The following is a 265425-nucleotide window of genomic DNA, read 5'->3' as shown; positions in this document are numbered from 1 at the left end:
TCTCTCTCTCTCTCTCTCTCTCTCTCTCTCTCTCTCTCTCTCTCTCAGACACACACACACACACACATTTTCTCTCTCTCTCTCTCTCTCTCTCTCTCTCTCTCTCTCTCTCTCTCTCTCTCTCTCTCTCTCTCTCACACACACACACACACACACACACACACACACACACACACACACACACACACACACACACACAAACATTTTCTCTCTCTCTCTCTCTCTGAAGGTGGTGTGAACATTGTAATATGTACATAATGTTCTTTTGTCAATTGAAGAATTTTTCCACGTTTTTAAAGAGTGTAAATTTGCTGATATTTTCTATTTTGTTAAGGTCAGTGTCATTGTGAACCCCAGGATGTGTTTGTCTGAAGATAATGGCAGTGCAGTACAGTTTGGTGTACTATGTGTGTAATTGGTGTCAAATGGTGAAATGTTCTTTGCTCAAGAACTTGAGTGTTGTATTGTTTTTATACTGTTCCTTTCCAAAGTAGAAATGAGGTCTAATATAGTTGTAAATGGTTAACTTTATCTGTAAAACTGCTGATTTTGAGAAGGACATGAAATGATTATTGTGGAATTGTAGTAATTTTCCGACTGTTCACTTGAATGCCTGTACTGGACAAGGCAAGGGAATCTATTGGCACAGCAGCCCCACCAAGACTGTTTTTCACCAGCCGCCACTGCCTGCACCAGATATTAAATAATGTCCAATCAGTTGTGCACTTTACATATATTCTGCACATCACATATGTAGTGTGCACTCAGTAGTACCTGGTGCATACTACATATTTGCAGTACATAGTATCTGTTGTGCAGCAGATAATAAACAGTGGAAACTATTTAATATCTGGTTTGCAAAGTATAGTATGTGGTGAGCTCAGCTACTAAAGAATGTATTGATATTTCATGTGCTGCAGACATTAATTAGTGTGTCCAATGTAGTATTTTTTGCACATCAGTATATTAAATAGTGAACACTGATATCTGCCGTGCACCGGACATTAAATCATGTGCACAATGTAGTATATTTTACACATCAGAGATTACATACTGTGTGCACTATAGAGTACCTGTTGTGCAGTAGATATTAAATACTGTGCAAAATGCAGTATTTTCTGTATGCCAGACATTAAATAGTACATCTAATGCAGTATATGTTGCACATGAATATATTAAATAGTGCATAAGTAACATCTGGTGTGCACCCGCTGTTAAATAATGATAGTAATACAGCCAATATGTAGTGCCTATGAAAAGGAAAATGTTAAATAGTTTTAACACGTCGAGAAAATCCAGCGAAAGACCATAATGATTATAAATCCAAAGCAGCTACCCACAATGTAACCTAAAAGTAACGAACCAACATCACAGTCAAATAAAGGAAACAGCTTTCCTATCAGGGTTTTTTTTTAACATGTCACAGTATTCTTTGTACAGTAAAAAATAATATTTCTGCTAATAGTACAAATGCTTGGCTACAGTGTGTAAAAGGCAGCACAAATCAATGCTTCACTCACGTTTTACTACTTGTTGCGTTTGACGGCAGTGTGGATTGCAGCTCTTCTTTCCAGACGTTCTGAATCTTTCATTTCGTTGACTTGATCAGCACCTATGTGGTTTCGAGTAGGGATGGGAGGACTAGTCGTAATACTAGACCATGACTAGTCGACTACGACTAGTCGACTACGACTGGCTAACGTCCGACATGTCGATTAGTCGACGACGACTAGCTAACGTCCAACTAGTCGTAATAGTCGACTATGACTGGCTAACGTCCGACAACTCAATTAGTCAACTACGACTAGCTAATGTCCGACTAGTCGTAATAGTTGACTACAACTGGCTAACGTCCGACAAGTCGATTAGTCGACTATGATTAGCTAATGTCCAACTAGTCGTAATAGTCGACTACGACTGGCTAATGTCCGATAAGTCGATTAGTCAACTACGACTAGCTAATGTCCGACTAGTCGTAATAGTCTACTACATCTGGCTAATATCCGACAAGTCGATTAGTCGACTATGACTAGCTAACGTCCGACAAGTCGATTAGTCAACTACGACTAGCTAATGTCCGACTAGTCATAATAGTCTACTACATCTGGCTAATATCCGACAAGTCGATTAGTCGACTATGACTGGCTAACGTCCGACAAGTCGATTAGTCAACTACGACTAGCTAATGTCCGACTAGTCGTAATAGTCTACTACATCTGGCTTATATCCGATAAGTTGATTAGTCGACTATGACTAGCTAACGTCCAACTAGTCGTAATAGTCGACTATGACTGACTAATGTCCAACAAGTCGATTAGTCAATTACGACTAGCTAACGTCCGACAAGTCAATTAGTCAACTACGACTAGCTAATGTCCAACTAGTCATAATAGTCGACTACATCTGGCTAACATCTGACAAGTCGATTAGTCAACTACGGCTAGCTAATGTCCAACTAGTCATAATAGTCGACTACGACTAGCTGATGTCCGACTAGTCGATTAGTTGACTACGACTAGCTAACATCCGACTAGTCAATTAGTCGACTACGACTAGCTAATGTCCGGCAAGTCAATTAGTCGACTACGACTAGCTAACGTCTGACTAGTCGATTAGTCGACTACAACTAGCTAACATCCAACTAGTCAATTAGTTGAAAACGACTAGCTAACGTCCGACTAGTCAATTAGTCGACTATGACTATCTAATATCCGACTAGTCGATTTGTCGACTATGACTAGCTAACGTCCGACTAATCAAAAGCCATTTATTAAGTTGATTTAACTCTTAAAAGAGTAGACCTGCTGGAGCTGCCACCACTCCTTTCACTCAGTGAAGAAAGTGTGTGAACCTCGGTGGGTTAATTAGTCAGCTCAAGCACGTCGTCTATGCCTAGTAAATGAATGCAGGTATTGTCTTCATGCTAATGCAGTTTTTTGTATTTGTGATTTTGTGCTTATATTTGTTAAAATAAACGTCACATTCGAGTTTCACTGTGAAGATTTGAAATTGAGTTACTTCATTCCATGTCAAATTTAGTCATTGACATCGACAGCTAATGGTACCCGACAAATCAACTAATAGCGTCAACTAGTCAATGACTAATGATACCCAACTAGTCGACTAGTGATTTTCATTAGTCGTCCCAACCCTCGTTTCGAGACCGTTTGTTCCAGTGTCTCTTGGAAGTCTTCTTTTCCTGGCTGGCTGACTGGCTGACTCGCTGACGTGTGGACTTAATGAGGATTCCTAACAGCTGACTTCGTACACGCCCGTCTCTTGTTTGTTGTTGATCTCTGGACAGGAGTGGCACGCAGGACACGTGCTCAACTCTGGACTGCAAGATGGACAGGTTGGACATCTTGGACATTTGAAGCTGAGCATCAGAGCTCCGCCTCCCAGCACCTGCAGACACGATCCCAGCCACCCGAAGTAGAGCGAGCCAGCTGGATGCAGGTTCAGGTGGGGGAAGCGCTGATTGCTGATGGTTTTCTTGGAATCCTCCATCCCTAGTCTTGTGAGGTTGTGGGTATACACCCCCAGGGCAGTGAGGCTCAGCACGCCGGCCAGCACCACCAGGATGCCTCCTGTGGCGGCCACGCCTCTCAGAGGCAGGTCTGTCCAACAGCGGACGCCGATGCACGCCAGAACAATGCCAGTGCCGCACAGGAACAAGGAGCTGAGCACCAAGCCCTGTGCTAGGCGGACACGCGGGTCTCTCTGGTACTGACCCAACACCGGCCAGCACTGCTTCAGCTCAGAGTGCGCCACCTGCATGCAGCTCTCCCACAGTCCATCAGAGCGCAATAAAAGTAGCGTGTCGGCTGACTTGATCCCCGTCCCTTGACCTTTTGGGCCTGAGCGAAGTACAGCACCTGGACCTGCCACACCTAGTTGTGTCTGCCCCTCTCGCCACTGAGGCGTGATGGCAGCAGTGAAGACAAGAACCAGCCCCAAAGGGGAGAAGACGATCCCCATCACCATGGAGGCCGGAGTGTGCATGACGTCTGCACTTTTAATCGTCACAACATGAAACGTTTTTTCCAAACAGGAGTATTTGTGAAGTATTTAGCGCCCCGGTGCCCAGCAGGTTTGTCATTTCTCAGTGACGGCATCGAAGAAACAGCTGCAGTTCACCAATGTCTCCGCAGAAACGACACTGCAGATCTGAAAGAAAGAGAAGACACAGGAAGAGGAAATGTGAGCTGATGAGTGAAAGTAACAACAGGATCGAAGCAGGCGGGCACTCAGCAGAGCACACGCACCTCTGTCATGGTGCAACAAACCCTTCAACCATATGAACCCCAAAACATGTTCCAAGGCTTCAATGTTTGAACCTGCACTATAAACTACACACAGGCACCTAACCTTTTAATTCAAGGGTGGATCCAAATATTTTACTGTGACAAATGGGGGGTGATTTGACCATTTCTTATGAAATAATCTTTAATAAACAGGAGGCAGCTGACAGGTACAGAGGCAAAAACTCGGGTCTGGGAGGAGTTCGTGGAGGCCATGGAAGAGGACTATCGGTCGGCCTCAAAGAAATTCTGGCAAACCGTCCGAGGCCTCAGGAGGCGGAAGCAGCTCTCCACCGACACAGTCTACGGTGCAGGTGGGGAGTTGTTGACCCTGACTGGGGATGTTGTCGGGCGGTGGAAGGAATCCTTCAAGGATTTCCTCAATCCCATTGTCAAGTCTTCCGAACAGGAAGCAGACCGGGGACTCAGAGGCAGACTCATCCATCACGCTGGCCGAAGTCACCGAGGTGGTCAGAAAGCCATACCCATATATGCAATTTATTCTTGCAAGACAGAAGATATGTAGTGCGTGAGTGAATGTGGTGTGTGTGTGACCCCCATCCGCCTTTCCCGGTCAGCCTACAACATCCTACTCAAAGCCAACCGACAACTTCTATCAGGAAGGGCCGACCACCAAAACAACACAAAGACACGAACGAGAGACGAGTGGTGAAGACAATAACTGTGACGTGAGACACCAAGGAGACGGGGCCCCAACCATACAACATACCATGACTAACAACCACACATGAACAAACAGTGACAGCAACAGTCTGTTGTCTAATTAGTGAGCACCCATACCCTAATCTAGGACACCGTAGTGTTAATCCCCTTAAGAGCAACCAACAACTGAATTGTGGTGACGGCCACAAACACACAACCATCCTCACACAGAGACCCAGATCACAGCTAAATATCCGATCACTACTGTGGCTGGTGTGTTGGGCCAAGACAAGAGTACAGAGTCTTACCATAAGACATGGACCACTCCTGCACATCAGAAGCCATGCAGCCGCAGCGAGCACCGACGGAGCACCGGGGTCCTTTGCTAAGGGTTATCCGATCCCTGTACGACCGCAGCAAGAGCTTGGTTCGCATTGCCGGTAGTAAGTCAAACCTGTTTCAGTGCACGTTGGTGTCCACCAGGGCTGCCCTTTGTCACCGGTTCTGTTCATATCCTTTATGGACAGAATTTCTAGGCACAGCCAGGGTGTAGAGGGGGTCTGGTTTGGGAACCACAGGATCTCATCTCTGCTGTTTGCGGACGATGTGGTTCTGTTGGCTTCGTCAATTCAGGACCTTCAGCGTGCACTGGGGTGGTTTGCAGCTGAGTGTGAAGCGTCCGGGATGAAAATCAGCACCTCCAAATCCGAGGCCATGGTTCTCGACCAGAAAAAGGTGCCTTGCCTTCTTCAGGTCGGTGGAGTGTCTTTGCCTCAAGTGGAGGAGTTTAAGTATCTCTTGTTCACGAGCGAGGGACAGATGGAGCGTGAGATTGACAGATGGATCGGTGCAGCATCTGCAGTGATGCGGTCGCTGTATCGGACCGTCGTGGTGAAGAGAGAGCTGAGCAAGGGGGCAAAGTTCTCAATTTACCGATCGATCTACATTCCGACCCTCACCTATGGTCATGAGATTTGGCTCATGACCGAAAGAACGAGATCACGAGTACAAGCGGCCGAGATGAGTTTCCTCCGCAGGGTGGCTGGGCACTCCCTTAGAGATAGGGTGAGGAGCTCGGTCACTCGGGAGGAGCTCAGAGTTGAGCCGCTGCTCCTCCACATCGAAAGGAGCCAACTGAGGTGGCTCGGGCATCTTTTCTGGATGCCCCCTGGACGCCTTGCTGGAGAGGTGTTCCGGGCACGTCCCGTGGGGAGGAGGCCCCGGGGGGAGGAGGCCCCGGGGGAAGACCAGGACAAGCTGGAGGGACTACGTCTCTCGGCTGGCTTGGGAACGCCTCGGGGTTCCCCCAGAGGAGCTGGGGGAGATGTGTGTGGATCGGGAGGTCTGGGTAGCTTTGCTTGAGCTGTTGCCCCCGTGACCCGACTCTGGATAAAGCGGAAGAAAATGGATGGATGGATGAATGCAGCAATGTACAGAGACATCCTGGATGAAAACCTGCTCCAGAGCACTCTTGACCTCAGACTGGCGCGGCAGTTCATCTTTGAGTAGGACAATGACCCTAAGCACACAGCCAAGATATCAAAGGAGTGACTTCAGGACAACTTTGGGAATGTCCTTGAGTGGCCCAGCCAGAGCCCAGACTTGAATCCGATTGAACAGCTCTGGAGAGATCTGAAAATGGCTGTGCACCGACGCTCCCCATCCAACCTGATGGAGCTTGAGAGGTGCTGCAAAGAGGAATGGGAAAAACTGCCCAAAGATAGGCGCACCAAGTATGTGGCATCATATTCAAGAAGATTTGAGGCTGTAACTGCCTCCAAATGTGCATCAACAAAGGGTGTGAATACTTATGTACATGTGATTTCTTAGTTTTGTTTTTTAAATCTATATATGTTTAAAAAAAACTTTTTCATGTTGTCATTATGGGGTGTTGTGAGTAGAATTTTGAGGGGAAAAATTAATTTACTGTATTTTGGAATAAGGCTGTAACATAACAAAATGTGGAAAAAGTGAAGTGCTGTGAATACACCGTAACCAACAGAGAAAGAGATATTCTGGAAAGATTATTGCTCCCTTCAGAACCCTCAGAAGTTTGGAGATTCCTACTTGTAGTTCTGGGAAAAATGCCACGAACACTACATTGGCCGGGAATTGTGGCTCAGAAACTCATGAGGAAACTGAGCATCTCTGAGTCAACTTCACACCCATTGCAGCCCCTTTTGCAAATATTGAGACAACGATATTACTAAAGTTGAAAATGATAGCCTTCAGTCCACACATCAGCAAAAACACCTGACAAGTTCATTTGACCTAAAAGATAGTGTTAGCCTAGCTCTACTGCAGTATAGTCGTTCATGACTCGAATTATCGAGGAAATCTCATGAATGCATTTTGTCCAGAAGTGGGAATTTCCTTATTTTGGGTCTTTCTGAACACCTGAGGGATCGGCATATATCACAAGTGTAATCAGCTTTATGACATCATAAGGAAGTAATGATGTTTTTTTTCTGTGATGCCATCAGGAAGGAAGATTCAGTTTTTATTTGTAATGTTATAAAACAAGAATGGTACATGTATTTTATTGACATCACGTGACACAAATGTTTGATGTTTCTTTTAAGATGTCATAAAGGAAGATGATTATGACTTGACAAACCTGATCTGGCCCTAAATTGAATGAGATCTTTTGTGATCCATACCCCGCTCCGCTTCCATTTTTCATGAGGTCTATAATACAGCTTTTTGAAGTATCTTTCAAAAAGCAAACACAAATAAAACACCAATAAAATCAACATCTTCCATTACCTGCTCACTGTGACTCTTCTCTCTTTTCTGTGTGAGTGAAAGGGAGGCGTGCACGACACAGCGCACGTCAGGCTGAAGTGATGGAGAAGGAAAGCTGATGGAGAAGTGATGGGGAGGAGAAGCAGAGAGGAACAGGAGAATGCAGGTTTGGCTTCGCTGCTTCTCTGGAAACGACAGTCGATGCCTGTCCCTGTTGCTAGGATACAGTAACCTGGTCAGACTCAACCTGACAGTGCATTTGTGCTTTTATTTGTCGTACGACCTACATCGACTCCTCTCAGTGCAAGATCTAACTGCCGTGTCTTTGCATATGTGAACATTCTTAAACTCAGTGGTGTGTGTGTGTGTGTGTTTTATGAAACCAGCCATGACCTTCACAGAATTGTGTTTTGGCTCCTAATTAGGTCCGAACCGTGTCTGAATGCAGAACATCTCCCTGCACGGAGGAGGAACATGTTCCTTCAGGGACGAGGACAACTTGTGACTCATGCAGACAAACAACCACACACAGACCCGTTATTTCCCACCAGGAACCACACACAGCAATGATAATATGTTGATTTCTACATCAGTGTCATCACAATAACTGAGCACCAAACAAACTAACAACATCACAGGTACCAATAGAAAAACAAAGCAAAACTGCTTTTCTGTTTTCCAGTCACCTTTGGCTTTTAGGGAAATGTAAATTTTTGGAATTTTGTTTTTTAAACTGTGGTCTGTGGATTGTTATGAATCTGAGAGGAGGGGGTGTGGCATGGGACCATTAAAGAACATGTAAAATTTAATGTTTTGCTGTGAATCCAGCACCCTCCCTCCCCCTGTCACCCACCACCAACAATTTTTAGCAAGATCCAAAATGATATTCGTTACATGTTTGCTTCACTTTCTTCCTTTGTGTTATCATAATGACAAAAAAACAAAAAACAAAACAACTTTGTAAAGAATAATCTAACCTTCCTCCATTGTGATGTTTTAGAGCAGATAGCTGAGCGGATAATTAGCTGGCCTGCCAATATGTAGACCTGGGTTCGAATCCCCACTCATGCTACCAAGATATCAAAGGAGTGACTTCGGGAGGACCCAGCCAGAGTCCTCTCCTGTACAGGACAAAGAAATTCAGTGTCTCTTGCGTGATCATTTCTCTGTGTGTAAACTGAGTAGTTGTTCTTTTCAGGTCCAACTCTGAGCAACTCTGACACTCCCCATCCAAAGGAAAGAGGAATGGGGAAAAACTGCCCAAAGATAGGTGCACCAAGAATGTGGCATCATATTCAAGAAGTCTTTAGGATGCAATTGCTACCAAAGGTGCATCAAGTATTGAGCAAAGGGTGTGAATACTTACATACATGTGATTTTTTTAGTTTTTTAATAAATTTGTGAAAATTTCAAAACTACTTTTTTCATGTTGTCATTATGGGGTGTTGTGAGTATAATTTTGAGTGAAATCCATTGCGAAATAAGGCTGTAATGTAACAAAATGTGTAAAAAGTGAAGCGTTGTGAATACTTTCTGGATGCACCGTATAACTAGCTAAATAATACAAAGATGAATACAAACATTGCACATAAAAGCATACAGTCTATATTTTGACTGTGTCAGGATCGAGGCTGCTCTCTTTGAGGTGGGACTATTAATCACTTTCTGAATGCTGGACTGTCGCTCACATACTTCTCAAGTTCATCAGGTTCTAGTTCCTGGGTGGACTTGTTTGACAAGTCAGGTATCTATTTTTAATCATACAAACATGCCAAAGCAAACAGAATACGTAAAGCAATATACATTTTGTGTCATGTGTGTGGTGTGACCCGGTGTGCAGTCGTACATGGACAATATCTCCTGGTTGCTACAGTTTTATCAAAACCCACCCATGCCCCGCCTATGTATGAAACATTTACCAATAATATAACAGATAAATATCAAAGGAAGACACATCACAAAAAATATGATAAATATAATTAATAAAGGACAAAAGGACCTCTCACGCCGCTCCTTCAACCGACTGACATTGAGATCTTTTCAATATGATGCACATCAAAGAAGCTGCTTCATTCGACTGCATCTGCAGCATCTGCATGCATTCTGATTTTGAGCTCAAATCCACAGATGTGATTTGCACATCTGCAAACACACATGCATGCACACTTACTTACCACTCAGGAGGGATTCTAGCTTCCTGCTGACTGCCGTCTGCCCCTCCGCTCATGTTGTCCACATTTGGCTGCAGAAAGCGTGAGCGCCGCTTCATTATTCTCTCTCCTCTTTTTGTCCTTGATTCATGAATCTCCTCGCCGCTGTCTGCTCTCCATCCCGGTGTCTGCCTCTGTCTCCGTCCTTGTGTCTGTCCCTCCTCGCCTCCCCTCCTCTGTGGGCTCCTCTGCCTCCTCTTGTTGCCTTCCAGTAGACTGGTTGTTTATATTGGAGTGTCTCAGCACCAAAATAGGGCAAAAGCAATGAGCTCCTTGTGTAGACATAAAGCTGCTCAAATAAGAAGGCAAATGTAATTTGTTTGGTTGTTTTTTTGACCCCCCAACCCACAACTTTGTGAGGTCATCATCACCATGGGGTCACTTCATAAATGTGTATGATGTAATCAGGTTCAAAATGGTCTGCAGCAGCTTTTCAGACTCACATTTTCTTTACTGCAACACTTGCATACGTGAACATCAGGAAGAAACTGGCCTTAAAGGTATTTCAGCGTAAAAGCACTAATACAAGACCAATCGGAGATTTCTGATGCCCACCAAGGGTTGACGAGGGCTCATAATAACAGATATGTGATTCACATCGGGACCTGGACTTGACCTGCACCCAGATTCCGCAGAATAATGCAATATTTGCAAACTGATCAGAATTTATTCCGACTGATCAATATGTTGCAATCTGATATTTAATTCACAAGCTGAAACAAAATAGTATCTTCCTGATCTTAGTTTTACATCATGATGTCGTATCCATGAAGTAGTTTTGACCTAATCCTTCAAAGTCTACAAAGTGAAATCTTGATCCAGAATCTGGATCCAGATCACCTCCAAAATTAACTGGACTCTTCCATGCCCAAATATAATAATAATTATAATAATAATAATAAATTTTATTTATATTGTGCTTTACAGTCGATCATCTCAAAGTGCTACAGGTTAAAAACAATTAAAACATTAAATGCTAGAATTAAAACCATAAAATAACAACCACACGAAACATGACAAAACGTTGAGGTAAAAATAAAACAATTATTCGAGGTAGAAATGATAGGATCAATTATAAAAGGTCTAAGGGAAAGCTCTAATAAATAAATGGGTTTTCAGTCCTTGTTTAAAGGAATGTTCAGACTGTAGCATTCTCAGATGCTCAGGGAGAGCATTCCACAGCCTGGGAGCAGCCAAGCAGAAAGCCTGGTCTCCTATGGTCCGAAGCTTGATCCTGGGGCATTTTAGGAAGTTAGCATTTCCAGAGCGAAGGTTTCATGCAGAAGTTTGGGGGTTAAAGAGCTCCTTGAGGTAAGGGTGAGCATTACCATGGATGCAGTGATAAGTGAGGATGGAAACCTTGTACTCAATCCTGAATGTAACAGGACGGCAGTGGAGTGACTTAAGGATGGGGGTGATGGGATCATATTTACGCACCCTCATCAGGATCCTAGCGGCACTATTTTGGATGTACTGGAGCTTCTGCATGCTCTTGCTAGGGATCCCAGTGAGGAGTGCATTGCAGTAGTCCAGCCTTGAGGAGACAAAGGCATGGACGAGCCTTTCCACATCTGCCAGAGTACATATGGGTTGGAGTTTAATCTATCTGTGGTGCAAATTTGGTGAGAATCTGTGAAGTGGTTTTGACGTAATCTTTCAACATCTATATAAAGTGAAATGTTGATGCAGAATCTAGATTTTGATTTTGGAGGTGATCTGGATCACCTCCAAAATCAAAATGTAATGGAGTCTTCCAGGCCCTAATATCTATCTGTGGTGCAAATTTGGTGAGAATTCATGAAGTAGTTTATTTATTTTTAACGTAATCCTTAAAAGCCTTGATCCAGAAACCACATCTGGATCACCTCTAAAATTTAATAGTCTTCCATGCCCTAATATCTATCTTTGATGAAAATTTGGTGAAAATCCGTTAAGTAGTTTTGATATAATCCTGCTAACAAACAGACAAATAAATAAATGCCGATGATTTTGTTACGTCCTTGGTAGATGTAATAAAGTTGTGATGTCAGAAGGGTTTAACGTTATCAAGATGTTTCAGCCTTAAAGCTGCAGTGTGTAGGATTTAGTGATATCTACTGGTGAAGTTGCATATTGAATTATGCCATTGCCTGCCACAAAATTGTTTGGACCTCCACATCCAGCATGTTCATGATTCATCTCCAAGATCGTCTGAGACCAGCCACCCAGAAAGCTGCTGCAATAATCGGTTTGCAGAACCAAAGAATTTCTGCACAGACTGTCACAAACTGACTTGGACAACTGAATGGACAAATGCTCACATTCGATGGTGTTTGTCACGTTGGAGAGGTGTTCTCTTCACGGAATCCTGGTTTTCACTGTTCAGGACAGATGGCAGACAGCGTGTGTGGGTGAACGCTTTGCTGAATGTCAATGTTGTGGATCAAGTGGCGCATGGTGGCGCTGGGGCAGGCGTCTGTTATGGCCAATGAACACAGGTGCATTTTAATGATGGCATTTTGAATGCACAGAGATAACATGACAAGATCCTGAGGCCCATTGTTGTGCCATTCATCCACAACCATCACCTCATGTTACAGCATGATGATGCATGTCCCCATGTTGCAAGGATCTGTACACAATTCCTGGAAGCTGAAATCAACCCAGTTCTTGCATGGCCAGCATACTCACCAGACATGTCACCCATTGAGCATGTTTGAGATGTTCTGGATCGGAGTATACAACAACGTGTTTTTTGTGAGATGCGCTCAGTACATGAAGTAGAGGCAGATACCCCATCTGGCGTTCAAGAGATGAAACATCAGTCAAGAGGTTAGTGTGCTCCATTTCGTAACGTTTTACCCTCATTTTGTTATTATCAGTCCCCATTTCGTTAAAACAGAATAAAATAAAAGTGCTTAATTGAATCATATTTGGAGTCACTCTGCTCCATTTCGCTATGTTTTACCCTCGTTTTGTTATTACCATTACCCATTTCGCTCCATTTTGCTTAAAAATAATTAAATAAAAGTACTTAATTGAATCATATTTAATCATATTTGGAGTCACTGTGGGTCAGTCTGCTCTATTTTGTTACATTTTGCCCCATTTTGTGATTATCAGGCTCCATTTCACCCCATTTTGTCCATTTTATATTTTAGTATAGCCGATTTCAGAGTGGCCTTTTATTGTGGCCAGCCTAAGGCACACCTGTGCAATAATCATGCTGTCTAATCAGCACCTTGATATGCCACACCTGTCAGGTGGGATGAATTATCTTGGCAAAGGAGAAGTGCTCAGTAACCCAGATTTAGATTTGTGAACAATATTTGAGAGAAATAGGTCTTTTGTGTGTATAGAAAATGTTTTAAATCTTTGAGTCCAGCTCATGAAAAATGGGAGCAAAAACAAAAGTGTTGTGTTTATATTTTTGTTTGGGGTAGCTGTATTTTGTCTATGTAATATTACGTACCCTGCGACAGACTGGTGTCCTGTCCTGGGTGAACCCCGCCTCACGCTCTATGACTGCTGGGACCCTTAATTGGACTAAGTGGTTGAAGGTTGTGTGTGTGTGTGTGTGTGTATGTAATATCACATAGATGTGTCTGCCATCTGCTGGATGAATTACAGAAAATTAGGAACAGTGTTGTTGATCTTACATGTGGTCTGTCTGCCACCTAATGAACATGATTTTAATAAACCAGCAAACCCACATGAGCGTAAGTAGACTGGCACTGGGTGTGAAAAGGTAGTGCACTACCTAGCTAGGACACTAGCACTGTGCCGGGTGGAACACACTGCCCTTTATGTTCAAATGCATGTGTCCACACACTGACTGACACAATAATGCCTTCGCAACACCCTGCGTAGTGTGTACATAAACAACAAAACAAGAGCGGCGTGCTCTCATGCAGATCGATTCCACACTTTTAGCTGATCTCTCGACAGATCTGACAGCAATCATCTCTTTTCATCTCCTTGCGTCTTTATCTTTTGTTTGTCCCGCTGACGATTGGAAAGCGCCTGACCGTTGCTTAATCAGATCTGCATATTTTAACCTCACAGACAGACGCACGCACAAAACATGACATGAATTTTCTTTATTTTTGTACAAAAGGAGCAAGACATCTAACAACCAGAAGTGTCGTGGCACAACAATGAAATATTTAAGTGATAAATGTTTGCTTTGAAATGATGCGTAACATACAAAGACATATCCATCATCCGCTTGTACACAAACACGCACACACATACAATGAAAATTTAGTGAAAAGCTTCAGGGTTTGGGGGAGGAGGGGGTGTTTCTTGGTGGTTCGAACACGATGGGAAAACACTGTGGTTTCACCACGCAATCAGGAAATGTCCACAGTTTTTGGGCTAAGTGACGGCCAATACTAAGTCTGTGTGATATTATGGAGGGAAATGTGCGACTTTGGGATCTGAACGTAACCCGCTGTTGGGTCATTTTAGATGTGAAAGTAACAGGAACCAGCAGGAGCATGCGTTTGTCGTATCAAATAGTAGAAAACCCGTGTCTGAGAAAAGGCCCCATTGGCTCTCACTCATAAAAAAAAATAATAATTGAAATACATAATGTATGGAAAACTGAATTCTGAAAGCACTCTGTTAGTTCATAAAAACAATCATATTAAAAGCTATTTACATTATATACAAACACTTCATAATTGCTTTCATGTAGCCAATCTGAAAAAAAGCAATAAAATGGAGCAAGTGATATTTACAAAAGTGGATTCTTGTAAAAACGGTTTGAAATTTTTTGCTGAAACTGGAGAAAAAACCCAGAAAGGTCATTTCAGTCCATTTCTTGTAGTTTTCCACTTTTATCTGGTCTTAAATTGTCTTTGATTTGGCAGTGCTTTTGATTTACAATGGCAGCTGTGATATGTTTCATCCTTCAGTGGAGTAGGCTTCTGTTGTGATGCTTCTTCTCATAGCTCAACAAGAGTGACTTGGAACTGACCAGCAACCACCTCTGACATCTCAATGAGGAAGGCCAACTGGTTACTGTAGTGTTCTATAATGTTGTCATCCATGTTGACAAAAATCCTGAAGGAAGCACAAGCAAACGTACGGTTCATTCATGGTAATTCAAGGTGTAACATGTAGACAAATCTACATTTGATCATAAGATGCATCATGTTATTATAGCAGCTGTCAAATAAGTAGAACAACACTCAAGAGGAGCAGGTAGTTCGAACAATATGCAGACGTGAGTTTGATGACGCTTCATTTGTATTGTCCCAGTCCACCCAGCTGTAATTGGCTACTGGCCTTGGCAGGGGAAGTAACATGATGGACTGGCGCCCTCTCCAGGCGGAGTTATAGGCTGTCATTCTCTTTACACTAGGGAATCCAGGGGTAAGCACCAGCACCAGTGGTATAGGACTGTTTGTTGGTGTGAGAGGGATCAAGATGGGGGGGACTAGATTAACTGCAGCTACATGTCCATAACCAGGTATTTGGATGGCCCCAGGGACTGATCATGAGTCTTTGGGCTTACATCTGGTGATCTCACCCTTGGGTGCCTCCTGGTACTCCTGTATAGTGGCTCTGAGTGGGCGTGGATTCTTCATGGGGTGTTCCTCTGCTATTGCCCAGTTAGGGAAGGGGGTATTGACTTGGATTTTGGTGGGGAATTGGGAAGAGGGTGGCCTTTCCTCATGATCGGACTTGCCCCCTGGATAGCTGGTGGACATGATGGCATGGTTATGAACCTGGCACTGGCAGCTGAGGAATGATTAGTCATCCCTTGATCAGGATCAAATGAATTGTGGTAAAAGCTCAAAGATGAAAGCTAAGACCTGCCCTTTAATCCAAATCCACAACCAAACTTAATCAGTTCTTTCTTGACCCAAGGTCTAACTCTCCAACAAATGTCCCTGAAATTCACTCAGGCATCCTGACTGAAAAACTATAAGAAGTGTAGCCCTTTATAGGCCCCGAGGCCCATTGGTGGTGGTGTTTATCTGGACAGGATGCTGTTCAGGTTACTTCTCCAGCTGAAGGACTGGGACAGCTGGACGCACTGGGACAATGCAGATGAAGTGTCTTCTCCAAGATGACCATTAGGAAGCTTGAGCAGGAATTGAACCCTGGTCTTGTGGGTGCCAAACCAAATCTTTACCTGGTCTCAGTGACAGACCAATAACAAACAGATTACATACACAAACAAAGGTTGGTAGATCAAATCCTATGTACTGTTCCGTAAAAACGTCCTTGAAACCAAATGAATTTTACTGGTGAGTGGAGTATTCTTGAATAAATGTGTAAAAAGACATTCATCTTCAAAGGCACGTAACATTTCTCTGTAAATATGAACTCTACATTCCATTTTGACATACACTAAAGATCATCAGGTTTCTTGTTTTGGTTACACACGATATGTCATTAACTTTGACAGCAACTTCTATTAAAAAAAAAAAAAAAAAACTCAATCAGTGATATGCCTTGTGCTTCAGTCAGGGTAATGAATCAAGTCACATTCGCACGCCCTCTGCGCAGGGCAAACCTTAAAGACTTCAAGGTTTGAAAGACTAAAGCAACCACCAGCTTATGCTTTCTGCCTGCAGGAACAGGACTGATTGAAGAACAGGGAGGGAACTGCGGCGAGAATGTAACCCAACCTGTTAGCTTAGCTGCTTGCCTACAGCGATGGCCGCCAGCAAGAAGACAGTCACCCAAAAGGTGCTTCAGCCTCAATCAACAAGTCTTACTCACAGCTCCAGTGACACTACACAGTGAGACTGAACTTCGCCAAGAAACATGAATGTCTGTTCATTAAAATATCACTTTTTGACCTTTCAGGAAAGATTTTTTTATTCTTATTAAATGTCATATTCATATCACTACCATAACACATTAATACATTGATCCCAATGAAAGTACCTTATGATTTATTTATTTTTTACATGGGTTACTGTAGGATAAGCTATAAGTAATAACCACAAACACAAGTACAATGTCAGGCATAGTACTTGGTGTCTTTCTGTACTTTTGCCAACATACCTACGTAAGTAATTAATTTTCATCAGACATGATGAGAAAGTTCCACTGACAACACAAACTTTCAATCATCTTTTTCTTTTGCTAGATTTGTTTTGGCACATTTATTAGAGCTTAATGTGATTCAAAGTTGAACAGTTTGGGGATTCTATGTTTTAGACGTGAACATAGATAGATTTAACTTATCATAGTGTTAAATCAGCTGGAGTGTGAAATCAAGTTGTTCAACATGAATAGAGTTAATTTACTCTACAAAAAAAAGTAAATCTAAAAAAGGTTTTGAATGGGACCATTTTTATGAAAAGACTGAAAGTACAATTTGACAGTTTTACAACACAGTGTTGCATCAATTTTTGGGGAAAATTCCAAACTGTCAGTAATGACGGAACCAGATTTCAGTACCTGAACACATCCTCATGTTCTGATAAGATGAAGTTATGAAAACATAAAAAAGTACAACAATTGATGTGACTCATCTGCAGGACATTTGAAATCTTTTCATCCTCCCTGTGTCACTTGTCTTTCTTTTGGAGGAGCCATAATTAACACATTCCAGTAGGCAAAGCCAGCTAACTTACCAACCCGGTCTGTCCACATTAACTCCCTTACAGGATATAAAATGAGTACAGCTTGGATTTATTCACATTTAGTAAATCCCATCTGTTCTGGAAATTCTGACATATAATACTAATAATTAGAAAAAAAAAAAACACAATATGATACTTACCCTCTCTTGCATTTTTTGTAGATTTTCCCAATGGTGTCTTTTTGCACACCATACTTTTCTGAAATCTGAAGAAGGAAATGACTGTGAGATGACACTGTGCATGATCTGCTGAAGGAGAGATTATATACTTGAGAGATAACGTTGATGTATGCATTTGCTGAGAGCGAGGAGTGTTGTATGTATCCCACATCACCGCATGTGGTGAAACAGGTCATGTCACTGAGGTGAGCGTGCGGTCGGTACTCACAGCTTCTCGTAAGCCCATCAGCGTTGGCGTGTTGAGCATGAGTGCATCAAAGACTTCTTGGGCACCTGACCGCACGTACAGCAGCACTGTAGGAATGAGACAAAAAACCCAAAACATTCCTGTTAAATGTTCCATGTTAGCATCATTAATAGGAGAATCCTTGTTTTTGTGTTTAAGAATAAGAATTATTTTGCCAGAGTACCAAAAACAGTGACCAATGTTTTTTTTAAAGGTATTTGCACAAGATGTTCAACAATATTGCCCATAACTTTGAGTAACTGAATAACTCTATGCATTATGTATTCATCCTGCAGAGGGGGAGGAAACAGTCTGATTGCCACAGGTAGGAAAGACCTCCTGTGGCGTTCTGTGGTGCACCTCGGTGGTCTCAAGCTACAACTGAAGGTGCTCTGACATGACATCAGTGTGGCATGCAGGGGATGGGAGGTACTGTCCCGGATGTTGAGCAGTTTCCTCAACATCCTCCTCTCTGAAAGATTGTAGCTCAACCCCCAGGGCAGAGCCAGCTCTCCTGATGAGCATGTTGGGTCTGTTCATTTACCTCTCTGTGAGTCCTCCCTGCGGGCCTGCTTGCTGGATGGAGAGCCGCTTTGTTCTGCACTTTCTGAATATAACCTCTTCATTGAGCTCCTGGAAACAGAACAGATTTCTTGCATCAAACTAAAACAGAGACAACGTTTTACTTGTTTTTAATTTACGATTATCATTTTGTTTTTATAATGGGGAAAAGTTTGTGTTGTGTTTTCGAGAAACTCACCTGTCGATCCCATCCAATGTACTGGCCTACGGAAAGAGAGCGAGAGAGATCAAACATGTGATTAGGCACAGCTCAACTGATAAACGCATTGCTTAATATCCGTCTTCCCATCACTCCCTTTGTGAAATACTTTTTCAAAAAAAAGTATGTTATCATTATGTTGAGAATGCATTTCCCGTGACCTCTCCCAGAGACACGTCTGGGTGGAAAGTTTTAGGCGGCTGAGCCATTTCACAATCTTAGTTTTTCAGGGGTCAATAGAAAATTTAATCTGAACGTCCAAAATGTTATATTTTATTATTCCAGACTCAAATGGCACTTTATGTTTACAGTGGAAATTAGATGTTTTCTACCTTCAAGCTGGGGTCATTTATATCCTCAGACAAATATTTAAATGTGCCGTTCTGATATTTTAAATCAGAAAAATATGGACTACCGTGAATTTGTCAATCTACTTCTCTGACAGCTTTTTTTTTTTGTGGACAGGATTTGTCCCATTGCTGCAGTAAGGATAAAGGAAAGTTATGTGGGGTCATTTATGACCTCACAAAGATATGGTTTTTATTTTTATTTTTTAACATTACAGGCTTCGATTTCTATCATATAAAAGCAATAATTAGTTATATATTTCAGTGTATCTGTTATAGCTAAAGGAAGCAGTATAGGTATGATAAACACAAATAGAGTCATTAAAAAGTATAAAATATAATATGGTCATAAATGACCAAACTCAGTTATTTTAGTTGCTATAAAAGTGTGGCTGCTTGCACATTTCACTTATTTATTTTACAATTAACATTACATTAGTTACATCACACTGTTACATCAAACTTGTCATTGTAAAAGGTTTATTTCAATATATGATTTTTTTTAAATAAAGTGTTCCAATGAATATTGTTGTTTTTTAAGTAGCATATTAAATAAAGGAACAGATTTTTTCAGATTAATGAAAACGTGAATATTTTGTAGTTTTCCTGCTCAGTGTATGATTCCACAAAGATACCAAATGAAAGCTGAAAATACCACAACTACTACTACTACTAATAAATATATACATTAAAAAAAATAACTCAACATGATGTTCCTGTTTAAAAAACAAAATAACTTTTAATATGTCAAGACAGAAATCTGGTGTTTGCTTGCTGACGAATGACGATTGCTTTGCACATCTGAGGGTTAAATGCGTGAGATAGAAGGAAAATGATCAGAGACGGAGTACTGAATGATGTTTGGCTCCTGGGCTGGTAGTCTGTGTCCCCCAATTCAGTGTCTTTTTGCCAAGTTGACTCCACAGTGTGGGAAAACTGGCCTGTCTGAACAGCGCCCTCACCTCACTGTGTGTGAAAGTGAGAGAGAAAGCGCGTGTATGAGGGTGGTGCATGTGTCAGGTGTCCACTGTGTGTTTGAGTGCTGATGCTCCAGGTGTGTTTGTCTAAGCCCCCATAGCTTAAGATCAGTGGGAGTAGTTGCTACGGCTTGTCGTCCTGCCGGGTTTCGCCTCCCATTAGCTCATCTGATCTGGAATCAGTCATCCACCACACTTTCACTGACACCATCCCCTCCCTTTTCCAAGCCTTTTTTCCCACCACATAGTTTCCCACAGTGTTTTCCTGCCCGTCCCGTAGCCCGTGGGGATACATTGGTCAGGAACATGATTTACTCAAGGCAATGCTTATGCAAATCCTCAGAGGCTTAAGTAGGGGCTTGAAGGAGCAAAAGGAGTAGAGTAAGGAGGTGTGTGTGTGTGTGTAAAGATGGGTGTCAGGACCTACCAGGCCACAGCGCTGCAAGCTGGAGAGATGTGTCTCAGGAATGAACAGAACCGGCTGGGTGATGTGGTCATCCAGGGTCTGAAAGAAAGTGCAGTCGCTGCCCATGGAGCTACTCACCAAAGATTTGTTGGCTGTAACAAAAGCATGAAGGTACAATGTGTTAGAATGGAGTGCCAAAACCTTGTGGTTGTCTCGCAGACATGCATGTGCAGCACTTACTGTTAACATCACTAGTGCTCTTTCCCCTCCTTTTGGTCCTCTTCCTCTCCTCATCTCGCATCTTCCTCTCTGCACCCTGCACACAGCCAACACACATATTAGTTGAATTTGGCTTATATATGTGTGTAAAAGGTGAAAGGAGTTCAACGGCGGGTGATGATTTACCTTATCGCAGAAAATCTTGATCTGGCAGGCGGCTCTATGGATGAGCTGGTTGGTTCCCGAGCTGAAATCATACGTATCGATCTGCAGATTCAGAGGCAGACCCTTCACTCCCTTCTGAGCGGAGAAGTCGGTGCTTAGGGAGTTGATGCCGATGTAAACCTGTGGAGATAAAGAAGAATGTATAGGCATTGCATACTTTAACATCCACAGGTTGAAGGACATACAGGGACATAAGGCATGGCAATAAAAACGTTTCTATTATGATTGGTGACCTCTCCTCACCAGTTGCTATTCTTTGTTGTGGAGTGCCACAGGGTTCTATTCTTGGCCCTCTTCTATTTTCATTGTACGTGTTGCCATTGGGGTCAGTTGTAGCCGAATACAACCTGTGCTTTCATTGTTATGCAGATAATCTACAAATCTATCTGCCTATGAGGACAGCTGGTTTGGGAGTGATATTTGACAGCTGTTTGAAGCTCAATCAACAGATAAACTCTGCTGTCAAAGTTTTTTCGAGCTACATGTTCTGGCTAAAAGTAAAGCCCTTTCTCAGTAGACATATTGTGATCTTTGATTTTACTGTAGAGCCCTTTGGACACTGTCTGGCTGCTGTAAAGGGCTATAGAAACAAATGTTGATTGATTAACTGACATTGTTACAGGCACAATACAATGACATGTTTTTGACTGAGTCTCAGTATGATGCAAAATACAGGTAAAGACTGAATGTCAGTTACATTTTCCACACCTCCAGATGTGACGACAAGGTCTTCATCATGTCATCAGCTCCATGTAGCTTGGAATTTTTAGATGTGGCTTGGTCTTCCTCCAAGATCAGTTTGCTGTCAGCTTTGATTCTACTTTATTAAGTAGAACTAGCAGTTAGGGCGATTTTTGAAATTTTGACCTTTATCTAGCCAGTGAGCTCTGGTTCAAAGTATCAAATATGCTGAAAGATTCAATGGTCAATACCTTTGCAGCAGAACAAAGGTCTAAGTCGGGTCCTGGTGCTTTGTGTCTCCCTGTGTGGTTGTGAGATCTGGAGGCTAACCAGTGATCTGAAGCAATGCCTGAATGCCTTTGGTCCTACATTTCTTTGGAGAATCTTTGGATACTATTGGAATGGCTTTGGATCAATGAAGGTCCAAGTCTTTTGGATTCTGGTTCTTCCTGTATGGTTGTGAGACTTGGACATTAAACAGTGACTGAAGGTAAGAGTGGATGTCTCTTTGGAGAATCTTTGGACACCACTGAAATGACTGTGTATCCAGTGAAGGTCCATGTCTGTCGGATCCTCGTTCTTCCCATATGAGTGTGAGAATTGTATGCTAACCAGTGCCCCAAGTTGAAGACCGGAGGTCTTTGGTACTGAGTCTGTTTGAAGATTCCTTGTGTGCCACTGGAACCACTCTGACCAACAGTTACTTAAGGAGACTTAGATGATCCACATCACTGGTGTAGTAAGGGAATGTGAGCTATGATATTTTGGATATGTGGCCAGTTTCTCTGGGCATGAACCAGCAAGTGTTGGAGTCCAGTTCTGGTAAAGGCCAAGGGGATGTCCAAGTCTCATCTGGCTAGAGAAGATAGATGGCTACTTTAGAGAATTCTGGATGGACCAATTGGTTGCCCGGTTAGTTGCTACTCAGGACCAGAGGAGGTTTCGTGATGTGGTGTATGTGGCGACATGTGACATTACTGCATGCTCCTCGACCTGGACCTGATCTCTGGTGATACAGGATGCCTAATCTTGTTTGGTTTGTTTGCTTCAAATAGAGGCCACTTCCTCTTCATAATGCCCAACTTTGGCATGAAAAAAAATTTTAAGTTGTTGTTCTGCTGGATAGAATTACATTTCTACAATTTCTATAGATGTCACACATCTCAAACTAGTGTAACTGCTCATTTTTGCAAAGAAAACACCTGTCTTTCCTCTCTTTTTCCTTGTAGCTATTCCCCGGAACACCTCGGGGCCCCACCCCATACATGGACAAGTAAAGCTGTAGAGAGGCTGTCACCTGTTGCGGTGACAGCAGCCTCAGGGACAAACACATATCTGGGATTCCTCTCCTCCCTCATGAGCCACTCCTTCTTCACCACCCTTTTCTCTCTTTTCTCCTAAGTGTGCCACCCATTCAGTTCTTTGCCTTAAGGAAATGGGGCTGTGTTTTATAAGAACATATCTGATGGTTACACATGTCCACAGTTCCTGTATGTGTGCGCACAAGGGAGAAAATGGATTTACCTTGGCCTCTTCATTGGGGTTCCAAACAAAAGAGAAGGCATTGAACGCCACCTCCTCGATGTTGTTAATGCCACTGAATACTTCCTTGTAGTCTGCTGTCAAAGAAAGAAATAGACTTGAAATTTACTTCAGTAAGTGACAAGTCTTTTATGATTTTGCCTTTAGGGTTCCGAGTTCAGGTGTACTGCAGAGGCGGAGAACCTACCGATGTCAATGACCCTCTGTTTGACGGTGGGCTGGCGAGCGTGCCAGTGATTCCAAAAGCGCAGCTGCATTTCTGGAGTCTTGTCATTTTCAAACACAGCCATGATGACGGTCTGAGGTGGAGAAAGTGAGGAAAGACGGTGTGGTCAGCGCAGTGGTCTAAGCGAATAAACATTTTTTGCACCTATGTTCAATCATGTCGCGTTCATCACGCCAAAGCCTCCTTTTCACAAAGCCATCAGTTATTTTTAATGAATGGGCGTGTGTGTATATTATTCTCCTGTGATTTGCAATACAAGCAAAAGGGTTGTCACCAGTGTCTTTAACCTCACTACACCTCAGTCTTTCTACGTCCACTCCTTTTTCAGCTTTCCCTTTACAAACTGAACTGGACATGATTGTGTCACTACAATGTAGTAATCATTCTTTTTTTTTCTGTCAGTCCAGTGTGACAAGGTGTGAGGAGGGAATTAGTCACTGAGGAGCTGACTGCAAAGGAGGGACAAAGATTTTGGGAAGGGTTCATGGCAAACAAAGATTTCATACATTCATGACCCAGTGAACAAAAAGCTCCAAGGGAACAAAAGTCAGCAGTTATTGTCCCAACCCATGACCTGGACACATGCAAAGAAGAACTGAAACAAAGACCGCAAGATTAGTGGTCAACACTCAAGTGGAAGTGAACCACAAAACTCCTAAAATACTGTATTTACCTTGACTTTGTTGGCAGTGACGCAGGCAGTGCTGTCTACTCCATGCAGGGTGATGGGGTAAAACTGCCCCTTGTTCAGGTAGACCATGGGCAGCTCACTGGACTTGTACGATGAAGCTGAAGGAGCGCCAAGAGAAAACTGGAAGTCACCCTTGTATCTTTCAGGTGGAGAACCACTGTAAGAGCCAGAATAGACAGGGCTGGACTGGTCCTCAAGGAAATGATCGCTGTATGGGAGAGTCTGACATCCAGACAAAACATATTGTTAATATGCAAATATAAGCCACAAACAACCCAAAAGTCCCATCAGCTCATCTACTGGTCGGGGAGATGGTGTCACACAATACATGTCTACTGTGTATTATTAATGGTCACAAGAAAAAAAAAAAAAAATCACTTCATCATCATTAATATGCACCAAACAATCCTAAACTGTATTCATCTTATACACTGGCCAGGAAGGTATCTATGATGTAAGTATTAAATGCCTGCTATATATTGGTTATAAGTTGTAGTCTTCACAATATATGAGGTCTGTTAGAAAAGTATCGGACCTTTTTATTTTTTTTTTAAACCTGATGGATTTGAATCACGTGTGCTTGAATGAGCCAACCTTGAACCTTCGTGCGCAAGCGTGAATTTTTTCACGCCTGTCGATTGTGTCATTTGCTTGTAAGCAGCCTTTGTGTGAGTATGGGTGTAGTCTCTCGTCGTTTTTTTCTTTGCAAGGAAAATGGCGGAACGACTGGAGCAGCGCAACTGCATCAAATTTTGCCAGAAACTGGGCGACAGCCAGGTGGAAACCATTTGGATTATTCAGACGGCTTTTGGTGGTGATGCTATGGGCATCACACAGATTAAGGAGCAGTACAACTGGTTTAAAGACGTCCGCACAATGGAGGAGAGCGCGCCGCGCTCCGGGCGGCCATTGACACGCTGAAATGACCAGATCATTTCCAAAGTGAACGCTGTGGTGATGTGGGACCGTCGTGTGACTATCTGAGAAATTGCGGAAGAGGTGGACATCAGCACTTTTTTGGCACTTTCCACTGTGACAGAAGATTTTGCCATGAAAAGAGTTGCAGCGAAATTCATTGGCACAAAGCTGATGGCGCAGCAAAAGCGCCTTCGTGTTGAAGTCTCACAGGACATGTTGTGACATGCCCAGCTCGTCCACAATTTCTCGGATAGTCACATGACTGAAAAGCCACCGAAAGCCGTCTGAATCTTCCAAATGGTGGAAGAGGTGGGCATGTCACAACATGTCCTGTGAGGCTTCAACACGAAGGCGCTTTTGCTCCGCCATCAGCTTCGTGCCAAAGCCATCGGCATGAATTTCGCTGCAACTCTTAATGGCAAAATCTTCTGTTACAGTGGAATGTGCCACAAAAGTGCTGATGTCCACCTCTTCCGCAATTTTTCGGATAGTCACATGATGGTCCCACATCACCACAGCATTCACTTTGGAATGATCTCAGCATGTTGATGGCCGACCGGAGCGCGGCGCGGTCTCCTCCGTTGTGCAGACGTCTTTAAACCGGTTGTACCACTCCTTAATCTGTGTGATGCCCATAGCATTGTCATGCGCACGAAGGTTCAAAGTTGGCTCAAGCAAGCACACGTGATTCAAATCCAGCAGGTTTTTTGAAAAAAATAAAAAGGTCTGATACTTTTCTAACAGACCTCGTATATAAAATCACAGTATCACCATTAGTATGCAAACATTTGCAAAATAATTTAAAATTCTAATCAAGTCTAACTGACTATCTACAGTTTCAGTGTGAAGTGTCTACCATGTATTGTTAATGTTAAAAGAAAAATCTGTTCATCATCATTAATATGCAAATACAAAGACTAAACAACCACCAAAATTTAAATAGCTCATTGACTACACGAAGGGTACTTTTGATATGATAGTGAATGTTATCATGTTCAGTTAATAAATATACAAACAAACAAAAACCTTAATTATGCATGCATTTTCAATACACGCGTAATCCAAGTTAGGGTCACGGGGGCTTGAACCTATGAGCCCTTACTCATTAATGTGCAAATTATAACCACAAAATTGTTAATGTGTTCACAAAAATGCCAATTCATTAAACAAATCTAAAATCCCATTAGTTTATATATTGCAAGGACAGTATCGATGGTGTAAGGGTCCACAAATAATTATCAACGAGTAATCACAATTTCAAAAAAATAATTTCATCAATATTATCTTATTTGCTATGCAAGGGGTACCAGTGATGTTAGTATCAGGCGTCTGCCATGCTTTGATAATGAATGATTGTGTTCAAAATAATGTGTCCACAAACACAGACAGACACATAACCAGATGGAACCATGACGAAGAGATGGAAATGATGCTTATTCTTAATTTACCTCAGTATTCGGGTCAGGGAACGTTTCTGTATCGGGCCACTTCTGCAGAAGTGTGTCAAAGATGTTATTAAGGTCCTGTTTGTCATAAGTGTCCGCCACAACGCTGGTCAGTGTGGTGTAGGTGTCTGACGTGGCGGCGACAGAAGCGGGCAGGGAGGTACTGTGTTTGTTCGTAGTGCAGACGGAGGTTCCCATAACATCCTGGGGATGGCTGGAGGGAATGCTGTCAGACAGAATCTTTATAACGTTAGCCGACGTGTCTAACGAAACAAGATTGTTGTTGGTTGGAGTCCTAGTAGGGAGGGGAGAAAGGAGAAAAAGAAAGAAGGACAAAACTGATGACATCACCTACATATATTTGCCAGCTCAGAATGACTCAGTGGTAAAACAGAGCGCGTACGTCTGAGATATCAATACAAGACCTGCACGAATAAAACAAATGCAGTACACTGGCCAAAGATTCTGACTATATCAGACATATTTATGGGTAGAAGGGGACAATGCCCCCAATGACAGCCATAAAACACCCAGCAAACAAGAAACAATAACAGCTGTGAGCACTGAAGGTGGATAACACCCCATAGACTATTAGTAAATTGTTGGAGATGATCAACTGAAAGAAGGAGGGTAGTTTGGGAGGATCGGAGAGCCGGACAACTATCCCCCTGTCCCTGTTTGACTTGAGGATTACCCTGTCAGCTCTTCTGACCACCCAAATCCTGACTTTTCTCTTTCCTCTACAGGTAAATACTGATTGAATGATTGAGGAATGTGCACTTGTGGATCGTACTGATGTGGTCCTAGTTAACGCCGCACCAGCCTCCACCATCATGTGGTTTTGAACTAGGTGAATGCCTTTACAGTGTGTGTAATGTGTGTTTTGATAGCAGAAAGATATCAGAATGCCTGAAGGAAACCCCTCCAGACACACACAGAAAGTCCACATGAACATCCACAGAGAATAACTGGAGTTTTTACTAAAATCTATGAGCTTTTTGAAAGGAAACATTAAGCTAACTGAAAAATAAACCGAATGCAAAGCAAGCTAAACATAAAAGTAAGAGTAAAAAAGCAAGCTAACAGTTCATAATAAAACTGAGAGAAAACAAAGATAATTGCAAAGTAAACCATACCTAAAACCAACTGAAAATAACATTAGCTAAATCTAAAGCACAATGAATACAAGGCTAAATGAATATAAAACTGTACAGAAAACTGAATGTAATGCTAACAGATTATGAAGCTAATTGTAGAGCTAATAAAGCCATCTGAATAAACAAATTGTACATATAAAATCATTACAAATAGTGATTTTATTTGTACAATGTAAATTTCATTTGTAAATGAATCTAAAACTAAAAGTAAAGTAAAAGTAAGTCCCTTCGGCTGCTCCCTTGTTTTGCACTCGGGGTCGCCACAGCAAATCCAAGGTGGATCTGCATGTTGATTTGGCACAGGTTTTACACCGGATGCCCTTCCTGACGCAACTCCACATTACATGGAGAAATGTGGCAGGGGTGGGATTTGAACCCAGAACCTTCCGAACTGAAACCAAGCGCATTAACCACTTGGCCACCACCCCTGCTCATAAAAATAGCTGCAAAGCTATCTAAAAATCAACTTAAGTCTTCTTTCAGCTATTCCTATATGTTTGAAGTCACTAGAACAGAATATTTGTCTTTTGGAACATTGACTTTTATGACCCTAAAATGAACATAAAATAAAACATACTACATTTAAAAGTAATTGAATATAATAACACCAACAACTGTATAGTAAATAGACTGTGTAAAAAAAAAAAAAAAATCACTAAGTGAATAAATAAACCATGAGGAAATAAAGATAACAGGAAAGCCAAATGAAACCACAACTAACTATAATTTAAAAATAACTATATATATAAAGATAACTAACTACAATACCACAAAATTAATTGAATATGAAGCTAAGAGACCATAAAGATAATGAATCAAAAAGTTAACTGATTCTAAAACCGATAATAATGACTGGATGATTTTAAAGAGAATCCACAAATGGATTTTATGGCAGATTAAGCCAGCTAACCTCTCTATTGCTTTGCAGATGCCGCTGGCACGGTTGATTGGAGTCTTCAGCTCTTTCTGGGTCTAGCAGAAAAAAGAAAAAAAATTACTTTTTAAGTTTGTTTTATTTCAGCTTGGATTCTCATTGGAACTTATTATCTACCTTGCAGTGTTCATAAAGCATAGTGATGGCTGTCAGGTTGTCTTCTGGGACCAGTAGACTTTTGGATTGGTTGGGCTCGGGGACGGCGCCCTCCAGATATGACCACGAGGAATCCATGATGTAGTTATTGTAACGGTTATAGTTGAAGTTCTCGCTCTGAAAGACCAGTCCGAGAGTCCTGCAGTGACAAACGAGGAAACCGTTTAGGGCCAATTTGACTTGACAAGACAATTGATGGTTATTTCAAATATGTATGTAAACGGCGGTGTTCCAAAGAAGCACCTGAGCCTCGGAGCACTGCACATACTTGCCCCCGAGCATGAAGGGTTTTGATAACAAACCACAAAGTTGAGTCAAAACCCCTCCAGATTCATTTGTGTCAAAAGGTTTAACCCCCCCCCCCCCCCCCCAGACACACACACACAAACACACGCAAAAATTAAACCAGCTACATTCTCAAATCCTGCATCTTATTTGCATAGCATTTTCTTACTCAATCAATAGAAACACAACCGTAGTTCCACACATCACTTAAGTGCCGTTGACTAAAAAGCCATTAAGCCTGGGATTGTGAGGACTGGATTTGTTTGTGAGGCATTGCAGCAACACTGGATTGCTAAAAATCCTGCCTTTAAGCCACTTGGAGTTTGTCTGAAGTTGCTAACGAACAAATAGATCAAGTCTACTTTGGCTCAGGAGCTCATCAAATGTGCTGACAGGAGAGGACAAGCACAACATTAAAAAAAAAAAACAAAAAAAAAACAGCAACCACAATAAAATATTTCTGCAGATTTAAAGCTGAATTCATCTTAATATTCATACAAAAATTAAAAATATCTATACCCCAGCTCTAAGGTGTGCACTGCTGTTGATACTGCACAATGCAATATTATCTGCATTTTACTCCAAAACCAGGTGTTTTTTGTTTTTCCCCTGCAGATTTGTACGGGGGAACATGTGTAGGTTTTACCCGGTTGCGTAATTTAATGCATCACATGCTGTCAAAGCCCTGAGTCGAGAGGAGATTCTTATTTCCCGGTCTGCTTTTGTTCTGACGGGCCCTTAGGATTTTGACAGCATGAGCCGATACAGCTACCTCAGTCTCAATCTGAGTACAGTTTCTGTGTGTACATTTGAAACTCTTCATATCAATTTCCCTGCAAAGGATGTTTCACATGGAGGGTCTCGCTGCCACAGGAGATCAGTCTGACATGATTCATAGCCAAAGTTGAAACCGGTACACTTTTGTGGACAAATGGTGCATCAGAAAGCATAAAATGTAATGATAAGATGAAGTATTTTTGTTTAAAAAAAAGGAGAATATCTTCCCATAACTTACTCAGTCTCCTTGGTCATGTCTCCAGTTCAGCCGGAATAGGTTCCTTTATGATCAGATTGCCCGCGTCTGCATGTGATTCTTGTCGTCGTAGGAGACTAGAGCAGTGACACACAGATGAGTCAAGTGTTGTGATTCCTTGTCATCCGGGCCCACATTTATTTCATGTCAGTGAGTTTCCCTCGCTCGTCTGATTGGCTGAGAGCTCTGAAACAGGTGTCTCATAAGACAGGTGTGGGAGAGTTAACTCTTCCAAGGCTAAAGAGAAACCAGTGTGTGCATGTATATGCATGTGCAGCCGGGAGCCCACTTTGCAAGACAATCCAAGGCAGGAGACAGTGAAAATCATTACGGTACTGCATAAAAGAGTGAGATTTGGGATCTCAAAGGTGTGAACGGTTTGGGAAAGGACAAGAGCGAGCCGGAACTGTGTGTTTTTATATGTTTATCGGTAACATTTTCTGCTTTAACTCTGAGGAATCTCTGCAAAAACTTACCACCTAAACAAATTTGTGAACATTTGGTGATATTTGAATTTTAGAATTTGTATTAATTTTATTCATATATAGTGTAAAGAATTCCTCTAAGAAACACATTTTATATATTTATATGATGATAGCAAAAGCTGTTGCACATCAATTTTTCCCCCATATGTAAGGGAGTATTAGAGTTATTATGGGAAAAAACATTTAAGATTATGATTTTATTTTTTTTTTAATATTCCAAGTTTATATTTTTTATAGTATTATTTTTACACTTATTCTTGATTTTTTTTAATTGCTTAAAAACCTTTAGTTTTTATTTTCCAAACAATGACATAAATATTCAAACATTACAAATATAATTTATAGTATGAATTAATAACAACAACAACAATAATTATTACTGAAGAAAACATTCCTAAATAAAGAATAAAACAACAGTAAAAAGCAAAGGAAAAAAGTCTTTGTTTTGGTTGATAAATGAACAAATAATGAATGAATAAATAAATGGGACTGTGCAAAGGTTGTAGGCCATCCAAATTTTGATTAAAAAAAATGGTGGGGCACAGAAAATCTTATCAAAAACTCTGGTTTGAAATTCAGTTTTTTTTTAATTTTGTTCATACAGTTAATTAATTAATAATACTGTATTTATTAATATATGATAAATAATTATTAAGTTACAAACCTAGGTAGAAAAAAAACAACACATAGAAAACTGCCTTGTGCAAAACTACACAAAAACAGTTGTTGAAAATACTTCAAGAATTAAAATGACTGTGATATCCTGATTCACTGCAACCGGATTTTCTTATCAACTGCAGGCCACCGAAAAGAAACACTGCATTTTTATAGAATAAATGTGCACACAGACTTTACTTTTGTTTTTTAAGTACATATTTTGTAGCTTTTTAGTATTTTAACAATGTGCTAAAATATCTGCACAACACTGCACATCATATGTAATTTGTATAGATTTACAGATTTATTTGCATGTGAAAGTGGGCTTTGACTCAGAATTTATTGAAGATTATGGATTTGTCCAAACTGACTACAAATGCTGCAGATCACGTCTGTACGATGAAGTAAAAGCGCGCATCTCGTGCTACCAAGAATCAAAGAGGGATTGTGTCAGTCAGTGAAATTATCATCCACCCACACAGTGCCACACAAATTAAATCTGCCTATGTTGTATAGAGCTGTTTATTGTCTGTGAGCAAATCTCAGGTTTACACCTGAGGGAATCTGGCATGGTATAACACAAGGGTGCATGCTGTACAACATGCCCACATACAACCCCTGGCAAAAATTATGGAATCACCGGCCTCGGAGGATGTTCATTCAGTTGTTTAATTTTGTAGAAAAAAAGCAGATCACAGACATGACACAAAACTAAAGTCATTTCAAATGGCAACTTTCTGGCTTTAAGAAACACTATAAGAAATCAAGAAAAAAAGATTGTGGCAGTCAGTAACGGTTACTTTTTTAGACCAAGCAGAGGAAAAAAATATGGAATCACTCAATTCTGAGGAAAAAATTATGGAATCACCCTGTAAATTTTCATCCCCAAAACTAACACCTGATGTGTATGTAATTGGACAGGGAGACAGTTTTCAATTTCAGTTTCAATTTTTTATTTATTTTCCTTTATATAGCGCCAAATCACAACAGAGTTGCCTCAAGGCGCTTCACACAGCTAAGGTCTAACCTTACCAACCCCCAGAGCAACAGTGGTAAGGAAAAACTCCCTCTGAGGAAGAAACCTCAAGCAGACCAGACTCAAAGGGGTGACCCTCTGCTTGGGCCACACTGGAAAAAAATGCTACTTTGGATCAACTTTAAAAAATTGATGTAATTTGTTACAGCTAATGTTTTTAGTTCCTACAATGTATATTTATCATTTTGTAAAGTGATTCCAGCAGATTTAAACTGGAAACCACAATTTTCCATTAGACCAATGTAAATAAGTACTTTGAATGAAGTGCACTGTTTCACTTTTTTCAGTGCATGCTACAAACATAAATTACAGAAACAATTCACAGAACAATTCACGGACGAATATACAAGAATTGCTGTTGGTGCACAGGACAGGAGGGTCACCAACACAAACAATTTTTGTGATTTTGCTTCATGCACCACTGCAATGGAAGTGAAAGCAAACACAGCATGCTTGTAATCCAGCCATTCAGCTTGACCCTGCAAATGGTTTAACTAAAATATTGCATTAACCATTAAGGAATCACAGCCATTTTTATACACAGTGCCTCCATTTTCAGAGGTCATAAGTATTTGTACAAACTAACAATCTAATTATAAGGATTAAATCAGCATTTTTACAGAGAGAGAGTTTTCTTTAGAAATGTCATGTGATGGATACATGTACGTACATTTGCAAGTCACTGAGTATGTATGTCTTATACTTAGTTAGGCCAGTCACTATAAAATACAAACGGTATGGTATTGTGTAATAATTTGTCTGGAGTGGATTTTCTTAAAAACTAAATGACCATTCAAGTAGGAAGCATGTGAGAGAAGCCACCAATTCACCCATGACAACATATATGTTTCTGTGGGTGTGATTGAAGAAACTGTTGTAAGTGCACCATGTATCTGTTGCATCTCCAGTTGTAAAACTTCACAGTGGAGTGGAACGGGGAAGGATTTTCTAAATAGAATGTGAAATTTCAGTTGTTTGCCAGAAGGCACATGACAGTCTTCAGCCTAAACATTTGTTTTCTTGATCTTTTTGTCTGAAGAATAGTGGCTGTAAAAGTGATGATTTGCCTGAAACCCAGTCCTTATACTGTAGTTTGTTTTCCCAATTAGGGCCTCTGAAAATGACTGTGTATAAAACTGCATTAATTGCTTCATCGTTAACGTAATATTTTCGATAAATGCCTTGAAAAAAATCTGCTCTTAAACCCCAGTGGTCAATGAGATTAGAATAGCGAGTGAATTTTGTTGGTTTTAGCCATTATCTTCTATCAGAGACTGTTGTGCAGATACAATACAATGTCTACTGAAGCACACATAAATGCACTGATAGGCAAATAATGCCTGTATTGCATATCTATAGATTTTTTTTTAACTTGTCCTTTTAAATTTTTTTCCCTTCTATTTGCTTGGGTGTGATTTAGTTGGGTTTGTACTAACTAGGCCATGGTTATACAACAGCAAAGGCATAAGAGGGAGTTTGTTCAATTTTAAACACTCATATTAAAATTTCATAATTTGTTTTTTTTTAAGATCATATATAATCAGGTAAAATCTAAAACCTTTATGTTTTACTAATCCCAGCTCTAACATGTTATCTCTGCAGGTCCACAAAAAAGCTACACTGCAAATCTAGCCAAATTGTCTTGTATTACGCAAAAAAAATCTGCCAATGGGGTAAGAAAAATGTACTTGGTTAGAATTCTCCAAACTAGCAAAATGTGTAGGTACTGAATAATCAAAATGTGCCATAAAACTAGACAGAATTCTTATTTTAAGATTAGCCTCTGTCTTAAAATAAGGAATCTTGTTTCTTTGCTTGGATTATTTGAAATCAATTGTCTTTCCTTGTTTCTGGTTAAATACAGCTTGATATTATTCGGAAAAACTTATTAAGAAAAAGCAAGATACATTTTCCCAAAATAAGACATTTTTTCTTATGTAAAAAATGCTTGACAAGATTAATTTTTGTCTAAATGGAAAAATAAGTCAAATTTTCTTTAAACAAGTCATTTTTTTAACTTCCTTAGATATCAGTTTTTGCAGTGTATTACAGATAGCATGAGCTTCCAGGAGGGGAACTTTTAATAGTTGTTGTGAAACCTTAATTCGTTTAAAGGAAACAAACTCACCAAAAAAAGCTTACATAAGAGTAGCCTTGTCGTTCTCTGCTATGCTCTATCAAACATGCACGGGTGTGAACGGCCCCGCAGAGACCTCTGGCCCTAACTGACACGACGGAAAAGATGGGAAAAAGGAAGGAAGATCGATCTCACAAGATGTTCAAACGACTGCCTTTTCATGCCTTGAAACTCAACAGTGGAAGAAGAAACCAAACCGAAAATGTCCCGAGTGTTTGTGTGGATGTGTGTGTATGCGCATGCAGCCATGCATGGTAGCATCTAAACAGACGTCAGCGCCGGCTCTATGCTAGACTGCCGCTGTGAAGGTTCTCTCTCAACACCTCCCACTATACCGTTCTTTCTCTTATTCCCTGTCTTACTCTTCCTTTCACCTCCTTTTCCCACTCCCCCTTTCCCTCGTAAGTGTTTGGCCACTCAGTGTTGATCGTGTGCACTTTATGGGGGCGCCACTGCTTGGAAACACCAAGTTGTACAAAATGCTAATTCCCAAAAAATGAAGTCACGGCAGGTGACGAAAATAATGAAATTTCCTGTTTCTGCTGCTGATCCTTCTCAACAACTCCCACACAGCAAACATATCGTTCCATCGCTCTCTCTCCTTTTATCTCTAAATCTACTCACCTGGCTGTTTGTCATGGAGGAATGTGTGCTGAGGGTTGACAGATATAAGGAGCCTGGGGCGTGTTACTCTCCGTCTCCTCTTCATACTGGCAGCACGTATGTGCACCTGTTACTGTCATGACCTGATTTCTTCACCTGTCCTCCTTTCTGTCTTTTTAAAAATGACTTTAATTTGCAGCTAACGCCACCAGTGCTGCAATAAAACTTTCTTTTAAACTGTAACAGGGTATTTATTAGAGAGCATACCTCCAGCCTGACCTCAAACGCTCCATCTTGTTATGGTGCTTTCACACATGTAGTCGGAGGATGTCGCAACAGGGTAGTAGGCAAACGAAGCAACTGCCTAGGGCTCTGGAAGCCCACCCCCATCCCAAGAACAGATAATTACATTAGATATCCACGACAACAACAATTTCATGCAAATTCCCTAAAAACCATTGTGCTTGTCCTGTGATTATGTAATGTTGGGGGTATATAGGGCTATCTAGGCCCTCTTTCCGTGGGGCTTCCAGAGTTTGATATTGAAGAAGAAGGCATGTTATCACAACTCTCAACACAAAGGGCAAAACAATGGCAATTTTACACTGGATTGTACCAGCACAACTCGATTCAACTTCCTTTTGGAACCAGGTGCTTCCTTTGCCACTGCTGATTCCAGTACCCCTAACTCATCATAGTATTACCGCATAAAATGTCAATGACAACGCCTTCAACGCACACTAATCAGTGAGTAGTTATCTTTCTCTAGTACAGTACAGACCGTGCTACTTCCATTCACCCATTTACTAAATTAGATTATTGTAGTTAAGGATCACTGGGTAGCTGGAGTCTATCCCAACGGTCATTTGGCCAGAGGCGGGGTACACCCTGAACAGTCTACCAGTATATCACAGGGTCAATACATAACCCACACAAATGAGAGAACATGCAAACTCCATACAGAAAGGAACAGATCGGAAGTGATCCCAGGACCTTCTTGCTGTGAACCCACAATGCTAACCAGGAAGCTACCATGCTGCCTACAGTGTTACTTGCCTCACGATATTTTAAAAATGGCGGGTTTGTTAAGGATGTTTTTTGTCTCTCACAACGATGATGTGGTAATAGTGACAATTGTTTGTGACCAATCAGTACTCTGCAGTGTTTTTGTCACTTTTGGTATCACTTCAGTTCACTTGGAACCACCAAAGAAGTGACACCAAAAACTTTGCTTACAAATTGTGTTACGGCATGTCGTTACAGTTTGGCGATTTGCTTAGCAACCAAACATCATCATCTTTACAACAGATAGATTCTTTGTGTTGCAGTATGGTAGCAAATCTACCTGTTGCTACTGTGGCCGACACATTACATGTGAATATGAAAGCCAATATAATAAAACACACATCATAGAACCTAATCGTATAAAACTATATTCTTTAAAGATGGGATCCACATGAATGAAAAATCTTGCTCGCTGCAATATTTTCACAAGTAGTATCAAGCACAGTCTTGTTGATAATGTTGAAATATCTTTTTAATTCAAATAAATTAGTCAAAATATTGATTAGTGTTGCACTAGCCATAGGTAGAATATCAATCAATAACATACCCTTTATGAAATATAAGGAGCAAATGTAATGGCAATCCAATTTGTGCTGCCAAAACTTTGTGCACGCAGAAGGAGCACCTCTTCTGCCTGAAGCCATTCTGTCTTCTTTCTGTCTCAATTACCTCATTCAAGATCAAATGAGAGCTGTTCAGTTTAACCACGATTGTTGGTGCAATGAAGTATGAAACATGATTAAACTACAAAAATGCCATCAATCTACCTTCAAAGATGGACTGCATAATGCTTTGTTTTACCCTTCATGCTGGTTGCTAGGGTCAGCAGTGCGTTGTAGGAGGCAAGACCGACTTCTTCAACCGGACCAAGGACCAAGTTGTGTACTAAGTTGTGTACATTCTTTGAACTTGGATTAGACAAACAAGTTGACCTTTTTACAGGCAGTCAATATGGGTAGAGGTGCACGATGACTGTAATCACAAAGCAGGAAAGGTTAACGCTGAAAACATAGCGGCCGGAATTTCCAGAACTGTTCAACAACACATTACTCAGATTAGTGACAAAAACACCAGCCCGCACGAAGAAAGGCCAGTTTATAAATACAACTGCCTTGCTATAAAAATAGGGTGTAGTTGGAAATAAGTGCAGCTAATGTATTCCAGCTAAGAACATGACGAGTATTGCTAGCAACGCATTAAAACATAGCACCATTGATAGTTTTGGGCTTATGTTAATGCAGCGCATAGAGCACAAAAGTGCAATATTGTGAATTTGGGAACCTAATAAAATTATGCGTTCGACAATTTTTTGTCATTCATTTATTGATTTAATTTGTTTTGATTTGACACTACCCTACATCGAAAATCCCCTACAAAGAGCGATAAAGGCAAAAAAACAAAAAATCATGGTACTACTTTGAACACTGGCATTGTTCTCCGATGTTTGGATGAAACTATAGTTTATAACTGTGCATGTTTGAGTGTTTCTTTGCTCTTTGCCAGGTGCCGTGACCTCCTGAAACGTGCAGTCATCGGTTGAATAGGGGGACTCCTCTTTACCAGAATCCTGCTGTCATTTTGTTTGGCTTGGACGAGAGAGGCTCCAAGAGTCTGAAGACTTTCTAGCCCCCACCTTTCTGGTCCCAGTTCTTTTAAAAACGCCTTCTGCCATCCTCAACACCTCTTAAATCAGTAGCAGCCACTCCCAGAAACTCCACATTGCCCCAAGAGAGGGATCAGGGATTGGGGGAGGGGAGCGCTCAGGGTTCGGGTGCATTAAAAGGGATGAGGAGGGAAGAGAAATATGGAGAATTAATGGTAAAGCATTGGAGGATGTCATATGGAGGTGACAGGAAGAATGACAAAGCTTTTGAATAAAAAAAAAAAAAAAAAACCTTCAAAGTTTCAGTGTTTTGACATTCGCCTATTGGAGATCAGGACACTCGATGCCTGAGGCATGGAGACGCTACAGAGGTGCACAGGGTGGTTGCATTACTCAATACAAATCTAGATGGGGATTTTACAGTTTAAAACAAAAGGACAAATGTTTTTTGCTTTTTAAAAAATGACAAATGTTGCAAAAATTAAAGAGGAAGTAAAAACACGGTTTCCCAAGGTATACTATTCCCGAATATTATCTCCCAGCTACTATAATTTCTAACTAGAATTTCGCATGTAAGGTACATACCTAAATGTGCTACCAACCTCCACAATCATCAACCTGTTACAAGAAAGATACCTCTTTCAAGCAAGATGTCGAATTCATAGCAAAAATATATATTTTTTGTATTGTATATATACCACAACAGCAGATAAAGGGGATTTAAAAAAAAATACATATATTCTAAAAAGTTGTTTTTAATAATTATTTGACATATTTGTGGAAAATGTCAGCCCAATTTAAGCTTAAACAAAATAAAAGAAGTTGAAAACTGCCTTTGAAGACTTTTTTTTTCATTTTGTGTGACTTTTTGAGACTTTGCACATAAGCTAACAAAAATGCTAACTGTGTAGCACAAGACACACAAGGTGAAGCTGAGGCAGAAAAGCACCCTGCTCAGAGTGCCGCTCTCACTGGACTGACATCTCTGTTATTTTGGAATTGTGGGATAGCTCGCGCCCACAGATTGAACTCGCCGGACTACTTTCGCCTTACTCTCAGGAGCACCACTAGCTTAGCTTATGGCAAGCTAAAAGAGGACGCTCTCGTTATCACCCTGCTCAGAGTGCCGCTCTTGCCATACGCTAAGCTAGTGGCGCTCGTGAAAGCGTGCTGTTCCGTATCAAACTCCATCGTATCAATGTTTACAATGTGCTTGAGCAATAACAGGTGAAGTTGCTCATAAACTCTTAAATATTTATTACGGCCCCTCTTAAAACTTCTGTTATCTTTATAATTGTATTACTGGTAAATTTTAGAATTAATTTAGATGAGATATACTCATTATCTCACAGGAATATATCACAACTATCTGGGTACTAATTTTACGCAGGAATTTAACAAACACGTCGGCCGCGGATGCGTACTAACACAGAATACCCAGAAACTGGACAGTTGTTCGGCCATAACAAGAGTGTCTACTTTTAGCTTGCCATAAGCTAAGCTAGTGGCGCTCGTGAGAGTGTGTCATAAAAGTAGCTAGCTAGCATACATTATTAAAGCTATTTGGGATGGCAGTTTACAATACAAGTATGAATACAGCTAATTTTTCAGGTAGCTTGACTTCAAATGTATGTTTGGCTTTTCCATACACCGAGGACACATAGGACACACAATGGTATTATGGATGCTCATTAAAACAAAGTTGTTTTTGCTGGGTTTATGATTTTAATTTTTTTTTAATTCACTAAACATAAAATCAAGACTGGAAACCTTTTCTATTATGCTCACCCTTCCAAAAAATTCTGGCAGTACGGCCGTTCCAAACATACCTAGGAGAACCGTTGCCTTAAATAGTAGAGAGAATTTGTTCGTATTTGCCGTCTGCTTTGTGTTTGTTTACAGTCATTCTTTCTTTTATTTTCTGTCTCAGGTGAGACTTTTGTTTGGACACTGGTATGAATACCAGTAAGATCAGAGCTACTGTGGAATGAGACATGTACACTTTAGGAATGCACACACAAACAGGTGCACTAATGCAAACCTACAGACTGTTTTTGTCTTTGATTTGCACAATAAAATACTCTCTCCTATGCACACACCCATGTATGCAGAATAGCTCCACACAATGTAGTACCTTGAGACAACTACATCTCTACATCATGTCCAAGTTCTCTGTTATTCTTCATCAAGTGTCAGACACATTTTTTGAAGTAACGCCAGCGAGAAACACCAGCCAAAAAAAATTGAGTGTAAAAATTTGATGAAATGTGACCTCTAATGTAATACTGATCCAATAACTGAAACTGGCACATCTTGTATTTGCATTTAGAGTCTTGGAGATGTGTGATTATATTATCACTAATACTGTATTTGAAAATGGGCATGTGGGATGCACCTCACTCCACTGTGATTGGTGTGAGGTGTGATGAGTAGACACATGGATACAAACAAGCATATTACACTTTATGTGCCACCACAAGGGCCAACTAGATTGGTTTAAACTGAATTCATTTGTGAATGACTTTACATTGCAATATTTAGAAGTCAGGTCAGGTGTGGGAGCATGTGCTGGTATAGTGCATCACGACATCCACAACACTACGGAACCACCTTGGGTCCTGAATAGTAAGTACCCAGGCAGACAACTGGACCATCTCCACCCCCTTGAAAGTAACCATCTATCTGCTTCAGCCAGATAAAATGTGTACATCCCATTGGCCATCTCTAGCCAGTGGGGCCCTCAACATTGAGGACTTTGCATGTTTGAGAAACGTGCCACTAGATTGTTCACAAGATAACAACAAAGTCTCATAATGGTACAGTAAGACAGGAAGTACCAGGAACCTAAAGACTAGACCTCCATTCTTCAAATGTACTGGCATCACCAAACATCTCTGTCAGACTACCTCACCACTCTACAAGCTCTTCTCAGATGTCTCTCAATCTCAATGGCCGAGGACCCAAAGACATGTCACTGCTGAGACAAGTGCATGTCTCTAAATGTTCAATACTCCTTCTCCACATACAGATACACTTGTAATGGCTGAGTCCAGGATGTAATTAAAAGTCTCGATTGGTCGAGATCCAAGACATTTGCAAACTCAGGCAATCAGATTCCTCACTCAGGGCCTCAACCATCTACCATCAGGGTATCCACTGATTCTGCAACAATCACATCATTGTCCATGACGTCATTTCGAGCTAACCGTTCCTTGTCAACAGAGGTCCACAAGCCACTGGTTTCCACAAACCTACCCAACACCCTATCCGTGTAAGCACTCTGACAAATACAGGTTTTCACTGGAAACAAATTCAGAGATTGTGTCCCCATTTCATACAGTACTCATATATATATATATATATATATATATATATATATATATATATATATATATACATATATTCAGAATCTTTCAGCTTCTTTTTTTGCCCAGGGCTGTAACAGCAGATTTGAATTGGATCTGCATGTTGATTTGGCACATTTTTCTACAGCTACCATTCTTGACACAACTCAGCATTACATGGAGAATAGGCTATGGGTGGGAGCTTTGAACTGGGATATATATATATATATATATGCTCACTAGCACATTGCCCTTGGGGATCCCCAGGCTCGAGATTGGGTAGTGTTTATCAAATTGGTCGGTGACATTTTTCAAGGGTGGTAATAAATTGTGCATACCAAACATACCAAACAGTAAATGTCAACTCTCCCCAGTTTGATCAAGTTGCACACATGCAGGCAGGCATGCAGAGCTTTTTGTCGTTTCTGCATTCTGCCGTAAGCAGGTGCGTTTAATTTGTCAAATAGAGACTGGCGGAAGACATTAAAAGCATTTCACTTTTCACTTATATTACCGGGAGCATGACACTTAAGTCACTCAGCTACAGATCACTTATCTAAACTGACTAAACCATTTGAACTACAAAAAACATCAATCAATAACATTAACATTAACAGCTCCATTAAACATGAACCACAGTAACATTTGAAACCCCCAAACCCAAAACTCCCATGGTGCATTGCATCACAATGTCCCTGGTGTACTAGTTAGCTAAAATTTTCTCAAAAATATTTGTCCTATCTACTTTCTGTTTTTGCAGCATTCATCCTTCACCCAAAATCCATAAGGATACCAAAGGGTAGATGTCAGCTCTCCCAGGTTTCACTGGGATCAAAGCCATACACTCGCACACAGAGGCCACTTGGCTATGATAAAATATATATAGACATTCACAAACTCCATAATATTTAAAAGGACATTTAACATTATTCCATTTGATACCTGATCAACATACAGGAACAAAAGTACATGAGGTGGCCTTTAGGGCATTTATTGTCAACCCAAACAAGCAGGTCTCGGGCTCATATCCATATCAGGTTTCGCCCTGGATCCCTGAGGCCAGGGGTAGCTACAACCTCACTCTAGTTTGCCCTTATCTGAAACAGGTAATGACAATGGAGAAATGTACATAACTGAAGGTTGACATGGGATTACGGATTCCAACTCATGCTTCCTGACCTGACCTTACTAGTCCAGGCTGTAGAGAGCTCCTGTGCCAAGTTGGAGACAGATCTGTGAAGAGATGCCCAAGATTTGCTCCATAAAGTCTAGTGTTACAAATATACAAAGAATTTTATTTTATTTTATTTTTTACCCCTGCACTATTGTAGACTCGGACATCAGACGTATGTGGTGAAAGTGTTGGACTTATAAAGACATTCACTTATAACGGTAGTGACATTCATGTCTCCTGGTCCTCAGCCTTTGAGGGTGAGAGATGTCTGGGAAGAGCTTATGGAGTGATGAGGTCTCTAGACAGAGGTGTTTGGTGATGTTGATATCTTTGTGGGCAAACCAAGGTCCAACTCCTTAGGGCATGTACATGTCTTACTGTATGGTTGTGAGACTTGGACGCTAACCAGTAACCTAAGGAAACAACTAGATGCCTTTGGTACTAGGTTGAAACATGCAGCTACTAAGACGAGATGTAGATCGCTTGCATTGTGAGGGTGCGTCAGCCTCAACATACTGGCCATGTGGCAAGATTCTGCATGGTCCAGCGCATAAGTGCTTGACTGCTGAGGACCCCAGTGGTTGGAGAAGGCCAAGTGGAAGCCCAAGCTTCCCTTGGTGCAGCAGATACTGGATATTTTATAAATGTGGGGTTGGATCAGTTGTCTACCTGGGTGTCTGCCATCCAAGCCCCATGACTTGGGAAGTAATGAAGTATAAATATGTAAACTCCCTTTTAGGTATTACCTGCCTATTGTACCCCAATCAGCTTCAACAAAATGATCTGCCATGTCCAAATAAATCCAGTCTGTTAGTCTGAGATACACTGTGATTGAGAGGAGAATTTTCCTGACCAGATTCCGTGAAGCACCATGGGATTGTTCATTTTAAAAACAAAAACATGTCTCCGTGGGATTGGGTCTTCAAAGCCCTGGGGAACAGCTGAGCCTTGAGATTTTGGTTAAACGTTCCTGCAGACAGTAATATGATACACAAGCAATGAGGGTTCACAGAGCATACAGTACTGCTCATGTTCTTCACAAGAAGATTAGATATCACGCTTGGATGTGGCGACAATCAACTTCTTGTCTTTGCTAGAATTGTATACTATGTCAATTAAAAGACAAAATGCTCCTTCTATCAGTCCATTACATGTCTGTGTGTTTTTACGCATGCACAACAGCTTAGCTTTTGTGTTTACAAGGGTGCAGGTCAGTGTCAAGTGGAAACTGAAGAAGATGAGGGCAGCGCTGCAGTGGTTAGAATATGTTTCGGTGTGTGCAGGTTCGATCAATTATCACTGCAGGAGCCGCTTTTCTAAAAAGAGGCTGCCTCTTCCACCCTCCCATTGCCCTTTACTTCTCTTCCTCCTTGGTATTTTCCTCATCTAGCCATCCTCCTCTGTCCTTCTTCCTCTATGGATGACTGGAGATTCTCCCGTGGGATACTGGAGGAGGAGAATATTTCAGTCTGTTGCTTCATTGTTCAACATAAAGCAGAGAACATGTTCAGACCACCTCATCCTGGGTTTGACAAACTCACACAGAACCCGTTTTTGGCTGGCAGACCTTCTTCTCACACACACACACATACACACACACATTTCCTATGTTATTAATGCTAAATCGAGTTCCCCCCTCCTCTTTGCACCATTTATTTATTTTATGTCATATCTTCATTTTCCTTTTGTGATCCTTCTACTTACTGTTCCCCACTTGCTGATAGAATCAGGCTTCATTCGTTAGTGTGTCATTTCATTTCAACAAATTTGGAACCATGTTTACATATGTAACTTTTGAACTGAATGCACCATTTTCAAAAATTGTGTACCGTTGTAGCTCATGGATCAAGTTGAGATAATATACACTGTGAGGTACACTTCTAGCAGATTGAAAAGCCTACAAACATTTTAAAAGACCACAGATTCTCTCAAATTTTTCTCCATAACTGGTACGGTTAACCTTCAGACAAAGCTTCACATTTCTACATACTACTGTAAGAGACAACTGTATGGGTGTGTATATGTCCCTCTCCTGTCCAAACAGAACCTTGGAAATGAGCCAAACATGGCACACATATGCTTTGACATACAAGGAGTAACATGGGCTATTGAGCACTTTAGTGGTAGTAGTAGTAGTAGCAGTAGTAGTTGTTAAGGGGAGAGACACTTTTGTGATGCATCATCATTGGCAAGTGTGCTGAAAGGTTGGTGGCATACTTTTCTATTCTCTTGTTTTTCCTTTGAAATTTTTACCTGTTCATTTTTGCAAGCAACAGTAGTAGTAGTAGTACAAGTAATAGCAGCTGTCTCTTCTTGAGTCAGTTTTGGTAGTGCTCTAACAGTTCTCTGGAATCCAGGATAGGTGGGAGGTGATAGCTTTGTTGGTAAAGATGAAGTTTTATTTCAGTCTCTGAATCAAACCCTCCCTGGGGAGGGGAACCAGCTAGTCTGTTTATGTGATAGCTCATCTGCCACAGCCAATTGAATTCATTAACAAACTTGGAGAGCTTGGAACCCCATTCTGAGGAAAAAAGATTAATCAATCAATCAATCAATTTTTATTTATATAGCGCCAAATCACAACAAACAGTTGCCCCAAGGCGCTTTATATTGTAAGGCAAGGCCATACAATAATTACGTAAAAACCCCAACGGTCAAAACGACCCCCTATGAGCAAGCACTTGGCCACAGTGGGAAGGAAAAACTCCCTTTTAACAGGAAGAAACCTCCAGCAGAACCAGGCTCAGGGAGGGGCAGTCTTCTGCTGAGACTGGTTGGGGCTGAGGGAAAAAACCAGGAAAAAGACATGCCGTGAAGGGGGGCAGAGATCGATCACTAATGATTAAATGCAGAGTGATGCATACGGAGCAAAAAGAGAAAGAAACAGTGCATCATGGGAACCCCCCCACAATCTACGTCTAAAGCAGCATAACCAAGGGATGGTCCAGGGTCACCCGATCCAGCCCTAACTATAAGCCTTAGCGAAAAGGAAAGTTTTAAGCCTAATCTTAAAAGTAGAGAGGGTATCTGTCTCCCTGATCTGAATTGGGAGCTGGTTCCACAGGAGAGGAGCCTGAAAGCTGAAGGCTCTGCCTCCCATTCTACTCTTACAAACCCTAGGAAATACAAGTAAGCCTGCAGTCTGAGAGCGAAGCGCTCTAATGGGGTAATATGGTACTACGAGGTCCCTAAGATAAGATGGGACCTGATTATTCAAAACCTTATAAGTAAGAAGAAGAATTTTAAATTCTATTCTAGAATTAACAGGAAGCCAATGAAGAGAGGCCAACACGGGTGAGATATGCTCTCTCCTGCTAGTCCCCGTCAGTACTCTAGCTGCAGCATTCTGAACCAACTGAAGGCTTTTTAGGGAACTTTTAGGACAACCTGATAATAATGAATTACAATAGTCCAGCCTAGAGGAAATAAATGCATGAATTAGTTTTTCAGCATCACTCTGAGACAAGACCTTTCTGATTTTAGAGATATTGTGTAAATGCAAAAAGGCAGTCCTACATATTTGTTTAATATGCGCTTTGAATGACATATCCTGATCAAAAATGACTCCAAGATTTCTCACAGTATTACTAGAGATCAGGGAAATGCCATCCAGAGTAACGATCTGGTTAGACACCATGCTTCTAAGATTTGTGGGGCCAAGTACAATAACTTCAGTTTTATCTGAGTTTAAAAGCAGGAAATTAGAGGTCATCCATGTCTTTATGTCTGTAAGACAATCCTGCAGTTTAGCTAATTGGTGTGTATCCTCTGGCTTCATGGATAGATAAAGCTGGGTATCATCTGCGTAACAATGAAAATTTAAGCAATACCGTCTAATAATACTGCCTAAGGGAAGCATGTATAAAGTGAATAAAATTGGTCCTAGCACAGAACCTTGTGGAACTCCATAATTATCTTTAGTCTGTGAAGAAGATTCCCCATTTACATGAACAAACTGTAATCTATTAGACAAATATGATTCAAACCACCGCAGCGCAGTGCCTTTAATACCTATGACATGCTCTAATCTCTGTAATAAAATTTTATGGTCAACAGTATCAAAAGCAGCACTGAGGTCCAACAGAACAAGCACAGAGATAAGTCCACTGTCCGAAGCCATAAGAAGATCATTTGTAACCTTCACTAATGCTGTTTCTGTACTATGATGAATTCTAAAACCTGACTGAAACTCTTCAAATAGACCATTCCTCTGCAGGTGATCAGTTAGCTGTTTTACAACTACCCTCTCAAGAATCTTTGAGAGAAAAGGAAGGTTGGAGATTGGCCTATAATTAGCTAAGATAGCTGGGTCAAGTGATGGCTTTTTAAGTAATGGTTTAATTACTGCCACCTTAAAGGCCTGTGGTACATAACCAACTAACAAAGATAGATTGATCATATTTAAGATTGAAGCATTAAATAATGGTAGGACTTCCTTGAGCAGCCTGGCAGGAATGGGGTCTAATAAACATGTTGATGGTTTGGATGAAGTAACTAATGAAAATAACTCAGACAGAACAATCGGAGAGAAAGAGTCTAACCAAATACCGGCATCACTGAAAGCAGCCAAAGATAACAATACATCTTTGGGGTGGCTATGAGTAATTTTTTCTCTAATAGTCAAAATTTTGTTAGCAAAGAAAGTCATGAAGTCATTACTAGTTAAAGTTAATGGAATACTCAGCTCAATAGAGCTCTGACTCTTTGTCAGCCTGGCTACAGTGCTGAAAAGAAACCTGAGGTTATTCTTATTTTCTTCAATTAGTGATGAGTAGAAAGATGTCCTAGCTTTACGGAGGGCTTTTTTATAGAGCAACAAACTCTTTTTCCAGGCTAAGTGAAGATCTTCTAAATTAGTGAGACGCCATTTCCTCTCCAACTTACGGGTTATCTGCTTTAAGCTACGAGTTTGTGAGTTATACCATGGAGTCAGACACTTCTGATTTAAAGCTCTCTTTTTCAGAGGAGCTACAGCATCCAAAGTTGTCTTCAAAGAGGATGTAAAACTATTGACGAGATACTCTAACTCCCTTACAGAGTTTAGGTAGCTACTCTGCTCTGTGTTGGTATATGGCATTAGAGAACATAAAGAAGGAATCATATCCTTAAACCTAGTTACAGCACTTTCTCCCTTACCAAAAAGTAGTATATGCAAGTATGTTTCAAGTATACTTCTAGTTTACTTTTTATATACTTATCAGTACTATTTTTTGGTAAGGGCTGAAAGACTTCTAGTGTAATGAAACTTATTCCCCACTGCTGGGTAGTCCATCAGAGTAAATGTAAATGTTATTAAGAAATGATCAGACAGAAGGGAGTTTTCAGGGAATACTGTTAAGTCTTCAATTTCCATACCAAAAGTCAGAACAAGATCTAAGATATGATTAAAGTGGTGGGTGGACTCATTTACATTTTGAGCAAAGCCAATTGAGTCTAATAATAGATTAAATACAGTGTTGAGGCTGTCATTCTCAGCATCTGTGTGGATGTTAAAATCGCCCACTATAATTATCTTATCTGAGCTAAGCACTAAGTCAGACAAAAGGTCTGAAAATTCACAGAGAAACTCACAGTAACGACCAGGAGGACGATAGATAACAACAAATAAAACTGTTTTTTGGGACTTCCAATTTGGATGGACAAGACTAAGAGTCAAGCTTTCAAATGAATTAAAGCTCTGTCTGGGTTTTTGATTAATTAATAAGCTGGAATGGAAGATTGCTGCTAATCCTCCGCCTCGGCCCGTGCTACGAGCGTTCTGGCAGTTAGTGTGACTCGGGGGTGTTGACTCATTTAAACTAACATATTCATCCTGCTGTAACCAGGTTTCTGTAAGGCAGAATAAATCAATATGTTGATCAATTATTATATCATTTACCAACAGGGACTTAGAAGAGAGAGACCTAATGTTTAATAGACCACATTTAACTGTTTTAGTCTGTGGTGCAGTTGAAGGTGCTATATTATTTTTTCTTTTTGAATTTTTATGCTTAAATAGATTTTTGCTGGTTATTGGTGGTCTGGGAGCAGGCACCGTCTCTACGGGGATGGGGTAATGAGGGGATGGCAGGGGGAGAGAAGCTGCAGAGATGTGTGTAAGACTACAACTCTGCTTCCTGGTCCCAACCCTGGATAGTCACGGTTTGGAGGATTTAAGAAAATTGGCCAGATTTCTAGAAATGAGAGCTGCTCCATCCAAAGTGGGATGGATGTCGTCTCTCCTAACAAGACCAGGTTTTCCCCAGAAGCTTTGCCAATTATCTATGAAGCCCACCTCATTTTTTGGACACCACTCAGACAGCCAGCAATTCAAGGAGAACATGCGGCTAAACATGTCACTCCTGGTCCGATTGGGGGGGGGCCCAGAGAAAACTACAGAGTCCGACACTGTTTTTGCAAAGTTACACACCGATTCAATGTTCATTTTAGTGACCTCCGATTGGCGTAACCTGGTGTCATTACTGCCGACGTGAATTACAATCTTACCAAATTTACGCTTAGCCTTAGCCAGCAGTTTCAAATTTCCTTCAATGTCGCCTGCTCTGGCCCCCGGAAGACAATTGACTATGGTTGCTGGTGTCGCTAACTTCACATTTCTCAAAACAGAGTCACCAATAACCAGAGTTTGATCCTCAGCGGGTGTCGTCGAGTGGGGAAAAACGGTTAGAAATGTGAACGGGTTGGCGGTGTACACGGGGCTTCTGTTTAGGGCTACACTTCCTCCTCACAGTCACCCAGTCGGCCTGCTTTCCCGGCTGCTCGGGATCTGCCAGAGGGAAACTAACGGCGGCTAAGCTACCTTGGTCCGCACCGACTACAGGGGCCTGGCTAGCTGTAGAATTTTCCACGGTGCGGAGCCGAGTCTCCAATTCGCCCAGCCTGGCCTCCAAAGCTACGAATAAGCTACACTTATTACAAGTACCATTACTGCTAAAGGAGGCCGAGGAATAACTAAACATTTCACACCCAGAGCAGAAAAGTGCAGGAGAGACAGGAGAAGCCGCCCTGCTAAACCGGCTAAGAGGTAGTAGCTGCTCTAAGCTAGCGGATTCCTAAAAACACACAAAGTGAATAATGTGTAAATAATTTAGAGGTGACTCAGCAGAGGGAGTGCTTTAGTTAAGGCACGTGAAGATTACACTGAAGCAAATCGTTATCTATGTAACTAGATCAATCTAACTGCGCAGATTAAACAGATACAGCAAAACACCGCTGTGCTCCGGAACAGGAAGTGATACAATACCGCAGTGAGAGCCAACCACCAGAGATCTCTATGAAATGCATCTTGGCCCCTCTCATTGCTGCTTGTCACTATATTCATATATTTTAATAGGATTAATAAAAGGAATAGTTTTGAATGTTTGGTCTCCAAAGTAAAGGTCAAACAATGTTGACGTCCTTTGGATTCTATGACATATGACACCATAACTTGATAACTAAGCATAAAACTATTCATTTTAGAACCCCATTAACTCAACCAATAATTTGCACCACTTTTTAAAATCAAAACTAGAGCAACTTCAACTTTTTAACCTTGTAGAAACTGAAATTGACCTTTGTCACCATCTTTGCTGGTTGTAGCCCATAACATTCAGTCATGGATAGTCCAAACTAAGTTTTTGGAATCTTTATGATCAGACACATAATGCGGCATCTCTCAATATCTTTGGAGCATTTTAAAATTTTGTAATTCTTCATTGACTCTACGTGGCTGCCGCTGCAACCCTGGGATGGCCACCAAACATTTTTTGTCAGCTGTAGTACACCGAAGCTGGATTCTAAAGTGTTGTTTTGCCGTCTTAAGCGGTACTGAAACTCTTCTTGGCCTGTGGACTAAAGCTTTAGTGCCAACCAGTCGTAGAAATCCTTGCAGGTGCCTCTTAAAGTCGGTATGGGATGCCCGGCCACAGGCTCCCTTGTCTGTTTAATTTTGCATTTTACAACCCCAAATATTTATCTATGTTGTTTCTTAACCTTTATTGTCTCATAAAGTCAGCAGAAACATAAGAGCAAAGCAAAATTTTCCATATTCACCTGTGATACTTCCTCAGTCTATTTCTTTCTCTCTCTCCCTCCCTTCCCCTTTCTTCGGCTCGCGCCCAGTTTCACTCTACATGTCTAGGCTCGTCAAAGAATTAGCGGAACGACACACTCCTTTTCTCCTCAATCCTTTGGAACAAGGACCACAGGAGGGTGCGTCCTTCCACAGACTGGAGGAACAAGTCGATTCCTGCACACCCTTGTGATTTCTATTACTTACTGTTGCTATGGCAATAAATTAACTAGGTGCACTGTATGCTTTTAATGAAAAGAAAGAAATGGATAAAAGTGTCTGCAACAACATTCATTGAGTACTTGGTCATATTAAGATTATTGTTGTTGTTTGTCTTTCAGATGGCCCCATTTGTTCAGGATTGCCACAAACACAGATCTGCATTGGGGTTTGGCACAAGTTTTACACCAGTTGCCATTTCTGATGCAACTCCAGTTCTGTGTGGAGACACACACACACACACACACACACACACACACACACACACACACACACACACACACACACACACACACTGGTCTCCTAAAGTGGTCTCCCAGCCAACTACTAATCAGAAGGTACTCTACTTCACTTCTGAGAGGTGACGGGATGAGGTTCACACAAATCAGATTGGCTGCTCATTACATTAACATCATTGCGTGGCCACAGAGTTATGAAATTGTAGAAAGACAAGTCAGGCCTGGTGCCTATTTAAGACAGGCGTTTTTTTTTTGTTTTGTTTTTTTTTCAAGAGGCAGGCTCCTATTCCAGGCCAGGCATTTAATCGAGGAAATACAGTAGTCTAGTGAGGAGCCCATAGCAGCTAGCTAACACCTCATTAATAACATGAATACAGAATATTTGTTCTCTTGTATTGCCAGGGAAATTATTATCACTAACCCATCAGCAACAGTCATATATCTCTATGTCTTTCACAAATCTGAATTATTTTTCTTTTATTTATTAAGTTTATAAGAAAAGCAAACTATTGGATATTTAAAGGTTAACAAATAATGTTAGCATCAGAGCGTGTGCGAGTTTTAGCTCAAGACTGAGTTATATTTCAGCCCAGTCTCACGCTTTTTACATCCACCAAGTGTTGTGTGGGCTGCTGAAGAGGAGGTACTGCTGGCCCACCACCACCAGATGGCGCCCTGCTTGGAGTGCGGGCTCCAAGCACGAGAGGGCGTCGGAGCCGCTGGAGGTGACAGCTGTCACCTATCAACACCAGCTGTCACCCATCACCACCACTACAAAGGCCGGACTGCAACTCCACCTCCTCACCGAGAAATCTTCTACCATACAGGTAATTAATTCTCTGCTGAACCCTAATTCGAGCATTAGTCTGATCTTTTTTTGCAGCCGTTTTCCTGGGACGGATACCCTGTCTGCTGAGTTGGCGTTTGGTGTGGACTGCGACGGCTTCACCTCCCACACCACCCAGATAAGTGGTTATCTCGGGAGCTGCACGAGTGTGTGATTCGGAGGTGGAGGTTCTCCCTCCTAACTGTATACAGACTGGGAGATTACTGAATGTGCGAACTCACACTCATCCAGAACTGTTTTTGTTTTCTGCCAGCAGTACTGGGTTTGACTGCTGAAGACAGTGGCCACCTGGGGCGCAGGGCTTGGCGGCTCCGGTGTGCTTCAGATCCGTTGGTGGTGGAAGCTGTGTGGGATCCGGCTCTTCTCGCATCAGACGTCTCCTACCTTCGAGCCTGCCACACGTCACCTTGTGTCAGATTGATATACCGCATATTTGTATTTGTCTGTACTACGTTGTGCACCTTCACAACATTAAATTGTTACCTTTTGGCTATTCCATTGTCCGTTCATTAACGCCCCCTGTTGTGGGTCCGTGTCACGACACTTCCCCAACACCAAGGACATAATAAAATCATCTGCGTTTATTTATTTGTCTGTCTGTCTGTTTACATCAAAACTACTTCACGGATTTTGACAAAATTTTCACCACAGATAGATATTAACCATTACATTTGGAGGTGATCAAGATCTGGATCCAGATTCTGGATCAACATTTCACTTTATATAGGCTTTCAAGGATTACGTAAAAAAAAAAAAAACTACTTCATGGATTCTCACCAAATTTGCACCACAGATAGATATTAGGACATGGAAGACTCCCCTGAATTTTGGAGGTGATCCAGATCCGGACTGGGGGACATCAGAAATCTCGGATTGCTCTTGTTTTTTATACAGTGAGGAAAATAAGTATTTGAACACCCTGTGATTTTGCAAGTTCTCCCACTTAGAAATCATGGAGGGGTCTGAAATTTTCATAATCAAAGAGACATAATACATAAAACATAAGAGAGACATTAAAAAAAAACCCGGAAATCACAATGTATGATTTTTTAATAATTTATTTGCATGTTACTGCTGCAAGTAAGTATTTGAACACCTGACAATCAACAGAAATTCTGGCCCTCAAAGACCTGTTTGTCCGCCTCTAAAAAGTCCACCTCCACTTCACTTATTATTCCAAATTAGTAGCACCTATTTGAGGTCGTTAGCTGCATAAAGAGACCTGTCCACCCCACACTATCAGTAAGACTCCAATTACTAATATGGTTAAGACCAAAGAACTGTCCAAAGACACCAGAGACAAAATTGTAGACCTCCACAAGGTTGGAAAGGGCTACGGGGCAATTGCCAAGCAGCTTGGTGAAAAAAGATCAACTGTTGGAGCAATTATTAGAAAATGGAAGAATCTAAACATGACTGCCAATCTCCCTCAGACTGGGGCTCCATGCAAGATCCCACCTCGTGGTGTATCAGTGATCCTAAGAAAGGTGAGGAATCAGCCCAGAACTGCACGGGAGGAGCTGGTCAATGACCTGAAGAGAGCTGGCACCACTGTTCCCAAGGTTACTGTGGGTAATACACTAAGACGTCATGGGTTAAAATCATGCATGGCACGGAAGGTTCCCCTGCTTAAATCAGCACACGTCCAGGCCCATCTTAAGTTTGCCCATGACCATTTGGATGATCCAGAGGAGTCATGGGAGAAAGTTATGTGGTCAGATGAGACCAAAATAGAACTTTTTGGTCTTAATTCCATTTGCCGTGTTTGGAGGAAGAAGAATGCTGAGTACCATCCCAAAAACACCGTCCCTAGTGTGAAGCATGGGGGTGGAAGCATCATGCTGTGGAGGTGTTTTTCTGCACATGGGACAGGACGACTGCACTGTATTAAGAAGAAGATGACCGGGGCCATGTATTGCGAGATTTTGGGGAACAACCTCCCTCCCTCAGTTAGAGCATTGAAGATGGGTCGTGGATGGGTCTTCCAACATGACAATGACCCAAAGCACACAGCCAGGATAACCAAGGAGTGGCTCCGTAAGAAGCATATCAAGGCCTAGCCAGTCTCCAGACCTAAACCCAATAGAAAATCTTTGGAGGGAGCTCAAACTCCGTGTTTCTCAGCAACAGCCCAGTAACCTGGCTGATCTAGCGAAGATCTGTGTGGAGGAATGGGCCAAAATCCCTGTTGCAGTGTGTGAAAACCTGGTGAAAAACTACAGGAAACGTTTGAACTCTGTAATTGCAAACAAAGGCTACTGTACCAAATATTGACATTGATTTTCACAGGTGTTGAAATACTTATTTGCAGCAGTAACATACAAATAAATTATTAAAAAATCATACACTGTGATTTCCGGATTATTATTATTATTTTTTTTTTTTTAGATTATATCTCTCACATAATTTCTAAGTGGGAGAACTTGCAAAATCGCAGGGTGTTCAAATACTTATTTTCCTCACTATACACACACACACACACACACATATATATATATATATATATAGTAGGGCACATTTCATGACCTTATCATCACAAAATGCGTCACATTTTTGTGATGCAGTGAAGTCTTAGTCACTATTTTTAGCCTTAATCCTAAACCCAAACATAACCTTAACCATAACCCCAAAGCCCCCCACCCCATGTCAAAAAATGTGTTACATTTTCCTGATGGTATCACAAACTAATAGATTAAATCACTTTCTTGATGCAATCACAAATTTGGTGTGAGTTTGGGTTGAAATATTTGTAGAAACTACATGTTGCACAAACAGAAAATAGTTCACCTGATTTCACCTTTGATGATTGAATACTTATGAAAATAAAGTACATGTTGAACAAACAGAAAATAGTTCACCTGATTTCACCTTTGATGATTGAATACTTATGAAAATAAAGTACATGTTGAACAAAACAGAAAATAGTTCACCTGATTTCACCTTTGATGATTGAATACTTATGAAAATAAAGGGCAGTGTATGTTATATCATGTGTGACTGGAACAATTGTGTGTATTTTTGCATTAAGCTACAACTACAGAAAAAAAGAGAAAAAAATAGGAAAATAAAACAAAATAAAAAAAGATTTCAAATCAATTTATCAAATGAGTTGAAGAGATTTTAGACACAATATGAATTAGCTGGTTTGTAGCAATGGCAGAACAGGCAGCATTTTCTATGTGCATATGGACTAAATGTCTGATATTAATTTTATTAAGCTGTGTGATGAGTAAATTGCAACAAAAGCACATAGTACCGCAACAAGGTACATACAAAAAATACATGCAAACAGCTAGTATTATTTTTTTAACTTGCTAGCAGATCTCTAGTTTAAACTAAAGTCAATAGCTGGATTAATCTTTGTGTCAGACAGTCAGATCTGGAAAACGTGCACCTGCTATTGTACAAGAACAAGATCTGAGCTGCCACTGAAAGGGAGGAAGGAAAGGAGGGAAGGATGGAATGAAAGACAGACACGTCTTGGCACCTGTTGCAGAGAAAACACAAGTCAGTGCCAAAGCATGAAGAGAAAAGCTGGAGGAGATCGAAGGGAATGACGAGGGCGTTGGAGACGGAAAGGGGGGCGGAAGGTGGCGAAGGAGGAGGTTATCGTCTCCCGCAACAAGTTTAACCTGAATCCAAAGCTAACAAGGTGCCGTGATTGCAGGGTGCTGAAAATATGGAGGAACAGCCAAAGACAACAGGAAAAAAGAAAATTAAACACGGCCTTTTGTTCCACTTGCTCTTCTGTCTCCTCAGGTTTCACACTGACAAGCTCCCATTTTGTGTGTGTGTGTGTGTGTGTGTGTGTGTGTGTGTGTGTGTGTGTGTGTGTGTGTGTGAGATAATGACACAAACACTTTTATTAATAAAAGATGTACAGTTGGGATAAAGTTGCCTGCAGTCGCCTGTGACTTGCGTCACGCCACACTGGCAGACAACAAGGACGCATGCAGGTCAGCATGCACAAAAACACTGCACACGGGTTATTGAGGGGAGATGTCGTCTATTCAGACACTCAATAAGCACATAACAGCCAGTCGGTGCAGGGCTGCAGTGGGACAAGAATTCCACGGGGAGGTGGGATTGTGACCGGAGTCAAACCGGAAAATCACCCGGGCCCTTTAACGTGAGCACATGACTGCACCCTGACATCTGTGTGTGTGTGTGTGTGTGTGTGCGTGCGTGCGCACAGTTGATTTTCTATTCCTTTTCTCTCTTTTTTGTGTCACAACTGACTTTGTTTTATATATGTACTAAAAACTCTGAAGAGCTTTTCCATTTTTTTATTGACTGTTGCACAAAACAGAGAACACCACAACAAAACAAATGGATATGCAGGAATTTGGTTTGTGAAACACACTAATTTTGTGAATCCAAATGGACACTTTTGGTTTAGCAGCTTCTAGCTTTGTTTCTGTACGCCATCACAGTGAGTAATGATTTGTAACCAAAATTATCCTTATTACCCGAGCGAATCAAATATGGCCATCAGGTAAAAAACAGTCACATTCTGTTCCTTTTATTTTTTTGGTGGGCAGTGGTGACAGCCAATCAGAGTAGCATGATATCTGTGGCTTGTCTAGCTAGCTGCAAACTCTGTTTAATCTGTGTGCAAATATAACCTGTCTTATATTATGTAACAGCTAGCGAGAAATAATCACTTCTAAAACTGAAAACACTGTTTTTGAACCAGATAATACCTCTGGAGTGATTTACAAGACATTTCACAGATATTAGCATGGTCTAGCTAGCTGCAAACTCTGTTTCATTTGTGTGCAAATATAACCTCTGTCATATATTATGTAAAAGCTAGCGAGAAATAATCACTTCTAAAACTGAAAACGCTGTTTTCATAACCAGATTTGACCATTGAAGTAATTTACAAGACATTTATATAACATCTCGGAGCAAATGTATGCCTTGCAAAGGAAGATGTCAGAGACCAGGGAATACTCATAAATTTGATTTGGTTGTTCATGAGAGCTGCAAATGTCTTTTCTCTGCTCAGCCTTAAACATGGCAGGTTTATCAGCCACTGAAGGTCAAAACGCCCCGTTGTTTTCCTCCAGAAGAATTTCTACAGCCTTGGTGAACCATTCGGCTGCCTTCTTATCTTTTGCCATCCCCGATAGTCTGCAACTCGAGACACTGACAGTAACTGCCACTCACACATGGACAGAGACTGACACGCATGTTCCCACCCCTCCTTTGTGTTCATATATATATATATATATATATATATATATATATATATATATATATATTGCACTGGGATACCAATTAAACAACTGTAAATTATAAAGAATACAGTGCGTTATATATTTTTTAGTTTAAAATCACATCTTGATGGGTTCCTTTCAACTCCACTGTTGTGTGCAGAAGTACAATTTTTAAACATGTCACTGTCCAAATACTTATGGGTCTGGCTGTATATATTTATGAAATAAATAACATTTCTTTAAAAAAAACATTACGACAGGTAATATAACAAGAGAAATTAAAATATGCAAGAATATCATCTTAAAGCTACAGTTTGTAGGATTTAGGGGCGTTAACTAGCAGAAATGTAATATAGCATTCATAACCATCTATTCATTAGTGTATAATACCTGCAACAACGAATTGAGCCCTTCATATCTACATGGGATCGAGGTCCCTCATGTTGATACATTAGCCTAAAGGGGGAATGCTTTGTCTTTTGCATTTTGCAGTGCAGTTGTAAGACTGAAGAAAAAAAAAAGAAATAGTGGATCATATTTGTTGCTTATAACAAAGAAGTTGTCAAAGAAGCAAAAACATGGAGGGAAACGAGATCATTACAGGTGGTGGCATAATGCAGTCTGCAACCTCACCAACAGATGGCACTAAATCCTTCACACTGTAGCTTTAACAAAGGCTACATTGGAGGGTTTTTCTTTCCAATGTATTGATGATAAAATGCCATAAAAATAATAATTGACAAAGCACATAATGACATACTTACACAGTTCAGTAAATTAGGTACACTGAGAGAGAAAATGCACAGTTTGAAACTGATTTTTTTTTTCAGTGTCTACCCAAAACACAAAGAAGCAAAGAAAGAAATGTCATCACTTCTCACAGAGCCAGTATTTCCTTCTAACACACTGTGTAACTTATATTGTACGTTTGGGTCAACGGGTTAGACAAAGTGTTATCTTACTCTTCTCAAAACTGCGGGTGAGAAAAGCAAACAGCTGCGATCTGTGTGTGGCGCGAAATGTGGATTTCCACAACATGGTCTTGTGACAAAGCTTTGTATGTAGTGTTTGTGTCAACATTTGCAAATTCACCCACTTCAGCTCAAGTTCTGAAAGAGGTGAAATCAAAGTCAGCGAAATGTGCATTTTTAAGTTTTACTGACTAATATTACAATACAACACTGAATGTAAAGAGAATACGTCTTATAAAAAGGTATTTTAAATGGCAGGAACACACAGCGCAACATATTTGTAGTTTCCAACACAAACACAAAATAGTTATGTTTTGAGTGTGTGTGTGTGTGTGTGTGTGTGGGGGGGGGGGTGTCACATATTAAATTTTGATTATTGCCTCCAACCCCAAACGTTTTCTCTTTGGTTTAGCTAGAAATACACAATGGGTTTTTAAAATAAATTTTACTGTCCAGTAAGTGACTTATTACGACTTTATGTAACACGTGCCCCCTTAAAGGGGCTCAGACCCCACGTTGAGAACCAGGGCTAAAGAGCAGCAACGTCCTGATGTAAAGTCCAGGGCATTGCATTTCTCTGAGACACTGTTAAAAAGAAAAAGACATCAGAGGTTCTGCAAACCCAGCACACTGACAGATAAGTTTCTATAATGAATTATGAGTGCTACTAGGCAAGGTTGGGTAGGATTACTTTGAAATGTAATCCGAAAGTAATCAGATTACAAGTAATCAAAATGTATGTACATACATACATGTAATCCACATGTATTCTTTCAAAGTAACCCTACCCAACCTTGGTGCTAGGCCGCACTTCACTTTCAAATATGAGTGTGATTGGGGCACGTTTGATTAAGATATAATGTAAAATATACATTAAATGGGGTTTTCAATGTTAAATTTAAATGGCCACAAAATCTGTAATCTGGATCCGATCTGGATCAAAGTTTGTCAGTCGATAAAGGATACGATGCTACATAACACTCTCAAATATGACAGAAATTTGATCTTTTCTGACAGAGTTATGAATTTTTGAAAATTATTTCGATGTTAAAGATAGGGATTTTTCTAATTTTCCAAGGTTTTTCCTGGCTTTGACCTTTGACCTATGACCTTGAAAACTGAATCAGGTCATGTCTATCACAATATGAATCTTCAGTAAAAATGTCATTACAATATATGAAAAATTGTGGGTTCTAGGCGGTTCACAAACAGAGAGACAAACAAACAGGGGTGAAAACATAACCTCCTCCAACTTTGCTGGCAGAGAGAATAAAATGTGCACCACAGCATGAAAATTATCCAGGTGATTTTGTGTCTTTATTTTGTGTCACCCTCACATTGTGTTTTTAATTGTAACTATGGCTTTGAACCGTGGACGTCCTTGTTCTGAATCACTGGTAGTGCACCGCTCCAGTGTTACTGATTGCAAAGACATGTTTGGAATTGCCATAAAAGCACGATGGCATGTTGGTCATTTTTTTGGCATTTTTTTTTTAAACTAGCACATAAAAGTTGCACAATCAATATAAACAAACATGTTACTAATGTAACATGTCACAGACCTTAATGTCCGCATTCATCTTTGCTGGTTTGCAAATATTCTTACATTCAGTTTAGTGATGTCTCCTTGAAGAAGTGAAGAAAATAAATTCTCATCCTTTGTGAAGTTTACATGAAATGTATTAACAACATCTCAAGGTTAGAGCACAACGAAAGTTCAAAATTTAGTCCAAAAAACATGCTGCAGCAGCATCCAGTCTTTGCAGCCAAAATGACTCTAAATAGGAGTTTGCTACAAATTTGTCATCATTTGGGCACGTGCACAAACATGGATGGAGACCCTGTGCACGTATACCTCACACAGCTCTCTCATCAGGTGCTGCTGTAGCTAGTTAGTTTGTTCAGGGTTACAAGAGAGGATTATTGGAACTTTACGGAAGGTTTTCTAGTTAAACGCACTCGCTGCCTTGTTTATGGAGTCATCAGCAACAACGATTGCAACCGCTTGTCTGTGTTTATGCAAAAATATGTCTTTAATTACAGAGAAAATGAAGCTGTAATTCTCTTCTGGCACATAATAAGCAGTTGTGAAGACACGGAGGTATGAAGACACAAACAACACAACAGTGAGCCACAGGTGCACAAGTAATGATAAAAGCTGGCCCATTTTATTGATTTGTGTGTCAATTAGCATACCTATTCTTTTTATGCGTGCATCCTTTAGAAATATGGAATGGGCCAGCACAAAACATTGTTCAATATGAATTTAACAAAGATACAAATGCATAATAACAACATAACAATAACTACAAACCTAATACACGTGGGTCATTAATCAAATTTTGATTACCATTAGTATTTTGGCTTCCAATCATTATAAAAATAATGTAACTGAGATAAAATTGTTTTGTCACATTCCGTTTTGCAGTTATTCTCTCCTTTTACCATGTGTGCAACTGCCAGTGTGTGCTAAATGTTAGCGGCAGATATGCTAGGTTAGCGGGTGATTGCTAGCTACTGTGCACCTGACCGTGTTTGTCCTTTCTTAGCATTTTATTAGAAATATCTGAGATAATATGGCTAACTGTGCAGTTAATTGTAGTAACAGACCATCTAAGAAGATGGTGCATCAGTATTTCTGTTCAGTGAAATTTTGTATATTTAATATGAAGCTAGCACTAATTAGCAGGTATTAATAGCTTGATGACGTTAGCTCCACTGATGCTGCCCTGATTACTGAGGCAATATGTGTTGTGAAAGTGTAGTGACACGGACCCACAACAGGGGGCGCAAATGAACAGTCAATAGATGAGCCAAAAAGTAACAATTTAATGTTGTGAAGGTGCACAACGAATATACAGACAATCTCAGAATCTGATAATAGTCAATCCACAAAGGTGACGTGTGGGCAGGCTCGAGGATAGAAGACGTCTGTCCTGAGAAGAGCCGGAACCACACGACTTCCGCCGCCACCAAACCTGGTGAATACTGGAGCCGCCAAGTCCCGAATTCCCAGGTGATCACCGTCCCCGACTGTCGGATCTGGTACTGCTGGCGAAGAGCAAAGACAGTCAAGTGTGGGTGTGTGTACACCCCGTAACAACAACGGTGGGAATGCCACCTCCACCTCTACCACACACTCGTGCAGCGTCTGTGTAACCACTTATCTGAATCTGCAGGCTGAGAAGATTACCTCCATAGAAGTACGATATCTCGGCGATGAGGTGGAGATGACGTCTGGGTTTTATGGAGTGAGATGATGAAGCATGAATGAGTGACAGCTGTCAGGAAATAATGAGTGACAGCTGTCACTCCCGGCTGTGTCCGTGGCGGCAGCGCCCTCTCGTGCCTGAAGCCCGCACTTCCTACGGCTTGTTGGTTGGGGCCAATCTCTCACCGCCACAACCTTGGCCGGATCAGGGGCGACGGAGTTAGAGGAGATGATAAACCCCAGGAAGGACAAAGACGTGCGGTGAAACTCGCACTTCTCGCCCTTCACAAACAGTCGGTTCTCTAACAACCGGTGCAGGACCTGACGTACATGCTGGACATGGGTCTCAGGATCCGGAGAAAAGATGAGAATATCGTCCAGATATACAAAGACGAATCGGTGCAGGAAGTCCCGCAAGACGTCGTTAACCAAGGCTTGGAACGTCGCGGGGGCGTTGGTGAGGCCGAACGGCATGACCAGGTACTCAAAGTGACCTAACGGGGTGTTAAATGCCGTCTTCCATTCGTCTCCCTTCCGGATCCGAACCAGGTGATACGCATTCCTAAGATCCAGCTTAGTAAAGATTTTGGCTCCATGCAGGGGGGTGAACACAGAATCTAACAACAGCAACGGGTATCGGTTGCGAACCGTAATCTCATTCAGCCCCCTGTAATCAATGCATGGACGGAGTCCGCCATCTTTCTTGCCCACAAAAAAGAAACCTGCACCCATCGGGGAGGTGGAGTTCCGGATCAGCCCGGCAGCTAATGAGTCCCGGATGTAGGTCTCCATTGATTCGCGCTCAGGTCATGAGAGGTTGTACAGCCTGCTGGACGGGAACTCAACGCCTGGAACCAAATCAATGGCACAATCGTACGGACGGTGCGGGGGAAGGGTGAGTGCCAGATCCTTGCTGAAGACGTCAGCAAGATCGTGGTACTCAAGCGGCACTGCCGTCAGATTGGGAGGGACTTTGACCTCCTCCTTAGCATGTAAACCGGGAGGAACCGAGGATCCTAAACACACCCGATGGCAGGTTTCGCTCCACTGAACCACTACCCCAGACGGCCAATCAATCCGGGGATTGTGTTTCAACATCCATGGGAAGCCCAAAATCACGCGGGAGGTAGAAGGAGTTACAAAAAACTCGATCTCCTCCCGATGGTTTCCAGACACCACCAGAGTTACTGGTTGTGTCTTGTGTGTGATTAAAGGGAGGAGGGTGCCATCTAGTGCCCGCACCTGCAATGGCGAAGGAAGCGCCACCAGAGGGAGCCCTACCTCCCTTGCCCATCTGCTGTCTAGCAGATTCCCTTCTGACCCCGTGTCCACCAGTGCTGGGGCTTGAAGGGTTAAATCCCCGCTCAGGATTGTAACTGGGAGTCGTGTGGCAATATGTGTGTGTCCCACGTGAATGTTATGACCCTCCCTTAGCCCAGTCTCTAAGGGCGGTTGTTGTCTTTGTGGCCGTTTGGGGCAGTTTTTCTGTATGTGCTCTTTTGAGCTGCAGAGAAAACACTCCCCGCGGACCAGCCTCCTCATTCTGTCATCTGTTCTCATTTTGGCCCTGTGCGTTTCCCTAGCAACGTCAGCAGGAGGAGCTGTTGCCCCACGGAGCGCTGCGGCTGTGGAGCGTGGGGAGGGCGGAACCTTTTCGAACCCGGAAGGGAGAGGGACGGCGCGTACCCGGCCACGTCCTTCGCCTCGCTCCCGACAGCGTTCCTCCAACCGATTGTCTAACCGTATAACGAGATCGATAAGCCCATCTAAATCCCGCGGTTCTTCCTTCGCTACCAGATGCTCCTTCAGGACCGATGACAGTCCGTTTATGAAGGCGGCGCGGAGCGCAACGTTATTCCAGCCGGACCTTGCAGCCGCGATGCGGAAGTCGACTGCATATTCGGCTGCGCACCGGCGCCCCTGTCGCATTGACAGCAGCACTGTTGAAGCGGTCTCTCCTCTGTTAGGGTGATCAAACACTGTTCTGAACTCCCTCACAAACCCAGTGTATGCTGATAACAACCGTGAGTTCTGTTCCCAGAGCGCCGTAGCCCAGGCGCGTGCCTTACCCCGAAGCAAGTTAATAACATAAGCCACCTTGCTGGCGTCAGACGCGTACATCACGGGTCGTTGTGCAAAGACGAGCGAACACTGCATCAGAAAGTCCGCGCACGTCTCCACACAACCCCCGTACGGCTCTGGGGGACTTATGTATGCTTCAGGGGATGGTGGGGGGGTTCGTTGAACCCCCCCACCATCAGACGTCTTCGAGGATAGAAGATGTCTGTCCTGAGAAGAGCCGGAACCACACGATTTCCGCCGCCACCAAACCTGGTGAATACTGGAGCCGCCAAGTCCCAAATTCCCAGGTGATCACCGTCCCCGACTGTCGGATCTGGTACTGCTGGCAAAGAGCAAAGACAGTCAAGTGTGGGTGTGTGTACACCCCGTAACAATAACGGTGGGAATGCCACCTCCACCTCTACCACACACTCGTGCAGCATCTGTGTAACCACTTATCTGAATCTGCAGGCTGAGAAGGTTACCTCCATAGAAGTACGATATCTCGGCGATGAGGTGGAGATGACGTCTGGGTTTTATGGAGTGAGATGATGAAGCATGAATGAGTGACAGCTGTCAGGAAATAATGAGTGACAGCTGTCACTCCCGGCTGTGTCCGTGGCGGCAGCGCCCTCTCGTGCCTGAAGCCCGCACTTCAGGCAGGGCGCCCTCTGGTGGTGGGCCAGCAGTACCTCCTCTTCTGGCGGCCCACACAACAATATGTGCTTTATTGCGGGCATATAGTAGTCAGAATAATAAGACTGGTTCTTTCTTCTTCTTCTTTCAGCTGTTCCCGTTAGGAGTCGATACAGCAGAACCGTTTTCATCTCACCCTGTCCTGTGTGTCTTCGTCTGTCACACCAACCACCTGCATGTCTTCCCTCACCACATCCATAATCCTCCTCTTTGGCCTCACTCTTCTCCTCCTGCCTGGTGGCTCCATCCTCAGCATCCTTCTCCCTATATATCCTGGGTCCCTCCTCTGCACATGTCCAAACCATCTCAATCTCTCCTCTCTGACTTTTCCTCCAAACTGTCCCACCTGAGCTGTCCCTCTGATATGTTCATTCCTAATCCTATCTATCCTCGTCACTCCCAAAGAGAATTGCTACATCTTCAGGTCTGCCCCCTGTCTTTTTGTTGGTGCCACCGTCTATAAGCTGTACAACATAGCTGGTCTCACTACTGTCTTGTAAACTTTCCCTTTCACTCTTGCCAATATTCTTCTGTCATAAATCACTCCTGCCACATTTCTTCACCCGCTCCTCCCTGCCTGTACTCTCTTCTTCACTTCTCTACCACACTTTCCTTAACTTTGGACAGTATTTAAAATGATCTACTTTCACCACCTCTACTCCTTGTAACCACGCTATTCCACTGGGCTCCGTCTCATTCACACACATGTACTCAGTCTTGCTCCTACTGACTTTCATTCCTCTTCTCTCCAGAGCACATCTCCACCCCTGTAGGCTAGACTCAACCTCCTCTTTACTCTCACTACAGATCATAATGTCATCTGCAAACATCATAGTTCACGGAGACTCCTGTCTGATCTCATCTGTCAACCTGTCCATCACCACTGTGAACAAGAAAGGACTCAGAACTGATCCTTGGTGTAATCCCACCTCCACCTTGAATGAGTCCACCATTCCTACTGCGCATCTCACTGCTGTCACACTATCCTTGTATATGTCTTGCACTACACTCACATACTTCTCTGTCACGCCAGACTTCCTCATACAATACCATAACTCTTCTCTTGGCACCTTGTTATAAGCTTTCTCTAAATCCACAAACACCAATGTAACTCCTTCTGGCCTTCTCTACTTCTCCATCAGTATTCTCAGAGCAAACATTGCATCTGTAGTGCTCTGTTGGCATGAAACCATATTGCTCCTCACTGGTCTTTGCCTGTTTTCAAAGCCTAGCTTTCAACTACTCTTTCCCATAACTTCAAGCTGATCATGTTTTTGCCTCTGTAGTTGCTGTTCATAAAAAGTGCAAATCTGCCATGAGAAAATCCATGATTGCAATAGATCATTTCAGTAATGGCTGCCAATCTAGTTTGTGCAATGCATGGTGGTTTAGCTTGTATTCAAACACACTTTCTGTGTAACAGGAGTTTTACAAGTTTTGCACAAAAATACTCGCACAGATGAAGTTATAGTAATTGTGCAGTTATAGTTGCAATATTTACACAGTAACAGGAAAAAAATCTTTAAAGCTGTAGAGCTTTTCAAATTCGCAAAACTGACAAAATTTAGTTTTTACTGAAATTCAAGCATAACTATGTAGGTTTATTTTTATAATGTGTTGCAAAATTACAGTTCACTTACATTTTAAATTACTGAAATTTACCTTTGACCTTGTGTGATGCACACACATGGGGCGTGGATGCGAACATTCGTAAACTGTCTTATAAATCACTTTACAGGTGTTACCTGGTTTCAAAAACGTTGTCAGATTTAGAAGTGTTTACTTCTCGCTAACGTTTACAACATGCATGAGAAACATATTACATTTATACAGAAATAAGCTGTTTTGGAACGTTTTCCACCTTCTTGTTTAATTCTGTTCAAATGAACAGTCAGCTGATGCCACCGTACCTTTCTTCACTCTGATTGGCTGTTGCCGTGCTTCCCAGCATCCCTCATGCAAGTCAGGGGAAGCCCCCATGTGATTTATGACGGTGCTCTGGTTCCTACCATTGATGTGTGGGTCGCTGCTGTAAGTAGTGCAAGGCTGTCTGTTCGTTTGATTTTTCCCTTCAGGGGAAATAATTATTAATGTTTTTCCAGACAGCACAAATTTTGATCATATTGACACTGTCATGTTATGAATCCTTTATTTAAAGGCTAATAAATAAAATGATAGTGACGCCAAAGAAAATGTTTTTTATAACTTAAATCTTAAAACGCTCAGCAGCGGTACACCTTTAAGAAAAAGACTGCAGTGTTTGAAAACATTTGTAGCCCTAATTCAATGCACGCCCATGTGTGACACTCAGAACCCAGCCTTTCTGAAATGGTTCCTTAATTCAATCCTGTTTTGATAAAACCATTTAATTTGCCATTCAACGCAAATGCCACAGACTAAAATCAATTAGTTCTTTACCTTTTGGCCTGAAATTTACTAGTGCATGATCTTGAAATTGAACTTAAATGAAACAAAATTTCTTGGGGATTTTATTGACAATAAATTAAGTTGGAAAACACATAAATTATGTTAAATCTAAAATGTCAAAAGCTATTGACATTTTGTATAAAGCACAACACTTCCTCTCCCATCACGCATTAGTTACCTTATATCATTCATTACTTATTCCATACATGACCTATTGTACTGACGTTTGGGGAACCACCTACAAAACTAATACAAATCCAATATTTTCACTACAAAAGAAAACTCTGAGAATTATTAGTAATAAACCACATCGTAAGCCAACAAATCCATTATTTTTCTGTTTACATATTTTACAATTTTGGGACTTGATTGATTATATCAAAATACAAATTATGTTTAATGTAAAAAATAAAATTTTACCACAACATGTCCAGGACCTGTTTAAAATGAGGGACTCCAGTTATAATTTGTGAGGAACATTATGTCAGAAATCAATGATTTGAACTACTGTAAAAAGTCATTGTGTGTTAAAAAGTGTTAATAATTGGAATAAATGAGCAGATAACATAAAATCTTTCAGTAACTTGGTTGGCTTTAAAAGGCTCTACGAAAATTATTTATTTACTTGTTATAGCATGATGAATTGGGTTTATTGATTTTGTTTTCTTTTTGGTGCACTTCTGTTTGGACGTTTGTGTTTTGTGTTGTTCAGTGATTAATTTCCATTTTGTATTTGTTATCATGGGTATATGTATATTTTTATATACACATACGTATACTCTTTTTTGTTGTTAAAGGGGTGGGCGTTTATAAGCTTTTGCTTCTGCTTATACTCTTTCGGACAAATTGGGTGCATTGTTAGATTATTTTCTTTATGAGTTTTCTTTGCTATTTTGGGTCTGTGTGTGTGTGTGTGTGTGTGTGTGTGTGTGTGTGTGTGTGTGTGTGTGTGTGTGTGTGTGTGTGTGTGTGTGTGTGTGTGTGTGTGTGTGTGTGTGTGTGTGTGTGTGGAATAAATTCATTAATTTATTAATTTGCTCACTCTGCTCCAGTTCATTGTCTCAACAGTGCCATTGGAGAAAATAAAATAAATTTAAAATAAATAAATACACAGTGTGCATTATTATTGTAACTACAGACCAAATCAGGATCTGGCCTCTTTTGTCTTTTATATCCTTTATCCCGTTTGGTTAATGTAGCAAATCGTACACAGTGTCACCGAAACCTGGAAAGACGCCCATAAGTCACAATAGTGAATTGATTTGTTGGTATAATCAGCATTACACCCATGTCAGTAGCATGCATAATAACACTGAAATATCAGTGCCAACATTCTTTATAATGCTGTCACCGCCACTTTTGACTCAGTGGCCCAAGTTCGTGTTCAAAACAAGCCTGAACATGCAAAAGATTTAGGAAAAGCCTGCTCTTCCACCGCTGCTTCTTAACGTGCGACATTCCTGTCCAACATGGAGTGTCACCCACTTCCTCCTCCGTGATGCCACATGAATGCATGTAAAGTCATTCCCTGTTCCTATCTAACGTACACACATTCCTCAGCCATGACCGGTGCACGCTTGTTGGTTGGGTTTTTAAAACAGGCCTGACAGTTATTAAATACACAGTGAAGTGTTTTTTGTCACCAACGTTCGTACATTCCTCTTCTAATGGTGGACAGCGCCCACGCACCGCAACCGACAACCACCGGAGGAACTGGCAGGGGTGTAAGAACACAATAGGAAAGGTATTAGGAAAGTGTTCAAGAACTTCTCTTTTGTGAGGTCACGACTCTTATTCCTGCTTTCGATCAACAGTTTCACCAGTAAGAATGAGTTTGTCTATCTCCGTGAATCCTGCCCGTTGCAAACGTGGCTGCACACAGTTGGAAAAGTTTCAACGCGCTAACGAGATGTCTGTGGAATATTTTGTGCAGCTCCCAAAATAAACCGCGCAATCAGATTATTTATGCCATGCCCGCTAATTATTTCATTTTACATTCAGTTGAATAATTTGAACTCCTGCTTTAACAGTCATATGTATATTATGATGAATGAAATAACATCTGCAATATCAAATCATGTGCAAACATTACGTCATGCTCAGTGTAAAACCTGCATCTTTGTGTGTTCATTCAGTCGTTCATTTTCTGTCACTCATCATGGTCTGAGCCGTGGTAGCAGCAGAAAGAGCAGCTCATTCCACACTTCCCTATTCCAAAGCCAAGCTAGTGGGAGATCTAATCCCTCAAGTGTCCTGGGTGTTCCAAGAGGGCTGCTCCCAGGAGGTCCGTGGACATTTCAAGGGTGTTCATAAGTACACGTGGTACCAGATCACCTTAGGTCAAAGGCTGATGATCGTTTTTGTAACCTCCAACTATGTATCTTGAATACTTGGGTGAAGAACTGTCAAATGATCACCATCTGGTCATGAGTACGATCAGACTGCACGGTAAGCTGCCGAGCCAACCTGGAAGACCTAAATGTGTTGTGAGGTTTTCTGGGAACATTTGGTGGAAGACCCTGTCCAGACAGCCTTCAACTTGCACCTCTGAAGAAACTTCTGGACCCCGAGGGAGGTCGGGGGACATGGAAACAGAGTAGTCCATGTTCAAGGTCTCCTCCATTGCTTAGGTGGTTGCTTTGAGCTGTGGTCAGAAGGTTGTTGGTGCTTGTTGTGGTGGCAACCCAAGAACCCACTGGTGGACTCCAGCAGTAAGGGAAGCCGTCAAGCTGAAGAAGGAGACCTTTCGTGTTTGGTTGGCACAGTAGTCTCCGGAATCAGTGGACGGGTATTGGCAGACTAGAAAGACTGCAGCCTCAGTGGTGGTGGTGGTGGCTGAGGCAAAAACTCGGGCATGGGAGGAGTTTGGAGAGAACAGAGAATGACTTTTGATGTCATTGAAGGCATCCAGCGTAAAACTTGTGCCAAATCAACATGCAGAGCCACCTTGGATCTGCTGTGGTGACCCTGAATGAAAACAAGGGAGCAGCCAAAGGGACTTATTATTGAATTACACCCCCCCCCCCCCCCCCCCCCCAGAAAAAAAAAATGCATAAGCATCACAAAACTCTTCTGGGCATTAAAATCTTCTTAAATTGTCGGCATACAGAGAAGAAGTCATATTACAGTAATTTACAGGTGTTAATCGTATACAGTCTATGGCAGGGGTAGGCAACCTGTTCCAGAAAGAGCCATGAGGGTGCAGGTTTTCTTTGCAGCCACTGACTCCAGCAGGTGATTTCACTGATTAACTGATTCCATCTGCTCAAAGTGATATTAATCAGTAAAATCACCTGGTGGAGTCAGTGGCTCCAAAGAAAACCTGCACCCTCATGGCTCTTTCTGGAACAGGTTGCCTACCCCTGGTCTATGGTATTAATGACATAACTAATTTATTTGCTATTCTTTAATCTCTGTTCATGTATCTGAATGGTAAAATCACATTATGCCTCACCTACATATTTTACCTTTGCGCACCTGTTATCACTGCCTGGAGGAAGCATCTGTTCTCCCTCTGCACCTGAAAACTGTGATTATTGAGGAAAGACTCACGTTAACAATTCTCCAAAGACAGACTGTAACACACAGACCTTCTGTGGATAATAAGGAGAGATTATCCACATGAGAGGTTTAGAAATCTGCAGAATCTCCCTGTGGTGCATTTATGAATTATGAATCTGCTCACCATATATTATAAATGTAAAAAATGCCTGCGAGCCACTTGGAGAGACACGGCCAAAATCTGCCAGATAGCATTTCTACAGAAAATGAGACAAAAAAAAAAAAATCAGTCACCTCCTGGACGCTACATAAGGACAAACATCTTTTCACAATCAAACCGTATTCAAATGCAGCTTTTTGAGCAAACCTATTCTTCCATAGCAACCTGCAGCTATCTCTGACTGATTGTACAGCCTAGAAAAGCTCTGACAACTGGAGAAGTGAGGGACAGTTCCGCAAGATTCAGCCTGACACACAGCAGGAAAAGAACAAAAAACAAACAAACAAACAAGCTTATATTATAGGTATAAGAAATGATGAATAATCAGAAGATGCCTATAATCTACATTATGGCTTGCAAATTATGCAGGTTTTCAGCAGTATCACCCAAAGACAGATAAAAAAAATAGTCCATAGATAAATGCTTTAAAAACGAGATCTTTATTAAAGATCCTCTTTCTCTGCCTGTTGCTTTAAATGGAAGGGAGCTGCTGCTTGCCACGCCCCCTTCCAAATTCAGCATCTTCTCAGCTTTCCTTTAGATTGTGTGAGGGTGTCAAACAGAGGTCAGACAGGTCTTGTGAGTGTGTATCATTGAGAAGGCAGGAGTCTAGATACGGATTACTGTTACATCATTGGGTCCATAGGTATTTGGACACTGACACAATTTTTGAAATTTTGCTTCTATGCATCACCACAATGGAGTTGAAATGAAACAATAGAGATGCACTTGAAATGTGGACTTTTAGCTTTAATTCAAGGGGTTTAATAAAAATATTGCATTTACCATTTTGGAATTAAAGCATTTTTTGTACATAGTCCATCCATTTTTGGAGATTGCTAGTAATTGTACAAACTAAATATATGGATTATTTTGAATACAAATCCTCACTTTTACAAGCAGTTTTCATGACAGAAGTCAGTTACTGAATATGTATGTAAGGAACACAAACAGTAGGGTCCCTTATGGTAAATCTGTATAGAGTAGGCAGTTCTTAAAAACAATGACCATGCAAGATGAGGATGAGTGACAACCATGACAAATCTCCTTACCTGTACATTCTTCCTAAGCTGCAAAAACTGTAAAGTTTTGGTACATTAAATGTTATTAAGGTCACTGAATGCATGTCACGCTGGTGTGACAGACGTGACTGAGCAGCAAGGCAGACAGGCATGTACAGACACCAAACATCAACCTTCTACTATTGGCTTCACCTTCAGGAAAAATAAAACGCGATGCTGAAATACCCTTGCCATATGAGCATTGTGCTCTTTATAATTTGCAGTTGTTTAATTAATTATTAAGATCCTATTGTCTTATGTACAATTTGTACATGTTCAATAAAGCTCCTCTACCAATCAATCAATCAAATCAGTCAATCAAAAAACAATATTTACATTTTAACGGCATCTGCAGGAGGCAGAATTTGAGCAAAACAAGGAATATTTGTAGATCACCCTCTGTTCATTTGCAGGTATTAATGAAACAAATTTAACTTCACAGGAAGTTAGCTTTGAGTTAGCGGACATTATCATCAAGCTAAAATAACAGCGTTTTCAGTTTTGAGCAAACCTTAGCTTTTACATAATATATGACAAAGAGGATATATTTACACACAAACAAAACAGAGTTTTGATGCTAGCTACAAGCCTGTGACATCACCATGCTAAAGTCCGCGAAATAATAAGTTTGGAGGTGTTATTAGGTTCTAAAAACAGCGTTTTCATTTTTAGAAGTGTTTATGTCACACTAGCTTTTGCATAATATATCAATCAATCAATTCAATCAATTTTTTTATATAGCGCCAAATCACAACAAACAGTTGCCCCAAGGCGCTTTATATTGTAAGGCAAGGCCATACAATAATTATGTAAAACCCCAACGGTCAAAACGACCCCCTGTGAGCAAGCACTTGGCTACAGTGGGAAGGAAAAACTCCCTTTTAACAGGAAGAAACCTCCAACAGAACCAGGCTCAGGGAGGGGCAGTCTTCTGCTGGGACTGGTTGGGGCTGAGGGAGAGAACCAGGAAAAAGACATGCTGTGGAGGGGAGCAGAGATCGATCACTAATGATTAAATGCAGAGTGGTGCATACAGAGCAAAAAGAGAAAGAAACAGTGCATCATGGGAACCCCCCAGCAGTCTACGTCTATAGCAGCATAACTAAGGGATGGTTCAGGGTCACCTGATCCAGCCCTAACTATAAGCTTTAGCAAAAAGGAAAGTTTTAAGCCTAATCTTAAAAGTAGAGAGGGTGTCTGTCTCCCTGATCTGAATTGGGAGCTGGTTCCACAGGAGAGGAGCCTGAAAGCTGAAGGCTCTGCCTCCCATTCTACTCTTACAAACCCTAGGAACTACAAGTAAGCCTGCAGTCTGAGAGCGAAGCGCTCTATTGGGGTGATATGGTACTACGAGGTCCCTAAGATAAGATGGGACCTGATTATTCAAAACCTTATAAGTAAGAAGAAGAATTTTAAATTCTATTCTAGAATTAACAGGAAGCCAATGAAGAGAGGCCAATATGGGTGAGATATGCTCTCTCCGTCTAGTCCCCGTCAGTACTCTAGCTGCAGCATTTTGAATTAACTGAAGGCTTTTTAGGGAACTTTTAGGACAACCTGATAATAATGAATTACAATAGTCCAGCCTAGAGGAAATAAATGCATGAATTAGTTTTTCAGCATCACTCTGAGACAAGACCTTTCTGATTTTAGAGATATTGCGTAAATGCAAAAAAGCAGTCCTACATATTTGTTTAATATGCGCTTTGAATGACATATCCTGATCAAAAATGACTCCAAGATTTCTCACAGTATTACTAGAGGTCAGGGTAATGCCATCCAGAGTAAGGATCTGGTTAGACACCATGTTTCTAAGATTTGTGGGGCCAAGTACAATAACTTCAGTTTTATCTGAGTTTAAAAGCAGGAAATTAGAGGTCATTCATGTCTTTATGTCTGTAAGACAATCCTGCAGTTTAGCTAATTGGTGTGTGTCCTCTGGCTTCATGGATAGATAAAGCTGGGTATCATCTGCGTAACAATGAAAATTTAAGCAATACCGTCTAATAATACTGCCTAACGGAAGCATGTATAAAGTGAATAAAATTGGTCTTAGCACAGAACCTTGTGGAACTCCATAATTAACTTTAGTCTGTGAAGAAGATTCCCCATTTACATGAACAAATTGTAATCTATTAGACAAATATGATTCAAACCACCGCAGCGCAGTGCCTTTAATACCTATGGCATGCTCTAATCTCTGTAATAAAATTTTATGGTCAACAGTATCAAAAGCAGCACTGAGGTCCAACAGAACAAGCACAGAGACGAGTCCACTGTCCGAGGCCATAAGAAGATCATTTGTAACCTTCACTAATGCTGTTTCTGTACTATGATGAATTCTAAAACCTGACTGAAACTCTTCAAATAGACCATTCCTCTGCAGATGATCAGTTAGCTGTTTTACAACTACCCTTTCAAGAATTTTTGAGAGAAAAGGAAGGTTGGAGATTGGCCTATAATTAGCTAAGATAGCTGGGTCAAGTGATGGCTTTTTAAGTAATGGTTTAATTACTGCCACCTTAAAAGCCTGTGGTACATAGCCAACTAACAAAGATAGATTGATCATATTTAAGATCGAAGCATTAAATAATGGTAGGGCTTCCTTGAGCAGCCTGGTAGGAATGGGGTCTAATAAACATGTTGATGGTTTGGATGAAGTAACTAATGAAAATAACTCAGACAGAACAATCGGAGAGAAAGAGTCTAACCAAATACCGGCATCACTGAAAGCAGCCAAAGATAACGATACGTCTTTGGGATGGTTATGAGTAATTTTTTCTCTAATAGTTAAAATTTTGTTAGCAAAGAAAGTCATGAAGTCATTACTAGTTAAAGTTAATGGAATACTCAGCTCAATAGAGCTCTGACTCTTTGTCAGCCTGGCTACAGTGCTGAAAAGAAACCTGGGGTTGTTCTTATTTTCTTCAATTAGTGATGAGTAGAAAGATGTCCTAGCTTTACGGAGGGCTTTTTTTATAGAGCAACAGACTCTTTTTCCAGGCTAAGTGAAGATCTTCTAAATTAGTGAGACGCCATTTCCTCTCCAACTTACGGGTTATCTGCTTTAAGCTGCGAGTTTGTGAGTTATACCACGGAGTCAGGCACTTCTGATTTAAAGCTCTCTTTTTCAGAGGAGCTACAGCATCCAAAGTTGTCTTCAATGAGGATGTAAAACTATTGACGAGATACTCTATCTCCCTTACAGAGTTTAGGTAGCTACTCTGCACTGTGTTGGTATATGGCATTAGAGAACATAAAGAAGGAATCATATCCTTAAACCTAGTTACAGCGCTTTCTGAAAGACTTCTAGTGTAATGAAACTTATTCCCCACTGCTGGGTAGTCCATCAGAGTAAATGTAAATGTTATTAAGAAATGATCAGACAGAAGGGAGTTTTCAGGGAATACTGTTAAGTCTTCTATTTCCATACCATAAGTCAGAACAAGATCTAAGATATGATTAAAGTGGTGGGTGGACTCATTTACTTTTTGAGCAAAGCCAATAGAGTCTAATAATAGATTAAATGCAGTGTTGAGGCTGTCATTCTCAGCATCTGTGTGGATGTTAAAATCGCCCACTATAATTATCTTATCTGAGCTAAGCACTAAGTCAGACAAAAGGTCTGAAAATTCACAGAGAAACTCACAGTAACGACCAGGTGGACGATAGATAATAACAAATAAAACTGGTTTTTGGGACTTCCAATTTGGATGGACAAGACTAAGAGACAAGCTTTCAAATGAATTAAAGCTCTGTCTGGGTTTTTGATTAATTAATAAGCTGGAATGGAAGATTGCTGCTAATCCTCCTCCTCGGCCCGTGCTACGAGCATTCTGACAGTTAGTGTGACTCGGGGGTGTTGACTCATTTAAACTAACATATTCATCCTGCTGTAACCAGGTTTCTGTTAGGCAGAATAAATCAATATGTTGATCAATTATTATATCATTTACCAACAGGGACTTAGAAGAGAGACCTAATGTTTAATAGACCACATTTAACTGTTTTAGTCTGTGGTGCAGTTGAAGGTGCTATATTATTTTTTCTTTTTGAATTTTTATGCTTAAATAGATTTTTGCTGGTTGTTGGTGGTCTGGGAGCAGGCACCGTCTCTACGGGGATGGGGTAATGAGGGGATGGCAGGGGGAGAGAAGCTGCAGAGAGGTGTGTAAGACTACAACTCTGCTTCCTGGTCCCAACCCTGGATAGTCACGGTTTGGAGGATTTAAGAAAATTGGCCAGATTTCTAGAAATGAGAGCTGCTCCATCCAAAGTGGGATGGATGCCGTCTCTCCTAACAAGACCAGGTTTTCCCCAGAAGCTTTGCCAATTATCTATGAAGCCCACCTCATTTTTTGGACACCACTCAGACAGCCAGCAATTCAAGGAGAACAGGCGGCTAAACATGTCACTCCCGGTCCGATTAGGGAGGGGCCCAGAGAAAAATACAGAGTCCGACATTGTTTTTGCAAAGTTACACACCGATTTAATGTTAATTTTAGTGACCTCCGATTGGCGTAACCGGGTGTCATTACTGCCGACGTGAATTACAATCTTACCAAATTTACGCTTAGCCTTAGCCAGCAGTTTCAAATTTCCTTCAATGTCGCCTGCTCTGGCCCCCGGAAGACAATTGACTATGGTTGCTGGTGTCGCTAACTTCACATTTCTCAAAATAGAGTCGCCAATAACCAGAGTTTGATCCTCGGCGGGTGTGTCGTCGAGTGGGGAAAAACGGTTAGAAATGTGAACGGGTTGGCGGTGTACACGGGGCTTCTGTTTAGAACTACGCTTCCTCCTCACAGTCACCCAGTCAGCCTGCTTGGGATCTGCCAGGGGGGAACTAACGGCGGCTAAGCTACCTTGGTCCGCACCGACTACAGGGGCCTGGCTAGCTGTAGAATTTTCCACGGTGCGGAGCCGAGTCTCCAATTCGCCCAGCCTGGCCTCCAAAGCTACGAATAAGCTACACTTATTACAAGTACCATTACTGCTAAAGGAGGCCGAGGAATAACTAAACATTTCACACCCAGAGCAGAAAAGTGTGGGAGAGACAGGAGAAGCCGCCATGCTAAATCGGCTAAGAGCTAGTAGCTACGCTAACCTAGCGGATTCCTAAAAACACGCAAAGTGAATAATTTAGAGGTGATTCAGCAGAAGGAGTGCTTTAGTTAAGGCACGTAAAGATTACACTGGGAAACAAATCGTAATCTAGATAACTAGATCAATCTAACTGCGCAGATTAAACAGCTAACAGATACAGAAAAACACTGCTGTGCTCCGGAACAGGAAGTGATACAATACCGCAGTGAGAGCCAACCACCAGTAGAGGCAAGCAAGCAAAGAGGATATATATGACAAAGAGGATATATTTACACAGAAACAAAACAAAGTTTTGATGCTAGCTACAAGCCTGTGACATCACCATGCTAAAGTCCGCAAAATAATAAGTTTGGAGGTGTTATTAGGTTCTAAAAACAGCGTTTTCAATTTTAGAAGTGTTTATGTCACGCTAGCTTTTGCATAATATATGAGAAACATGTACGAGGTCTATTAGAAAAGTATCCGACCTTATTATTTTTTTCAAAAACCATATGGATTTGAATCACGTGTGATTACATCAGACATGCTTGAACCCTCGTGGGCATGCGAGAGTTTTTTCACGCCTGTCGGTTACGTCATTCGCCTGTGGGCAGTCTTTGAGTGAGGAGTGGCCCACCCTCTCGTTGATTTTTTCATTGTTTAGGAATGGCTCAGAGACTGCTGCTTTGTTTGATCAAAATTTTTTCAAAACTGTAAGGCACAACTGAGTGGACACCATTCGATAAATTCAGCTGGTTTTCGGTAAAAATTTTAACGGCTGATGAGAGATTTTGGTCTGGTAGTGTCGCTGTAAGGACGGCCCACGGCGCCTGACGGCGATCTGCGCTTAGAGGCGGCAGCGTCTCGCCGTTTCAAGTTGAAAACTTCCACATTTCAGGCTCTGTTGACCCAGTAAGTCGTCAGAGAACAGAGAACTTTCAGAAGAAGTCGGCATGAGGAGTTTATTCGGACATTCCATTGTTAACGGACATTTTGTAATGAAAGAACGTGAGGGCAGAGTCGCATATCGGGCCGGACCCGACCGCGTGGGGTCGCGACAGGAAAAACACCTCCGTTGGAAACCTTAACGGGCAAGTTGGAACATCCCCAAGCTGTTAAACAATTTCTCAGTTACTCACTTGTTGAAAGCCATCAAAAGCCGCCTGAATTTTACAAATGGTTTTCAACACGGAGGTGTTTTTCCTGTCGCGGCGCACACAGATTTGCCGAGTCGTCACGGAAATGACTCGGTGAATTTGCGCGCATGTCTTTCATTAAAAAATGTCCTTAAACAGTGGAATGTCCGCATAAAGTCCTCATGCCGGCCTCTTCTGAATCTTCTCTGTTCTCTCACGACGTCCTGGGTGAATTAAGCCTTAAATTAGGATGTTTTCAGGTCGAAACAGGCCGACGACGGCGCCTGGAAGCGCTGCACGATGTCCCGCTCTGTGGGAAGTCCTTACAGCGACAGAAACACCCCATAATCTCTCATCAGCCGTTAAACGTTTCACCGAAAACCAGCTTAATTTCTCGAATAGTGTCCACTCGGATATTCCTCACAGGTCCAGAATGATGAGACCAAGAGGGATCCTTTTTTTCCAACCATAGAGACCACACTGTGACCAGCCTGCAACCCCGGTGGGAGTCTGTGAGAGTGGCTGCGAGCAGAGGCCATTTTTCCATCGCAACTTGGTCGTGAACTCTGTGTAAACGGGGTGTTACAGCAAACTTGAAAAACTATTTTGAAACACCTGTGCTTTGGAATGTCATTGTCCCCCCCAGAGTTTGTATGTAAAGGCAGATATCACATGCTGTGCTGCCATCTGCTGGACCTTTCATGAATACGCACCCATATTTTCCATCCTTTTTCTATACTCACTCAAATTAAGGGTCACGGGGCAAGGGAGGTTGCTGGAGCCTATCCCAGCACAAATTTCATATTTTGTGTGTGTGTGCGTGTGTGGAAAATATAAATGTAATCATACCTCCGTCATGTTAAGTGGATGCAATGACTCATCAGTTGCTCATCTGATTTCTTTCTTTTCACAAAGGGAAATTCTCATCTGTCTTTCCAAACAGTACTTCACACCCTCTTTTGTTTTTTCCACAGGTCCTGTCTCATTGACATGATCCCGCTTCACCACTGCAAGGACACAAAGACAAAATATACATGCCAATGGTGTTAGTCAAATTAAACCAACTCAATATAGGTCTCTCTGTGAACAAGGACGGGCTTCTGATGCGCAATTAAACATGTTTGTGTAATAAAACTGTGCAAACAGATGTTAATACCTTCTACCCAAACAAAGGAAAGTGGACAAGTACAGGCTTTTCCATGACCCCAGTAACCTTTAAAAAGGAACCACAGCCCAAGAAGTAAAAAAAAAAAAAAAAAAAAAAAAATCATTTTATTTTAACCAAGAACAACTGCAATAAAAATGCCGGAGGTCAGTGTGTACATTGAAAAATATATTCACAAATATTATAAATTAAAGAAAAAACTAATACACAGTGTTCAGCACCATACTGTTTTAAAATTAACTTTTATTTACAGATACGCAGCAGAGTTGAGTTGAGATATGTCGATTACTTCTGTTCTGATGTTGTGAGAGGAGGTTTATTTAGAACTCCTCAAAGTCTGCAGCCTTTTGTAACTGACTATTGTTTTATATTTTTTAAATATTATATACAAGGTATTGCATTTATGTTCTAAATGTACAACATCCATCCATCCATCCATCCATCTTCTACCGCTTAGTCCAATTAAGGGTCGCGGGGGGCTGGTGCCTATCCCAGCAGTCATAGGGCACGAGGCGGGGTACACCCAGGACAGGACGCCAGTCTGTCGCAGGGCCACAAATAGACAAACAAACACAGACACACCCACACAAACACCTACGGACAATTTTAAAGAATCCAATCCACCTAATCCGCATGTCTTTGGATGTGAGGAAACCGGAGCACCCGGAGGAAACCCACGCAAACACGGGGAGAACATGCAAACTCCACACAGAAAGGCCACGGGAATTGAACCCACAACCTTCTCGCTGTGAGGCAACAGTGCTAACCACCAAGCCGCCGTGCTGCCCAAATGTGCAACATATAACTGTAAAATGTACAACTGCACAATTCCTCACTCAGGGGGTGGAGGAGTAACAGGAAGACAGGGGACGGGAAGGAGAGGAACAGTAGTAGCGAGCAACATTTCTGGTATTTATATTTGTATTTACATTTTACAAATTGTTTTTTGCTTTCACTTTTGTAGCAAGGTGAAGCCCAGATTGAAAAGATGTTCCTGCTAGCTTAGCTAGTGGGGAATTCCCCTTTGGCTGACCTGGTAGACTTTTCATCTTCAGTTCGAGCAGTCCAGTGTTCGAATCCCACCACCATCCCGGCCACAAAAATAGGTCCTCCAGTCACAAACTGGCATTGTCGGCAGGATATGGCAGTTGACTGGGTAGTCACAGAACATGCTTAAATGCACCTGTGACTTCGGGACAAAGTCAAAAATGGTGGGGAAATATGTAGCAAGGTAAAGTCCGGATTGAAAAGATTTTCCTCCTATCTTGCCTAGCGGGGAATTCCCCTTTGGCTGATGTGGTAGAGTTTTCATCTTCAGTTCGAACAGTCCGGTGTTCGAATCCCACCGCTGTCCCGGCTACAAAGATAGGTCCTCGGGTCACACGTTTGATACTCTGTGTGCTTCTTACCCTGTGTGCTGCTATACAATGCTGCTGCAACCTCAATTTCCCCGAGGGAATCTTCCCAAGGGATTAATAAAATTCGATATAATCTAAATTATTTTAGCTCCCCCCTCCACTCGATGATGATGACAAAATACACATTATTATATTAGATTTCATTTGGCAATAAACATGTACATGTACATAAAATACATGAAACAACCATTGCCAGGGATAGCAAAGTTTACTAAAAGGACTAGATGTTACAATCCCATAATGTTTGCACCACTTTTCTGGAAGTGTTTGATGGATGGCTGCTATATTAGGCTTTACCAGTGGGACACATCGTCAGCTGTGTACATCAGCATCATGGGGTGTTTCGGCCTTTCAGCCAATTATCGCAATACACCCTCTGCTGAGGCAGGCGGCAGGCCCACCACAGGGTGATCAAGCCTGGGTGTGTGTCCTTCAGTTAGCTGTTCGCCTCAGGGAGGTGTTGGCCAACTCTTTCATGGCTTGTCTGTAGGCCTGTCCGCTGATTCCGATCTCCTTAAAAGGAACTTCACCATTGTACTAGCTACAAAGGCCCTACACTCCACCTCCAACGCATGCACTCTAAAATAAAGCATACCATTGTTATGCTCTGGATAAAAACAAACAAACAAACAAACAAACAAAAAACAAAACAAGTACAAAAAGAAACAAAACAAAATCAGGGTTAGCAGAATAAGTCTAAAATACTTTCCAGTCATTGACTGAAACTTCTGACATAAATAAATTCTTTAACAACTTTCTTAAAAGGGTCCTTAGTGTATAACATGGTAATAATAACAGATAATTGGTGTAATACTACATAAAATCATTCCAGTCATGACTAAAATTTGTGGCAAAAAAAAAAAAAAAAAAAAATCTTTAAAAACTTTCTTAAAAATGTCTTTAGTGTATAACATAGTTGTAAAAACAGGTAGAAATAGGTCAAATAATACATAAAATCATTCCATTTCTTGGCTAAAATGTGTGACATAAAAAATTCTTTAAAAACTTTCTTAGATGGGTCTGTAGTCTATAAAAATCTAGTACAAACAAGGAGAATATATTTTATGATTATAGGTCTAATAATACATAAAATCATTCCGGTCGTTGACTAAGAATTGTGTCATAAAACATTATTTAGCATCTTTCTTAAACAGGTCTTTAGTGTATAACATAGTAGTAAAACATGTAGAAATAGGTCTAATAATACATAAAATCATTCCAGTTGCTGAGTAAAATTTGTGACATAAAAATTCTTTAATAGCTTTCTTATAAGAAATTAAGAAGATGAAGATTATTATTATTATTATAACAATTTGTTCATGTATTTTTGTATTTGCACCAAAGACTGTAGACGTAAATTACAAAATAGTTTCGACAATAATATAAAACAAATAATTAATTGCTAAATAATTATAAAGCTTTATTTATTAATTATTCTTTTACCTTACAAAATAAAAGTCGCCGTTGCTGTTCTCGATCACGTGATTCACACGTATCTGTTGTGCGTCATGACGCCGCCTGAAACAGGTGGACTCGATCCGGAAGTGAGATGCACCTTCTAAAAATGGAGCGACGCAAAAGAAAAAAAGAGCTAAAGTAGTTTAATGTCCAAAGAAAAGTTAAAGAACCCATGAGATATTAGGTTTTTTTTTTATGTTTGGCAGCTAAAGACATTTGTTAAGTCGCGTGTGACGGCCAGCAGGATGGATTACAGTGGAAGCTCCTACATGGTGAGACGCACTCATACTCTTTATTTATAATACTTTTAAATGTCAAGTTTTTGTAACAAATCTTTAAATATTACATGAGACATGATATTGTATTGTTCCCTGTGGAACAGTATGTAATTTTACAGAACAGTGACTGATGATTTACAACATATGTTGTCAAATGCAGTGTTTGGAAACAAAAAGTCAAACGCTTCCCTTTATCATGACGTTCGAACGCAGATCGAACACTTTACTTAGGTTTTGTCTGTAACTCAACTCTCCCTGCCTTCTTTAGGAGAATCTAATTGGGAGTTTGCTTGCCATTTTTGGAAACGTGTTTGTCAGCATCTCCTTAAGTATTCAGGTACAAATTACACACACACACACACACACACATGTACACACACACACACACACATGTACACACAGTGCTGTGCCAATTAACATTGTATATTTGGTGAATCACTCAGTCTGTAAAATGTCACATAACCAGAGGTGTCATCTTTTCTTTCTTTTACTTTTTATTGTCCGATCAGCAGTCCAAACTGACCACTAACATAATCGCCAACTATTTTCCAAAATCGATTAACCATTTTTAGTCTTTTAAATGAATAATTCTTTGATATCAGGTTCTTAAATGTGAATGTTGTTTTGGTGGTCACATAAACCCTCCTTTGTTTCTGTCCTCCTTTGTGATGATAATTTGAATATCTTTGAAGACCTTTGAAGATGTTGTCTTGGAATTTTGGAAACACTGATTGATATTTTTCACCATTTTATGGACCAAATAACTAATCAGTCAGTCGAGAACACAATCACCAGATTAATCAAATATGACAATAACTGTTAGTTGCAGCCCTACTTTGTAGTGATGTCGTGTATTGACCCTTGTACACACAGTGACACACACACACACACACACACACACACTGATCCCAGGACTATGCACACTGTTCGCAGTTAGAGTTGAGTGTGTTGTTCAGCTGCAACCCACTTTCCACCAGAACCACAGCTGTCCAAGGAATGGAGTCCCGGACAAACCAAATCATAATGACCCAGCTGACCTTATGTCCACCAGCTTTACATTCTGTTTGTAAGAAAAACACATTGGGCCGGCTGGGAAAGTCCTTTATCAGCTTTCAGCAGAAGTCATTGTCACCTTATCAACGACATATGATTACTTTTGTCTTTTGTCCATCTCATATGCATTCCCCTTTGATAACATCACTACAGTGAAACCCTTTCATCTTGTTTCCTTGATTTGAGTCTTAATATGTTTGCTTTCTGTGTTTGTTGCCTTTTACTGCTATTATATTTTATATCGATACTTTTTCCTACAGAAATACAGCCATGTGAAACGAGGTGAAAGAAAGGACCCACGTGCCTTCTATCACTCTAAAACTTGGTGGTGTGGTTTTTTGCTGACCTTGCTGGGAGAGGCAGCAAACTTTGTCTCCTACGCCTTTGCTCCCCTCGTTATTGTAGCAGTTCTTAATGCCATATCTGTGCTGGGTGAGTACTTGTGACATATCCTAATATTGTATATTGTCCAATGTTTATCGTGATAAATAGTCATCCTTGTCTGTTACTTAATATTATTGTCTTATTTTCAGCAAGCTCAATTTTGGGTTTTATTTTCCTGTGTGAGAGATCTAATCCAAAGGAATTTGCAAGTAAGTTCAGCATATTATGTAGCGTCAATGACGTATACAGGAATGTGAAGAAGTGCGTTTAGATGCAAAGACTTACTCAGCCTGTCTGATTTTGGAATGCTACATGATGCCTCATCAGCTTCAATGATTAAAAATGTGTCTAATATTGCTAAATGCAGTACACATTTTTTGTAATGGAACTCTGGGCTCTTATAAGAACGGTTGTAAAGATTTTTGTGATTTTTTTTTTTTTATGATAAGAAAACTTCCTACTTGACATGTCAGCGGTTGTGTGCTGTGTGTTATTTCAGAGCGCTATGGGCTGTCCATCCTGGGCTGTTTACTGACTATAGGAGGAAGCTACCTGGTTATAACATTTGGACCAAACTCTCATGAAAGGCTCAGCGCAGACAACATTATCAAACACATCGTTGGATGGCCTGTTCTTTTGTATCTGGTAAAGTATTTAAATTGACTTAAAATAATGCCCTAGGCTCTGTGCGCATCAGTAGTTTTTTTTTTAATTCTTTGCATATTCAAATTTGCTCTGCTTTATTTCCACCCTGTGCTGAGAAAACACATACACAATGACAGCAGCACTCAAGTCAACTCAAACTTTATTTCGGAAGCACATTTAAAATGATGGCAGTCAACCAAAGTGCTGTACAATAAAAATGGGCCCTTAGTGATTTTCCAGTCAGGCTGGGATTTGAACGGAGGATCCTCTGGTCTGGAGCCCAACGCTTAACTACTAGACCATCACCTCTAGATTTACCTGCCTCTAAGGTCATTAGGTAATGACCCAGTGCAGCCATTATTGGATTGTTTGAGTGAGGTTAAATCATGGATGAGCACAAATCCAATTAATGCCTCTGTTCTGGCTTGACATCCTGTTGCCTTCGCGCAATATCAATTTTCACTTACTCAGTTAGCATACAAGCTCCAACAGGCGCATGCGTATGATTTTATTTTAGGGTTTACAAAAATTTTTGACTGTTAAACTTTCTTTTTTAAAAATTGTTAGAAAAAAAAGGTAGCTGAAAAGCCAGTCTGCAAATGAAAAAGTTAGCGTGGCTAATTAGCCGTTAGCCAAACTGTACCCACCACAACTTGTAGCTCGCACAGTAAGAAATGAGTGTTATGAACTGCAGCCAAAACTTGAGAAAAGAAGTGTAGTCAACAACACTGACAGTCTCAGTTAAAATAACATAGTATAGGTGAGCCCCGTTAACTTGCGCACGCATAAGTCATGATTTGGCTTTACTCGTGGTCAAGTGGGCGCCAAAAATTTAGACTATCCTTACTGCAGCTTCAGATTGGGCAGGAATTTATACACGCGTAAATTCCTGCCCAGCCTGAACCGGCAGTAAGGATCTAAAGAGTCACATCCAAAAACTTTGAATTGTCTAGAATCGTCCACACTGACAGTCCCGTCATTGCTGATGTGCAGCATCTAGAGGGAGGAAAAAACATTCTCAACCCACTTGAGATGAAGAAATCATCACCATCCAGGAAGGAATCATGCTTCAAATGGTCAAGACTATTATAATATGGCAAGGTACATCGCCAGTTCCAATAAAGTTGGGACATTGTGTAAAATGTAAATAAAAACAATACAATGATTTGCAAATCCTCTTCAACCTATATTCAATGGAATAGTCCACAGAGACAAGATAATTAATCTTCAAACTGATAGATTTTTTTTTTGTGTGTGTGTTTTTGTGCAAATATCTGCTCATTTTGAAATGGATGCCTGCAACACATTTCAAAAAAGCTGGGATAGTGGCAACAAATGACTGGTAAAATTGATGAATGCTCAAAGAACACATGTTTGTTTGGAACATTCCACAGGTGAACAGGTTAATTGGAAACAGGTAAGTGTTATGATTGGGTATAAAAGAAGCATCCCCAAAGGGCTCAGCCGTTCACAAGCAAAGATGATGCGAGGATCACCACTTTGTGAATAACTGCGTGAAAAGAATAGTCCAACACTTTAAGAACAATGGTTCCCAACATTCAATTGCAAGGAATTTAGGGATTCCATCATCTACAGTCCATAATATAATCAGAAGATTCAGAGAATCTGGAGAACTTTCTACACGTAAGCGGCAAAGCTAAAAACAAACATTGAATGCCCGTGACCTTCGATCCCTCAGGCGGCACTGCATTAAAAACCGACATTGTGTAAAGGATCTTACCGCGTGGGCTCAGGAACACTTCAGAAAACCATTGTTAGTTAACACAGTTCATCGCTACATCTACAAGTGTAAGTTAAAACTCTACCATGCAAAGCGAAAGCCATACATCAACAATATCCAGAAACACCGCCGCCTTCTCTGGGCCCGAGCTCATTTGAAATGGACAGATGCAAAGTGGGAAAAGTGTGCTGTGGTCTGATGAGTCCACATTTCAAATTGTTTTTGGAAATCATGGACGTCGTGTCCTCCGGACAAAAGAGGAAAAAGATCATCCAGATTGTTACCAGCGCAAAGTTCAAAAGCCAGCATCTGTGATGGTACGGGGGTGTGTTAGTGCCCATGGCATGGGCAACTTACACATCTGTGATGTCACCATCAATGCTGAAAGGTACATCCAGGTTTTGGAGCAACACATGCTGCCATCCAAGCAACGTCTTTTTCAGGGACGTCCCTGATTATTTCAGCAAGACAATGCCAAGCCACATTCTGCATGTGTTACAACAGCGTGGCTTCGTAGTAAAAGAGTGCGGGTACTAGACTGGCCTGCCTGCAGTCCAGACCTGTTGTCCATTGAAAATGTGTGGAGCATTATGAAGCACAAAATATGACAACAGAGACCCCGGACTGTTGAACAACTGAAGTTGTACATTAAGCAAAAATGGGAAAGAATTCTACCTACAAACTTCAACAATTAGTGTCCTCAGTTCCCAAACACTTATTGAGTGTTGTTAGAGGGAAAGGTGATGTAACACAGTGGTAAACATACCACTGTCCCAGCTTTTTTAGGTTGAAGAGGATTTGCAAATCATTGCTTTCTGTTTTTATTTACATTTTACACAACATCCCAACTTCATTGGAATTGGGGTTGTAAGATGATTTCAAGTTTTTTGTGGTCAACTTCCTTGACTCTGCTTTTGTGGACCCCAACTCGTGCATGTTAACTGGGCTCACCTGCTGTTATTTGATTTGTGGTCAGTTGTCTCACAAGCCTGCAATGAAGTAAACAGATTTTCCGGCCTTGTTGACGTGTATTATTCTGCACAAATCTTCCAGCACCAGCACAGTTTGTGCTGTGGTTCGATTTTCATATTAACAGAGTGTCCTTCTCGTCTTTATCGACAGTTCCTGGAGATTATCACGTTCTGCCTTCTCTTATACTTCTACAAACAGCACAGCGCTAGCTACCTCGTTATTATTCTGCTGCTGGTGGCTTTGCTGGGTGAGTGTGCAGCATTAAGCCAGTCAATTGAGCTGTTGTACTTCACGCCACAGATTGCATATGTGTTCAAAGGGAAAAAACAGCCGGCGCACTCGGCCTGTGCTGATTGTGCAATGGTTCATTACTGACTGCTTGCTTTGATTTGACACACAGGCTCTGTCACAGTGATCACAGTGAAGGCGGTGTCAGGAATGTTGGTTCTCACTGTCGAGGGCAGCATGCAGCTCAACTACCCCATCTTCAGTGTTTTCTTGGTATGCATGGTTGTGTCGGTGATCTTCCAAGCCAGGTGAGTGCAGAGGCATTTCATTAGAGCAGGGAGTGTGTGAAAGCTGTGACAAGACTGTTGTCTGTCAGTTAGTGAATACATTCCTAACTTGGATAGGGAGCCTGGATATGGCCAAAAAAAAAAATTAAAACAAAAACTGGAATGGCAAATGAAGAGCACATGGCTGTACCAACACTTTTTGTGCTCAAACAGTTACCCATTGTCTTGTGCTTTTTTTTTTTTTTTCTTTTTTTTTAAGTTGGAAAAAGTACTGGATCCACTTCACAATTCATCTTTATATTTCTCTGTAATAGTGCAGCAGATATGAATATTTACAGAGGAATCCTTCAAATGGTGATGCAAGCACCAAATTTGGCACAAATACACCTTAGACATTACTTTATTTTCTGGTTTACCGCAGTCCAGCATTAGGGGTCTCCAATTGGTTCAAAATGCTGCTGCCAGACTTTTGACACGAAGCACAAAGTTTGACCATATTACACCCATTTTGGCATCTCTTCACTGGCTTCCTGTCCCTGTGAGATCAGACTTTAAGGTTCTGCTACTAGCCCATAAAATTGTTCATAGACTGGCACCTTCTTACTTAGCTGACCTAATTAAACCTTACATACACCTACCGGCCCGGGCTCTGCGTTGTCAGGGTGCAGGACTACTTTGTGTCCCTAGGGTGAATAAAAAGTCTGCGGGTCACCGAGCTTTCTCTTATTGTGCCCCTGTTCCGTGGAATGATCTCCCTGCATCAATAAAACAGTCAGATTCTGTAGAGACTTTCAAGTCCAGACTTAAGATGCACTTACTTTCCCATTTGTATGGCTGGCATAGTATGTTACTATGCTTTTTACCCTTTTAAATTCATTCTATTAGTAAACAAAGTAGGCCACGGTCTCAACTTTATCTAAATTCTGGGTCTTTTAGTGAAGCTTAGGGCTAGTGGCGGGCGAACACCTTAGTATTTCTTCTGTTTTTCTTGTTGCTTAATGCTGACAAATTATACTGTAATTGTTGTCTTTCTGATGTCCAATTCTGTTTTATTTCCTCTTTGTTTGAGGTGCGGCTCCATCCAGAGATGGGTGCGTTGTCTGTTTCTGCAACCTTCCTGTCCTGTACACTGGCACAATTTCCTGTATATTCGTTTGCGAATTTTGTAAATTGTGTCAGTAGCATGGCCCAAGCAGCTTGCTGTGGGGGTCAGTAAGGTTAGACCTTAGTTGTGTGAAGCGCCTTGAGGCAACTTTGTTGTGATTTGGCGCTATATAAATGAATTAAAAGTTATTCAGTCTGAAATCTGTGCACAAATTCACAACTACAAGTTGTACTTGTCAAGAAAAATGGCTGTTTTTCTGTCCATCCATACAATAAAACCTTTTGCATCTTAAAACTCAAGAACTCTAAAACTTTTAAAATCTAAATTTTTATAGATTAATACTGAAAGGTCAATGAAAAAAAAATCATGCATTTCTGACAATTTTTATTTATTTATTTTTACTAAATTTTGCATTGAAATGTGCAGGAAATGTACAGAAGCCCTGTTAATATGTAGACCTGAGTGCACTTCCCGCTTATGCTACCTGTCTGTGGTCAAGACACTCCATCTACATTGTCTCAGTCCACCCAGCTGTAAATGGGTACCAGCCGGAGCCTATACCAGCAGTCATAGGGTGTGAGGCAGGGTTCACCCTGGACAGGACGCCAGTCTGTCACAGGGCCACATATAGACAGACAAACACATTCACACCTGCACACACACCTACAATTTAAAGTTTCCAATCCACCTAACCTGCGTATCTTTGGATGTGGGAGGAAGCCGGAGCACCCGGAGGAACCCACGCAAACACGGGGAGAACGCGCAAACTCCACACAGAAATGCCACAGGTGGAAATTGATTCCATGTTCTTCTTGCTGTGAGGCAACAGTGCTACCACGGCTACCACCGTGCTGCCTGTTACGGTATTCAGTTTTATATCAATTTCTTCTCAGATTTCTGTCCCAAGCGTGCAAGCTGCATGACACCTGTCAGATCGCCGGCGTCAACTACATCCTCTCTACCGCCTTTGCCATCACAGCTGGTGAGTTACAGTTTGAGCCTCGAGTCCCGCTGCATTTGTTAAATAGCAGCTTATTTTTCAATCAGATGTAGAGTGAGATAAATGTAGTTTGACTAGCGACCAGGACAGAGACGCCATGATGGAGCTCATGATGAGTACAGCTGTTTTTATTTTTCCTTACACATCTCTGTGTTGTTACATGAAAATCATCAGTTTTCTTTCTGTTTTTCTTTTAGGAGCTGTCTTTTACTTGGAGTTTAACCATGATGACATCCTTCACATCTCCATATTTTTACTGGGGTGAGTGTTTCTAATGATATTACCAAATGATAACACATATAATGTCTCAGTATGCAGGTGCGTGAATTTGAAATTCTGACTCAAAAGTGGTGAGTGATGTCTGTCCTGTGTTCAGAGCTGCAGTCTGCTTCCTCGGCGTCTTCCTTATTACCAAAAACAGGAAAAAGTGCAAGACTTTTGAACCATATGTGACCATGAATATGACTGATGGTGGGTATGAACTAATGCAGGATTGAAAACTGTTATACTGTATTTACTCTATTAAACACCCAAGGAGCTTGCAACTTTTGTGAAGGGGGGTGTTTATTGATGATTGTTTGCGTGCGTGTGCTTACATGCATGCTGTACACAGTACGGCCTTACGGTACATATGGACATGTGTGCTGCATGCAAGAGAAGCAGTGCAGACTCGAAATGAATTATTTTTCTGCATGCAGTAGCTGCTACACAATTATAAAAAATGGCTCTTCGCAAACATTGCTACGTGGCAGCATTCAAGCTAAAAGTCATGAAAGAAGTGGAAGAGAAGGGAAAGCACCATGCTGCTCGGATTTTCCTCATTGATAGGAAACACATCCGGGAGTGATGTAGGAACAAGGATAAGCTTCTGACCCCTTGGCAAAACAGTAAAACGGCTGCCTGGTAGGTGGAAGAAAATGCGTTATGAGGACATTGAAAAGGAGCTGATAAAATGGTTCCACGAAAGTAAAACTGCTGGCGTCCGTGTGACAGGGAAGACTGAAATACAAGGCACTGCAGCTGCATAAGCAACATGGAAACCAGAACTTAAGAGCCTCAATTGTCTGGTATTTGAAGTTTGAAGTCGGATGTGGAGGAAAGTGAAGATGAAGCCAAGACTTTGGCAGAGGAGGACTATAACAGTCCTGGACACTAGCCACAAATTGTGAACTTAATGGATCACTTGTGTTTTGTTGTGGCAGTGAGGTAGTACTATTTCATTTTACTCTGTTCTCTCAGGAATTCACAATTTCACTACGTGCAATTTGCCAACAAACGTCAGGGGTGGGCGTTAGTATGGTGGGGACCTTTAATAGAGTAAATACGATATATTTAAAGCTTCACCAGGAAACAGTTTCTGATCACTAAACCAGAAAATGGTAGCCTTAAGAATGCAGATTATTTGAAGTTGTTTTATCACAAGCAAACATTGTGTTCTCAGGTGTCCCGACTATTCATTGCAACGAGGTCACTCAGGTCGCTCATCCCAACAACAACGGTTGTTTCTCCTACGGTGCTCTGGTCAACAGTGATGGTGGAGCTCCCACGGTTCTACAAGTCCATCTGGATCAACTTTCATTGGGTTCCAGAGCCGATGTTGCCTCTTATGGGTCGCCTGATTTGAAGAAAGACTAGATCTGAGCAGATGTGGTTCTCCCCACCTTTCATTCACTTCCACTGTAAAGAACTTTAAAGGACCTGAGGAGCCAAAGGTAGACAGTTCTTGCACACAGCCTGCATGTCCTTGAACACCTCATATCCCAGTGTGCACTGGATGCCGAAGGTGCGATTCAGTCCTCTCCACACACTCCCTTTTAAAACAAACCTGACAACTGAAATGTGCCTTATTTCAGCTAATGGCACCACTATGAATCAGCAATGAACACAAGCAACACGAAGCTGCTGGATTTTTCTTTTTCACGAGGAACCTGGATTGGCACAGCTGCAATAACATGAAGCGTATTCAAGCTTCCTGTGATAATAGAAGTTAATAGAACGTTAGTTAACTTTTAAGTGGAATGAATGTGGTTAGAGTTAAATCAACTAAATGAGCATAGTGTAATCTAAAAAATAAATAAATGTTGTGAAAAACCAATTCAACCTTCTGCACCACAAGTACTGATGTAGCTCTGCTAGCATACCGTATAACTCGTAGCCTTTTTCTGGATTAGCTAATTAATTTGGTATTTTGGGGGCATTGTTATCATGTAATTCTTAGTATTGGCATGTATTCTTTTATTATTGGAGTTTATTTTGTTTAGTGTTTTCATCCCTGTGAAAGTAGTATAGAGGGTTTTCATGGGACGTATTTGTCACGTCATTTTATGTCCCGTGGCCATTCTGGATTACGACGCGGTGGCCACTGTGATTACACTTCGTGCATTTGGCCAACAATTGCAGAAGTTTCAACGTCGGTGTGAAGAAGCCTCACGGCACCGTGGCGCTGCCGCTAACAGAAATCCACTGCTCCCAGAATTTTATTTTATTCGGCAATAAAATTATATAACAATACATAAAAATACTGCAGAGGATAACACAAGAACGCTTCCAATACGGATGCTTATTTACATTGTGGTCCTCGAGCACTGAGCTGCTTATCCACAAGCTGCCCTTCCAGCGCCTGGTGAGAGAAATCGCTCAGGACTTCAAGACTGACCTCCGCTTTCAGAGCTCCGCTGTGATGATCTGCAGGAGGCCGGCGAGGCTGACCTGGTCGGTAGCTTCCTAGTTCACAATATCGCAGTGTGACACGGTCGGCCAGTTCGTTACATTAACACTAAACTCACTATCTGGTATAAGATACGGATCCACTGAACCAACTGCTACACATCTATCACGATAAATAGCTTTATCTCGAGGATTTAAAGCCTCGTAATAACCGTACATTCTCTTCATTTTTCTATCACGCGTCAGCCTCCTTGTAATCCAGAATGGCTACAGCACCTGTCCTGCAGCAAATCGGTCACATGATTGAAAACCCTCTATATACATAGTTTCTATAATTATTATGACTAACAAATGCATGTTTTTTTTTTTTTGTATATAAGTCACACCTAAATAGAAGTCACAGGGGTGGGTGTTTAATAGGGTGGAGGCCTACTGAAAACGCTGTTTTTGTAACCTGATAACACCTTTGGAGTAATTTACAAGACATCTTGTGGACATCAACGTGCATGCGCATCACACATGGTCTAAGGTAACTTCTGGTCTTTTCAAACTAGTAAAAAAAAAGGTGACATACTCCAGAAAATATGGGTAAGCATCAACTATCGTTTTCCCTTAAGGCCACGATGTCTGACAACAGAGTGACCCTTAATTGAGGAGGTCTCTGTTAGATGATGATCTTTATTTAGGCAGACAGGAAGATAGCATAGGTTAGACATATTTATACTTTTGGACAATGGTGCAGATTGTGCAGCATGTTATTTTGAAGCTAGAAGATTGGTGGATCAATTCCACAGTACTCCTGTGTGTCAAAGTGTCCTTGAAAAAGGCTTTTAACCCCCAATATGCTCAATTCCAACTCCATTAAGGAACAGTATACGCTGATAAATCTACAATTTCTCCTCGAGTGTTGTTTGAATAATTGTGTTGCACTTAACAGTATTAAGTTCTATTAATTTAAATACTGTAAGTTGAAACAACTGGAAATATAACAATTTAATCAGTATTTTTTATAACGTTCACAAAGAAAAATTGAGGACACACCATATGAAGATGTGTATGAAGGAAAAGAAGTCCAGTCCAATGTCTACCAGGGGAGAGCATTGTATTTTTTAATGTCTTTTTTTTTTCCATTCAAGTATTTAATCGCAAAAGATTTACAACCACTGAATGTATAATACATGTTTGGTAGAGCAGCAGGGGCTATAATTTTGTGAGCGCGATGACAAATTAGGTGGAATCAAAAGGTATATGTAGCACCAATTTCAAATATTTAAAATCTAATAAGTTATTTTTCAGTACATTACTTTGACTTCAGTTTTTACTCGAGGCCATCAAAATATGACCATCGGGTATTGTGAAGGCCTTCTTTCCTTCCTTTCTTCCTTCCTTCCAGACCTTGGACAAGGTCAAAGATGGCTAACCTTGACCTATTTTAAGAGGTCAAAATGTCACATTGTTTACTGTTTTCATGCTATGAATCATGCAAGTCTTTTTTGGGGGGGGAGCCAATCAGAGTAGAGAGGCAACGTGACGTCACTGGTTGGTCTCTCTCTGGCTGGTAATTCAACATCTCGGAATCCACTCCAAAACCACTGTGTTTCTGTGTAAATGTAATATGTTTCTCATATATTATGTCAAAGCTAGTGAGAAATAAACACTTCTAAAATTTAAAAAGCTGTTTTTGTAACCTAATAGCACCTCTGGAGTGATTTGCAAGACATCTTGTGGGTATCAGTGTGCATGCGCATCACATGTATGCGCACACACACGCCCTCCTGCAGATGCCGTATTTTAACATTGCGTTATATTTTAAAGTTCTTCCTAACTTATTGGGGTTTACAGTATTGTTTAAATGAATTGCTGGCCCCATTAAGCATAATTTTCATTCAGCGACATGTTCTTCCATTAATAATGAGGAGTAACTCGACACTCCTCGACCTCCAGGCTGAAACGTTCCAATGTAGCTGAGGCATGAAGACCGTTTCAGAAGATTTACCACTGGACACTTTGCTGTTTCACTGACACCAATAATGCTCTGATTCTTATTCATGGGACTGTATCACTGTTTTGTGACATGACCAAACAGAGTGCAGGTGTTCTAATTTATGGAAATGTATTTATTAATTTTCATGTTTTCTTTTGCTGTGTTTTGAACCGTAGCTTTACGCTGGATAAACCGTTTTAAAGCTGTTCATTAATAACAGCGATGCAGCATTTTAAGTGTTCTGTTAATCCTTTGGGGAAGTAATAATGTTTAATTATTTTAATGATAGCATTAAATTTTGAGCTTGTTTAGTCGTTTTGGAGCCCACTTGAGTAAACAGTTGATCATGAAACAGTAACTAACAATAGAATGCCCTGTTTGTTCTTTTACTCTTGTTTGCACCGTAAATCTGATAATTTGGTGTTTGTTTTGACAGGAAAAAAGCCAAAATTATGCAGTTAATGTTTGATAACTTATTGGGTTATTTTTGTTTGTTTGTTTGTGGCATAATGAATTTGGAGTGTAATCGTCCTCTGGTATTACACAAGCTGAACGATGCTCTAGAAAAAAATGAGACTTGCTTAATTCAATTGTCCATAATCAATAAATTGATACTGTTATTTTGGTTTTATTTCCTCTGGGTGTTGGTACACATTAGCAGAGCATATGGTAAATTGTATGGAACGTTATGCATGTTTGATACACAGAATGTAGCCTCATTTTCAATGCAATCTTTTGATGATTTTAGTGTGACAGCCATATTCCTGCTTATCTTTGTGTTACTGTAAATGAGCATATTTGTAACGTAAAATAAGGGCGATATTGAACAGCATGTGATTAATTATCGAAGCAGAAGGAAAACCTCCATGACTGATGTCAGCCGAAATCCACTTGAAAAATTATGTTTTATTGTTTGTTTTAGTTTATGTGTTTTTTAACCCACTTCTTTTTCAGGTGTCAGCCGCACGAGAAGATTTTCATATCTTGTTAAAATTATATCATGAATTTGTTTGCCCTAATGAAGTTGGGTGAAGGTTATGTTTTCACTCCTGTTTATTTGTTAACAGCCTGTAACCCAAAATTTTTTCATGTATCATTATTACATTTTTAGAGGATTGATATCCTGATAAGCAAGAACTGATTTGAACTTATGATGGTGGAGCTCCCACCAGCCATGTCATAACTGAGAGACCAGGTTGATTTAATTTTCGATGTAATAGGTCAAAGTCAGGAAAAATCTCTATCGTTTAACATTGAAAGAATTTGCTAAAATTCATAACTCTGTCAAAAAAGATTGGCTTTCTTTCATATTTGAGAGTGTTTTGTAGAATGGTATCCTTTATCAGCTGACAGTGTTTGATCTGGATCTGATCCAAAGTACAGATTTTGCAGCCATTCAAATTTAATGTTGAAAATTGCATTTAATGTATATTTTACATATCTTAATCAAACCTGCCCCAGTCACTTTCATATTTTAAAGCAAGGTGCTTTAAAGTTGGATCTGGATCTGATCCGGATTGTAGATTTTGTGGACATCTGAATTTAATATTGAAAAGTTCATTTGGTGTATATTTTGAATTATATGTGCCTTAACACTCATTTGTGACAATAAGGTGCAAACTGGCGCAAGGAATCTGCAAGTTGTACCCAACTATTATGGATTTTTTTTTGTTCTTTTTTTCAGCTCTTTTGACAACTGATGAATGTTTTTTTTTTTTTTTTTTTATGGACAAAGTCAATAAAAACTAACCCTCATGTTACTGTCAGTTTAATATGATGGGTGTCTAGAAATTCACTTAAAACAACAAATAATCACATTTCTAAACTTTTTTCTTTTTAAATCACAATGACAAATGTGCTCAGCAGATAGCATGATAATGTTTGCGGCAGGTCTACAACTAAAAGCACAGCTAGTCAACATTGATAAGGAGGACAGACAGTTTGCGATTAGTCCTGTGACTACTAGGACAGGCTACGCCCCCTGTGACCCTTCACTGGAGTAAGCAGGTATAGAAAATGATTACTTTCATATACACACACAGTTCTGTGTGAAAGTCTTAAACACGCTAGTGTTTCACTGTAAATGTGGCCTTAAATTTTGTAAGTGTAATAAAAACCCAAACTTAAAATTTCAAGTATTAAATTTCAGTAAATTTCAGGCTTTTTTGTTTGTTTCTTGTTTAAGGTTAATTTACTGGCTGCATGCCCGATGTCTAATTGAAAAGCAAAATTAATTCATCTTAACTGGTGCCATGCTTTTATGTGTACCATTAAATAGCCAAATGTTCCACAAAACAATAAACATGAATAATGAATTAATTAAAAATGTTTCTGTGAAACAGTAAAAGATATTAACACGACCATTTAGTTTAGTATATTTATTTATTTAGCATTTACTTTCTTGTTAGCTTAACAAAGGCAAAATGCTTTTTCGACTAATATAATGCATCAAAATTAGCCACCGTCTAATATTATTGTCATCTTTTAATTTGAACTGTTACAAGATTATAGCTTTTATTGTGTTTTTTAACTTAACTTTTACAATAAAGTTACCGTTTTTTGCTGAACCTGACCTTTCGCTGGGGTTAAAGGTGACTCGCCGCCTGAACCTTCCGTGCAACAAGTCGTCGGTTTCTCTCTGACTGGTTCTTCATTGAAACCACGATTTGGTCCCCACCAATCATGACGCATGGCCCCACCCCTCTGCCGGAATGTGATTGTCTGAGGTTCGCGTTCGCCCCTTTGTCATTGGTCTCACCTGCACTGTTTTTTTTTTGTTGTTTTTTTTGTGGTCCAGCATAATCCGGTAATAAACATCTTTCAAATCGCTCGCGTGAGGGTAAACAGCTGTGGATGGGAGGCTGTAGGTCGCGTGCGCTGACGCTGGTGAGTTCATAAAATACGCTTGTTAAAGTGCGTTGGTTTTGTGCCTGTGCGTGACCTTTGGTGTTAAATTCTCGGCTGCTGCTTTTAAACATGTTTCATCCTATTTTTGTTGCCGTTTTTTTTTTTTTTTTTTTTTTTTTTTTTTTTTTTATCTTTTACATAAGTTGTTGGTGTTTCCTCTGAGCACGCGCGATGAAAAAATTGATGCCACGGGCCTGATGGCGTCATCGCCTCCACCGGTTCCATTTAAACCTGACTATATAAAAAAAAATATATATATATATATATATATATATTGTTTTAAACACTGTTATTGTGACATGTAATCAATAGACTTTACATGATCACCGCTGATGTTTCAGAACAGACTTTATTTTTTAAAGAGCAGTCCGTCTAGTGTTGTTACGCTTGTTTGTTCAAATTACCGCTAGATGTCACTGTACGCCCACAATTAACACTCGCTCAGCACTGCATTATTTCCTTTTTATTTTGAAACTATGCTGTTAGATGGGCAGATCATACAAACTGAAACTTGACAATAATTGATACAATTTTAAGAAGTTTGTAGTGGTGTAATGGAGTTTGTTTATTAAATGAAAATTGTGGATTATTTGAATGCTGAGAATTGGGGATGAGGAAAAAATATAGATAGATATGATTAATATCAATGTATAGGTTGGATTTTTGAGTTTATAGAATGGAATTTAGCATTTTAAAATGTAATCTCAGGATTGGGATCATACATTTGTGATGATCTGATGTAATATGAGACTGGTGAATTAAACTACAAATTTTAAAATGGATTGTAAGAGCTGTTCTGTCTTTCAGCTGCACATTTCTTCAACATTTTACGGTCATGTCTGTAACTGTTTGAATATGGACACTGATCTAAATACAAGGATTATATCATCACATTTGCAGCCAGTTTTCGTTAGACACTTTGTGGTGGGTACGTGAGCATCTTCAAGTCAATGAACAGAGAAGGATTTTCTAAAATATGAGATCTTTCAGTTCCAGTTCAGCATGAAGCTGTATAACTGGTGATGCAATAGAAGAAGGTTGTACAATGATGCAAGTGAAGTCAAAGACATATTCGGTGACTTGAAATGGTCATCTATCCATTGTGTGGGTGTGTGTTTAATTTTTTTAAAACTGGCTGTAAAAGCGATGATTTAATCATATTTATATTATTTCATATATTTAGAATTATGTTAGCTTGTCATGTTATTTATTGTCTGAAAATTTAGAGACTATGAAAATGGCTGCAGTTCCTTAATGGTTAATGGGATTTTTATTATTATTCTTTAAACCCTTTAAATTAAAACTGAAAATCTACACTACGAAAGCAAAATTACACAAATTGTCACTGTCCAAATACTTATGGGCCTCACCATTTCCTGTTCTAAAAATTATATTTGGTTATGTCAAACTTTACTTTGTTTTCTAAGATGATTATTTCATTGATTCACCGTATTTCCTACCTCCAACATCAATCTGTTAACTTTTTGTTCTCCTCATTTGGAGCTTTTGGAGCCTCTGTGATCCCCACCAGTCCCCAAAAAGGCTTAAGATGCTTCGAGAGAGTTCCAAAGGGTGGAGCAATGGCTCAGAGGCCTACAGCAGTGATCCCGAGGAGGAAGAGGACATGGTATTTGGGGAGAATGACCAGGAAGTGCCAGCGGAGGAGATGATGGATCTGAGCGACCTGCCTACAGCGCTGTTCGCCTGCAGTGTTCATGAAGCTGTGTTTGAAGAGGACGTGCACAGGGTGAGATGGGGCGCACTCTCTTTCTGGGTCAGTTTTGGCTGCTTGTGTTTAGAAGGATGATTCAGTCTGCGTATGTGTGGGTCACTCTGCTGAAATGTGTCAGTGGATTTGAAGGCTCACCAACACGTGCATGATATCACCCTCAGCTCTACTGAGGTCTAGCGACTGCTGCTGTCGATGGTTCAACCGGACGTTTGCTTTTCTCTCTCTTTTATATCACGCAGGAATATTTGAGACATAAATCCTGGATACATGTGCCTCTACATGTCATTGAACCATCACTTTTACATTATTTATGCTTCGGAAGTGTAATTTAAAAACAAACGCACAGATGTAGTGTTGAGGCATTTCTGTGATGAGCTTTTCTGTCACTGCTTTCTCTGAATTCTCTGTGTAAGAATCTGTGGATTACTAGATCCTGCTTGCTTGAAGAGGTTTTTAAAAAAAACCTTTAATTTTCTTCACCTTTAATCATGCCGTGCTGCCAGCCCTTCATCCTTGCAGCTGGTGTGCTTCATGTCACACACTCTCCTGAATCTTGCAGTATTTTGCTGAAGTCTGTCTGGTTATATCAGCTGTTTTATCACAGTTGACTCTTCCTCAATTAACCTTATACTGTGAAGCCACAGCAGTCCAGCAATGTCCTGGAGCAGACAGCCTTTATAAATATTTTGACTTTTGGCCACACTGACAAACATTTGATTATTATGGGCCCTATCTTAAACCTGATGCAAAGGAAGGGACAGCTTACAGCGTAGCACAGCTGTCATTTTTATGCCTCGTACCAAACATACTTGAACTCATCTGTATTCTAGACTGTGTTGGATGTGAGCAAGGAAGATGGCACTTGTTTGACTTTCTGGGGAGGACATGGCTAATGAGGACAATCTGATTAGGTGCACATGGGTGGATTGGACCAAATCAGTAGCTGGCGGTACCGTAATGCCTTGGGTGCTCAGTGCCGTAAACACTCTTTCCAAAAGAGCAAATCCGACCTCAACCACTAGGGATGTGGTCTTCATCATCTAGCCACTCCCTTTCATATGAATGTTGGGAACAGATTGGGTCTGGTAGCATGTACTAGTGCTATGTATCGCCACAGTACGGAACCACCTTGGTTCCTGAATGGCAACCACCCAGGGAGACAGGTGCGCTATCCCCACATCTTGAAAGTCACCTTCTGTCTGCCACAGTAAGGTGAAACATTGGCAACCCCTTCTGGCTTTTCCAGCTGCTGGGGTCCGCAATATCCTGGATCATGCCCAGTGTGTCGTACCTGACATTCCCTTAAAATACAACTGATAGTCTTCATCTGGGTTTCCCCAAGTCACTATTTGTTTGAAATGGTCATTCCAGTGGTACCCAAGGATCCGTTAATGAGACCTGGCATCAAAGACGTCTAGTTGTCACTGATTAGTGTCAGTCTCACAGCTGATGTCACCAATCTTGATGGGTCATGGTGTGCGCTTGGCAAATTTGTCAACAGTCTGTGTCGAACAGCTGTGGTTGAAGAAGTTTCACAGACTGGGAGTACCGGTAAGTGTCTGGAAAATGGACACCTTGCTAGGAAGCAACATCTTTCTACAGAGTATTTGCTTGACCACCAAAGGTAGCTGGAGACATTGCACATCTGTTTGGTTCTGCTGGACTATGACTTGTGGGTTTGGTTCTTGATTAAATTTTAAACCTCTCTCTCTGTCTCTCTGGTGTGTTGCCGATTATGGATAGGCAACATGTTACACCCCATTATGTAACAACACCTCATTATGTAACAGGCTGACAAAATGTAATAAATTTTCACACCATTATGTAATAATTTATGCATTTTGTAACAATTGCTGCATTTTGTAATAAGCCGCTTGAACGCAATATGTAATATATTTCTCCACATTTTGTAATAAAATTATTACACATTGCGGAGGCTATTACAAAATGAGGTAGCTGATTTTTTTTTTTTTAGGGGTTTGCAAATGTAATAACATGGTGCATTATGTAATAACCAACAAAAATTGGTATCTTTTTCAACACTGTGATCTAGCACGCACATAAAGCATAACATATAGCACCAGTAATGACAACAGCATTGTATAGCCTCCATTAGTGCACATACAGGCCCAGGGCAGAGACGCTGAAAGTAAAACCTTAGTAAAGACTTAACTGGTTTGGATTCATGAGGACATCTAAGCCTCACTGATAAACCACAGCACACTGCCCCCCCAACATACACACACCACCACTGTTGTCAGTAGTATATCCACCCCTCACACAACACACTACCCCTTTTTTCACCATTCTCACTATTTTCCATTAGTAAATCATCCCATAGTCACAGTAGCCTACATTGCCCCCCCCATCATCATCTGTCATCAGTAGTATACACTCCTTTACTACACACTGTCCCATCTCCTCCACAAGCATACAGCACAATTCCGCCGCTTTGATAGCCTATCCTACATAAAAATATTATTAAAATAGAATTAATTATATTTATTATATATATATATATATATATATATATTATATTATATTCACTGGAATAATGATTTCTAAATTAAAATTTGGCAAAATCATAAAAACATTTATGCAGAATGTGTTAACTGCTGGGAGGTGCTTACTTTTATAAAACTAGAATATTCTAGAATATTTCTTCTCTACTAGTATAGGTTTATTTTGACAGTTGAGGTCATGACAAAGAGCTCTTTGGTCATGACATCACTGCACATATAGCCATCACAGCACCTGCACAAACAGGCAACATGTTGAAAGGTATGGAATTATATTTTAATTTAATATGTATTGTTTTTAAAGAAGAATTCAGATTTGTCCTATTTAGAGGTAATGAATATGAAAAGTAAAGCTAGGTTGCATGTTAACTTTGCAATGATAGCTGCAACCTTTATGCTGGTTAGGCTACAATGTGTTGGTTAGCTGACAGCAGCTAATCTAAAGCTTGGTGGACTTGAAAAAACTTTGACTGATAAATAGTGGATTTTTTTTCCAATTTTATTTCATTTTTCACACATGAATTTAGTCACAGTAATAATTAAAGATGTTTTATAGATTTCCATGTTCATTATGTATAAAATAATTAGCAGGTTTAAGCTACACATTTTAAAGCAGTAGGCTAGTTCTCAACCATTGCGGACCCTCTCTCGGGGGCGGCGCGAGTTGGCTCCAGGATGAGCGGAAAAAAATCAGAAAATAATTATAATAAAATTCCATGTCGAAAATGCAAGTGGTTGGACTACTGTAACGCAGTAACAAATGAACCACGCGTTCATTTTGCCAGGGGGTAGCATTTTGAGCTTGTGACAAGATGCCACATAACTGCTAGACTTGCCCAAGTCCTCTATATAGCACACGCGCGTAATTCACTCTAGTCTCTTGCCAAGTTCGCTTGTGTTTTCAGTATTACTATCATCAAACATCCCTAACACTACCTCAAATCTGACTTTACTCTGAATAAAAGAAAAACAAATGTAAAAGAAATAATAAATGAAAACATACATTGCCTTGTTAGAAATATCTAATAAATAGGTTACCATGTATGAACATAATAAAAAATGTAAGGTATTGTCTTGCAGCTAGCAGAATGGAATTAATCCTATCTATGACTACTTTTCCAACAGATCTGGTATTAGCCACTATTCTGACCTGTACCCTTTGGGTGTCATGCATGGGGTATGGACAACTGCAGTCAATGAGTGAAGATGTGTACAGCATTATAGTCAGCAAACTGAGAGGAGAGTTCAATGTCCCTGTTGCTGAACGGACAAGAATTCAACAAAATGCCTTAGTGAGGCTGTGGAGGAATAGAAATGTCTACTCTCTAAGTGAAGATGGACAAACCTTATTGTGTGCCGGGAAGCCAGTCATTTTAAAATCTGAAATTCAGGGAGTGGTTCGAAAATGTATGGATGACACCGGAGGATCTGGGGCAAAAAAAAAAAACTGAACAAACGACTGAATGAGCAATATTCTGGCATAAGTGTGAGGAAGGTTCAGAACACTTTGGATAGGTCTGAATGCTACCAAAACTAAACCAGGCTAGATTTGGAAACAAACCCATCCCAAGGCCGATAAGGACCAGAGAAGTACACCACTGACATCAGAATGACCTTCTTGATATGGAGAAATGGAAGATTATTCAAGGCCATTCTACCTATTGATACATACTTACTGTAGTCAATGTTTTCAGTCGATATATATGGCTGAGACCATTGAAGAGTAAAAGTAGTGTGGAAATTGCTAACCATCTGGAGGATATTTATTCTAAACATGGCCCCCCTACAGTTTTACAGCATGACAGAGGGACTGAATTTCAAGGAGCAGTGAAAAAACCGATGGAGTCCATGCAAGTCAGAATAATTCAGAGTTCACCATACCACCCAGAAAGTCAAGGAAAGGTAGAGAGGAGCCACAGCGTTATATGGAAAAAGATCTTGTATGACATGACAAGATTTCAGAGAAGAGGGGTTAATTGGGTAAAACATCTGCCTTCATATTCCAGAGTGCTAAATGAAGATCCCAAGGAAGTGTTAGGCTGGATGACTCCATTTGAAATTTATTATGGGAGAAAAAGCAATAGAATAATGCATCCCTTATCAGGGTCTCCCTCTTCTATCAGAAAGGAATATTTAAATAATCCACTCCCTGAACCCTCTCTAAAACAGCGCCATCAGTTTCGTTCTAAACAGAACAGATTGAGAAGACAGGCACAGAAGGCCAATGAGCACTGTAACAAGCGGATGATCAGTCTGAAATCAAAGCAAAACCCACCATCTGTTTATAATGTTAATGAAGCTGTTTTGGTCAGAGTGAAAGACAAAGGTTCAAGAAGGTATCGGGTCTTGACTGGTAGAATTGTGAAACGAAATGTAAAGCTTGCCAAATACAAAGTGGTGTTTCAGATTCTTGGAGATCCCAAAATGCAAGAAAAATGGTTCTTTGTATCAGATGTCACAAGTACAACACGCCTGCAAGAAAGATTCCGTTCCAAGTCTTTGAAGACTTCAAAAACTTTACATCCACTTTTGATAGAATACACACATAGAGACAGACTTGAGAATTTCATTTCTTTGCATCTGAATGTGCGATTTGACCCTGCACCAGATGGAAATTGCCATTTTTCCGCAATATCTGATCAGCTAGCCATGTACGGAATTTTCAGATCTCCCTGTCTCTCCATTTATTGAAAACATATTGGAAGCTGAGAGGGAAAGACTAATTCAAAGACATGAAAATGAATCTGACCATGAAGAGCTCACACCATTTGCTGATGGACAACAAGAGTATACCCAATCTGAATCTCAAGATGATGCCCTTGGTGGCTCCACACATGATGTTCAGTTACATGGACCTCTGGATGATAATGAGAGAGATAGAGAACCTGGCCTGCCCATTCTGCCGCCAGAATTGATTTCATTTATCATCAAGTTGACATTGGATATGGACATGTTAATGCTTGGCATATTCAATAGAGTTTCAAAGGTTTTTCAAAATCTTGCTGAAGCATTCCATCCCCAGATATACTTAAGAGAAGGTTTAATTAATTCTTTTGGTATTGATGTAAATAGTGACGTTGAAGTAAGCATGATGAGGCTTTATAAATACGCAGGGCAGAACAGCGGTCTGGCAATGTGACTTAAGGAGCTGTTCAGAAAAAATACCAGTTGGATGATGTCCTGGCTTCTGCTGAAATGTATTGGCTATGGTCAATTTAAAATCAGTGACATTTTTTGGAAAACATAGTGTAAAAATGAAAAAAAAAATGTGGTTCATATTGTGTGTGATTTTTTTTTTTTTTTTTTTTTACTGATGTTCGGTTGTAAAGGTTTGTTCATGGTTCTTGAGAAATAGTTTTATTTTTTGTTTGTGCCTTCATATTCATTATGGGAGTTGTAAGTAAGCTTGTGCCTTTTTCTTTTGTTTTTGTTCTATTGGAAAAACAGTAATTGGGATCTTAGTAAATTAAAAAAAGAGAAAAAATTGCTCTCCTTGTTTTTATGTTTATATATGTGTTCATGTGCCTATTTCAGTTAGGCTATTTTATATCTGTGTCAGAATAACACATCAAACTTGAGCACTTTAAACAGCCACCAAAATATTTTAAATCACAGCTTTCCACATGTTTCTAATGACCCTTACCTATGACTCCTCTCCCCATTACTTCTGATCAGTTCAATTTGTTTTATCCTTCTCTGTCTGTTTTGTTCCTGTAGATAAATCTCTCCGACATGTAGCTAAAGGACTACTAATGAAATAGTGCCAGTCTTGAGTCTGTGCTACACACTGCCCCCACATCATTTCTTTACTTCAAGCGGCTTATTACAAAATGCAGCAATTGTTACAAAATGCGTAAATTATTACATAATGGCGTGAAAATTTATTACATTTTGTCAGCCTGTTGCATAATGAGGTGTTGTTACATAATGGGGTGTAACACAACATGTTTGTAAATTTTCTGTTGTCATGTGACATTCTCTGTAAAGGATTTAACATTCTGGGGAAGTGTCTTTGTGAGACTACTCAACTCCTGCTTGATTACATCAACAAAACATTCAAAGTTATCAGCTTTAGATGCATTTCATATTTGTGTAATTACACATGGTTGTCGCTCCACGACCTCTACGCTCCGTGTGGTTACAGCTCCCCCTGCTGATGAAGCTATGGACACGAGCAGGGCCACATTTAGACCACCGGATAGACAGAGGAGGCTGGTCCGCGGAGCGTGCTTTGTTTGTGGCTCGATAGAGCATCAAGTGAGGGACTGCCCCGAGCGGCTAAACACCAACGCCCGCCCCTAGAAACTGGGCTAGGGGTGGGCCAAGACATTCACGTGGGACACACCCATATTGCCACACGACTCCCGGTTACAATCCTTTATGAGGATTTAACCCTTCAGGCCCCAGCACTGGTGGACACGGGCTCTGAAGGGAATTTGCTAGACAGCAAATGGGCCAGGGAGGCAGGGCTCCCTCTGGTGGCACTTACTTCACCTGTGCAAGTACGGGCACTAGATGGCTCCCTACTCCCTTTAATCACACATAAGACACCTCCAGTAACTCTGGTGGTGTCAGGGAACCACCGGGAGGAGATCGAGTTTTTTGTGACTCCTGCCACCTCCCGCGTGATTCTGGGGTTCCCCTGGATGTTAAAACACAATCCCCAGATCGATTGGCCGTCCGGGGTAGTGGTTCAGTGGAGCGAGACCTGCCATCGGATATGTTTAGGTTCCTCTGTTCCTCCCGGTTCCCAGGCTAAGGAGGAGGTCAGAGTCCCGCCCAATCTCGGGACAGTGCCGGTGGAGTACCACGACCTTGTGGACGTGTTCAGCAAGGATCTGGCGCTCACCCTTCTCCCGCACCGTGCGTACGATTGTGCCATTGATTTGGTTCCAGGCGTTGAGTTCCCGTCCAGCAGGCTGTACAACCTCTCACGACCTGAGCGCGAATCAATGGAGACCTACATCCGGGACTCTCTAGCTGCCGGGTTGATCCGGAATTCCACCTCCCCGATGGGTGCAGGTTTCTTTTTGTGGGGAAAAAGGATGGCAGACTACGTCCATGCATTGATTACAGGGGGCTGAACGAAATCACGGTTCGTAACCGATACCCATTGCCCTTGTTGGATTCAGTGTTCACGCCCCTGCATGGAGCCCAAATGTTCACTAAGCTGGATCTTAGAAATGCGTATCACCTGGTTCGGATCCGGAAGGGAGACGAGTGGAAGACGGCATTTAATACCCCCTTAGGTCATTTTGAGTACCTGGTCATGCCGTTCGGTCTTACAAACGCCCCCGCGACGTTCCAAGCATTGGTTAATGATGTCTTGCGGGATTTCCTGCACCGATTCGTCTTCGTATATCTGGACGATATACTCATCTTTTCTCCGGATCCTGAGACTCATGTCCGACATGTACGTCAGGTCCTGCAGCGGTTGTTGGAGAACCGGCTGTTTGTGAAGGGCGAGAAGTGCGAGTGCCACCGCACTTCTTTGTCCTTCCTGGGGTTTATCATCTCCCCTAACTCCGTCGCTCCTGATCCGGCCAAGGTCGCGGCGGTGAAAGACTGGCCCCAACCCACCAGCCGTAGGAAGCTGCAACAGTTCCTCGGCTTTGCTAATTTCTACAGGAGGTTCATTAAGGGCTACAGTCAGGTAGTTAGCCCCCTGACAGCCCTGACCTCACCAAAAGTCCCCTTCACCTGGTCGGATCGTTGCGATGCCGCGTTCAAGGAGTTGAAACAGCGCTTCTCGTCTGCACCCGTTCTGGTGCAGCCCGATCCTAGTCGCCAGTTAGTGGTTGAAGTGGACGCCTCGGACTCAGGGATAGGAGCCGTGCTTTCCCAGAGCGGGAAGACCGATAAGGTCCTTCACCTGTGTGCCTATTTTTCCCGCAGGTTGACCCCGGCCGAACGGAACTATGACGTCGGCAATCAAGAACTCCTTGCGGTGAAAGAGGCTCTTGAAGAGTGGAGACATCTGTTGGAGGGAACGTCCATGCCATTCACGGTTTTCACTGACCACCGGAACCTGGAGTATATCAGGACCGCCAAGCGGCTGAACCCCAGGCAAGCCCGCTGGTCACTGTTCTTCGGCCATTTTGACTTCCGGATCACCTACCGTCCCGGGACCAAAAACCAAAGATCGGATGCCTTGTTCCGGGTACATGAAGATGAAGTCAAAGCGGAGTTGTCGGATCCACCGGAACCCATCATCCCGGAGTCCACTATCGTGGCCACCCTCACCTGGGACGTAGAGAGAACCATCCGGGAGGCCCTGGCACGAAGCCCGGACCCCGGAACTGGGCCGAAGAACAGACTCTACGTCCCACCAGAGGCAAGGGCTGCAGTCCTGGACTTCTGTCACGGCTCCAAGCTCTCCTGTCATCCAGGGGTGCGAAGAACTGTGGCAGTTGTCCGGCAGCGCTTCTGGTGGGCGTCCCTAGAGGCCGACGTCCGGGATTATATCCAGGCCTGCACCACCTGCGCCAGGGGCAAGGCGGATCATCGCAGGGCTTCGGGATTGCTCCAGCCGCTACCCGTGCCTCATTGCCCCTGGTCCCACATCGGCCTGGATTTTGTCACGGGCCTCCCACCGTCCCAGGGCAACACCACCATCCTCACGATAGTGGACCGATTCTCCAAGGCGGCCCACTTCGTGGCCCTCCCGAAGCTCCCGACTGCCCAGGAGACAGCGGACCTCCTGGTCCACCACGTCGTCCGGCTGCATGGGATTCCAACAGACATCTCCGATCGCGGTCCCCAGTTCTCCTCGCAAGTCTGGAGGAGCTTCTGCCGGGAACTGGGGGCCACGGTGAGCCTCTCGTCCGGGTATCATCCTCAGACCAACGGGCAAGCAGAACGGGTAAATCAGGAGGTGGAACAGGCCTTGCGCTGCATGACGGCCGCGCACCCGGCGGCCTGGAGTACCCATTTGGCCTGGATCGAGTATGCCCATAACAGCCACCGGCCTCTCCCCTTTTGAGGTGTGTCTGGGGTATCAGCCCCCGTTGTTTCCGGTGGTTGAGGGAGAGGTCGGTGTGCCCTCGGTCCAGGCCCACCTGCGGAAGTGCCGTCGGGTGTGGCGCGCCGCCCGTTCTGCTTTGCTAAAGGCCCGGACGAGGGCAAAAGCCTATGCAGACCGTCGGCGGACCCCGGCCACTGCGTATCGGCCAGGGCAGGAGGTGTGGTTGTCCACAAAGGACATTCCCCTCAAAGTAGACTCCCCCAAACTACAGGACCGTTACATCGACCCCTTCAAAATCCTTAAGGTCATCAGTCCAGCCGCAGTGAGGCTTCACCTTCCGGCCTCACTGCGGATCCATCCTGTTTTCCACGTATCCCGGATAAAGCCGCATCACACCTCACCCCTCTGTGCTCCGGGTCCGGCACCGCCTCCTGCCCGGATCATCGATGGCGAGCTGGCTTGGACTGTGTGCCGGCTCTTGGATGTCCGTAGGATGGGCTGGGGCTTCCAGTATTTGGTGGACTGGGAGGGGTACAGACCCGAAGAACGCTCCTGGGTGAAGAGGAGCTTCATCCTGGACCCGGCCCTCCTGGCCGATTTCTACCGCCGCCACCCAGACAAGCCTGGTCGGGCGCCAGGAGGCGCCCGTTAAGGGGGGGGTCCTGTTGTGTGGGCCGCTGAAGAGGAGGCCCACCACCACCAGAGGGCGCCCTACCTGGAGTGCGGGCTCCAGGCACCAGAGGGCGCTGCCGCCTCACAGGAGCAGCCGGGGTGACAGCTGTCACTTATCACCTACGACAGCTGTCACCAATCATCTGATCTTCAGTGGTATATCAGCAAGACGACATCTCCACCTCTTTGCCGAGATATCGCTCTACCAAGGAGGTAATTTCTCAGCTGACTGTGTTTTGATAGGAATATCTGTTGCTTGTGTGAGTTGGACAGCATATATTCTGTTTCTTTTTCCGACGAGAGGTGGAGGTGGTTTTCCCACCATACGTGTCGCTGGGTGCACACGCACCCACATCTAACTGTTTTTGTTCCTCGCCAGCAGTACCAGATCCGACAAGCGGAGGCAGTGGCCACCTGGGTGTTCGGGACTTGGCGGCTCCAGTATTCCCGGGGTTCGGTGGCAGAGGAAATCGTGTGGTTCCGGTTCTGCTTTGGACGGACGTCTCTTATCTTCGAGCCTGCCCACGTGACACATTTTTTGTGAATTGACTACGTGTCTATAATTATAATTCGCCGTGTTGGTTGTGCTTATTCACAACAGTAAAGTGTTGTTATTTGACTTCCTCCATTGTCCGTTCATTTGCGCCCCTGTTGTGGGTCCGTGTTCCTACACTTTCACAACAGGTTGAAGATGGTCAGTTTTTGTGCAGTTGTGGGTTATGGAAATCATAATTTTAAAAAATCCTTCATTTGCCAAGAAGGAAATCAAATAAAATGCTGTCGGAGAGAGTTTTGCTTGGCTGGCATAACCAGGGCAGATGTTGAGATGAATTCTGATTACTTTATCAGGATTATCGTCTATTAGACTAGCCTCTCTCTGTCACTTTTCCACAGACAATGTGGGCATGTCACACAGAGTCCATGCTGGGTCAGTGGGCAGGTCTCACTGAGCAAGCAAAAATCCATATATGGACATATGTGACATATGTCACAGAAGTCTTATACGAGCTGTGTCAGCCTAAACTTGTTTATATCTGGAGTTTCTACTACGCAGATGCAGAATTGTGGTAGTTTTGTTTAACATGAAGCCTAAGCTATGCGTAGCTGTAAAAGGCTGACTAAAAATAATTTTACACACCTTTAAACGGGTTCCATTTGTTTCCTTTCTGCATTTATCTCTCTGCCACGCATTCTTTAACCCCTCTGTGCATAAAAATGCAAAGCAGGGTGCTAAATCAGGCATGCACAGAATATCCCTTTAAGTGAATCACTCCTCTTTGTGAATTTGTACACCCGTCGCTCCAAGCAGTGGTGTCAGCCTCCCGTCATTTTGCCTCCTCACTTCATTATAATTCACACTCTGGATTTTTAAGTGGGAGGCCGCCCACACAAACCCTTGAGTGGGAGCATGTAAATAGATTGTTCTCCATCTGCTTCCATTAAATGAGCAGTGCTAAAAATAGAAATTTTGACATTTATTTGAACTTTCTGAACAAGGACAGGAAAGGACGAGAGTCACAAGGCAATGCTTTGTTTTCAAAGTTCAAGCGGCGAAGTATGAGGTTGTTTTTGGATTGTAGTGCATGCATTTGATTCTGCACACAGTCTCAGTATTTAATATATTTTTTTAAAAAGCATCTCCTTTAAACTTGCTGTTCACTTCCTTATTGAAGAACAGGGACACTGCAACCTACATTTTTGAGTCTTTGGGCTCCTGGCTTTCTCCCAGCACTGCCATTACCTCATGTACTTGTTCTCAGAAGCCTGCGTGCATGAGGACGGACTGTTTTCAGTAATCACTCTGTGCTCTTTGAGACTGAGAGAAAATGTACCCTCATATCAAGCTCTTATCAGACTCTAAAAGCCTTTTGTCCCCCACTCTCTGCATTAGAGAAAAGCACAGTAAAACCTAGTGGCACAGTTTTTTTTGTTTTGTGTTTTGTTTTTTGCAGCAGTTTGTTCTCCTGACCAGCTTTTATGTAAAATGGAGAAGCCACTTTGAAAGTGTTCAGCTCAGCTTTGGTCGGCGTGACTCTTCGCTAAAATTATTTCAAGTTTGTTTTTGATGATGTTGTTAAAACAGGAAATGTATGTACTAGTGCACGTACAGAGCCTGTGCTGTCTGTAGGCTTTCAGTATGAAATTGACAATTTCATGTGGAGCCACATTCTGGAACTGCCCACCAGGTGGCAGCACAGCACATGATGTCTTAATTTTCATGACTCGAAGAAAGATTGAAAACATCTAACAGATGAACACGGGGTAGTGGTTAAGAAACCATAGCAGTGAAGAAAGGCTCAGTGGTTTCTTGCGTTTTATGACTTTTCATTTTAATCAGCTTATTTGGAACAAACACACTGCATTTCAAAGAAACAATTAACAGTTTTTTCCATGAGTTTGCGTAATCTTCAGACACTGTTGTCCACACCATGCGGCATGTTTTTGTATGTTTAAATGTTATTAGACATCATGAATATTCATCATCATCATGATTACCACTTGCCTATGTTATACTTTGCATTTGAATCATGTTTTGGAAGCTGCTGTTCTCAGAGACACCATCTAGGTGAAGACTCTGCAGATGAAAATGGCTGCAGATTTTGTGATTTTTGTCTCACAATGAAATAGATGCATTTTGCCTTGCAGCATGAAAGTTGTATTTGCTGCCACTGTAGCAACATCTCGTTAAAATCTTCAGTTGATCGTCACGTTAGCAGATATTTAATCCAGTGTTCCACCACCTCATGTTGTCTTGCTTTTATGCATTTCACCTTTTGCCTATTTGCTTATTGAACCCAAAGAGGTAACTGCTACTGGCTGTTTAGCGGGTTTTGCACATAGGTGGGCCATGGTTGCATGAGTGAGCCATCTGTAGGTCAGAAGAGTGCATTGCATCTTGAGATTTGCAAAGAAAAGGCACACATTAATCGGAAAATCACTATGTTGCCTTGAATGGTGCTGAAGAAATTTATGTTGCCTTAAATTTTTTGTTGGATCGAGTCCTTAGACACCTGAATTGTAGGTTGAAAGGGAAAACAAGCATCTTGTAAAGCAAGCCAAATAAAGAATACTTGACTCTGTCCAACCAAAACAACTCTATCCTTTGGGGGAAAAGTTCAACCCAGAATACATCCCTCATTCCCAAGTACTTCATGAAAGTCTCTGTTGATTTGTCCTGAATCTCTGAGTCCAGTGCAGCCCACATTAGGTATCTCCGATCCAGTAATATGGGGGCAACAGTGCTGCACAGAGAGAACACAGCTAGGAAAAACAAATGACTGTAATAAGGTGTAAGGGAATTGGAGACAGAATTATGCAAGAATAAATTAGCAAGGCAGAATGGTTTGTGGGCTGGTCAAGATAAAGGTCAGAGAAGCCATCGGTCATAGCACCCAATGTACATCAGGGTCTGGTTTCATAAAGCAATCTAATCTTTCAGTCTACTAAACTTACTTAGTCCACTACAGTTAGTCACCCAACATTATCCATCTAATCACTGTTACACATTGATGGCTAAACTTGTAGATTAGCCATCTTACCTTAGTCGGCGGTTCTCACAGGCATAACGGCGTCGCGCATGCCGTTGCCAAGACACAGCTCCAATGTGCGACAGTTTTGTGTACTTCCGGGCTGGTTGTTGTCATCATCAACTATCCAGCCTTTGTTTTGCTACCTGGCTTTATTAACATTTATGGACCCATACAAATTGCTGAGCACTTAGTCAAGCAGTTTCACTCTTCAGTTTCTTCTTCTACACTTCTGTCAAGCCTTTTTGTGCACACAATGCTGCTCTGCGTAACAGTGACACTCAGTGGCTAATGTGAGAACTGACACAGACGCATCATGACAGTTGTCGTCTGCTACACCCATGGCTAAAAGCGGAGTAAACTCTGTTTTTGAAGGAATACGAGCGACGTACAGGTGGTCTTGAGTGTTCCATCAAGTGTTGGTACCTAATAGCCGCCATTTTTTGAGGTAAGACACTGAAGTTTTGTCGACTAAAATAAGATTAGCCTCCACTGTACCAGGCTAACACGGGTAACACGAAATGTTAGCTGACTAAATGCTTTGTGCAGCGACTAACATCAAAAAGTTAGTCAACTAACTGAGCTTATTTGACTAAACCAGATTAGACTGCTTTATGAAACCAAGCACACCGGTTTCACACCGGGCCTGCTTCAAGTTGCATGTGCTGCGTATCTAACAATGTAGGGAGTGCTTGAGGAGGTGGGAGCGCAGAGGAGCTACAGTCAGACTGTACAATGACCAGGTGTGCGCTCTACTTCTCTTCTAGTTTATATTCCTTCCTGTGACCGCGGAGCTGCAGCCAGCGTTGGCGCTCATGTGCGCGAACCGTCCGTGAGTAGACGTGGAGATGTCCTCCGTGAGGAGTTATACTGGATGTGGACATGTCCTGGTGCTGGCAAGTTTGTGAGTAGGACTTAATGGACTTTATTTAACACAATAGTGAGAGAACTTGAGGAGGTGAGCGTGAGGAGCTGCAGCCAGGCTGCAATGAGAAATTTTTTTTTTTTCTTTTAATTGTTCACATGTGCTCTCTGAGCGGTATAGTTTTACTGCATTGTGTACACAGTATAAAAAGTTTGACAACAAGCCTGCATGATTTATAGCTCGGCAACAATGGAGCACAGCAGGAATCACAAATTGGCGTCGGGTAGCGTTATATTGTGTGGGTGTGGCATCCAGTCACGTTAAGTACCTTTACGCTTCCTCAACTTGCGAGAAAATGACTTCCTTTTTGCGTCTTGTGCTCGACACCGAAAAAATGAAACGTTTAATTTTTTGCATCCATTTCGCGTCACCCTTTGCGTCCCTCATTGTATTGTGAGGTTAGGCTGCATCAACTCAGCACTAGGTTGCATCAACTTGGCGTCATCATGACGCAACTCGAAGCAGCCCTGGTGTCATAGGGGCTTAAAGTTTGTACCGTTGCTCCTACTGCCTAGTCCACTGTTTCACATTCCATATCCAGTCCAGTCGGCATCAAGCAGTATGCATATTTAATTAGCCCTCATTCAGGCTGAGGAATGCTCTCTAAGTGCTGCTGTAGCTAATGAAGCCCTGAGAAGATGAGAGTTTTATTTTATTTTTAATGGTTTCTCTATGTGGTAGTACAACAGCAGAGGTGCAAGTGTGAGCATTGAAATCCTCTTTTGGACACATTTGTCCTCCTTCAGTCTAACGAGTTTGATGGTGTGACTCATTTATACAGGGCGATAAATAAAGACGCCCCCCCCCCCCAGAAGGGAGCAGTCAAGAACATCAGGCGCTAAATATAGTGTGACAGAGGATGCACAAAGTAAGTTGTGACACGAGTGCGTCCATTACTGCACAAATGATGCATGCATGTACAACATGCATACCGATATCTTCGCATGTGTCAGACTAGTCTATTTTGGGTGTCCATCCTCCTCCAGAGTGAGGATGAGGGAGTGGGTGCTTGACAGGCTGAAGGTCAAACGTGATTCAGTGCCGCCGGGCCCTGCTCCCACTGTGACCTCTGTATGATCCCGCTACACTGGCTGATGTTGTCTTGTTGGCCTTGTGTCTTTGATGCGTTATTTGTCAAACAGCAATTTATGACAAGTAGAAGACAACAACGGAAATCACCGATGGGGTAAATTGAGTCTTTTTGGCGGACAGTGCAGCAAAGTATTTCTCGCATGACAAAATGACAGTTTTGTTGTACAGGACAACTGTGTACATTCCACTGCCTGAATTTAGATGAGTACAAGGGTTTTCTGGGCTATCTGGTTATTTAGTAATACTACAAATATAACCAGACAGATTACTAATGTGCAAATAACAGTTTTTAATATGTGCTCACTATGTATATGATGAAACTGGGGGTGTGCATCACTCCCTAGTGCATCCAGAAAGTATTCACAGCACTTCACTTTTTCCACATTTTGTTATGTTACAGCCTTTGCTTGATACTTTTTTATGCACCTTTAGCAGCAATTACAGCCTCAAGTCTTCTTGAATATGATGGCACAAGCTTGGCGCACCTATCTTTGGGCAGTTTTGTCCATTCATGTTTGCAATATCTCTCAAGCACTATCAGGTTGGAGCCGTTTTCAGATCTCTCCAGAGATGTTCAATCAGATTCAGGTCAAATCCAAATCTGGTCCAAGTTTTTGATTTTTGGATGTGATGATGAGTTTCAAGCTGATGTTTGAAGACTGGAGTGGGTAACGACTTCACTTCACTGATTAGTACATTTAAATTGATCCAGGGGTCTGTGTATCGTTGTATCTGTGAGCTGTTAACACCACTAGTGAAGACATACACATGTTTTTTGTTGCTGATTATTTTGATAGCAAAAAAAACCCCCTCAGTCTTATTGATTTATAGCAAATGACACCCTTGGTCCAGGGGCATATCTAGAAGTTAAGAGACACAGAAAAGACTAAGAGAAATGACAAGATCCTGATGGCCTTTAAAAAAAAAAAGGAGAAACTCCTTTCAGGGAGAAAGTCACAATAACAGGAAATGTACAGCAACATGTCATGAGAAAATACCTACTTTAAATAATGTAGATCCTATAGAGAAACCTTAACCACAGTGGTGACAGATAGCTGCTGCAGCAGCAAGAGCGACCAACTCAACACAAATAATTCAAAGATGGTGAGAAAAGATTATTTTTCAGTTTGGATGTAGAGGGCTGAAAAGCTTTTGACTCCCTTTTGTCAGCAGGTAGATTATTCCAAAGATATGGGCTGCAATAAGAAAAGGCTATTCTGCTGATGTCTGATTGTTAGAGATGCAGACACCTCTATTGTGGAAACGGACTGCTCAAGATGGTATAAACGGTTGTACAAGTAATTTTATGGTGAGAATCTGTGTAGTATTGTTTTTTTTTTTTTTTATGTAAGTACTCTGTTCTGGATAAAATGAGGGCATTGCTTACCCTAACCTGCTTCACTGGGCCCAACATCGAGCTTGCCCAAGGTCTTAAGCCCCGGTCACACAGCACTAACAAAGGACACCAAAGCCAAAACGAAACAAGAAATCTGGGCTTACGTTGACTTTCGGAGACATCGTTTAACTGTCGTCCAGCTTTGTTTCTGTAGCTGGCGCTTTGTCAGAATTTTCAAACTGTTGAAAAATGTGAACAAATCTGGATGACAACCTCAATTTTTCCCTGTTCCATTTTGCTTTCTGTCTTGATGGTTCCTCATCATTTGCGTAGTTCCCGTACAGTCAGCATTCCGTTTGATTGTCGTTCCAAGTCGGACATCTTGCACGAACATTGACGATATCTGAACGGATCAATAACTAAAGGTCTGCTGAGCTGCACATGACTCATCCATGTATGGAACAAAAAGCATCGTTTTCATACAGAAACAGTAGCCCGACAGCTGGCCCTGAATTGGGCCAGATATCAAATCAATTTTATTTATATAGCGCCAAATCACAACAAACAGTTGCCCCAAGGCGCTCAGTTGGCGGCCGAGACGCTGACGTCAGCCTCACTTTGATGGGTGTGAGCGCTGCTCTTCTGTTGTTCGTTTAGGAGTGGGAAATCTCACTCCAACATGGAGGCCAGTATCTGGCCCAATTCATAGCTGGGCCGGTTGTCGGGCTAACAGAAACAATAGCGGCAAGACCGTGTGATCAACTACTTTGACTATTTACGCACGTTCGCATGCCGTCTCTGGCCCTAATGTGCATGTGCGCGCACATGTTCAAACCTGTTGTCAAGACAACGCAGCTGCAGGTGGCTGTGGACAGCACAGGCTCGCTGCAGAAATGAACACAGCATCACGGTCGCCATTCGCTTAGTTTGTCTTTTGTTAGTTTCGGTTTCATTTTGATCTTTTATGCACTCCGCACTCGCAGGCTTTTCGGTGATGGGAGATGTGCCGGCTCATTCGTCCAATTTTTCTCAACAATTTGTGGCTTTGTGACTTTTTTCCTTCGTTAAGCAATCGCCGTGTGACCTGGCCATTCGTGAGATGACCTTGTGTGAAAGTTTTAGTTTGATACACAAAGTCTTTGTCAAGATATCGGGCGCACATCAGCCACACTGATGCATGCACAGGGTGTAGAGCAATTTCTAGAGCTGCTTCAGCAATGCACATAGCAACCATGGAAAGGGAAGAGTTTTTTTTTTTGCAGATGGCAGAACAGGTCTAGGAACTGCTTGGCATCTTGTGCCTGTGTGGTCTATGTGTACGCGATCTCTTAAAGACTTGGTGTATCAAGGTGAAACTTACACAAGGTCATCTCACGCCGACAAAACTGTCGGACATTGTACACAATATGTGAAACTTGGTACACAAGGTCACCTCATTAATTTTTCAGACATTTTCAATATTGTACATATTTCACCCCTAATTTTGGCTACCATGGGGCAGATTCTTTGAAACTTTGTGTGTGTGTGTGTGTGTGTGTGTGTGTGTGTGTGTGTGTGTGTGTGTGTGTGTGTGTGTGTGTGTGTGTGTGTGTGTGTGTGTGTGTGTGTGTGTGTGTGTGTGTGTGTGTGTGTGTGTGTGTGTGTGAGAGAGAGAACTCTACCAGGTCTCCATAGGTTATGATAAACTTTGCTAATGTGTATTGTACTTTGCTAATAGCTTGCCGAAGTTCATGGCTGGCAGTGGCACCGGTTAGGTTCAATATTGCTCCAGCATTTGTGTGACTGTAATCCAATCTACAATGTAACCACTAGATGGCGATAAATCATCTACACAGTGTAGCTTTGAATGTGGAGGGTTTTTGTTTGATTCAGTCTGATGAAGAAGCTATCGCGTGTATTGTGATGGCTTCTTCTAAACATGCTGTTGGGGAAGTGTCGTGACACGGACCCACAACAGGGGGCATAAATGAACGGACAATGGAATAGCCAAAAGATAACAATTTAATGTTGTGAAGGTGCACAACGTAATACAGACAGATACAAATATGTGTTACATCAATCCGACAAAAGGTGACGTGTGGCAGGCTCGAAGATAGGAGACGTCCGGTGAGAGAAAAGCCGGAACCCACACAAGCCTCACCACCAACGGACCTGAAGAACACCGGAGCCGCCAAGCCCTGCGCCCCAGGTGGCCACTGTCTTCAGCAGTCAGACCCGGTACTGCTGGCAGAAAACAGAAACAGTTCTGGATGAGTGTGAGTCCGCACACTCAGTAATTCCACAGTCTGTGTTCAGTTAAGGAGGGAGAACCTCCACCTCCAATCACACACTCGTGCAGCTCCTGAGATCACCACTTATCTGGGTGGGGTGTGAGGCGAAGCCGTCGCAGTCCACACCAAACGCCAACTCCGCAGACAGGGTATCCGTCCCAGGAAAATGGCTGCAAAAAGAGATCAGACTAATACTCGAGTTTAAGTCAGCAGAGAAAATTACCTGTATGGTAGAAGATTTCTCGGCGAGGAGGTGGAGTTGCAGTCCGGTCTTTATAGTGGTGGTGATGGGTGACAGGTGGTGTTGATGGATGACAGCTGTCACCTCCAGCGGCTCCGACGCCCTCTCATGCTTGGAGCCCGCACTCCAAGCAGGGCGCCATCTGGTGGTGGTGGGCCTCTTCAGCGGCCCACACAACAGGACCCCCCCCCCCTCAACGGGCGCCAGGAGGCGCCCGACCAGGTTTATCCGGGTGCCGGGCATAGAAGTCGGCCAGGAGGGCCGGGTCCAGGATGAAGCTCCTTTTCACCCAGGAGTGTTCCTCGGGACCATACCCCTCCCAGTCCACCAGATACTGGAAGCCCCGACCCTTGCGACGGACATCCAGAAGCCGACGCACGGTCCACGCCGGCTCCCCGTCGATGATCCGGGCAAGAGGTGGTGCAGGTCCAGGGGTGCAGAGCGGTGAGGTGTGGTATGGTTTGATCCGGGACACGTGGAAGACGGGATGGATCCGCAGTGAAGCTGGCAGCCGTAGCTTCACTGCGGCCGGGCTGAGGACCATGGTGATGGGAAAGGGTCCGATATATCTGTCCTTCAGTTTTTGTGATTCCACTTGAAGGGGGATGTCCTTTGTCGATAACATACCTCCTGCCCAGGCTGGTATGCAGGGGCCGGGGAACGCCGGCGGTCTGCATGGGCCTTGGCCCTCGTCTGGGCCTTCAACAGGGCAGAATGGGCGGTCCGCCACACCCGGCGGCACCTCCTGAGGTGGGCCTGGACCGAGGGCACACCGACCTCACCCTCCACAAGCGGGAACAATGGGGGCTGGTACCCCAAACACACCTCGAACGGGGAGAGGCCGGTGGCAGATGACACTTGGCTGTTGTGGGCGTACTCGATCCAGGCCAGATGGGTGCTCCAGGCCATCGGGTGCGCGGAGGTAACGCAACGGAGGGCCTGCTCCAACTCCTGGTTGGCCCGCTCTGCCTGTCCGTTTGTCTGGGGGTGATACCCGGATGAGAGACTCACGGTGGCCCCAGTTCCTTGCAAAAACTCCTCCAGACCTGAGAGGGGAACTGAGGGCCACGGTCTGAGACGATGTCCGCTGGTATCCCATGCAGACGCACGACGTGGTGGACCAGGAGGCCTGCTGTCTCCTGGGCCGTAGGGAGCTTCGGGAGGGCCACGAAGTGGGCCACCTTGGAGAACCGGTCCACTATCGTCAAGATGGTGGTGTGGCCCTGGGACGGCGGGAGGCCCGTGACAAAGTCCAGGCCGATGTGGGACCAGGGGCGATGAGGCACCGGTAGGGGTCGGAGGAGTCCTGAGGTCCTCTTGTGGTCCGCCTTGCCCCTGGCGCAGGTGGTGCAGGCCTGGACGTAGTCCCGGACGTCGGCTTCCATAGACGCCCACCAGAAGCGCTGATGGACTACCGCCATGGTCCTGCGCACTCCAGGATGACAGGAGAGTTTGGACCCATGGCAGAAGTCCAAAACTGCAGCTCTGGCCTCTGGTGGGACGTACAGCTTGTTCTTCGGGCCGGTCCCCGGGTCCGGGTTCCGTGCCAGGGCCTCCCGGACGGTCTTCTCCACGTTCCAGGTGAGGGTGGCCACGACAGTGGACTCGGGGATGATGGTTTCTGGGGGGTCTGACAGCTCGGCCCTGGCTTCCTTTTCATGCACCCGGGACAGTGCATCCGACCGTTGGTTCTTGGTCCCGGGGCGGTACGTAATCTGGAAGTCAAAGCGCCCGAAGAACAGTGACCAGCGGGCTTGCCTGGGGTTCAACCGCTTGGCGGTCCAGATGTACTCCAGGTTCCGATGGTCCGTGAAAACCGTGAAGGGCACCGTCGCTCCCTCCAACAGGTGTCTCCACTCTTCAAGAGCCTCCTTCACCGCCAAGTGTTCCCGATTGCCGACGTCATAATTCCTCTCAGCCGGGGTCAACCTGCGGGAAAAATAGGCACAAGGGTGGAGGACCTTATCGGACTCCCCGCTCTGGGACAGCACGGCTCCTATCCCTGAGTCAGAGGCATCCACTTCCACTGTGAACTGGCGAGTAGGATTGGGCTGCACCAGAACTGGCGCAGTCGAGAACCGGCGTTTCAACTCCCTAAACGCGGCTTCACACCGATCCGACCAGGTGAAGGGGACTTTTGTGGAGGTCAGGGCTGTCAGGGGGCTAACTACCTGACTGTAGCCCTTGATGAACCTCCGGTAGAAATTTGCAAAACCGAGGAACTGTTGTAGTTTCCTACGGTTCGTTGGTTGGGGCCAATCTCTCACCGCCGCAACCTTGGCCGGATCAGGGGCGACGGAGTTGGAGGAGATTATGAACCCCAAGAAGGACAAGGAAGTGCAGTGGAACTCACACTTCTCGCCCTTCACAAACAGCCGGTTCTCCAACAACCGCTGTAGGACCTGACGTACATGCTTGACATGGGTCTCAGGATCCGGAGAAAAGATGAGTATATCGTCTAGATATACGAAGACAAACCGATGCAGGAAGTCCCGCAAGACGTCATTAACCAATGCTTGGAACGTCGCAGGCGCATTGGTGAGGCGGAACGGCATGACCAGGTACTCAAAGTGACCTAACGGGGTGTTAAATGCCGTCTTCCACTCGTCTCCCTCCCGGATCCGAACCAGGTGATAAGCATTTCTAAGATCCAATTTTGTGAAAATTTGGGCTCCATGCAGGGGCGTGAACACTGAATCCAACAGAGGTAATGGGTATCGGTTGCGAACCGTGATCTCGTTCAGCCCTCTGTAATCAATGCATGGACGGAGTCCGCCGTCCTTCTTGCCCACAAAAAAGAAACCAGCACCCATCGGGGAGGTGGAGTTCCGGATCAACCCGGCAGCTAATGAGTCCCGGATGTAGGTCTCCATTGATTCGCGTTCCGGACGTGAGAGGTTGTACAGCCTGCTGGACGGGTACTCAGCGCCCGGTATCAAATCAATGGCACAATCGTATGGACGGTGCGGGGGCAGCGTGAGTGCCAGATCTTTGCTGAAGACGTCAGCAAGGTCGTGGTACTTGGCCGGCACCGCCGCCAGATTGGGGGGGACTAAAACCTCCTCCTTAGCTGTCACACCGGGTGGAACCGAGGATCCTAAACACTCCCGGTGGCAGGTTTTGCTCCACTGAACCACAACCCCAGACGGCCAATCAATCCGGGGATTGTGTTTTAACACCCATGGAAAACCCAAAATCACTCGGGAGGTAGAAGGTGTTACATAAAACACAATCTCCTCCCTGTGATACCCAGACACTACCAACATCACTGGCTGTGTCTGGTGTGTGATTAGTGAAAGAAGGGTGCCATCTAGCACCCGCACCGACAATGGTGACGGTAAGGCCACTAGAGGGAGCCCAACCTCCTTTGCCCATCTATCTAGCAGATTCCCCTCCGACCCCGTGTCCACCAGTGCTGGGGCGTGAAGGGTTAATTCCCCACTCAGGATCGTGACTGGGTTTCGTGCAGATCGTCGGGGTTTCCCCACGTGGGTGTTGTGACCCACCCTTAGCCCAGTCTCTAAGGATGAGTGCTGCTGTTTTGACCGTTTGGGGCATTCTCTCTGTGTGTGCTCGGTAGAGCTGCAGAGAAAACACTCTCCACGGATCAGCCTCCTTTGTCTCTGATCTGATTGTTTTTTGGCCCTGCTCGTTTCCATAGCAACGTCAGCAGGGGGAGCTGTTGTCACGTGGAGAGCCCTGGCAGTGGAGCGTGGGGAAGTCGGCTTCCTTTCAGACCCGGGAGGAAGAGGGACGGCTTGTATCTGACCACGCCCCTCGTCTCGCTCCCGTCGGTGTTCCGTTAATCGGTTGTCTAACCGTATAACCAGGTCGATAAGCCCATCTAAATCCCGCGGCTCGTCCTTCGCCACCAGGTGCTCCTTAAGGACCAGAGACAGTCCGTTTATAATAGCGGCGCGGAGCGCAACAGCATTCCAGCCGGCTCACGCTGCCGCGATGCGGAAGTCGACTGCATACTTCGCTGCGCTCTGACGCCCCTGCCGTATCGACAGCAGCACACTTGAAGCGGTCTCGCCTCTATGAGGGTGGTCGAACACCTGTCGGAACTCCCTCACAAACTCAGTATAAACCGTTAGGAGCCGTGAATTCTGCTCCCAAAGCGCCGTAGCCCAGGCGCGTGCCTCTCCTCGAAGCAAATTGATCTCATAAACCACCCGGCTGGCGTCTGCTGCGTACATGACGGGACGCTGTGAAAAGACGAGCGAGCACTGCATCAAGAAGTCCGTGCACGTCTCCACACAGCCTCCGTATGGCTCCGGAGGGCTTATGTATGCTTCAGGGGAAGGTGGGGGGGTTCGTTGAACGACCAGCGTAATGTCTGTTTCTGGCACACGGTCAGCAGGAGGAGGTGCTGCAGCAGCGCCCTGAGTACGCGCTTCCACCTGGGCGGTGAGAGCCTCCATCCTGCGATTGAGAATACAGCTCTGCTCGGTAACTAAGTCCAACCGAGCGGTAAAGGCGGTTAAGATGTGCTGCAGCTCACCCAACACGCCTCCTGCTGGCGCCTGTGCACCTCGCTCTTCCATTGGCTGTTCAAGCGATGGTTGACGCCCCTCGGGATCCATGACGCTGGCCGAGAAATCCTGTTGGGGAAGTGTCGTGACACGGACCCACAACAGGGGGCGTAAATGAACGGACAATGGAATAGCCAAAAGATAACAATTTAATGTTGTGAAGGTGCACAACGTAATACAGACAGATACAAATATGTGTTACATCAATCCGACAAAAGGTGACGTGTGGCAGGCTCGAAGATAGGAGACGTCCGGTGAGAGAAAAGCCGGAACCCACACAAGCCTCACCACCAACGAACCTGAAGAACACCGGAGCCGCCAAGCCCTGTGCCCCAGGTGGCCACTGTCTTCAGCAGTCAGACCCGGTACTGCTGGCAGAAAACAGAAACAGTTTTGGATGAGTGTGAGTCCGCACACTCAGTAATCCCACAGTCTGTGTTCAGTTAAGGAGGGAGAACCTCCACCTCCAATCACACACTCGTGCAGCTCCTGAGATCACCACTTATCTGGGTGGGGTGTGAGGCGAAGCCGTCGCAGTCCACACCAAACGCCAACTCCGCAGACAGGGTATCCGTCCCAGGAAAATGGCTGCAAAAAGAGATCAGACTAATACTCGAGTTTAAGTCAGCAGAGAAAATTACCTGTATGGTAGAAGATTTCTCGGCGAGGAGGTGGAGTTGCAGTCCGGTCTTTATAGTGGTGATGATGGGTGACAGCTGGTGTTGATGGATGACAGCTGTCACCTCCAGCGGCTCCAATGCCCTCTCGTGCTTGGAGCCCGCACTCCAAGCAGGGCGCCATCTGGTGGTGGTGGGCCAGCAGTACCTCCTCTTCAGCGGCCCACACAACACATGCAGCCTAAACAAGGATAAATTAAGGCCTGTTGCCCATCAAATCCATGGAATGGAGATGAAAGCTTTTAACCTTAAGTGTTTAAAGTTAAGTAGCTGAAATAATGCTCAAGCCAACAGGAATTCATTCTTTTTGGAGCGTATACCCATCTTTGGTTTCTGCCCATAATTGCAAATCTGTATTCAAAAATGTTTTGTTTTCCACATTGGGTCCATTTTTCTGTGCTGAATATCTAAAACTATTTTTTTTGCTGCCAACAGTTAATTTTTAAAATTGTTTCCCTGCTAAAAAAAAGGAAAAACAATTCTCCAGGATCCAACTGGAGAATTTTCTTCCTTCCTTGCTGTATCCCAGTTTCTTTATATGTTGATGCCTGTCTGCCATAAATCTCAAAGCTTTAGCTCAACAGTGGTGTTGTCTTTTGTTTTAAAATACTTGTATTACTACTCCTACTTGTAGCCTTTAAAGGGATTGAGTAAAACCTTTCAGCAGTCTAACATGGGTCATTATGTATCATTAAAATCTGGTAATATTCTTATAATTGCTCACAGACATTTTAGATGATCCTCTATAGACCCATTCACATGTGCACTCATTGGAGTAACTGTTCCTGCGTGAGCTGCACAGTAGAATGAATGAAGGCCTGCAGTACACGACACGTTGAAGCGGTCACCAGCCTCTGAAGACTTGAGTCAATGCTGCACGTTCCTGTCATGGCTATGTTAGCTGTAATGTTCTTGTTGCTGCTAATGCTCTATGTTTTGTTTGCTGCAAGAGGGGGAAAAAGGTGTTGCAAATGGAGGCTTTAACAAGGGATATAAACAGAATTTACCTCTCTTAACTCTACTTATAATATGATCTGCAAACTTTTAAAAGGTTTTTCTTTGCAAAGCCAAAGAAGTTCTTGAGAAGAAAGAACTCCTGCAATGGCTTATTGATTAGCTCTCAGAAATGCAACAAAGAAAGAGAAAAAACCCTAAAAATCATGCAGTAGTTTTGAATTATTGTGTTTTGTTGTAATCACCCTGTTTCTTGCATAACAATATTAACTCCTGTGTCCAGAATGGGATCATCTCCAAAATGTAGTGTTTGTCTTCTTTTAACCGATATTTTCATCAGCGTTCAGAGAACTTCTTTAAATGGTTCTTGAAGTAAACCTGGCAAAACAAAGACATGAACAAACGTCTTTTGGCATAGACAGAATATACATTCATATATCTGTGAAGCAGAGGGTCGCCCCTTTGAGTCTGGTCTGCTTGAGGTTTCTTTCTCAAATCATCAGAGGGAGTTTTTCCTTATATCACTGTCACCTGTGTGCTTGCTCTAGGGGTTGGGTAGGTTAGACCTTACTTGTGTGACGCGCCTTGACGCAGCTTTGTTGTGATTTGGCACTGTATAAATGAAATAAATTGAAACTGAATTGGAAAAGTGGAAGAAAAAAAAACAAACAAACTGGACGCTACACATTGATGTGTAAAGTGCTTTGAGCATCTGATGCAGATGGAAAAGCGCTATATAAAATGCAATCCATTTACTATTTACACCATCGTCTTCCGCAGATGGACAGATGCCATGAGGGGGATCTGTGAATGCTGACTATGCTTTCTGTCCAAACGTTCTGATCAGGACAGGCTTATTATTGTAATTTAATAGATGAGCTTGTGTCCATCACCATTAATTTGTCCTTCGTTGTCTCTGTTCCATATAACTTGACGTCGTGTTGTTTCGCTCTCATTTCATCCCGTCGGCTCATCTGCACGCGCTCAATCACAAGATGAAAAGTGTTCTTGCTTTTTTGAAGGGTCTCTATAGCAGCTAGCTGTCATTTACAGTTGACAGTTCATGTTGGCTCAGTTGCAGATTTTCATGCTGTTTTATGCATCTGACAGCCCCCCGTCCTCCTTTTTTTCCCCCCTCTTTCTGTTTTCAGTCACTCCCACTCCTTTTCCTCCCTGCTTCCTCGTTCTTCCTCACCTACGCTCTGCAGGTCTCTCTGCCCTGTAGACACTCTTTTATTCTCTCATCCCTCTGTCTCCCCCTGGCTCTCTGTGCCTGCACTAGGCTGGCTGCTTTATAAATAGCTTGGCCTAGATTGCAGCAGCTGCATCAGTGGTGGCACCAGAGGTTGTTTTGCCAGGGCCAGCTGAGGTAGCCTGTTGTAATGAAGGGACAGAAGCATAGAAGATGATCTTTCTTTAGGATGGCGCAGTGGGAGCTGCAGCCACCTCCACAGCTTCCATTCATTCTCACACGCGGATATCTGCATGCAGCAGCCACTATCCCCATGTGTGCTTCAGTTTACATTTCTTTGTATCCAGCTTTCATATATCACCTGGTTATTTACTATGTTGTTTGTTTCTGTGAGCGCTAACATCATTGGCGTATGCACTTATTAGCCCACTGCGATGATCCACTGCCCTGATTTCCTCCTTGCTCTGCTGTAGAGCTCCACTTCAGAATACAAATGCCTCTCATCAGTGACTCTGAGACGCGGCATCTCAGCTTTTCAGCATCTCTGCTCCCGCTTTGCCAGCGCCTCCTCTTATCTGTTGTACAAAAACGCACATCATGCATGTTCAGAGTCTGCAATCACCAGATTTGTACCCTTTGATTAACTGTGTGTGCTTTATCAGTCCATACTGCATGCATGTCAGTTTATTTTTGCATGCAGAGATGGCTCTCTGTGGTGGGGGGATAAAAATTTCCTGAATTAATTTATTTTTTTAATTTAACTGGCAAAATTACTTCAGGCTGCAATGTAACATTTAAGTATGTCCACCTAGGTTTGAATCCCGCTCGTGCTACCTGTCTGTATGCTTGGACTCTTAACCACTTCACCCAAAAGGAGATTGAGCCCTGGCACCAACAGACCTTTGGACTTTTATAGGACTTACTACTTTGATGGTGTTATTAGTTAATGCTACATGAACTGCTTGTGTAGCACTTTATTTTAAAGTTAATACTTTTGTTCCAAGTATTGGGCATCCTTCTTGTCCAGTTCTCTTTTTTTTTCCTGGGGTATTCGGTGGCTGCTCTGACTAATCTTTGTGCACAGTCACTCTGTTTTTGAGAACAGCCTGCCCTGCACACAGATTTATCATACTGTGCCACACTTTTCAGATCTAATGTATGCGGTGGTGTCACGCATTGCTGCATCCGCCACCTCATAGAACTACCGTGGGTTCTTATTGATAACCACCCAGGCACACCACCAGTCCACCCCCACCTCCCGAAAGTAGTCATGTATCTGCCACAGCCAGATGACATGCAGCCTTGCTGGGCTTGTCATTGCTGACGCACCTTCATGGTGGATCATGTTGAGGAACACATGCCGCATGGCCATAATGTTGAAATGACTTTTCCTTATTATAGGAACATCTCATCTGGAGCTTTCTAAGTAAAAGCTCATTTGACGCAGTCATTCCAGTGGCACCTGTGGTTAGTGTTAGCAGGTGATGCTAAACCGCAGTCGAGCATGATCTCGTATACTAACTGTGGTTAGCTTTCATTTTTAATATACCCTTCACATCATGTTACTGTATAAATAAAGGTACTCTCCAAATGCAACAATTTCTGGGGATGTTCGGCCACTGTTGGAGTCAGTTGTATTCATTTAAGTCTTGGTATGCAAGCTGTGAGACACTGTGTACAAGACTTACAAAACTAACCCGCTCAAAACTTAAGAAAATAAAATGTACAATGTTTCTAATAAAGCCAGAGTGGATGGTTCTGTGGATTAGGAGCTAAACTACCAGTCCATGGACCAACATGTGATTCCAGGTGTGACCGACTGAACGGTCCCCCCTAAAAATTGCTCCGCGCTTCCTCCACTGCGCATGCGTCATTTGGGACTACAGCAGCACGTCTGAGACGGGCTCTCTACACCCAAAGGGAATAATGTGATTATTAACCATCAGATGCCAAAGCAAAACCTCTTAAATCATTCTAAAGTCAGTTTTAAGCAGAAACAAGGTGATAATCTGTGAGTCACTACAGACACTCTGAAATGACGTAGTGCAGCAGCACGTTGCAGTCAGCAGCACTGTTGTGGCGCTCTGATACGTCCCCCATCTTTTTTTATGAAATAATGCTGAATTTATGTGGAAATGATTGTTGTACAACAGCTTCAAATATCTGTCGCTGAGACAGATGATGACTGGAGTGAAGTTTTAAGCAGAAACGAGGTGATAATCAGTGAATCGCTGCTGGCGCTCAGAAATGACGCTGCTGAGCTCCGAAATGACACATGCGCACTGAAGACAGGATAGACCAATTTTTTTTTTAGTGGAGACCGTTCAGTCGGTGATACTGGGTGTGACCGCTTCAGGCTACCTGTGTTTTTGGAAGAGACTCATCTGCACTGTCCCAGTCCACCCAGCTGTAAATGGGTACAAGCCTTAACTGGAGCAGCAACCTATGAAGGATCAGCATTCCATCCAGGGGGAGTGAAGGATTCTGCTAATCTGCTTCACATTGCAGACTCCCAGGATTCAAACCAACCTAATGGTTCTCGCCACCTGTATAAAAGTCTGTCTTTAATGATGACTCTTTGATTTTTGTGGTCATCTTTGGCAAGTACAAAGCTTACATTGGATCAGCAGTGTCCTCCACTATGGTCGCAATACCTTCCAAAAAAATCTCAACACATCTTGCACAAAGGATGAGGCAGACGGTGTAGTGCCCTCACCAGTTTCAGATGCCCTGCTGTCGATTGGTCCTTTTATCTACTGTATTCTTGTGTAAGGCAAATGTGAGCTTTAGCTAGGTAATGTAATGAGTTTGTGTGGGTTTTTTGTTTGTTTGTTTGTTTTTAAATCAGTTGCTCATCATGAGTGACACCATCCCTGGTTCTCAAGACCAGGCACCTAAGTGGCTCTACTCTACTGTGTGTGTGTGTGTGTGTGTGTGTGTGTGTGTGTGTGTGTGTGTGTGTGTGTGTGTGTGTGTGTGTGTGTGTGTGTGTGTGTGTGTGTGTGTGTGTGTGTGTGTGTGTGGCTTGCCACGGTGGACCTAATAGATAGTCACATGTAGATTTGGCACAGGTGCCACGCTGGGTGCTCTTCCTGACGGAGAAACACTATGCAGGCCCTGGTCTTCCCAAGCAATCACCCAACCAAATATTAATCAGGACCTACTCGGTGTAACGCCTGAGATCTGACGGGATCAGGTGTACAGAGAAGAATGACTGTGTGATGACGACAACATTTAAATGATGTGGGTGAAAGTCTAATTCCTTAGGATAACTGCATTAAAAAATCTGAGAGGTGTCATCGCATTAAAAGTTATACTCCGCTGTATTTTTGGAAGAGCTGACACAAAGCCGTCTGATGAATGGGTCCATAACTGAAAACATTTAGGCCTGCAGTCCTCAGACCTGGTGGCTGACCAGTGGTCTGTCTGGGTGTATGGTCCCTGAACCTCAATGTTTTGCCTGCATAGTTGCTAACCAGAACACAGGGTGGTGCCGTAGTGGGCACGGCACAATCTGACCTCAGATCTGACATTGACCTGCTCCCCCTTCCTTTTTTTCTGCTTTTTGATGAGTCAGAAAATGGCTTGTTGCCTGATTTTTGGTTTTTCTGTAACATAAGAAATACTTTAACAAAAAAAAAAATTTACATGGATCTTACAGCGCTCCTAATTGTGTGTGTGTTTTTTTTTTTTTTTTTTTTAAACAAACCTAGTACTTTTTAAAGTGAAGATGCAGGTTCAAATCTGATGTTCAGTAGCCTATTCTGTTCTGTTGAAGCTGAATCTCCACAGGCATCTGGACTTGACCCTTCGCTCTGTAAATAAGGGAAATGAAAAGGGAATTTTCCACAAAGTTATAAATAAATGATCATGACCTCCGATAAGCTACAAAAACAGTCACTGTCTTGAGAGGACTGCCGATGCAGGTTCCCTACTTTGTCCCACCACAGCTTGTGATTAATGAGCTGTTGGTGAGGTTTTTAAGTTATATTTACTCCTATCGAGCCACATTTTCTACACAGCCCGCTTCCAGTTCAGTGTCTTAAATGGAACAGATCCACTCCCAGGAGAGGAGTCATAAGAAAGCTGACGGTGCTGTTCAGGTTTGCCGTATTGAGTAATACATGGCACTCACCACACTTCAGACCAGATTGTTCCAGCCTGGCTGACTGATGCTGTTTGATGATGGAATGTCACAGTCATCCTCACAGCTCACTCATGTTCTCTGTCTGCTCAGCGTGTCTCATGGGCAATGCCTGACACATCCAGACATAAATGCCCCTCATTGCCAAAGGCTTTAATATGGATGGATATAGAGGACTTGCGTAGCTGCCTCAGGCAGGCCGGCCGTTATTATGAAACAGCAGACAGGGAGAAGTCATCACACTGATGGGCAAATGACATGATTTGTTATGATGTTATATAAGAGTGCTACGTCTGTGGGGGCTCCTTTTAATTATATTACTGTGTAGCACAAATGTAAATTTTCACTGTAGTGTTGGTAAAGAAGCATTTGGCGCCTTAGTCAGTTTGTATTTTTATTTTGAATTTCACACAGTGGTTGTTTTTTAATTGGCCAAATTTGTTGATATTGAGAAGCTGAGTCCAACACTGTGTGTGGAGGAGAGTAATGTGAATCCTCCACAGTTCAACACAGGGTGGTATCCAGCTTCTCGTTCGAGCCAAGTCCTGTTTTCAACCACCCACTTCTCACATCAAGCAAGTTTAAGATGCATTATGTTCCGTTTCTACATTAGTTTATCTAGAAACTGATTCAAACGTTCTTATTTTGAGTCATTGGCCTCCCCATGAAGCATGAATGGGTGATTGCAGTGAGGCTGACAAATGTACAAGACATTTAGTGTCAATGATGTCATGTGATGAGTTGGTAAGATTAGTTGGTGTTGTTGTGCAGTCATGTGAATGCCTTGTTCTCATTATTTTCTCTGCTGGGAAACAACACTTTTATAACAATTACAATCCTTAAAACATAACTGTACACATGAAAAGGTCAAGGTTTAATAAGTCTCTTCACAGAAATAAATTTTTTGTTACCAAATTTCAGAGTTTAGCACATACTACTCTTAACCAGATACTGTTACATCAGCATGACACATCTGGTATTTGATGGCCTGTAATAAAGAAAATGCTAACAATGGTCACCTTAACTGTTCTTTGCTCGAGCAGTTGTTGCAGTTAAGAGTTCCGTTGTTGGTTAACATCATTTGTGGCTCTGATATCTACAATTAACTGTCAAACTTGCTATGTCATTGTAACTGTGTCTGGCAGAAGTAGCACTATGCTGCAGCCCTGGAAGTCTGGTAATTTCTTTTAAACATTTATCTCTGGTGTTGCACATTGCAACATCCAAAACCTCGTGGAGCTGCTTAAGGTGTCAACAAGTAACCACCGAAAGGTAAGCATCTGCAGTTTGTGTTGCAAACTCATGTTACATGGGTGTTTACATGGCCTGGCCCATTAACACGGGTTCAGTGTGGCATGCAGGGGGTGGGAGGTGTTGTCTAGGATGCTGAGCAGTTTCCTCAGCATCCTCCTGTCTGACACCTCCACCACAGACTCCTCCAGCTCAACTCCCAGGACAGAGCCAGCTCTCCTGATGAGCTTGTTGTGTAGACCTAGTTACCATTCCCATTGTGTGCTTCATGTTACCTGTCTGTTAAGACTGGTTATGTGATGCATACTTCATCTGCATTGTCTCAGTCCACCCAGCTGTAAATGAGTCGCAACCTTGACTAGGGAAGCAGCCTGTACCAGACTGACGTCTTGATGAGGGGAAATCGTAGACTCTCATCCACTTCATGCTGCTGGCACCAATAGGACTCAGGGCCAAATGAAGATTTGCTTCTCTTCTTCTGCAGTCTCCCTGAGTAACCCATTCAGTTGACAGTCATTTCAGTAACGTAAAATGATTCTCCAGAGAGTCTGAGTACTGAAGACATCCCATCTTTGTCACTGAATCAAAGCATCTCAAATGAGTTTGTTTTTTAGTTAGTAGACTCATTTTTAGAGACAAGTGCATGAAAATTTCAGAAATATGGCTGCCACAACTGAAAAGATTTCTCACTGTAAGAGTGTTCCCTGTAGTGGAAAACTGTGCTGAGAGCTGGCGAGTCTTGTGGAGAAAGCTACACAGGTTAATGTGATTTTTGGAGAAGTGTGACCACGAAGTGTTGGAGAGAAAGCGGCAGTGGGTGATGACGGAGGACAGCTCTGTTCGTAATTTGAATGGGAGAACTGTGTCGTGGACACAGGATTTGAAACGCCTACCAGCTCTGAATGTTACTGATGTGTATGTTTACCTGCTTGTTGACTGTGGTCAAATGGAAGAATCAAGCAACACAAATGTGACGATGGCTATCTGCTGTTTACTGGTTGTCAAGTGGAACTTGTAGAAGTTGGAAGTATCAAAGGGGACAACAACTTTGTTTAGATACGAAGCCATGTGAAACCGGAGCAGAAACACAGCAAAATGATATTCTACATGGCTGCTGTGTGCTGACACAGGAGATGGAAAATGGGTGGGATGCGGCTGTGTTTCAGGGTATGTATGTATTTATTACTACGTTGTGGTTATCTAATTTTATTTAGAGATATTTGTTGGTGTGTGTGTGGTGTCTCCCCCACTACACCATGGGTTACAAAGGAGCCAGAGCCAGGAATATGTTTTTGGCTAGCCTCAGAAATTCAGGTAAATATGCAATGAGATGAGAGAAATTGGATGCCGCAAATAGAAGGGTTTTAGTTCTTGACCAACTGGCAGGAAACTTTGGGGTGGACTCAGAACAAGCTGTGCAGGGACTATACTGTATGGTCCATCTGAGAACCAGAGATGTATCAGTGGGACTTGCCAAGTACTCAAGATTTGGCAGAGCAGACAGGAGGTCAACTCCCAAGTAGGCATGGGCCGGTATGATAACTGTGGGAAAAAATACTGTGGTTTCATGGTATTATGTATAGCTTTAAAATGTGCTTTAAGAACATTGTGGCTATTTGCATATGAAGTGCATGTGATTCAGGCGCACTAACTGACACACTGTCTACCGCTACAAGCACTATACCACTGATAAATTTAGAGAAAATACCAAAATGATTGTCTTTCTTTTGACTTACTTGCTTAGGGAGAAACGTGGCTGGAATAACGTCCGGAACTCCGGATGCTCAATACTTGGCCCAGCTTCACCAACAAAGTGCTTGGAATAGATTTTTCCTTCTTGACATGTTTGTGGGAGAAATTTGGTCAACCACAAGCACGACTTGAGTCCACCGCTTGGACTTCTCAGTGGTTTCAAAGATGGGGTAAAGTTTACTCCTTCCATGTAATCCATGTTTGTTTTTCTTAAGCCAATGACTCCACAAGGCATGTGAGCTGAAGTCAACTCTAAGTCTGGAACAGTGACTGTTATCAAATTAGTGCAATCACAGCCTAACGAATCTGTCTCCCTATAATGCATAAAGGTTTAGAGGACTTTTGCTGAGCATTTTTCTTGTTTGATGATTCTAGATCAGTTATACCATATTGGAGCTGAAGAAAATTTAGCAGTTTTTGAAGGTCAGATATGTTGGTTATTTTTTTCTTTCCTGTATGACCCCATTTTACAGCATCTATAAAATGTTCTTATGCAATGGCAGTGGGATTAAGTGAACAAATGGTTATGCTTGTACTGGGCTTGATGGAATAGGAGTTGGACAATCAGTGTGTGGAAGTGGATTCCATTCCTCCTGTCGTGGCTGCGTGCTTAGGGTCATTGTCCTGCTGAAAGATGAACTGTCGCCCCAGTCTGAGGTTAAGAGCACTCTGGAGCAAGTTTTCATTGCTCTGTACATTGCTGCATTCATCTTTCCCTCAATCCTGACTAGTATCCCAGTTCCTGCCACTGAAAAAGATCGCCACGGCATGATGCTGTCACCACCATGCTTCACTGTAGAGATGGTGCCTGGTTTCTTCGAAATATGATACCTGGAATTCTCATTAGACCAGAGAATTTTGTGTCTCATTGTCCAAGAGTCCTTCTGGTGCCTTTTGGCAAACTTCAGGTGGGCTGCCATGTGCCTTTTATGAAGGAGCGTCTTCTGTCTGGCTACTGTACCATACAGGCCTGATTGGTGGACTGCTGTAGAGATGTTTGTCCTCCTTGAAGGTTCTCCTCTCTCCACAGAGGAATGCTGGAGCTCTGACAGAGTGACCATCAGATACTTGGTCACCTCTCTGACAAAGCCCCTTCTCCCCCGTTCGCTCAGTTTTGACTGGCGGCCAGCACTACGAAGAGTCCTGGTGGATCCAAACTTGTTCTATTTACAGATGATGGTGGCAGCTCTGCTCACTGGGACCTTCAAAGCAGCAGAAATGTTTCTGTATTCTTCCCCAAATTTGTGCCTTGAGAGAATCCTGTCTCAGAGGTCTACAGACAGTTCGTTTGACTTCATGCTTGGTTTGTGCTCTGACATGCACTGTTAACTGTGGCACCTTATATATAGAAAGGTGTGTGCCTTTTCAAATCATATCCAGTCAACTGAATTCATCCCAGATGGACTTCAAGGATGATCAGTGGACACAGGATGCACCTGAGTTCAATTTAGAGTTTCATGGCAGAGGCTATGTATACTTATGTACATGTGATTTCTTTTTATTTATTTATTTATTTAAAAATAAAGATTTTTTTTTTATGAATTTGCAAAAATCTCTAACTTTTTTCACGTTGTCATTATGGGGTATTGTGTGTAGAATCTTGTAGGGGGAAAAAAAATTTTAATTTATTTTGGAATAAGGCTGTAAGACAACAAAATGTGGAAGAAGGGAAGCATTGTACTTTCTGGATGCAGTGTAGCTATAATTGGTCCGCAGGTGTACGAGGTCTCTTAGATAATAAACCGACCCTTTTATTATTTTTTTTAACTATATGGATTTGAATGACATGCGATTACACCAATCATGCTTGAACCCTCGTGCGCATGCGTGAGTTTTTTCACGCGTGTCGGTGACGTCATTTCCCTGTGGGCAGGCCTTGAGTGAGATGTGGTCCCGCCCTCTCGGCTGAATTCCTTTGTTTCACACGCTGCTCGAGACGGCGCGTGTTGCTTTATCAAAATTTTTTCTGGACCTGTGAGGAATATCCGAGTGGACACTATTCGAGAAATTAAGCTGGTTTTCTGTGAAAAGTTTAACGGCTGATGAGAGATTATGGGGTGTTTCTGTCGGTGTAAGGACTTCCCACGGAGCGGGACGTCCTGCAGCGCTTCCAGGCGCTGTCGTCGGCCTGTTTCGAGCTGAAAACATCCTAATTTAAGGCTTAATTCACCCAGGACATCGTGAGAGAACAGAGAAGATTCAGAAGAGGCCGGCATGAGGAATTTATGCGGACATTCCACTGTTTAAGGACATTTTTTTTAATGAAAGACGTACGCGCAAATTCGCCGAGTCGTTTCCGTGACGACTCGGCAAATCTGTGTGCGCCGCGACAGGAAAAACACCTCCGTGTTGAAAACCATTTGTAGAATTCAGGCGGCTTTTAATGGCTTTCAACAAGTGAGTAACTGAGAAATTGTTTAACAGCTTGGGCATGTTCCAACTTGCCCGTTAAGATTTCCAACGGAGGTGTTTTTCCTGCCGCGACCCCCCGCGGTCGGGTCCAGCCCGACATGCGACTCTGCCCGCACGTTCTTTCATTATAAAATGACCGTTAACAATGGAATGTCCGAATAAACTCCTCATGCCGACTTCTTCTGAAAGTTCTCTGTTCTCTGACGACTTACTGCGTCAACAGAGCCTGAAATGTGGAAGTTTTCAACTTGAAACGGCGAGATGCTGCCGCCTCGAAGCGCAGATCGCCGTCAGGCGCCGTGGACCGTCCTTAAAGCGACACTACCAGACCAAAATCTCTCATCAGCCGTTAAAATTTTTACCGAAAACCAGCTGAATTTATTGAATGGTGTCCACTCAGTTGTGCCTTACAGTTTTGAAAAAATTTTGATCAAACAAAGCAACAGTCTCTGAGCCATTCCTAAACAATGAAATCAATCGACGAGCGGGTGGACGACTCCTCACTCAAAGACTGCCCACAGGCGAATGACGTAACCGACAGGCGTGAAAAAACTCTCGCATGCCCACGAGGGTTCAAGCATGTCTGATGTAATCACACGTGATTCAAATCCATATGGTTTTTGAAAAAAATAATAAGGTCGGATACTTTTCTAATAGACCTCGTACATGCTTGTTTGCCTAGGTCTATATCCAACTTTGAGTATGTTATTTAGTTGTTATGTAATGGAGCAGAGTTCATCTGTGATCCATACGGGACCTGCCCTTTGGTTCAGAACGCATGTGAGCAACAGGTTAATTGCGGAGTTTACATAAGTGTGTTTTCATTGTGTTTTCATGTCACGGTGACTTTGTTTTTAATGTGGTAACTTTTTAATTTTGATGAAGGTTAATGTAAAAATCACTGAGTCTGAGTGGAAGAAAGCATCAGCTCCAAGCTCACACATCTTCTATATATGTAAAAAAAAAACAAAAAAAAAAAACAAATGCAGCCTCACAAAGAGACTGGAGATCCCACTGTAGATGTGCCTCATGCTCCACTGCAGAAAACAACAACAGGGTCAGCACTTCTGGATCCAACTACAAAAACAAAGAGGAAAAAAATAGCTATCATGTTAAAGGAGTTGAGGACAAAGTGACTGTTGTCTCTTCCCACTCGAAGTGCATGCAGTCGAAGTGGCTGAAAGTCCACAGCTCCGAAAAAAAATATTGAGCATTCCCAAGTGTTTCAGAGCATGTGCTGGCCAGGATCAGTGGGTAGTATGAATGTATTTATGCAGAAAGTTATAAATGCAATTATTCTTATTGCAAAATTATTGTATCCAAATAATGCAGAGTTCTTATGTATCTGTATCAGAAACATAAAATTATGTTACGGACACATTCTGATCATGTGCACCCAATGTACATATTTCATTCATGTTTCCTTTTTTCCTGGGTGCTTTGAGTGGTTTAATGTCAGTGATCAAGGTCAAAGGTCAAGGTCAAATTGACACTCCATTGCTAATTTGTAGGAAAGTGCCTGATTTTTTTTTTTAAGAAATAAGTTCATATATTTTATGGTCGTTGACATGGCTGTTTAGAAACCCATGTAATATTTTCTTTGCATGCCTCTGAACTGTGGGTGTGGTGTTGCTGTGCGCTCTGAGCACTTTTGTACTCATGTTTCCATTGTTCTGCCTGTTAAATTTAACCCCATTTGAATGTTTTTTGTCAGAATGGTGTTTTTTCCCCAACAACTGTTAGTTCTATTATACTGCATGTGTCAATAAATGTGGTGCGCACTTCTAAAAGCACATTTGTACTCTTGTATTGCACTGCAAACGAAACCATTTCAAATCCAGACCTTCCTGTGGGTTGCCTTTCTGCAGTCAGCCTGATAATCAGATGATACAGACGTTTTGTTTTGTTTTTTTCTATGCAGCAGTTATCTTTGCCAAATATAAGACTTTTCCAGCAGCTCGATAAATGTCCCAAATAAATAAATAAATAAAATGAGTGTGAAGCGGAATAAACCGGACCGATTCTGCAGTGCCCCCCTGCGCGGTTCGTCAGGCGCTGGAGTGGCGTAAACCCGACAAACGTGCGGATGGTGATGACGTCAATGTGGAGCGGAGGAGAGGGCGGGCTGAGTTTGAGCCGCTGCAGCATCACTCAGCAGCGCGCCGGTGCATCGACGAGCCGCACATCCAGCAGCAAGTTTGCCCACCGGCCCCGCTCCACGCTTTATTTCTTAAAACACAGAGAGAGAGAGAACGAACGAACTGCTTTTTTAAAATTCTCAAAACGAAAGGGAATGCCATCGATAAATATGAAACTAGAGATGGTCACCATCATCGCCTGCGAAGTGGACGCCGAGGTGTTTACGTCAGACAAAATGCAGGTAAGAAAAAAAAAAAACCGCGCCGTGATCATATTGTCTTTGCCCTTGCGACGAGGTTGCGCGGGGGCGACGCGCGTGCGTTCTGGTGACGCTGAATGCAGCCGAGGATTTTTATCAATGAGAGCCACAGCTCTCCAAAGACGCGCGTCCTGTGCGCGCGCGCTCCTGCACGCGGCAGACGAGGAGTCGTCAGCTCGTGCAGCAAGTCGTTGCAGATAATAAAGCGGCATTTGGAGAAAATTTGCACAAGTTTAACAGGAGGGCGCGATGGGTTTTAATTGCACATGCTGAGTAATAAAGCGAGGCGGTTTTACGCAGTGGCGCGCAGACCTTTTCTCTATCTGCGCTCTGCTCATCCGAGCACTGCAGGTGCGTGTCAAATGTGGGGAGGATGAGAGAAACAAGGGGGAAAAAAATCTTTTCCACTGTGAAGACTAATGAGATGACAATATTCATTAACATTCTTACTGCAAAATGATCATCAGATTATGCTAAATTCTTAGTTATTATTTATTTTAATATGCCAGATACACTGATTCATAATCTGCCTGTCAGTCACCGGATCGGGCAGCAGGTTCACATAAAAGCAGTGAAACGTGCCATTTCCAGGTCATAAAAGGTTGCGCAACTGGTGTGCTAAAGCTTGGCTCAGCCAGTAAACCCCTTTTGGAAATTCAATGTCACAATATATTCTCTCACCTGCTGGCTGCATGTCGCAGATGAATCATCACCGACTACACAGAGGAAGGGACAGAAGGAATTAAAAGGGCACAAGAAGAGCATTCTTCTGCCAAGACTGAAAGATGGTGCAAAGGTGGATGTTCTTCCACTGAAAATTTCCATTGTGCACAGGACAATGTGTGTTGTGTTTGTTGCTATAGTAATTCTTAGTTTCTCCGTTTTTGCTTCAGTCACCACAGCAGATCCGATTATGGATCTGCAAGTTGATTTAGCATGAGTTTTACCCTGGATGCCCTTCTTCATGCAGTTCCACATTTCATGGAGAATGGGTATGTTGAACAGAGAACCTTATGTTTTGAAAACAACTGCATTAATCGCTTGGTCTCCATGCATGACAGAAGTGTTGTTGTGGCCTCACCACTCCTCAGTGTTACTAGACTCCAAGCACAGGTGGATCATTTGAAGCCAGTTACCTCACCAGGGGATCGAATGTTCTGTTGTAAAATCAGCATTTAATAATAAGATGGCTGTTCGGCACAGTGACCGTATAAGAATTCCAATGTGCACAAAGCTGTTTTGTAGTTCCACAAGTATTGTTACATTTTCAATACTTTCTTAAATGCATTTCATAGAAATGAAATCTTGAGCCATTTAAGAGAGTAATTTCCATGGTAACTAGGCAGCTGAGATATCGCATCTGAGCCTTGTCTGCTTCCAGAAGCTCCAGTTTGGGCGACATTCTGATTTTGCACAGAACATGGACACACAATGGTGATCTGCAGACATCTTTTAAAACTTAAATCCATTTATTTACATCATTTTTTTAAGTAAGACTGGTACACTATCAGATTCTCAAATTTTTGTTTATAAATAATTGAGTTGAAAGTCATGTTTTTGCAATACTTGGCATTATTTATTATGGACTTAACTATATGGTAACACTGACTGGAGTAGGGAGTTCTAAAAACTGAGTGAATGTTCAAGAAGACTGATGAGGGAAGCCACCTACGGCATATAGCAAAAATCAACCCAGTTTGCATTGGTTTGTCAACAGTTTTTTTTTTTTTTTGTCTGCCAAGGACATAATAAAATCATCAGCATTTATTTATGTGTCTGACTTGTAGCAGGATTACATCAAAACTACTGCACAGAGTTTGCGTCACAGGTAGATATTAGGTCATGGAAGACTCCCTGAAGTTTTGGAGCTGATCCGGAACCGGATTCTTTTTTCTTTTTTTTTTTTCTTTTTTTTTTATCCTCCCCTGTCTGCATATATAGTAATTTTAAATTCCACACTGGCAGAACCATTTATGAACATTAATACACATATATGCAACTTATTCTTGCAAGACAAGAGGTATGTAGAGTGTGAGTGAACATGGTGTGTGTGTGACCCCCATCCGCCCTTCCCGATCAGCCTACAACATCCTACTCAAAGCCACCCGACAACTTCTATCAGGAAGGGCCGACCACCAAAACAACACGAAGACAAACAGGAACAAAAGACAAGTGGTGAAGGCAATAGCTGTGGGCCCACCAAAAGGGGGGCCTCGGAACCACACCACCTGGGCCACGGTCCCCGAAGGGAGGAGCAAGCGGCGGCAGGGAAGGGGGGCAAAGGAGCCACTACAACTGAACCCAAAGCGCAGGCAGGGACCACCAAGCAATGTGAGGGCAGGGCCTGGCCCCCAGACAAGAGGCGAGACCTAATTCCCCGGGCCAGGAAGCACACGAGGCCCCCCCAACACCCAAGATTCCCCAGCGCAGCCAGCAGGACCCCTCCATACTCTCCCCCCCAGCCCCCAATCCACCCTACCACAAACACCAAAGCCCAAGATCGGGAGAGCGCCCAAGCGAGAGCGGGGCACACCCCACCCCCTGACATGTAGCAGGATTACGTCAAAACTACTGCACAGAGTTTGAAGAAATTTGCACCACAGGTAGATATTAGGCCATGGAAGACTCCATGAAATTTTGGAGCTGATCCGGAACCAGATTCTGGATCAAGATTTCACTTTATATAGGCTTAGAAGGATTACACAAACCTACTAATGGATTCTCACCAAATTTGCACCATAGATGGATATCAGGGCATGGACGACTCCATTGAATTTTGGAGGTGATATGGATTCTGGATCAGCGGACATCAGAAATCTCAGATTGCTCTTGTTTTGTTTTGGGTTTCTCCCTCAGTCAGAAGAATTTCCAGACCCATTGTTTACAATGCTTGACGTGAATGCTTTATTTTTTTATATTTATTATATCTAAGTTTTTTAATTTTACATGTGTCCACACAAGTTTATCCAATTTTACATAGTGTGACCATGAAGGCTTGGAGAGGAAGTAATGTTTTGTTAGGAATCTCTGCGAGACAGCTGTGGCCTGGATACAGGACTTTAAAGCAGTTAGCACTGCTAGCTGTTAGCGACATCTATGTTTAATGGCTTATTGACCGGCTGGACAAATGAAATAATCAAAAGACCATCACGTGGAAGGTTATGAAGCTCTGGGAGGCAGGAAGCAGCATTAGACAGCACGACAATATTCTCTGCGACTGTTGTTAGCGGCTTAAGAAATAAAATCAGAGGGATGCAGTTGTGTTACAAAGTACACTCAACAAAAATATAAACGCAACACTTTTGGTTTTGCTCCCATTTTGTATGAGATGAACTCAAAGATCTAAAACTTTTTCCACATACACAATAACACCATTACCCTCAAATATTGTTCACAAACCAGTCTAAATCTGTGATAGTGAGCACTTCTCCTTTGCTGAGATAATCCATCTCACCTCACAGGTGTGCCATATCAAGATGCTGATTAGACACCATGATTAGTGCACAGGTGTGCCTTAGACTGTCCACAATAAAAGGCCACTCTGAAAGGTGCAGTTTTATCACACAGCACAATGCCACAGATGTCGCAAGATTTGAGGGAGCGTGCAATTGGCATGCTGACAGCAGGAATGTCAACCAGAGCTGTTGCTCGTGTATTGAATGTTCATTTCTCTACCATAAGCCGTCTCCAAAGGCGTTTCAGAGAATTTGGCAGTACATCCAACCAGCCTCACAACCGCAGACCACGTGTAACCACACCAGCCCAGGACCTCCACATCCAGCATGTTCACCTCCAAGATCGTCTGAGACCAGCCACTCGGACAGCTGCTGAAACAATCGGTTTGCATAACCAAAGAATTTCTGCACAAACTGTCAGAAACCGTCTCAGGGAAGCTCATCTGCATGCTCCTCATCCTCATCGGGGTCTCGACCTGACTCCAGTTTGTCGTCGTAACCGCCTTGAGTGGGCAAATGCTCACATTCGTTGGCGTTTGGCATGTTGGAGAGGTGTTCTCTTCACGGATGAATCCCGGTTCACACTATCCAGGGCAGATGGCAGACAGCGTGTGTGGCGTCGTGTGGGTGAGCGGTTTTCTGATGTCAATGTTGTGGATCGAGTGGCCCATGGTGGCAGTGGGGTTATGGTATGGGCAGGTGTCTGTTATGGACGAAGAACACAGGTGCATTTTATTGATGGCATTTTGAATGCACAGAGATACCGTGACGAGATCCTGAGGCCCATTGTTGTGCCATACATCCAAGAACATCACCTCATGTTGCAGCAGGATAATGCATGGCCCCATGTTGCAAGGATCTGTACACAATTCTTGGAAGCTGAAAATGTCCCAGTTCTTGCATGGCCGGCATACTCACCGGACATGTCACCCATTGAGCATGTTTGGGATGCTCTGGACCGGCGTATACGACAGCGTGTACCAGTTCCTGCCAATATCGCACAGCCATTGAAGAGGAGTGGACCAACATTCCACAGGCCACAATTGACAACCTGATCAACTCTATGCAAAGGAGATGTATTGCACTGCATGAGGCAAATGGTAGTCACACCAGATACTGACTGGTATCCCCCCCAATAAAACAAAACTGCACCTTTCAGAGTGGCCTTTTATTGTGGGCAGTCTAAGGCACACCTGTGCACTAATCATGGTGTCTAATCAGCATCTTGGTATGGCACACCTGTGTGGTGGGATGGATTATCTCAGCAAAGGAGAAGTGCTCACTATCACAGATTTAGACTGGTTTGTGAACAATATTTGAGGGAAATGGTGATATTGTGTATGTGGAAAAAGTTTTAGATCTTTGAGTTCATCTCATACAAAATGGGAGCAAAACCAAAAGTGTTGCGTTTATATTTTTGTTGAGTGTATTTACTTAGTTTGTCCAGTCTCGTTCACACTTATTGGCTGTATTTTTAACGTTGGCTGCACCGGTTAGAATGCAACCAGGAGAAATGGCTGACTGTAAATAATAATAATGATGTGGCCTGGATGTGACTTTATGCAGTAGGGAGAATTCTGAGTGAGCTACAAGCTTCTGTGCCTATGAATAGCGAAAACTGTGCACAGTCTAACTTTTGACTGTTGCATCACAGCTTCAAAAAGTTGTGAAATTTCAGCTACAATTTTCCAGAAGGTACATGGGAGACTGGAGCCTAGATTTGATCTATTATCTTTTATAAAAATCCTTTTTTTCCACTCCACCATGAAGGGAGTGGACTGGTGGTGCAACAGAAAAAAGTTGTGCAAAATTGTATCTTTCCTGTATGAAGTGTTTCTTGCCCTGTTAAGCCATTGCCTGCAAAAATGTATGTGAGGAGCACTGACCCTTTGTGTGGTGGCTGCTGTGCTGTTTGCACCAAAACTCTCATTATACCCTGTGGTTACTGCAGAGCCAGCGATATCGGTGTGTCACCCTGCAGGTATCCTGTAATTATAGAATGTGGTCATCACACTTCAGAATTACTTTAGGGAGTCTAAGTGTAAGAAAAATGGCTGTTCTAGTATTGACATGTAACCTCTATGGTAGTTATTGCACAGATTCCGATTGCTGAAGACATGGCAACACCACTAATGATGGTTAATTGTGTTTAATTTAAGCAGCCCGTTGTCGTGGCCAGTGTTGCCACAGTTACTTTGAAAAAGTAACTTAGTTACTTTACTGATTACTCAATTGTAAAAGTAACTTAGTTACTTTACTGATTACTCAATTGTAAAAGTAACTAAGTTAGATTACTAGTTACTTTTTTAGTTACTTTTCCCAGCTGCCGACAACAACCCTCTGCCACCTCAACATGACAATGATACCTGTTTTGCCAAAACTCACTTTATAGTCACCCTTTCTTGACTTCAATGAAAATAAATACTTGTTTTATAAAAAGTAAAATAAAGACGTCTTTCTTGACCTCATATTTAACTGTTGACAGCACTGTAACAGTAAAACTTGCAATTTCGAGCCTACATTGTTTATAAAGGTAACTATTAAATTCTAACATTTTTCTAACATTTAAATTCTCTCTAAACATTTTACTTGTCGAAATTATTATTATTTTAAGCAATATTAGTTGTAGTAAAAAACGGCTTCAAAATTGCACCTTTAATCTAGGGGTGTTGTGGGGGAGGGGGCACATCCTTGCCCCACGCCCCCATTCCATCTAGATTCGCCCCTGCTTTGGCGTTTGAGCACAAAGAATGGGTAACATTTATTTATGCAGAAAACATGACCAGATTTACAGGTAAGAAAGTTTTATTGCGTTTTCACATCATGTGGTCCTCAGAAAGAGAGTTTAGGTGCATTTGAGTGGAAAATAGTGTTAGTTGTTGACGCGTCGCGGAGGATCAGCTGTTTTTAACGACCAGATACAGAGCGGCTCAGCTCACAATTCTAAATAAAGGAGGAAAAAAAGTATAAAAATGTCTTTGTAAAGTTCAGTGCAGGTGTGCTGATCACCGCGCTTTAAGAGGTGAGGACGAGTCGAGCAGCTGCAAAAAACCGCGGATTAAAAGCTCACAGCTCGCTGAAAGTGAGCAGTTCAGTCGAACCCCGACCTCCTGCCCACGGACCAAGTTTAATGCTGTTATCGACCCACAATGAAAAATAATAGTAACGCACAGTGACATGGAGAAGTAACTTTAATCTGATTACTGATTTGGAAAGATTAACGCGTTAGATTACTCGTTACTAAAAAAAGTGGTCAGATTAGAGTAACGCGTTACTAAGTAACGCGTTACCGGCATCACTGGTCGTGGCACTGCTCATTTAAAAAGATTTGTTTATTTGGTTCATTGTTTGTGGGTTTGAGTTCCTTTTCTCTGCAGGGAAGTCATAGCCCATTAGCCATGGCTTCCTGAAGGATCGAGTTCCAATTTGGCTCTGTCAGTTGCTTAAGATAGCTGAACACTACTGGATAGTTGTTAGGGATGTGTGTCTCTCCCTTGTAGAATAATTTTCAAGATAGATATAATATGCGCGTTCACTAAAACTGAAATGGTTCTGGAGAGGCGTGAGAAATACGGTTGGCTGGACAGACTGAAGCCGAGAGGGTACTCGCAGAGTGGAAAAGCTAATTGACAGATTAAGAGCAGGCAGACAGGTAAACATGAGGCAGTGAATGCTAAAAAATGAATGATTGGTTGAAAGCAAGCCATCAATCAATCATCACGTGCATCGCATGTTAGACCTTACTCGTGTGAAGCCTTGAGGCATCTTTGTTATGATTTGGTGCTATATTAATGAAATAAATTGAATTGATGCAATAGCATCTGCTGTGGACCTACAGCTGTGACTGAATTATACCAACTGTTGCGTTCACTTCAGCCAAGAAAACCTTGTTTAGTCTAGCGGATATGTAGAAAAATCATTCACTTCCGGATAGAAGCATGAAATTTGGCACAAATGTAGCTAATTATGTCCTCTTTCATATAAAAGCAAGACCCACCTCAGATCTTGCATGGTTCTTGCGTTATTCAAGATGGCATCCAAGATGGCTGCCAAAAATCTGTTTTTGGCAAATAACTCAAAACTATGACTAGTTAGAGCAAAATATTGTATTACCATTGTGTAGAAATATGGCTATTCTGCACATTTTGAGCCTAATTACAAGCTTGTAGCATGAATAGTTTTAAAGATACAATTTTTTAAATCAGTTAACAGTAGTGGATCTGTTGTGTGGGCCGCCGAAGAGGAGGTACTGCTGGCCCACCACCACCAGAGGGCGCCCTGTCTGGAGTGCGGGCTCCAGGCACCAGAGGGCGCTGTCGCCTCACAGGAGCAGCCAGGGTGACAGCTGTCACCCATCACCTGAGACGAGACAGCTGATATCAATCAACAGGGAGGTATATCAGCAGGACGGCATCTCCACCTCATTGCCGAGATATCGTTTTACCAAGGAGGTAACGTATCCAGCCGATTATATCAATCTTAATTACCTTTTGCCTTTATACAGAGAGAAAGAAGAGCAGCAGGAAACAGTATTTGGATAAGTACTCACACTCCTGCACTTTAGTGTTTTCCTGACAAGAGGTGGAGGTGGTGTTCCACCCTGTGTGTTGCTGGGTGCAGCCGCACCCACACCTGACTGTTTCTGTTCCTTGCCAGCAGTACCGGATCCGACGAGCGGAGGCAGTGGCCACCTGGGGTTCGGGACTTGGCGGCTCCAGTATCCCCGGGGTTCGGTGGCAGAGGAAATCGGGTGGTTCCGGTTCGACTCGGACAGACATCTCCTATCGTCGAGCCTGCCCACACGACACCTTTGGAATTCGGTTACTGCTGTATTTGTAATCTGTTGTGTTTGTTGTGTGAATTCACAACAGTAAAACTTTGTGATTTGACTTTCTCCATTGTCCGTTCATTTGCGCCCCCTGTTGTGGTTCCGTGTTCCTACACTTTCACAACAGGATCTTTGTATATTCAATATAACACTAATAGCTGGGTGACTTTGTATACAAACTTTATTAAAAATTATACCTGTAAACAGACAATAAACACAATCACACATACATTTCCATATTATACAAAATATTTTTTCGTTTGTGACAATGTGTTCAGACATTTGATCAATTAATAGTAAGTATCAACTTCATACAAAATGCATTGTTACCCAACTTATGTATGGCCTAAATCCAGCAGTCACCATTAAAAAATATAGGCTGCACAGGATTCAACATCTACAACTGTTAAAACAATTAAATAATATTATTATGAATGCAGTCAATAAAGTTTAGGTATTTAATAAGTACTAAGGATCCACTTACCACTATACTGCAACAATCTGTTCTATTCAGATCACACAGAGCATTGTCAGACTCACTATTGGAATGAATATGCACTGTCCCTGTAGGCCAGCACATACCTCCACATACCTTCAGGCCTCCACACTGCTGCCCTCTACCAAGCTGTGTAGTCAGCAGTCACATGTGCACACACTTGCCCAACACTCAGAATGACTGGTAACAATGCATTGGGCTATGTCTAATTGTACTGTCTAGCTAGCTGGTGGTGATGGTTAGATTCTGGACTTTTGGTGGTAGTTGTCCGTAGATGTATATGTGAAGGAAAGCTGAATATGGCTTCAAACTGTGCAAGAGAACGTTCAACTTGTAAACTTGACTGGACAAAGTGTGTGATGTGCCAGGCTGACATAGATGAAAAAGTAATATGTCCAGCAAACAGTACCAGAAGCTCATTTGGCTCAGCTTATACTACTTTTGCAAACTATCTGATCAAATCCAAAGAGATAGATGAATTTCCTATAAATGTGTTTGTGAAAAGAATGAAGGAACATTGCATAAGGCAAGGACAATGGAAATTGATGAAAAGGTCAAACAGTGTGCACAAGAAATTAATGACACTAAGCTCCTTGCCAAGTTAGCTGGATCAGATATGCATGCCTTAGATATCATTTATCACAATGGTTGCTTGGTTAATTTATATAACAAAGCTCGTTCTCACAGCAGAAAGATTAACAAAGGTAATAATGATCAAAGTTGGGCCGAGAGTATTCCACTAGCTGAGTTAGCATCCTATGTTGAGGAACAGGCTGACGATATGGTGTTCAGTTTCAAACTGTCTGATTTGGTCAAGCTTTATGAAGCTCGCATTAGACAGCTCGGGGTTCATACACCTGACAAAGTAAATTCAACACGGCTTAAAGAACGTCTGCTCTCACAAGTGTCAGGTTTGCAGGCATTCAAATCAGGACGAGACATACTGTTAGCTTTTGAAGAGAATATTGGGGAAGTTCTGAAATTTGCCAAAGACAACAGCTATGACAGTAAGAGCAAAACTTTAGCAAATGCAGCAAAGATCATTCGTAATGAAATGCTTAACTGCAAGCAAGACTTCAATGGCTGTTTCAGCACTGATTGTCACAAAAAATGTGTGCCTGAATCTTTGAAAGCCATGGTGAGCATGATTCTTGAAGGCCCAGATATCATCCAGCAAAGTCAAGCTGAATCTGTCAACACTGTTTAATCTGCAATTTCTGAATTGCCTATGTACAATTTTGTGAAAAAAATAAGATCACCCAATGCAGTGTCATTGAAACATAATGCTGACAAGGAGACTCCCCTTGCTATCTATATAGCATTAGTGATTCATGCAGAAACTCGTAAAAGAGACCTAATTGACAAGTTTCATCAAATGGGTCTTTGCATGTCGTATGATAGGGTTCTGCAAATATCTGCAGATTTGGGCAACAAGGCAGTGGGCCCAGTATGAGAAAGAGGGCTTAGTACACTCAACAAAAATATAAACGCAACACTTTTGGTTTTGCTCCCATTTTGTATGAGATGAACTCAAAGATCTAAAACTTTTTCCACATACACAATATCACCATTTCCCTCAAATATTGTTCATAAACCAGTCTAAATCTGTGATAGTGAGCACTTCTCCTTTGCTGAGATAATCCATCCCACCTCACAGGTGTGCCATATCAAGATGCTGATTAGACACCACGATTAGTGCACAGGTGTGCCTTAGACTGCCCACAATAAAAGGCCACTCTGAAAGGTGCAGTTTTGTTTTATTGGGGGGGGGGGGGTACCAGTCAGTATCTGGTGTGACCACCATTTGCCTCATGCAGTGCAACACATCTCCTTCGCATAGAGTTGATCAGGTTGTCAATTGTGGCCTGTGGAATGTTGGTCCACTCCTCTTCAATGGCTGTGCGAAGTTGCTGGATATTGGCAGGAACTGGTACACGCTGTCGTATACGCCGGTCCAGAGCATCCCAAACATGCTCAATGGGTGACATGTTTGGTGAGTATGCCGGCCATGCAAGAACTGTGTACAGATCCTTGCAACATGGGGCCGTGCATTATCCTGCTGAAACATGAGGTGATGTTCTTGGATGTATGGCACAACAATGGGCCTCAGGATGTCGTCACGGTATCTCTGTGCATTCAAAATGCCATCAATAAAATGCACCTGTGTTCTTCATCCATAACAGATGCCTGCCCATACCATAACCCCACCGCCACCATGGGCCACTCGATTGACATCAGAAAACCGCTCACCCACACAACGCCACACACGCTGTCTGCCATCTGCACTGAACAGTGTGAACCGGGATTCATCCGTGAAGAGAACACCTCTCCAACGTGCCAAACGCCAGCGAATGTGAGCATTTGCCCACTCAAGTCGGTTACGACGACGAACTGGAATCAGGTCAAGACCCCGATAAGGACGACGAGCATGCAGATGAGCTTCCCTGAGACGGTTTCTGACAGTTTGTGCAGAAATTCTTTGGTTATGCAAACCAATTGTTTCAGCAGCTGTCCGAGTGGCTGGTCTCAGACGATCTTGGAGGTGAACATGCTGGATGTGGAGGTCCTGGGCTGGTGTGGTTACACGTGGTCTGCGGTTGTGAGGCTGGTTGGATGTACTGCCAAATTCTCTGAAACGCCTTTGGAGATGGCTTATGGTAGAGAAATGAACATTCAATACACGAGCAACAGTTCTGGTTGACATTCCTGCTGTCAGCATGCCAATTGCACGCTCCCTCAAATCTTGCGACATCTGTGGCATTGTGCTGTGTGATAAAACTGCACCTTTCAGAGTGGTCTTTTATTGTGGGCAGTCTAAGGCACACCTGTGCACTAATCATGGTGTCTAATCAGCATCTTGGTATGGCACACCTGCGAGGTGGGATGGATTATCTCAGCAAAGGAGAAGTGCTCACTATCACAGATTTAGACTGGTTTGTGAACAATATTTGAGGGAAATGGTGATATTGTGTATGTGGAAAAAGTTTTAGATCTTTGAGTCCATCTCATACAAAATGGGAGCAAAACCAAAAGTGTTGCGTTTATATTTTTGTTGAGTGTATGTCCAATGATAAATCAAATCAAATCAATTTCATTTATATAGCGCCAAATCACAACAAACAGGTGCCCCAAGGCGCTTCATATTGCAAGGCAAAGCCATACAATAATTACAGAAAAACCCCAACTGTCAAGACGACCCCCTGTGAGCAAGCACTTGGCGACAGTGGGAAGGAAAAACTCCCTTTTAACAGAAAGAAACCTCCAGCAGAACCAGGCTCAGGGAGGGGCAGTCTTCTGCTGGGACTGGTTGGGGCTGAGGGAGAGAACCAGGAAAAAGACATGCTGTGGAGGGGAGCAGAGATCAATCACTAATGATTAAATGCAGAGTGGTGCATACAGAGCAAAACAAGAAAGAAACACTCAGTGCATCATCGGAACCCCCCAGCAGTCTAAGTCTATAGCAGCATAACTAAGGGATGGTTCAGGGTCACCTGATCCAGCCCTAACTATAAGCTTTAGCAAAAAGGAAAGTTTTAAGCCTAATCTTAAAAGTAGAGAGGGTGTCTGTCTCCCTGATCCGAATTGGGAGCTGGTTCCACAGGAGAGGAGCCTGAAAGCTGAAGGCTCTGCCTCCCATTCTACTCTTACAAACCCTAGGAACTACAAGTAAGCCTGCAGTCTGAGAGTGAAGCGCTCTATTGGGGTGATATGGTACTATGAGGTCCCTAAGATAAGATGGGACCTGATTATTCAAAACCTTATAAGTAACAAGAAGAATTTTAAATTGTATTCTAGAATTAACAGGAAGCCAATGAAGAGAGGCCAATATGGGTGAGATATGCTCTCTCCTTCTAGTCCCTGTCAGTACTCTAGCTGCAGCATTTTGAATTAACTGAAGGCTTTTCAGGGAACTTTTAGGACAACCTGATAATAATGAATTACAGTAGTCCAGCCTAGAGGAAATAAATGCATGAATTAGTTTTTCAGCATCACTCTGAGACAAGACCTTTCTAATTTTAGAGATATTGCGCAAATGCAAAAAAGCAGTCCTACATATTTGTTTAATATGCGCATTGAATGACATATCCTGATCAAAAATGACTCCAGGATTTCTCACAGTATTACTAGAGGTCAGGGTAATGCCATCCAGAGTAAGGATCTGGTTAGACACCATGTTTCTAAGATTTGTGGGGCCAAGTACAATAACTTCAGTTTTATCTGAGTTTAAAAGCAGGAAATTAGAGGTCATCCATGTCTTTATGTCTGTAAGACAATCCTGCAGTTTAGCTAATTGGTGTGTGTCCTCTGGCTTCATGGATAGATAAAGCTGAGTATCATCTGCTTAACAATGAAAATTTAAGCAATGCCGTCTAATAATACTGCCTAAGGGAAGCATGTATAAAGTGAATAAAATTGGTCCTAGCACAGAACCTTGTGGAACTCCATAATTAACCTTAGTCTGTGAAGAAGATTCCCCATTTACATGAACAAATTGTAATCTATTAGATAAATATGATTCAAACCACCGCAGCGCAGTGCCTTTAATACCTATGGCCAGTGTTGTGAAAAGTAACTTTGACAAGTTACTTTTTTAGTTGCTTTATACAGGTGCTTTATGCAGTTACTTCATTAGCAGCTTTATGCAATTACTTTATTAGAATCTGCAGAAAACTTGCAACTAATAAGTAATGTACCTAATAAGGTAACGAGTAATCTAACTTGGTTACTCGTAAGATTGAGCAATCAGAAAAGTAACTAATCAGCAAAGTAACTAATAGTTACTTTTCTGAGTACTAAATCTTAAAAATAACCAAATTAGATTATGAATAACTTTATTAATTACATTCAGCAGCTGCCGACAAGGTGTCCACAGCTGCTAATGAAGTAAATGTAAGAAGTAACTGTAAAATATAACTGTATAGATTAACTAATGAAGTAAGTTTCCAAAGTTACTTTCCCCAACACTGCCTATGGCATGCTCTAATCTCTGTAATAAAATTTTATGGTCAACAGTATCAAAAGCAGCACTGAGGTCTAACAGAACAAGCACAGAGATGAGTCCACTGTCTGAAGCCATAAGAAGATCATTTGTAACCTTCACTAATGCTGTTTCTGTACTATGATGAATTCTAAAACCTGACTGAAACTCTTCAAATAGACCATTCCTCTGCAGATGATCAGTTAGCTGTTTTACAACTACCCTTTCAAGAATTTTTGAGAGAAAAGGAAGGTTGGAGATTGGCCTATAATTAGCTAAGATAGCTGGGTCAAGTGATGGCTTTTTAAGTAATGGTTTAATTACTGCCACCTTAAAAGCCTGTGGTACATAGCCAACTAATAAAGACAGATTGATCATATTTAAGATCGAAGCATTAATTAATAGTAGGGCTTCCTTGAGCAGCCTGGTAGGAATGGGGTCTAATAGACATGTTGATGGTTTGGAAGAAGTAACTAATGAAAATAACTCAGACAGAACAATCGGAGAGAAAGAGTCTAACCAAATACCGGCATCACTGAAAGCAGCCAAAGAGAACGATATGTCTTTGGGATGGTTATGAGTATTTTTTTCTCTAATGGTTAAAATTTTATTAGCAAAGAAAGTCATGAAGTCATTACTAGTTAAAGTTAAAGGAATACTCGGCTCAATAGAGCTCTGACTCTTTGTCAGCCTGGCTACAGTGCTGAAAAGAAACCTGGGGTTCTTATTTTCTTAAATTAGTGATGAGTAGTAAGATGTCCTAGCTTTACGGAGGGCTTTTTTATAGAGCAACAGACTCTTTTTCCAGGCTAAGTGAAGATCTTCTAAATTAGTGAGACGCCATTTCCTCTCCAACTTACGGGTTATCTGCTTTAAGCTGCGAGTTTGTGAGTTATACCATGGAGTCAGGCACTTCTGATTTAAGGCTCTCTTTTTCAGAGGAGCTACAGCATCCAAAGTTGTCCTCAATGAGGATATAAAACTATTGATGAGATAATCTATCTCACTCACAGAGTTTAGGTAGCTACTCTGCCCTGTGTTGGTATATGGCATTGGAGAAAATAAAGAAGGAATCATATCCTTAAACCTAGTTACAGCGCTTTCTGAAAGACTTCTAGTGTAATGAAACTTTTCCCCACTGCTGGGTAGTCCATCAGAGTAAATGTAAGTGTTATTAAGAAATGATCAGACAGAAGGGGGTTTTCAGGGAATACTGTTAAGTCTTCAATTTCCATACCATAAGTCAGAACAAGATCTAAGGTATGATTAAAGTGGTGGGTGGACTCATTTTCATTTTGAGCAAAGCCAATTGAGTGTAACAATAGATTAAATGCAGTGTTGAGGCTGTCATTCTCAGCATCTGTGTGGATGTTAAAATCGCCCACTATAATTATCTTATCTGAGCTAAGCACTAAGTCAGACAAAAGGTCCGAAAATTCACAGAGAAACTCACAGTAACGACCAGGAGGACGATAGATAACAACAAATAAAACTGTTTTTTTGGACTTCCAATTTGGATGGACAAGACTAAGAGACAAGCTTTCAAATGAATTAAAGCTCTGTTTGGGTTTTTGATTAATTAATAAGCTGGAGTGGAAGATTGCTGCTAATCCTCCGCCTCGGCCCGTGCTACAAGCGTTCTGGCAGTTAGTGTGACTCGGGGGTGTTGACTCATTTAAACTAATATATTCATCCTGCTGTAACCAGGTTTCTGTAAGGCAGAATAAATCAATATGTTGATCAATTATTATATCATTTACTAACAGGGACTTAGAAGAGAGAGATCTAATGTTTAATAGACCACATTAACTGTTTTAGTCTGTGGTGCAGTTGAAGGTGCTATATTATTTTTTCTTTTTGAATTTTTATGCTTAAATAGATTTTTGCTGGTTATTGGTGGTCTGGGAGCAGGCACCGTCTCTACGGGGATGGGGTAATGAGGGGATGGCAGGGGGAGAGAAGCTGCAGAGAGGTGTGTAAGACTACAACTCTGCTTCCTGGTCCCAACCCTGGATAGTCACGGTTTGGAGGATTTAAGAAAATTGGCCAGATTTCTAGAAATGAGAGCTGCTCCATCCAAAGTGGGATGGATGCCGTCTCTCCTAACAAGACCAGGTTTTCCCCAGAAGCTTTGCCAATTATCTGTGAAGCCCACCTGATACTGAGAAAAGATTTATTTACTACATTGGTATGGTTATAGATTAAGCCCTTATATATCAGATTTCTTGGAATCCTTTAAACTTTGCAATGATGTATCTCAGGAACTGTGCATCATACAGACATGTAACTATGCTTAAAATGTGCAGAATAGCCATATTTCTATTCACTAGTAATACAATATTTTGCTCTAACTAGTCATAGTTATTTGCAAAAAAGTGATTTTTGGCAGCCATCTTGGACGCCATCTTGAATAACGCAAGAACCGTGCAAGATCTGGGGCGGGTCTTGCTTTTATATGAAAGAGGACATAGATAGCTACATTTGTGCCAAATTTCATGCTTCTATCCGGAAGTGAACGATTCTATCGAAAATTGACGCATATCCGCTGGACTAGTTGATACACTTACCAAGGAGGCTGTGTGATCACCTGTTTTTACTTGTATTAGCATGATTATGCAAATACCAATGAACAGTCTATAACAGGGGTGGCCAAGTTCGGTCCTCGAGAGCCACATTTCTGACACTCTTAGTTGTCTCCCTGCTCCAACACACCTGAATCCAATGAAATACTCGTTAGCAGACTTTTAATGAGCCTTTCATTGGATTGAGGTGTGTTGGAGCAGGGAGACAACTAAGAGTGTCAGAAATGTGGCTCTCGAGGACCAAACTTGGCCACCCCTGGTCTATAATGGAGAATGGCCCAAGGAAGAACCTATTACATTTTTATATGGGTCCAGATTGAGGGGTGGAACTTTTGGATCCTATAATTATGATTAAGAGTTGTAATGAGGATCCAAGATCATTCATTGGGATCAAAGCTTAGTAATCGGAATATGAAAAGTCATCCATCAGTCCATCAGCCAGGATCAGAGTTCAACTCTCAGGATCCACTGACAGTTGCCCCTTGTCACATTTCTCATTGTGATTCCCCTCCCCCGCCACCCCAACACACACACACACACACACACACACACACACACACACACACACACACACACACACACACACACACACACACACACAAGATATGAAGGTGCAGCCAGGCATTGCGTCTCTGCTTTTTGCAGATGACGTGCTTCTCTTTGCTTTATCAGACAGTGACCTCTGATGTGCAATGATATATGTAACTTTAAATATTTACTACTCCGAATAAATAAAAAGAAACTTGACAAAAATTTGAATGTCCTCAGAAGGCAATAACTTTGGCCCACTCAAATTTATGACTCAAGAAAAAGAAAAAACAGTTACTTTTAGTACGCGTTAATCTGATGCATAATAAATGATGCAACACCATGAGAAATAACGTGATTTACATATGTAACTTTTAATAACTATATCGAGCCCAAGCTATTAAAACGAAAAAGAAACTTTAAACCATTTATGTTGTTTAAAAAAATTGTATGTATGTGTTTGATTTTGTCTCTGTTTGTTCATGGTATCATCTGCCAGCACGTCATAGCCTGTTAGCCACTGATTGAGATGAAGTGGTTCTTTTTGACCACTTATTTTCACTGAGACGTACTGAATGTGAGTCTGATCCTTGTGTTCATGACTCATTGAGTTGTGAGTGACAAGTCACGCAGTGCTGCATAAGGATTAGATGTTTGTTTCATTGTGAGTCACTTTTGTTGTGGTCAGTGGTCTTAGATCAGCCGTCCACCCTGGACAGACATGATTCAGTTGTAGACAGGACGGTGGACACTTATCAGTACCCTCACTGTGAGAAAGAGGTTTGAGTACAATTAAAAGAGCAGATAGAGGGCTGACTTTTGAATGGCACAAAGAACACCAATAATCCTGGTTTCTGGCGTGCAGAGAATGATGAGCAGTGGAGGAGAGGTCATATTAAAGCAGGGCACGTGGGAAGCTGCCTGTGACTGAGCTCAGTCAGCCAGCTTCTGTTTTTAATCATCATGCACTATCTTCATCCAATATTTCTCTATGTTGGACTCCTTACCATCCATTATTTGTATTATATATATATATATATATATATATATATATATATAAGATCAGCAACAACCGTAGTCCTGTTTTTCTGCAAGACACTGTAGGTCAGCTATTATGCGGACTGTCTGCTGTGAATATACGAGGTCTGTCCATAAAGTATCGTACCTTTTTATTTTTATTTTTTAAACTATATGGATTTCATTCATATGTTTTCACGTCAGACAAACTTGAACCCTCGTGCGCATGCGTGAGTTTTTCCACGTCTGTCGGTGATGTCATTCGCCTGTGAGCACGCCTTGTGGAAGGAGTGGTCCCGCCCCGTCGTCGGATTTTCATTGTCTGGAAATGGTGGAATGATTTGGGGTTTTTTTCCATCAGAATTTTGTCAGAAGCTATTAGAGACTGGCACCTGGAAACCATTCGAAAAATTTATCTGGCTTTCGGTGAAAATTTTATGGGCTTCACAGAGAATAAGGTCTGTTAGTACAGCTTTAAGGACGCTCGGCGCACCACGCTCCGAGCTGCGACGACGCGGCACAAGTTCAGAGGACAAGTTCGGACATGTCTGTCTCGGCTTTCAATGCTTACCAGTCCAGTAAGTATCAGTGAAATTGTGGAGAGCTGGACATGTCCAAACTTGTCCTCTGACACGCCGAAACGGAGGTGTTCCTTTGTCTCGCTTCCAAAGCGAATCGGTCTTTACGCGCGAAGCCTCTGCGCGGCTTTCCATGACAAAATCTCTTGTTAAAAGTGAAATCTGCCAGAAAATGGCTGATGTCCAGCTTTTGTGATAACCAGAGAAAGAGCACATGACGGTCTCGTATCCACAGAGCCATCCGTTTAGAAATGGTCCGGTGGCTTGTGCCGCGTCGTCGCAGCTTGGAGCGCGGTGCGCCGAGCATCCTTAAAGGGGTCCTTAAAGCTGTACTAACAGACCTTATGTTATGTGTCGGACGCGGTCGGAGCACCGACCCAACGTTTGAAAGGACCCAGCATAAAATAAGCAGAGCACGGTTCAAAGGATAACAGAATTTAATAAACATAACAGTGAGTGACGTGCTAAACAACTAAAAAGTCTGCGGTCTGGTGAGGTGGAAACACGGCGCGCTCTCAACAGCGCAAACGGTCCGGAGCCACAGCAGTTTGGACCCAGGGACCCCGCCGACACCCCCCAGGTGGCCGCGACAAACCAAGTCTGTGAAGAAAGAAAACATGGAGGTGAGTCCAACTCCACACAGAGAGACACAACTCAAAGGTGCACGCAATCAGCAAACACTTCCTGGCTTAAATCAATACATCAGCTTCTTACCCTGCAGGCACGGAACAACTCAGTTCAAATCTCCACTGCAGCAGAAGCTGATTAGACAATTAGCATAATGTGACAGCCCAATAACACAAGGTGTGAGGGACACCAAATCCACTGTCATTACTTCATAAAAGTCACCAAAACCAAATTACCTCAGGAAGTGTGCTGAAGAGCGTGAGACCTCACCCAATCCTCCTTCACAGACTGTGGCGTCAAACCTGGAGCGGTCTCTGCGTCCGTGATGGTGAGATTGTTCTCCTGACGTCGATCTCACACGTCTGCTCACAAGGTCGAGTCTCTGGCAATCACACACTGTGCATTCAAGGTTTAAATGCAGCAATCTCTGATCAAGACAAAATACACCACAGCTGTGAGTCCTGATGACAAGCCTCAGGTGTTCAGGGTGAGGTCCTAATGCTCAGCCACTCAGTCATGAATGCATACCACCTGGTGGGAGAAACAGAAAACAAAAACCAAGCCAGCCAAACACCCCAGCCCACAACAGTACCCCACCCTCACGGGAAGCCTCCCGGCGACCACACGGACCTGGGCCAGAAAAAACAAAGCCCCCCTCCAGGGACCATGGCTGGAATGTTGGCTGGGAACAAAAAAAACACCTCCTGCAGCTTCAGTTTCAGCTCCTTGTGCTGACAATCCAGCTGGGAAAGGCCCGTCTCCAGGAGCTGTGCGTTACTGTGCTCTGACGACAGCTCCATCATCAGCTGCTCCACCTGCAATGTTAATTTCTTCATGCAGTCATTGATCATCTCAATGTTGAGCTTCTCTAGTTCTTCCTTCAGCTGGATAATGCACGCTTCCAGCCGCCTGTTCTGTCAACAGGGAACTTTGTGCCGAGACTATCACTCTCATCCTGGAGCTCATCCTTTCTCACCCTGAGCCTGTCTGCAGTAGACTGCTCCGCAGCTGACACTCCAGTGCAGAGATATCCTTTGTTGACTTTAATGGTCTTGCCCTCTGTTTCATTTAGCAAACCTGTTAGAGTCTCCACCTCTGACTGCATCTTTGCGTTCATTCCTGTCGACTCTTACTTTAGTTGTTCACTTTGCATAATTTTGGCCAGGAGTTCTTGAACCTGTGCACTCAGCCTTCTTCCGACTGTGTGTTAAAGTCTGCTTAGTCATAAGACAAAAAAGAAAAAAAAGACAAACACAAACAACCATACCAACCCCCCCTCCCCAGAGGACCGTCCCATCAAACCCCGGGAAGAGGAGAAAAGAAAAAACACAACCCAAACTTAAGCTTGCAGAAAAAAAAAAAAAAAAACTCTTACACCCCCCCCCCCCCCCCCCCCCACGGACGACATGTAGGGACCAACACCTCCCAGAGGACATCCCGCCAGCTCCAGGAGTAATAACCACAGCCGAGGTCCCTCTGGAATCCAAAGTCACCCACGGGGACTCCCAGCGCCTCCCAGAGGACCGTTCCATCAAACCCCAGGAAACGCCCCCCCCCCCATGACTAACAGACCCAGCCCTGGCCGTCTACGGCTAGATGGACCCACAGTCCTTTCCCCCCCAGAGGACACCACAGTCACACCCTGAGGGTGGAAACTGGGGGAAAAAAAACAACAACATACAAACAAAACAACAACCCCAACCCCACCCCCTCAGCGCAGTGGAAACTGGAAGTACGTCCAGTGTCACCAACCACGACTATACCCCAAAAGTCAACCGGGAGGAGTGGAACAGCGGTAATGGCGTACGGCACAAGACGGCGCCACCCCTCCGACTTTTAAACCAGCCACCAGCTGCGGGTATATTCCACTGCCCCAAACCTTGGCTACGCCGATGGCATACGGCTCAAAGGCGCGCTGAAGCCGGAGGTGGAACAGGGAATCAACAAAAAAAACACCCCGAACCCCCCCCCCCCCCCCAGATGCAGAGGTTACCTGGGAAACGCCCAGCACAACCAAACTGCACCACCCCAGCAACGCCGACAACCTATGGCTCACACGGCTGGGGCCAGAGGAGAAGACAGGGAAGTAAAAAAAAATTAAAAAAAATACCCCAAACCCCCCCCCCCCCTCCCGGGTGCAGAGGTTACCCGGGAAACGCCCAGCATAACCAAACTGCAACACCTTATTCTCTGTGAAGCCCGTAAAATTTTCACCGAAAGCCAGATAAATTTTTCGAATGGTTTCCAGGTGCCAGTCTCTAACTGCTTCTGAAAAAATTCTGATGGAAAAAAACCCCAAATCATTCCGCCATTTCCAGACAATGAAAATCCGACGACGGGGCGGGACCACTCCTTCCACAAGGCGTGCTCACAGGCGAATGACGTCACCGACAGGCGTGGAAAAACTCACGCATGCGCACGAGGGTTCAAGCATGTCTGACGTAAAAACATATGAATGAAATCCATATAGTTTAAAAAAAATAAAAAGGTACGATACTTTATGGACAGACCTCGTATATATTAGATGGAAGGAGCAGATGCTTTGACAACATGGTATTTAGTTATTGATTATCTCATGATCAAGTAAGAGCAGATACACTAAACTGTAATCCCTTCTTCCTCATTAATATTCAGTTATGTAAAAGTGGAAATTTCTATGTCCATTCATTCATGAGTTACCATGCCGACGATCTTCCCAGATTCTCACATTTTAGAGGTTTAGTGCAGGAAAAGTCATACATATGGTTGAAGGGCCTTCTGGTGGAGATACGCTGGCCTTCTGATATGTGCCCTAAGGGTTTGTTGTGGTGGTCGCGAACTCTTCCAACACGTGGTTAATGGTCAAAGTGTTTTACTGCCTGAGCTACAGCCACCCTGAACTTCTTCCGTTCATGACAAGTGATATTTCTACATAGTTTAATCATAAGTTGATTAGTTTTTGGCTTATCTTAAAAACAGAGGTAACTAGAAGGGCACTCTGTAGAGCATATTCCTCTGACTTTTATCTTTGATGCTGAAAGCTGATTTCTAATCCTGATTGGTTGACCTGATAACTTTTTATATGAGGTCTATTAGAAAAGAAACTGACCTTTTTATTTTTTTCAAAAACCATATGGATTTGAATCACGTGTGATTGCGTGAGACAAGCTTGAACCCTCGTGCGCATGCGTGAGTTTTTCCATGCCTGTCGGTTGCGTCATTCGCCTGTGAGCAGGCTTTGAGTGAGGAGTGGTCCAGCCCCCTCGGCGGATTTTCATTGTCAGGAAATGGCGGAATGATTTGGGCTTTTTTTCCATCAGAATTTTTTCAGAAACTGTTAGAGACTGGCAGCTGGAAACCATTAGAAAAATTTATCTGGCTTTTGGTGAAAATTTTATGGGCTTCACAAAGAATAAGGACTGTTACTACAGCTTTAAGGACGGCTTTAAGGACGCTTGGCGCGCCGCGCTCCGTGCCGCCATCGAGAGCCACAAACCACCGGATCCTTTCTAAACAGATGGCTCTGTGGATCCGAGACCGTTGTGTGCACTTTCTCTGGTTATCACAAGAGCTGGACATCAGCCATTTTCCGTCAGATTTCACTTTTAACAAGAGATTTTGTCATGGAAAGCCGAGCGGAGGCTTCGCGCGTCACGACCGATTTGCTGATGGAACGAGACAAAGGAACACCTCCATTTTGATATCACAGGACGGCTTTGAGATGGCGTTCAGACAGCTGTCGGTGGTTTTTCCAACGAGTGATTATCCGAGTAATTGTGGATGTGCCTGGACATGCCAGAACATGTCCCATGAGGCTTCATTACGGCGTTGCTGTGCACCATGCGGCACCGCCGCGACGCGTGAAGCCTCCGCTCCTCTTTCCATGACAAAAACTCCTGTAACAGTGGAATGTGCCGTTCATTTCCAAACTCGACGCTGTGTTTTATCCGGGACGTCGTCTGACTAGTACAGGAATTGTGAAAAGACGTGGACATCAGCACTTTTTCGGCACATTGAGACAGACATGCAGAGGAATTCCGCGCATCGCGGCGGTGTCGCATGGCGCAAAGCAACGCCGTGATGAAGCCTCACAGGACATGTTCTGGCATGTCCAGGCACATCCACAATTTCTCGGATAATCACTCGATGGAAAAACCACCGACAGCTGTCTGAACGCCATCTCAAAGCCGTCCTGTGAGACCAAAACGGAGGAGTTCCTTTGTCTCGCTCCATCAGCAAATCCATCGTGACGCGCGAAGCCTCTGCTCGGCTTTCCATGACAAAATCTCTTGTTAAAAGTGAAATCTGCTGGAAAATGGATGATGTCCAGCTCTTGTGATAACCAGAGAAAGTGCACACGACGGTCTCGGAACCACAGAGCCATCCATTTAGAAATGATCCGGTGGTTTGTGGCTCTCGATGGCGGCACGGAGCGCGGCGCGCCGAGCGTCCTTAAAGCTGTAGTAACAGTCCTTATTCGCTGTGAAGCCCATAAAATTTTCACCGAAAGCCAGATAAATTTTTCTAATGGTTTCCAGCTGCCAGTCTCTAACAGTTTCTGAAAAAATTCTGATGGAAAAAAAGCCCAAATCATTCCGCCATTTCCTGACAATGAAAATCTGCCGAGGGGGCTGGACCACTCCTCACTCAAAGCCTGCTCACAGGCGAATGACACAACCGACAGGCGTGGAAAAAGTCACGCATGCGCACGAGGGTGAAGCTTGTCTGATGCAATCACACGTGATTCAAATCCATATGGTTTTGAAAAAAATAATAAGGTCGGATACTTTTCTAATAGACCTCGTATCTTGGTTACTAAGCTTTGATGCTGTTGAATGACCTTTGATCCCGATTGCTGTTGTCTGTAATAATTGTAGGATTCAAAGGTTCCACCCCTTGATCTGGATCTATATAGAAATGTAATAGGTTCTAATTTTGACCCATGCTCCATGCCAAACCAAGTCACATTACAAATTGTTCATTAGGATTTGCATAATCTTGCTAACACATAAACAAGTAAAAACAGGTGATCAGACAGCCTCCTTGTTAAGTGTATCAATATAGTTTTCTTGGCAGAGGTGAACAGAGCAGTTGGTGTAGTTCAGTCACAGCTGTAGGTCCGTAGCAGATGCTTTGTGTGTGACAATGGTTTGATTTCTTTCAACCAGTCACCCATTTTTTTTAGCATTCATTGCCTCACATTTGCCTGCCCTTAATCTGTCAGTTAGCTTTTCCTCTTGGTGAGTACCTTCTTGGCTTCACTCCGTCCAGCCAGCTGTATTTCTCACTGCTTACTCTGAACCATTTTAGTTTTTTAGACATTTGACGTATAACCCGTGGGCACTGAAAAACACCGTCGAATCTGCATTTGAAGGCACAAAGAATGGTTCGTTTCCACACTGGCCTTGTCATTCACAAACAATAATACAGTGTAGTAACATGGACACAGTCATACATTCCAACCACAACAGTGACTCAGCAGACTCACAACCACCTCTGTCAGCAAGCACACAACTCCTTGTCTGGAGAATTTTCCATCAGACAGGGTCATGTTTCCTTTATCCTGTTTGTCCTCTCAATCTGTGTCACTTTGTCGCTGTCTCCGTCTTATCGTGCCATCTTCTCTCATGAGAAGAAGCGATTTGATGACTAATCTGCAGTTCAGCAAAACTAGATGGGTACTGCTGATGCCTGCAATGTTTATCCTACCATTTATAAAAGATGGCCTTTCCACAAAATGTATAACTCTTTGTGTGTCCATGTGATAAATTACTGCCGCATCAAGTTGTGTTTTAACTCCAAGGTGTGTTTGATTGTTAGCGTGGATGCAGGAAAAAACTGAGCTAATTTTCTTGATGTATGGTCGCCACGTGTAAGACAAAAAGCACTTTGGAGAAGATATACTGTTTTATTTTTTTTTTATGTGTGTTGCACTGCTTTGTAAGGACCTCAGATGTTATGTTAGTATGTTCATATGGGATCATGCTAACCACAGCTGATGCTAACTCTTAGCATGACTCCATATGATAACCACATATACTAACTATGTTTATTGCTAGCAGTTTTTCCCCTGACTGCATGCTGTAGACTTAAATACAGTTACCATTTTTTTTATGTCTCGTCAGCTATTAAACATATCTTTAAAACATTATTTTCATTATAAAAAGCAGTGTGCTCCACATCTTGGGGTCCATTTAATTCTGTAAAACATCAATGGATAAGGCTTTTTTTTACTTTTTCATCAAATTCTGAAGAATCTAGTGGCCACTCAGCACATACAGATGAGTTGCTGTTTCACAAATACTCAATGTTCAAATTATAATTTAAAAAATTAATATAAATCTGCATATGGCTCAACCTTTTTTCCCCATAACTATTTTTATAATTTTTTTTTTCAAGGTAATACAGGCACAAAACAGGACTTGTATACAATGCTTAAAAAAGAAAGAAAAAGAAAGGAAAACAAACAAGAGCTCTGTTGGTCTCTCTATAATTAAATAGTCCTAGACCTAATTTTCTTCTGTCCTCATCTTTTTAATAAATGAGATGAAAGGCTTCTATGGCTCAAATTTTAGTCTGATGTTCCGAAGCAAAATCTTAAGCAAATTCCAAAAACAAGCAACCAAAAATAATTACTAGCATTAAGGATGGAATGACAGTTGTGTTTATGAATACAATTTGTCTTGATCATAACCTGTGTTTAAGCACTAAATTCTCACATTTGAGAAGCTGGAGGCACAGAATAATTGGATTTTTTTTTCCTTTACACATTTTTTCAGTGACTGTTTAGTTGTGCGAATAGATGTTGGATAATTACCTCACTAACAAAGTTGGGCAGAGGTTATGTTTTCACCACAGCGTTTGTTTGTGAACAGCCTGGAACCCACAATTTTTCATATATCATTATGAATTTTTGAAAATTCATATCCTGATAGGCAAGAACTGATTCAGTTATCAAGCTCAAAGTCGGGGAAAAATCCCTATCCTTTATCATTGAATGAATTTTAAAAATTTCATAACTGTCAAAAAAAGATGTTTTTTTCTTTGATGTTTTAGAGCATGGTGGAAAATGGTATCCTTTATTGACTGACAAAGTTTGATCCAGATCTGATCTGGATTACAAGTTTTGTGGCCATTTAAATTTAACATTGAAAATCCCATTTAATGTTTATTTTACATTATATCGTAATCAATCATGCCCCAATCACTCTCATATTTGAAAGTGAGGTACAGACTGGCACTCACTATCACTTGATAAAGTTTGATCCAGATCTGATCCAGGTTGTGGATTTTGTGACATTTGAATTTAATATTGAAAAGCCTATTTGGTGTACATTTTGCATTATAGCTCAATCAAAAGTGTCCCAATCACTCTCTTTTTTTCTGTTATCCAAAATTGGATGGAGGTTCCAGCTTTGTGCCTGTTTGTCTATCTTCCAGTTATAAGTTGGAAACAAAGTGCCAAAAAGCTATGACAAACTCTGCATAGCTGAGATAACCAATGTTATGTAAAAAAATAATTCAGAAACTAAAAGCTTAAAAAAAAACAAAAAACTGACAACACCATGAAAAAACTTTGATTCAAGTGCATGTGTTATGTGTCGACGCGGATTGAGGAGCGAACCTGCGTCAGACAGGACCCAGCGCTAAAAATAACCAGAAAGCGGTTCCAACAACAAAAACAATTTATTATACACCTGTGTTAAAAAGTGTAAAAACATAAAAAAACAACGTCCCTCTGGTGGAGTTATCGTGGCTCGCTCTCCAGCGCCCGCAAGGATTAAAGCCGGCGCTCCTGGACTTCCTACCACCGCCAAACACCCCCCAGGTGGACACGACAAACTGATTCTCTGTGAAGCAAAGAGACGGTGAGGTAAATCAACAGATACAACTATATCTTCCAATAAACACACGCTGCCAGCAACACACTCAGGTCAGTGTCCTTTCTTTTACTTTATGCAAATGAGCAGCTTCTCACAACAAGTGGAGGATCACTTATCCTTCACGCCACCGCAGTGAGAAGCAAACTACGCAATTCTCTTTACAATTCCAATATACTGTGTAACAAAACACCAAGTTACTATCAACAAGTACCTAAACACTTAATTACCTTTCGTGTGTGCTGACAGCATGTGTCCTCACCCCTCCCTGCTTCACGGGCTCGATGTGTCAAACCCAGGCGCGGTCCTCAGCGTCTCACAAACGAACGTCACAAGGTCGAGTTCCCGGCAGTTCTGCTTGAATCACACATGACTTAAATGCAGAACGCCATCCAATTATCTGCTTCAGCTGCAAGTCGTCCAGGTTGCACGTGAGCACCAAGCACAGGTGCTTTCCATGATGTTGATGAGGGTGAAGACTCTTCAGCCAGCACCTTCTTCACAGACAAATCAGCCCTCATGCCACCTGGAGAGCAAAGAAAAGAAAAGAACACCAAAACATCCAGCCACGCCCCCCCCAACACACAACAGTACCCCCCCATCAACGGGAAGCCTCCCGGCAACCGAACAGACCAGGCCCGAGAACAGCCCCTCCCTCCGGGGTCCACGTCAGGAAGCAGACGACAAGACAGGCACCGCAGCTGGAAGGCCGGCTGGAAAACAAAAGCCCCAAAACATTCCCCAATACACTCCAACACAGAAAAAAAAAAAAAACATAAAACCCACCCAAAACCTCCCCAGGGGACCGTCCCATCAAACCCCGGGAAGAAAAGAAAAACTCCCAAATGCCACAACCCAACACAGCCCCACAAACACAATACAAACAGAAATGCATAAAAGAAAAATAACAAACAACCCCCCCAGAATGACCTGCAGAGTCCAACCCCCCCCCAGAAGGCCTTCATCGCCAGTTCCAGGAGGAACAGCCAGAACCATGATCCCACACAGGTCCCCAGGTATACATGGAGCAAAACGGCGCCCCCCAGGGGACCGTACCATCAACCCCAGGAGGTACCCTCCCCACAACCCCGGAACCCCAGACCCGGTCACACTTGGCCAGTTGGCCCCAAGCCAATTCCCCCCCAGAGGACCATCCCATCAACCCTGGAGGTGGAACCCGGAAGGAAACAGAACAAAATCAAACATCAACCCCCGGAGGACTACCACAAACAACCCCGGGGGGATATAAAATGACTGTAAACCCTGTTACCCTCCCCGGCACCTCGAAAGACCCCAGGTCCCTCCCAGAGCCTTCGGCGGCTCAATTTCGGCGAACGGCTCAAAATATCAAGCCGGAGAAGGGAACAGGTAAAAACTAACCCAGCTCCAACCCCAAAGCGCAGCGGAGAACCGGAAATACGTCCGGTGCCCCAACTCGACCATACCCCAGCCACTCGGGAGGGGTGGAACTACCGAAATGGCAAACAGCAACAGATCGGCCCACCCCTCCGACTGAGGCATGTCTCCGCTGCACCACACCCCGGCAACACCCATGACAATCGGTCCAAAGGCTCACCGAGGCTGGAGTGGAACCGGGCCCTAACCAAACCAAAAAGAACGCCTCTAACACCCCCCCCCCCTAGGTGCAGAGGTCTTCTGAGAATGCTCAGCGTGACCAACGTGCACCACCCCACAACCCACAAGACAAGCGGTCTAAGGGCAAGTGAGGTTGGGGTTAGGAATGTAGAGAAATAAAAACAACAAAACAAAACGACCCAACAACCCAAACAGAAAATACCTAAAAACACATACACAATTGACAGGTAAGTGAGCCCAGGCGGGCTTCTGACCGCCTATCACTCCACCAGATACGCCCCTACCTCCCCAAACAAGTCTAACCCCTGATTAAAGAAACCAAACATTTACGTGTGCTAGAAATGTTTTTTTATTTTATATATATATTTTTTTTTTATTTTTTTTTTTTTATGTGGGTTCTGTTGCCTGTCCAAGAACACTTGGAGTTATGTCACCGTTATTGCTCTTGACGCTTACGTGTCGGGGCAATACAGGAATCTCGACTCGTCCGAGCTGCATGGGCTCGTCAATAGGAGGAGCCGGAGGTCCCGTCGGAGGAGCCTCAGTGGGGCGAAGAAGAGGCGGCCCAGCTTTGTGTCGGGGAAAGCCCCGAGACAAAAAAAACCGCTCTGATGGGCGTCCTCTCTCGCGTCCACGCTCCTTCATCCGATCATCCAGACGAATCACCAACGATATTAGCTCGTCTAAATCGTTTGGCTCATCACGGACCGCCAGCTCGTCTTTTAATGACTCATTTAACCCGTCTACAAACACGCCCCGTAATGCTGCGGGAAGCGGAACAGCTTGAGCTGCAAGCTCCGTAACACGGGCGTCTGTTTGTTTAATTTGATTTGCGAGGTGCTGTAATTGCTCCCATATTTTCTCCAAGTGTTCTTGAATCTTTTCGGCAAAAGGAACCGCTTCTGCCGCTGGGTCCATTATGGAATGGCCGGGAACTTCTGTTATGTGTCGACGCGGATTGAGGAGCGAACCTGCGTCAGACAGGACCCAGCGCTAAAAATAACCAGAAAGCGGTTCCAACAACAAAAACAATTTATTATACACCTGTGTTAAAAAGTGTAAAAACATAAAAAAACAACGTCCCTCTGGTGGAGTTATCGTGGCTCGCTCTCCAGCGCCCGCAAGGATTAAAGCCGGCGCTCCTGGACTTCCTACCACCGCCAAACACCCCCCAGGTGGACACGACAAACTGATTCTCTGTGAAGCAAAGAGACGGTGAGGTAAATCAACAGATACAACTATATCTTCCAATAAACACACGCTGCCAGCAACACACTCAGGTCAGTGTCCTTTCTTTTACTTTATGCAAATGAGCAGCTTCTCACAACAAGTGGAGGATCACTTATCCTTCACGCCACCGCAGTGAGAAGCAAACTACGCAATTCTCTTTACAATTCCAATATACTGTGTAACAAAACACCAAGTTACTATCAACAAGTACCTAAACACTTAATTACCTTTCGTGTGTGCTGACAGCATGTGTCCTCACCCCTCCCTGCTTCACGGGCTCGATGTGTCAAACCCAGGCGCGGTCCTCAGCGTCTCACAAACGAACGTCACAAGGTCGAGTTCCCGGCAGTTCTGCTTGAATCACACATGACTTAAATGCAGAACGCCATCCAATTATCTGCTTCAGCTGCAAGTCGTCCAGGTTGCACGTGAGCACCAAGCACAGGTGCTTTCCATGATGTTGATGAGGGTGAAGACTCTTCAGCCAGCACCTTCTTCACAGACAAATCAGCCCTCATGCCACCTGGAGAGCAAAGAAAAGAAAAGAACACCAAAACATCCAGCCACGCCCCCCCCAACACACAACAGCATGAACTAAATACATACTCCTGACATTTGATCACATTTGATTTAGCTCATGAAAAGCCACTACTAACACAACTTTGACCTTGAAAATTTTTTCCAAGGTAAAATGTTTGTGGAATTGGAAACTTGTGTTGGCGGAGGTTTGCGCTCTGAGTGCAGTCCTCTAGTTAGATGTGAAATGTGGAAGAAGAAAATATCTCTTTTTCAGCAAACATTCTGAACAGCAGATATATTTCTGCTGATTCTTGTAATTGAATATTCAAACAAAAAATAGCAACTTTTTTTTTTTATCAGAGGAAAGACGCTAAGCTCAGTCTAGATCCATCAAGGAAATCTGGCTTGAACTTTAATATGATCCGAGTAATAAAGTGCATTCTGACCATTTGTTGGTCTGAAAAAACAAGATAGAGGAGCAGAGAAGACGGATGTAGACGATGACTATCATGTTCTGTGATGGTGGGAAACCAGATCTGCAGCTTGGCAGACTCGAGTGATCCTGGGCCAGAGCAGTGAGCTCAGGTGTGCCTGCTCCTTCAGTCTGGGCACAAGGCAGGTGGAGATGGACAGCTCGCATTGGGCTGAAATCCTAGAGAAGGGCATGGGCTCAGGTGACTGCTAAAGGCTAGTACCACGTTCATTAGGGTCACGTAGAACAAAGGGCGGCCTCCTGGGTAAGGTGTCTGGTTACCGTATGGCCACAGCAAAATATAAGCTTAGCAGCAAAGAAAAAGGCATTGCAGTAATCTTCATGAGCCTAGAATTTAATCACCAAGAATGATGTGTGGAGTACGGTGTCATTTTGTCATTTCAATAATTTTTCTGCTCAGACGTCATGATGCAGGACAGTCAACAGTTCCACCGCTGTATCTCCTAAATGGAAAGGAAATAGTCAGAAGTGATGTGTATAGTTCAAATGATATATCAAGAGAAAAAAAATGATCTCGGCTAAGATTAATTTATTAAGTTTGGATGGAGCTGGTGTTGTCACAGCCATTAAAGGACAAGTTCACCATTTTACACCACAGGAAGTATTTGTAGTCATTTTGGGGCCATCTTTTCAGTCAGGACAAAAAAGTAATCTGCACATTATTAATCTATGTTATTAATCTAGAACACAAATATCATCGCAGCTAACCGTTTAATTAATGTAATGGCATGTTGCAAGCTAAACACTCTTAGTAAACCGCTTCTTGTCATCACTGAACAGACAAAAATGCCATTGGAAGTGTCCACGAAGACAGAGAGGATCCCTGTGGAAGTAAACGTGTGCAGACTGGCCACCTGTCCAGGGTGTGCCATGCCTCTCATCTGTTGACTGCTGGGATTTGCTCCAGCGCCGTGTGGCACTTGACTGGAATAAGCGGGTTGAGAAAATGGATGGATGAGTTGAAGTGTTTTGAGCACACACTGGTGATGTGCTTTGCTGCATCCACACCTGGTCCGTTCCCACATCTGTAAAATAACCATCTCTCTGCTGCAGCCAGGAGAAGTGTGGACGTTTCCATTGGCCTTCTCCAGGTACTGGGGTCCTTAGCACTCAGGCACCTGAGTGCTGGATCATGCACAGAGAAATGGGCCATGTGGCCAAAATGTTGAAGCTGATTCTCCCTCACAATGCAAGTGTGATGGATGAAGAATCTTATAATATGATTTCAGGTACACCTAATATGGGCAATACCATTTCTTAACTATAGTTGAATGTCTTATCTGCCTGCCTCATCCCCATCATTGTAATGACTTATTCTGTCATCCAGTATATAGCACAAGCTGAAGGATACTATAGGAGGTTAATGTAAGCTGCTGTCTAGCTTTTTTAAAAAATACTTGGATTGTGTTGTGTCTACAGCTGAATGCTAACATTGGCTAGTTTCTAACTTCTGCCTTAAGTTGTATATGAACTAACATTGTCTAGCTAAAGCTAGCATTTCCCTTACCTAATATTAGCGAAGTAATGTTAGGCATGTAATGTCAACATTAGCTAATTAATATAAGGTAATGATCTCCCACCCAAACTGTCGCTGGATCAAATTACGTACACAAAACACAACGTTACCGCAACAAGCAATTAGTCGTAAATGCAGATGCGAAAGGTTAAGAGACCGTCAATATCATGAATTTATTAGTTTTGTAGCAGGTGACGTTCATCCACATGTAAAACTGGGACATTTCCAAAGGCGAGAACTATAGGAACGTTACAGCCAAGCACTGTGAGACTGGCTGCAGTTCATATCTCACTACCTCCGCTCCATTAACGCCCGATCACCACTGAAGCTGGCTGCTGCTGCAAAGCTACCAAGGTGATTTGATGACTTCCACCAGAGAGGCGGAAGAGTTAGGAGTAGGAAGAGCTGGAGTAATGAGTAGAGAGAGTGGTTGTCTGTCAGTACACCGGGGAGGTATGAGGTAAGAGGTGTCTGTGTTACAAGTCTCTGTTGCCTTATGTAATGTTGGTTAACCATTTGAGTTACCGATACCTGTAAAACAAGTTGAGCTGTTCAGGAGACAGTGTTTTTGATTCTACATATGTTTATGTTCACCAGTGCCTAAGAAAAAGATTGACTCAATAACATCTGTAACGACCCCATTGGTAGCAATAGGATTGATGTGTCCCTGCATGCTGGTAACTGATTTCCAGCCATAATCATGTTGTCCTAGAAGGTGTGGCAGTGCAGCTGTACAGCGCTGGCCTCTGTCAATACTGTTCAGTCTGGATATTGATTCCCCCTGTAGTAAAATGTCTCTTCATTGCCCATAAAGCTATTATTCATCAACTGTTTTGTTGTTTAGCGATTTTGAGGATTTGCTGTGATTGTGTTTTAATGTCTTGGGTGTAGACTGCATTTATTTATTTTAAAGGGCCTTAAGGTTAGCTGATTGTAAGAGAAATCGAGTGTAGGAATTCTGAGTGGAGAGAAAACTTGAGAAGACAACCAAAAAATATAAACGGGGTAGAGGACAAGTTGAGTCTACAAATGTGCATCAGTCCCTTAACTGGGCAAGACGAGGCACAGCTGAGGCAGTTTCGGATTGGTTGGGGATGGTGTGTCATGAAGCTGTCTGTGGGGAAGGGATTGTACCCTGGGTAGTATAGGTCACTTCCTACATGGTTGTAATCTGTGCTGGTGGATGTTGGGAGGCAGGCCCCATTGGCTCTGTTGAAAGGATACTACGGGGGTGTCCTGGGCCCAGTTTCATAAAGCAACCTAATCTTTCAGTCTACTAAACTTTCTTAGTGGACTACAGTTAGTCGCCCAACATTATCTGTCTAATCACCATTTCACATCTATATCTAAACTGGCAGATTAGCTGTCTTAACGTAGTTGACTGTTTTGACGGGCATAACGGCTTCGCACGTGCCGTTGCCGAGAGATGGCTCCAGTGCGACAGTTTTGTTAGTCAGCTAAAATAAGATTAGCCTCCTCTGTACCAGGCTAAAAAGTTTATTCTGGTAATGTGAAATTTCAGCCAAGTAAGCGCTTTGTGCAACAACTACCATCAAAAAACTAGTCAACTAAGTGAATTTATTCCATTAAACAAGATTAGACTGCTTTATGAAACTGGGTCCTCTGTTGCGTTCTATGGCTGCCAGACCCCTACATACCCATGGGGCTGTGCCTTCACTTTGAGGGCTAAATGGTGAAATTCCTCACAATCATTCATGTTACTGCACCCACAACAAATCAGCAAAAACATGTTGGATCACACATACAGGCATGAGGCTCTTCATGTTTAAAAACCAGTCTTGCAGGTTTGGCGCATTACGCTGTTCCCAGTTTGGCCCTTTAATAATAATTAAAAATGACGTTTCGTAGTTACAAGTGAATTTTCTTAATTATTTGAATCTGATCTATTTTAGCTCTGTCTGTGGAACACTGTCTCATCCTGACGCTCCGTGGCCTAGTTTGTTGGATTTCACCCAAATCCCATTCAGGCACGAGGGTCTGGATTAGACAGTGGACGAGTGCTTCGCCACAGTTACAGAAAAATAAATGAATAAATAACTCTGAATGACCTTTTTTTTTTTTTTTTGCTTCCAGTTATGCTCTGTTAAAATTTTTCATTTGGATCCAAATGCTGAAGCAGCATGTGGATTATTTAAATGCTGATCCAGTTTAGATGGCAAATCGTACCGAAATAGAAACTGTCTGACTCAGTCAGTCCGTCACATTCAGTTCTGATCTGATCTACACAGGAAAAGTACCGTGTTTTTCTCACTTCTCCAGTCTTGTATTTAGTTTTTCTACATGTAGTTTTCTTTGTTTATTAAGTAGTTTTTTTCACTGAAAGTCAAGATTCTGCATTACAGTTCTGATTTTTGTTAGTTTTTCGGGGGGGCGAGGAGGGCGGAGGCTCAGTCAGTGTATGTCAAACTGTTTTAACAGATAAATGGTTGAATTTTAGATATCTAAAATGTGTTTTGACTTCTTGTAATTACATTGTGTTCAGTTACAAGCATTTAGACCAGGCAGTTTTTTTTGTTTCCCCCTGTGGTGCACAGGGGTGCAACATTTTGTGACTGATCCCCCCCCCCCTGTGAATTTATTCCAAACATTAAAAAAATAAATGACTTTCCTGTCTCCATTGTGTAACCATACATTGAAGGATATTCTTAATTCTTGATATTGTATTAATTTTATCTCTTCAGTCTCTCTTGCTGAGCCGCTCCTGAAATAAGCCCTCAGTGTGTTTCTATAATGGATCAACTTCTGGTCTCGAAATTAATTTAAGATCAAGGTCTGGTCTTTAGTGGCAGTGATTAACATACAAAAAGGGGTGACTTCATCAGGGTCGAAGGACTTGTTTCCATTTGTTTTGTTTTTTTTCTGGGCGGGGGCTTTAATTGGAGCAAATTGAAATTCTGGGTCTGAGTAATTTCAGGCCCAAATCTGATTCTTGGCCAGTTTTGAAGATTTATAATTTGTAGTTTGGGTAGTTGCATTTTGACAAGTGTTTGTTTGTTTTCGTGCTTCATAATATCAATTCTTGCATCTTTAGTATAACTTTGTAGAACTGGTTGTCCTGGTCATTGTAGCTTTTCCTTAAAGCGTAGTGGTTTCCTGCTGTTGGACTGTACGTAATAATGTTTTTGGCTTTACTCATAAATTGTTCTGCTGCTGAACATCAATCCAGATAAACCTCACGTCGAAGTTGCTCCAAAAAAACAGAACTCATCCTGAGCCGGGGCTATTGCCTTGCTAAATGTGAGTCATTACGGTCAAGAAAATGGCTGCCTCATTGCCCAAGAGGCAATCTGCTGAAGAATGACCCACCAGCTAACATTGCATCTCCGCACTTTGTATTACTTTCTGTCTCCTCATCGAGACACTTTTTGTCCTTCTTGTCCTCCCTCTTTCCCTTTTGTTTCCCTCTGTGGATTTGACTGTGAAATGCCAACATAAATATTTCATTCTTACACATTAGTTATGTCTCATTCTTCTTCTTTCAGCTGCTCCCGTTAGCAGCAGGTCAACCTTCTCCATCTCACCCTGTCCTCTGCATCTTCCTCTGTCACACCAATCACCTGTAACTTCTCCCTCACCACATCCATCAACCTCCTCTTTGGCCTCCCTCTTCTCCTCCTGCCTGCTGGCTCCATCCTCAGCATCCTTCTCTCAATATACCCTGGATCCCTACTCTGCACATGTCCAAACCATCTCAATCACACTTTGTCTGCAAACCGTCCAACCTGAGGTGTCCCTCTGATATGTTCATTCCTAATCCGTCCATCCTCGCCACTCCCAAAGAAAATGCCGTATTTATTTCTTTATTTGTTTTTTAGAATACTTTGGATGTTGTGGCCTGGCAGCAGTCTCTATTTTTCTGTTGACGTTTTTATTACTTCTGGTGTTCCCAACTGTTCCCATTAGTGAAATTTCATAGACATCTGTCCATGACTTCCTGTTCCGGAGCACAGCGGTGTTCTGCTGTATCTGTTAGCTGTTTGAACTGAGCTGTTTGAGTTCTTTGAATTAACAGTCTTTTTCAAGACTTTTTTACTTTTTTACTTTTTTTTACTTTTTCACCGTGCTCCAACGCCTAAGGAAGACCTCTAACGGTCGAAGCATCGCGACGGAGCTCTTTTATCAGCTGGCCTTCATCAGCGTTGGCAGGCTAACTAGCTTGCTAACGCTTTCGTTTTTATTTTTGTTTTATTTTTTAGCACTGTTGTCGTGCTGCTCCACAGCTTGCCTAGTGGATTTTTATTTTATTTTTTAGCACTGTTGTCATGTGTTACCTGTGCTGCTCCACAGCCTGTTCAGTGGATTTTTATTTTATTTTTTAGCACTGTTGTTGTGTGTTACCTGTGCTGCTCCACAGCCTGTTCAGTGGATTTTTATTTTTTTTTTTAGCACTGTTGTCATGTGTTACCTGTGCTGCTCCACAGCCTGTTCAGTGGATTTTTATTTTATTTTTTAGCACTGTTGTCGTGTGTTACCTGTGCTGCTCCACAGCCTGTTCAGTGGATTTTTATTTTATTTTTAGCACTGTTGTCGTGTGTTACCTGTGCTGCTCCACAGCCTGTTCAGTGGATTTTTATTTTATTTTTTAGCACTGTTGTCGTGTGTTACCTGTGCTGCTCCACAGCCTGTTCAGTGGATTTTTATTTTTTTTTAGCACTGTTGTCGTGTGTTACCTGTGCTGCTCCACAGCCTGTTCAGTGGATTTTTATTTTATTTTTTAGCACTGTTGTCGTGTGTTACCTGTGCTGCTCCACAGCCTGTTCAGTGGATTTTTTTTTTGATTTTTTTTTAGCACTGTTGTCGTGCGTTACCTGTGCTGCTCCACAGCCTGTCCAGTGGATTTTTATTTTATTTTTAGCACTGTTGTCGTGCGTTACCTGTGCTGCTCCACAGCCTGTTCAGTGGATTTTTATTTTATTTTTTGGCACTGTTGTCGTGCGTTACCTGTGCTGCTCCACAGCCTGTCCAGTGGATTTTTATTTTTATTTTATTTTTTTTAGCACTGTTGTCGTGCGTTACCTGTGCTGCTCCACAGCCTGTCCAGTGGATTTTTATTTTATTTTTTAGCACTGTTGTCGTGCGTTACCTGTGCTGCTCCACAGCCTGTCCAGTGGATTTTTATTTTATTTTTTACCACTGTTGTCGTGCGTTACCTGTGCTGCTCCACAGCCTGTCCAGTGGATTTTGATTTTGATTTTATTTTTTTTTTGGCGCTGTTGTCGTGCGTTACCTGTGCTGCTCCACAGCCTGTCTAGTGGATTTTATTTTGTTTTAGCACTGTTGTCGTGCGTTGCCTGTGCTGCTCCACAGCCTGTCCAGTGGATTTTTATTTTTATTTTATTTTATTTTTTAGCACTGTTGTTGTGCGTTACCTGTGCTGCTCCACAGCCTGTCTAGTGGATTTTTATTTTGTTTTAGCACTGTTGTCGTGCGTTACCTGTGCTGCTCCACAGCCTGTCCAGTGGATTTTGATTTAGCACTGTTGTCGTGCGTTACCTGTGCTGCTCCACAGCCTGTCCAGTGGATTTTTATTTTTATTTTATTTTTTAGCGCTGTTGTCGTGCGTTACCTGTGCTGCTCCACAGCCTGTCCAGTGGATTTTTATTTTGTTTTAGCACTGTTGTCGTGCGTTGCCTGTGCTGCTCCACAGCCTGTCCAGTGGATTTTTATTTTTATTTTATTTTTTAGCACTGTTGTCGTGCGTTACCTGTGCTGCTCCACAGCCTGTCTAGTGGATTTTTATTTTGTTTTAGCACTGTTGTCGTGCGTTGCCTGTGCTGCTCCACAGCCTGTCCAGTGGATTTTTATTTTTATTTTATTTTATTTTTTAGCACTGTTGTTGTGCGTTACCTGTGCTGCTCCACAGCCTGTCTAGTGGATTTTTATTTTATTTTAGCACTGTTGTCGTGCGTTGCCTGTGCTGCTCCACAGCCTGTCTAGTGTCGGATTCCCTGTTTGGGAATCCGCTAGCTTAGCGTAGCTACTAGCTCTTAGTCGTTTTAGCATGGCGGCTTCTCCTGTCTCTCCCGTACTTTTCTGCTCTGGGTGTGAAATGTTTAGTTATTCCTCGGCCTCTTTTAGCAGTAACGGTACTTGTAATAAGTGCAGCTTATTCGTAGCTTTGGAGGCCAGGCTGGGCGAATTGGAGGCTCGGCTCCGCACCGTGGAAAATTCTACAGCTAGCCAGGCCCCTGTAGTCGGTGCGGACCAAGGTAGCTTAGCCGCCGTTAGTTCCCCCCTGGCAGACCCCGTGCAGTCGGGAAAGCAGGCTGACTGGGTGACTGTGAGGAGGAAGCGTAGCCCTAAACAGAAGCCCCGTGTACACCGTCAACCCGTTCACATCTCTAACCGTTTTTCCCCACTCGACGATACACTCGCCGAGGATCAAACTCTGGTTATTGGCGACTCTGTTTTGAGAAATGTGAAGTTAGCGACACCAGCAACCATTGTCAATTGTCTTCCGGGGGCCAGAGCAGGCGACATCGAAGGACATTTGAAATTGCTGGCTAAGGCTAAGCGTAAATTTGGTAAGATTGTAATTCACGTCGGCAGTAATGACACTCGGTTACGCCAATCGGAGGTCACTAAAATTAACATTGAATCGGTGTGTAACTTTGCAAAAACAATGTCGGACTCTGTTGTTTTCTCTGGGCCCCTCCCCAATCAGACCGGGAGTGACATGTTTAGCCGCATGTTCTCCTTGAATTGCTGGCTGTCTGAGTGGTGTCCAAAAAATGAGGTGGGCTTCATTGATAATTGGCAAAGCTTCTGGGGAAAACCTGGTCTTGTTAGGAGAGACGGCATCCATCCCACTTTAGAGGGAGCAGCTCTCATTTCTAGAAATCTGGCCAATTTTTTGGGATCCTCCAAACTGTGACTGTCTAGCGTTGGGACCAGGAGGCAGAGCTGTGGTCTTATACACCTCTCTGCAGCTTCTCTCCCCCTGCCATCCCCCTATTACCCCATCCCCGTAGAGACGGTGCCTGCTCCCAGACCACCAATAACTAGCAAAAATCTATTTAAGCATAAAAATTCAAAAAGAAAAAATAATATAGCACCTTCAATTGCACCACAGACTAAAACAGTTAAATGTGGTCTATTAAACATTAGGTCTCTTTCTTCTAAGTCCCTGTTGGTAAATGATATAATAATTGATCAACGTATTGATTTATTCTGCCTAACAGAAACTTGGTTACAGCAGGATGAATATGTTAGTTTAAATGAGTCAACACCCCCGAGTCACACTAACTGTCAGAATGCTCGTAGCACGGGCCGGGGCGGAGGATTAGCAGCAATCTTCCATTCCAGCTTATTAATTAATCAAAAACCTAGACAGAGCTTTAATTCATTTGAAAGCTTGTCTCTTAGTCTTGTCCATCCAAATTGGAAGTCCCAAAAACCAGTTTTATTTGTTATTATCTATCGTCCACCTGGTCGTTACTGTGAGTTTCTCTGTGAATTTTCAGACCTTTTGTCTGACTTAGTGCTTAGCTCAGATAAGATAATTATAGTGGGCGATTTTAACATCCACACAGATGCTGAGAATGACAGCCTCAACACTGCATTTAATCTATTATTAGACTCTATCGGCTTTGCTCAAAAAGTAAATGAGTCCACCCACCACTTTAATCATATTTTAGATCTTGTTCTGACTTATGGTATGGAAATAGAAGACTTAACAGTATTCCCTGAAAACTCCCTTTTGTCTGATCATTTTTTAATAACATTTACATTTACCCTGATGGACTACCCTGCAGTGGGGAATAAGTTTCATTACACTAGAAGTCTTTCAGAAAGCGCTGTAACTAGGTTTAAGGATATGATTCCTTCTTTATGTTCTCTAATGTCATATACCAACACAGAGCAGAGTAGCTACCTAAACTCTGTAAGGGAGTTAGAGTATCTTGTCAATAGTTTTACATCCTCATTGAAGACAACTTTGGATGCTGTAGCTCCTCTGAAAAAGAGAGCTTTAAATCAGAAGTGTCTGACTCCGTGGTATAACTCACAAACTCGTAGCTTAAAGCAGATAACCCGTAAGTTGGAGAGGAAATGGCGTCTCACTAATTTAGAAGATCTTCACTTAGCCTGGAAAAAGAGTTTGTTGCTCTATAAGAAAGCCCTTCGTGAAGCTAGGACATCTTTCTACTCATCACTAATTGAAGAAAATAAGAACAACCCCAGGTTTCTTTTCAGCACTGTAGCCAGGCTGACAAAGAGTCAGAGCTCTATTGAGCTGAGTATTCCATTAACTTTAACTAGTAATGACTTCATGACTTTCTTTGCTAACAAAATTTTGACTATTAGAGAAAAAATTACTCATAACCATCCCAAAGATGTATCGTTATCTTTGGCTGCTTTCAGTGATGCCGGTATTTGGTTAGACTCTTTCTCTCCGATTGTTCTGTCTGAGTTATTTTCATTAGTTACTTCATCCAAACCATCAACATGCTTATTAGACCCCATTCCTGCCAGGCTGCTCAAGGAAGTCCTACCATTATTTAATGCTTCAATCTTAAATATGATCAATCTATCTTTGTTAGTTGGTTATGTACCACAGGCCTTTAAGGTGGCAGTAATTAAACCATTACTTAAAAAGCCATCACTTGACCCAGCTATCTTAGCTAATTATAGGCCAATCTCCAACCTTCCTTTTCTCTCAAAGATTCTTGAGAGGGTAGTTGTAAAACAGCTAACTGATCACCTGCAGAGGAATGGTCTATTTGAAGAGTTTCAGTCAGGTTTTAGAATTCATCATAGTACAGAAACAGCATTAGTGAAGGTTACAAATGATCTTCTTATGGCTTCGGACAGTGGACTTATCTCTGTGCTTGTTCTGTTGGACCTCAGTGCTGCTTTTGATACTGTTGACCATAAAATTTTATTACAGAGATTAGAGCATGTCATAGGTATTAAAGGCATTGCGCTGCGGTGGTTTGAATCATATTTGTCTAATAGATTACAGTTTGTTCATGTAAATGGGGAATCTTCTTCACAGACTAAAGTTAATTATGGAGTTCCACAAGGTTCTGTGCTAGGACCAATTTTATTCACTTTATACATGCTTCCCTTGGGCAGTATTATTAGACGGTATTGCTTAAATTTTCATTGTTACGCAGATGATACCCAGCTTTATCTATCCATGAAGCCAGAGGATACGCACCAATTAGCTAAACTGCAGGATTGTCTTACAGACATAAAGACATGGATGACCTCTAATTTCCTGCTTTTAAACTCAGATAAAACTGAAGTTATTGTACTTGGCCCCACAAATCTTAGAAGCATGGTGTCTAACCAGATCGTTACTCTGGATGGCATTTCCCTGATCTCTAGTAATACTGTGAGAAATCTTGGAGTTATTTTTGATCAGGATATGTCATTCAAAGCGCATATTAAACAAATATGTAGGACTGCCTTTTTGCATTTACGCAATATCTCTAAAATCAGAAAGGTCTTGTCTCAGAGTGATGCTGAAAAACTAATTCATGCATTTATTTCCTCTAGGCTGGACTATTGTAATTCATTATTATCAGGTTGTCCTAAAAGTTCCCTAAAAAGCCTTCAGTTGGTTCAGAATGCTGCAGCTAGAGTACTGACGGGGACTAGCAGGAGAGAGCATATCTCACCCGTGTTGGCCTCCCTTCATTGGCTTCCTGTTAATGCTAGAATAGAATTTAAAATTCTTCTTCTTACTTATAAGGTTTTGAATAATCAGGTCCCATCTTATCTTAGGGACCTCGTAGTACCATATTACCCCATTAGAGCGCTTCGCTCTCAGACTGCGGGCTTACTTGTAGTTCCTAGGGTTTGTAAGAGTAGAATGGGAGGCAGAGCCTTCAGCTTTCAGGCTCCTCTCCTGTGGAACCAGCTCCCAATTCAGATCAGGGAGACAGATACCCTCTCTACTTTTAAGATTAGGCTTAAAACTTTCCTTTTCGCTAAGGCTTATAGTTAGGGCTGGATCGGGTGACCCTGGACCATCCCTTGGTTATGTTGCTTTAGACGTAGACTGTGTTTCATAATTATTGTATGGCCTTGCCTTGCAATGTGGAGCGCCTTGGGGCAACTGTTTGTTGTGATTTGGCGCTATACAAGAAAAAAGTTGATTGATTGATTGATTGATTGATTACTGTAAACTCTGGGGATAAGTGTTCTCTTCCAGCAGTCGTCATGACAACATTTGGTAACATGGGCTTATTAAAAAACGGGAAAGTATGAAAATGAGACTCAAACATATTTCTCTGCTGTTACGACTACGTAGGTGTTATTTCTGTGACTTAAACCTTAATTTTTACATGCATATCAAGTTACCCCAGTCTCTGTATGTAATTACTTTAAAAATAGAGGACAGATTTCAATGACATTTTGTTGAAGCATGGTCCTTGGGCCATGAGAGATTGAAAGTTTTGTAGGGGACTTAAATCAGAGTCACAGTCTTGCTGTACTGCTCCATCAGACGACAGAGGTAATAATACTCGTTTGTCCATTCCAGTTGTCGTCTTCTTGGAGGTTTTCACCCATGTCTGGTAGTTTGTGTGTTTGTCACTAGAGTTATGTAGTAATTTATAGTTGGGGATTATGAGCCTGTTTTTAATGTAATATGGAGGGGCAGATTCAGGATTTTTTTTTCCTTCCCTCACCATCATGATATAGGGAATGTTCTACATTTTCATGAAATCTTATTAAATAATGTATGGATGCCTACAGGGGAAAACATGAATATGATTTAAGGGTTGGAATATGACCTTGGTTTATATGGCAGAGAGATGCACCCTTACTTTAATCTTTACACTGAGTGCTCCTCTAGTTTTAGTCTACTGCACACTTCACTGCTTTGTCGTTTGTCTTATATACACTATTATATAATGGCTGAGTGGCTCTTTGTCATTTGATTGGTGCTTTGTATGTCACGTGACATGGATTATTCATCCCATTTGTGTTGCGTTGCATTTAGTGTGTGATTTGGTTCCATTTAATGTGCAGTTTGGTTCCATACATTTGGTACCATTGCACGCTGCGAACCCCGCCCACTAGTGGGGGCGCCATATTAGCTAAACATGGGGAGTTTGTTTTACTGATGGACAACGATTTGAAGGAGCTAATTGATGGTGCTAATTCTTCTAACGCACACAAATCTACTCTACTGTAAGCCGTGTGGAGGCAAGAAGAGCTGTTAGGATGAAAAGCTGACGTTATTTATTGCTGGACTGAAGAACTACATGTAGTCTTTTTTTGGTGGTGGTGGTGGTGGTGGTGGGGGCGTTGGGGGGGGAACCAAGTCAGTGCAAACCATCACTGGACTACATCATCGCAGTTTTGGACTCCTATTCCTATACTTCGTGTTGGACTGTTAAGCAGCAGTGGAACACCAAAATGTAAGTCCCTTTACTGTTGTTTATAAATTAATAAAATATGAAATGACAAGGCTCTATTGTAGCCCTCGAATGGTATGTTCCATCTTTCACCTCATGAAATGTTTGTACCATTGAACTCAGAAACATTCATTATTTGTATACTAGATTCGATTTTAATAATGATGGCCCCAACAGTTGTTAGGATCTACCGAGTGCCCTGCCACTTTTCCTTCCTATTGAGTGACTGACGACCCCACAAGTACAGGTATTTGTGAAATGGTGGGTGTTCCACTAGTTTTTACTTTCAGTCCTGATAGATGATGGCTGTACAGTCCTGTTGGGTCAGCTACTTTCTGTACTTGTATAAGGCTGAGTCTCCTACCAGGATGACAGTACCAGCATTCTTGTGGTTGATTCTCCTCATCTCCTGACTGTAGAATTCTCATGACATTGCAGATGTGGTGAAACACCTGAGGCCGAGTAAAGCTGGAGGGATCTGTGGCATCTGGGATGAACTACATATGGTTGGGGATGCTGATCTCCTGGCATTCCGAAGAGTCTCTGCTTCCAATTGGGAAATGGGTATCATCTCAACAGACTCGAAGAAAGGACTTGCTGCCCCTCTATGGAAAACAAAAGGATGGCTGTTTGAATTGTAACAAGGACAGGGGTATTACACTGCTCTTTGTGCCAAGCAAGGCAATTGGAAGGTTCATTTTCAGTGAGATTCAGTGCCAGCTGCCTGCTACTTTGTAACCAGAGCAGTCTGGTTTCGCACCAAAGAAGTCAACCATCAACTACATCCTAGTACTCTTTGAGTGCAAGTCATATTGGCAGGACATCTTTGATTCTTTGGTTTCTGTTGTTTTTTCACAAAGCGTTTGATTCAGTTGCATGAGCGCAGCGTGGTGACTAAGTGGTTACTACGCTTGTTTCCAGAACAGAAGGTTTCCATTTCAAGACCACACCTCCCCATTAAAGTAAAACTTTTGTCAAATCAATAAGATTCCTATTGGCTCTGCTGTTGGAACCCAAAGTGGAAAAAAGAGAAGCTGAAAGAACTCAATTAGGCTACATTTTATTAATGAATTTACGAGAGGACAAGTTTGGACATGTCCAGCTCTCCACAATTTCACTGATACTTACTGGACTGGTAAGCATTGAAAGCCGAGATAGACATGTCCAAACTTGTCCTCTGACACGCCGAAACGGAGGTGTTCCTTTGTTTCACTTCCAAAGCTAATCGGTCTTTATGCGCGAAGCCTCCGCGCGGCTTTCCATGACAAAATCTCTTGTTAAAAGTGAAATCTGCTGGAAAATGGCTGATGTCCAGCTCTTGTGATAACCAGAGAAAGAGCACACGACGGTCTCGTATCCACAGAGCCATCCATTTAGAAATGGTCCGGTGGCTTGTGCCGCGTCATCGCAGCTCGGAGCGCGGTGCACCGAGCGTCCTTAAAGGGGTCCTTAAAGCTGTAGTAACAGACCTTATTCTCTGTGAAGCCCGTAAAATTTTCACCGAAAGCCAGATAAATTTTTCGAATGGTTTCCAGGTGCCAGTCTCTAACTGCTTCTGAAAAAATTCTGATGGAAAAAAAGTCCTTTTCATTCCGCCATTTCCAGACAATGAAAATCCGACGAGGGGGCGGGACCACTCCTTCCCAAGGCGTGCTCACAGGCGAATGACGTCACCGACAGGCGTGGAAAAACTCACGCATGCGCACGAGGGTTCAAGCATGTCTGACGTGAAAACATATGAATGAAATCCATATAGGTTTTGAAAAAAATAAAAAGGACCGTTACTTTATTGACAGACCTCGTATTTATAGTTGTGCAGGCTCCTCTTTGGGACATACTGGGAATTTGCTGTACAGGTACAAAGGTACTGTGAGTGCTGTGCAGAGTTGTCACAGACCCTGTGCAGAGTTGTCACAGACCCTGTGCTGTCTTCACAGTGAATTGTGGTGTTCATCAGAGATGTGTTCCAGGTCCTGTTCTAATGCTTGCATGGACTGAGTGTCAGGGAAAGGTTAAAGGAGTCCACTAACCTGGGCGTTTCTGTGAGGCCCTTAATGGGCCTTGCATGGCAACACCCTCTGGTTTCGGTGGGTGAATGTGAGGCATCATTGTAAAGCACATTGAGTAAATGTTTCAGATGGGAAAGCATCATGTAAATGCAATCTACAACCCCTGGCAAAAATTATGGAATCACCGGCCTCAGAGGATGTTCATTCAGTTGTTTAATTTTGTAGAAAAAAAGCAGATCACAGACATGACACAAAACTAAAGTCATTTCAAATGGCAACTTTCTGGCTTTAAGAAACACTATAAGAAATCAAGAAAAAAAGATTGTGGCAGTCAGTAATGGTTACTTTTTTAGACCAAGCAGAGGAAAAAAATATGGAATCACTCAATTCTGAGGAAAAAATTATGGAATCACCCTGTAAATTTTCATCCCCCAAATTAACACCTGCATCAAATCAGATCTGCTCATTGACTTAGGGTCAATGTCATGGCATAGGGTCAATGTGTCTTTTTGCAAGGAATGTTTTTGCAGTTTTTGCTCTATGGCAAGATGCATTATCATCTTGAAAAATGATTTCATCATCCCCAAACATCCTTTCAATTGTCCAAAATATCAACATAAACTTGTGCATTTATTGATGATGTAATGACAGCCATCTCCCCAGTGCCTTTACCTGACATGCAGCCCCATATCATCAATGACTGTGGAAATTTACATGTTCTCTTCAGGCAGTCATCTTTATAAATGTCATTGGAAAGGCACCAAACAAAAGTTCCAGCATCATCACCTTGCCCAATGCAGATTCGAGATTCATCACTGAATATGACTTTCATCCAGTCATCCACAGTCCACAATTGCTTTTCCTTAGCCCATTGTAACCTTGTTTTTTTCTGTTTAGGTGTTAATGATGCCTTTCGTTTAGCTTTTCTGTATGTAAATCCCATTTCCTTTAGGCAGTTTCTTACAGTTCGGTCACAGACGTTGACTCCAGTTTCCTCCCATTCGTTCCTCATTTGTTTTGTTGTACATTTTTCGATTTTTGAGACATATTGCTTTAAGTTTTCTGTCTTGACGCTTTGATGTCTTCCTTGGTCTACCAGTATGTTTGCCTTGAACAACCTTCCCATGTTGTTTGTATTTGGTCCAGAGTTTAGACACAGCTGACTGTTAACAACCAACATCTTTTGCAACATTGCGTGATGATTTACTCTCTTTTAAGAGTTTGATAATCCTCTCCTTTGTTTCAACTGACATCTCTCGTGTTGGAGCCATGATTCATGTCAGTCCACTTGGTGCAACAGCTCTCCAAGGTGTGTTCACTCCTTTTTAGATGCAGACTAACGAGCAGATCTGATATGATGCAGGTGTTAGTTTTGGGGATGAAAATTTACAGGGTGATTCCATAATTTATTCCTCAGAATTGAGTGATTCCATATTTTTTTCCTCTGCTTGGTCTAAAAAAGTAACCGTTACTGACTGCCACAATCTTTTTTTCTTGATTTCTTAAAGCCAGAAAGTTGCCATTTGAAATGACTTTAGTTTTGTGTCATGTCTGTGATCTGCTTTTTTTCTACAAAATTAAACAACTGAATGAACATCCTCCGAGGCCAGTGACTCCATAATTTTTGCCAGGGGTTGTATTTACTTTGTGGGGGGGGGGGGAGTTCAGTGAGCTTGATTTTTATTTTATTTTGTGGAAGATGTGGAATCAATCGATAACCAGACTTGTAGCACTTCAGGCACCTGTGTATCACCTGGGTACAGCAGATAGATGGCTACTATCTGTATGACGCTAAGATTGACCGATGGTCTGCCAGGGTGTTTGTCAGTCTAGATTCAGGGCAGTTTTGATCCAGAGACATGTGGCACCATCGCATGTTCCTACACCTGACTGTGCACATGTGTGCCTGTAGTTTTACTTCCTGTTGGCTAACCTTCTAGTTTTTAGTTTTTTCTGAGCACCTCTTTAGCCTTTACTTTCTCCTGAACTTTCTTCTACAGCAGAGGACATTCATCCTGTTCACATCCTTCCGATGTGTTACATAAAGGTGAAATGGAGACGTTTGCAGCCGGCAATAATTGCAGCACTTTTTTCAGTTGTTTCAGTCATACCAAGGGGTTTGTTGTCTGAGAGCTTCTGACCACATACCTCCTTCACCTTAGACAATTAGCTGGTCAACTCAGCTTAACCATGTAAGCACTCCTCTTTTCATCCACTTTCTTTGTTATCTCAGGGGGTAGAGAAAAGAACAGTGTCCTCTCCTGTTGGGATCGAAAATGCAGATGTAGCAGGTATTGCATCAAGACCTACATGTTTGGTTTTTTGGGGGGTTTTTTTTTTTTTGCTTGTGCGTGTGTTAGTGTGCTTGGTGACAGATGAGCCCTCATCTTTTATTTGTGCTTGGATACTAATTGCGTTACCTGTCACTTTATTTTATCATGCTGACATGCCCTCTGTGCCCCCCAGAAGTAGCAGCTCACTAATTGCGGAAACACGGAGGAAGAATCCTGCAAACACTGTCCTTTATCATGGAAATGCTCACTCGCTTGTAAAGTCTCTCTCGCTTGCAGACGCAGTGGAGGCCGAGGGGAGTGGGTCGCCGCAGGGAACAGTGCCACGGCAGGCAATCAGGCCACTTTTCAGCCATGTGTAACACAACACTGCTCTTCTTTGTTTCCCCTCCTCTCCTTCCTCTCATTCCCTCAGGATGTCCACTCAGAGAGACGACATAATAAATTAATGATCAACGCGTTCACGTGGTAGCATATAAATGTGAGCGTTAAAAACAGTCGGCACATATTATTAGTGAACATGTTCTCAGAGGTTTTCCCACAGCTGGTCTTGAGTCAAAACTTCAGTTTACTGCTTAATCTTTTGTTTATATGCTGATTCCAGGGAAGACCTTATCAGTTATCACATGGGGAGCTTGACGTGTGGCGCACAGTCTTTCTCAAACTGATTACAATCAATCCTAAATCAAGAGACAAACACAAGTGTTGGCTTTAAAATGATCTAAAATTATACTATTTCAACATTAATACTGTTAGATAAATCTTTGAATTTTTGTTTCATGCCAAACCAGGGCTGGGCATTGGCAAGGACCTCCCAATACAAACATATTGCAGAATACAGAATGTACTGCAAATTTGAAAGCGGAGCTGATAATACTGTTTGTGTACTATCTGATGTTTACGGTTAAATGCAGACAAATTGATTAACCACTTTTTTGTTATTATTTCTATTCCAGTTTTAGGAATCTGTCAAAATATCAACTTTCATGACAGAGAAGTTTTCCTTCTTTCTCCTTTGAACCCACTTTATGATATCATAAAGAACTACATACAGAAATCAAGGGCACACATTTCAGCGCCTGCATATTCTGAGTTTTGTTTTTATAGACTTATTTTTGATCATTTCTAGTCCGTTAGGGGAAGTGATGGCCTAACGGTTAGAGAAGAAGGATTCTGACCAGGGGTCATGGTTCAATTCCTCCCCCCTTTCCCCAGCCAAACAGAAGTTGCTCCCAATATGAAGTTTAGAGTGCTGAGTGGCAGCATCCTGACCTGGGCTGTATAGCAAAATCCTCTAATGGACATGAGCTATAAAAACCCAGTTAATTTGTTGTGTTTATTAGAGGACCTATATGATACATGTGTGCATATCATTTAGGAGAGGATAACTCTTCTACACTAATATGACCCCAATGAATAACTTGGGTTATGTGTCAAAATCTCTATATGGGACAGGCACCCCGGAAATAACCACGCCCTTTATCGTCCTGAGTGTTACTTCAAATACAGCTGTATTTTGAAAGTTGCACCAGCTATAGATTTTCCAAGGTACTCAATATGTTCAGAATGACCAGTACATGTTTGGGAGGGTCATAGAAAAGTGTAAAATTTCCATTTTGATATTGATCCACTGTTGATTTTGCAAATTAATTATTCAAAAATCATGCAGTGTCATTTTCTGAATTTTTCTTTTTTTTTTTTTAGATTCTGTCACTCACAGTTGAAGTGCACCTACAATTACAGACCTTTCCATTCTTTGTCCACAGTGGATCAAATACTTATTTTCCTCACTGTACATGTCTAACCTAGGTCCTAGACTAGTTTGAGGAGAGACATTTGATATGAAATTCCAGACAAATAAAGTTGGCATTCTGTCCACAGGGGTGGTACTGCTGTTATTCCTCAATTGGCAGAAGTAAGTGCTGTCTGATTTCCCTTGTAGTTATCCCGCAAAACATGACAACATATAAACCAAAACCAAACCTGTGCGAAGTACTTCTAACCACGATTGCTTTAAAAGAAATTTATATCACTACAACCTAAACAAGGTTGTGCTTCCTGGTTTTGTTAATTATTCCCAGCAAACATCACGGTATTGGCTTTATACCAGCTTATACCGTATGCTGTCTAACATTACTGGGTTCTTACTGGTTGATGCAGAATAGTGGAAACTGTATTGAGCCAATATAAAAAAAAAAGTGCAAAAATTGGTCCATTACTGGGCCAGTAATGTCATGTTTGCTGGGTTTATCAAATTCCTTAAATAGCAGGTAGCTCAATGAGATAAGGAGCTACCAATATCTAGATCTGGGTTGTAAATGGGTACCTGCTTTGGTCTGGCATCCCATCTCAAAGTTGTAGAGTCTCATCCGCCTCACGCTGCAGAATCTGGAGATAAGTCCCAGTGGTCCTCTATAGGACTCACCTCTTCTTAAATATCAACAGGATATGTTTTATAAAATAAATCCCAACACCGTGCTTTGGCTGTAGCCACTGGAAACATGCAGCTGAGAGAGTGTTGACGTATCTGTTGTTTATGCACAAGTCTAGAAAGGTGCTTATTTGGTTAACTGCTATGTAATTTGTAAGGAGTCTCATCTGCGGGTTTAAATGAGAACATTTAAACTTGAATGTTCTCATTTGATGGTGAGTCACACTCTCTCTTTAGCTTTTGCTTTTTTTCCCCGAGTTGTTGCATTGTAATTGTTAGGTGAGCATTTATTTTGCCCCATTTGCCACAAAAGAACCTCAATATTTAAATTCTCCCTTCTGTATTTATTTCTGGACTTCTCCTTAAAAATGCACCCTGAAACCAGACTGCAGATGGTAAATGTCAGTCAAAGTTTGGCCGGTTTGCCGGCCTGCAGCATTTAGGGAAAGCTGGCAAAAGCTGTTTACATGAGAAAGATGAAAAATCAAACATGTCAATGTTGTTATCCTTAAAATGCAAATGGTTTTGTTGACAGTGTACAGCACAGTGCAGCAGAGCCGTCGTTCGCAGCCTGCTGATTCATTAGCAGCTCTGCATGTGTCAGACAGGATGGCCACGGCTTCAGCACGCAAATATAAAGTGCAGTGCTGTGTTTTGGCACATTACATCATCACACGCTAACAGTGGAGTACAAATACTGTCAAGGGCACAGCTACAGTGTTATATTAAAGTCGCTGCATAAAATTAACAAATAGGTAAATGTTAATATTTGCATCGCAATGTTTCCAGTTTTGCAGACTTTAGTGTTCTGATTTGTGTGACACCTGTTAAAACATCCAGAAACATTTGTGACTGATCATTTCATGCATATTGGGGGAATGACTGAGTGAATGTCTCCACATTCTCATAGGCGGCTTGAGTGTGGGGGTTTACAGGGGTGAAGCCCCCCCTCCCCAAGTATTTCAGTAATCCTGCATGAAAATTTGCATTTTCCATTCAAAACTGTTTCCAGCCTCGTTTTCTCTGTAGGCGGGTTTCCATCAACCTCTACATTGTGGAATTTGAAGCAGTGAATTGAAAATTCACTTAATGGAAATGTGTATTAAAAAAAAAAAAATAGAATATTGCACAAACGTTTTTGTGCTTCCATGGGGTGGGTTTTAGGTGCCTTTTTTGGGGGTGTGGGGGGGGGTTGTAACTTATTTCCACTATTACTGGTCACATGGCCTACAGAAAGTCACATTCCGCTGTATCTGTGGATGTAGTAAAGCCCCGTTTACACATAGACGGTAAGAGCTCCCGGAAGCATCCCGGAAGAGTTTTTGGCCGTCTTAAGGATCAAACGCCGTTGTCAACACCGGCACTAGGGGCGTGGCTTAGTTCCGGATTTACCGGGAATCGTCGAAAAAATTATTCAACATGTTGAATAATTCCGGGAGCGCTCCCGGAGAATTCGCGTGACGACGGAGACAACGCGAACAACGGCGTTTGATACTTTTTAATCGCCGTGTCATCCTGCCCCTTCCTGTAGTGCCGCAGTTTACACCGCCGTAATTGGCAGCCGGCGTTGTATCCCTAACCAACGGCGATAGAGCCCACATCGGCGTCCTCAAAGGCGTTTTAACCGGCGACAGAGGCAGACAAAACTGCAGTGCTAGCGGACAGTACTCCGTTCTAAACGCCACCTCCCGGTTAACGGCGTTCCAAACGGCCGATAGGCGGCAGTCAGTATAAAAACGCTAGCATGCAGGCCACTCACTCGCGGCCAGCTCCAGATATTTTTGCAGAGAAGCTCCAGTATGCCTCCTAAAAGAAAATTGGCAGCGGCAAGGACTTACCAAGAGGTCTGGTTCAGAAGCAGAGGGTAGCCCTGTGGTGGAGATCAATCAATCAATCAACTTTTTTCTTATATAGCGCCAAATCACAACAAACAGTTGCCCCAAGGTGCTCCACATTGCAAGGCAAGGCCATACAATAATTATGAAAAACCCCAACGGTCAAAACGACCCCCTATGAGCAAGCACTTGGCCACAGTGGGAAGGAAAAACTCCCTTTTAACAGGAAGAAACCTCCAGCAGAACCAGGCTCAGGGAGGGGCAGTCTTCTGCTGAGACTGGTTGGGGCTGAGGGAAAGAACCAGGAAAAAGAGATCGATCACTAATGATTAAATGCAGAGTGATGCATACGGAGCAAAAAGAGAAAGAAACAGTGCATCATGGGAACCCCCCCACAGTCTACGTCTAAAGCAACATAACCAAGGGATGGTCCAGGGTCACCCGATCCAGCCCTAACTATAAGCCTTAGCGAAAAGGAAAGTTTTAAGCCTAATCTTAAAAGTAGAGAGGGTATCTGTCTCCCTGATCTGAATTGGGAGCTGGTTCCACAGGAGAGGAGCCTGAAAGCTGAAGGCTCTGCCTCCCATTCTACGCTTACAAACCCTAGGAACTACAAGTAAGCCCGCAGTCTGAGAGCGAAGCGCTCTAATGGGGTAATATGGTACTACGAGGTCCCTAAGATAAGATGGGACCTGATTATTCAAAACCTTATAAGTAAGAAGAAGAATTTTAAATTCTATTCTAGCATTAACAGGAAGCCAATGAAGGGAGGCCAACACGGGTGAGATATACTCTCTCCTGCTAGTCCCCGTCAGTACTCTAGCTGCAGCATTCTGAACCAACTGAAGGCTTTTTAGGGAACTTTTAGGACAACCTGATAATAATGAATTACAATAGTCCAGCCTAGAGGAAATAAATGCATGAATTAGTTTTTCAGCATCACTCTGAGACAAGACCTTTCTGATTTTAGAGATATTGCGTAAATGCAAAAAGGCAGTCCTACATATTTGTTTAATATGCGCTTTGAATGACATATCCTGATCAAAAATAACTCCAAGATTTCTCACAGTATTACTAGAGATCAGGGAAATGCCATCCAGAGTAACGATCTGGTTAGACACCATGCTTCTAAGATTTGTGGGGCCAAGTACAATAACTTCAGTTTTATCTGAGTTTAAAAGCAGGAAATTAGAGGTCATCCATGTCTTTATGTCTGTAAGACAATCCTGCAGTTTAGCTAATTGGTGTGTATCCTCTGGCTTCATGGATAGATAAAGCTGGGTATCATCTGCGTAACAATGAAAATTTAAGCAATACCGTCTAATAATACTGCCCAAGGGAAGCATGTATAAAGTGAATAAAATTGGTCCTAGCACAGAACCTTGTGGAACTCCATAATTAACTTTAGTCTGTGAAGAAGATTCCCCATTTACATGAACAAACTGTAATCTATTAGACAAATATGATTCAAACCACCGCAGCGCAATGCCTTTAATACCTATGACATGCTCTAATCTCTGTAATAAAATTTTATGGTCAACAGTATCAAAAGCAGCACTGAGGTCCAACAGAACAAGCACAGAGATAAGTCCACTATCCGAAGCCATAAGAAGATCATTTGTAACCTTCACTAATGCTGTTTCTGTACTATGATGAATTCTAAAACCTGACTGAAACTCTTCAAATAGACCATTCCTCTGCAGGTGATCAGTTAGCTGTTTTACAACTACCCTCTCAAGAATCTTTGAGAGAAAAGGAAGGTTGGAGATTGGCCTATAATTAGCTAAGATAGCTGGGTCAAGTGATGGCTTTTTAAGTAATGGTTTAATTACTGCCACCTTAAAGGCCTGTGGTACATAACCAACTAACAAAGATAGATTGATCATATTTAAGATTGAAGCATTAAATAATGGTAGGACTTCCTTGAGCAGCCTGGCAGGAATGGGGTCTAATAAGCATGTTGATGGTTTGGATGAAGTAACTAATGAAAATAACTCAGACAGAACAATCGGAGAGAAAGAGTCTAACCAAATACCGGCATCACTGAAAGCAGCCAAAGATAACGATACATCTTTGGGATGGTTATGAGTAATTTTTTCTCTAATAGTCAAAATTTTGTTAGCAAAGAAAGTCATGAAGTCATTACTAGTTAAAGTTAATGGAATACTCAGCTCAATAGAGCTCTGACTCTTTGTCAGCCTGGCTACAGTGCTGAAAAGAAACCTGGGGTTGTTCTTATTTTCTTCAATTAGTGATGAGTAGAAAGATGTCCTAGCTTCACGAAGGGCTTTCTTATAGAGCAACAAACTCTTTTTCCAGGCTAAGTGAAGATCTTCTAAATTAGTGAGACGCCATTTCCTCTCCAACTTACGGGTTATCTGCTTTAAGCTACGAGTTTGTGAGTTATACCACGGAGTCAGACACTTCTGATTTAAAGCTCTCTTTTTCAGAGGAGCTACAGCATCCAAAGTTGTCTTCAATGAGGATGTAAAACTATTGACAAGATACTCTAACTCCCTTACAGAGTTTAGGTAGCTACTCTGCTCTGTGTTGGTATATGACATTAGAGAACATAAAGAAGGAATCATATCCTTAAACCTAGTTACAGCGCTTTCTGAAAGACTTCTAGTGTAATGAAACTTATTCCCCACTGCAGGGTAGTCCATCAGGGTAAATGTAAATGTTATTAAAAAATGATCAGACAAAAGGGAGTTTTCAGGGAATACTGTTAAGTCTTCTATTTCCATACCATAAGTCAGAACAAGATCTAAAATATGATTAAAGTGGTGGGTGGACTCATTTACTTTTTGAGCAAAGCCGATAGAGTCTAATAATAGATTAAATGCAGTGTTGAGGCTGTCATTCTCAGCATCTGTGTGGATGTTAAAATCGCCCACTATAATTATCTGAGCTAAGCACTAAGTCAGACAAAAGGTCTGAAAATTCACAGAGAAACTCACAGTAACGACCAGGTGGACGATAGATAATAACAAATAAAACTGGTTTTTGGGACTTCCAATTTGGATGGACAAGACTAAGAGACAAGCTTTCAAATGAATTAAAGCTCTGTCTAGGTTTTTGATTAATTAATAAGCTGGAATGGAAGATTGCTGCTAATCCTCCGCCCCGGCCCGTGCTACGAGCATTCTGACAGTTAGTGTGACTCGGGGGTGTTGACTCATTTAAACTAACATATTCATCCTGCTGTAACCAAGTTTCTGTTAGGCAGAATAAATCAATACGTTGATCAATTATTATATCATTTACCAACAGGGACTTAGAAGAAAGAGACCTAATGTTTAATAGACCACATTTAACTGTTTTAGTCTGTGGTGCAATTGAAGGTGCTATATTATTTTTTCTTTTTGAATTTTTATGCTTAAATAGATTTTTGCTAGTTATTGGTGGTCTGGGAGCAGGCACCGTCTCTACGGGGATGGGGTAATAAGGGGATGGCAGGGGGAGAGAAGCTGCAGAGAGGTGTATAAGACCACAGCTCTGCCTCCTGGTCCCAACGCTAGACAGTCACAGTTTGGAGGATCCCAAAAAATTGGCCAGATTTCTAGAAATGAGAGCTGCTCCCTCTAAAGTGGGATGGATGCCGTCTCTCCTAACAAGACCAGGTTTTCCCCAGAAGCTTTGCCAATTATCAATGAAGCCCACCTCATTTTTTGGACACCACTCAGACAGCCAGCAATTCAAGGAGAACATGCGGCTAAACATGTCACTCCCGGTCTGATTGGGGAGGGGCCCAGAGAAAACAACAGAGTCCGACATTGTTTTTGCAAAGTTACACACCGATTCAATGTTAATTTTAGTGACCTCCGATTGGCGTAACCGAGTGTCATTACTGCCGACGTGAATTACAATCTTACCAAATTTACGCTTAGCCTTAGCCAGCAATTTCAAATGTCCTTCGATGTCGCCTGCTCTGGCCCCCGGAAGACAATTGACAATGGTTGCTGGTGTCGCTAACTTCACATTTCTCAAAACAGAGTCGCCAATAACCAGAGTTTGATCCTCGGCGAGTGTATCGTCGAGTGGGGAAAAACGGTTAGAGATGTGAACGGGTTGACGGTGTACACGGGGCTTCTGTTTAGGGCTACGCTTCCTCCTCACAGTCACCCAGTCAGCCTGCCTTCCCGACTGCACGGGGTCTGCCAGGGGGAACTAACGGCGGCTAAGCTACCTTGGTCCGCACCGACTACAGGGGCCTGGCTAGCTGTAGAATTTTCCACGGTGCGGAGCCGAGCCTCCAATTCGCCCAGCCTGGCCTCCAAAGCTACGAATAAGCTGCACTTATTACAAGTACCGTTACTGCTAAAAGAGGCCGAGGAATAACTAAACATTTCACACCCAGAGCAGAAAAGTACGGGAGAGACAGGAGAAGCCGCCATGCTAAAACGGCTAAGAGCTAGTAGCTACGCTAAGCTAGCGGATTCCCAAACAGGGAATCCGACACTAGACAGGCTGTGGAGCAGCACAGGTAACGCACGACAACAGTGCTAAAATAAAATAAAAATCCACTAGACAGGCTGTGGAGCAGCACAGGTAACGCACAACAACAGTGCTAAAAAATAAAATAAAAATAAAAATCCACTGGACAGGCTGTGGAGCAGCACAGGCAACGCACGACAACAGTGCTAAATAAAAATCCACTGGACAGGCTGTGGAGCAGCACAGGCAACGCACGACAACAGTGCTAAATAAAAATCCACTGGACAGGCTGTGGAGCAGCACAGGTAACGCACGACAACAGTGCTAAAAAAAATAAAATAAAAATCAAAATCCACTGGACAGGCTGTGGAGCAGCACAGGTAGCGCACGACAACGGTGCCAAAACAAAACAAAAAACCACTAGACAGGCTGTGGAGCAGCACAGGTAACGCACGACAACAGTGGTAAAAAATAAAATAAAAATCCACTGGACAGGCTGTGGAGCAGCACAGGTAACGCACGACAACAGTGCTAAAAAAATAAAATAAAAATCCACTGGACAGGCTGTGGAGCAGCACAGGTAACACACGACAACAGTGGTAAAAAATAAAATAAAATCCACTGGACAGGCTGTGGAGCAGCACAGGTAACACACGACAACAGTGGTAAAAATAAAATAGAAATCCACTGGACAGGCTGTGGAGCAGCACAGATAACACACGACAACAGTGCTAAAAAATAAAATAAAAATCCACTGGACAGGCTGTGGAGCAGCACAGGTAACACACGACAACAGTGGTAAAAAATAAAATAAAAATCCACTGGACAGGCTGTGGAACAGCACAGGTAACACACGACAACAGTGGTAAAAAATAAAATAAAAATCCACTAGACAGGCTGTGGAGCAGCACAGGTAACACACGACAACAGTGCTAAAAAAAATAAAATCAAAATCAAAATCCACTGGACAGGCTGTGGAGCAGCACAGGTAACGCACGACAACAGTGCTAAAAAAAATAAAATCAAAATCAAAATCCACTGGACAGGCTGTGGAGCAGCACAGGTAGCGCACGACAACGGTGCCAAAACAAAACAAAAAACCACTAGACAGGCTGTGGAGCAGCACAGGTAACGCACGACAACAGTGGTAAAAAATAAAATAAAAATCCACTGGACAGGCTGTGGAGCAGCACAGGTAACGCACGACAACAGTGCTAAAAAAAATAAAATAAAAATCCACTGGACAGGCTGTGGAGCAGCACAGGTAACACACGACAACAGTGCTAAAAAATAAAATAAAAATCCACTGGACAGGCTGTGGAGCAGCACAGGTAACACACGACAACAGTGCTAAAAAATAAAATAAAAATCCACTGGACAGGCTGTGGAACAGCACAGGTAACACACGACAACAGTGGTAAAAAATAAAATAAAAATCCACTAGACAGGCTGTGGAGCAGCACAGGTAACACACGACAACAGTGGTAAAAAATAAAATAAAAATCCACTGGACAGGCTGTGGAGCAGCACAGGTAACACACGACAACAGTGGTAAAAAATAAAATAAAAATCCACTGGACAGGCTGTGGAGCAGCACAGGTAACACACGACAACAGTGGTAAAAATAAAATAAAAATCCACTGGACAGGCTGTGGAGCAGCACAGGTAACACACGACAACAGTGGTAAAAAATAAAATAAAAATCCACTGGACAGGCTGTGGAACAGCACAGGTAACACACGACAACAGTGGTAAAAAATAAAATAAAATCCACTAGACAGGCTGTGGAGCAGCACAGGTAACACACGACAACAGTGCTAAAAAAAATAAAATAAAAATCAAAATCCACTGGACAGGCTGTGGAGCAGCACAGGTAACACACGACAACAGTGCTAAATAAAAATCCACTGGACAGGCTGTGGAGCAGCACAGGTAACGCACGACAACAGTGCTAAAAAAAATAAAATCAAAATCAAAATCCACTGGACAGGCTGTGGAGCAGCACAGGTAGCGCACGACAACGGTGCCAAAACAAAACAAAAAACCACTAGACAGGCTGTGGAGCAGCACAGGTAACGCACGACAACAGTGGTAAAAAATAAAATAAAAATCCACTGGACAGGCTGTGGAGCAGCACAGGTAACGCACGACAACAGTGCTAAAAAAAAAATAAAATAAAAATCCACTGGACAGGCTGTGGAGCAGCACAGGTAACACACGACAACAGTGGTAAAAAATAAAATAAAAATCCACTGGACAGGCTGTGGAACAGCACAGGTAACACACGACAACAGTGGTAAAAAATAAAATAAAAATCCACTAGACAGGCTGTGGAGCAGCACAGGTAACACACGACAACAGTGCCAAAAAACAAAACAAAATCCACTGAACAGGCTGTGGAGCAGCACAGGTAACGCACGACAACAGTGCTAAAAAATAAAATAAAAATCCACTGAACAGGCTGTGGAGCAGCACAGGTAACGCACGACAACAGTGCTAAAAATAAAATAAAAATCCACTGAACAGGCTGTGGAGCAGCACAGGTAACGCACGACAACAGTGCTAAAAAATAAAATAAAAATCCACTGGACAGGCTGTGGAGCAGCACAGGTAACACACGACAACAGTGGTAAAAAATAAAATAAAAATCCACTGGACAGGCTGTGGAACAGCACAGGTAACACACGACAACAGTGGTAAAAAATAAAATAAAAATCCACTAGACAGGCTGTGGAGCAGCACAGGTAACACACGACAACAGTGCCAAAAAACAAAACAAAAATCCACTGAACAGGCTGTGGAGCAGCACAGGTAACGCACGACAACAGTGCTAAAAAATAAAATAAAAATCCACTGAACAGGCTGTGGAGCAGCACAGGTAACGCACGACAACAGTGCTAAAAAATAAAATAAAAATCCACTGAACAGGCTGTGGAGCAGCACAGGTAACGCACGACAACAGTGCTAAAATAAAATAAAAATCCACTAGGCAGGCTGTGGAGCAGCACGACAACAGTGCTAAAAAATAAAATAAAAATAAAAACGAAAGCGTTAGCAAGCTAGTTAGCTTGCCAACGCTGATGAAGGTTAGCTGATAAAAGTGCTCCGTCGCGATGCTTCGACCGTTAGAGGTCTTCTTTAGGCGTTGGAGCACGGTGAAAAAGTAAAAAAAAGTAAAAAAGTCTTGAAAAAGACTGTTAATTCAAAGAACTCAAACAGCTCAGTTCAAACAGCTAACAGATACAGCAGAACACCGCTGTGCTCCGGAACAGGAAGTCAAGACCTGATCAGCTGACAGCCACGTAGGAGCAACACATTGAGGAGGGGAAAAAGGAGAGGAAAAGAAAAGGCTGAGGATGAGCTCCCTCCCCCTGCAGTGACAGCTGCTTCAGCCTATTATACTCTGGGGGCGGTGCCTATATGCAAAAGTTCCTGGAGGATTTGCCTGGATAAATCCAGCGGTACACAGGGCATTTTTGGCGGCAGCAGAACACCGCCGTTCTCACGCGCGTCTTAACCTGCGATTATAAAGGATAGAACTGGGTATTAACCCCCATTGTCTGACGTGTGCCGGATGCTACGGCGTCAAAACGCCGCTTTATTAGGCGTATTTAGCAGCGTTTTATCTGCATATTCGCTCAAAACGCTGGCGCAATGCTCCGCCCCTTTCCACTGCGAAAACAGCCTGAACTACCGCGAACTTCGGTCTACGTACTACCCGCCGACAAAACCGTCTATGTGTAACCTGGGCTTAAGAGACTGATCGGGTGTTTGTTATGTCATAAGAAATAAAGTTACAGAAATATTGGATTTTTTACAGTTCTTGCGAGAGCCTCACTCGAATGACGGTTATCTTAAGACAACAAAACCCAGCAATCACATTACTTCACTCAATGGAAACGTCATTTCGTTATTGTTTTTTGTCAACATTTTGAAAATGTTGCTTGACTATTGTACTGATCTCTAATGGAAAAGCAGCTAGCGTCACCAGCATTCTCCACCATGACACCGTTTACATTTTAGAGACGCTTCAAACTTCTGCGAGAGAGAATGAAAAACTAATTTCAGTGTTTGAACGTCACAAACGTTACTAACCTGACAGTGTGCTAATGTGCACAGGCAGATCGGCCAGCCGACACGCTGCCTCTGTAGTTGCAGGTGACAGGCACCATTTCCATGCTGGTTGTTGCTGCTGTGGTAGGCAAAGCGGGAGAATTGTGGGAATATTTCAGAGAAACACTGCATGCAGTGATGGTTACAGGCTACAGTGGATGTAGGGTTGTTGTGATGGTACACAAAGTGCCCTCAAAATGCAGAAGGGTTGCTAGCGTGGTGCGTTTTGCACACCTGATGTTTGCACTTTGATGGAAACGCAGTGCGGGTGTCAAGAGCTGGATGATCTTGGAAAAGCATCAGATCATTGTTATACACAGGTGTATGCAGTGTAACATGTTTGCATCAATCTTTCAATAATATAGTTATTCAGTATTATATTAAATCTGTCCCCAGACCTCAAATGAACAGAGTTTTAATTATGCAATTGGATGAAGCCACATGCACAGGACTGTTCTCTGCAATGTTAACCCAGCAGTGGGTGAGGTGACACTAAACAGGTCTCTGTTATAGAGTTCTGAAGTGATGACATCATAGCCCCTTGACATTCACTCGCGAGTCAAGGGGCGAGTGATGAATGCCTGCACTAGAGCCCGACCAATATGGATTTTTTGAGGCCAGTGCCGATAATGATATTTGGATGTAAAAAATACAGATAATCGATAAATCGGCTGATTTGCCGATAGCCAATAAATGAGACAATATTTTTTTTTTAATGAATAAAATGTTCTTTTTTGGACCCTTAACAAAAAAGGTACAAGCTAAAAGCTGAACCTTTGTCCTCATATTGATTAACTTTATAACAGAGAAGAATTTTCAAGTTCAAAAAATGCAATTGGAGCAGTTAGGGCGCTATTCAAACGGGCCAGCTAGTAAGATATCACTCCTGAAAACGATCTTTGCCATATCACGTGAGGTAAATCTGTCCTACGATTGGATTTTGGAAAACCATGTGACGGAGAACCAATTCCGATTGGATACTCACATTGCGCACGTCATCACACATCTTCTATGAAGATGGCCGACAGTGGATCGAAAGTCCGCAGAGTTAACTTTTCAGCAAAAAAAAGAGAGTAAGTTTCTATCTCATATCATTAAAACGTTATTTATAATTTAGTAAAGCATGGTCCTAGCCGTCGTATATGGCGGCGTCAGCCCCAGAGTGTTAATGGCGAATGGCAGTAATTCCCAGAACCCTTCCAGATGACCAGTGAATCTGAATGTTTCAACCTCGTAGCAGTAAACAAATGTTTTTCATGCTAGAAATAAGGTCTACACAACGTGGGCTTAATAAAAAGCGAGACCAACGCAATGAAGCACATTTGACACATTACGACATAAACTGAGTTAATCAAACTGAGTTGAACTGAAACGGGAGAAATGTGGGGTGAATGTAATCGCAAAGTTATTACAAACAACATCCTTATAAACTTACTTGTATGCTTTTGTCAGCTGATCAGTGCAGTGTGACGGCGAACTATGGGGGCCGATGATGAACACAATTAAGCAGGGGTGTAAGCAGCTCTCAGTTGAATGGAGTCAGAGCTCCATCTACTGGACAAATGGGGCAAGGACATTTTACAATGCTGACACAAACATTATTTCAGTAACTGTTCTGTTTATGAGAAATTATCGGCATTCTATCGGCAAAATTTCGGCCGATAGTGAGTACTTTGAAAAGGGCTTATATTGGCCGATAATATCGGCTGGCCGATATATCGGTCAGGCTCTAGCCTGCACAGTAGCCTCGTTGGCATTCTAATTTTCTGACCAGCCAAAAATGCTCCAGCAGGGGGAAAATCACTATAAATGTGATCATGTGGAAAGTTGTATTTATTTTCCAGGTGGCTGTGAGGAATTGTCGGAGATACTGTAAAATTTTAACGTAACAGCCTTGTAAGTGTTGCAGGTGCTAGAGCGCTCTGTTCATGTCTGTGCTACTTTGAGTTTCACACTAAAAGCTAAATGCTGAGACAGACACGACTAAAACTACGTGAATCTGACTTCAGCACATCGTACCATTTTTACAGTGTTATTGGTTTAAGTAATGTGTGGAGGTGCGTAAGGAAGGGCACCCGGTGTAAAACGTGTGCCAAATCAACATGCAGATACACCTCGGATCTGCTGTGGCAATCTCGAGTGAAAACAAGGGAGCAGCCATAAGGACTTACTTTTATAATCCATATTAAGGGAGTTCACCAATCTGGTGCTAAAAGCGGCCGCTGTGCTCTGAAGTCGGCGTCCTTCCCGTGTGTAATCCCAACATAGGAAGCTCTGTGAATAGCAGTGGCATCTGCAAGCACTCCGGATGCAATTGCCAAATAATGATTGATACATTAAATATACATAAATAACTTGTCTTATTTATTTAATTAATCACTGCTGTACACAAGGATGAAAAAAGTCATAGCACTCAGATTGGTCTTCAAAAAACAAACAAAAAAAAGCAGCCATCTAAAAAACTTTTTGTGAGGTTATAAGTTAATTCCTTTCTGCAATATCACACAAATCATTCACATTTACCTGTTGAAAGCCAAGCAACTCTCTGCCCTTAAATAATCCACATTTTGCTATCCATTTGTCATCGTTGTTAAAGGTAAAACAACATCCAGTTTGTCCTTATTGCGCTGATTAGCAGCAAAAGTTGAAAATTTTTTAACTTTTGATGGCAGCTGCCATCAAAGTGCGCGGCTGCTGCGGTCACAGCAAGTGGTGGCGAATCGCTGTCATGTTTTGTCTTTACAGAGGAGGAAAAATGAACAGCAACAGATGGACGATTTAAGTGCAGAGTCACCTGGCTTTAAATGGGTAAACAAATAATTTGTGTGATATTTCAGAAAGGAACTTCTTTAGGATTAATTTATGACATCACAAAAGTCAACATTTTAAGCTGCTGTCAGAGCTGGGGTTTCCAGTTTGATTCTAAAACTGTACAAAATGCTACTAAAACTCTCTTTGAATCAAATATTTTCAGTGTTATTGTTGAAAAATTGCAGCGCCTCAAATCATCATATGAAATTTGCTACAGCAGATGATGGGGGTTTTTCTGACACCACCATCTGAACGCAGCATATGTCCAGACACACACACACACACACACACGGCTTGAAATCGGTTTGAGGGTGATTCTTAGACTACGGGCACTTATTATGTCCTTTGATCATATTGTATGAAAAACAGAAAAAAGGGGAAATTTCACACTTTTATAGTTATCTTTACAATGAAAATGTGTTAAGAAATTTGTTCTAGTAGTCTATGATGACTTTTTCACCTTTTTTCAGCATCATTATATGCAAATATTGCCGTTTTGTGCTTGTCCCACACCCAGACTTTTGATCTTCAATGATAAAAATGAATGTTTTTTTCTAATGTTTTAAAATATCTCTGAATAAAATATCAGTAAAATAATCAAAACATAATTGGGGTATTCAATGTCATACAACTGTTGTGATTTTTTTTAAACAAAATGTAGTTGTCCCACACTATTGCCGTAATTTCCACCACAACACTAATGTCCCTTTAAACAGTTTGTATGAAAGATTGTTTGGGTAGTTTCTATGGAGATAAACAGTGACATCAGAGCACATGTATATAGTGCCAAATCACAACAAACAGTTGCCCCAAGGCGCTTTATATTGTAAGGCAATGGTGTGGTGGAAATTACATTTACAAGGCCAATAGTGCCCGTAGTTAAAGAATCACCCTTGAGTCGGATTGAGTTTGGATATGTGTCAAATGAGCTGGATTTGAAAAACAGTTCTGAATGCTATCCAGCAAGGAAGCAATCAGGATTGAATCCATCTCAAGGTGATCTTACCAGCCCCAGTCTGAATGGGTCAGAGAATGTTTTACTTTGTCTTTGTCTTCTCTGGCAGATGATGTGCAGAAACCAGCAATTTTTTTTCTTTGTCCTTCAGCCGTCCTGCTGAGCTGCTTGATTGTGTTCAGAGTGGAGAAGGACAATTTAGTGCCCGTGGGAGGGAGTTGAACGAAAACAACAAAAAAGCAATACATGAAGTTACCGTATGTTTGTAGTTACTGCGACATGTAAAGGGAGCAGTGAAGACTGATCAGGGAAGGGAGAGGATTTTGTTTAAAAAATAAAAAAAATATAGGCTTGACAAACAAAGGGTTGAATAGTAAGAGATGGCGCCACAGAAGATTGCAGGCAAATGACAGGAAGCTGGGAGCATAATTTTCTGATTAACAGTAAACAGGAGTAGGAAGCAACAGAGGATGGGAGACAACATATACAGATGCCTCACTGAATAAACAAACATTGAAGTTTTGTTAAAAAGATGTATCATTTCAATTACCTCTAAAATAAAGGCTCTGTGTTTTGTGTTCTGTATTTTTTTTTTTTAAACATGGACACAAATGATGACCTATTCTGTCAAAGAGTGTGAAACTGCTTGTCACTCATTGTTTGTTCCATCCAACAACCAAAAGATGGCGAAATAGCCTTGGCAATCAATGGTTGAGACTTCCAAGGAAAAACCGCTGTGGCATAAAAGAAATGATGCAGCCATTGTGGAAACTGATATGTGAACGGGTCGTTCCACATATAATAATTTGCACAGACTTGAGTATAAACACCACAGCGCCCAAGTGTATTGAGGCCAGGAGTCCTTCCAACTGTACAGCTGAGAAGGTGGTGGCTTCTCAGCATATATTTCACAAGCAGACCCTCATGTATCATGTCTGATTTTGCCTGAAGACATCTGGATATGATGCAACATTGCTCTCAGTTAAACTCCATTTTTGATGGTTTACTAACAGTGGTATTGGTAGCATCACATCTGACATCTGTTTCTGTTTATTTGCAGCTAAAACTAACATTTTGGGTGCCAGTTTGTAGGGATGATAGAGAAGACTCTGTTCACGATATCATTTTTTATTTTTATTTTTCCCCCACATGAAAATCGATTGCTTATAAATCAGGTGGAAGGGGGTTATGGGTGGTGGTTAAGTGTGCTGGTTTCCCGTGCACAAGGCTTCCGGTTCAAACCTACCGCTGCCCATCCTCCACGTAATATGGAGTTGCGTCAGGAAAGGGATCCGGCGTAAAACTTGTGCCAAATCCACATCGGATCCGCTGTGGGGACTCCGAGTGGAAAAATAAGGGAGAAGCCGAAGGGACTTACTTTACAGATCAGGTGGAAAGAGGCTAGTATTGAGCAGAGGCTGTAGTATATTTGTTGTACAGCTGATTTATGTATTATGTGACTGTAAATATCTGTACCTACAACAACAGAAAACTTGGTCATTTCTGGAAACCTTTTCATGTCTGCATAAATCACGTCAGTTTTGCTTAAAGCAGGGGAGTTTGTACACGCACAGATGTGTGAAGTGTTGAACTTTCAGGATGTTTAATGTGAAACCTCACCCATTATTTACTCTAAAAGTATATTTAAAAACTACTTTGCACAATGTCATCTCTTGAACAGTGTTCATATCCTTTTATTCTTGTTCTTTTTTTCCTACAGGAGAGGTTTGAGGCCTTATTTAGGATCTACGATGAACAGACGTCTTTCCAGATGTTCAAAAGCTTCCGAAGAGTCCGAATCAACTTCAGCACCCCAGAGGCTGCTGCCCGCGCACGCATCGAACTGCACGAGTCCGAGTTCAACGGCAAGAAGCTGAAACTCTACTTTGCCCAAGTGAGTGTGGTTTAAAGCTCTGGGAAAGGGCAGGCAGGGGCCCTGTGAACCAACTAAGGGATAGCTGTTGTGCACTCTCTTGGAAACTTGTGCTGTAATGCGTCACTCTTTGAAATGTGCATTTTTGCACGCACACACGTACTCTCTTTCGCTCTGTCATATTTGTATGCCCTGGGGTTAGAGGGATAGTAAATTCAAACGACATGATAGTGGCGGGCACATGCAATTCTTTTAGCTTCCTCCTGCCTCCTCTTGTTACGTGATAAATACACATCTTCATTACTGCAATAAAACTATTATGCATATTGTACAAATTCATTTATCCACAAGAACAAGATAAATCATGAGTCAGTCTCTAAATCACGTCTTCTATATTGCAGATATCTCACTGGAGCGGACGCCTACCTCTTTGTACTTTAAAAGGATTAAGATTTTTCTGCATGCACAAATGCACTATGTAGGTACTGCAATTACAGTATTTGGCAGCTTTTAAAATGGCACAATCCCCAAATAAGAATGAGTGTGTAATTTGAGATTGTAAAGATGATGCTTTGCCTGCAAACCTAAAGTTGCTATTTGTATTATAACTGGAAATGCACGTGACAGAAATACACCCTTGATGTCAGAGACCGAGACAGATTCAATGGGAAAATGCCCTAGTTTCCAAAAATGACTTGGGTGAGGAGTGAACTGCAAATCCTTATTCTCTTGATTATAACCTTGAGGTGTGAAAAGAGCATAGTACCGATATTACTGATTTAAAGCAAACCGTGTCATTATAATTATTAAAAGTTCCTTAAAGGGCCCAAATTCACTTTTTTTCTTTACAACTAAGTTCAGGCTAACAGGTGTCAGCTTTGTAGTAAAAAAAAAAAAAGATCTAAAAACAACTAGAGTTCTTGGCAAAATTCTGTTGGAACTGCATTAATGGTAAATGTCCACCAGTCGGAGATACTGCTCCATTTTAAGAACCTTGAGTACATGCTGCTGTGGGACTTGACTTCAAACCTGTTGCTTGTAGTGGTAGATAAGATTCTTTATTTAAAATAAGTATATTCAGGTTTCTATGAAATGATTTGTTTCTGTGCTTGTTGGTTTAAATTTAAAGGACCTGATACTTACCATATTCCCCCTGCATTTTGACAAGCAACATCTCCCATCCTTGCTTTGATGTGTTATGGCACCTGGCCTCTGCCTTGGGTATCTCCCAGATTAAGCAGAGTCTAGAAGGGAGGATGGAGGATTTGTGCATGCACTGTGTACATATGGTTTCGAAAGATGTTTTGAGTGACTGGATCGCAGGGGGATAGCCCAAAATACAACTGAAGGTGGTCTGAGATAGTCCAAGTCCTGCCTTGTGAAACTAGTGTCCCTTCCTACATTCATACAGAGACAACAGTCATGTAGCTGTTAATTGTTTCTAAATATATGGCACAGGACTGACTTTCCAAAAATTCCACCAAAAACCACCTTCAGATCCTAAAAATGCCTCTGAACAAAAATATTGATGGACTACAGTCCATGTATATCTCTTTTTTCCACATCAGAGAAACTGTTGCCCCTTCCTACATTTATATGGTGATAACAGTACTTACTTCTTGCCACGTAGCTGTTGATTTTTTTTAATATGCCAGACAGTGGCAACATTCCAGAAATTCCTCCCAAAAAAAAACACATTCAGATCCTAAAATGTCTCTGACTGAGAATGTTGGTGTACTACGTAGAATCCATCTACATGTGTCTTCTTCCACATAGAGAGACATTAGACCTGTTCAAATGCTCCAACTGCCATTCCTTCTGCTCATTGTAGAAGAGCGGCTGAGCAGGGAAACTTTGTTTTGATCGTTTTGGCAGCAAGGTGACTTAGTGGTTAGTACTGGTGCCTCACAGCAAGAAGGTCATGGGATCGCTTCCCGCCCTTTATCTGTGGAGTTTGCATGTTCTCCCCATGTCTATGTAGGTTTCCTCTGTGCACTCTGGTTTCCTCCCACTATCAAAAAACATGCTTATTTAGGGTCTGCTCCTTTCTCTATCCCTGACCAAGGCAGCATCTCTACATCTGGAGTTGGTCCCCGGGTGCCGGACTGTGGCTGCCCACTGCCGTTAGTGATTGGATTGTGGCTAACTGTAATTAGGATCTGGGTTAAATGCAGAAGACAAATTTCGTTGTATGTATATAAGTGCAATGACAATAAAGGATTTCTTATTCTTATTGTTAGAAATGTAATGTTAGCATGTCTAGTGATTTAAAAAATAATTTATGGCACGTCGACATCGCTGTTAAAAAATAAATGCGTAAATTTACATTTCCTTGTTTGTTAGATCCAGAATGGTGACGAGGACATCGACAAATCGTACCTGGCCCCTCCACAACCTGTCAAACAGTTTCTGATTTCCCCACCTGCCTCACCACCAGTGGGCTGGAGCCAGAGTGATGACGCCACACCCGTCATCAACTATGACCTGCTGTGTGCAGTAGCCAAGCTGGGACCCGGTCAGTACTCTGTCACAAAGCTTGTACAGTATGATAATAGTTGTGTGCATAAAAACCTGTAAGAGCAGCGTGAACATGTGACCAAAACATCACTCATTTCCACTGACATGAGAACATGCAGCGGAGAAATTCGAGCACAGCTGGCATCGTTTGTTTGGCAGAAAACCTTCAATATGCTGCTGCGGTTGAAGAATTTCCCAAATTAGTGGTTCACCAAGGAATACACCCCTTCAAATTTAATGAGATGTCTGAGTTAATGTTATGAAAGAGAGGAGGATTTTTTTTAAAAATGGTGTTTGCCAAAAAGTTTGATGGAAAAGAGGCCATTGAGGCCTTCCTTTCATATATCAAATTTTAGTCGTGGAACTCAGAATTTGGCCATTTTTGAAGATGTATGTGATCATACAACAAGACCACATATTCTGTGATTATATATTAATGTCATTACATTTTTATCTGCCTTCAGTTTGTGGAGGAAATGTTTAAATTAAACAATATTATGGGTAGAAACACTGCACATACAGAAAACAGAGTACTCTTTGAGTTGGGGAGGTGATGTTCTAGTGGTTAAGCATGTGTGTAGTGAGCTCCTTGGCAGCATCTTGACATTGGTTTGTGCGTGTGTTTGTGTGAATGTGAGGCATCATTGTAAAGGGCTTTGAGCATCTGAAGCAGATGGAAAAGCGCTATATAAATGCAGTCCATTTACCATTTGCTTGGTCCATTTTATTGTCCTGTTTTTATTAAGGCTAGGACTTTGATCCTGATTAAGGCATTGATCCAGACTTTGATATTTGTTCCTTATTGATTCTGTCCTGACCAAGCAATGTTGTCTTTGATCCTTGAGCTTTTAATTGTCAAACAGACCAAAATCATGGCCAAAATCATTATTTACGTGGCTGAGGTAACGATATAAACTGCTGAGCACAGTGTTACAGGAAACAAACAAGATGTTTGTGCATGCTGTATTTAGTTAATGCACAGTTATTTAAAGAGCTTTAATTCAGCTAATAGCTGCTAATTGTTGGGTAAATGTGCAGCTGCATTTATTATACTGGAAAAATGACTTGAAATACAATTGAGATGAGATTCGTATCAGCAGATACTCCACACTGAAGGGTCTTGGATAAGGACCGGGTTGTCCTTGCATTAAAAACACACATAATTAAGCTGTTATTTGTGTTATTTATCACAGTCACCTGGGTGCAAATGTCATTTTATGCTTTACTGCACAGTACCGTGCTAAGGGTAGAATCTCTACCTCATCTAGTGAGCAATTAGGACAAAGGAATTGGGGTGGATGGTTTCAAACCCTTGCAGTTTTTTCTCTCGAGATTGTTGTTGTGTGAAGCTATTAGAGCTGTAGTTGCACGATCACACCTGCGGTTCTTCATGCAAGACTCTGGTTGTCCCGTCCTCATTGTCAAATGTGCTTTACGACGTCAGTCCAGTAAATCGGTGTCGATGCATTTGATCATTTGCAAAAACTTCAATTCCTGCAGTTTCAGAAGGATCCTGTAGTATTTAGTATGAACGCAGCCTAGTTTTCGATGTATTCTCCAGCAGCCTTGTTTCCCTGGCAGCAACGTGCAGCTCTGCCAGTGTCTGCTTCATTGACAACCTTTACAAAATGCAGCGTTCCTTGAGAAAATGTCACCCAGTGCGTGAGAAGGTGGCGTCACTGTATATATATCTGTGTTGGTGAACAGGCCTTCACTTATCACAAGTATCAGTTTTATGACTAACAAAAATGCACAGCATCTAACCCAGTCCACCACTTCACACGTTGTCCTGTTACCATAGAAACACACGGCATCAGGAAAACGACATTGTTTTCTGCCTCACATCCTGGCGTCTGGGATCAGATTAGCGCTTGCCGCAATGCAGCGCGCTGTCTCCCTCTGTCAACTGGTCGCGGTAACAGCAGGACTCCATTCACTGTTCGTCTTTGTGTTTTGGCACCACAGTGAGAAGCTGCTGGTCCAATTTCCTTCTGTCTGTCAGCTGTCTGATCTCATTTCCATGGCAACTGTGATACAATCTCGCAAGTGCGTTTTCAGTTCGACTCTTGCTGTGGTTTGTTTGCAGTTGTCAGAAATAGAAGGACCCTTCCAGGAAAAGGCTTTTTTATTTTGAATGAGTGCTGATTTTGATTAGATGGACAAACAGAACTTCGTCCCTGCTAAGGAGGGTATGTTGGTGTGAGAAGTATGAACCAGTAGATTTATTCAAAAGCAGTCTGGCCCACATCTGGAAGGAGATTCAACAAACTAAATTCCTGAAGCTCAGAGATGTGATTATTGCCAGCAACACTTTATAAATAACCTTACCTTGAAATGGTAAATGGACTGCATATTTATAGCCCTTTCCCATTTGCATTAGATGCTCAAAGCGCTTTACTATAATGCCTCACATTCACCCCGGTGTGAGGGTTCTGCCATACAAGGTGCCCACTACACACCGGGAGGAACTAGGAGATTAAGGACCTTGCCCAAAGGCCCTTAGTGATTTTCCAATCAGGCTGGGATTTGAACTAAAGATCCTCTGGTCTCAAGCCCAACGCTTAACCTCTAAACCATCACCTCCCTGAAAAATGCCTTGGATCCATAGGTAGTTCTCAGGCCTGTTTACTTTGGTGTTACATTTATGTGTTAATCATAATAACAGTGATTTATTAACCATTGTGTTTCGATTCATTATGTCAGCGGTTGTTGCCATTTGGAGTTTTTGGGCAGCCAATCCTGTGAGGGAGATTGGAGCATTTAAAAACACCTATTCTCCTCTCCAACTTTCCCATTCTTCTTTCCATTCCCTCCTTCTCATGCCTCCTTTTGTCAGGTGAGAAGTACGAGCTCCACGCGGGCACAGAGTCCACCCCCAGCGTGGTCGTCCACGTATGCGAGAGCGAGACGGAGGAGGACGAGGCGGCGCGGCCAAAGCAACAGATCATCCAGACCAGACGTCCCGACGGCCCACCAACAGTCTTCAACTAGAGAAGCCCCTCCCCCCCGCGGCCGCCCCTTTACTTGCTACACACCTGCCCTCTCTCTCTCGTCTCTGCACTCACAGAGAGCGTTGATGCCCCTCATTTCAGTTTAACTACAAGCAAGCAAACCAACAAGCATTGGTCCAGACGGTGTTTGTGAGGAATGTGGTGATGGAATGAGGCGGCTTGAAAGGGATGGATGAGAATCACACACACACTCATCACATTCTGCGGGACAGCGTGGGGAGCGGCAGCCATACTTGTCTTCGCCTCGCCAACGGCCCTCGTTTAAAGCAAAGAGGGGTGGACGAACGTGTCCCAACGCAGGCACCTGTCACTTTTACTAGCGCTGCTTAGTCGCTCGCTCATTAGCGTTAGCCTCTCCCGCCATCTCACAGCCACACATATGCTAATGTTTGGTTGATGATAACCTTTATTTTCTTACCTTTGTTGTGTGTTTTGTTTTGTTGTTTTGTTTTTTTTTTTTATTCATGCACTTTTTCATATCTGCTGCTTTTGTTGCTTCGGCTCACATCAAGGTCATGTGTGATAAGTCCCACTTTTGTGTGCATGTATATAATGTGTTAGAAGAAAAATAAGTACAAAAACAGAAATACTAACCAGATATAATGAGAAAAATTAAACTCGCACACAGCACGAAGCGCCATATGTGACTAATACAGACGTGGTTGTTGTTAACTTTCTTTTCGCTGTTTTCGCTTTTGTCTCTTTTGTTTAAATTTGGAGAGGTGTCGTTTTTTGCTGATCTTCTCGATGTGCATTCTTAATATGTATTTGATACGCCGATACTTCTTTGCATGCTTACTTCTGTAGATGAGGAGCTGAGGAGTGTTTATATATATATATATATATATATATATATATATATATATATATATATATATATATATATATATATATATATGTATATTGTCGTTTGTGGTGATGGGGAAGTGGTGTGATGCTTTTGCCGACTTTTTCAATGCAGGGAAAAAAATACTGAATGGCTTTTTGTAAGAATGATGGTTTGCTTTGGGATTTGAAAGAATAGAGACATTTCATCCCACTAATTTCCTTCGAGGAGGTTTTTGTTTTGTTTTTTGGGGGATGTGGGGTTTTGTTTTTTTTCTCTGTTGTAATTCTCATCTTGAATCTCATTATGTCGTTTGATCGACCCACTTTCTACACATCAGATTTTTCTTCTGAATCGCCTGACTGCTTGTTTTGCACTCTATTTCTCCAAGCAATTTTCGGGGGTGCTCTTGAACGGTCTCCTGCTGCGCTGTGGATTAGCGTGAGGCTGTAAATAGCCAAGCGGTGTATTTGTGAAACGTGGTTTTACATTTTGTAGTGAGTATTTTGCTGAGAAAAAGGGAAAAATTAGCCAGCCTCATGAGATATCAACCAAAGCGTTAATTCACCTCGTGAATTCTTCTTTTACGCTACTCTGTATGAAGCTAAAAGGAAAGACGTGATGTTTTTCTCAACACAACTGTGGTATATTGTTTATTTTTTTGTTAACGTACTTATTATTGTCATGTCTTTATTAATATTAACCTGCAACTCTGGACATGGTCTTTTGCTCTGTTAATGTAATAAAATAATTCAGTACTAGGAAAGAAATGTGAGCAGAAGTTGGTTGTCGTTACGCAGTATGAAACCTAGAATTATTACGCAAAAGACACGTGTGTCTGCATGCGAGCACTTTGACTTTTTTTAGTTTTTCAGAAAATAGTGTCTGGAAGCATAGTAGAAAGCACATTGCTTTTATTTAGTTTTTCTCTCTCTCATCTAATGCAAACCCCCCCGTGAACCTTGCAGTTTGCGCACCTGTCAGACCTGTGGGCTTGCACTTTTTGGACTTGCAGTACATGTATTGGACAGCTAGAGTTTGTGAAGATGCACAGGATGACGCTCGACATCTGTGTTTCCACGTTTGTACACAAAAAACCTTTCTGTCACGTCTTCTGAGAAAGTTAAACAGATCTTTGTGATGCACCATGTTGGCAGAGCGCAGCTTTATTGATACTACAGTAAAACTGTCACCGTTATCTAAGCAGACAGAAAACTAGCGGCAGGTTAAAGAGGAAGCAGCAACGGCAAAGGAGAAGAAAAACACTGAAGTTTCAGTTTAGTTTTGTTTTTTAAACCTATGTGGTCGTGGTGATTAAAACTGGGTGCGTTTTTGATCACAATTGAAATGAAAATGTATATTTATGTACATAAGACAAGTGTTACTTGTTGCTGAGGCCAGTCCCAGTGTGCAGTTTGTTACAGCTTCTCTTGGCAATGTTGTAATACAGGGGGATTAAAAAAAAAACAAAAAACAAAAGGAAAAAAAAAAAAAACAGGTGTAACAATACATCCTGAAGACGCTCGATCAAAACCAACCGTCACTGTGTTGTGTTCAACATGGACTCTGAATGTTTCTTTTATTTCTTGGGAAACGTCGACTAAAATGGTCAAAAATACTGTTTGTCACTGTTGTATCGTTTTTGTTAAAATACGAATATTGTGTCTTGTATTGTAGAAATCCAGAAAACAAAGTAGCAAAGCAAGCAATAATTTACAGTTCTATGATACCGGTTCTGTGTATTTTCATGTTCTGTACTTATTTCTCAGAGATAGTCTCTGTCTCTTACAGTATCTGCTTCTACTTGTGTAGTATAATAGTGATTTATTTCACATAAAGAAATGCATAAAGACTTATTCTTAAAAAAGCAGTGTTTACTGTGGTTTATTGGAGATCATCTATTTGTACTTCAGACGTTTGTGTGCCTTCAATATGAAAGTCTCTCCAAATATAATATTACTGCAACTGTGAAATAAATGTGCAGCACAGAAATGGAATTTCTGCAGAATTTTCTATGCAAAGTTGAGTATGTACATATTACATATTATGCTGGCAACTTGCTTCTGATGGAGTGTTAGTTGCTGTGACGCCACTCTGAACTTCACACAGTTGTATATGTTTCTTTTATTTCTGTTTAGCACTCTTCTGGTTATTAATTGTATCTACTCTGAATGTTATTTAACAGTCCTGTTGTGAATCGCTAGCAGTTAGCATTTGCTAGCGGTTAGCTTTCACTAGCGGTTAGCTTTCGCTAGCTAGGTCGACCCCTCCCCTCTCCGTTTTTACTTTTATAGCTGTTTCTTTTCTATCCGTTTAATACTTCTGTTCATTTTTCAGTTGAACTGTGATTTTTAAGCAATTATTTTACTCCTGTGTAAAATCTTAGGAGCAGCTAGCATTTTCGCTAGCGGTTACTTTGCTTTAGCTATTTCATCATTTTTTCATTTCATTTTTTTACACTGCTGTTAGTTAATTAACTGTTTAGTGTTTAGCTGCTGCTTTTTAACCTGTTTAATACTTCTGTTAGGTTTTCAGTGTAACAGTGTGAGCCTTAGGAGTGGTTAGCTTATCCATTATTGGTTAGCTCGTGTTTACTTGGCTACATTTGTGAATTTCTTAGTGCACAAAGTACACTACTAATTCTACTTTACACCCTCCGTAAATCCTGCGTGATGTTGGAAGATAGGGTGGCTCTCTTAGAGAGCTGTGTCCATAAGTTAGAGCAGCTTCTTAGCGCAGTGGAGTTACATGTTATGGGCACTCCAGATGAGGTTAGCGTTGGGCCGGCTAGCGAGCCCATTAGCATCAGCTTAGAAACGCCGGCTGTGGAGGACGGCTTTCGGACTGTGGCTAGGCGGAGGAAGCCCCGTAGGGCTTGGTGCCTGGTTGTGGCACTCCAGTCACACTCGCCAGCCCACAAGTGACTTCCACTCCTGTCTCCAGGCCGAAACACTAGACTTTATGCTAGAACTCGCCCTTCTGCAGTATACTGTAACTGGTGGCCTAAACGTTATAGGTGTGGTAGACTGTGCAGTACAGACCATCAACACTGGGAACAAAACGTTCATCACCAAAGTTATTTAAATTTATGAGCATCACTCTTTATTTCGATTCACAGGTGTGTCATACGTCCAGAATTATTCCTTTCACTGACGTCTCCAACAAACTGCCGCCCCTTTCTACACGTAAAATGAACATATACCAATATTTTCCCACATTGTTCAGTTTCAGAAGAAAGATTAAGAAAGAAAAACATTTCTTTATTGTGATTTAGTTCTTTGATTTAATTTCTGCTGTGTTGCAGCTTTGCGCCCCAGAAGACTTTTTTGAACGAGGCATCGTAATTAAGAAAAAACCAAGAACTGTGGAAACCAATTTGAGCCAGCGACTTTATCACCCGCAAAGTCAGGTTACAGACGCCGGCTGACGTTAAATGTATTCCTGGGGCCAGAGCTCCCGGCATTGCATGTCATCTTAGGGTGCTGACGCTGCAGAAGGGAAGACGGACGAAGGAACATGACATGAGATATAGTCACATAGTTATTCACATTGGCACCAATGATATCAGGATGAAGCACTCAGAGGTCACAAAGATGGACATAGAGAGGACTTGTGACCTTGCCAGAAAGATGTGTTGGCATCGATTAATAGTCTCTGGTCCCCTCCCGGGGTACTGATGAGGCATTTAGCAGGCTGAAATCGTTAAATCGGTGGCTGGCGCAGTTTTGTAGACAGCACGCTTTTAGCTTTATTGATAACTGGCCGTTCTGGGGCCGCCGTGGCTTGCTGATGCCGGATGGCCTCCACCCTACTGGGGACGGCGCCGCCATCTTGTCTGCGAACATAGATAGAGCTCTACAGGGAGGGTAACATTAGGAATCTACAGCAGGCCACGGAGCAGGTGATTAAAGACCCTGCAAGGCTTATGACAAATGTGGGTGTGGACTCCATTAGCTTAGCGGTGTAGAAAATCCGCTATGGTGATAGCGCAGTTTATTTGCCAGGGAGGGAATTTCAACAAGTTGAGACTGTGGTTCTCGCACGTGGTATTGCTGTCACGAATATTGACATCATGCCTCTTACATCAGTGGTGTCTGATCACTCACTTATTAAGTTTACAGTTTCGCTGCCATGTTTAATGGAACAACAACCTCATATATCATTACGGCGATGCATCAACTCCTCAACTAAGACTGAACTCGAAGCTAGAGTGCCTGATGTCTTAGCTTCACATTTGACAAATACCCAGTTAGTAGACAGACTTGTGGATATTTTAAACTCAGTGCTCAAAACTACACTCAACATGATTGCATCACCTATGTTAAAACCACGCTCCCCCAAATCACAGTCACCTTGGTTCATTGATTATCTGCGTGACCTCAAGCATAAAGCAAGAGGTCTAGAACGGAAATGGCGTCATTCAAAATTAGAAGTATTTCACCTTGCGTGGTGTGATGCTATCTTAGACTATAAGCATGCATTATTGGCTACAAAGCTGACTTACTACTCTGATTTAATCAACAAAAACAAGCATAACTCAAAGTTCTTGTTCGACACGGTGGCAACGCTTTTGCATGGACAACCACCTGTAGTTCGCTCTCCTTTTACAGCACAAGATTTCCTGGATTACTTTGAGAAGAAAATAGAAGACATCAGGTTAAACATATCCCGGCATGCCTTAATCCAGCCACTACACCCTGCTATTGATGTGGGCGCCACTACTGAGGTATTACCTAGATTTACAGAATTTGACAGTATCTCACTAGGCATGCTGACAAAACCCATAATGTCAACAAAAAGCACAACCTGTTTATTTGATCCTATACCAACAAAACTGTTTAAGGACCTGTGGCCCACTCTTGGGCCAACTGTGCTGGAAATTATTAATCTTTCTTTAACTTCTGGATCTGTTCCTTAATGTTTCAAATCTGCAGTGATTAAACCATTACTTAAGAAACCTAATCTTGACCCTAGTGTATTGACAAACTATCGGCCGATATCAAATGTATCATTTTTCTCTAAAATTCTGGAAAGAGTGGTGTCACGGCAGCTCGTAGACTATCTTTCTGAGAATAATCTCTTTGAGCCACTGCAGTCTGCTTATAGAAAATATCATTCCACAGAGACGGCTCTCACTAAAGTGGTGAATGATCTTCTGCTTACAATGGATTCGGACACCACTACGGTCCTGTTGCTGTTAGATCTCAGTGCTGCATTTGATACAGTGGATCATCATATTCTACTTGATAGGCTGGAAAATCATTTTGGGATTACTGGGAGTGCCCTTGCATGGCTGATGTCATACTTGACCAGTCGTTCTCACTGTGTTTTGTACAGTAACACTACCTCTAACCTTAGTGACATGAAATTTGGGGTTCCACAGGGGTCTGTCTTAAGTCCCCTGCTTTTCTCCCTTTATATAGCACCTCTTGGGCACATATTGCAGCGTTTTGGGATTACCTTTCATTGCTATGCAGATGATACTCAGTTATACAAGTACATGCCAATAACTGCTGGTAATCTCGTTCACATAAAATCCTTAGAAGATTGCCTTGCAGCAGTGAGAAGTTGGATGTCTAGAAACTTCTACTTTTAAACTCTGATAAGACTGAAATGATGGTTCTTTGTCCAGTGAGACATCGGCATCAATTCGACCAGTTAACACGCAGCCTCGGCTCGTGTGTCATACATCACACTGACAAAGTGAGGAACCTTGGGGTAATTTTTGATCCTTCGTTGTCCTTTGGCCTCCACATTAGAAATATTAGTAGGACTGCTTTCTTCCACCTGCAAAATATAGCGAAGATTCATCCCATCCTGTCTACGGCTGATGCCGAGACCCTGATCCATGCATTTATCTCTTCTAGATTGGACTACTGCAATGTTCTATTTTCTGGTTTACTGCAGTCTAGCATTCGGGGTCTCCAATTGGTTCAAAATGCTGCAGCCAGACATTTGACACGAAGCAGAAAGTTCAACCACATTACACCCATTTTGGCATCCCTTCACTGGCTTCCTGTCCCAGTGAGATCAGATTTTAAGGTTCTGCTACTAACCTATAAAATTATTCATGGACTGGCACCTCCCTACCTAGTTGACCTAATTAAACCTTACGTACCGGCCCGGGCTTTACGTTCTCAGGGTGCAGGACTACTTTGTGTCCCTAAGGTGAATAAGTCTGTGGGTCACAGAGCTTTCTCTTATCGTGCCCCTGTTCTGTGGAATGATCTCCCTGCGTCAATAAAACAGTCAGATTCTGTGGAGACTTTCAAGTCCAGACTTAAGACGCACTTATTTTCCCTTTCATATGGCTAGCATACTGGTACAGTTTTGCTTTACGCTTTTTACTCTTTTAATTTATTTATTAGTAATTGGAGCGGGCTGCGGCCTCAACTTTACCTAAATTCTGGGTCTTTTAGTGAAGTTTAGGGCTAGTGGCTGGCGATCACCTTAGTATTTCTCTGTTTTCTTGTTGTTTAATGCTGGAAAATTATGCAGTATTTTTTCATCTTTCTGATGCCTGATTCTGTTTTTTCTCTGTTTAATGAGATGGGAGTTGTATTTGTGTTGGCGATCCTCTGCCCTGTGCGCCAATAGCATTTCTTGTATATTCGTCCGTGAATTGTTCTGTGAATTGTTCCGTAATTTATGTTTGTAGCATGGCCCAAACAGACACCAGACAGTCACCCCTTTGAGTCTGGTCTGCTTGAGGTTTCTTCCTCAGAGGGAGTTTTTCCTTACCACTATTGCTATGGGGTTGGTAAGGTTAGACTTTACCTGTGTGAAGCGCTTTGAGGCAACTCTGTTGTGATTTGGCGCTATATGAATGAAAATAAATTGAAAAATTGAATTGAAATTGAAATATGCTCATTTGAGATAACCTTTCCCAGTTCATCACTCACAGAAGGATCAGGGGAGAAGGATTGGTTGTCTGCCTGGCTGGTTGCCATCCAGGACCTGCGGCGGTTTCTTGGTGTGGCAGATGCGGCGCAGCCGCATGCTCCCAGATATGACTTGGTTTGGCTTTGATCACTTATGCAGATTAAGAAGCACAGCAGCTCCCCCAAAGAAGCCAAAGTGCCTGTTGTGACCCCTATTAACTTGTTGCAACATAGACAACCAATATCCTGGGGGTTGAACTAGAGTCTGTGGTAGAGGTGTCGGAGAGGAGGATGCTGAGGAAACCGCTCAGCATCCGGGACAGCCCCTCCCACCTGCCGCATGCCACACTGACGTCCAATTAGAGCACCTTCAGCCACAGAGTGAGACCACTGAGGTGCACCACAGAATGCCACAGGAGGTTTTTCCTACCTGTGGCAATCAGGCTGTATAATTCTTCCCCCCTCTGTGGGATGAATACATAATGAACAGAGTTATTCACAGTTTTTAGTTACTCAGCGTTATGTGCAATATTGTTAAACATCTTGTCTTTAAAAAATGCTTACTGTCACTGTTTTGGTACCCTGGCAAAATAATTTCCTTTGGGATAAATGCAGTTATTTTTATAACTCCAAAACATTCAAGTCATACATAGTCCAAAGTGGGATGGCCATAACACATTTTTGTGTTGTGTTACCTTGTTAAAATAAATCAATTAGGCCAAAATTGGCTGTGTGTCAACAGGCTAATTCACAGCTGTTATCTATGCAGTCCTTTTGTTTGTATTTATGTAGTGTCTGTCAAAACTCATCTTACTGGCCTCAATCATCCCTACATTTTGAACGAGTGACTGCACAACATGCATCAGGCATTTTGACAGTTTTGGGAAACAAAGGAATCTGTCATCAGTGCCACACTTGTGATCAAAACCTTTATGTACTGGAGTTACACATAAATTAAGGGAAGGATTTGCGATTATAAAATAGGAAATTAACACAATGCTAAAATACCCTCAGCCGGATGAGCATAAAAATAGGAAACAGAATGTGACCTTTTGACCTCCTAAAACAGGTCAAGGTTAGCCATCTTTGAACTTGTCCAAGGCCTGTGTTCCAAGAATGTTCTCTGTGAATTTGAAGACTGGCAGTAATGGGACTGGACTTGTGCTGAGCACAGACAGACGGACGCAAAGCCTTCGCAATACTAGATGGCCATATTTTGGCCTTCGGTAAAAATGAGCTGAAATACAAATTGTCATTGTCCAAAATATATGGACCTAACTGTGTTCATGTCATAACTCTGGACTCAGGTTTCTCATGAAAGCCCAGGTGCACAAAGGCTCCTAAAGGTTGTCTGTCTTTGCTGACATGCTTGTTGTATGATGTCGGAATAAAACAGTGGTTGTTTTATAATAAACTGAGATGACCGAATGACAGACTCGGTCTGTACTGTCTCATGTCTTCCCTTCTGACACAAAAGCCAAGTCTTAAGAGTGCAGGGACGGGGAATTCCTCAGCACAATGACCCTTACTGTTGAACGAGACGATGTGCGTGCGCCTCACGGCGAACAGATCAGGTTAACAAGAGTGTTTCAGGTGTTAATGGGACCATTACCGGCATTTTCCTTAAAGGAGCTCCCCGGGATTACAGGACTCACTTATAGGAAGCACGAGGCTCATGGCGAACACTGTTAAAACAGTAGTAACCAGATTTTATTTCTTGTTTTTGCTGGAATTTAAGTTGAAATAATTAAAAGGGCACTCAGCTGAGCTCATGCTTCTACCAAAGCTGCAAGCAAATCATATCCAAGCTGTGTAACCACCATGTTATGAAGTAGCTAAATTGTTCCCTGTGCACATGTGGAGCATTGTCTGGGCATCCTCCAGCACACAGGTACCTCAGTGCTGAGGATGGCCAGCAGCTGGAGAATGACTGGGACACGCCCACATTTCACATCTGATCCTAAACACTCTCCTTTGATCCTAATCACGACTTCAGTTGTGATCACTCACTTTAGTTTCTGATTGTCAGTCTGTGATCATTAGCTGAAAGGTTTTAGCCATGCTCATGCTCCCAGTAACCATTTTACTGGAAAAAGTCTGAAGGACCTAAATGACATGGTTAGATGGTGAGGAGCTTCCAGGCATGTGAGAGGTAAATAAAGATGCTTAAAAAGGCAGGGTGTCGCCCAGAAGCTGAAAGGTTTTAGCCTTGCTAATGCTCCTCTGACGCATTAACTGAAAAAAAGGTCTGAAGCACCTAAATGACATGGTGAGATGCCAAAGAGCTTCACTCGTTCATGTCTGTGACATATACATATTATGTAAATCTTGTCGTTTTGAGGGTAGCAGAATGCTGACGACTTTCATTTACTTTTTTTTTCAAATTCTTAATCTGCTGAAGAGAATTAAAGTGCTAAAACCTAAAGCATGAAGTTGATCATGGACAATCAAACACTGTTTGTAGTGAAACCAGGAGGTTGCTGTGTTGTCTGTGAAACCTGGTCCAGAGCTTCAGATTGGTGCTTATGTAACAGTGCTGAATATTCAGATGCGGGGACATCAGCACTGTGCTTTCAGCTGATTGGACAAAGCAGAACAATGTGTGTCTGCCCAAATGAAACTTAGTTACACTTTCTCACAAAGGCACAACACTGGTTTGCTTTATAGTCATGGGTACCTCTGGAGGTAACATGAGGCCAGAATCCGAAGACTTGTTGGCACTGTTTGGGGAAAATCCAGCGGGACAGGAGTGTTATAGAGCTTTATAGGCAGAGCTTCAAAGGACAGAGAGGTGGCTAGACAATCTGAATGGTGGACAACAAAAAAACAACTGGGAAAAACAACCCAGAAGGACACTCAAAGAGTTTATACCTCTACCAAGATCCAACAGTCCTCTGACCTTTCATCTTGATAAGTTGTGTTTAATCTTGATTGCTTACCATTGATCTTTATCACTCATCTTTGATCATGGCTGGTTATCCGAATCAATCACCTTTGATCTTTACTGCTGACCTTTTATACCAATCTATGATCTTGACCAACCATCTTTAACTGAAAACGTTGACCTTTGAATCTGATCACTAAATTTAGATCCTGGTTGCTGTCCTTTGATCTGTATCTTTAATTCTGCATTACTTTGATTCTGATCATGGAACTTTGCTCCTGATCTAAATGAATGTAGGTCCTGATTACTAAAAAAATTAATTTGAAATTTGTCAGTTTATTTGTCAGCAGATACCTTAAAGGACTTTGGATCTTGGCACTGATTGCACCAATCAGTTGCAGGATTAAAGAAGTCAAGAACAACATTGAAACATCACAGACAGGAGAAATATCAAAACAACCAGGATCTTGTTCAGTGATCAAACTCAGTATCCACCTCTTGATGCAGATCCACATAAACATTTGATAAACTTTTCTTTGAATCAAAGCCTACCTCTACGCGACATTTCATTAAAATCCTTTAATATGATTTTCTGATATTCTGAAAATCATGCTTACAGGCAGCGTTAAAAATATAATGCAATGCTAAAATACCCTCGGCCGTACGAGCATTGTCTTCTTTATAATTTGCAGTTGTTGAATTGGCATTCCAGTACTACATATATATATATATATGGCTGTTTTTGGCTGATGAAAACATCGCCAATCTCAATACAAATACGTGTAATTTGGTCACTTTTCAAAGGGGTTAGACTCTTCAATAAAGTCAATTTAATGTACAATGGTTCATTTCAGGTCAGCTTGGTGTATAAATCTTCTTATTCCAGGAAATGAAACGAGCAAAGCTCTGCGTGAGCGGCGCGAAGCTCGCTCTATGGTAGATGAAGGCACAAATCGGAAATGGCACAAAAGATCTGCCCAGTGGAGAAAAAGCCACAAACCGGACAACATTGTTGTAAAAAGCCACAAACCGACGGTAGATGAAGCCACAAACCAGAAATGACATGGTGAGATGCTGAAGAGCTTCGCTCGTTCATGTCTGCGACATAAACATATTAGCTATCAGCTGGCTGTTAGAAGCAAGCTAGAGACAAAACAAACATCTGATTTCAATAGACAATCAATGCAGCCCGAGCTTGTTTTCATTGGGCGGCCAGTCACGGAAGTACGAATTCTCGCCTTCAGATTTGCCACTTTTCCGGAAGTGACGCGTCTCCGTGGCAACCCATATACATTTATTGCTATTTACATTATTATCCTACTGTCTTACTTACAATTTGTACATGTTCAATAAAGCCCCTCAATCAATCAATCGATCAATCAATCACAACATTTGCATTCATGAGCTTTCGACAAGAGTGGAAGTTAGCTTTGACTTAAGAGAAGTTAGCGTGCACACTGACATCCATGAAATGTCACTTAAATCACTTCAGAGGTTTTATTAGGTTCCAAAAACACCATTTTCAGTTTTAGAAGTGTTTATTTCTCACTAGCTTTTTCAGAATAAGAAACAAGTTATATGAACACATCAAAGAAGCATTTTTTGAGAGGCTTGCCTCTGACATCACGGTGCTGCTCTACTCTGATTGGCTGTCACCTCCGTCACTCAAAACAAAAAAGGGAACAGATTGAAACAGAATGCGACTTTTTAACCTTTTAAAATAGGTCAAGGTTAGCCATCTTTGAACTTGTCCAAGGTCTGTGTCTCAAGAATGTTCCCTGTGAAGCCTCTGGCAGTAATAGAACTGGACTCATGCTGACCACAGACAGACAGATGGACGATCGCAAAGTCTTTGCAATACCCGATGGCCATATTTGATGGCCTCAGGTAATACGAAATACAAAGGAAATACAAAGGAAGACTAACTCGCTCTCCAGCCAATTCAATCATTTCCTTTGACCCATGATACTGACTTTTTATAACTGGAACATATTTGTCCGACATCTTGTCAGATCAGCTGATTGTGTTGAACGGATGTAAAATATTTCGAAACAAAAGAAAAATCCCAGTTGCTTCCTTTTCTATAGACACACCCATCACACTTTGAGCAAGTGCTGTAATTCACGTAGTTAATTTTCAACTTCACACATGACAGGTTAACAGCACAGATTAATGGTTTTGTGATAACACAATGCAGAATTTGAATGATGCTGCTGTGCATTCTATTGTGCACTTATTGTTGTTGCTGCTGTTGTTGTTGTTGTTTTTTTGTGATGCCAAAAAAAAACAAGCACACAGGGTCAGCCCTGGATCTTGGAGTAATGAGTTTTCTACACGCACGCACATGTGCAGCTTCTGCTGCTGATCCTGGAGATGCCGTCTGATTTGAGAGGCAGTCGCCATGGTGAGTGCAGATGAGCCTCACCTTTTGATCAGAGGCCGCGTCACACCCGAGGGCCGGCCATGCGGACCTGAAAAACCAGCTGCCTGAGATTATTACTCACAGTGCGCAGCTCAAGTGGAACCTCCTCCTTCTCCCACACACACAGACACACACAGACAGCAGTGCTCACTTGCTTTCAGACTCTTTTGGTGGTTCTGTCCACTGTGCACCTGTGGGATTGTAACATTTGGACTTGGAGCTGTACCTGCTTTCACTCCGTGCACACTGTGATTGTCTTCTCTGTGTGTGTGGTGGACTATGCCACCCTCCCTCAGCTGAAGGTGGGGGGCCTCACAGTGCTCAGGCTCCCACCAGGAAAAACACTTGGGCTGAAATCCAGCAGGTGACGGTAAGACACAAGACTGATCACTCATCTTCATCTTTGCCTTCGCGTGTGCAAGTGGGTTTTGTTACTCTTTACTACTTGTGTGTGTGTGTGTGTGTGTGTGTGTGTGTGTGTGTGTGTGTGTGTGTGTGTGTGTGTGTGTGTGTGTGTGTGTGTGTGTGTGTGTGTGTGTGTGTGTGTGTGTGTGTTGGTGTGTGTGTGGGGTGGGGGGGGCTGTCAGGAGAACGTGACTCACACGTATGTCTAACTTTTCCAACACCATGTGGCTGTTCCTGTTTTTCAAATGTACACTCACACACACACACACACACACACACACACACACACACACACACACACACACACTCATCTTCAACCGCTTAGTCCAATAAAGGGTCACGGGGGGCTGGAGCCTATCTCAGCAGTCATAGAGCGTGAGGCGGGGTACACCCAGGACAGGACGCCAGTCTGTCACAGGGCCACAAACAGACAAACAAACACAGTCACACCCACTCGCACACCTACGGACAATTTAAAGATTTCAAATGTAAACTATTCATTTTAATTAAACATAAAAAAGTCATTAACACCACCAAACCTCACAAAAACCTTTGCTAAATTACCTTGATGGTGTTTTATTCAACACAGAAATTTGCAAAAGTCTTAAACAGTCTTTCTGTACACTCTACAAAAAAAACTGCTGTCTCATCGAGAACAAGTGATGTAACAATTTGCATAGATTTTTTAAAGTTTTTCAACTTAACAAGAGAAGTCTTGTGGCATTAACTCAGTTGAAAGTTGAAATAACTGAGTTGAAATAACTTTTAAAAATCTATGCAAATTGTTACATCAATTTTTCTCGTTGAGACAGCAGTTCATTTTTTAGAGTGTATGAATGTGATGTTTGATGGTATTTTTCTTCATTAGTATGCTTATATTCCTACAGTAGCAACGGTTGCATACAAGTTTGCTAATTTTGTTCAATAAAGAAGGGTATATTAAATATTTAGATTAAAAATTCTGATTACTTTGTTGGATTCTAACCCAGTGGAGGATTCTAAAACACAATAATTAGAGGATGCAAATCAAAAATTATGAATTGATAAGCATAGTGTTCTCATAAGTACAAAATTAGTTTTTTGTTCTTTTTTAAGTAAATGGTATTTGTACTAAATATTTATTTTGCTTGGTCTTTAATACTGAACACTTTTCATTGATAATTATTTAACATTTTGCAGCTTTCCATTATCTTTTGATGATGTGATAGATAGATAGATAGATAGATAGATGCAAAAAACAACAGCAACAACAAAAAAAAATAATTTTGTAATTCACCAAATTAAAAGTACTCATTAAAATGAGGTGAACTTGGGGAGGTGATGATCTAGTGGTTAAGCGTTGGGCTTGAGCAACAGGTGTGGTTATCAGTGAGACAGACATTTTACAGCTAATAGGTCCGAAAACTCAAATAGCATAGTCACAAATCCACACAACCCAGCCGGAAGAATTTGGCATGAATTAAGCTGTGAAGGAAAAAGAGTGTGAAGGTGACAGTTATGCAGTGAATGGAGAAAGAGAAATGCACCAAATCTGAGCTAAACTGTTATTTTCCGAATTATATATTTATTTGTTAAAACTCAATAACGTGGTCAAATGTCCACACAACCCAAGTCATCAAATCTGTCCATCGTTTCCGTGTCCAGACCGGATGAAGCTTCCCATGTTGAGTCAAATTAAGCCACCAGTGCCCACACAATCCAGTGGAAAGGATTTTGTATGAATGTAACCGAAGCAGGCGCTTCTTCCTTCTCTCTCTGTCTCTCTGTGTCATGATTCGTCAGCCCCTTTTGGGATAAGCGTAGGTTTCCCTTATTTTCAGTACTTTCTATCTTGTTTTTGACCAGGATTGGATTTCTTCACTTATTCCCGCTCATTAAATCAGATTTGTTTTGGTTCTCTGGCGACCCGATCCCGGATAAAACGTTGAAGATGAGTGAGTGAGTGAGTGAGTGTGTGTTTTGGTTTCACGACTTGTTCAAACTGGATTTCCAAAATTCGTTGTCATGCTGAGCTAAAACGGTGTGACTGTCTACATCGTAATATATCTGAAATATGTAATAATTCAATGTGAACATCATGTCTCTTCGGGTTTATTTCTAAGTCACGTAGTTTTAAATGATGCGTTCACATGCGGCGGTAAAGAACCGAATAAAGGGTTTCATATACAATAATACTCATCCAACACTGAGTCAAAAAGATTTTGCCAGAGGTGAGCACCTAGTATAGGTTTTAGGAGACTTGTATTTCTGTCATGAAATGGCTGTTTTTAGGCTGGATACCTGCTCTTCTACAAAGATCACCAATAACGGCTCTACCTTAGTAATTCAGCCTCGGCTCAAATATTTACTCTGACCATCATTTGATGAAGGTTGGACTCTGTGCTCGTTAGCCGTGTGTGCCCAGGAGGTTCTGTTTTACTCTCAGTGTGTCTGAGTGAACAGTGAGCCTGCAGAGGAGGAAAAAGTCTTTCCCATCAACACGGGTTTTCTTTTTTTTTTCGACATTTAGGAAGAGGAACATGGATTGGCCTCGTAGAAGAGGAACATTGATTGTTCTTGTTCTGCATTGAAGTGGAGATGACCAGAAAATAGCTTTGTTTGCTGGGAGGTAGAAGAAATCTTTTTAAATCTACAGCGTGACAGATGAGCAAACAAACAGTGATGATGTATAACGAGGGCAGGAGTCGATAAAATGATGATGTCAACGTTTCTTCAATAAATGTTACAGGACTTCAGGGGAAACAAATTCTGGTTTGAAATATTTGCAGCATTATCTTGTGTATTTTATGCTTCTGTCTTCCACCCAGCAAAATATGCACATGCAACAATGACTACAATGATGCATTGGTCGCATAAGAGTTTAGTGATTGAAATGTTGGGGAATAGACACAGAGGGCTTATTATTTTCAATTGCATGTGTGTTTCTTAGCAAAATATCTCAAAACCTTTTTGAGGAATTTTAACCAAATTTTGTGCATTAGTTAAGCCCCACTCATGGATGAACCCATTAATGTTTCAGGGTCAAGGGTGAAAGGTCAAGGTAACAGCACAAGGTCAAGTTTTTCAAACTCAGGGATCAGAGGTGATAGACAGAAGAATAGGACGTCATGTGAGGCCTTTCAAAATATGTCATTGCATTTGTCCTTAAGTGATCTACAAGGTCACGTTCAAGGTCACTCAAACTTTGATCACTTATGGTGGATCAACAGTGCCAGGGAGGTGACTATAAGACATGACTAGGAAATCATATCTGGGCTTACAATATGCAATTTATAATTTGAGCTTGAACATGTTCAAGGTCAGACCGGATTGCTGTAATGAACCAGAATATACTTTCCTCGGCAGGCTTTGCACTCACTAGAGTGTCCTTGTACAGTGTTAAATTATGTAATGTTACAACGCAGTGAACATGTCCATGTTTAAATTGTGACTTTATTTTTAAAATCTAAATTTCAATAGGAATTCCCACTGATTTTTATTTCTTTTTTAACCCTTATTTTCTAATTTTCTACCATTGTCATTCACCAAACTATTTGTCATAAATGAGTTTGCCCAACAGATTTTTGCTTTATCTCTATGACAATAAAAAGGCTTTATACATATTTGTAGAGCAGATATTTGAAATTTGTGCAGTTGGTCATGCTGTTTGTTCAGGGCCTTAATTAGCTCCGTGGCTGTTGACTCTGATATCGTGTTTTATGGCTGAAGAAGAAGAATTGTAAAAGCTTTCTTACAGATATCTGATAATCACACAATGTGTCGCTGAAATCATTTCTTGCCCAACCCCTGCACTCAGTCAGTGATATGACAAAAATTACATTTTAAATAATAACATAATAATAGTAAATTACACATGGTGGGCAACATCACACATGTTCATCCATCGTGCATTTTCTTCTACATCTTAGGAACCATAGGTCATATAATCTTAATTTTTGTGACAAATGTTTTATCATTCATAAAGGCTCAAATGGAACACTTTGTACGAAACTGACAAGCAAACATAGTACAAGATTGTCGCTAGCGTTTTTAGAAAGGTGGGTCTTTTTACAAGAAAAGTGAACCTTCTTGTTGCTTGTGTGATATAAAATGATATTTACCGTACATATAACAATATGTGGAATTCATCAGGAAAACTATTTACATAATCTTGCATGTTTCAAGAGCATTTTAACATGCAAGATGGTCTCCAGCGTCAGTTTACACAAACAGACTCAACAAGCTCATCAGGAGAGCTGGCTCTGTCCTGGGGGTTGATCTGGAGTCTGTGGTGGAGGTGTCCGAGAGGAGGATGCTGAGGAAACTGCTCAGCACCTGGAGCAACACCTTCCACCCCTGCAGGCCACACTGACGTCCTGTCAGAGCACCTTCAGCCATAGACTGAAGGTCTATGGCTGAAGGGGAGGTGATGGTCTAGTGGTTAAGGTGTTGGGGTTGAGTCCAGAAGATCATGGGTTCAAATCCCCACCTGACTGGAAAATCACTAAGGCCCCTTGGGCAAGGCCTTTAATCCCCTATTGCTCCCGGTGTGTAGTGAGCGCCTTGTATGGCAGCACCCTGACATCGGGGTGAATGTGAGGCATAATTGTAAAGCGCTTTGAGCGCTGGAAAAGCTGAAAAGCGCTATATAAATGCAGTCCATTTACCATTTGCAGTCCATTTAGACTGAGACCACCAAGGTGCACCACAGAATGCCTAATCTGTGGCAATCAGCCTGTATATCTCCTCCCCCTTCTACAGGATGAATATATAATGAACAGAGTTATTCAGAATTATTCAGTGATTCAGAGTTGTGTGAAATATTATCGAACATCTTCTGCAAATGTATTCCAGTCGTATCATACGTATATATTTGATGTACTTATTGTAAAAAAAAATAAAATAAAATAATAATAATAATAATAATAATAATAAAATCATTGTTCACTGTTTGCTGTTTCAGTACTCTGGCAGAATAATTTACTTCTGGATAAATAAAGTTGATCTTATCGTATCTTATCTTAAAAATGTCTTAAATACATTGCTTCAAAACGGGATCTTCACCTAAAAGGTGTGCATTGTTTGTTGCAGTCAGTGCGCTTTTATTAACATTATTTTATAAATTAAATTAAATTATTAATTAAAAATAAAAGCATCTTCTTTTTTAAAACCAAAGATTTGGTATACAGAAAGTCCCTTTGGTTTTTCCCTTGTTTTCACTCGAGATCACAACAGCAAATCCGAGGTGGATCTGCATATCGATTTGGCACAGATTTTATGATGGATGCCCTTCCTGATGCAACTCCACATTAGATGGTACATGTGCATTGGGGTGGGGGCTCGAATCGGGAACCTACCCCACTGGAAACAACAAGCACACTTAACCATTTGGTCACCACCCCTGCTTTGCTATTCAGAAAGTATTTTTTAAAAACTATGTCTTGGGTGGGTGTTATCTTGCAACTTATGCAACCTTTGCAAAAATCTATTTGTGGCACACTTGCATCATATTAGGGTTGTCCACAATAGGAAAAAAATTTGCATGGCTATCTCCAAGACTGGTATCAATCGGTTACGTGTCATTTCTTACATGCAGGTCGTCCTCATGCGTAACAAGGAGTCAATACAGAACATTGTGTTCCTAAACATTTTCATCAACAATAACTCGTGGGAGTTAATTTGGTTGCTGTTTTTCATATGTAATTCCAAAAAAGCACAGTGCATGCTGTTGTCTGTTTAAACAACCAAGTTGGGTAGGACTAGTTAACATTAAGTAAATATTGTATTTCATCCTGTTATGTAGTGCTTTGTCCGTCATTCCTTTTCACTTGGATATCTCTGTCATCTTTTGCTTTTCCTTTAGTAGAACCTTCCTTCATTCACAGAATATCTAAGATCTGATATATGCTGTCATTTATTTTATAAAATTCTACTCCACTCAAAACTGTTCTAAAATCACACTGACCTAATTTGCAGTGAAAGTATGATGCTTTTGACTATTTTAACTCCTGTGTGACATCATGATGAAGTCATTCATACCAATAAATCATGCATTTCTTTTTTTCCTTTACTAACCAATATATGCTGTGGGTCAACCATGTAGGCTTCTTGGTTGTTGCGATATACAATAAAAGATGTTTTCAGACCATGTTTTCCTTGACCTTTGTCCAAATTACTTCAAATTTTAATCACATCTAGATATCTACTCAAGTAATATTCGAACCAAGGCTGAAAAAAATCTGTCCAGTTGTTTTTGAGTTACGAGGAGCGATTGAGAAAATTTGAGGCTGACCAAAAAATAAAGTAGGGTGTGGTTCTCCATCTTTTGCATTCTGAGAAACTAACATTTCAAAACTTCACACATTCTTGAGAAATGTTGGCCTTTCATGATGGCATCAAGAAAAGTGATTTAATCAGATAGTTTGTGATACAGTCACGAAATGTGTTTAGGTTTTTGCGATGGTGCCACAAAATTTGGCGTGATGCACTGGGGGGCTTATGGGAGGTTGTACTTACACTATAAACCCAAACAAGTTAGCAGAACTAAAAGGTATTGAGGCAATCAATGAGGGATTTTCAAGATCCCGCCAGACAGCGCATACGTGCATGCGTGATGACATCACAACTCTATCCGTTTAGGGAGACGCAGTTTCGTTCAATAACAAGAACTGTCAAGAAACTTTCTCGTGTGTGGTTGGAGTTATGTGGCAGTAGGAATAGCCGTTTGAATGCTTGAATAACGATGTCAGTCGCACGAAGAAATCAAATAATAGTGAAAAGATGTTCAATGCGACTAGAATGTTGGTATTTTGGTCATTGAACTTTCCTAGCAACGAAGCCCCGTTCACACAGCACTAACGAAGGACACTGAAGCCTGCCGTCTTTGGGTGGAGAGGCTGTGCACCACAGACAGCTGTGTGCACGTTCGTGTCCCGTCTTTGGCTGTAGAGGCTGTGCGCACACACAAAAACGGCTGTGCACCAGTACGCATGCCGTTGTTGTGCTGTCTTTGGCTGTAGAGGCTTTGCGCCAAAGACGGCTGTGGCGCTCAGCCGTTTGTGTGTGTACAATGTTCATGCAAGACATCGGATTTGGGAGGTTAGACAAAGTTGGATGACTGTCAAACAGAACGCTGACGGTACGGGAATTATGCAAACGATGAGGAACCGTCAAGACAGAAAACAAAACGGAATACGGATGAATTGAAGTTGTCGTCGGGATTTGTGCAGGAATGAAGCTGGATGACGGTTAAATGATGTCTCTGAAAGACAACTTGAGTCCAGATTTCTTGTTTAGTTTTGGCTTCAGTGTCCTTCGTTAGTGTTGTGTGACCGGGGCTTTAGATTGATATTCACATCACTGCAGCACTCCTCCTTCGTTGTGGGTTAACAACAACAGTGACAACAAAATTACTTTCTGATAGGGCGTGGAATTCGCCTCCAGTGGCCATTTCACACACTGGAAATCTGACAGCTGAGCAGGTGTTTCTAATGACGACAAACACGTGAGCGAGAGGCTCACTAACCGGAAGTCTCAGTTTCAAGATGGTGGTGCATCTTAAAAACTGTCCGTTGGCAGAACATTTTTGAGTTGATGTACTTAAAATTCACAGAATTTAAAAGTTTTATTTGCTACTTGTACCTCATGATTACAATTAAAGTGTTCATTAAGTAAAAGTAGTCCCCTTGGCTATTCCCTTGTTTTCCACTCGGGGTCCTCACAGCAGATCCATGGTGGCTCTTGCATGTTGAATTGGCACAAATTTTACACCGGTTGCCCTTCCTGATGCAATTCCACATTTCACGGAGAATTGTGGCTGGGGTGGGGTTTGAACCAGGCACCGAAACCAAGCACACTAACCACTTGGCCACCACCCCTGCTAAAGTGTCCATTAAGTCAAGCCAAATATTTTCATGTGGAATTGCTTAATTATTTTCAGTTGTGCTTAAGTTATGCTTTGAAGTTTTGCTTACTTAATATACAATTAGTTCAAGTCAATCAAAAATTCTAAGTTTAATTTACTCAAAAAGCAAGACCATGTTACACAAACTTGAAATATTTAAATAATTACAACATTTTCTTAAAACTTTGGGTTTACACTACTTAATCTTTTTTATTAATTTGAACATTCAGGCTTACATTGATAGGGTTGTGACAGGTCTAGCGTTATGGGTACAGCTAAAAACAGTGAACTAATCTTGATTGTGACTCATTTGGTCATTTTGTGTGGTATCATGAAAAAAAAGGTGTGAGACTGGGCTGTGTTAATCAGATATTTAAAGCACTGAAAGAATATTGTTGAAAATAATAAAGAATTCAACAAAAGAAAATGCAATACCAGGTTTGTGTACTTCTAAAATATGTTTGCGGAATGATCTTTACTGTCCTTTATTACTTCCATTCATTCATTCATTTTCTACCGTTTATCTGGGCCCAGGACATGGTGGCAGCGGACTAAGCAGCACATAACATGCTTCCCTATCCTCAGCCACATCCTCTTCCCCGGGGATCCCAAGGTGTTCCCAGGGCATCTGGGAAATATAATCCCTCCAACATCTCCTGGGTCTTCCCCGGAGCCTCCTCCTAGTTGGACGTGCCAAGATGATCTCCCTAGGGAGACGGCCAGGGGGCATCCTCACAAGATGCAAAGAAGCAGTGGCTCTACTCAGAGTCTCTCCAGATAGTTGGGCTTCTCACCCTTATTACCTTTATTACTTCCATTATTTTAAAAAAGTCTTTAATAAAAATGAAAATTACTTAAAATATTTCTACTTGGGTGCTGATTCTCCTATTTACCACATTTGATTCTCCCTGAAGGAAACTACTTAATATTATACCAGAATAAAAAGCGCAATTCACCGAAGCAATTCTGTATTCTGTATATACAAACTAAAATTCCCTTGAAATTTGCTAAATACAGACACATTCATATCACTAAATTATTTAAAGATGTTAATTTGTTTGTTCAAATCGAGCATAACAGCTACAAATGTAGAATCTGGTGTCCTAATTACAGTCTTGAATTCTAAAAAATATGCCTGTGGTGAATTAATAATTTTGGTTAATTATGTTTTAAAATCAAATATTACAAATAGTCTGTTCTTCCATACTTTATATATTCATGTTTTGACTCCATCTCCTGGTAAAAGCTCCATTAATGGGACATAATAGCACAAATTCCTTTATACAATGAACAACAAATTCCTTCTGTGTCCGTCTTATCATCGGATCCATTACTGCCTTATCAAAATCTGTCACCTCTGCAAATTGGCAAGGTGATATTTGCCATTTATAGCTTCAACAATAGCATGTCAACAATGGGAGAGTTTGTTTGTTCACAATATTTGCTGTTGAGCAGGAAGCTGGATAAGATGATCGGTGCACGCAAGCTCGGAGTGCCAGCTTCAAGTTTCTGCCGTAAATTATTTGTTAAGGCGTTGTTATATTTTTAAGTGACAACTTACTATGGAACAGATCAACAATCCTACGTTGAGTAGGTCAAAAGCTTTTGGTTTTCCTCCTTTTTTCATAATAGGATATACAAGGTACTTTAAAAAAGAAACCCATGGAAGACAAATTTAAATGTGCCAGACAAAAGAAACTGCGCTGACATCAAAAACTATTCTTAAATGCTGGTGAAGAGTTAATATTAATTAGGAAATTATGAGTGGGATGTTGGGATTTGACAGATAATTAAAGTAGTCCAGTATCTGTGGCAGAAGTAATTAAATGTGCATTCAAGAAAAGAAAGTTGGTGCATTTATCATTAGCCAAATGTTCATCAGAAAGCCTCTGAGCTCCTCTCCACTGATTATAACCTGGACTTTCTTAATAAAGGTAATCTCCAATGGTAATTTAAATCATATAAAACAGCCTTTGTACCAAAAGTATGTTCATTAAACTACTGCAAAAGGTCTGAACATTGTCTGGTCCCTCATTAGTTAATTCAGAGGCAACCAAGAAAGACCTCTCAAAAACTCTTCGTAATCTGAAAACCAATGGTGGGCACAGGTAACTGAAAAGTTAGCTTCAATAGCCATTAAACCGCTAACGGAAAAGTTAACTTTTATAATGCTAAGCCGATAAACTGCTAAAAAAATTTAGCAGACGTTACCGCTAGCTGCTAACTTTTAGTATTTTAGTATTGTCGGCTACTGATAAGCCAGTTTTGAGTTTAAGCACTACATGGGGCTGCTGGGTAAATTCAAATGTAATCACAAATACAAAACGAACACACGAAAAATAAAAAAGTAAAACCCGAAACACTGTCATCATCTTTATCAAAAGCAGTAAATCACAGTATTTGAACTCACAGTTTATCTCTATATTATATATTTATAAACTGTTGACGGAGCTACGGCTCACCCGTATTGCGTTCACAAACACATAACAAATGCATGAAAAAGAAATAAACATACTGACTTTTGAACTGCTTACACACCATTTTTCTCCACAGTGTAACTTCTTGTCTTCTTTTGTGCTTTGACCTGTGAACCGGAAGTGTTAGATAGCTCTCTGTGTTCATAAACAGGAACTAACATGTATGATTTTAGGGTTTACAAATGTTTTTGACTGCTAAATGTACTCACTTTACCAGCAAAAAAATGTTAGTGGACTGAAAGTTAGCAGAACTAAATTTAGCAGAAGCTAGTTAGTCTGCTGATGGTTTTCACAATTATCCATCCATCCATTTTCTTCCGCTTCATCTGGGGTCAGGTCGCGGGGGCAGCAGCTCAAGCAAAGCCGCCCAGACCTCCCGATCCACACACACCTCCCCCAGCTCCTCCGGGGGAACCCCGAGGCGTTCCCAAGCCTGCTGAGAGACGTAGTCCCTCCAGCGTGTCCTGGGTCTTCCCCGGGCCCTCCTCCCAATGGGACGTGCCCGGAACACCTGTCCAGCGAGGCATCCACGGCCATCTGGAAAAGATGCCCGAGGTTTTCAAAGTTATCTGAAAAGTTATCTTAGCTAATTAGAGGATTAGTAGAACTGTGCCCACCACAGCTGAAACCCAAGTTTTTTTGTTTTTGTCAGACCAGGGCGATCACGTTACCTGTGCCTAATGCCCCTCAAATTGGCCTGGTATTTATATTCTGTTCTTAACTACACCTGTTTGTGATTGTCCTGGATCAAGACGTAGATCCAGCCTTTCAATGGCTTCCGGGACTGAGCCTTCTGAACAGTATCTGTATGATGTGAATGTGTTGAACTTGTGGAGAGATTTTTGCTTGTGGGATCTTGGCCTTTGAGATCGAGCAGCGCCTGGGTGTTTGGTGATGAGGATTTATTTACAGGAGAATGAAGGTCCAAGTCTTTAGGGTTCTAGTGCTTTCTGTCTTACTCTTACTATATCGTTGTGAGGGTTGGACTCTAAGCAGTGATTGGATGTCTTTTGGAGGATTCTTGGGTACCACAGAAATGATTTGTGCCAAATGAGTGATTATTCCTTTGGAAGATTCAGATGATGACTATGACTTGCATTGTGAGGGAACATCAGCAACAGTAGCAATCAGTACCACGTTACATGACATTCCTTCAAAAAGTGTGAGGAGTTGATTTCAGAATGCGTATACCCTTTTTGGGACAGACGGACGGACGGACAGACAGACAGAAATTGCCACGACATACTCCCCCTTTGGTCCTTCAGCCAGTGGGGCATAAAAACATGAAATTAATTTTGGGGGAGAGGGGACACCATAATTCTGAACACACATCACAATGAAAATGAAACAGTATAGCTATAATCTTTGGGTAGTAACCAAAAATATCACCAGTACAAGCAACCAAAGTGATTCTTGTGTAGGATGATGAGCTCTGACATGTAAAAGGGGAACATATAAACATTATCAGGTTTGGTGGACAGAGACGTCTGGACACAAATGCCAGACTCGACAACACACCTCTGATATTTAAAGTGTTTACTGAAATTCTCAGTGGGGTCTGGTACACAGCAAGGCAATCCAAAATCAGCAAACAAATCCAAAACATCAAACTTAAGGCGTGGTCATTATAAATAAGCAGATGGTCAAAACAGAATGTAGAAGAAGGACTTGAAAACACAGAAAACAGAGCTGGAAACAAAGGCACACGGCACAACAATCTGGCAGGGAACTAGTGCAACCGGTGGAGCTTAAATACACCCAGATGATGAGCTACAGATTAGAAACAGGTTTGTGGAAAGTTCCAGAACAGGGTGTGGCCCAGACAGAGTGTAACAACCACCACCAAGCACCAAGAGAGACAGACAAGAGTGATAGGGGCAGACAAAGCCCAAGCAGGAAAAGCCCAACAAGAGAAGTCACACACTGAACAAACAATCAAAACTAAACAAAACAACAAAACATGATACCAAAAGTCCAGAACATGACAAACATAACATTTAAACAGTTACTCATTCATGCTGAAAGAACCCAGTTCGGTTGATTTGGATGTCGTCAGAATGCCTCACTTTGGAGAATTTCCAGGCACATTCAACAGGGAGATCCCAGAACACATTGGAGGAATTACGTATCCCATCAAGCCTGAGTATGTGGTCAGACCAAAGGCCATCTGGGCTGCCTTAGTCAGCAGGATTTAATTAAATCAACAAAATTTCATTATGTTTTATCCTGCTATATGTGAACGCCAGACAATGTGACTAAAGACAGCAAAAGCATGTCATCATTTGTGTGCTAGTTCTTCTTTATATTAAAAAAGAAGAAGAAAAAAAAGAATGTCAGTCTTTCAACAAACCACTTTGTTGTTTGGATGAAAGCATCTTTTAATTTAATCATTAATAAAACATAATTCCCTAATATATACTGACCACAATTCCCTTTGTGCGCTCTCATTGTACACTATGCGCCTACATTCCAATAGGCTCATCTGACCAATCTAATAGTTTAAAGCCTGCAGGGATTCTGTCTTCTCCCACTGCATTGCTTGACTGATTTTATTGCAATGTCACAAGCTATCCTGCGGTACAAGAGAAGGAAAAAGGAAGGAAGAAGAAGAATGGAAGAAGAAAAGGTAGACTGTTTGGGTCAGAGAGTGGCTGGAAACCAAAAAGAACTTCAGCGGTACTCGATCAGCCCCGGTCACATGGCACTAACAAGGACACCGAAGCCAAAACGAAAGAAGAAATATGGACTTAACGTTTACTTTCAGAGACATTATTTAACCATCGTCCAGCTTTGTTTCTGCAGCTGGCGCTTCGTCAGAATTTTCAAACTGCTGAAAAATATGAACGAATCCTAATGACAACCTCAATTCATCCATATTCTGTTTTGCTTTCTGTCTTGACGGTTCCTCATCGTTTGCGTAGTTCCCGTACCGTGAGCGTTCCGTTTGATTGACGCCCAACTTCGTCCAACCTCCAGCCTCTCTCTCTCTCTCTCTCTCTCTCTCTCCAGCCTCTCAACGTCTCTGTCTGCGACGTGCGTGTGCGCGCACACTTTGTCAAGACAACACAGCTGAAGGTGGCTGTGGATAGTACAGACTCGCTGCAGAAATGATCACACGCTGGTGCTTCGTTTTGTTTTAAAGTGTCAAGGTCGCCGTTTGCTTCATTTTACTTTTGTTAGTTTCGGTTTCTTTTCCTTTTATGTGCTCTCCACTCTGTTGGGTTTGCACCCTGTTTTAAAGAAATGAGAGGCACAGACACTGTAAAGAAACCAGTCAGAGAGAGACAAATATATTTTATGCTCTGCGCAGAGGAGGAGAGCGGGCAGTAGCAGCTTGTAAGTGCTCAGCTCCAAAGCTCTCCTAAAATCCCCTCCTCTGGCTCAGCTTTTTATTTAGTTCACCAACATGAGAAAAAACAAACAAGGACAGTCAGGGAGAGGTTACACATGAGTCATGTCTCCATGAGGGAGATAGCAAAGCAAGGTGGCAGCTGAAACCTTCCATTCCTGCGACATGAGCCTTGTGGCTCGTCAAAAGCAGGATAAGGCACTTATGCAAAATGAAAAATAGTTTGCTCAATCATGACGAATGCAGACAACAAGTCTTTCTTTTTAAAACCTCCTCTTCTCACAAAGAGGAAAAGTACACATAGTCATAAAAGGAAATAAATGATAATATAAGCATGAACTATATAAAATAAATGATAATATAAGCATGAACTATATAAAATCCTTGACACACTCGCAGGCTTTTTGGTGATGGGAGAAGTGGTTCTTTCGTCCGCTTTTTCTCGACGATTTGTAACTTTGGAACTTTTTCCTTCGTTCAGCTAACTCCGTGTGGCATGTGACTGGGCCCTTTCACCCGTTTACGAGTGCCTAAAGCAGTTTTACAAATGCTTGCAAGTGTTTGTGGAAAAATAATTTTGCTAAGAAATTTTGAATATGTTTCAAATTGATCAGAAAGAAGAAATATTGTTTGCGGCCCTAAAAACCGTTGGCAAACGATTTTTCAACCTTTTGAGGATGCTGACAAAACCCAAAATTTGCTACATTCATTAACATTCGTCGCTCCGTGAGAAAAGGTATCACAATCTTGTACACCTCCATTTAAAAGGACATGTAATGGGGACAAAATGATTAAAAAGAAACTTTGTAATCATCCATACACGCGTGCCACCTGCTGGAGCAGCACTTGCCTTCACTTAAGCTAATACCATAAGCTAGCAACTGCAGGGAGAAACATATCGGCCGCTATGTGACCAAATGTACAACTGAACAGGAAAGTAAAACATTCTCCCTTTTCAGGTTTCAAATCCCGCAAAACCTCGGAGAGGTCACCGCGCTGTGAGATCTCAGTAACATTGAGAACTGCATTGAGACACTCTGATCACGCTGCACTTTAACCGCTGCACACGGACAACAGCATTAACATCGCAACATAAAACTATTTTTATCTTGTGCCCAAAACTCTCATGAATATATTCTCTGGGTTTATAGACATTGTTATTGCGTTTATTTTATGTAAACATGTGAGAATCACAGGCCGTCTCTCCATTATTTTCAGTGGGAGCTGCTGTGAGCTACGCTCGCTTCCTGGTGGAAAGTGAAGTTTGCTCTTTAACGTCTTGATTATTGTCCTTTACAACACTGTTTGTCCTCTTTGCTCCAGACTAATATATATAATATGTCTGAAATTCGGTTTCTGTTTATTAAATTCCATGCGGATTAAACGTAGCAGACAGAGATTATTCGTTATAATTGTTTTAGCAAGCTTTCAGGGTATCATGCATGCAGTCTCTTATTAACGTGATGAAAAGCATAAAAAATACATTTTTGTAGTATAATTGTTATGTGTCGGACGCAGCTCGGAGAACCGACCAGCGTTTGAAGGACCCAGTATGAAATAAGCAGAGCACGGTTCAAAGGCTAACTGAATTTAATACATAACAGTGATAATATAACAAAAAGGTGCGGCCTGGCGTGGTGCGCTCCCAGCAGCGCTAACGGTCCGGAGCCAGAAGCTGTTTCGGACCCAAGGACCCCGCCGACACCCCCCAGGTGGCCGCAACAACCGAGTCTGTGAAAGAAGGAACCATTATGTGAGTCCACACTCTACACACAGAACACTTAAAGGTGTACAAACAGCAAACACTTCCTGGCTTGATTACTGATCAGCTTCCCAACCTGCAGGCATGGAACCTCCCGTTCACAAAACTCCACTGCAGTGGAAGCTGATATATGACTAACAAACAGCTCAATACAATAAGGTGTGAGGGACACCACATTTACTGACTGTATAACTGTTAGTCACAAAATCTAACGTACCTCAGGAAGTGTGCTGACGAGCGTGAGACCTCACCCCCTCCTCTTTCACAGACTGTGCATCAAACCTGGACGTTCTCAGCATCCGCTGCTGATGAGATGGCTCCCGAGACGACGATCTCACCCGTCTGGTCACAAGGTCGAGTCTCTGGCAAATACACACTGTGCACTCCAGTCTTAAATGCCAACATGTTCCAATCCATCCAGATGCACTACAGCTGTGAGTCCTGACGAGTCGCAGGTGATCAGGGTGAGGTCCTGACAGCCTCAGCAACACAGCCACTCAGTCCCAAACGCACGCCACCTGGGAGGAAACCAAAAGACAAACAAACCGGCAGCCAGGCCCCCCCAGCCATATAACAGTACCCCACCCTCACGGGAAGCCTCCCGGCGACCACACACACCTGGCCCAGGAGAAACACCCCCCTCCAGGGACCATGGCTGGAAACCGCGTCTGCGTTCATCCTTCAACAGACTGGTTGAACTGGCTGCATCTTTGCCCTTGTTTCTGACAGTCTTAGCACAGGTGTGGCCAGGAGTTCCTACACCTGTGCGGTCAGCCTTTAACCAAACGTGTGATTAGTCATAAAACAAAACAACCAAAACACCCCCCCCCCTCCCCAGGGGACCGTCCCATCAAACCCCAGGGAAGGGGAGAAAGGAAAAACAACCCAACCCAAGCCTACAAACAAAAATACTAAAACCCCCCCCCCCCCCCCACCCCCCCCCCCCAGAGGACCGTTCCATCAAACCCTAGGGAAGGGGAGAAAAGAAAAACCCAAATTTGAGCTCAAACAAAAATGCCAAAATACCCCCCCCTCCTCCCCCCCAAACGACACGTAGGGACCAACACCCCCCAGAGGGCCACCCGCCAGCTCCAGGAGTAATAACCAAGGCCGAGGTCCCTCTGGGATCCAACGTCACCCACGGGGACCACCAGCGCCTCCCAGAGGACCACTCGTCAACCCCAGGAGACGCCTCCCCTCATGACTAATGGACCCAGCCCCGGCCGTCCACGGCTAGATGGACCCAACGCCCTTTCCCCCCCAGAGGACACCACAGTCAAACCCTGAGGGCGGAAACTGGGGGGGGGGGGGGAAACAAGAAATACCCCAAACCCCCCCCTCCCCTCCCAGGTGCAGAGGCCACCTGGGAAACGCCCAGCACAACCTAACTGCACCCCTCCAGCAATGCCGACACTACGGCACACCCGGCTGGAGTCAGAGGAGAAGAGAGGGCATAACAAAAAACAAAAAGAAAAAACAACCCAAGTACCAACCCCATCACCCCCCCAGGGGACCGTTCCATCCAACCCTGGGGACGTGAAACAAAAAGAAACAAAAGAAAAAACAAACAGACCAACACACAGTTGTTTGGGTCCCTTTTTTTTTTTTTTTTTTTTTGCAAAGGCTACAGGGTCACACCCCCAGACAAATAGTGGACAACAAAAAAAGCCCACACAAAAACCAACTCAAAAAACACCCACACAAAATGAACTAACACAAAACAAATCAGTGAGTTATACCGTCAAGCTCAACCAAATGGAACACACCTGTTCCTACTCAAGAGCTTGACGGTAACGTGATTCAGTCACCACAAGGGGGAGCCAGAGTGCTAAAAACAAAAAAAACCCCTTTGGCGACAGAAAAAACAAACGAGCTGCTCTTATGTGCGCAGCTGAGTGCAACACACAACCAAAATGTGCTCAACTAAATAACGCCGGAGCTGATACAACAGACGCAGTAGTTACCTTTATCCGGGGAAACGGGGCTACGACTGTAACACAGGAAGCCCAGCGACCTGTGCTAACAGAGCTCCGCCGTGTGCGTGAACCCATTACAAACGCACTCTTGCAGCTCCCGTTTACACTTCTTATCCGGTCGGAGTGTGACGCGAAGCCGTCGCCAGTCACACTCCACCACGACCCACGGATAAGGCACAACACAGGAACACGGCTGCAAGAGAGCACAAATCAGTATCCAGTAATGGGTCTCAAACACGCACCTTCCGGGCGGAGAGCCCCGCAACTGATCCGGATAACCACTGAACGTCTGCTGCCGCCTTCCCGGCGCGTTACCGTCTCTGCTACCGCTGGGTCCGTGATGTTTGGCCAGAGACTACTGTTATGTGTCGGACGCAGCTCGGAGAACCGACCAGCGTTTGAAGGACCCAGTATGAAATAAGCAGAGCACGGTTCAAAGGCTAACTGAATTTAATACATAACAGTGATAATATAACAAAAAGGTGCGGCCTGGCGTGGTGCGCTCCCAGCAGCGCTAACGGTCCGGAGCCAGAAGCTGTTTCGGACCCAAGGACCCCGCCGACACCCCCCAGGTGGCCGCAACAACCGAGTCTGTGAAAGAAGGAACCATTATGTGAGTCCACACTCTACACACAGAACACTTAAAGGTGTACAAACAGCAAACACTTCCTGGCTTGATTACTGATCAGCTTCCCAACCTGCAGGCATGGAACCTCCCGTTCACAAAACTCCACTGCAGTGGAAGCTGATACATGACTAACAAACAGCTCAATACAATAAGGTGTGAGGGACACCACATTTACTGACTGTATAACTGTTAGTCACAAAATCTAACGTACCTCAGGAAGTGTGCTGACGAGCGTGAGACCTCACCCCCTCCTCTTTCACAGACTGTGCATCAAACCTGGACGTTCTCAGCATCCGCTGCTGATGAGATGGCTCCCGAGACGACGATCTCACCCGTCTGGTCACAAGGTCGAGTCTCTGGCAAATACACACTGTGCACTCCAGTCTTAAATGCCAACATGTTCCAATCCATCCAGATGCACTACAGCTGTGAGTCCTGACGAGTCGCAGGTGATCAGGGTGAGGTCCTGACAGCCTCAGCAACACAGCCACTCAGTCCCAAACGCACGCCACCTGGGAGGAAACCAAAAGACAAACAAACCGGCAGCCAGGCCCCCCCAGCCATATAACAGTACCCCACCCTCACGGGAAGCCTCCCGGCGACCACACACACCTGGCCCAGGAGAAACACCCCCCTCCAGGGACCATGGCTGGAAACCGCGTCTGCGTTCATCCTTCAACAGACTGGTTGAACTGGCTGCATCTTTGCCCTTGTTTCTGACAGTCTTAGCACAGGTGTGGCCAGGAGTTCCTACACCTGTGCGGTCAGCCTTTAACCAAACGTGTGATTAGTCATAAAACAAAACAACCAAAACACCCCCCCCCCCTCCCCAGGGGACCGTCCCATCAAACCCCAGGGAAGGGGAGAAAGGAAAAACAACCCAACCCAAGCCTACAAACAAAAATACTAAAACACCCCCCCCCAGAGGACCGTTCCATCAAACCCTAGGGAAGGGGAGAAAAGAAAAACCCAAATTTGAGCTCAAACAAAAATGCCAAAATACCCCCCCTCCTCCCCCCCAAACGACACGTAGGGACCAACACCCCCCAGAGGGCCACCCGCCAGCTCCAGGAGTAATAACCACGGCCGAGGTCCCTCTGGGATCCAACGTCACCCACGGGGACCACCAGCGCCTCCCAGAGGACCACTCGTCAACCCCAGGAGACGCCTCCCCTCATGACTAATGGACCCAGCCCCGGCCGTCCACGGCTAGATGGACCCAACGCCCTTTCCCCCCCAGAGGACACCACAGTCAAACCCTGAGGGCGGAAACTGGGGGGGGGGGGGGGGGGAACAAGAAATACCCCAAACCCCCCCCTCCCCTCCCGGGTGCAGAGGCCACCTGGGAAACGCCCAGCACAACCTAACTGCACCCCTCCAGCAATGCCGACACTACGGCACACCCGGCTGGAGTCAGAGGAGAAGAGAGGGCATAACAAAAAACAAAAAGAAAAAACAACCCAAGTACCAACCCCATCACCCCCCCAGGGGACCGTTCCATCCAACCCTGGGGACGTGAAACAAAAAGAAACAAAAGAAAAAACAAACAGACCAACACACAGTTGTTTGGGTCCCTTTTTTTTTTTTTTTTTTTTTGCAAAGGCTACAGGGTCACACCCCCAGACAAATAGTGGACAACAAAAAAAAGCCCACACAAAAACCAACTCAAAAAACATCCACACAAAATGAACTAACACAAAACAAATCAGTGAGTTATACCGTCAAGCTCAACCAAATGGAACACACCTGTTCCTACTCAAGAGCTTGACAGTAACGTGATTCAGTCACCACAAGGGGGAGCCAGAGTGCTAAAAACAAAAAAAACCCCTTTGGCGACAGAAAAAACAAACGAGCTGCTCTTATGTGCGCAGCTGAGTGCAACACACAACCAAAATGTGCTCAACTAAATAACGCCGGAGCTGATACAACAGACGCAGTAGTTACCTTTATCCGGGGAAACGGGGCTACGACTGTAACACAGGAAGCCCAGCGACCTGTGCTAACAGAGCTCCGCCGTGTGCGTGAACCCATTACAAACGCACTCTTGCAGCTCCCGTTTACACCTCTTATCCGGTCGGAGTGTGACGCGAAGCCGTCGCCAGTCACACTCCACCACGACCCACGGATAAGGCACAACACAGGAACACGGCTGCAAGAGAGCACAAATCAGTATCCAGTAATGGGTCTCAAACACGCACCTTCCGGGCGGAGAGCCCCGCAACTGATCCGGATAACCACTGAACGTCTGCTGCCGCCTTCCCGGCGCGTTACCGTCTCTGCTACCGCTGGGTCCGTGATGTTTGGCCAGAGACTACTGTTATGTGTCGGACGCAGCTCGGAGAACCGACCAGCGTTTGAAGGACCCAGTATGAAATAAGCAGAGCACGGTTCAAAGGCTAACTGAATTTAATACATAACAGTGATAATATAACAAAAAGGTGCGGCCTGGCGTGGTGCGCTCCCAGCAGCGCTAACGGTCCGGAGCCAGAAGCTGTTTCAGACCCAAGGACCCCGCCGACACCCCTCAGGTGGCCGCAACAACCGAGTCTGTGAAAGAAGGAACCATTATGTGAGTCCACACTCTACACACAGAACACTTAAAGGTGTACAAACAGCAAACACTTCCTGGCTTGATTACTGATCAGCTTCCCAACCTGCAGGCATGGAACCTCCCGTTCACAAAACTCCACTGCAGTGGAAGCTGATACATGACTAACAAACAGCTCAATACAATAAGGTGTGAGGGACACCACATTTACTGACTGTATAACTGTTAGTCACAAAATCTAACGTACCTCAGGAAGTGTGCTGACGAGCGTGAGACCTCACCCCCTCCTCTTTCACAGACTGTGCATCAAACCTGGACGTTCTCAGCATCCGCTGCTGATGAGATGGCTCCCGAGACGACGATCTCACCCGTCTGGTCACAAGGTCGAGTCTCTGGCAAATACACACTGTGCACTCCAGTCTTAAATGCCAACATGTTCCAATCCATCCAGATGCACTACAGCTGTGAGTCCTGACGAGTCGCAGGTGATCAGGGTGAGGTCCTGACAGCCTCAGCAACACAGCCACTCAGTCCCAAACGCACGCCACCTGGGAGGAAACCAAAAGACAAACAAACCGGCAGCCAGGCCCCCCCAGCCATATAACAATAATATTCATTTACAATTGTCATCATATGGATTCTCTATGCTGTTTTGACTGCAGCGACTCTCTGGCGCGCAAGGGGTTATGGGATACATGAAAACCCTGGATGAATTAAACAGTGGGTAGAATATGTGAATGGTTATCATTCCAGAACTTTTCACAGGTACTGCAAATTTCTTGCAGCAAGCTTGAAACAGCTGTTGCAAAACCCTTTAAACGTCTGTTTCGAACACTGAGTCAGAATGTGCATGTAAAATTATGTGCTGGATGGCTGCTACCTGTTGAACACTGCCATCTACTGGACAGTTCAGGAATGCCTGTCCATATCAAAATATAGATTTTGTATGAAAAGGCTTCAGTCAAAGCCTGTTTCTATGTTGGTTGTTACAGAATTTTTGAGTATTTAAAAGTATTTACTTGCTGATTATAGTGCATTGTCCTTCAGTTACATATATTAATCAAACAAGCTGACTCATGCTACTTTGCTAATCAGCTGTCTCATTCTAGCTAGCAACCTAGCTTCACACTGATTTGCAGGCTGTGAGATGCTAAATATTTCTTCTTCACACTGTTATTCTAACATTTGAAGTGTTTATTCAGTGAAATTTACACTATCTCTGTTCAGCAGATGTTAATTCTTGATGCTCACTTTGTAATTTTTGCTAACGTGTGTAAGCATACTCTCACGAGCACCACTAGCTTAGATTATGGCAAGCTAAAAGTGGACGCTCTCATTTTTTCTGAAAATCTATACAGTTTTTGTATATTCTGTGTTACTATGCACCCGTGACCGATGTGCCTGATGAATTCCTGCGCAAAAAGTAGTTCCCAAATAACTGTGATATTTGGCACAAGAACCTGTGTATCTTGTGTGTTTTTACACCTAAATGATCGTAGGTTGATACACGCACTCATCCAGCAGCATCTTCTCATGTCGGCAAATTCAGCACCATTTTGCAAACAATCAGAAAATGGGTGAAAGTAGTCCGGCGAGCTCAATCTGTGGGTGCAAACTATCCCACAATGCCAAAATAGCAGAGATGTCGCTCCAACGAGAGCAACACGCTGAGCGAGGTGGTGTGTAAGGTCTTACAAGGAGGCTAACTTTGGGCAAATTTTGACTTTCCCGACAATAGTGTTATGTGTCGACGCGGGTTGAGGAGTGGACCTGCGTCTGACGGAACCCAGCGCTAAAATAACCAGAAAGCGGTTCCAATAATAAAACAATTTATTTTTCCACCCTTTGGTGCATAACAAAGTGTACAAACAAAAGCTGCGTCAGTCTGGCGGAGTGAAGGATGGCACGCTCTCCAGCGCCCAAAAGGATCGAAGCCTGGCGCTTCTGGACCCACGTTCACCGCCAAACACCCCCCAGGTGGACACGACAAACCGACTCTCTGCGAAGGATAGAAAAGGTGAGGTAAGTCAGCAGCTACAACTAATATCCTTCAAAAGGCACACACTATCAGCAACACATTCAGGTCTGTATTTAAGCGTTATGTAAATGAGCAGCTTCTCACAACAGGTGGAGGATCATCATTCCGCATGCCACGGCAGTGAGAAGCGAGCTGCACAATTCTCATCAAAGTTCAAATATACTGCGTAACAAAATACCTAGTTACTATTAACAATTAGTCAAACAATTAATCACCTCTGATGTGTGCTGACAGCATGTGTCCCTCACCCTACCTCCTTCACAGGCACGATGTGTCAAACCCAGGCGCGGTCCTCAGCGTCTCACAAACGAACATCACAAGGTTGAGTTCCCGGCAATTCTGCTTGAATCACACATGACTTAAATGCAGAACGCCATCTCATTATCTGCTTCAGCTGAAAGTCTTTAAGGTTGCACGTGAGCACCATCCACAGGTGCTGCACATGTTGATGAGGGTGAAGGACTCTTCTGCCAGCACCTTCTCCACAGACAATAAATCAGTTTGCATACCACCTGGAGAGCAAAGAAAAGAAAAGAACACCAAAACGTCCAGCCACACCCCCCCAACACACAACAGTACCCCCCCTTTAACGGGAAGCCTCCCGGTGACCGAACAGACCAGGTCCGAGAACAGCATCTCCCTCTGGGGTCCACGTCAGGAAGCAGACAGCGTAACGCTCCCAAGGTTCACCACAGACAGCAGGACAGGGCACCGCAGCTGGAAGGCCGGCTGGCATCAACAAAAACCCCAAAACAGTCCCAAATCCAACCCAACATACAAGAAAAACATAAAACCCACCCAAAACCTCCCCAGGGGACCGTCCCATCCAACCCCGGGAAGAAAAGAAAAACTCCCAAATGCAAAAACCCAACACAGCCCCACAAACACAATACAAACATAAATGCATAAAAGAAAAATAACAAACAACCCCCCCAGAACGACTTGCAGAGCCCAACACCCCCCAGAAGGCCCTTACCGCCGATTCCAGGAGGAATAGCCAAAACCGGAATCCCACAAAGGTCCCCAGGTACACATGGAGCAAACGGCGCCCCCCAGAGGACCGTACCATCAAACCCCAGGAGGCACCCTCCCCACAACCCAGGAACCCCAGACCCGGCCACACTTGGCTAGTCGGCCCCACAAGCCAATTCCCCCCCCAGAGGACCGTCCCATCAACCCTGGAGGTGGAACCTGGAAAGAAACAAAAAACATCAAAGACCAACCCCCGGAGGACTACCTTAAACAACCCCGGGGGCAAATAAAACAACCGATAAGCCCTGTTACCTTCCCCGGCACCTCAAAAGACCCCAGGTCCTTCCCAGAGCCCCTCGGCGGCTCAATCTTGGCAAACGGCACAAAACAGCAACCCGGGGAAGGGAACAGGAAAAACTAACCCGGCCCTAACCCCAAGGCGCAGCGGAAAACCGGAAATACGTCCGGTGTCACAACCCTACCATACCCCAGCCTATCGGGAGGGGTGGAACTACCGAAATGGCGAACGGCAACAGATCGGCCCACCCCTCCGACTGAGGCATGTTCCCGCTGCACCACACCCCGGCAACACCAATGACAAACGGTACAAAAGCCCACCGAGGCTGGAGTGAAACCAGGCCCTAACTATACCAGAAAAAACGCCCCTAACACTCCCCCCCCCCCCCCCCAGGTGCAGAGGTCTTCTGAGAACGCTCAGCGTGACCAACCTGCACCACCCCACCGCCCACAAGACGAACGGTCTTGGGGCGAGTGAGGTTGGGGTTAGGGAAGTAGGGAAACAATAAAAACAACAAAATAAAACGACCCCAGAACCCAACAAAAAATACCTAAAGACACATAAAAAAAAAACAACGATCAAGTGAGTCCAGACGGGCTTCTAACCGCCTATCGTTCACTCCACCAGACACGCCTCTGACTCCCCAAACAAATTATAACTCCTTTCAAAGAAACAAAACATTAGCCCATACAAGTTTTTTTTTTTGTGTGTGTGTGTATTATTTCGCCTGTCCCAGAACACCTGGAGATACGTCACCATTATTTTTCTTGACGCTTATATGTCGGGGCAATACAGCGGCCTCAGCTCGTCCGAGCTGCATGGGCTCATCTGCAAGAGGAGCCAGAGGTCCCGTCGGAGGAGCCTCAGTGGGGCGAAGAAGAGGCGGCCCAGATCTGTGTCGGGGAAAGCCCCGAGACAAAAAAAAACGTTCTGATGGCCGCCCTCTCTCGCGTCCATGCTCCTTCATCCGATCATCTAGACGAATCACCAACGATATTAGCTCATCTAAATCGTTTGGCTCGTCACGGACTGCCAGCTCGTCTTTTAATGACTCATTTAACCCATCTACAAACACTCCTCGTAAAGCTGCGGCGTTCCAACCTGACTGAGCAGAAAAAATCCGGAAATCCACGGAATACTCCGCCGCACTCCGCCTCCCCTGCCTGAGATTCAGCAACCGTTGGGCAACGGTATTCGTTTTCACTGGATGGTCAAAAACCAGTCGGAACTCCCGGGAGAAATCCTTAAAGGATCCTAACAATGGCGAGTTATTACTCCACAACGCTGTGACCCAAGCTAAGGCGTCACCTCAGAGCAAATTTGTCACATATGAAACACGGCTACCATCAGAAGAGAAGGAAGCCGGTCGCTGAGCAAAAACCAGAGAACATTGCATCAGAAACGAAGCACAGGCTTCAACGTCTCCCGCATAAGGCTCCGGATGACAAATAATCGGTTCGGACGCCGAATCTCTGGGTGACGGAGTTATCTGCACCAGTATCGATGGTGCCGCAGCTGGAGCAGCAGGAAGCGGAACGGCTTGCGCTGCAAGCTCCGTAACACGGGCGTCTGTTTGTTTAATTTGGTTTGCGAGATGCTGTAATTGCTCCCATATTTTCTCCAAGTGTTCTTGAACTCTTTCGGCGAATGGAACCGCCTCTGCCGCTGGGTCCATTATGGAATGGCCGGGAACTATTGTTATGTGTCGACGCGGGTTGAGGAGCGGACCTGCGTCTGACGGAACCCAGCGCTAAAATAACCAGAAAGCGGTTCCAATAACAAAACAATTTATTTTTCCACCCTTTGGTGCATAACAAAGTGTACAAACAAAAGCTGCGTCAGTCTGGCGGAGTGAAGGATGGCACGCTCTCCAGCGCCCAAAAGGATCGAAGCCCGGCGCTTCTGGACCCACATTCACCGCCAAACACCCCCCAGGTGGACACGACAAACCGACTCTCTGCGAAGGATAGAAAAGGTGAGGTAAGTCAGCAGCTACAACTAATATCCTTCAAAAGGCACACACTATCAGCAACACATTCAGGTCTGTATTTAAGCTTTATGTAAATGAGCAGCTTCTCACAACAGGTGGAGGATCATCAGTCCGCATGCCACGGCAGTGAGAAGCGAGCTGCACAATTCTCATCAAAGTTCAAATATACTGCGTAACAAAATACCAAGTTACTATTAACAATTAGTCAAACAATTAATCACCTCCGATGTGTGCTGACAGCATGTGTCCCTCACCTTTCCTCCTTCACAGGCACGATGTGTCAAACCCAGGCGCGGTCCTCAGCGTCTCACAAACGAACATCAGAAGGTCGAGTTCCCGGCAATTCTGCTTGAATCACACATGACTTAAATGCAGAACGCCATCTCATTATCTGCTTCAGCTGAAAGTCTTTAAGGTTGCACGTGAGCACCATCCACAGGTGCTGCACATCATGTTGATGAGGGTTAAGGACTCTTCTGCCAGCACCTTCTCCACAGACAATAAATCAGTTTGCATACCACCTGGAGAGCAAAGAAAAGAAAAGAACACCAAAACGTCCAGCCACACCCCCCCAACACACAACAAATAGAGAAGGACAAAAGAGAAGGGGGAAAAATGTTTGGTTGAAACAAGTCGGTGTGACAATCCCACATCATTCAGCTTGTGTGGCTGTTGTTCTGCGTGCCTTGAATTGTGCTGTCATTTTAAAACAATGCTTTAATATGCTATCTCATCCATCTGCTATAATTATAAAGTTTTGTTCTGCCTTTCATTTATCTGACACAATGCCAAAATAATGACATGGCTTAAGTTACTCACTGATACAACAGGAAATATTAAAATAAGGCAAAATACTAACTGATGCAACATTTCGTTATGGAAAAGATTATCTTGAAATACATTTTAGTTATGCTGCTTTGTTTTCTGTGGTATCACCCTTCAGGTGATGTCTGCTGCACTTTGTCTAGTTTACAATCAAACGTCTGAGTCACGCTTTGAGTTACTCAGTGTTATGAACAATTCATGTGTAAATCCCATGATGACGCGTGTCCTGTTCCAGCACTGTGGCAATGGAAACTGAAGTGAAGGCCCAATGGAAATTCCTGCAATAAACCGACTGTTTACTGTGGGTTTAATATTGAAATCTCTCTGAGAAAGTCAAGGCTTATTATCCCAAAGCTGAGGAGGTATCATGTACTGGGATGGCCCTGATCTACAGTGGTACGTGGATTGTTTCAGGTGTTAACACAAGGCGAGGGTCATTCTGCCAAACACGGGATTCATTCGCAGTTACTCGACGCACATCATGTTGACGTGTTGCCCAATTGGATCAGTCACTCGTACCTGAAATGCCAATCATCAACCACATCGTTTCTGTGTAGGCTCTCAGTTGTCCAGGTGGTTTCCATAGTAGAGAAGCTTGAATCTTCGACTGGACTGGGTTGCTTGACGCGAGGACGTATCACTTCAAATCGCAGAAGCTTCCTCAGCTAAAATTCTTGCTCTGGAAGTCTGACTTCTGTCTGACTCTTGTAGAGACGAATACACAGAAGCCAACAAAAGCTGGAGTTTTAAACCTAACCAGACCCCTCCTACTGAGAGGCAGACTGCTATAGGCAGCTTTTGTTGGCTTCTGTGTATTCGTCTCTACAAGAATCAGATAGAAGTCAGACTTCCAGAGCAAGAATTTTAGCTGAGGAAGCTTCTGCGATTTGAAGTGAAACGTCCTCGCGTCAAGCAACCCAGTCCAGTCGAAGATTCAAGCTTCTCTACCATCAACCACATCCTAGAGATTACTTCATTCACACCAGTGCATTGCAGAAAGTTACACCTTAACATCCTTTAACATGATAATTTGCAGTTATTCTTATATAGCTATTTGGAATATTGGCAAGTGTACATGTCTGGACTTGTTCAGGCAAAGTAGAGCTTTTTTTTGCATTCGATGTGGCCACGAAGGCCACTGTTGCTGGTTCACAATACTTTTTTAATTGATTCCCAAATGAATTCTAACAAAGGGTTTTGAGAATAAGGTGCTAATTGAAGATTCAGGGAACTTGCACACTGCAGTACACTTACCTAACTTATTTTCACCTCATATCCAGGATACTCAAGGCAGCCCATCTCAAAAAACACAAACAGTTTTGTTTTGCTTTGCTGCAGACAAACACGGACAAAGGCTGCACCCTTTCTGAGTAAATATAGACTTCTCTTTCTAGCAGTGTCATTTGCTACCACTTGTGACTGGTACATTCAACCCAACGTAATTCTTCATGGCATAGATTCAACAAGGTGCTGGAAACATTCCTCAAGAGATATAGGACAATACTCACATAGCATCACCATAAACTCACTGTCTAATGGGTAAATCCTCTGTGACATCACCTTTGGTGTTGTTGAAGTCGCTACCACTTTCTTCTAACAATGCCATGCTTTAACCATAGTCCACTAGACTTTTATTTTAATTCCGCATCCTCAATCTTTGAATGAGAATGTCAATGAATACTGACAATAAACTTCACTACTTTGCGTTGCCGTGTTTGTGCTGTATTTAGACAAAAAAGACTGCTTTATGTCCGAAACAATTGGACTACAAATTAAGTAGACATCTTGTACTGATCTGCACATGCGTGTCAGGAAATTAACACAAGTAAACCGGTGTCCCGACGAGATGTTATACCCGTCGAGAGGATCTCCACCACGCAACTGTGCATGCGCATTTACCTGTCGCGATGAGCTCCCTATCATCTAATGACAATTTTCAGCTTTAAAGACAGCGTGTGGACATGCAAGTCTACTTTTTTCAAACTGAAAAGACACATTACTGCATTTTTATGTAAAAGCAAAACTTACGTGGGTTTTCTACTTTTTCTTCGATGGATGAGCTCAACTTGAGGGGTGAGGTGAGTATGCACAGATGCACTGTGGAACTCATCTCGAAGGGACACAGTCACCGGTCGAGATGAGTTCCACTACTGAAGAAAACCCATGTAAGTTTTGTCTTGACATAAAAATACAGTAATAAGTGTCTTTTTTATTTAAAAAAGTAAAGACTTGCATGTACATGCTGTCTTAAAGCGATCTGCGCTACGGTGATATCAATTCGACAGGGGAGCTCATCTCGAAAGAACACCTGCACATGTGCACAAAAAAGCAGACCAAACGGGCATCCACGTTTCACCTGGCTAAGGTAGATAGATGACTACTTTTGAGAGGCTGAGATGGACCGGTTGTCGGCAAAGGCATTTCCGTCGTATGGCGGATGCTGTGGTGCATGGAACCAGCGCATGCTCCCAGACATGACCTGATATATTGTTGTCACCACAAAAATATTTATTGTCTAATTCCGACAGAACTCATTGAAGTTCTTTGTCTTTTGTGTTTGTGGTGGTGCAGATTATTTCTGAAGATGCAAGATTCCACCGCCTCACCTGTGAAAGACACCACAGCACCTTCAAACACAACTGCCATCACAAAGTCCAAAGAACAAATACTCATCCAAAGTAAGTACACGTAAAACCACGTTTCTTTCCTGTGCTGCAAATGCATAAAACAGAGACAGTTGTAAAATAATTTGCAATGGAGAAGAATTCAATCTAAATTGTGGAACTATGGTAATCAAAGTTTTGTAAATAGTAACCTGTTGCGTCATTTGGTGCAATCTAAATGTTTTGCAAAGGTGTGGCACCCATGCAATGAAGAAGAACTATTTGGCATGTTCTGTTTGTGTGTGAGTGAGCTTGTTGCTAAGCAGTTACACATGCAGAAGTACTTAAAAAAAGAAGTTGCATAATGTGCAGTAGAAGGAGTGTGTAAAATATTAAATGCAATTTCTGCAGAAAATTAATACAACAAATCATCTTTTCTCTCAGGTTCTGGGGCTATGATCGCCATCATTGTCATCGGCATCATCTTAATTCTTGCTGTCATACTGATCATTCTGAAAACATATAACAGGTCAGACAGTTTTTTTTTTCATGAGACTTAGTAGACAGTGTCAGCTTCACAATTAGACATTTACAGACACTTTGCCCCTTTTCCTTTTTCCTTCACATGAATATATGATAACCTTCCCAGATTGGCAGCTATTGCCAGGTAAGGACCAGTTAAGGATGATGCAGGGATCAAAATTTAAAAGTGCTCCAAGCATGTCTTAAAACATCACATTATTTGTCTAATCATAAAGATTCCAAAAAGGTATAGTCTGTGTGACCTACATGCTAAACTTACTGAGTTATGGGGCAAAAACAGCAACAAAAAAGGGGTGTCTTAGGCCAATTTCAGTTTCTGCAGGAATCAGAAATGAAATTTGCCACAGTTTGGGTTCAGGTCAGAGTCCATTGATTTTGCTAAATACTATTAAGTCAACTAATAATTTTCATTTTTTTTAAGTAAAATTGTAGCAACTTTCATTTTTACCCCCTGTCCAAACTGAAATTGGCATTTGTCACCTTTTTTTTGCAGTTTTGTTTCCATAAATCAATAAATATACCTTTTTGGATTCTTCATGAACACACCAAAAATAGAGAAGAGGAAGAGCCTTTATTGTCATTGTACAAATATACAATGAAATGTGCCCTCTGCATTCAACCCATCCTAATTACAGTTAGATACAATGCAACCATTAGGGGCAGTGGGCAGCCACAGTCCGGCACCCGGGGACCAACTCCAGATGTAGAGACGCTGGCTTGGTCAAAGGCAAAGAAAAGAGCACACCATAAATAAGCATGTTTTTGATTGTGGGAGGAAACCGGAGTGCCCGGAGGAAACCCACGCAGGCATGGGGAGAACATGCAATCTCCACACAGAAAGGGCAGGAAGCGACCCCATGACCTTCTTGCTGTGAGGCATCAGTATGAACCAATAAGGCACCGTGCCGCATGTGGTATACTTTCCAATGTTTGGAGTGTTTTTAAGATTTGATCCCTAACTAAATCTTAAATGAACCCTACCAGCTGCCACTTTGGGAAGGCTACCATCCATTTAAGTGTAGGCCATGGTATATTGAGACTGGACTGTAAAGCTGGCAACACACTGGATAACCCAATACAACATAAACTTGATCCAATAGGACATCTGGTTGGGAATGTACTGTTCAGTATTTGCTGGAATGTGCCTGCAGAATGTGCTTCTTCCCGACCCAACATGTTTTTGTCTGTTCACTGATAACAAGAAGCATACAGCAACATTAGTTAGCTCATTAGCTTCTGCTCACAAACACAGTGTTTGCTTTACAAATAAATAGTGTCCAGGTTGTTTGGGTTCCATTGTGGAGTTTTGGGCATGTTCAAATGTCCTGAGTCATCATGTCATGTTGGATAAAGAGATGCCTAGGCATGCTTTATTATGTCATTTTTGTGGCCTGGAGCATCCTGTTCGAGTTCGGCCACCAGTCATTCATAATGTCCATCATTGACTCATCTACCAATTCATGGTTAAACCACTTTTTGGGTTATTGAATGAGAATGGCAGAAGCTGCTTTGAGGTAGAGTGCAAAGCAAAAGGCAGCCGCAACCTTTACTGCAGTGATTTCCATGTTGTTCATCTTGTAACAAGATGCACCTTATTTGGCCATATGTACTGAATCTACCTGATTTGATTTTGACATAGAGCGTTGCATCCTGTTGGGTCGTCTTGTCTGACACCGGCATAATGTCCTTCTGCCATCTTATAATTTAGTTTAGTTTACTGAGTTTATACAGCACCAAATCACAACAAAGCTGCCTCATGGTGCTTCACACAAGTAAGGTCTAATCTTATCAACCCCTAGAGCAAGCACACAGGCAACAGAGGTATAAGGAAAAACACCCTCTGATGATTTGAGGAAGAAACCTCAAGCAGACCAGCCTCAAAGGGGTGACCTACTGTACAGGCTATTCCACCAAAAAAGTTTACAGTAAGGAACACACCACAACAACAATTGAGGAGAGCCCATGCAGGCATCCAGTCCACCATCGGGAGGGGGGTTATTGAGCCACTCGTTGGATCTGTTCCTACAGCAGGATTATAGATGATACCAATTACTTCAAAACTGGCTAAGAGGCTGTGAACTATTTCTGCTTTCTGCCATAATTATGGGTGGAGTAATGCAACATTATGGATGCCAGGGTGTAAAATAATCTTGTGCATTCTTTTATTAACGTCACGTTTCCATCTATGTCCAGGAAGATGCATATCTCTCGAGTGCTGGGAGCCAATGGGAAAACCAAATCTCGTCCAAAGACATCACAGACCACGGGACAGAGCAACTTGCCACTGAGCAGCTTGGGAATTGTTTCTGTGTCGAGCAGCATCACGGATTCAATCCCAGACTCTGGGACTGGCGTGCCCATCCCCAGAGGGGAAGAAAACAACATGGAAACAAACCAATTCGATACGACCAGCGGATCGAGTGTGGTCACCGTGCACAGCATCCCAGTAGACAACACGTAGCAAGAAGACTGTGGGTTCAACTCCCAACAAGTAGTGACTGATGATGACTGAATGCTGTGGGAACCCACACTGTTCTCAGTGTCAATCTGCTGATCACGACACACATGACAAAATATTATAGAAACTTTATGAAGAAAATGTTTCTTGAAGCAGATGTGATGGATCACGTCTGCTTTTAAAACATTTTACAAAAAGCCACTTTTTTCTCTCTCTGAAGGGCTGCTTTTTTTGATTCGATCAGTCTTCAGGTGTTTGCAGATGTTCTATCCAGAAGGTTGACATGTGTGGAGAAGTTTAAAAGTGTAATTCTTAACTGTCTATGTTTCTGTCTTGAAGAGTAGAGTTAGTGTTCTCAGCGAGCAGATATTTGACAAACTTATCTTTACCGTCTGCAGACATTTGCTTAAATGATCATTTGTTTAAAATAAAACTTAAATATATCACCCAGATGTCAACGTACACCGATGTGAAATCTTTGTTAAACTCTGAAGCCAAAGCAATTTGCACTTTATTTTATTTTTTTTGTTGCTCTGTGTATTTGTGTTGCTTTCATTGAAATAACTTGGAAAATAAAATGTTTTATTTCTAATAACGGCTTGTCTGTGTCACTGATAGAGAGGAAAGCACAACTGTGACATTTAATGGCATTTAGAATAGAAGATGGACAGATATTTGACAGGAAAGAAAAGAAAAGCAGCAGCAAATGCGTCAGTCAATACAAAGCCTACAAAAAGCCTTTTGTTGTTTTGAGTCATTTGGAGAAAAATATGCAGTTTATTATTTTAATAAGCCTTAAAATAATAGTAAACCTTCTATATCATAAATCATTTACAGTGTATATATGTGCTTCACAGTACACAAATGCCTTAAATGTGCATAATTAAAGGGGTCATATTATTTACCATTTGCTGTTCATTTTGGTTATAATTTTATATTAAATAACCAACATTCAGGGCCTAAAACAATTTGTTTTACACTTATGTGATGTAAGTAATAGAACTCTATGGCCAAACTCATGTTTTCTCTGAGACATGCCCACTTCTCCATTTGTATTCTGTGCTGCCACACCCACAGTCTGTGCTAGGGCTAACGGCAGCTCCATTCCCTTTAAAGCAACGTGTTGAATTTGTTGCTTGAAGATATCCCCACATATTTTAGGTGACCTCTGATTTGACCTTGCTCTTTGATCTATGACCTTGACATAATCTGTGGAGCGAGTGGAATCCACTGAGCTTATCCACCGGGCTTGATTGTAATTGCTTTTTGCACTTTGAAGACATGTCCATATATGTAATTTATGTCTGATTTGACTTTGACCTATGACCTTGACATGACCTGTGTTGCTACAGAATGGTCACTTGAGTTTACCCACCAAGTTTGAGTGAAATTGCCCTTTGTGTTTTGAAGATATCCCCATGTAATTTACTTGACGACTAAACTGCCCATTGCGTTATATAGCCCACCATAAATCTAAAAACAACTTCAACATGCTCTCCTTAATACTAGGACAAGGACTCTTGGACCCTACACTGAAAAAAGAGAATGTTTGAACCAACTTTAAAAAGTGTTACAAATTGTAAAATCCTGAATGAATTAAGTTGTTTGAACTTAACTTTGTAAGTTAGAGTTGATTTAACTTTCAAACTTAAGTTCAAACAACTTAATTCATTCAGGTTTTTACAAATTATAACACTTTTTTAAGTTGGTTCAAACATTCTCTTTTTTCAGTGTAGGATTAGTGGACCGTAGGAACAGTGGGAAGCTCCTCCATTCCCGCACCCAGGAATTGCACAAATATGCATCTCTGCAATCAAAGAAGCAAGTTTTTGGATGAGTTCAATGAATATATTTTTGAACAGACATAAAAAAATGACAGTAAGTTGAGTGACTTATGAATTCTTTTTATGGCTAAAGAGTGCATATTGTTTTGAAATAAATAGGGTTGAATATGAGCATATAACAGCCATCAATAAATGAAAAAGGCTACTCCTGTTATCTGTATGAAAATGTTATTTTTCTAGAAAAATTAAGGATCCTTGCTGTGATAGGATTGATCACTCCTGCGATGTGACTGACGACAATTTCATTATAAATGCTGACTGTGATTACCAGCTGCATGTGATGCAGAAACTCCTCATTTACAGATGCATTAACTCAAACTACATATAACAATAATTCTATACATGCCAAATTAAAAGCATTAGGATTTAACTAGTATTTGCGCAATGTTCACACACAAAGATATGTAAGGTAAAATAAGTCCTTTCGGCTGCTCCCTTGTTTGCACTCGGGGTCGCCACAGCAAATCCAAGGTGGATCTGCATGTTGAATTGGCACAGGTTTTATGCCGGATGCCCTTCCTGACGCAACTCCACATTACATGGAGAAATGTGGCAGGGGTGGGATTTGAACCCGGAACCTTCTGCACTGAAACCAAGCACACTGCAGTAGTCATATATTGACCCCAGGTAATACTGTGAATAATATATGTCAAAGGTGCCACACCTATTAAGCAAAATTGTGTAAATACAAAATGTTGACAAGAATATGTATACGGATGAGTAATACTACGTTAAAGTAACAAGAAATCGTGTTGGGAAGGTGTCGTAGCACGGACCCACAACAGGGGGCGCAAATGAACGGACAATGAGTAAGCCAAAAGGTAATTTAATGTTGTGACAACACACAACTAAACACACAAAATTTGTAAAGCCAATTAACACCAGGTGACGTGTGGGCAGGCTCGAAGATAGAAGACCCCGACGAGAGAGAAGCCGCGTCCCACACGGCCTCCACCACCAACGGTCTGAAGAACACCGGAGCCGCCAAGTCCCGTATCCCCAGGTGACCTCTGTCTTCGGCTGTCGACCCTGGTACTGCTGGCAGAAAGCAGAGACAAGATGAATGAGTGTAAGTCCGCACACTCAGTGGTCCACTGTCTGTACACAGTTGGGAGGGGGAACCTCCACCTCCAAATCACACACTCGTGCAGCTCTTGATTAACCACTTATCTGTTTGGAGAGTGAGGCGCAGTCGTCGTAGTCACGCCAAACGCCAAAATCCCAGATAAGGCAACGACCACAGGACAATGGCTGCAAATGAGATCTAGATTAGTACACAACGTGTCAATCAGCAGAGAAATTACCTCTTGGTAGTCGATTTCTCGGCGGGGAGGTGGAGTTGCAGTCCGGCTTAAGTAGTGGTGTAGATGAGTGACAGCTGGTGTGATGAGTGACAGCTGTCATTTCCTCTGGGTCTGGCGCCCTCTTGTGCTTGGAGCCCGCACTCCAAGCAGGGCGCCCTCTGGTGGTAGTGGGCCAGCAGTACCTCCTCTTCAGCGGCCCACATAACAGGACCCCCCCCTCAACGGGCGCCTCCTGGCGCCCGACCTGGCTTGTCCGGGTGTCTTCTGTAGAAATCGGCCAGGAGGGCCGGGTCCAGGATGAAGCTCCTCTTCACCCAGGAGCGTTCCTCAGGTCCATACCCCTCCCAGTCCACCAGATATTGGAACCCCCGGCTCTTACGACGGATGTCCAGGAGCCTGCGGACTGTCCAAGCAGGCTCCCCGTCGATGAGCCGGGCAGGAGGCGGCGTAGGTCCAGGTGCACAGAGGGGCGAGGTGTGGTGTGGCTTGATACGGGACACGTGGAATACAGGGTGGATCCGCAGTGAAGCTGGGAGTTGGAGCTTCACTGCGGCCGGGTTGATGATCTTGAGGATCGTGAATGGTCCGATGTATCTGTCCTTTAACTTGGGAGAGTCCACACAGAGGGGGATGTCCTTTGTTGAAAGCCACACCCCCTGCCCGGGCTGGTATGTGGGGGCCGGGGAACGTCGGCGGTCCGCATGGGTTTTAGCCCTCGTCCGGGCCTTTAACAGGGCAGAGCGGGCGGTCCGCCACACCCGGCGGCACCTCCTGAGGTGGGCCTGGACCAAGGGCACACCGACCTCTCCCTCCACCAGCGGGAACAATGGGGGCTGGAACCCCAAACATGCCTCAAAAGGGGAGAGGCCGGTAGCAGACGAAACTTGGCTGTTGTGGGCATACTCGATCCAGGCCAGATGGTGACGCCAGGCCGCCGGATGTGCGGAGGTGACACACCGAAGGGCCTGCTCCAACTCCTGGTTGGCCCGCTCTGCCTGGCCGTTGGTCTGGGGGTGGTACCCGGACGAGAGACTCACGATGGCCCCCAGCTCCTTGCAGAAACTCTTCCACACCTGTGAAGAGAACTGGGGACCACGATCTGATACAATGTCCGATGGTATCCCATGCAGCCGCATGACATGGTGAACCAGGAGGTCTGCCGTCTCCTGGGCCGTCGGGAGCTTCGGGAGGGCCACGAAGTGGGCCGCCTTGGAGAACCGGTCCACTATCGTGAGAATCACGGTGTTGCCCTGGGACGGCGGGAGGCCCGTGATGAAATCCAGGCCGATGTGAGACCAGGGGCGATGAGGCACTAACAGGGGTTGGAGGAGGCCTGTCGTCCTCCGATGGTCTGCCTTGCCCCTGGCGCAGATGGTACAGGCCTGGATGTAGTCCCGGACGTCGGTTTCCAGGGACGCCCACCAGAAGTGCTGCTGGACTACTGCCACGGTCCTACGCACTCCGGGATGACAGGAGAGCTTGGACCCGTGACAGAAGTCCAATACGGCAGCTCTAGCCTCTGGTGGGACGTACAGTCTGTTCTTGGGGCCAGTCCCCGGGTCCGGGCTCCTTGTCAGGGCCTCCCGGACGGTCTTCTCCACGTCCCAGGTAAGGGTGGCCACGACAGTGGACTCGGGGATGATGGTCTTGGTGGGGTTCGACAGCCCCGCTTTGGCTTCTTCTTCGTGCACCCGGGACAATGCATCTGATTTTTGGTTCTTGGTCCCGGGGCGATACGTGATCTGGAAGTCAAAGCGCCCGAAGAACAGAGACCAGCGGGCTTGCCTGGGGTTCAGCCGCTTGGCGGTCCGGATGTACTCCAGGTTCCGATGGTCCGTGAAAACCGTGAAGGGCAACGATGCCCCCTCCAGCAGGTGTCTCCACTCTTCAAGAGCCTCCTTCACCGCAAGAAGTTCCCAATTGCCGACGTCATAGTTCCATTCAGCTGGGGTCAACCTGCGGGAATAAAAGGCACAAGGATGGAGAACTTTATCAGCCTCCACGCTCTGGGACAGCACGGCTCCTATCCCTGAGTCAGAGGCGTCCACTTCTACTATGTACTGGCGATCAGGATCAGGCTGCACCAGAACTGGTGCAGTCGAGAACCGGCGTTTCAACTCCTGGAACGCGGCTTCGCACCGATCCGACCAGGCGAAGGGAACCTTGGTGGAGGTCAGGGCAGTCAGGGGGCTAACTACCTGACTGTAACCTTTAATGAACCTCCTGTAAAAATTTGCAAAGCCGAGGAACTGCTGTAGTTTCCTGCGGCTTGTTGGTTGGGGCCACTCTCTCACCGCCGCAACCTTAGCCGGATCAGGGTCGACAGAGTTGGAGGAGATGATGAACCCCAGGAAGGACAAAGAAGTGCGGTGGAACTCACACTTCTCGCCCTTCACAAACAGCCGGTTCTCCAACAACCGCTGTAGGACCTGACGTACATGCTGGACATGGGTCTCAGGGTCCAGGGAAAAGATGAGTATATCGTCCAGATATACGAAGACGAACCGATGCAGGAAGTCCCGCAAGACGTCATTTACCAAAGCTTGGAACGTCGCGGGGGCGTTAGTGAGGCCGAACGGCATGACCAGGTACTCAAAATGACCTAACGGGGTGTTGAATGCCGTCTTCCATTCGTCTCCCTTCCGGATCCGAACCAGGTGGTACGCGTTTCTAAGATCCAATTTCGGAAAGATTTGGGCTCCATGCAGGGGCGTGAACACTGAATCCAACAGAGGTAACGGGTATCGGTTGCGAACCGTGATCTCGTTCAGCCCTCTGTAATCAATGCATGGACGGAGTCCGCCGTCTTTTTTACCCACAAAAAAGAAACCAGCACCCATCGGGGAGGTGGAGTTCCGGATCAGCCCGGCAGCTAAGGAGTCCCGGATGTAGGTCTCCATTGATTCGCGTTCTGGACGTGAGAGGTTGTACAACCTACTGGACGGGTACTCAGCGCCCGGGACCAAATCGATGGCGCAATCATACGGTCGGTGCGGAGGAAGAGTGAGGGCCAGATCTTTGCTGAAAACGTCAGCAAGATCATGGTACTCGTTTGGCACCGCCGATAGATTGGGGGGGACTTTGACCTCCTCATTAGCCGTAGTGCCGGGAGGAACCGAGGATCCTAAACACTCCCGATGGCAGGTTTCGCTCCACTGCGTCACAACCCCGAGAGAGAAAACTGACCCACCTTTCGTCAAAAAAGTGACAGCTGCCAATCAAAATCGGCCACGTCACTAAGCCCCGCCCCCCCTATGACGTCATAGCCAATCAGAATCGATGACGTCACTATGTCCCGCCCCTAAGCCCCTCCCCTAGTCCCGCCTCCAAGCCCCGCCCCTTATGACATCACAGCCAATCATAATCGATGACGTCATTATGCCCCGCCCCTAAGCCCCGCCCCTAGTCCCGCCTCCGAGCCCCCGCCCCTTATGACGTCACATCCAATCAGAGTCGATGACGTCAGTATGTCCCGCCCCTAAGCCCCGCCCCCGGCTCCTCCCCTAGTTCCGCCCCTGGCTCCTCCCCTAGCCCCACCCCAAGCTCCTCCCCTAACCCCGGCCAAGCACCGCCTCCAAGCCATACCTCCCCTCCCACCCAGGGTCTAATATTTTAATGTCATTTTATTTCATGAATTAAAGAATGATAAAAAATACCTAGATCTTTTTAATGTATTAAAGAATTAACTAATTCTGAAATAATTAAACATAAATCAGTGTCTATTATTTAATGCCCCTTTAATATTTTTAATTCTTAAATTATTACGTTTCCTTTTCTGTTTTTTAATTCGTAAATTAAAGAAGGGGTACAAATAGCCGTCTCTCGGTTGTAAGTCTTTGCAGCAAGACGGTCAAATACCCACGCATAGAGCTGCTCGCGGAAACATGACCCCACGGCTGTAAAACCTGTTGCAGACGCTGTGTCTGTGTGTGTGCGTGTGTGTGTGCGTGTGTGTGTGTGCGTGTGTGTGCGCGCGTGTGTGTGTGTGTGTGTGTGTGTGTGTGTGTGTGTGTGTGTGTGTGTGTGTGTGGCGGGACACCCGCTGAGCGGAGATGCTGCCCCGAGGTGATGAACCCGAAGAACAATAAACAATGCTCCTTATCACTCACGCCAAAGGATGTTTCAATAAACAATGCTCCTTATCACTCACGCCAAATGGTGTTTCTTTTAAGATATTACCCGATCATCATGGTGCGCGGGACACCCGCTGATCGGAGATGCCGCCCAGAGGTGATGAAGGCGGAAAAAAACAAAGTTTCTTCTCCGTCACTCCCGGCAGGGTGGCTGGGTGTCAGGCCAGATGGTATTTTTAGAGCAAAAGGTACCAGTAAGTGTTTTTCACAAAAAACCTCGTTTGAAAAAACAATTTACCCTTTTCAACAATATTATAGGAAAGAACACAGGCTGTATAAGGTTTAGAATATGTGCTTTATTACATTCATTAAAGTCACACACAGAGAAAAAAGCAATTGTTCATGTTTATTAAACACAGCATACGTGAAGGAAAACATTAAGAAAAAAGTATTTGGTCCACTTACATGAAGAAAAAAAGTATACGTTCATGTTTATTAAACACAACATACGTGAAGGAAAACATTAAGAAAAAAGTACTTGTTCCAGTTACCTGAAGAAAAAAGCATATTTTCATGGTTATTAAACACAAATTTGGTCCACTTACATGAAGAAAAAAGCATACGTCCATGTTTATTAAAGGGTAACCATCAGGCTGTCGCTGTAAATTAGCTGATAGATGATTATTGTGTCTCCAGCTGCGTATAATAAACTCAAGTCTGCTCAAAGCCACTTTTCTAAGGCAACAAGTTCGCATATTTTTTTTTGTAAAGTCAACTTATTATATTTTACACATTTTGGGATTCAAACATCAAATCCTTATCTCAACACTTCACGGTAACGTTCACATGCCAGCAGCTTGGATGTTAAGTCCTAAATCTAAACATTTTCTTTGCTCACTTGTATCGCTGCAAGTTCCTGCTTTACCACCTCATTCTGACCAAGAAACATCTGAAGTGGGTCAAAAAATAACTGAAACTGTTCTTGAAAGCAGCTTTCTCCTGGTTAGTTTTAATACACCCTGAAGACATCAAGATTCTCTGATCAGATTTCTTGGGAGACTTTCCAAAAGGGAGACATGTATTGTTTTAATATGAAAATCAGCCGTCAGCATTTTATGTCAAGTGTTCCCTGAAAATCACAGATAACTGAATGACGGAGAACTGAAGCAACAACTTTGAAGTTTCAAATAAAACAGGGTTCATCAGCATTTTTTGGTTTATCAGAATCTGAATCAGAACAGCTTTTAATGGCCAAGTATCCACAGAATACATGGAATTTGACTTTGGTTTGAGCCGCACTCTCTCTGTACACTGTAAATGCATGCAAACATACAAACGAATTAAGTTAACCTGACTCAGTTTTAAGCTGTAGCTTCAAGAAAATTAAGTTGACCTGAATATGATGAATGAACAAAACTATTTTGAGAATTAAGCCGTCACTTGCTGGATGCTCACAGTAAATACATTACTGTAATTTATTTTTTTCAGTACAGCAAAATAAACAAGTTACTGTAATCTAGATTTTAAGTGTATTTGAGTACTGCACACTCGCAATAATTAAGGTAATCAAATCTGCTTCAAGACAACATAAATTACTTTGTAAGGCAGCAAGTTTGCATTTTTTGATTATTTTCATTTTTAGTAAAGTCATCTTATTATTTTTTACAGTGTAAGGCATGTAGAAATACCCTAAACAGTGAATAATCCGCAGTAAAAAATTGTACAACGTGTTTTTAAAAACCGCTTGTAATTATGAACAAACTAGTTTAGCTAACAACTGCTACAGAAAGGTGAACATTTATTAAAATGAATCTGAAATACACGAGTTGACCAACATCAGGAGGGTAAGAGTTCTAATGTTAAAACTCACTGTTGTTACTCCGCTGTTTTATGATTTGTAAAAAGCTGCACCAGGCACTTGAAAGTTGCACATTTCCGACCAATTCTGTCAAAAACATTAACAGCCTGTGAGCCGACACACTGCTGTCAGTGTGACAAGAGGAAAGTGTGTCATGTAGAATCTGTGCATTTGTTCAGAGCGTATAATTATAAATCTCAAGTCGTTTTAACGTGGATAAAGATTTAAATGCGGTTGTTTTGCAGAAGTTCCACTGAAAACACACAGAAGCTGTAATTTTTACAATTCACACGCCGTATCTGTGATAGAAACAGTCGGTGGTCATTTATTGAGAAATCTAACTGGCGGAGGGTTTTACGCTTTAAACGCTTATTTGGTTGTGAAAAGCTCCACAAAAACTTCTACTTTTCGAGCTGATGCTGACTGTTTGCATAAATTTTTGGCTGAGTGGGGAAACGTCTGACATTATATAGCCAATATGTTTTTTTCTTACTTTATGGCCCTTTAAAACTTTAGTCATATTACTAAATCATTGTTTTTCTTTTTTTCTTACCTCATGAAGGCGACTCTCTCTCCGGCTCCCCGTGTCGTCTAATAACCCTCTGGGCTTCATTTGTCTTCTTCTTCTCGTTAAACCAGAATAAACTTTTTATGCATCGCAATTATTCTCTGTCAAAAACATTCATTAATACCAGTCCAAAATATCCTCGAACCTCCGGGCATCTTGCAGGAGCGACGGTCACGTCTCGCCACAAACTGAAAGAAAAGATGCGACTTATTAAATATTTAGCCTACACTTTAAAAAAAAAAAAAAGTCATGATGTGATTTTGTTCTTCTTACCGTGTAACACGAGTCCGTCCCCGCGGCGCCCTGTTGACGGTTCGACAGACCTCCGTCGGTTAGAACACACCAGCTCCGCGTTATTAACCTGTATTTTTAATATAAATGAGATTTCAGAGGGTTTACTATCTCTGCTGCTGTGTCTGGGGGAAAAAACTTGATTAAACAGCGTTAAATAAACTCCTAACAGAATATCCACAAACTGTAACACAGACCATACTTATTAATGAAATATTTACACTTTAAAAAGTTATGAGCTGATTTTCTTACGTCATAAAGGAGAGTCTATCCCTGGCCTGTCGTGTCGTCTAAATGATCCTCTGGGGTTAATTTGTCAGGCCGAATTCTTCTGCTCCATCAGAATAAACTTTTCTCACCGTGGGGCTCTATATCTAACAAAAAAACATCATTTAAAATGTTTTTACCGCCGAGGATCTTTTTTAAAAAAAAAAAAAAACAGAAGCCTTTCTATCAAAAGATTACTTAATTCACTTGCCGTGAAAGACTTTCGCACTCTGAAGAAAAAGAAAACTTCATTCTGAGAGAATGAACGTCTGCTCCAGTCAGCGGCTGGAATGAAGGAAAACACTGCAGCAGGAGGCGGGACAGAAAACTGGACCAGCCTCCAAAAACAAGCTCATTACCCACAGGTATCAGGTTTTATGGTGGACCCAAAAAACACACGTAATCATCGATCAGGGGATTTAGCCTGACACCTCGGACCGAGGGACACAGCAGGACCTCATAAAAATATTGCTTCAAACGGGACCTGTGACGCTGGTCCGGTTTATCAAAAGAGGTGCGACCTTTTGCGCTAAACACCCCAAATACACACACACAGGCACACACTTTTAAGAGCAAATATCCCCAGACCCGCGCGTGTAGTGGT

The 265425-nt window shown here is 42.7% G+C and overlaps 5 protein-coding genes across 7 annotated transcripts; 3 read left to right on the top strand and 2 right to left on the bottom strand.

Annotated features, from left to right (window-relative positions):
* Positions 1-3168: 3168 nt before the first annotated feature.
* On the bottom strand, positions 3169-4157 carry si:dkey-221l4.11 (claudin-23). Its single transcript, XM_034159745.1, has one exon. It carries the CDS (start codon positions 4000-4002, stop codon positions 3250-3252), a length of 753 nt encoding a protein of 250 aa, XP_034015636.1. The 5' UTR covers positions 4003-4157; the 3' UTR covers positions 3169-3249.
* Positions 4158-13983: 9826 nt separating this feature from the next.
* Positions 13984-30053, bottom strand: grhl3 (grainyhead-like transcription factor 3). 2 transcript variants are annotated; one of them, XM_034159587.1, is made up of 15 exons: positions 29919-30053; positions 28580-28757; positions 28439-28500; positions 26375-26666; positions 23991-24230; positions 23279-23390; positions 23074-23168; positions 20830-20988; positions 20665-20740; positions 20446-20576; positions 18674-18699; positions 18458-18546; positions 17896-17981; positions 17649-17713; positions 13984-14965 (listed from the first exon to the last, which is right to left on the bottom strand). In XM_034159587.1, exons 1-15 carry the CDS (start codon positions 29933-29935, stop codon positions 14848-14850), a joined length of 1746 nt encoding a protein of 581 aa, XP_034015478.1. In that variant the 5' UTR covers positions 29936-30053; the 3' UTR covers positions 13984-14847. The 2 variants fall into 2 exon arrangements, with proteins under 2 accessions (XP_034015478.1, XP_034015480.1); XM_034159589.1 differs by having other exon boundaries at positions 23074-23165.
* Positions 30054-81106: 51053 nt separating this feature from the next.
* nipal3 (NIPA like domain containing 3) lies at positions 81107-91163 on the top strand. Its single transcript, XM_034159760.1, has 11 exons — positions 81107-81302; positions 81577-81645; positions 82622-82793; positions 82895-82954; positions 83245-83390; positions 86254-86350; positions 86504-86639; positions 88617-88705; positions 88921-88984; positions 89100-89194; positions 90165-91163. The coding sequence occupies exons 1-11, from the start codon at positions 81276-81278 to the stop codon at positions 90356-90358; spliced, it is 1149 nt and encodes a 382-aa protein (XP_034015651.1). The 5' UTR covers positions 81107-81275; the 3' UTR covers positions 90359-91163.
* A 5033-nt stretch (positions 91164-96196) lies between these two features.
* Positions 96197-209461, top strand: rcan3 (regulator of calcineurin 3). 2 transcript variants are annotated; one of them, XM_034195176.1, is made up of 5 exons: positions 96197-96257; positions 97766-98028; positions 203169-203342; positions 205665-205836; positions 208675-209461. In XM_034195176.1, exons 2-5 carry the CDS (start codon positions 97831-97833, stop codon positions 208827-208829), a joined length of 699 nt encoding a protein of 232 aa, XP_034051067.1. In that variant the 5' UTR covers positions 96197-96257; positions 97766-97830; the 3' UTR covers positions 208830-209461. The 2 variants fall into 2 exon arrangements, with proteins under 2 accessions (XP_034051067.1, XP_034051066.1); XM_034195175.1 differs by lacking the exons at positions 96197-96257; positions 97766-98028 and adding an exon at positions 136554-136856.
* Positions 209462-245206: 35745 nt separating this feature from the next.
* ncmap (non-compact myelin associated protein) lies at positions 245207-255211 on the top strand. Its single transcript, XM_034159697.1, has 4 exons — positions 245207-245248; positions 251584-251690; positions 252060-252144; positions 254352-255211. The coding sequence occupies exons 2-4, from the start codon at positions 251597-251599 to the stop codon at positions 254617-254619; spliced, it is 447 nt and encodes a 148-aa protein (XP_034015588.1). The 5' UTR covers positions 245207-245248; positions 251584-251596; the 3' UTR covers positions 254620-255211.
* The last annotated feature ends 10214 nt before the right edge of the window (positions 255212-265425 follow it).

This window comes from Thalassophryne amazonica, chromosome 19 (genome assembly GCF_902500255.1).
Source record: "Thalassophryne amazonica chromosome 19, fThaAma1.1, whole genome shotgun sequence".
Taxonomy (NCBI): Eukaryota; Metazoa; Chordata; class Actinopteri; order Batrachoidiformes; family Batrachoididae; genus Thalassophryne; species Thalassophryne amazonica.
This window is presented reverse-complemented; position numbering and strand designations above follow the sequence as displayed.

What these genes read in the sequence shown, in the direction of transcription:
- ncmap (XM_034159697.1), top strand. Translation starts at nt 251,597, where the DNA reads ATGCAAGATTCCACCGCCTCACCTGTGAAAGACACCACAGCACCTTCA. An exon ending in AGAACAAATACTCATCCAAA is followed by an intron (nt 251,691 to 252,059) that starts GTAAGTACACGT and finishes CTTTTCTCTCAG; the next exon opens with GTTCTGGGGCTATGATCGCC. An exon ending in ATTCTGAAAACATATAACAG is followed by an intron (nt 252,145 to 254,351) that starts GTCAGACAGTTT and finishes ATCTATGTCCAG; the next exon opens with GAAGATGCATATCTCTCGAG.
- si:dkey-221l4.11 (XM_034159745.1), bottom strand. Translation starts at nt 4,002, where the DNA reads ATGCACACTCCGGCCTCCATGGTGATGGGGATCGTCTTCTCCCCTTTG.
- grhl3 (XM_034159587.1), bottom strand. An exon ending in ACATTGGATGGGATCGACAG is followed by an intron (nt 18,547 to 18,673) that starts GTGAGTTTCTCG and finishes TTCTGTTTCCAG; the next exon opens with GAGCTCAATGAAGAGGTTAT. An exon ending in TACAAAAAATGCAAGAGAGG is followed by an intron (nt 14,966 to 17,648) that starts GTAAGTATCATA and finishes TGCTTCCTTCAG; the next exon opens with GATTTTTGTCAACATGGATG.
- nipal3 (XM_034159760.1), top strand. Translation starts at nt 81,276, where the DNA reads ATGGATTACAGTGGAAGCTCCTACATG. An exon ending in TAATGCCATATCTGTGCTGG is followed by an intron (nt 82,794 to 82,894) that starts GTGAGTACTTGT and finishes TCTTATTTTCAG; the next exon opens with CAAGCTCAATTTTGGGTTTT. An exon ending in GCTGCTGGTGGCTTTGCTGG is followed by an intron (nt 86,351 to 86,503) that starts GTGAGTGTGCAG and finishes TTTGACACACAG; the next exon opens with GCTCTGTCACAGTGATCACA.
- rcan3 (XM_034195175.1), top strand. Translation starts at nt 136,563, where the DNA reads ATGGTGATGACGTCAATGTGGAGCGGAGGAGAGGGCGGGCTGAGTTTG. An exon ending in TTACGTCAGACAAAATGCAG is followed by an intron (nt 136,857 to 203,168) that starts GTAAGAAAAAAA and finishes TTTTTCCTACAG; the next exon opens with GAGAGGTTTGAGGCCTTATT. An exon ending in AGTAGCCAAGCTGGGACCCG is followed by an intron (nt 205,837 to 208,674) that starts GTCAGTACTCTG and finishes TCCTTTTGTCAG; the next exon opens with GTGAGAAGTACGAGCTCCAC.